General features: G+C 46.8%; 6 protein-coding genes across 13 annotated transcripts; all 6 read left to right on the top strand.

Moving 5' to 3' along the window:
• Positions 1 to 34,854: 34,854 nt before the first annotated feature.
• ID3 (inhibitor of DNA binding 3) lies at positions 34,855 to 36,453 on the top strand. The gene is made up of 3 exons (XM_056123330.1): positions 34,855 to 35,206; positions 35,325 to 35,407; positions 35,949 to 36,453. Exons 1-2 carry the CDS (start codon positions 34,907 to 34,909, stop codon positions 35,382 to 35,384), a joined length of 360 nt encoding a protein of 119 aa, XP_055979305.1. The 5' UTR covers positions 34,855 to 34,906; the 3' UTR covers positions 35,385 to 35,407; positions 35,949 to 36,453.
• A 25,721-nt stretch (positions 36,454 to 62,174) lies between these two features.
• On the top strand, positions 62,175 to 80,748 carry E2F2 (E2F transcription factor 2). Its single transcript, XM_056123611.1, has 7 exons — positions 62,175 to 62,423; positions 68,793 to 68,898; positions 72,396 to 72,615; positions 73,368 to 73,526; positions 75,026 to 75,140; positions 76,776 to 76,968; positions 80,483 to 80,748. Exons 1-7 carry the CDS (start codon positions 62,175 to 62,177, stop codon positions 80,746 to 80,748), a joined length of 1,308 nt encoding a protein of 435 aa, XP_055979586.1.
• Positions 80,749 to 112,781: 32,033 nt separating this feature from the next.
• Positions 112,782 to 168,980, top strand: ASAP3 (ArfGAP with SH3 domain, ankyrin repeat and PH domain 3). Of its 2 annotated transcripts, none has more exons than XM_056123065.1 (25): positions 112,782 to 113,092; positions 139,716 to 139,788; positions 139,882 to 140,027; positions 143,720 to 143,794; positions 145,147 to 145,196; positions 152,633 to 152,744; positions 152,962 to 153,047; positions 153,389 to 153,464; positions 153,615 to 153,701; positions 153,873 to 153,982; positions 155,331 to 155,400; positions 156,265 to 156,352; positions 157,476 to 157,524; positions 157,622 to 157,815; positions 157,896 to 158,029; positions 158,244 to 158,338; positions 158,511 to 158,688; positions 160,803 to 160,888; positions 161,024 to 161,139; positions 161,913 to 161,980; positions 162,170 to 162,277; positions 162,406 to 162,601; positions 165,905 to 166,130; positions 166,644 to 166,734; positions 167,341 to 168,980. In XM_056123065.1, exons 1-25 carry the CDS (start codon positions 112,964 to 112,966, stop codon positions 167,413 to 167,415), a joined length of 2,718 nt encoding a protein of 905 aa, XP_055979040.1. In that variant the 5' UTR covers positions 112,782 to 112,963; the 3' UTR covers positions 167,416 to 168,980. The 2 variants fall into 2 exon arrangements, with proteins under 2 accessions (XP_055979040.1, XP_055979039.1); XM_056123064.1 differs by having other exon boundaries at positions 162,403 to 162,601.
• A 2,813-nt stretch (positions 168,981 to 171,793) lies between these two features.
• TCEA3 (transcription elongation factor A3) lies at positions 171,794 to 209,231 on the top strand. Its single transcript, XM_056123398.1, has 11 exons — positions 171,794 to 171,981; positions 179,428 to 179,490; positions 180,065 to 180,170; positions 180,691 to 180,835; positions 187,432 to 187,494; positions 195,340 to 195,503; positions 195,649 to 195,710; positions 199,651 to 199,800; positions 204,153 to 204,299; positions 206,502 to 206,573; positions 209,097 to 209,231. Exons 1-11 carry the CDS (start codon positions 171,913 to 171,915, stop codon positions 209,103 to 209,105), a joined length of 1,050 nt encoding a protein of 349 aa, XP_055979373.1. The 5' UTR covers positions 171,794 to 171,912; the 3' UTR covers positions 209,106 to 209,231.
• Positions 209,232 to 219,592: 10,361 nt separating this feature from the next.
• On the top strand, positions 219,593 to 227,800 carry ZNF436 (zinc finger protein 436). Of its 5 annotated transcripts, none has more exons than XM_056123074.1 (4): positions 219,593 to 220,019; positions 221,308 to 221,400; positions 222,188 to 222,314; positions 225,765 to 227,800. In XM_056123074.1, exons 2-4 carry the CDS (start codon positions 221,368 to 221,370, stop codon positions 227,015 to 227,017), a joined length of 1,413 nt encoding a protein of 470 aa, XP_055979049.1. In that variant the 5' UTR covers positions 219,593 to 220,019; positions 221,308 to 221,367; the 3' UTR covers positions 227,018 to 227,800. The 5 variants fall into 5 exon arrangements, with proteins under 5 accessions (XP_055979049.1, XP_055979052.1, XP_055979048.1 ...); XM_056123073.1 differs by lacking the exon at positions 219,593 to 220,019 and adding an exon at positions 220,662 to 220,691; XM_056123077.1 differs by lacking the exon at positions 221,308 to 221,400.
• Positions 227,801 to 243,423: 15,623 nt separating this feature from the next.
• Positions 243,424 to 285,662, top strand: HNRNPR (heterogeneous nuclear ribonucleoprotein R). Of its 3 annotated transcripts, none has more exons than XM_056123102.1 (11): positions 243,426 to 243,563; positions 246,824 to 246,992; positions 249,199 to 249,317; positions 249,958 to 250,065; positions 253,389 to 253,502; positions 265,716 to 265,892; positions 267,953 to 268,088; positions 274,599 to 274,804; positions 280,960 to 281,109; positions 284,123 to 284,244; positions 284,377 to 285,662. In XM_056123102.1, exons 2-11 carry the CDS (start codon positions 246,836 to 246,838, stop codon positions 284,987 to 284,989), a joined length of 1,902 nt encoding a protein of 633 aa, XP_055979077.1. In that variant the 5' UTR covers positions 243,426 to 243,563; positions 246,824 to 246,835; the 3' UTR covers positions 284,990 to 285,662. The 3 variants fall into 3 exon arrangements, with proteins under 3 accessions (XP_055979078.1, XP_055979077.1, XP_055979075.1); XM_056123100.1 differs by having other exon boundaries at positions 243,430 to 243,563; positions 246,827 to 246,992; XM_056123103.1 differs by lacking the exon at positions 246,824 to 246,992 and having other exon boundaries at positions 243,424 to 243,563.
• The last annotated feature ends 237 nt before the right edge of the window (positions 285,663 to 285,899 follow it).

Below are 285,899 nucleotides of genomic sequence, written 5' to 3'. Positions count from 1 at the left end.
TATCCCTGACCACATCTTTCACCTGGGTCCCATGAACCCTTCTAATCCTAACCCACCACAGGGCTGAAAACCTTTCTTAAGGCCCAGGGTCTCTGTCAGGACCAAACTATCTATGCCAACCCTGCCCAGACTGACCTGCCCACCTCACTGCTGTCTCCAAAGGAAGCCCTGGGAATGCTCCTCAGCCTCAGGCCCTTGCATGGTCTACCTCTAGGAAACTATGTAATAAACAGTCAATGGTATTGCTTTGACCACTCCAAAACTCAGCCCCCTAAATTCAGTCCTAGAGCCAAGCAAAGGCCAGAATGATGGGCCAGTGGCCAGGAGTGGCTCCACAGGAGTGTTTGCCTTGCAAGTGGAGCCCCTTGGTTCCACGAAACAAACAACAAACATCAACAACAACCCTGAAACACTGAACGGGGAGATCCTGGCACCAGAGAACAAACATGAATAATAGACAGTAGTTTTCATACAGAGAAAGCAGCAGCCACAGAGGATAGGGCATTTGCCTTGCATGCGATTCCCGGGTTCGATTCTCAACATCCCATATGGTCCCTCAAGCACCGCCAAGAGTGATTCCTGAGTGTATGAGCCAGAAGTGGCCCCTGTGTATTGCCAGGTCTAACCCAAAAATCTAAAGAAAAAAAAAAGAAAGAAAGCTGCAGCCATCAGCTTTAGGTTTGCCTTTGTCCATCTTTCTCCAGGAGGTGGGTGCTCCAATCTCTGCTCCCAAGCCTAGTTCTGCGTCTCCAGCCCTGAATACCTGAGTCTTTAAGAGGAAGGCCCTTCACTAAACTCTCTCTGGTTCCCCTTCCAGTATGTTACCTACTTCCTGGGGACTAGGGGGGCGGGAGTGGGGGAACCTTCCCCATGTGAGAGCAGATTTTTCTCTTTTCTTCTCACTGTGTATTTCGTCTGTCCCTCACCCAAGCTGCAAGAAAGAAGGATTTCTATGCTCAAGGAGAGAGTGATCTCGGGGGACCCCCAGAGGTGGGGAGTGAGCCCCACTTCTGGGAGGAACCCAGAAGAAGAGTTTCTGCAGTGCTTCCTACAGGCTAAAACCCAAATAGGTAGCATCTGCCTTCATCTACCTCTTGATTTCCTGCTTTTCAAAGCCCTTCTGAACTCACAAGATTAGGGTCTTGCCATCCCAGACTCAATCATCCAGCTCAGGCTCTTGGGATCCAACTTCAGTAGTAAATCCATCCAATGCAAACCATTTACACTAAGCCATCACATTCCATAATCTGGAACTAAGCAGCAACAACTCTGAAGTCAGCTGATCAGGAGACTCTTTCCAAGGATCAATGACCATCATGATAATAGCCACCAGATAAATGAGCATCTGCCATGTGCCTAGCACCAAACCAAACTTTCATTCACTCTTGTTGCTTTTCTGAGCTACACCTATGGTGCTCAGGGCTTACTCCTGGCTCTGTGCTCAATGATCACTCCTGGTAGGACTCCAGGGACCTTATTTGGTGCCGGGGATAGAAGCTGGGGGCATAGAAGCTGGGTCAGTTCCTTGGCAAATGTTTCTTCTGAGTCTACTCTCTGTCAGATACCATCAAGGCCCTGTGGAAACAGCAAGAAGTACAATGGAACAGAATGTGAGAATGTGACCTTTTTTTTTTTCCTTTTTTTCTTTTTGGGTCACACACAGCGATGCTCAGGGGTTACTCCTGGCTCTGCACTCTGCACTCCTGGTGGTGCTTGAGGGATCATATGGGATGCCGGGGATCGAACCCAGGTCGGCCGCGTGCAAGGCAAACGTCCTAGCCACTGTACTATCACTCTGGCCTGAATGTGGCCTTCTTGAAGCACTGGTAGACAAGTGTCTGTCGGCCTGGATAGTCCTGGGATCAGGATAATGAGGCCCAGGAACTTGCCAAGGGTACTCACCTCATAAGCAGCTGGAGCCAGGATTTGGTTGTTGGGTCACACTTGGCAATGCTACTGGCTCTGTTCTTAGGGATCACTTCTGGTGGGGCTTAAGGGACTTTATGAGGTATCTGGAATTGAATCCAGTCAGTCATGTGTAAGGCAAGTACCCTTCCTACTCTACTATCTCTCCAGTCCCTGAGCCAGGATTTGAACCTACATCTGCCAGGCTTCTCAGTGACAACTTCCACCTTAGAAAATTACAGAGGCCAAGAAGAGGGCAACTTAGGATGAGCCCAATGAGAGAGGACCCAGGAGGAGATCACCTTGAGCTTGAAGGCAGGAGTGAGGCGTCTGTATTCCAGATGATCATCATGACTAAAACTTAGGGTCAGGGTCTGAGGGTGACAGAAAAGGATGTGGCATCAAACCGGTGCTCCTCTTTATTGCTTGACTGTCATTTCCTTTATGACGTCAAATTTGTGAGTCAGGAGCTCAGAATGTCTCTCCATTTCACAATCCACAAGGACAACTGTGGCCATTATCATGTCTCTGCCAGCTCCTTTCAATAGCCCTCTGCCCCTCGCACCCTAACTCAGACTTCAGGGACTTACTTTGGAAGACGGGAGCAAGGGAAGGAGAAGTGAGAGCACAAGCTCTTCTGTACTGTCATTCCAGGGGGCTGCACTGACAAAATAACTGGCCAGATCTTCCTCTCCACAGATGCTAAGGCAGGCGTCCACTACTCCAAATAGGATTGCTACGCGAGTACTCTGCATAGACCACAGATCCCGGAGACGTTTAAAAACACAGATCCTAGATTTTCAGCTCTGCTGAGAGTAACACAGGGTGTGGTCTCAGAGAGGATATTCACCTCTCTGAACTTGTTTCCTTGTTTCTTTATTGTGTTTTCTGGTTTTGTTTTGTTTGGGGGTGGGGGGAGGGACACACCTGGTGATGCTCAGGGATCTCTCCTGGCAGTGTTTAGGGGACCATCTTTTAGTGTGGCTGGGGATCAAACTGGGTTTGACTGGGTTTGGCATGCAAAGCAAGGCCTTGCCCTCTACCCCTGTGTTTCCTTAGTTGTAAAGCAATGGAAATAACAGGGCCTTCAGCACAGAGTTGCTCTGAGAAGGAAATAGAGCCACACACCTCAGTGCTTTGAAGAGGACACAGCAGTTCTGGGGGCAGAACACAGAAAACATGTTACTCTCACCACCTTCAAACGCCGGTGGGGAGAAAAGCACAGACACGTGTGCGTCACACTTGTTTATTTATGGTTCAATCATAACGTGGATGGACCCGCGTGGAAACCCGCTTTATTATATCTTCCTGTGCTCTTCATGTCCTTCCTGCTGCTGCCACGTCTTTGCTGAACGTCATCTGCTAGACTGGCTATTGGGGGTCTCAGCATAAAGATCATCTCTTTAGAGGAGTCTCTGCAACTTTCAGAAATGCGTCTCTGCCGTGTCAGTCTCTTGGTTTGTCAGCAACTTGTTTATCATCAGCCTGTCTCACAAAAAAGTAAGTTTAAGGACCCGAGAGATGGTACAGCAGGTACTCCTGCCTTGCACATAGCTGACCCAAGTTCAATCCCCAGCAACACAAATGGTCCCCGAACCCTGCCAGGAGTGATCCCTGAACACACCTGGTTGTGCCCCACTGCCCAAAAAAGGAAGTTTAGAGGCTGGAGAAATAGTACAGTGGGTAGGGCACTTGCCTTGCACTAAGACAACCTGGATTCAATACCCAGCATCCCATATGGTCTCCTGAGCACTGCCAGGAGTGATTCCTGAGTACAGAGCTAAGAGTAACCCCTGGGCATTGGCAAGCATGGCTCAGAAATTAAAAAAAAAAAAAGAACAAACAAATAAGAAATTTTATAGGAGAGTCAGGCCTGACATCCCAGTTCCTCCTTCATTACCAGCACCAAACACACCTGGCACGAAATATGAACTTAAAAAATATTTGTTTCAGGGCCGGAACGATAGCACAGCGGGTAGGGCGTTTGCCTTTCACGTTGCCGACCTGGGTTCGATCCCCGGCATCCCATATGGTCCCCCAAGCACTGCCAGGAGTAATTCCTAAGTGCAGAGCCAGGAATAACCCCTGAGCATCACTTGGTGTGACCCAAAAAGAAAAAAAAATATTTGTTTCAACAAAGAACTCAAATTCTATCTTCATATAGCGGCCTCAGGCAGCAACTTCTCCTTTTGCAGACTCAGAGATGTGAGACCATGACAAAGTTTCAAGCCCTTTTAGCCACTGCCTTGGCTTCATTTTGCAGCTGACCTGTGTTGCTCACAGGGAGGGGATGAACGAAGATGGTCAGATGTGACCCTGGGCGATGTCTGCCTCACCCTCTGCTGGTAGCACCTGGTGCAATAAGGGCATCCGAGTCAGAGCAGAAGGCCCAGGTCCTAATTCTATCGCCAAATTGCTGCATCACCATGAATGCAAACACTTCGCCTCATTTAGCCTCAGTTTCCCACCTACAAAATGAATGGCATAGACTCAATCAGAATATTTAGAAAATCTGATTTGTCATTCACGTACTATAAAAGACCAGGGTTGATGAACTTTCTGTCATCTCAGAAACTTTCGATTTGTTTTGTTTTGTTTTGGAGTCACTCCAGCGGTGCTCAGGCCTTACTCCTGGTTCTGCACTCAGGAATCACTAGGGGGCCATATTAGGTGCCAGAGATTGAACCTGCATGTGCAGTGTAAGCGCTCTACCCACTGTATAAGGATTCCAGCCCCATCTCAGAAACTTTTGTTTGACTTTATTTGGCCACACCCAGGAGTGCTTAGGAGCTACTCCCAACTCAGTGCTTGGGGGTCACTCCTACAGCTTCTGGGACCATGCAATGCCAGGGCCCCTGTATGCAAAGCATGTGCTCTAGCCATTGAGCTCTCTCTCCAGCCTGTATCACAGAAATTTCTTCCAAGATTCAGTTTTCTCTGAAGACCTAACATGTAAATAAGACCAAAGTGAGACTTATCTTCAGTGGTGATGGGGAAACTGCAGTCTCATGGGAAGGGGGATGGTACCGGCTCGTCCTTCACGCCCTACAGAGGTCACGAGTTGCCCCCCATGAGCGGCTCTCTGGCACGGCCGTGGCTCCAGAGGCAAAAGGATTTAGTCTAGAGCCCGACAGCTTGCAGCAGAAAAGTGAATGGACCAAGCGTTAAACTATAGCGCCATGCCTCCCCGGGAGGGAAAGGGTGTTGCTCCCTTCCACCTTCCCCCACCCCCCTGCAGTAAGGTGGCCACTGCCTCAGAACTTATAGGAAAGCCAAGTATGAGCTGGCAGTGACGGGGCAACTGCAGTCTCGTGGGAAGGGGGGGGCGGTACCGGCTCGTCCTTCATGCCCTACCGAGGTCAGGAGTTACTCCCCCCCCACCCCCGCCGAGTGGCTCTCCAGCACAGCCATAACACCAGACACACAGAAACCAATCTCGTAATGATCTGGCTCTTTGCAGAAATCCAAAATCATTATATGACCTTATGTGATTCTCATACCAGCTATAGAAAACAAAATATTTCACAATGCCTTTTCAGCAATTCTGATTGTGGGGGGGGGGGGAATTCTAAACAATAATGGTGCATCTTTTGTCGAAATAATGAATGTAATCAATGTAGAGAAGAGTTAAGTAGAAATCATCTGCCTCACAGGCATTGGGACGGGTGGGGGGTATATTGGGGTTCTTGGTGGTGAAAAATGAGTACTGGTGAAGGGAAAGGTGTTTGATCATTGTATGACCGAGACTTAAACCTGAAAGCTTTTCCCACAGTGATTCAATAAATAAATATAAGAAGAAAAAAAAGCAAATAAATAAAATTATGAAAAAGACACACTGTCACACTGTCCTCCCGTTATTCATTGATTTGCTCGAGTGGGCCCAGTAACATCTCCATTTTGAGACTTGTTACTGTGTTTGGCATATCGAATATGACACGGGTAGCTTGCCAGGCTTTGCAGTGCGGGCGAGATACTCTCGGTAGCTTGCCAGGCTCTCCTAGAGGGGCAGAGGAATCGAACCCGGCTCAGCCAGGCCAGCTGCGTGCAAGGCAAACGCCCTACTGCTGTGCTATCGTTCCAGCCCCCATTGGGGGGGGGGAAGTGAGGCTCATCTGAAACAAAGAAAGGGAAAGTTTACTCAGTTTCCTTAGGGGGCTGGAGTGATAGTCTAATGGGTAGGGGGTTGACCCGGTTCCATCCTTGGCATTCCATATGGTTGGTCCCCTGAGGACTGCCAGGAGTAATTTCTGAGTACAGAGCCAGGAGTAACCCCTGAGTGTCACCGCATATGACCCAAAAACCAAAAGAAAAAAAAACCTCAGTCTGCTCAGTACCCCTTTGTCTCCCCCATTCTCCTGTCCCCATCCTTCAAGGTCCCTGATAATCTTCCACAGCATCACACATCACATCGGAGAAAACCACTTTGAAAACTACAGAACTTCAGGGTCTCCCCCAAAGGTGCAGGGCCCTTGGGAGGGTCCTTGGCTCACTGAGAGCACCCAGCTCTCTGAGTTGCTCCTTGAGCTATAGTCCAGCTGCCTCCCAGGGGTCATGAGAAAGAAGGCAAGGGCAGGTCCAGGGCACAGGAAGTGGAGTCAGCCAGCTGGGAGGCAGCGACAGGCGCTGGTACTGTGGCCTCCTGGATGGGCCAGTGACATCACAACCCCAGGAAGCAGCTGCCCGAGAGGCTCCCCCCCCACCATCCCGTAGTCCTCCTCTGGGAAAAGCCGTCGCCAGCTGTTGCTGTCCTCTTCTCACTGGCATGCTGTTCTGGATTGTCCCCGTCTCCTGCCCCCCCCAACCATCCTCTGCAGCTGCGGCAAACACTTCCTCTTGTTAGCAACAACCTACTACGTGCTGGACCCACCCTGCCCTGTACAGCTCAGCTCATTCCTGCCTTCCCTGATATCATTCGCTGTAATCCCCAGACTAAGCAGGACCAACACCATCCCCACCAAGGGACAGTGAAAGTGAGGCGCAGAGGGGCAAAAGAGATTGCCCAAGTTCACCATTTGCTAAATGCCAGAGCAAGCATTTGTACCAGGCTGTCTGACTCTGGCTATGCTCTTGTAAAGAATCTCATCGCTAGAGTCAAAGGCAAGGTAGCAAGACACACAGAACTGGCGGCAGGAAGGGTCACTCCTAGCTGCTTTTCTGAATGACTGCCCCAGGCCTCTTATCCAGGCAGAGACAGGCTGCACAAAGGACTTGAGTACACTTATCCCTGTGACTCTCATCTTACAGTCAGCCCAGGAAGAAAATGGAGTCTCAGAGTGCCAGTCCATGAACCCAGACACCGCACAGAATGGTGCCAAAGTGGGCTCAGTGAGTTCCCAAAATTGAAGCTTTTCCTCTTTCTAGCCAGTATTAATTCTCTCTTCATCAGGGACTTGGAATGGTAGTACAGAGGGTGGATCATTTGCCTCACACGTGGCCAATCCAGGTTTGATCTCTGGCATCCCATATGATCCCCAGAGCACTGCCAATGCAGAGCCAGGAGTAATCCCTGAGTATGACTGGGTGTGGTCCCCAAACTGAACAAATACAAAACAGGAGTAAGCCCTGAACACTACTGGGTGTGCTTTCTCTGTGCCCCCCCATCAAAAATATCTCTCTCCATCTTCTATAATGGCTGCAACAAATTTCCATCAATGAGGAGGGCGGGGGTCAGAGTCAGGACTTACTCCTGCCTCTTTGCTCAGAGATCACTCTTGGTAGTGCTCAAGGAACCTTATGCAGTGCTAGGGATGGAACTGGGGAGGGTCATGTGCAAGGCAAGCCCCCTACCCACTATGTCATCTCTCCATCCCCATCTAAAGTAGGTAATTTTGAGGGAGGGTTTTGACCCCCTGGAGTCAACTTCATGCTAGAAATAAAGATTATAGGGTCAGAGCTATATCACAGAGGATAGGGCTTTTTTCCTTGTACACAGCCAACCTGGGTTCAATTTCCAGCATCCCATATGGTTCCTCAAGCACCGCCAGGAGTAATTCCTGAGTAACAGCAGAGCCAGGAGTAACCCCTGAGCGTCGCTGGGTGTGACCCCAAAAAAGCAAAAAATAAAAATAAAATAAAGATTATAAACCCACAAAAGAGAGAAAGTAATAATGGCAGAGATAGGGTTAAGGAGGGATTCTTTGTGGGATCAGTCTCACTGATCAAGCATGATTGTGTACTGGAGGTTACACACACACACTTACACAGCGTAACTCAGAGCAGAACAATGAAGTTCAGAGGGACCGAATTGCTTACCATTTAATTTTCTCACCCCAGATTTATACTCACAGCACCATTGCTATAGAGAGCACTCTCTTTGAAGATAGGAAGTCCTCAAATTCAGGCTTTAACCTGTCTAAGTTTTCTCATCTATAAAACAGGAACACTTGTAGCACTTGCCTTGAAGAATTATTGATAGGTTGAAATGAACTCACCCAAGTATTCAGTCAACAAATATTTATTTATTGAGCATTATCTACGTTATAGACACAAAGTGAGGGCTAAGTAAAATGCCTGGCCCCAGGACGCAGTTAATGTGCGTTAGCTCTTGTCATCTTTTCCCTAACTCACAACTTAGGTAAAAGTTCAGGACAGAAAAGCAACCAAGGTTACAAGACAGAACAGGCAGAAGGCCAAGTCAAGAACACGAGTTCTGGGTGTTTAAGAACATTGAGGACATGGTCAGAGAGGCCACAATGCTTCCTGGGGGAGCTGGCCTCAGACTCAGGCCTGGGAGAACAGCTCAGAAGGAGGGGAATACTCCCCAGAGCAATGGTGTTGTCGCCCAAGATTAGGGTGAAGATATTACAGGGTAAAAAAAAGTAGTTTGGGCTAAATGGTTTTAGAGTCAGAGAGATAGGACAGCAATTAAGGCACTTGCCTTGCATATAGCTGACCCAGGTTAGATTCTAACCACCACATAAAGTCCTTGGAGCCCCACCAGGTGTGATTCCCTGAGCACAGAGCCAAGAGTAAGCCCTGAGCACTGTTGGGTGCTCAGGAACAAAAACAAAAACTAAAAACAGCTTATAAAGAACACATGAAGCATAAGACCAAATCTGAATATATGTAACCATATTACAAGCCTCGTGTTCCAATTTCAGTATCACTTTTTTTGTTTGGTTATTTGAAGGCCACCCCTGGCAGTGCTTGGGGACTACTCTGGAGTAGTTTCACCAGTGCTTTGAGGACCATACAGTACTGGGGGATCGAATCCTACATGTGCTCAAAACATGTGCTCTAGCCCTTTAAGCTATCCCCCTGGCCCAGTACTTTAGGGAGAAGGGCAACTCAGTGGTGCTCAGGGTTTACTCCTGCCTCTCTGCTCAGGGATCACTCCTAGTAGGGCTCAGGTGACCATACGGGGTGCCAGAGATAACCGGAGATCGAACCCAGGTCAGCTGTGTACGAAGCCTTAACCTCCTCTGTACTATCTCTCTTTTCTTTCTTACTGGTCCCTGTATACTCCCCTGACGCCCATGCCTTTTAAAAAAAATAAATAAATAACTACAGGTTGTTCATGATCGAATGTCAGAAGTACAATGTTCCAATATCAACCATTTTCCCAGTGAACTCCTCCCTAGTGTTCACTTCCTTCTCTCAATGTCCTTTGCTTCCCTCTCACTCCCCAGCCTGCCTCTAGGACAAGCACTTTTTTCTTTTCCTTTTTCCTATCAGGTACAGTGATTCATAATACTGTTACTATTAGAATATCAAGCATATCCCTTTACGTCCTTTCAGCACCTAGATCTCATCAAGAGGGACTACGTCCCTCTATCATTGCCATCGTGGTCCCTTCCCTGGCCTATCTCCTGGCCCCACCCAATGTCAAGCTTCCTACTATGGACCAGTTCTCCTGTTCTTCATTTCTATCGCCTTTGGGTATTACTTATGCACCTATTATGTTTCTTTATATCTTGAATATGAGTGAGATCATTCTGTATTTGCATTTCTTCCTCTGACTCACTTCACTAGCATACTAGATACTTTCCAGATCCAGCTATATATCAGCAATTTATTTGAGTTCTTTTTTACAGCTTAATAGTATTCTGTTGTGTTTATGTATCATACTTTCTTTATCCACTCATCTGTTCTTGGGCACTTGGGTTGTTTCCAGATTTTGGTTATTGTGAATAGTGCTGCAATGAACATAGGAGTGCAGATGACTTTCCTGCATTGTGCTTTTGAACCCTTGGAGTATTTTCCCAGAAATGGAACTGCTGGGTCACATGGAAGTTCAATTTCTACTTTTTTGAGGAATGTCCATATTGTCTTTGAGAAAGGGCTCAACCAGTTGGCATTCCCACCAGCAGTAAATGAGTTCCCTATTTCCCTGCATCCATGCCAACACTGGTTGTTTTGTTTTTTGTTTTGTTTTGTTGGTTTTTGTTTTGGGCTTACACCCAGTCATGCTCAGGGTTTACTCTTGCTCTGAAATCAGGAATTACTCCTGGTGATACTCGGGGGCCCGTATAGAATGCCAAAGATCGAACCCTGGGTTAATCGTATGCAAGGTTAACCCTCTGTACTGTCACTCTAGCCCCATTTTTGTTCTTTTTCAGATGCAAGAAGGCCCTGGGTTCCATTCCCAGCACCACATTGTCCCTTAAAACACCACCAGATGGAAAAAAAGAAAAGAAGAAACAACCACAAGACATGGTCCTTAGCGCTGCTAGGAATGACCCCACCCTTTCTCCCACTGGGGGACAGAAAAAAAAGGGGGGGAAATTTGTATGATGTACTAAAATATATGTTTCCTAGCCAGAGGCAAATATAATATTGATATTGTGTTATATAATATCAATATAGTCAGGCAGGCTTATTTAGCTGAAGACAATAATCTAAACAGCCCCAAACCTAGTAGAACAGTCAGACAGAGACCTTGCTAAGCTGAACTTACTAACTCATGGGTTATGTTATAAATCCATTAGACTGTATTGCTTTAAACTCGGGTCAGCCAACTAAAGGTGGACGCAAAAGACTTTCTCTAAACAAGCCAGCAGCTTTCAACTTGAAATAGAACAAAAAGGAAATTCAAGGACTCAGCCTCGCCTTCTGCTGGCTAGAGCCCTTGAGACCTGAGGATGCTGGTAAGGCTAACTGTGTTGAGATAAGAAACAGCAGCTTCTTTAAAGTTTATTTTGTTTTTGGAGCCACCAGATCTAGTGGGCGGACCAGGTCTTGAAATAGAAGCATCTCGAAAGACTGAATCATTTCTTAGCATTGGGCCTGTATGGTTTCATATCCTGTTCTCGGAGTTACCTTGGGTGCTACGGGCTCGCCTCTGTGTGTATTGTTTTCAGAGTTGCTTGCTTAGGAATTGGTTTTGAAACTTTTACTTTCTTTTAATAGCTTCTTTCTTTCTTTTTTTTTTTAAGCTGGAGGAATTTTTCAAATGGTTTTTGCGAGAAAGTTCAAACTTTGGAATGACTAAGACTCTGGAAGAATTTGGACTTTGTGAGGGGAATTTGTATTTGGTATGAATCACCCAGTCTTGCTGATTTCTGCAGCAGAGAGCTTTTGGAAAGGTTTTAGGTCAACCCTTCACTGCATGCATGGGGAAATTGAGGTTTGAGGAGGGAAAAGGAGATCAGCCAGGCCACACAAAATGTGTAGAAGTCATGGGCCCAGCCTGCAGCTCTGCCTAAGGAGTCAGAACTCTCTAAGTGTGTGTCTCGAAGGGATGGGAAGGGACAGAATGGAACTATTTTACATGCCTTCATTCATCTGAGCCTCCCAGATGCAATTAAAACAGACACAGTTTCTCAATCAGGGTTGACTCTGCCCCCAGGGGACATTTAGCATCGGGTGGAGATGTATGTTTGTCACAATTTGGGGTGTGGGGGAACTACATACATCTCATCAGTAGATGCCAAGGATGCTCCCATGACCTACTGTGATATAATTAAAGCCCCCGTGAAAGCACCCACAATAAGAATCTAGTCCCACTTGGTGCTAGGGCTGAGAAGTCCTGCTCTGTGGGGGACACTTAAATATACCTCAGTTTCGCATCTAAGGAAATGGAGGCTCAGAAGGTAGAGCCTCTCTCTAGCTATGTGATCTTGGCCAAGTTACTGAGCCTCTCGTTGCCTTGGTTTTCTTATCTATAAATAGCAACAAGACCTCAGCCAGTGGGTGCTCTGACAAATAATGTTGATGGTGGTTGCTGCTTTGACTGGTGCCAGGAATTGAACCCAGGACTTCACACAAGCAAAACCAGTGAGCTACCTCTGTGCCATAACCCTAATCCATAAATAAACATTTGCAAATTATTTAGAACAGTACCTGGCACACACCAATTCTTGTGTGAGTGCTTGCTACCAAAAAAAAAAAATACAAACTTGCCCTGAATACACAGAAAATAAGTAAAAGAACTATTGTGAAAGCCCAGGGTCATTTAAGAGCACAGGAGCTGGAATCCAAGACAACCACAGGGGCAGTGGAGCCTGTGGCCAGGTGAGGCATGTGGTTGTCCCCGGGGTAGCCTCCAGTCCTCTCGTGAGGGGCTCTCCTTCTCCGTTACTGCTAGCTTACACACAGCTGCATTTCTTTAAATTGCTAAAGTGATATGCCCTGTTAAACATGCATATGCTTGACAAGTCTGACACAGGACATCACTATCCGTCATTGCTAATTGCTCAAGATTAATGAGTTGCTCTGCTCTCTACCAGCTAGGCAGCCCACTGTAGGTTATATTGGGAACGGAGTTTGAGTGTGAGGTTGGCAGTTTCTCTAGTGTTCAACAGCAGGTGGAGGGTGGTGCTGGCAGATTTGCTGTCCCTCTCAGTAATTCTAGGCCAGCAGCCATGCCCACACGCCATGCCCATACCAGCCAGCATCACCTACAGCATGCTCCCAGTCTGGCTCTAGCCTTGCCCTGTCCTACTTGCACCCCACTTCAGAATATTCTTTGTAGTCTCCCACCTGAAGCCCTAAGGACGCACCTGGTACCTAGTCCCTGCTTTTCCATGTTGACCCTCTAACCCTGGGTTCAGGAAGGGACTTCCTTCACCAGCTCGGCTCACCTGCCAACTGAGTGATACCAGGTATAGCCCCATGCCCGATACCCTCGTCAACACTGGCCTTATGGAAGAAAATGGGTCAGAGATGTATTAAGAGCCAGGAGGGAGGAAAAGCTAAAGCAAGAGTTACCCAGTTTCTTCTCTTGGCTGCCACCTTACAAGCTTAATTCTTCCTTATGCCAGTGGGAACCAATTCTAGAGGGCTTTAAGCTAAGTAGCTACTCATCAACTGTGTTCCACTCCTATAACCCTGATCTCAGTGGGCTAAAAGCAAGGTGTTGGCAGGGCTGTATTTCTTTCTGGAAGCTCGAGAGAAACCTCTTGCGTTTCGGCTCCCGGAAATACCTGTATCCCTTGGCTGATGGACCAACCCTTTTTCAGTTTTCCAAACCAGTAACTTGGCATCTGGCTCTTCTTCCCACTGTTCTCTCCTTCTCTAAATTGCTTCTTTCTTCCTTTCTTAAGGACCCTTTTGATTATATTGAACCAACAAGATGATCCAGGATAATCTCCCTATTTCAAATTGAGTAGATTAGCAACCTGAATGCCCTATGCCACCTCAGTTCCCACTTAGCATTTAACATGCTCATGGCTCCAAGGATTAGGACATGGACCTCTTTGAGGGGATTGTTAATGTGCTGACCACTTGTTCTACAGGCAGCAGGGGTGACCATGACAATCCAGAGTGCTCCTCGTTCTCAAAGAGCAACTGCTCCTCATTTTCAGCTGATTTTCATGGCTCAGGAATACAGGTTCAGTAGGGCCAAATCAGGTGAAATTTATCAATACTGAAATCACTGGGCATAGCAAAACAAATTCTTTTTGTTTGTTGTTTTGGGCTACTTCTGGCTGTTCTCAGGGCTTTCTCCTGGCTCTACACTCAGGGATCATTCCTTGGGGAATGGGGAGGGGGACCAAATGGGGTGCGGGGGAATCAAATCTTGGTCTGCAATGTACAAGCATGCACCCTCCCTTCTGTACTATCACTCCATCCTCCAAAACAAAACAATTTCTTTTTTTTAAATTTTTATTAGTGAAACACCATGAGGTACAGTTGTAGACTTACAAATTTGTGTGCTTGGGTTTCACTTATACAATGATCGAATACCCATCCCTCCACCAGTGCCCATTTTCCACCACCCACCTCCCAGGAGTGTGGTCCCAGTATCCCTCCCACCCCCCCATCCTCCCCATCCCACAAAACAATTTCTTTTTTTTTTTTTTTTGGCTTTTTAGGTCACACCTGGCGATGCACAGGGGTTACTCCTGGCTCTGCACTCAGGAATTACCCCTGGTGGTGCTCAGGGGACCAAAACAATTTCTTATAGGCTAGATTTGGCCTGAGGTCACCCAGGCCATCTGGGATCCACTTCCATTTCATCAGCCATATGAAAAGATGAGATATCCTTTGGAATGTATAGTTCTGTGGGTTCTGGGGGCTGAGGAAGCTGGGGAGCTGAGTGGGGAATGGGAGGGAATGGGGTCAGGAGCATAGCAGGTTCTGCAGAGGGTGCCTCAAGGGGAAGCTTGGAGGGAGAAGGGACCAACCATTTCCCTAAGGGACCAAGCATCACCTGCACAAAGCAGTAGCCCGTGAAAGGGTACAGGAAATCAGACAGCACCGACCTGAAGAAATCAACCAGTGGAAGGTAAGCTTTATGCCTTGTGGCTTTGAAGCAAATTAAGCACATCCTTTCTCGTTTCAAACCGGATCAGTTCTTCCTCCTAAAAAAGCTAGCAAGATGGTTTAGCTGTGAGGTCCGTGCAGGGGAGGGCGAGGATGGATGAGGAGACAATTCACCTTAGGCTATTTGAACTTTGCACCGGGTGAAACCAGGAAAAATATTAAATTGAGATCCTTTTCTTCATTTAGAAAGACATTGCAGTAGTTGATGTTGAAAGTAAAACCATGAATGTAATTCATTATGCTGATGCTACTGCCGTTCCATGAAGACTGTATACGTGACCTTGTTGCAGGGTGGTTTAGAGACATGAAATGTGGGCATGGAGAGAGAGCGCAGGGCCTTAGAGTAACTGACTTGCAAGCGTGTGGTCCCAAGTTTATATCTCTGACATTCAACTATACCCAGTGTCATATGAGAACATCCTCTATTAGACCTTGGCAGCTCTGCTGTATGTGATCTCTGTATCAAGTTATTTCCAGTTGCACCACAATCAGGTGTATGTAAGAACTCCAGAAGGGGGAGTGAGGGACCAGGGCTATAGTAAAGCAGGTAGGGCATTTGCCTTCATGTGGTTGACCTGAGCTTGATCCCCAGGATCCCATATGGTCCCCTGAGCTCGGTCAGAAGTGATTCCTGAGTGCAAAACCAGGAGTAACCCCTAAGCACTGCTGGTGTGGCAAAAAAAAAAAAAAAAGGTGAGGATGAGTTATCCTAAGTGAGCACTGCAACTAGAAAGATGTGTGAGCACTACAGTCAGGGAGTATAATCTCCAGTGATCATATGTGAGAACATTGCAGTGGACCCTAGAGAGCACCACAACTATAATCTATGCCTCAACTAAGAGTGTGACTCTCTAGGGCCAGAGCCATAGTACAGCAGGTAGGGTGCTTTCCTTGTATGTGGCAGACCCAGGTTCAATCTCCAGCATCTTATATGGTCCCTTGAACCCACCAGGATTGATCCCTGAGTTCAGAGCCAGGAATGAGCCCTGAGAGAGACTGGGAGTGACCTCCCCCCAACCCCACCAAAATAAAAAGAAGTGTGGCCCTTGGTAAACCTGTGTGCCAGCACCTCAGCCAAAGAAGTGCAAGCTCAGTGAGCACCCAGGCTCAAGCTCTGCAGCTTGTAGTGTGACTCCCAGCAAACACTACAGGCAGGTGTGTGTGTGTGAGTTGGTACAGCAACAACAGCAACAATGAGTGAAAGGGATGGGGATGAAAAAAGAATTGGGGCCGGAGAAACACTGCCAGGAGGAATCCCTAAGCACAGAGCTGGGCATAATCCCTGAGCACCATTGGGTATGGCCTCAAAACACAAACACAAAACAAAACAAAAAAAGGGATGGTGACATTTTAATAAATTTGACCAATTGCTGGACCCAGGATATTAATTGACCTTTGCTTTTCCTTATTCTCACACAACCAGGAGTTGAGTAAACCAGGCAGGTGCCATCCTGAATGGCTGAAACTCAGGATCTGCATGGAGTCATACAGCTGCCTCTTCCATGCTAGGTGACCTTGACCCACACACTTAACTTCTCTGAGCCTCAGTTTTGCCATCTGTAAAATGGGAGGAATAGAAATATCAACTTTATAGTTTGTTTTTCGGGGGAGAGCTCCACACCTGGCTGCGTTTAGGGTTAATTCCTGGCTCTGTGCCAGAGATCACTCTGAAGAGGCTTGTGGGATCACTTGGGGTGTCAGGGATCAAACCCAGGTCATTTATGTGCAAGGCAAGGCTCTCGAACTCCATGGGTTTTTATGAATATTATTATTATGATTCAGACAGGTAGCGAGTGAAGAGCCGAGCCAGTGTATTGATGAGTACTGACGGCAGGTTCTTCAGGTGTTCAGGTCTGACCTTGTCTGGGCCAGGTGCTGTTTGTTTCTTTACCGACGAAATGGCGTGTCGGATTTCGGAAGGGAGAACGTTGGGAACGACATACCCATCCTGTGGAATTTGGTATGTCGGCAAGTGGACATGGCTATCGAAGAGATTTGAGTAGAAGTCATGGATAATCTTCTCCATTGCCGTTCTGGAGGATGTGATGGATCCATCAGGACGTCGGAGGGCAGTCATCTTGGTCTTGTAGTTGGCGAAGGACAGGCGGGCGTTATGAATGCTTTTCCCGGCTTCTGCCGCATCTACCAGTACTTCTGCTCTTCTCTCTTTGAGGTCTTCCTTGATCGCATCTCTGCACTGCTTTGCGAGCTCAGACTTTAGCTTGCGGTTGCCTGAGGCATGCGCCAAACCACGCTGGCGAATTAGCTCAAGAGTTTTCGAAGACAGGCGATTTTTTGTGGCTATCTCTCTCTTGGCATTCCTCGCACATTCATGGAGGTGCTGAACCAGTCGATCGTATTCCTCGTCAATGTTGTCAACAATGGCATCTTCCCATGCTGCCGCAATAGTACCAAAGAGTTCCCAGTTGGTGGTCATTCTGGGAGTTCTCTTTTTGAACTTTGCAGCCCTTTCTCCCCGCTCTGTGAAGTAGAATTTTGCACGAAGGAGACAGTTGTCCGATCCTGTTCAAAATTTTGGGACAACAGCGACATCAGTCAGGCAAAACCGTCGATTGAATATGATGTGGTCTATTTCATTGTGGAATCGTCCACCGGGAGACTCCCATGTCCATCGTTTAGATTCTGCCTTCTGGAACTGTGAGTTACCATGAATGGTCTTGGTCGACATGATGAACTCAGACAGTCTCTCACCCTGTTCGTTCCATTCTAGGCCATGGGTCCTGATGTGAAGTTCTTCAGCTGATCTTCTCGGTCCTATCTTGGCATTAAAATCACCCACAATGATCTTGTAGAAGGTGTGGTCTTCTTTATAGAACTTCTCTAGCTCCATGTAGAACTTCTCGATTTCTCTTTCATCATAATGAGATGTTGGTGCGCAGACAACGAAGATAGAAACTGCAGGCAGTGAGCCACATCTATTCAAATGTAAACGTCTGATTCGGTTGTTAGGCATTGGAATGAATCAATGCTCTTGGCCAAGTTTGTGTTGACAAGGACACCGATGCCTCCAACACCTCTTTTATCGCATGTTCCGAGGAACAATTCTTCTCCAGTGTTGAAAACGGCATGGTGAGATTCGTGCCTTCTTGTCTCGGTCAGATCAATGATGTCGTACTTGATCATTCGCGCTTGTACCATCAGGTCCTCGATGGATGCATCTGATGCTAGCGTATGTGCATTGAAAGTACAGACGATCATTTTTGTCTTCCTTCGTTGTGGCAGCCTAGGTCGGCCTTGAGATTTTGTCGGCCTCTCCTTTCTCATCCTTCTCAGTGCTGCCATGTCGCTGAGGTTTTGGCATATCGAATACACAACGGATAGCTTGCCAGGCTCTTCCGTGCGGGCGGAATACTCTCGGTAGCTTGCCAGTCTTTCCGAGAGGGATAGAGGCTTTTGGGGCGACCTCTAATCACCCTTGTAGGTGTTACCATATTTGAACCCTATCAAATAGTCTGAATGCAAGGTTCCGTCCCAATGGAAAACCAGCAGGACCGTACTACTGTTCAAGAAGGGAGACATCCATGACATTGGCAACTATCGCCCGATCTGCCTATTGTCTGTCATCTACAAGTTGTTCACTCAAGTCATCCTAAATAGGATTGGCAGAACACTAGATGAAGGACAACCATGCGAGCAAGCTGGGTTCCGCAAAGGATTCAGCACCATTGACCATAGTCACACGATAACCAAGCTCATTGAGGTTTCTCGGGAGTTCAAGATGCCGCTCTGTTTAACGTTCATTGATTTAAAGAAGGCCTTTGATTCTGTTGAGACGGAAGCTGTCATTGAAGCCCTAGCCAATCAGGGCATTCAAGCCCAATACATCAGGATCCTCCGTGAGCTGTATTGCGGATTCACTACCAGGATCTCACCATTCTACAAAGAAGTGATTGTTGATGTCAAGAGAGGGGTGCGGCAGGGTGATACCATTTCACCGAAACTCTTCAGTGCCACCCTCGAGAACATCTGCGACGACTGGAATGGGAAGGAATGGGAGTGAAGATAGATGGTCGGCAACTACACCACCTCCGCTTTGCTGATGACATTGTTTTAATAACACCAAACATCAGCCAAGCGGCACAAATGCTGGCCGACTTTGACCGTGAGTGTGGAAAGGTAGGACTACAGCTGAATCTTACGAAGACAATGTTTATGAGAAACAGCCTCTTTCCTGACGCCCCATTCGCTCTCAATGGAACCACCATCTCCGAATGCAACAGCTATGTGTACGTAGGTCGAGAAGTCAACATGACAAATGACCTGGCACCCGAGCTGCGCAGGAGGAAGAGAGCGGCTTGGAACGCCTTCAAGAACGTCGAAGAAATAGCTAAGAGAATGAAGAACCTCCGGCTCCGGGCACATCTCTTTGATTCCACTGTTCTTCCTGCATTAACATATGCCTCAGAGATCTGGGCCCTATGCAAACAAGATGAGAACGCTATTCAGGTTTCCCAAAGAAGAATAGAAAGAGCTATGCTTGGAATATCACATTTCACTCAAATGAGAGAAAGAATCCAGAGTTCTGACATCCGTCGACGATCAAGAATCTGGGACGCTGTCTCATTTGCCAAGGTGTCGAAAATCAGATGGGCTGGTCACGTAATGAGATTTAAAGACGACCGCTGGACTAGAGCTGTTACTGACTGGATTCCACGGGATGTCAAAAGACCACGTGGCCGCCCACCTACCAGATGGTCAGACTTCTTCGTCAAGATCATGAACGATCGGTTTGAGGCTCTTCATGTTCCCGGAGCGAACAGATGCCATTGGGCTACACTAGCACGCGACAGGGACAAATGGAGACGTTACTGGCGCCCGCTCAAGCAAATCGACGACTAACGGGAAGTTAAGTGATTAAGTGATTATTATGATGTTTGATATAAATAATAAAAATAATAATAATAATGCCTGCTCGAACAAATCAATGAACAACGGGAGGACAGTGCTACAGTATTACATTTTAATGTTTATTTTGGGACCATACCCAGCGATATTCAGGAGTTACTCCTGACTCTGCACAGAAATTACTCTTGGGGGCTAGAGTGATAGCACAATGGGAAGGGCGTTTGCCTTGCACGTGGCCAACTCGGGTTTGATTCCCAGCATCCCATATTGTCCCCTGAGCACTGCCAGGAGTAATTCCTGAGTGCAGAGCCAGGAGTAAGTAACCCCTATGCATCATAAAAAAAAAAACCCAGAAATTACTCTTGGTGGTGTTCGGGGGACCATCTGGGATGTCAGAGATTGAACTCAAATCAGCCTCATGCAAGACAAATGCCCCACCCACTGCACTATCTCTCTGACCCCTATTATGAATATTATTAAGTCAGCGCATGTGAAGCACTTAAAAGAGCACAAAATAATTGTCCACAAATGCTGATTCTAACTAGTAACTCTTTTTTCTTTTTCTCTGTTTCTCTTGAGTAAGATAATTACTAAAGCTGTAACAACAAAGACTTGCACTGTTGGAGTTCTGAAATCAAGAGAGTTTAGCCCCGGTCCCCTAACTTCTTGCAACTATCCTTTGAGTAGAGAATCACTGTGATCATGTTATGAATAAGGAGTCTGAAATTGGAGGTGGGATATGAATTGCTCAAGAGCACTGCATTTGGAGCTAGAGAAAAGAGGGACATGCCTTGTTATTTTCAGGATTCCAGAGCCCAGGATTTTCACCTCATCGAACCTATACGATGACGGTTCTAAGGAAGCAGGGCTGCATGGGGCAGATGGTTTTCTGTTCGTGAGTGTGATGTGAGAACAGTCGCTTCCTCTTCGTGGCCCCAGAGCCAGTCAGTTCCAAGGTGGGGGTCAGGTCAGGTCTCTGGCTCATCGTCTGGCCTCAGCTTTGGGGCCGAGTCTTTTCTCCCTTGGGAGAGACACAGGGCTAGGGGGTGTCATTGCGTGGGGGTTGTTGCTGTGACCTTGGTCCAGCTGTTGCCTGAATTTTCTCACGAAGAAGTTTCTCCCAAGTGTCCCCAGTCTACCCAGGCCCTCTGCTGCCTTCCCCTGACCCTTGTCATCTGAGGGGCAGTGGTTGCAGCTTTTAAAACTTATCTGGCACCAGACTAGTGAGCACCCCATAATGGAGGCCACTACGCTAAATACCAACATCTAGAGGTAGTACAGTGGGTTGGATATTTGCCTTGCATACAACTGACCCAGATTTAGTTTCTGGAATCATATATGGCCCCTGAGCCCCACAAAGAGTGGACCCTAAGCACAGAGCCAGGAGTAAGACCTGAGCATAGCCAGATGCAATTAAAAATAACAAATAACAATAATAATAAATTAAGACAAATAATTTTTCCACAGTTTTAATACTCACATCCTGGGTGGGAGGAGCAAGAATACAGAGGTTCAGGTGTTTTGCCTTGCATGCTGTTGACCCGGGTTTGATTACTGGTGCCACGTGCTCCCCTGAGCACCAAGCACCACCAAGAGCAACCCTTGAGCACAGATTCAGGATTTGCCCCAGAGCACAACTAGTGTGGCCCCAATTACTCCAAATAAAGAAATAAAACCCAGATTTTTCACTTTCTATCAAAGCAACCTTGGCCTTCATCTTTCTGGGGCTTCTGCAACTATGACATAGGATAATAATAGTATATATCACAAGAGTTGCTGGGAGTTTTTCTTTATTTGGTCTTTGGTCCACATCTGGAGGTGCTCAGGGCTTACCCCTAACTTCTTTTTAAGAACTGCACTCAGGAATCACTCCTGGTGGTGCTCAAGGGACCATATGGGATGCCAGGGAGCGAGCCTGGATTAGATGAATACAAGTTACATACTATACCTGCTGAACTATCACTCTAGCTCCAGTTTTTGTTTTTCTTTTTAAGAACTTTATTGAGGTATAATTTACATACCGAAAATTCATCCACTTTAAGTATGCAATTCAAGTATGCAATTTTAGCTTATTTACAAAATTATACAACAATTACCATATCAACTTTAGAATGTTTTTGTCACCCTCATCCCCATCCCACACCCCACAAGCCTACAATCCTGTACACATTTGCATTCAACTGACTTTCTTTCTCCCAGGCTTAAGCAACCACAAATCCACTTTCTGTCTCTACATATTTGTCTTTCCTGAAAACTTTCACAAAATATGAGGTCCTTTGTGTCTTGCTCTATTCACATAACGTAACATTATTAAGAGCCATCCGAGTATCACATATATTACTACTTCTTTTTCTGAATTATAATTGAGTAATATTCCATTATGTGAATATGCCATATTTTGTTTATTCATTCATCGATTGAAAAATATTTGGGTTGTACCCACTTTACTGTTCTAATGAACAATGATTATAGAAATATCCCTGTACACGTCTATGATAATATTTCTTGTAGACATCTAGAAAAAAATGCTGAGTAGGATGGTCAATTTATATTAAGCTTTTTAACAAACTGCCAAACAGGGACAAGGAGACAGCTCCAAGGGCTGGAGCACAGACTTTGCATGTGAGAGCCTGTCTTGTCTCCAACATTACGTGGTCCCCCACATGGCCCCTGAGCATCAAATCAGGAGTAGTCTCCACCCTCCAGTACACCTTACTATTGGGTTTGATGGAAAAATTAAAAAAAAGAAGAGGGACTGGAGAGAGTATAACAAATAAGGTGCTTGTTTGTCTTGCACATGGCCAATCCAGATACAATCCTCACCATCTCAAATACTCCCCTGAGCCCTGCCAGGAGTGATCCCTGAGGGAAGAAGAAGAAGAAGGAGAAGGAGAAGGAGAAGGAGAAGGAGGAGGAGGAGGAGGAGAAGGAGGAGGAGGAGGAGGAGGAGGAGGAGGAGAAGGAGAAGGAGAAGGAAGAGAAAGAAGGAGAAGAGAAAGAAGGAGAAGAGAAAGAAGGAAAAGAAGCAGGACTGTTTAGTCTAGTGCCAGGTCATAATTAATGTTCAGACAGTAGTTACTATTGCCTTGAGGCTGAAGAGATAGTACACTGGGTAAGGTGTATGCCTTGCATATGGCTGACCCCGGTTCAAACTCTGGCATTACATGTTTCCCCCAGTACTGCCTGGAGTGATCACAGGAGAAAGCCCTGAATTCGACTGGGTGTAGCCCCCAACAAAGCAAACATAAAACTTTCACATCTTTTATGCTCTTAGCCTGGCTCTCATGGCACCCCACCTGCATTTACTTACTCAGTCTTGGCTAACACCCAGTGCTTCCCATCTGCCAGTCTTTGCTCAACCCAGTCTCTGCCTTCTCACTCCTGTTAGCCTTCTGCCTTGTCCTTAAGTACCATCTGACCTTCAGGGATTAGACTGTCCTTTCTTCTCCAAAAACTATCTTGTCTTTCTTTTTTTTTCCCCACTTGGTGGGGGGCGAGGGGGACACACCTGGGAACGTACAGTGCTTACTCCTAGTCCTAGTGATCTCAGGGATCACTCCTATCAATGCTCAGGGGACTGTATGGAGTGTCAGGATTGTACTTCTATAAGTTAAGCAACCTACCTGCTGTATTATCTCTATTTCTAGACAAGACCCCCATCTTATCTTCCTAACTAACTAAATTGGCACTTTCCAATCAGTTTCCACTAGCTCTGTATGAGTCCTCAGCTCCTGAAAAGTACTAATTCAAACTGAGATATGCTGACATATGTAGTACTTAGGGGCTGGAGAGACAGTACAGCAAGTAGGGCACATACCTTGATCTGCAGTATCCTCTGTGGTTTGGAGCACTACAGAAGGGATTCCTGAGTGCAGAGACAGGAGTAAGCCTTGAGCATCACTGGGTGTGGCACAAGAACAAAACAAAAAAGTACACCCCAGATTGAGATAACTTAATATGAAAAATAATGTAAAAATTGAAGGTGTTTTTGGCCTATACCTACCCACTGTACTATTGCTTTGGTCCCTTTAAAGGTAATTTTGTATGAATTATATGTTCATATGATGTTTTGGATATATTGGATTTCTGTAACACATTATTGAAATTAACTTTACTTGCTCATGCTTTTTAAAAATAGCAAATGTAGGGCTAGAGCTATAGTACAGCAGGTAGGGCGTGTGCCTTGCATGCAGCTGACCAGGGTTCCATCCTGGCATCCCATATGGTCCCTTGAGCACCGCCAGGAGTAATTCCTGAGTGCAGAGTCAGGAGTAACCCCTGAGAATAGCCGGGTGTGACCCAAAAGGCCAAAAAATAATAATAAAATAAAAATAGCAAATGTCTGCTAGAAAAATTTTATTTATCTATGTGGCTCTATTATTGTCTACCGGACAACATTGCCATAGATAAACAATCACTGAACAGTATTTATTGAACATTTATTTCTTCTACTTCTAAATTTGCTATCTGATGTAATGCACAACACATTCCTGTGGGCCAGATAGTTTGAATATCTCTCTCTTTTTTTTTTTTTTACAGATAAGGACATAGAGGGAGGGTGTGACCTCCCCAAGGTCACACAGCTGAACACTGGCAGATTCAGAAATCAAACTCAAGTGGTCAGACTCCAAAGTCTTTCGCGGGATGTTGTTGCACAGACTACCGAAAGCACCAGGAGCTTTGGGGGTCTCCCTGGGGTGCCTTTGGCTGGAATTAGAACAGCTCTGCATGATAATGAGTCATGCTAATCAGAAACTCTGACTGAATGCTTGTCTTTCATAAGCACAAAATGAGAAAGCACATCAATTAATAGAAGCAACGCATTTGGAAGAAATCAGATCTGGGGATCCGTGGATGGAATATAAAGCCCAGAACCTTCTGATCTAGATAAATATCTCATTTTGCAGGTGGGGACACCAATGTCCAAAGAAGAAAAAGGATTTCCCTAGCATCGTGGGTAAGAGTCATATGCATAAAAAAAAAAAAAAAAAAAAAGTTGGGTTCCCAGGCCCCCAGGTACTTCACCTTAACTGGGAGGATCCCTGCCCCCAACCACCTGGAAACTTTTGTGCTCAATCGGTCCTCCCCCTCCCCCAAGGCAGTTCCAGGACTAGCGAGGAGGGGGCCAGGAGACCCCACCCATTTCCCATCAGGGTCCCAAGGCCACCATCCGGTCCTGGCCAGGAATTCCTTTCAGAGACTGAATTAAACTGAGCCGAAAATAATTCCACACCCTTGGAGGCCAGCAAGAGCTCCACCCGGGTGTAGCTGGCCAGGCCTCCCAGGTCTGCCCTCGGACTCCCCTGCGGCTCCCGGGTCTGGCCTCCGGTGCGCCCGGGGAAAGGGTACTTGAACCACAGTCTGCAGGCACATTCCCTCTCCCACCCTCCACACGAGCCGGAGAAACGGCGCCCGAGCCCCGGCCCGAGCATCCCTGGAGCACCCCAGCCAGCGGCTCCGCCAAGGAGCCACCGAGAAATAGAGAGCGACACGGGCACAAAGAGGCACGGAGGGAGCGTGGGAGACAAAGAGAAGCGAGCGAGGATGAATATTTAGATGCAGGGAAAGACGCGGGTCGAGAGACAAAGAGAATCAAACCAAGAAAAGGAGAAAGGGGGTGAGGGGTGCGGAAGGGGGACTCGCGGAAAGGGGCAATCGAGGAAGAAGGAAGCAGAGAGGGGGAGCGGGGTTTGGGGACCCGACCGGAGGAGACAGACAGCTCAGGGGCGCCGCGCGGGACAGCGAGACGCAGCCCCGGCGCGCGCCGGGGGAGGCGCGCAGGGCTGGGGCGCGACGGCCGCGGGCTTGGGGGCGTGGGGGCCGCGGGGGTCCCCAGGGGGCGGATCCTCCTCCCGGCGCCTCGTCCCGCCGCCGCGGTCCCAGCAGCCACATTCCTTCGGGTTTCCCACACACTCGCCATCAAAGAGTCCCCAAAGCCCCAGCTTTTCCCGCGCCCCTCCCCCGCCAGGCCTGGTGAAGCTATTTTTCACCCCCTCCTGGTCTTTAATCTGTTGTGGGGAAAGAAAGCGGCTTTTGTTGGGCAAGGGGCTGCGCGGGGGGCGGGGAGGGGGCGCCCGCGATTGTGTGTCCCGCAGCTGCGCGCCTGGGGCCGCCGGGGGTGGGGGGCTGCTGGGGCGCGGGGCGCTGGCGGGGAGGGCCAGGGAAGGTCGGGCAAGGCCGGAGTGGGGGCAGCCGGGGCGCGGGGGAGGGCGGGGAGGGTCGCGGTGGGCGAGGAGTGGAGGGAGAGGGCGTCCGGCCGCGCAAGACCATTGTCCTCTCGGCCTTTTCTGCACCTGGCCCGGAGTTTGGGGAAGAGCGGCAGTGGTATTGAAGCGAATGCAGGGAGCCGGTCACTGGGAGACACTTCACACATCGCAGTGGGCCGAAACACACACACACACACACACACACACACACACACACACACACACACACCTCCCCCCACCACTTTCTCCAAGGCCCCAGAGGCACTACACTCAAACAGGGGCCCAGAGCAGGAAGGAAGACACAGATCCACAGAGTCCCACATGCCCTGCCTGACCCCTGAGGGTCTGCAGAAGAAAGTGGGTTTCAAATATGAATTTCCCTCTTTCATTCCAGATTTCTCCTGTAGAGCCCTTTTTCCAGCATTGACTTCCTTTCTTCCTCCAGCACCTAACTAAGCTCTGGCTCAAGCCTAACTAAGATCTGGGCTCAGGCAACCTCCCAACCACTGTGTGATCTTGGGCAAGTCAACTCCCTCTCTGAGCTTTGCTCAAAGAGTGAAGACTGAGGGAGATAATCTATATGGAAGATGCCCAACTCACTGTTGGTGAGTGACCTTTCAGAGGCCAACCGATGCTTCGGTAGCTTTGCAATGATTCTCAGAGACTTTGCCACAGGAATGAAGTTTGAGCTGCCGCCACTGCTTTCTGGAGCCCCTATATTTCCAGCTCACTGAGGAAACTTGGCCTTGCTGTGGGGTGGGGGAGACCTTTCCTTTCTCTGGCAGGGTTAACTCTCTCCCTAAGCTGGATCCTTCCACAGCTAACCTCCCCCAACTCCCCTGGCAGACTGTAGCTGGCTCATTAGTCAACCCGAGACACTGGGTGAGCATTTGCTTTTTTGTTTTATTTTGGTCACACCCAGCAGTGCTCAGGGATTACTCCTATCTCTGTGCTCTGTTGGGCTGGGAGACAAATAATGTTCCAGGGATGAGACCCAGGTTGGCCGCATGCAAGGCAAGCCTTCTACTCGCTATATTATCTCTCTGGCCCTGACACTTGCTTTTTTGTTTGGTTTTGGTTTTGGTGGTAGGACACAGCCAGCAGTGCTCAGGGGTTACACCTGGCTCTGCACCCAGGAATCACTCCTAGCGGTGCTCAAGGGACCATATGGGACCCCAGGAATTGAGCCCAGCTAGACTGTGTGCAAGACCATACCCACCATACTATCTCTCTGGCCCCCAGCGTTTGCTTTTTGAGAATTGTTTTTTGCTTTCATCTCTCCTTGCTCTACACTCCATTATCTCCCAATCACTTTTTCTGAACCCTATTACTGTAAACCCCAATCTAAGCGTATATCTATAGCAAAGAGCACTGTACCTTGGTGTCATAGGGTCAGCTCAATATGCATTTGAGTCTTAAGTACAGCTCAAAGTAGTCTCCCCAAAATGATTACTGGGATGAAGCTTAATTCAGTATATCTTTGGGAAGTGTTCCTTCTGTGTGAGGCACAGTGAGGGATACTGAGGCCAGACAGACAGATGTGATTTGATCCCAAAGCAGGTGACCTAAGTGTCCCATTTACCTCTCCTGGAAATTTCACGTCCATGAAGTTATACCATAAGTGATCCTTTGTGTCTTGCTCCTTTCATATAAACTTTTGTGGGTTTTTTTTTTTTTTTTTTTTTTGCTTTTTGGGTCACACCTTTTTGGTGATGCACAGGTGTTCCTCCTGGCTCTGCACTCAGGAATTACTCCTGGCAGTGCTCAGGGGACCATATGGGATGCTGGGAATCGAACCCGGGTCGGCCACATGCAAGGCAAACACCCTACTCACTGTGCTATCACTCCAGCCCCTCACATAAATATTTTTGAGATCCATTCAAGTATTGCATCTATCCCTAGTTCACTCCTTTATTATCACTGAGCAGTATTCTGTATGTGCCAAATTTTATTTATTTTTTTTTGGGGGGTGGGCACATCCAATGATACTCAGGGGTTATTCCTGGCTCTGTACTCAGAAGTTATTCCTGGCCTAGAAGTTACTCAGGGGACCATATGGGATCCCAGTGATCGAAGCCAGATGAGCCACGTATGAGACAAGTGCCCTACTCATCATCCTATCATTGTAACCCCTTATATATGCTGGATTTTGGAGTGTTTGATGAACCTGTGAATGAGAATGCTTTGGAAACAAGATAACCTCAGTGATATATACCTTTCCTTTGATTATTTGTTAAGTCTGTGATAAACTCCAAATAACCTATCGACACTCTCCAAAACTTTTCCCTTGAACCAGAGACATGATTCAGTAGAAAGGTCCTTGCTTTGCAGGTGGCCAACTCCAGTTGAATCCCAGCACCGCGTATGGTCTCCTAAGCACTGCCAAGGTTGATCTCTAAGCACAGAGTCAGGAGTAAGCCCTGAATATTGTTGGGTGCGGCCCCAAACGACAAAATGAATGATTAACAACTTTTCCTTTAATAGTAATTGGGTTGTCCCTGTCTGTTCTCATTCGCCGAGAAAGGTTAGTGTGAGAGAACTGACTAGTATTTGTGTTTGCACACTGCATGTTTATCTCTGTCCTTGTATGTAAGTGTTTGGGCCACAGATTAAGAGACACATTTGGGCCACAATTTGAATACAGATGTGTTTAAATCTTCATTATCTACCAAAAGACTTGTGTGGACAAATCTGTTAGAACTTCAGTCTTTTGTTGGGTGAGACCACACCCAGTGGTGCGTAGAGGCTTCTCCCAGTTCTCTGCCTGAGGGACCTCATGAGGTAATGGAGATCAAACCAGAGGCAGCTGCATGCAAGGCAAGAACCTTTTCCCTTCTCCTATCTCTCTGGCCCAGAAATTCTGTATTTTTGCTACAATAATACCTATCTTGGGTGGAGCGATAGCACAGCGGTAGAGCGTTTGCCTTGCACGCAGCCAACATGGTCGACCCGAGTTCGATTCCTCTGCCCCTCTCGGAGAGCCCGGCAAGCTATCGAGAGTATCTCGCCTGCACGGCAGAGCCTGGCAAGCTCCCCGTGACGTATTCGATATGCCAAACACAGTAACAACAAAGTCTCCAATGGAGATGTTACTGGGCCCGCTCGAGCAAATCGATGATCAACGGGAGGGCCTTAATATCTATCTTAATACATCATTTAGCATAAGTTCTACAGGATAGAATTTATATATATCAGCTAACACAGGAAAGTTTCTCAGAAAATAAACTCTGCTTCTGCTTCATGACCAATATCCTCTCCTCTTCCCCAGATGCCAAACCGACTCTTGAACATCCTGAAGTAAAAGCTTAGTAAACTTCAGGGTGGCATGGCTGGACCAAGCTAAACTGGCTTTGGGTTGGAAGAAGGAAAGAGAGAGAGAGTTCCAAAGCTAACTCCGAAAAACAGAAGTAGTCATTCTGTACTTTGTTTAAGAATAAACAGCCCTTAAAGCATGGACAGGAAGGGATCTTTAGGAGGTGCAGGGGGAAGTTTTGGATTTCCAAGAAATGTTCAGTGCTCTCTGTCTCTTTGGCTAGAAAACAATGTTTCTCCCTAATGCCCCCAATATATTTGCTGTCTTAGATGTAATCCATCGCCCTTGCTGTTCTCTATGACAAAACCTTCGTAGGTCCAGCTACCTTTTTCAAGATAATCTTTGAAAGGACAGTAGGAAAAGCACAGAGAACACCAGGGAGGCAGGTAGTCCTGGTACAAATCTTGGCTCTGCCAGGCACATTAACTTCTATGAGCCTCAGTCTCCTTGTTCTCCAAATGGGCCAATGAGACCATGAGTAAAAGGCAGACAGATCAGGCTGGAATGATAGTACAGCAGGTAGGGCATTTGCCTTGCATGTGGCCAACCCAGGTTCCATTCCCGGCATCCCATATGGTTCCCCAAGCACCACCAGGAGTGCAGAATGCAGAGCTATGAGTAACTCCTAAGCATCACTGGGTATGACCCAAAAAGAAAAAAATTAAAAGGGAGACGGACTTTGAAAAGCAGTAAGGATCCAAGGAAGGGCCACGATGTGGGCATCTCATTCTTCTGAACTGTCACTTAGACCATCCTGAAGGTTCCTATAATCCCCACTCCTTCTAGGATCCATGCCTTAGATCTAGATACTCCTCAGGTTCCCCTTTCTCAGTATTGCCCACATTCCTAAGTATGGGCTCAGAAACACTCTTTATACTCACCTGGCACTATCTATCCACTCACCCAAGTCTACATCACATCATGCACATAGAAATAACTGTTTGATTCCCATCACACTTTTCCTTTCCTTGTCCCATGAGCCTCCCATTTTACAGAGAAATAGTATTTTTCCTACCATTTTCAAGGGAGTAGTGTTAAGTGGCCACAAGCCTGAGCTCAGCTGCCGACTGAGATGTACACAGACAGGACAGATTTTTCCAAGGTTTTATTCACACACATCAAAACTCTCTCATACAAGGAACACAGCGCTGAGGGTTCACAAGCTGCGACCGTTCCCTGGGCTTGGTGAATAGTATTTTTACTTATGAGTGAATAGTCCCATTTTACAGAGGAGAGAGACATCTGAGGCAATGGGTAAAATCTATACAGGGATTTGAGCCCAGTCTTCATTCAGAATTCCCTGTGCTTTCCTTGTATTATGGAACTCTCTAGCAGTACCATGAGAACTGACTGTCCTTTCTGAAGGGAGAAGAGATTCATTCTATGTTTACAAACTGGGAGATCCTCAGCACGCCTTTACTGGTGAGTAAATAGGTATATAATAGGAAATCAGCCCCTGGGGATGAGACCACAGAAGACCACTCCAATACTAATGTTAATAAGACTTCCGGGGCAGAGTGGACAGGAAGCCAACTTACCCGGGATGTCAGTTCTAGCCACAGTGCAGCAGATTACCAAGTAATCTGGGGCTAGTTTCTGAGTTTCCCTTGACTCCCCTAATTTACAACAAAACTGGGGGAAATAGATATGTAGATAGATAGAAGATCAGTTTAGGCAAAAAGACATCTGCAATTCTCATCATCATTACTTGGGCTTTGAAATCAACAGCTCAGAGACCCCCCACCACTTTAAAAAATTTTAAAGACAAAACAATATAACTTAATAGTTTTGCCAAGTTTTTAAGAAAAACCAGAGAGCACAACGCTAATTTTTTTTTCTTTCTTAAAAAAATTTTTTTGGCAAAGGAAGATTCAGTTCCTGGAAATGCTTACAAAATTATTCCTGACACTGGGAGGAGATAGTTAAAAAGGAAGAAGACGATGAAGAAAAACCATATACATTGTAGATAAAGGAAGACGGCGGAAAGAAAGAGAACAAATAAAAGAAAGAAAAGAAAGAACTAAAAGCGCGGAGGGGGGGTGTCGGGGTGGGGGGCGGCGGGGGGACTTTAAAGGGCCCCAATTCAAGGAACGTTATCAAGTTCTCAGCATCTGCAATTCACAAGCCGCTCGCGGGTCTGGGCGGCGCTGACCCCGCCCCTTTCTCGGGTGTCGGGCGCTCATTGGTGGGGGCGGCAGTCGCCGGCCGGTGACTGCCCGAGGAAAGGTTGCCTGGGACACGCATCCCTGTGTGAACGCATGACGTCCCACCCTGGCGCCAGGCTGTCTGGGGCTGAGTCTTAGATCAACACAGCTGTGGGACCGGGACCCACAGCTGGGCAAAGGAGCGGATTCCTCAACAAAAAATAGGATTGTGAGAAAAGTTCTGAAACAAAAACAGCGCAGACAAAAGCCTTAATGACATCCTTTCATAAAAATAAAAAATGCAAGAGGGGGGAAAAGCTGGTAAAAGGAGCAGAACTGGGAACAGAAAGTTCAGAGACATTTGGAATAAGAGGCTGGGGCCCCACCACCGCTAAACAAGTTGCAGAAGGCCTGAGCTAGCCTTCCAGTCCACTGCTGGGAAAAAGAAACCTCTGGGTTCAAGCTTGATTCAGTGTTCTCAATCATAACTTGCTTCTTTCAGAGTTAGAATCTTAAAATGGAGAGGAACTTTCAAGGTCATTTGCTCCCACCTTCCTCCTCAATTTTACCAAAAAAGAGGCCTTGGAAGGAAGGATTTGCATCCCAGACAACACTGAAACTTATTCGTATGGCCTGGACTGAATTCTATTTGGCAATTCTGCTGCATTGCTCTCTTGCCCGTGGGCATTTCAACCTGAAAGCATTTGGGGAAATAATAAATCTAAAGGGGCTTTGCAAAGAGCTCTACAGGCCTTGGAAAGTATCAGAAATAGTAATGGAGGAGGGCAAAGGAGTGAGCAGAACTATGTAACCAGGGGACCTAGCACCTTCCCCACCCACACCTGGCCCCATGCTGGGTACCCAGCCACCAAAGAGACTAATAGAACTGATGGAAAGAATCTGGCAGGCACCTTTCAGAGACGAGGCATTCAATAATTTTTGTCGAATGTGGTAAATTTTATTAGCTCCATTTTATAAATGGAGAAATCAAGGCAGAGAGTTGACCTACATTGTGAAAAAGAAGAGTGGGGGCTGGAGATGTAGTACAGAGACTGAAGTGCTTGCCTTGCACACTGTTCACCTAGGTTTGATCCCCAGCACCATATACAGTCCCCTGAGTCCCGCTTGGAGTGATTCCTGAACACAGAGCCAGGAGTAAGCCCTGAGCACAGTCAGGTGTCACCCCAAGAAAGGGAGTGGGGGAGTTGAGCGGCGGAGGGAGAGAGAGAAAAAAAAAGGATGGGGATTAGAGGAAGAGCTTCATATGTTAAGCACATGTAGGAGACCCAGGTTCAATCCCTGGCACCATGGGGAGTGACCCCCTGAGCATTGAGTTGGGAACAGCTTCCAAGTACAACCAGGTGTGGCCTAAAAAAAATAGAAGAGAGAGTGTGGATATAAACATAAATCTGCCTGGGGTACATATGGGATGTTCAGGGTACCCTATGGGATGATCATACCCTGGTCAGCTGCATGTAAGGTAAACACCCTACCCACTATACTGTCACTCAAACCCCTGAAGGCCATGAATTTTTCTCGAACCTGCTAGGTTTGACCATTTTGCACAGAAACAAAAATATAAATGATAAAACAAGAATGAGTCTTCTTTTGGTCACTCAGGAGTCCACATAGCCACCATTTTCTCTCCATAATCAAGTAACTGGCACACTCGTCACTTGGTATTTGCTGTATATATAGAGGATTTGTCCATTCAAATTTATTTTCCTTCTTCTTATACTAAAGAGATTTTCCTTATAACATTAATATTTCAGGAAGAAAACATTCAAAGAGCCCTTTCTTGGGACACAGAGCCCTGTAGTTTGCTGGCAAAGAAAGAGGTTTTAAGACTGCCTCTGCCATTACTTGTGGTGTGGCATTGGACATTTTTATATCCCCTATGGATCCTTGACCATTCCGTACCTGCCTGTCCAAGTTCCATAAAGGCTTTGACTTCTAGAGCTAGAAAGAGTTCTCAATTATCACCTAGTTATAATCTAATGTCTCCTTTTAATTTTTATTTTAATTTTTGGATTTTTGGGCCACACCCAGCAGTGTTTAGATTTACTTTGGATTCTGCATTCAGAGCTTATTTCTGGCGGTGCTCAAGGGACCACTTAGGGTGCTGGGATTGAACCTGGTCAGTTGCCTACAAGACAAGCACCTAACCAGCGTACTCTGGCTCCAGCCCCCTAATATCTCCTTTTTATTTACAAAACAACTAAGGTACCTGGGCTTGTGCAAGAGTCCCTGACAACTTTTTGGTAGGTCTAGGATATTGAACCCACGACTCCTGATTCCCTTTCTAGTGTCCTTTTTATATGACTATTTTGAAACTCTCCTAACTCTGAGTGCCCATTGTCCTGTTAATCAGTGCCACATACTATTGAACACTTAATTGCTTCCTGTGTTAATCTTGTCTCCCCAAATTGTGAGATTCTTGAGAGCAGGAGCTACTGTTTTATGTGAAGTGACTCCATAAATATTTACCAACTAATTGATTAAGGAAGTAGCCATTGGGGAAACCTTTTCAGGTTGCAAATTCTCAAAAGTTCTGGGAAGTGACAAGACAAGCAAAGAATACTGTGTGCAATGTCCCTTTGCCAGGGCTTAGTGAGACTCTCTTCTCTCCCTTTCTTAGGCTCTCAGATAGAGCTGGAGCTATTTCAGCAAGGCTAAGAATAATCAAGTCCAGGTGGCCTGCCTTTCCATAGCAGAAAGGGACAGAGAGACAGAGATGAAACTACCAAACTATTGTTTTCTGCATAGAGGTATGTGGAATGGAGGGAGAGGGGAAATAGAGTTAAGATTTCCTAACTCCATGGGGTGTCCTAAAAAGGTTATATAGAACCCCCCTCCTTCCTTACCCCTGCCCCTTCCCTCCTTAAAAACCCTGTCTAGAATTCTAATGAAACTCACTTCCAAAACATACGGGGCATATATTTGGCTCCTTATGAAGTGCATGGAGCCAGAGAGTGGGAGCTCTTTTCCTTCCCCATGCATAAAGCACAGATTCAGGCTGATTTCTTTCTTTTTTTCCCCCCTTCTCCCCGGTTGCTCAAATAAATAGTGTTCTTTGCACAAACCCCATTCCCCTCCTCCTTCTGCAATCTCAGCGCCTAGAAATCTGTTTTCTTCATTGTAACCTCAGCTTCACCGCAATTAATTTTTTTCCCCCTCTGGTCACAAGATAATTCCTGACGCCAGTGAGTCTGGAGGTCAGACGAACAGCAAATTGGGGAACAAGGCGGCACTAATTCCTTACAAGTTTCCCTTGAAAAATCTTTTGCTTAGGGAAAAAAAAAAAAAGGCGTCTTTGCTGTTCAGGGATTTATGACCTCGGAGGAGCTGTGGGTTCGAACTAGCGTTGGGCTGTGGGTGGACTGGCAGGGGGCAAAGGGAGCTCAAAGATCTGGGTCGCTGCCAGGAAAAGGCAAATTCTTAAAGTTAATGGTTTTAAGTGATTTTTTAAATCCTTGCTGGCAGAGGCCGGCCTCTCCCCGGTATCAGTGCTTCCTCATTCTTTGAATCCGCGGCTCCGCGGTATTCGGCGTCAGACCAGCCGGAGGATGCCTGTTTGCAATTTAACCAAGCTGTGAACGCCCAGGGCCGGCGGGGGCGGGGCCGGAGCGGCTATTCCGCATATGGGGGCGTGTCTTCGAGGCGGGCTCTATAAGAGCCTGCAGCCACGCGCGTGAGCGCACAGCCAGCTGCTCTAGGGGCCCACGGCTTTCTCGTCCTGTGCCGCATCTCCAGCCTAGTTCCTCAGCATGAAGGCTCTGAGCCCGGTGCGCGGTTGCTATGAGGCGGTGTGCTGCCTGTCGGAACGCAGCCTGGCCATCGCGCGGGGCCGAGGCAAGGGTCCGGCTGCAGAAGAGCCGCTGAGCCTACTCGACGACATGAACCACTGCTACTCGCGTCTGCGGGAACTGGTACCCGGAGTTCCGCGAGGCACTCAGCTTAGCCAGGTGGAAATCCTGCAGCGAGTCATCGACTACATACTCGACTTGCAGGTGGTCCTGGCCGAGCCGGCCCCCGGACCCCCAGACGGTCCGCATCTTCCCATCCAGGTGCGCGTGGGCGAGCGCAGGAGTTGGGGCGGTGCTGAGCTCCAAGACAGGGATGCTGCTGGAACCCTGGGACGCCTAAATGCCGTGCGTAACCCTTCTCTCTTTTTCCTTCTTTCAGACAGCGGATCTCGCTCCAGAACTTGTGATCTCCAACGACAAGAGGAGCTTCTGCCACTGACCTGGCTGTCCAGGCGCCTTCAGGTGAATAAATATCCCTGCCTCCGGGAGGGCGGGGTGGGACTTACCCGACAAGCCAAATCCTGGAGATGGCAGTGAAGCCCCTTAAGCGATTACCTAGTACACCCTCGCCTCCGGGTTTAGGGAAGCCTAGGCCAGAGGGGCCAGGGACTTGCCCATGGGTCACATCAGATGAATGAAGGAATCATTTCCCACCTTAGGTGCTTTTCAACCCCAAATGCACGATACCCTTGCTCTTCCCGGCGGCAAGAGCCGAAAAAAAGTCAGGTCCACCCGATAGAATAGTCGTCTGTTCAGAGTCGTTAAAGGGAGCCTGCAGCAGCCCCCTCCCAACTAGTGTCAGGTCCAAGAGGAAGGTTTAATGCAAGCTCCGCCTGTGGTCCTTTGGCGCCAACTGGGTGGGGGCGGCGTGGGGCGCGGAGTTATCAGCTGGAGGTAGAGACCAAGTTTCCTCCCCGGCGCCGGCCAGTCTGCGGACGGCCCCCGCCTCGGCGCGCTCAGCGGAAACTGACGGCTCCCTGGTCTTCTTTCCTCCCCCGCCCAGAATGCAGGTGCTGGCGCGCGTTCCGCTTGGGACCCCGGGACCCTCTACAGCCGGAAGCCCGAGGGCATGGATGGGCCCCAACCTCGCCCTGCCCACTTGACTTCCCCAAGCCCCTGTCTCAAGGCTGGACCTGGCGCCCGGGAGCGAAGGACTGTGAACTTGGGTGGCCTAAAGAGCCAGAGCAAGCTCTGGGCACCAGCTGGGCAACGTCACCCAGCCCTCATCCTATGCCCCACGCCCCCATGCCCAAGTTTTAGAGACTGTCTTCTCAGAGTGTGGAGGTGTGGGGGGGCTTGTGGCTGCTCTCCTGACTCTGCCACGGCAGCGGTAGAGCTGGTCTTCAGGTCTCCTTGGAGAAAGGCTCTGTTGCCCTGATTATGAACTCTATAATAGAGTATATAGCTTTTGTACCTTTTTTGCAGGAAGGTGACTTTCTGTAACCATGCGATGTATATTAAACTTTTTATAAAAGTTAACATTTTGCATAATAAACCGTTTTTAAACACTTGTGTATATGATTTGCTTTCTTTCATGTGCTAACACTTTTTCTCAAGGCTGATCTTTAGGGGAAATAAAATGTCCTTCTTGGGGCTTAGGGAAAACAAATGTGCTTATTTCCTTAAAAGGGAGATGGGAAAATGCCCAGCCAAGCCTGGGTGGAGGGAGGACTGGAAAGGGCTCATTATGGCAGTCCCACACCCACAGACAGGATTGAGTGCAGAGAAGTCCCAGGTGCTGTCCTCTTATTTTACAGATAAGGGAAAACCGGAGAGCGGGAGCGGCTGGCACAAGCTCACCCCACGTGTTGGGGGCTCAGGAGAGAAATCAGTCTCCTGATTCTTAGATCCCTTGAGAGCTATTTTACAATGCTGGCAGATGGCTGTCCTCTCAATGCTATTATTTGTGAGTTTTCCTGGCAAGTGTGGTAAAGAATGGAATCTCCTTTGGGGGTGATAGGCAGACCCATTTCAGAGATGACTGAGGCTTCATTTTTATGTTTTTCTCTTTTAAGTATTCATTTATTTTTGGTGTGGAGGCCATACCTGGTGGTGTTCAGGACTTCTCCTGGCTCTGACGTCAGGGATCACTCCTGGAGGCTTAGGGGACCATATGGGGTGCTGGGGATCAAACCTGTGTTAGCCATGTGGAAGACAAGTGCTGTACATGCTGTGTTGTCTCTCTGGACTGGACCATCATTTCTCTTTCCAGGCCCTCTGGTTCGACTTTTCTCTTAGGTTTTCAAAGTTGAAAAAAGTAAGAAAGGGGTCTTTTCCCTCAAATCCCTGGTATCTCTGATCAGGATTTTGGTGTTGGTTGCATGGTAAATGATGGTACCTACCACCAGATGGTTACAGATTCTGACCCTGCACCAGTTAATTTTATAAGATCCCCATAGACTTCACTTCTGGCATTTCCTTCCCAGCGCGTCTCCACTGAGATTTTGAAAGCATCCGTATCCCTACTTCAGAAATGGGGAAACTGAGGCTCAGTGAATAATGGGTCTGAACAAGCTTTTCATAGACCCATTGAGAGAAAAGATGGAATTTAATTTCTTTTTATTTCTAAGATGGAAGTTTAACCTTAACTACCGCGACTGATGGGGGGGGGAGGGAAGGGGGACAGGAACAGGGCCTGAGACTGAGCATTCAATTGGGGTCAGGTCTGAAAGTGGGACAGGCCAGACCCTCCATGCAGCCTGCATCTGACAGCTCCCCAGGTGGGCTCCACCAGGTGTCTGGCCTCACTAGATTCCTGTTTATGATATGATCTCATCTGTGTGTTGGCCCCTGGCATAAATTACTTCAATATTTCATAACAAACAGGTCACATCATCACCCTTCACACCTCAACCCTGGTGAGTTTTCAGGGGTGAACAGGGGCATATGGTGGGGAAGCAACCCCTGTCTTTACCACTCGTCCTCCCATTCAACCTTACTCTTAACCTGTTTTCTTATTGCCTCTGATCATTTGATGGAAGTTATGAACACTGTCTTCAGAAAATACACACACACACACACACACACACACACACACACACACGGTTGTACAAAGCAACAGAATATCTCCAACCCACCAGGAAGCCCTCCGTATTTGTGAGGAGGGCTTTTTGCGAATCAATTAAGTGCAGGACTCAGGCTAAGTCTACTTTGGGTTACTTTGTTATGTTTGCTCTGCTGTCTCTAGAGACACACGGGGTGCAACTCCTGCTTTGCGAAAACCAGCAGAACTGTAAGATAGAGACAGCGACTCTTGAGCCTCAGTTTCCACATCTGCAAAAGAGATCTTGAAACATTCCAATAGCAGTGGGGCCCCACGCTCAACTCAATGTTCTTTACCCTTGCTGCTACAGCATGCTACTTCCGGCTCCCTCTGAGGTCTCGGGTCCCTGGAAAGCTAAAGAAAGCTGAATTGCTCATCTGCCATGTGACCTGGAGCAAACCATTTCACCTCTCCGAGCGACTCTCTACCTTGCCCAGCAGTTCTAGTACTGCAGCTCTCTGAACAGAAGATAATGGTGGGAAAGTTCTTTGAAATGCATCACACACCTACAAGGTATTATTAAGCTAATTCCGAGGAAATTGCCTGTCAGGTCCGCTGAGACTGAACTGTTCAGGTGGCTGGGACAAAGGCTCAAACCAGCATGCCAATTCATTAGTCATTAGAGAGTGAAAGCAATTTGGCCCTAGGTCTGAAAGCCGTGTGAGGGAGAGGATGGCGTCTGCTGTCATAATCACCTATTGAGTACCTACCAAGTGCCAGGCTCTGTTTTATCTTAATTTTCCCCCCTATTCCTCAGCACAACTCAGCAAAGTGGGTATAATTATTCCCCTTTTGCAAAAGAAAACAGATTTAGAGGCTGGAAAATTTGATCCAGGTCACATAGCAAAGAAGAGTAAACCAGGCTCCATCTAGCTTCAAAGCCCTTCACTCGAGGCCAGCTCTTTTTCCTGTCCACTTCCCTCCCCTGGAACATACTCCATCCCTGATGGGTGCTTGTTAAATAAGTTACCCCAAGTCTCCCCATTGTGTGTGAAACGGGGATGATAGCACTTCTCCTGCAAGTCTGTGGTTCAAATAAAAAAAAATGATAATAACAGCCAAAATCTCCCAGACTCTTCCAAAGTCTATCTGGGGGGTTGCGTTGGCTCTCTTAGGGATTTGTGCTTTGTGCATGAACAAACAGCCCCCAAAACACGAGAAGTTAGCTGCCCGGTAGCTCCCAGGAAATAAAGCAGAGATTCTGAGTCAAGTCTGACCCCAGAGACTGAGGAGTCCTTTCCAGACGGCTATTTAGAACTTTCTTGGGCCACGCCCCGCGATGTTCAGGGCTTACCCCTGGCGCTGCACTCAGGCATCACTCCTGGCAGTGCTCGGGGACGATAAGGAGTGCTGGGGACCAAACCTGAGTTGGCCACGTGCAAGACAAACACCCTGTCCGCTGTACTCTCGCAGCGGCCGATGACAGTCTTTAATTTTCTGTTTTCCTGGCCTTACCCCTTTTCATGCCCCCCTTCCCACTCTTTCCCATTCCCCAGGCTACACCCTTAAAACCTCTTGCCTCTCTATCTTTCTCGTACAGCTGCCTCCAAGTTAGGGTTCCCCAGCCCAGCTCCCGAGTCTCCCAGGAGAGCGGCTCTGCCCCAGCAGCGAGCTTCTCCCGGCGGGGCAAAGGCTGCGGCGCGGCCCACGTGGCCCGGCGCCCGGGAGGGCGGAGCCGAGCGCGCCCCGCCCCGGCCCCGCCCCCGACCCGGCGCCCCGCGCTCCCCCCGCGGGCCCTGGGGGCCGCTCGCAGGTGTTCGCTGGCGCCCGGATGTCTGAGCTCTGGCTCCGCTCTGGCTCCGGCTCCCTCCGCAGCCTGCGGGCGGGGCTACCAGCCCATCCGGAGCCTCGCGGCGCCCCCGCCGCCCTGCCAGCAGCGCGGCCTCCCGGTTCCCAGCCGCCCCGCCTGGGGGGCCCCTCCACCCAGCGGAGTCACTGACCCCACTGCTCTCCCGCTGCCCCCAGCTGCGTTTGCACCGCTGCAGCTTCGGTGCGCCCCCGCCCCGCTTCCTGCCTCTGCAGCATTGCCCGGCCGGCCGGCCACGCTGGATCGCACCCCGTTCCTTCCTTCCTTCATTCTTTCAGGCCACTTGCATTCCGCGAGCGCCTGTGACGTGCCCCGCACCAGGCCCGTCCGACCTTAGAGTGGGTCCCCCCCCCCACCCCCGGTCCCCCGGGATACTCTGGGAAGCCTCTGTCCATCGCCCTAATCTCCCCACTCCCCGCCTCCTTGTGTCCTCTCTGATGCCCTATTTCACTCCGGAGTTTGGCATTAAATTGTTCTCTGATGGTTTCTGATGTTTGGGGTCAGTGGCAAGGTCAAGCGGTAGCTTTTAGACGGAAATCATGGGGGCAGGGGGCGCGGTGGTCAATCTGAAAGTTGGGTGCGGGCCAGGGTGTGGTCAGAGTTGGGTTTCAGCCACACCCTGGCAGGGTCCCTGCGTGAGTTAGTTTTCAAGGCCAGAACCCAGTGGTTGGTTAGGATGGGTGGGCAGTCTGGGGAAGGGTCACAAGATACCAAGTCCTGACTCCGGGATTTGGGTTGCTTTTGACAAACTAAAAATTGGCTTTGCTCAGCGGTCGGGTAAGCCATTGCCCTCCTCAGACACCCAAGTGTTCACCTCACCTTCCATCTGGGGGTCTCTGTCTTCTCCCCAGTACCACTCTGTTTCTGCTTCAGGCCAGAAGCAGGAGGTAGATAACCTCTCTGGGACAGAAGGTGGTCAAAGGGCCTGCCAATCACACTGGCCATGGCAGGGGCACCTTAGTCCTCTCCAGAACTCCTCCCGGACCCACTCAAACCCCAGCCCCCTGACTTCCTGTCTGGGACTCTGTGGATACCCGGCCTAGTTCCTCGGAAGAGATGAGGCAGCAAGCCCCTCCCTGAAGTCTCACCCAAAGCCCTCATATGGGGACCCTGTGATGGGAAATGTGAAGTCGGCGAGTGGTGAATTCCTGAAGCTCTGTCCTTTTCCACTTCCTCCCACCACCCTCCATGCTGCCCTTATTAGGAGCAAATGAAACAAGGGTGGCCTGAGTTGGAGGTCAGGGAGGGCTGAGAACTTTCTTGAAGAACTGCTGGGCCAGAGAGATAGTCCAGGGGCTGGAGAAATAGTACAGTGGGTAAGGCACTTACTTTGCATGTGACCAACCCCAGGCACCCCATAAAGTCCCCCCGAACCCCTCCAGGAGTGATTCCTGAGCTCAGAGAGCAAGCCTGCTGAGTATTGCTGGGTATAGGTCCAAAGAAAAACAGAGGGGGGTGGGGGGGAAGACAGTATAATGGGTAGGGCATTTGCCTTGCGTTCAGCAAACCTGGATTGGAGCCTTAATATACAGTTCCCCGGAGCCCCTTAAGGAGTGATCCTTGAGCACAGGGCCAGGAGCAAGACCTGAGCACTATCGGGTGTGGCCCAAAAACTGAAAGAAAGAGAACTGCTGGGGAAAAGCTTAGCTGGATTCTTATGCGAACATATGGGACTCATTATTCTAAGTTGAGTGGTCGCTGGCCAGCTGGCAGTTGGTAGGTTTCAGGCTAAAAGTGCAGTTATATGACTGTGAGGCTGCGAGGGTGCCCAGTGTGTAATCCACTGCCTGCCATGTAGGTCACAGAGCAAATCCCCACCCCCTCCAGCTCCTCGCCCCTCATTCACTGACCCAGGCTTTTCCTGTCAGTGTCCTTTCTACATAAAAGGGACCTTTCAAGACACACTGACTGTGGTGCTGAGCCACTGTGGGTTTTGCGTGGAAGAAACGTGGCTTTGGGGACCATCCAGATGATGACCGCAATTCCGATTCTCCCGGGTCCCTCCCTCACCAGGACCCCTGGCAGGGGGTGCAGATATGTGAAGGGGTGGTCCTGGCTTCCATTTGAGGTTCATGCAGGTGGGACCCGAGATCTAGATGAGGGTACAGTCTCCCAGAAGCTCATGTTCTCCACGCACATTGGACTCCGTGTGCAAAGAGAGCAGCAAAAACACATTCAAAAGGCCAGTCAGGGCCTGAGTGACAATTACAGCAGGGAGGGCACTAGCCCTGCACATGGCCAACCTGGGTTTGATTCCCGGCACCCCCATATGGTCTCCTGAGCTTCACCAGAAGTGATCCCTGAGTACAGAGCCAGGAGTAAACCCTGAATATACTCAGGTGAGGCCCCAAAACAAAGACAAAAAAAAAAGAGTTCCAGCTTTGAGCAAAGCAATGTGCAAACAAATGTTCATACATTAGGAATAAAAGACATGTGAAAAAAAATTTTGTGAAAATTATTTTTTAAAAAAATAGAGACCAATTGTTGGTGCACGGGGAACTGGACTGGGGGCGCGGCATCCATTGCACCCTAATACAAATCACAGGTATTAGGGAACTTGCCAAAGTCATCCTTTGGCATTTACCTTTGGGATAATTGTCAGAATCCAGATCTCAAACACAACCTCTCCATTCATTTTCTTCCTTTCTTTCTTTCTTTTTGTTTTTTTTTTAAGACTAAACTGAGAGAAAGAACTACTTCCAATATGGAGTTGGGGATATTCCTGGTCATGCTGCATTCATGAAGTGGCAGGGCTTGAATCCAGGGCTTCTGCATACAAAGCATGTGCTCTAGCCTTTGGAGTCATCTCTCCAGCCCATATCCAGTACTTGTTGTTGTCTTTTTGGGTCACACCCTGTGATGCTCAGGGGTTACTCCTTGCTCTGCACTCAGGAATTACTCCTGGTGGTGCTTGGGGGACCACATGGGATGCCAGGGGTCAACCTGGGTTGGCCGTGTGCAAGGCAAATGCCCTACCCATTGCTCTATTGCTCCAGTCTCCCCCCCCACACACACACATCCAGTAGTTTTAATGTCTGCAACTCTTTTAAAATGGTGTGCGGGTGCTGGAGCAATAGTACAGAGATTAAGGTGTTGGCCTTGCACATGGCTGAACTGGGTTCAATCCCCAGCACCCTATGTGGTACTCCAAAATCTGCCAGGAGTAATTTCTGAGTGCAGAGCCAGAAGTAAGCCCTGAGCATCTCCAGGCATGCCCCCAGTCCCTTCAACTTCCCCAAAAATTGTATGCAAAGTGGGTGAGACTGGATTAGTCTCTCCCAGCCTCCACAGCCCTCCTCACATTGCAGGGCAGTTCTCAGGGAATCTAGACAGATGACACAGAAAGAGAGCAGCCTGTCCTCCACATTCCTTTGTTCAAGGTTGGCAGGGCAATTGCTTTTATCACACATTGTTCTAACAAAATAGAGTTGAAAGGAGCAGCAGCAAGGACCTGGCAATCAGAGGCGGCTTGAAATTCTAGCTTTGTCATGTTTCAGCTGTGCCATTTATTCTCATGACTGCTGTGATGATTCCATTAAGTGACCTATGTAAAGTGTCTGACACTCAGAGCCAAGTGACCCTCCCTACCATGGAGCTTGCTGGGCATGGTTGTGGGATGGGTGCACAGCATTTGTGTGTGGCTTCATCTTGTCACTCGCACCCAGAACCTTGGTCGGCAGGACAATCTGGTATAGCATCGAGAACTGGGCTCCAGCTTAGCACCTCCACACCTAGACTCTGCAACTATTCTGAAGCCTTTGACAAGCATCTTCATCTTTCTAAGCCTCAGTCTTCTACCTGTCATGCTGTCAGAGTCCAGCACCCTGTCTGTGGACTTAGGGGAGGGTTAGGGAGGAGCTGGGTCAGATGCCTGGTGCCCTGGCAGACTCTCAGCAAGTCACAGCTAGCATTACTCTACCTATTTTATGGATGAAAAAACTGAGTCCCAGAGTAGAAGAGGCAGTTCAGCCTATTGTCGTGTGCAAAGATCTCACAGATGTGGGGGTTAGAATTCAGACCTTAGGGTCAGGGAGACAGTTCAAAGGGCTGGAGCACATGCTTTGCATGCAGGAGTCCCGGGTTCAATTTTTGCCACTACATGTCCCTCTCAGCATTGCGGGGGCCATCCCCAGGTAGCTTCTGAGCCCTGTTGGGTATGACCACTCTCCCCTCTCTCCCAAAGTAGTCAGATCATCACATTCCTAGTCAATGCCTAACTACTTCTTTCTCATGCTTAGAATTCATGTTCTTCTTCTTTTTCTTTTTGGGTTACACCTGACGATGCACAGGAGTTACTCCTGGCTCTGCACTCAGGAATCACTCCTGGCGGTGCTCAGGGGATCATATGGGTTGCTGGGTATCGAACCCAGATCAGCCATCAGCCGCGTGCAAGGCAAACACCCTACCCACTGTGCTATTGCTCCAGCCCCTCATGTTCTTTTTTATTTTGGCTTTTTAGGTCACACCCGTCAATGCTCAGGGGTTACTCCTGGCTCTGCACTCAAGAATTACTCCTGGCGGGGCTCAGGGAACCATATGGGATGCCGGAGATTGAACCCAGGTGGGCTGCGTACAAGGCAAACATTCTACTAATGTCCTGTCGTTCTGGCCCCTCATGTTTGTTTTATGATAACTGTGTTTCTAGCCCATGCAAGAAGAGTCCTTTAGGTCCTGTGAGTCTTCAGTTGCATCCTGATCCAGTGTCAGCTTGCTCATGTCGAACAGGCATTGAGGGGAGGCAGGGAAGGAAGCACATGGCCCAGAAGCCAGAGGACCTAGAGGTGGGGGTGGAGATTGAGGGTGGGGGTGAGGGTGGGAGTCTGGGCGTGTAATGACAGGTGTGAGCAGCAGCTTGTGATCGGACAGAACTGCCTACTGCAAATCCTGTTTCTTCCTCCTTTTTTGCCATGTCATCAGCTGAGTGAATGTCTTCCTTGTGCAAAACTCTTCAATAGTTCTGCATTTGCACCAATGTGGTAGGAATTAAATAAGAGAACAAGAGTACCTGGCACAGGTGAGCCCCTCGCAGTTGGTGCCCTTTATAATTCCATTAAGAGGAAGTCAGAAGGGAACCAACTGCCTCTTCATCATTATCCTCAATGGCAAACCTTACTGTAAGCTTTCTATAGAACAGACAATAGCTAATAGGATGTTCTAATACTGGGCTATTGAAATGCCTGCATGTGTCTTTTCTCCTCCACTTCCTAACTGTGAGGATTAGGACTGGTTACTTCTTTTGTCCTCAGGTTCTATCTCTAGAAAATGAGGTTAATAAATGGCTGCACCCTGGAGAGTTGTTACAAGGATTAAATGAATTAACACATAGAAACCTTCAAGTAGTACTCCATGCATAAGTAGCACTCCCCATGCTAGTAGTTCTTTATTGCCTTGTATATCATGTGAAGTTTGTCTTTGCTATGCAAAGACATTCTCTAGCTGCCTGTGCTTTAATAGAAAAATCCTAATGTCTCCTTTTTGCGGGGAGGGTACCCACACCCGAGGCTCAGGGCTTACTCCTGGGAGCTGATATGGGATCGAACCCAGGTCAACCACGTGCAAGGCAAGTGCCCTATCCACTGTGCTATACAGCGTTGGTTCCCCAGCATCTCATTTTTAAAAGTAAAATGAGAGGCTGGAGAGATAGCACAGCGGGTAGGGCGTTTGCCTTGCACGCGTCCGATCCGGGTTCGATTCCCAGCATCCCATATGGTCCCCTGAGCACCGCCAGGAGTAACTGCTGAGTGCAGAGCCAGGAGTAGCCCCTGCGCATCGCCGGGTGCAACCCAAAAAACAAAATAAATAAATAAATAAATAAATAATAAAAGTAAAATGAACATTTCAGGAAGATACACTAGATTTTATCCCACAGCTGTGTGAGACCCAGTACCTAGCCGACTTTCCCACCCCTGGGGACATGGAATGTAGGTTTACTTTGAACTACATAGTGCTGCTTCCCTAATGGCCTGGAACAAGCCGTCTTTCACTGCTGTTCTTGTTGCTACCATCATGCTCTGCAGATGGTCGTTTTCCACAGTAGCATTTCCTTGGCAGCACTAGCCTGGGAGGAAGTTCTGGCTACGGCTTGGGCACGAGTGTCAGCGGCAGTGGAGTACTCTTCTGGCTCCATCCTGTTCTCACTGTGTGACATTGGGTCTGGGACTTGACCTCACTGAGTCTTATCTATGAAAGGGGGCCGACCTTTAATACCTTTTAATGTTGTCATGAGGATTAGAAAAATGCATTCTTAAAAAATGCTTGGCACATAGTCATTGCTCATTAAATTAAAGTTCTTAAAGGCTTAGCTATATTGTCTTTATTTATTTATTTATTTATTTATTTTTCTTTTTTGGGTCACACCTGGCGATGCACAGGGGTTACTTCTGGCTCTGCACTCAGGAGTTACTCCTGGTGGTGTTCAGGGGACCATATGGGATGCTGGGAATCAACCCGGGTCGGCCTCGTGCAAGGCAAATGCCCTACCCGCTGTGCTATCTCTCCAGCCCCTGTTGTCTTTTTTTAAACTAATATATACAAACTTACTTTTTTAGATTCTTTAATAAAATGGGCTATGGTCGGTGTGCTTCATATAATTAAATGCATTATTGCTATAGAGCTCGGCAAGCTACAGAGAGTATCTCGCCCGCACGGCAGAGCCTGGCAAGCTCCCCGTGACGTATTCGATATGCCAAACACAGTAACAACAAGTCTCATGATGGAGACGTTACTGGGCCCGCTTGAGCAAATCAATGAACAATGGGAGGACCGTGATGATGATGATGATTGCTTTTAATAAATTTGTTAATCCATAAGATTGATTTTCCTCCTAAAACTATGGTTTCATGTTTTGTTTGTATTTTCACAATGCTTGGGCAGTTAAAGCCCACAGTGTTTCAGTTTTCTTATTTCTAAAATGGGAAAAACCTTCTCACAGCTTGTGAGAATTCAATGAGAAGGTATATGTAAAGTGCTCTGTAAATAATGAAGTTGAGGAAGTATGATAATATTTTCATCCAGTGGTTCTCCAGGCTTACTTCTGACTCTATGCTCAGGGATCACTCCTGGCAATACTTGGAGGACCATATGTAGTGCTGAAATTTGAGTTGAGGTCAGCCCTATATAGGCTGGAGAGACAGTAGCGTGGGTGAAGAGCTTGCCTTGCACATGGCTAACCTGGGTTTGATCCCTGGCATCCCATATGGTCCCTTAGGCATCGCCCGCCAGGAGTGGTTCTTGTGTACAAAACCAGGAGTAACCCTTGAACATTGTTGTGTGTGATCCTTAAGATCAAGTGTAGTGTGTGATCCAGAAACCAAAAATAGGAAGAAGAAAAGAGAAGAAAAAGAAAAGAAAGAAAGCAAATGCTTTAATCCCTGTGTTATCTCTACGGTTCCAATATGTATGTGTATTTTTTGCATCCTTTTCCACACCCTTCTTATTATACTGAAGTCCTCAAAGCCAGGAGGGAGTTTAACTACCTTTATATGCCCATTAGTGAATGTGCTGCAATAAACTTAATAACATCTGCAACGGTGATAAGAACCTTCATTTCTTAAACACCATGTGAAATGCTGTGGGCTAAGCCAGCCTCATGGAAGAAAGGTCAGACATTACAAAGCTTTACATTCCCTCTGCCCATTATTTCAAGGGGACAGGGTGACTTCACTTCTCCCTGGACTAGTTCTGTCTTCTGGGCTGCAGACAAATTAATTTTATTCTTGGACTAAGGCAGTTCGATAGCAAAATAGCAATCCTTAGTTTCCTTCTCTATAAATTAGGGCTAATGATCAACTTGCCTCATAAAAGTGTCCCATAAATGACAATAGCTTTCCCTTACTCCTTCCTTTGCTCCCCCCACACCCTTCCCCGAGGGAAGGGGGGTAGTAACAAGACCAGATTATTAAACAGGGCTGTAGGCAGAGACAAGGGTCCCTACCGCCTTCAGAAAAATGCCTCTTATCTGTCACCTCTGCTACCACACAGGGCTCATGTGGATCCTTAGTCCTAGCAGGCAGGGTTGTGTGTTAGAGTTTTGCCTTCTGTTCTTTCTTTTGTTGCCCTAAGCACATTGTGGAGTCCTTACAATCCTTTCAGAGTCCCCAGGTCACAAATGAGACTGTAAGAGCCAGAGGGATGGCACAGAGTCCTGTCCCGGTCTCCTCTGAGCGCTGGTGTTCCTTTGCTTTACACCAGGTGCTTGGTGTCTCCTCACAGTGCATTTTACAAAGGAGTTTTGCCCCTACTTCCCAGATGAAAAAAAATAGAAGCCCCTGGGCAAGAAGAACCTTTTACCCAAATAAGGCAGCAATAAAGGCTAGAATCACCATGTGACTGAATCATGCTTCAGGGCCAAACTGTGGACTCTATTTCATTCCCTGAGGCCCCTGCTTTGCAGTTCTGGGTCTTAAGAGATTCTCTGCCCGCCATTTGCCCCAAAAGCAAGAAGAGATTCCTTAGGCTGATCCCCTACTCTCAGCAATGGCAGACGGGTCTCAGAGGATGCACAAAATAGGCCCACAAGGGCCCTGCTTGAGCAGTGGTCTGCAAGGAATGCCCCCACCCCATCCCCAAAGCCCATTGTCTCCCCAGGAGACAATACAGATAAAGGATCCAGCCTAGTGGGCTGCTTGCAACAATCTGTAACCATGGAAACCTCTAGGGAGATAATTCCAAAGCATCCCCCCACCCTGCAGCTGTGGCTGCAGGAACCCAGCCTCCAGCAGAATGGGCATTTCACTTCTGCTTCACCCCCACCCCGCCCTTCCACCACCAACTGGGACACAGCTGGGTTCCCCTCCACGAACATCCTCCCAGCCTCTCCGATCCAATATAGGCAAAGGGATCTTGCCTGCTTTTAAGGCCTAAGTTTTTCTTCTTTTGCAATGTCAGCTCCTTAGGTTCTGCACTAGTGTGATTTTGTCCTTGATCCCAGGGTTGGGCACCTTGGAGAAAGAGGCTCTGCTGAATCCTAAATAAATCAGAGAACCAGAGCCGCCGAAGGCTTTAAGTCTTTGGTGTGTGGCTGCCCCCTCGTGGGGCAATTGTCCGTTGCAGCTCTGAAGGGGAACAAAAAGGATATCTCTTCTGCCTGGCTATCTGCTGTAGACTTGCAATCACACTCTGGTGTGTGTTTTTATCCTCCTAACAATGCTGAAGTCAGGGCACTGATTCACTATCAAGAAGGAAGGATATACTGCAAAATGGTTGATAGGGTGAACCCAGGCTGCATGGGCTTAAAATCTGCTCCAACATCCCTACCCCCAAACCTTGGCAAATTGTCTAAATTATAAGTCTCAGTTTCTTTATCTGTAGCGTGGGAGTGAATATATACTTCATAGAGAAGTTATAAAGAATTTATATGATTGACATCTACTCAAATGAAAATGCTCAGCTCTGGGCTGGAGGGAGAGTGCAGTGAGGGGGCGCTTGTCTGGTAAGTGGCCAACTTGGGTTTGATCTCCAGCACCACTTAGGGTTCTCTGAGCCTAACCGGGAGTGATCCCTGAACTCAGAGCCAGGATTAAACCACTAGTTGGGTTCCCCCCAAAATAAAAACAGGACAAAACAAAAAAAACGTCCAGCACTGGAGTTGGGGAGAGAACCCAAAGAACTAGAATTTATGCCTTGCATGCTTGAGACCCTGAATTCGATTCCTGGTGCCTGATGCCACCTACCACTACCAGATATAGATCTGGTGGCCCCAAGAACCATGAGTGACTCTTGGGATTCCCCAGGACCATTGGACCTTAGCAGCACCACATAGCAGGGCTGAGCACCAAACTGTCAGATGCACATAGCTGGGCTGAGTATCACCAGAATTCGCACTGGGTTCCCACCCCCTGCTCAGTAGGTGAAAATATTTTTTCATACCTCTCACATGAATTCACCTACTCAACCTCATGGCCTCAGTCATTCACTGATAAACATAGAACCCCTCCTGGCTTCCCAAGGGCCTTTTGTGGTCACTGATGCAGATTTGGGGGGTGAAGGTGGGTGCAAGTCTACTATTAACATTATTTCTACCTTTCCAAATCCTTCTAATAAAGTTGTTGCAATGACAAAAGTTTCCACACATACTTCGTCATGGAGTTTACACACATTTGGTTGGGGTGCTCTCTGGGGTTCATACTTCTTTAAAACTTTTTTCTTTTGCTTTTTGGGTCACACCTGGCAATGCACAGGGGTTACTCCTGGCTCTGCACTCAGGAATTACTCCTGGCAGTGCTCAGGGGACCATATGGGATGCTGGGAATTGAACCCAGGGTCGGCCGCGTGCAAGGCAAACGCCCTACCCGCTGTGCTATTGCTCCAGCCCCCCCCCCCCAATTTTTTTTATGTGGTGGGTGCTCAGGGCTTACTCCTGGTTCTGCACTCAGGGTTTATTCCTGGCGGGCTAAGAGGACTATATGGCCGGTTTCGTGCCAGGCAAACACCTGCCCATGATTCTATCTCTTTTTCATTGAAGGGCTTGCACATGTGCTTGCATTGGGTCAAACCCTTTAGCGGTGGCACTGAGCACGTTCTGGTTGTAGTGCTCATTGAGCGTCACACCCCTGGCTGTGGTGTTCTTATAAGTTGCAAGTGTTTGCGAGAGGTTGCGCCTGTGAGTTGTGGTGCTCCCCCTCCCCTGGATGCAGTGCGGGGAGAAATGTCTTATGGGTCAGGATTCACAGGCAGCAGAACTGCCAGCACGGATAACTGCCAGGACTGTGATGGGTCCCCTAGGGGTGGGCACTGGCTGATTTCAGGGCTCCACACTTGTAAGACAGGAGCCAATGAAACATCTTCCAGTCTGCAATATCTGCCTTTTAAAAAAAATTAAATCACAGTGAGATACACAGTTACAGAGTTGTTCATGATTGGATTTCAGTCAACTCTCCTCTCTACACCAGTGTACATATGTTCCACCACCAATGTCCCCAGTTCCCTCCTGCCCCCTATCCTGCTACCTCTATGGCAGACACTTTTCTTCTTTCTATGGCAGGCACTTTCTCTCTCTCTCTCTCTCTCTCCTTTTGGAAATTATGGAATTATGGTTTGCAGTACAGATACTGAAGGGTTATCATGTAGATCCCTTTACCTACTTTCAACACTCAGTTTTTGTCCAGAGTGACCATTTCTTTCTTTCTTTCTTTCTTTCTTTCTTTCTTTCTTTTTTTGGGGGGGTCACACCTGGCGATGCACAGGGGTTACTCCTGGCTCAGCCCTTAGAAATTACTCCTGCAGTGCTCGGGGGATCATATGGGATGCTGGGAATCGAACCCAGGTCGGCCACATGCAAGACAAATGCCTACCTGATGTGCTCCAGCCCCAGAGTGATCGTTTCTAACTAGTATTGTCATCCTGGTCTCTTCTCTATTATTACTGCCCTCTGCCTCCCATGTACTTGTGGCATGCTTCCGATCATTGACCAGTCCTTCTGGCCCCTGTTTACTCTGGCCTTGGATATTAGTCTCATACTATTTTTTTTAATCTCCCACAAATGTGAGTGCATTCATTCTCTATCTGTCCCCCCTCCTTCTGATTCATTTCACTCAGCATGATACTTCCCATGTCCATCCATTTATAAGCAATTTCATGATTTCATTTTTCCTTAAATCTGCATAATATTCCATTTTGTAGATGTACCATAGTTTCTTTGCTTTTTTTTCTTTTTGGGTCACACCCGGCGATGCTCAGGGGTTACTCCTGGCTCATGCACTCAGAAATTACTTCTGGCGGTGCTCGGGGGACCATATGGGATGCTGGGAATCGAACCTGGGTCGGCCATGTTGGCTGCGTGCAAGGCAAATGCCCTACCCGCTGTGCTATTGCTCTAGCCCCAGTTTCTTTGCTTTTGATGGAGAAAAATGATAATGGGGGCAAAGGATGGGTGAAGCTGGAAAGTGAAAATTTATGCTTCTCTCTCCAAAGGTCAAGAGAAGGTGGTATATGGAAGTTCTAATTGCCATAATCTCTTCAGTTCCCTAACTCCCCTCATGCAGAATCAGAAAATCAGAAACATATTCTGAAGTGATCAGAAATTTTCTTAGGGAGGGAATGGGAGTCATCTTTTAAGTTATTCGTCGATTGCCTCGAGCAGGCCCCAGTAACGTCTCTTTCATCCTAGCCCTGAGATTATATTCAAGGCTCTTTAGGAGAATGAGACCCATCATTGTTACTGGTATTTGGCATATTTGGTACGCCACGGGAAGTTTGCCAGACTCTGCCCTGTTTTTTTTTAAGTATTTTAAAAAAATTCTTTCACTGGGGACCAGAGAGATAGTATACTGAGTAGGGTGCTTGCTTTGCTTGAGGCTGACCCAGTTTTGGTCCCTGGCACCTTACGTGGTTCCCTAAGCCCCCCAGAAGTGACCCTGAGTGCAGAACCAGCAGTAAATTCTGAGCATAGCCAGGTATGGCTCAGAAAAGAAAAAAAATTTTCAACTGAATTCAGTTCAATAGTAATTCTTGTTCAGTTCAATAGTAATCTCACCCGCACGGCAGAGCCTGGCAGAGCCTGGCAAGCTCCCCGTGACGTATTCGATATGCCAGACACAGTAACAACAAGGTCTCCAATGGAGACGTTACTGGGCCCGCTCGAGCAAATCGATGATCAACGGGAGGGCCTTTACCTTTACTTTACTTAGTAATTCTTGTAGCTTCCCATGTACAAAGGGAATTAGGCTGATATCACAGTGCACTGACAAAAAAGATAAGGAGAAGCATAAATCCAGCAGAGAGGACAGATTAGAAAAACAACTACCAGGGGCTGGAGAGATAGTACAGTGACTAGGGTGGTTGGCTGCCTTGCATGCAGCTTGATCCAGTTTGGTTTGATCCCCAGCATCCCATATGGCCCCCAAGCACTGTCAGGAATAACTGCTGAGTGCAGAGCCAGGAGTAACCCCTGAGCATTGCCAGGTGTGACCCACAAACACCCCCCATAAAAAAAAGTCCAAACAAACAAACAAACAAAACACCAACTCCCAGGCCAGAGCAATAGTACAACCGGTAGGGTGTTTGCCTTGCACACAGCTGACCTGTGTTCTATTCTCGGCATCCCATATGGTGTTCTGCAGGAGTAATTCCTGAGTTCAGAGCCAGGAGTAAACCCTGAATGTTGCCAGGTGACTCAAATTGCTCCCCTTCCTGCCCCCTCCACCTCTGCCACAAAAAAAAAAAAGAAAGAAAAAGAAAAAGAACTGCTATTTCAATGTCAAATGAGGAGGAATTGAGGTTCCTAAGAGGAGGTGGGAGCAGGCTCAGCTTCTGAACGGAATGGTGAGCAGTTCCCAGCTCACGAAGATGGCGCCAAAGCGCTGGGCTCAAAAGACTCAGTGTCTCTGAGTTTTGAAAAGACTCTGAGTCTTATTTTATTTATTTAGTTTTCATTTGTTTGTTTTTGGGCCATACTGAGAAGTACTCAGGGCTTATTCCTGGCTCTTCACTCAGGGATCATTCATCACTGTTGGTAGTAGCTGAGGGACCACATGGGATACTGGGTTTTAAACCCAGGTTGTATACATTCAAGGCGAGTGCCCTACACGCTGTATTCCAGCCCCTGAGTCTCATTTTTAAATGCCAGCAACGTACTGAGAATCTTGATTCTTCTGTCTTAGCAATTTCAATTCCTTTAGTCTGAAGAGTTACAATGCACTAATTTGGGGCCGAAGAGAAAGTTCAAGTGGTAGAGCACATGTGGAGTATGTTCAAGGCCCTGGGTTTAATCCCAGGTAACCACAATTGCCCCCCAAGAACGATCTTGTGCAGCCCTAGGAGCCTTCGAACACCCCTGCAGTGGCCTGGGTGTCTCCAGAGCATCACAAGGACTGACCCTAGCCCTCAACCAGCATGACTGGGGATGGCTTCCAGAAAAATTTTACTCATTTTGGTTGAGTGCTATTTGCAATCCCATGTGTCTGAAAGGCACGCAGCATTTCCAAGGACCTGCGTATCTGAAAAACTGTGTCTGAGAGCAGGTCCTTCATTTCCCAGTGGAAGAGGAGAAAAGCACCTCTGGAAGACTGAATGGGAGGGCAATTACAGATAGCAGAGAGGCAGGAGGTCAAGGGGGGAGTGAGAAGGGGCTGCAGCAATAGCACAGGCACTTGCCCTGTACACAGCTGGCCCAGGTTCAATCCCCAGCGCCCCATGTGGGCCCCTGAACCTGCCAGGAGTGAACCTTGAGTGCAGAGCAAGGAGTAAGCCCAGGGCACCACCACCGGGTGTGGCCCAAGGTGGGGGAAAAAGGTGTGTTCAGTCAGAGACTAATGTCCTTGAACTAAAGGGGAAGACGCCTTACTTGGGTTCCAACCCCAGACCTCCATTTGGTCCCCCAAACCCCACCAGGAGTGATCCCTGAGCTCTGAGCGCGGCGGGGTTTGACCCCAAACCAAACCAAGAGCAATAAAATAGTTACTGCAGAAAACGGTGGTGATGGAGAATCACACAAATCTGTAGGGGGTGCTTCTTAGGGGCCAAACGGGGGCACCTCTATAGAGGTCGTAGAGCCGCCTCCACAGGACTCAGCATCTGTGGAAAACATCTTCAGCGCCTGGAAACATCTGGAAAAACTCTGGCCAATCCAGTAGCCCCGGCCTTCCCAGCGGGGCTGCTACCTTCACTCCGTTTTTTCTCCTTTCCAAATCCAAAGGGATTTCCCAAGCCCACTGTTACAGACTCGACAGCGTGGTTGGTTTCGGGCAGGTGCTGGAGTTCACCGCTAGATGGCAGCCTTAATCCTTAAAACCCCAACGGCTTCGCACCAGCGCCAGAGCGAAATGAAACAAACTTGAACATTAACCACCCGTTAGATGCACATCACAATCTCTATATTATAATTAGAAAAATAAAGCTCTGAAAGGTGAAGTCACTGGCCCAAAGTTACCTGGATAGGTGGGCCCAGAGGAACTCAGCTTCTCTGAGCGTCTGTTTCTCCTACCACAAGTAAATGGAATAATGCTATGACCTTTTTTGTATGGTTTCTTTCACTTAGCATGTTTTCAAGTTTATCCAGGTGTGTACCAATATTTCATTTTTATGACTGAATCATATTCCGTTGTAACAATATTTTGCTTTTTCATTTATCAGTGGATGCACATTTGGACTATTTTTCTTTTTGGTGATTATCTATAATGCTGCTATGGAAAGTCATGTACACATGTGTGTGCATGAATATTTGTTTTCAGTTCTCTAGGGTATTTTTAGGAGTGAAGTTTCTGGGTAACAGAGTGACTTTTTGGGAGGGGTGGTACACCTAGTGATACTCAGGCAATACTCCTGCCTCTTCACTGAGGAATTGCTCCTGGTGAAGCTCAAGGGACCATATGGGATGGTGGAGATTGAACCTAGGTCGGCTGCCTGCAAGGCAAATGCTCTGTCCACTGTGCTATCGCTCTTCCCCCCACCCCCCACGAGAATGATTTTTTATATGACTTTTTTAAGACCTGTAAAATTGTTTTTCAAAGTGGCTGCACCAATTACATTTCCACCAGCAAGGTCTGAAGGTTCAAATTTCTCCACATCATGCATGAACAACGTTCGTTATTGTCAGTCTCTTTGATTATAGGCATTTTAGTGGGCGTGAATCTCTTTATAATCTTAATTTCCCTTGCCCTAATAACTAATAAAATTGAGCAACTTTTTATGTACTTTTTCTGGTGTCTCTTCTGTGGAGAATTGTCCATTTAATACTGGCCCTTCTCAACACATTTCAGCAGTACTATCATTCACATGCAGCATACTTGCATTCTGTTCCAGATACAATTATTGAGATATGATGCTTCAATGTAAGTGATTTTTAACTATCATAATATGATACTACAATTGGAAGCAGCCATGATAAGCCTATTTCTCAGGTGAAGGAACTGAGGCCCAGAGTACTTCAATGATATGCTCAAGAACATACAGTTTTAGAAATACCAGGGCCCAGATTTTTGTGCACTGTAGAACTGTCCTCCCGTTATTCATTGATTTGCTCGAGCAGGCACCAGTAACATCTCCATTGTGAGACTTGGTGTTACTATTTTTTGGCATATCAAATACATCATGGGTAGCTTGCCAGGCTTTGCCGTGCAGGCGGGATACTCTCGGTAGCTTGCTCGGCTCTCTGAGAGGGGCGGAGGAATCAAACCCGGGTTGGCCACATGTAAGGCAAATACCCTACTCGCTGAGCTATCGTTCCATTATTTAATAAATAGTCATATCTGCTTGTCTAGAGAACTCATGAATGGCACATTCCAAAAGGTGCTAATAAAAACATATTATCACTAGCAGGACATCCCTGAAGCCAGTGTTTATTTGATTATCTAAAAAAGTAATTTTCTTTCCAATTACCAAAGGCATGAATACTCACTGTAGAATGTAGGGGAAACAGAACAATTTCTATAGAGAAACACCGAGAAGATGGAGCCAAGGCTGTCTCCCTTCTTTTTCACAACTCCAACTTGGTTTCCATCTGATCTGGGATTCACGGATCAGAGAGCATACTGGCAAGCTCCAGAATTGGAGGCTGATGAAACTACAGTTTCTATGAAACAGTTTGTAGTTTGATAGCTGGGACTTTGAGTAAACAGAGAATCTGAGGTTATTACAGAAGATACACCAGGGGTGAGATCTGCCAGCTGGAACAGGTAGTTTGCTTTGAGACCTTTGTCAGGGCTTTTGAGCTCCGCCCAAACAAGAAATTGCTTCTTTATAGTCTCAGGCAAGTCATTTAATGTCCCTTAGGCCTCAGTTTCCTCATGTGTGAAATGGGACTAAGCATTCTCAACTTTTCCTTTTTTGGGGGGTTGGATAACTTGGAATCTGTTCTGTCTATATCTGGCAGTTCTCAGGGGTTATTCCCAACTTAGTGTTCAAGGGACCATGTGGTGTTAGGGATTGAACCTGGGCTTTATGCACATCAAATCTGGGATCTAGGGCTGGAGCGATAGCACAGCGGTAGGGCGTTTGCCTTGCACGCAGCCAACATGGCCGACCCGAGTTCGATTCCTCCGCCCCTCTCGGAGAGCCTGGCAAGCTACCGAGAGTATCTCGCCCGCACGGCAGAGCCTGGCAAGCTCCCCATGACGTATTCTATATGCCAAACACAGTAACAACAAAGTCTCCAATGGAGACGTTACTGGGCCCGCTCGAGCAAAATCGATGATCAACGGGAGGGCCTTTACTTTACTTTACAAATGTGGGATCCAAACCTTTGAGCCCACGCAGCCTTAACTTGCCTAGTTGCAAGAAACACTCTATCTACTCCCTACAGTGTCTGCAGTGCTACCACCTCTGGTTCATTTGCAGAAAGTTTGCTCCTTGCTAGGAGGCCCTAGGTCTGAGTTCTTCGTTCAAACTACAAATTAGCCAGGTTCCAGTGCCTTAGGAGACAGAGATTTGAGTTCAGATATTGATTTCATCTTTAACCAGTCCTTGGTCAAGTCCCTTTACATGTTTTAGCTTGTTTCCTCATCTGTCCAAATTATGTACCTGTATTGTGGGGGAGTTGGGAAGTTTCAGTCTAATCATGCATGTGAAGGGCCTAGCTGGGTGTTCTACACTGAGAGAGTGGCTAGGAGAAGTGCACGGTTATTCCCATCATCATTTGACATGGCCCACTGAGAGTGCCTGAAACTCTTTGGGGGTGGGGGCATAGCACAAGGTTGAGGACAAATCACGGGTCCACTTCCCAAAGAGTATACTTTATTTATTTTTTCTTTCTGGGTCACACCCGGCCATGCACGAGGTTACTCCTGGCTCATGCACTCAGGAATTACTCCTGGCAGTGCTCAGGGGGACCATATGGGATGCTGGGAATTAAACCCAGGTCGACTGCGTGCAAGGCAAACGCCCTACCTGCTGTGCTATCGCTCCAGCGCCAGAGTCTGAACTTTAGTTAGATGTCTGACTCCAGTTTCTCTCTCTCTCTCTCTCTCTCTCTCTCTCTCTCTCTCTCTCTCTCTCTCTCTCTCTCTCTCTGCCCCACCTGGCAGTGTCTAGAGCTTATTCTTGGTTTGGCGCTCAGGGTTGACTCCTGGTGATGCTCAAGGTACCATATGGGGTGCCAGGAATTGAACCTGGCTTGGCCATGTGCAAGGCAAGCGCCCTGCCCACTGTGCTGTCTCTCTGGCCCTCTCTTTGCTCCTGTCACACCATTTGAATTGCACCTTAAAAGATGGTTCAAATGTGAACATAAGGTAATGGAGGGGAGGAAGACCTTGTGCATTTGGAGCCAGGAAGGAAAATAAGACTTAGTTGAGATGTAAAACGTAGCTACAGTCCAACCCTTTGGAGGATATTAAAGCCAACACTTGTTGACTCCTCAGAAATAGAAAGGTCACGTTTGCCTTTCCCATTTCAAAGGTGAGGAAATGAAGGCTCACAGTGATCTACAGACCTAAGCACAATGAAGCTAGAGGCTTCAAGTTCAGGGAGACTGACTGCACACCTCTTTCAGGAATTAGTCAGTTCCCAGGCGGTGAAACTCTAAAGCCAGCCCAGCTGCCCGAAACTCCCTCAGAGAGCTGGCTCTCGGCCCCCTTGCTGGCTCCTTCTTTGGTCTCAGCCCCACCCTGCCACCCCCATTACTCTTCCTGGCCCCAGGGCCCGGCTCCTTTCTCAAACCTGCTCTGCCACAATTCCTTCCAGATTCCCTCATCTGTAAAATGGGGATAATAACAGAGCTTGTCTCAGAAGGGCGTGTGTGGTGAGGATCAGAGGAGATGTCCAAGGGCTCAGGAGCGGCGTATAGCAGGTTCTCAGACTACTGGCATCATCCCCGCCACCATGATTCCAATAATGTCTGAGTCCTGTGAGATCAGTCCAGTGGGAGCAATGTTTGTATTCAATGGTGGGGAAACCAGGGGGAAAAGGGGAGCAAATCCTGTCTAGAGCTGTTCAGGCAGCAGGTGGATGGTAGCACATGAACTGTGGCTTCCTGGCCATCTGATTTCAGGGTCCTCTTTGCTGGGAAGATGAGTGAACCACAAAGTCAATATTTATGACCCACCTTCTGCATACCAGATCAGGCCCTAGATGTTGAGGAGCATCAGAAACAGAACATTCTGAGAGCAATGGGGGGGAGAGAGAGAGAGAGAGAGAGAGAGAGAGAGAGAGAGAGAGAGAGAGAGAGAGAGAGAGAGAGAGAGAGATCCCTGGACACCAGAGGGAGATTATTTATTTACTTTTTGCTTTTTGAGTCTTACCCGGTGATGCTCAGGGGTTACTCCTGACTCTGAATTCAGGAATTACTTCTGGTGGTGCTTGCAGGACTATATGAGATGCTGGGGATCAAACCTGGTTCAACCTCGAGCAAGGCAAATACCCTATCCGCTGTACTATCACCTCAGCCCACCTGAGGGAGTCACAGAGATAGTACGGGGGTTAAGCCTCTTGCCTTGAATGTGGTTGACCCTTATTCCATTCCCTGGCACCATGCATGGTCTCCTGAGAACTGCCAGGGGTCATCCTGATCACAGAGACAGAAATAGCCCACAAGATGTGGCTCCAAAACCCAAAGAAGGAAAGAAAGAAAGAAGGAAAAAAAGAAAGAAAGAAAGAAAGAAAGAAAGAAAGAAAGAAAGAAAGAGATAAACAAGGCATGAAAGCAATGTTTACTGAGGCAAAACACAAGGGTTCAAAGAAGACAGGAATCACAGACCGGAAGAGGAAAAGCAGGCTGAGAAGGCTTCCTGGAAGAGAAAAAGTTTAAACTGGGCTTTAATGAACCAATAAAATATTGGTTCATTACTGGACTGTGAGTGTCTGTATATTAGACAATAAAGCCAGAGGAAACAGTGGCTGCCATTCCTGCATGTTCCTTTTGAAACAAACTCTTTACATCCCTTATCTCCTAAGATTTTTCTTCAATCCTATAAAATGGTTGTTATTAGGGATGAGGACATGGAGGCTCTGAGAGTTTACAGACATTGTCTGGAGTCACACAGTGAAGTGGCAGAGCCTGGCTTTGAAAGAAGTCTGTTGATGTAAAGCTTGGATTCTTAGTCACTGCATTATTCTTACTTCATCCTCACCATCTGAGATGAGGATCAGGTCTTAAGCTGGGCACTGACTCTGAAAGGCTGTGAATTCCACACTCAGATTTATGTAAAATCACACAGCACTAGGCAGGAATCAGCAGGCCTGGAATTTAGTAGCAGTTTCTAGCAGCTCTGCCACTTCTAAGTCAAACCTGGCATCTTTAAACCGGAGAGATAAGAAGTGTAAATGACTTGTCAGTAGTGAATTTTTTTTTCTTGTTTTTTTGGGGCCACACCCAGCTGTGCTCAAGGCTTACTCCTGACTCTGTACTCAGGGATCACTCCTGGCAGTGCTGGGGGACCATATGGGAGGCCAGGGTTGAATCTGGGTTGGCTATGTTCAAGGCAAGCACTCTATCCGCTGTACTATCTGTCCACCCAAATAATGAAGATTTTGAATGAGAGAGGGAGACTCTTATGACAAAAATATTGTTTAGGAGAAAACTGGAGATGTAAAATATTTACTGTTTTGGGTTCCGGAAACAGATTGAACAAGACAGAGCTCTGTGCTCTGGACCCTCCTACTCCCCATTTCCAGCCCAAGCAGGGTATACCTTGGGAGAATGGAGAAAAAACTTTCACTAGAACCAACAAGGGTCTTTTAAGCTTTCCCTGTAACAAATAAGAGAACGAGGAAATACTTTCATGGTAGCAAACAACTGGCTTTGCCACAATGATGGCCAGTTCTCAGGTCTACTAGTCTCTGTGACTTTGGGCAAGTTACTTTGCCCAAAAGATGTCCATTTTTTTTTTTCATGAAGACCACTCTTCTTGGGCTAGAGAGATAGTACAGCAGGTAAAGTGCTTGCCTTGCATACAATAGACTCCTATCCCATCCCTGGATCTCAGAACGTCCCCTGAGCTCCACCAGAAGTGATCCCTGAGCACTTAACCAGGAGTAATCCCAGAGCACAGCCGGCAGTGGTCCCAAAACCAAACAAAATAAAACAAAAAAGACAACCAAAAAAATCTTTCCTCTTGGGGCCAGAGAGATAGCTCAGTCGACTGAGAGCATGCAAAATTTGCTCTGCATGCAGGTTTGGGTTAGATACTGGCAGGGAAGGGTTCGGAGCATCGGGAGCAAAAAAAAGTTGCACATAGCTCTTGAGCACCAAGCCCTCCCCCCAAACCTCAACATAAATAAGCAAAAGATCATTCCTATTCCTACGATTATGGGTTAAACTAAACAATACAGGGCTAAAGCAATAGTACAGCGCATTTGCCTTGCATTGACTCAGATTCAATCCTGGGCACCCCGTCTGGTATCCCAAGCCCCACCAGGAGTAAGCCCTGAGTACCGCTGGTGTGACCCCAAAACAAAACAAACAAATCATTACAAGATGATAACAGGGCCTAAGAGGCTTGCCTTCCACACACTTGGCCCCAGTTTGATCCCTGGCATCACCTATGGTCCCAGGCAGGAGTGATCCTTGAACACAGAGCCAGGAGTAAGTCCTGAGCACCGATAGGTGTGGCTCCCCAAACAAAAGCATGCAGTATCAGAGTGCTTGGCATATTAAAGATGCTCAAAAGATGTAACAGGCTCTGCTAACCCCCTCCGTCAAGAAAGAGAACAGATTTCTGGTTTTCCTTTTAGCTGGGGTGGAGGGGCTGGGTTCAGAAGGGGGATATCTCTATCTCTATATATAGCATTATGCAGGCATATATATATATATACACATGTATATGATATGCCAGCAAAATGTGTATATATGTTTAAGTCTATGCGCCTGCACAATGCTAGCGAGACAACTACGGACACTTCCAAAGGGTGAGAGGCTTCCAAAGAGCGAAAGGCACTGCAGGGGCGGGGACTCAGATGTGGAGTCCATCAAACCGTCTCCTCCCAAGCCCAGGGTGTCCGGGCCTTTCCGTGGGCGCGACAGGGGAGCCACGCCGCGGGGCCTGGCCGCGGGCTGCGGGCGCCGGCAGGTGCAGCGGCCCCTTTAAGCCGGGAGGCACCGGCGGCCGGCGGCGCGGCGGGGACCGCTCCTTTCCGGGGGGCGGCGCTGGCGCTGGGCGCGGCGGCCAATGGGAGCGCGGCGTTTTCCGCGGGAGATCTGAATTTCGCGGCACGCACTTTGGCGCTAAAAAAAAAAAAGAAAAGAAAGAAAGGAAAACAAGACGACACTGAGGGGGGAAGAAAAAAGGAAGAGGGCGAGAAAGGCTCGGAGCGGAGAGCGCGGCGAGAGGGATCCGTGGCGCGCCCGCGGCTCCCGGGGCAGCCCGAGCGCGGCGCGGGCACGGCCGCCACCCTCGCCCGGAGCGGGGGCCTTCCTGCTGGGCGCGGGGCGGGGCAGCAGGGGAGGGTCCGGCGGCGGCCCGGGAGAGCCCGCAGGTGCCCGACCCGCGGGGGCAGGGGGCGCTGCTCTCGCCATGCTCCGAGGACCCGCGGCCGTGGCTCCCGCCGCCGGACCGCCGCCGAAAGCGATGGCCGCGCTGAGCCCCTCGGAGCTCTGGCCCCCCGGCCTCGGCAGCCCGCAGCTCTGCCAGACCACCGCCTACTACACGCCGCTGTACCCGCAGACCGTGCCTCCCGCCGCCGCGCCGGGCACCTGCCTCGACGCCACCCCGCACGGCCCGGACGGCCAGGCTGTGCGCTGCGTGCCCGCCGGCCGGCTACCGGTAACGCTGGGGACCCCTGCGCCTCTGACCCCCTGCCCGCGCCCGACGGCTTCTCCTCCTGCTGAGCCGGGCGTGGGAAAGGAGGGAGGGGCGTCTGGGCCTCCCCCGAGAGATGCGGGTCGAGTTGGGGGATGGAGAGGGTGGACCCCTAGCAACATTCCCTCCCCCCTCCCCCGCCCCCCCCGCACCAACATCTGAGCCGAAGATACTGTTTTAGACTTGGGATGGAAATCAGCTTATCCATTTGGGGTGCGGCACTGAGTGGGGAGTGTGGCGATCTAGCCCGTTGCCCCCCAAGTGCTCCCTGCGACCTTGGAGAATTCCCGGGAACCGGCAAACGAGGTGGCTTCATTCATTCTTTCATTCATTGTTTGACCCAGAAGCCAGCGCTGGACTCCAGCTATTGTCCCGGCCCAGGGCCTTGGCATAGGATTACAGTGTGGACTTTAAAGGGTGGTGGTGGTGGGGGTTGTCTCTCAGGTACAGTTTGTTTGGGACCCACTCCAAATTTTCCATCCCATCCACTCCTCCGCAAAAATCTGCCCTCGGTTTCCCCCCTAGCAGTCCCCTCCCAGATAGCCAGCAGCAGGTGCAAGTCAGGGCAGCCCCTGGGGTTCTTCTTGTTCAGATTGTTCCTCCTCAAACCCCCAGGCCTGTTGCCAGGGAGGGCCCGGAGTGTGGTGGCACTGCACAGGGTGTGTTTTGTGGGAGCGGAATTCTTGGAGCCGGTAAAAACTGAAACAGCCATTGGGTGGGGGTGGAGTGGGAAAGGCCCTGGGGGTGTGGGGTGGGCCGAGGCTGGGGAGCCTGGTTTGGGGTTTTGATTGCTGATGATTCATTGTGTGTCTTTGGACAAGTCTTTGTTCTGTTTGGTGTGAGGGGGCTTTGGGCCTTTGGTTTCCTTCTGCAAAGGTGTGTGTGTATGGGGGGGGTTGTGGGTGCGGTCATGCTCTCCTCCTTGTTTATCCGGTGGGTTTTGCAAGTACTGTCTGGAGGGAGAGGGGGTGTTGTGAATCTACTTAAGTGTGAGCGCGGAGGAACTTCAGGACCTGGAGAAGATCACTGCAGCACTGTAGAGGTCTGTGTCCATCAGCTGGCACAGCCCTCGGACAGAGCCCCTAGTCTCTGCCACTGGGCTTCTGCTTTACCATGCTCAGGGCATTCACCTTGCTGCACGATGATTTCCAAAGAGCAGGAAGGAAGCAGGAGTTCGCTTCCCATTTCACAGGTCGAGCGGCTGAGGATAAGTGGGGCTGGCTTCAACATTCTGCAGCCCAAAGCATTTTTGTTTTGTTCGGTCAACTTGTGCAGTAGGTGACCAGAAGGAAACTGAAGCTCAGAGAAGGGATGCGGTGTGTTCAGTATCATACAGGGGGATGTAGGCATGACCCCCAATGTGATTGTGAATCTCAGCTCTGTCAGTCTCTTCCCTGAAGACTTAACTTTGCCTGCTACAGCCTGACTTGGGAGCTGGTAGCCCCCAGAAGGGGCTTAGTGGGGGAGCCCACGCTCTCCTCTGGCCAGCTGCTGTCAGGCACTCAGGCGGAGTCTCCATAACAGCTGTGGTTTTTAACTGCTTCCCTCCCCAGTGAGCCCAGTGCTACTGTTTGCTCCTTCACCCCGCGGGGCTCTGTGATCTCAGCAAGAATGGCTTTCTTTGGGGCTCTGCTTGTCTTGTGCTGGGCACTGCTTGGCAGTCTCTCCATTTGTTATCTTGGTCAGGGTATCAGGGATGAGACCTCAGGACATCAGATGAGGAAGCTGAGCAGTGACAGAAAGTCATCTTTCCGAGACATAGGCCAAGACCTGCCGTGGGGTGGTCTCCTTGTATCAGATGACCTGAAAAGCTTACCAGACCCGAGCCTCCTTTTTTCTCTCCTGTCAGCCCCCAGATGTCTATGTCCCCAGCCCTGTGGGCAGGCCTGGGTCCCCTGCTTACTCATTTTACCAGGGCGTGACCTGGAACGGCTCCAAACCCAACCCTGGGTGTGGCTGCTTGCTTTGTGGCTGGGCTGCAAAGTGCAGGGTGTGCAGGATTTGTGGCAGAGCCACTGTTTAAAGGGACCTCAGGCGCTGCCCGGGGGCGGCAAGCAAGTCTAAGTGAAAGTGAGAGTCCACTTCCCTTCACTGCCCTTCTGGTGCTCTTTCCAGCACCTTCTGGAGAAAGCCAGCTGGCATGCTGCTATGCTGAGTGCCTGCTCTGGCTGGCCACATTGCCCTCCTCAAGTGTACCCTGCGGCAACTGTGCGGAGGGTGGGCATTCTGCTCGGCTTCCCTTGTGATTTGCCCATTTTCTCTGAGAGGCCTCAAACTGAATGAGCATTTCCACAAATCACCAAAGAACATCACAAAAGAACCAGGCCAAAGAACATCACCATTTCCACAAACCACCTGACGAGGCCAGATAAGGACATCTTGGCTCATAGAGGCATGGCAGAGGGTCCCAGGGCAAAAGGTTCAACCCCGAATGCTCGCTCCTTCCGACTGTGGAGCCAGGGCTTAGTGCTTTGGAAGTGCCTGACTCCACTTCCCGGTGATCTGGGCCATTCACTTCCCCTGCTCTGAGCCCAGGTTTCCCCATTTACTGTGGGGAAAGGGCTTTGTCTGGTAGTCTCTGGGCCTCTGAGGAAGGAATTTTGCTTTTCTCCCTGGGGCTTGGTAAGGTGTGTTTGTGTGTGTGTGTGTGTGTGTGTGAGAGAGAGAGAGAGAGAGAGAGAGAGAGAGAGAGAAGAGAGAAAACTCAGGACCTCATACATACTAGCCAAATGCCTTGTCACATCCTGATGCCCTGGCCAGGCTTTCTAGAAATAGCCAAAGGGGCGGGCAGGTGGCTGTAGGCGTGCCCCAGACCTTTGCTCTAGCCCCTCCCCGTTTATTGCAGCCTGCTCTTTCCTCCTGCTGGCACCCCTGATGCCTCAGTGCCAGCAATTCTCCCACGTGACACTTGCCACCATGGGCAAGGCACTTGGCTGCGTGTATGTCTGAGTCCTGGCAGAGATGGAACACGTTAGCCCCAGTTTATGAATAGGGCTTGAGAGGTCAACGGATGTGCCCGGCTCATCCGCCCATGGGGTCAAGTGGATGGGGAGATGAGAGGGGAACCCAGGAAAGACCGGTTCCAAGGCCTGGGCTCAGCTGTCCCTCACCTTGGTCCTCCCTATGGTCCTCTGTCACCTCTGTCCTTGCTGGCTCCTCTTCAGCCATGCCCGAAGGTATCAGGGAGCACTTTTCAGCTTACGGGCCTTGAGGTTGTGTGTGTGTGTGTGTGTGTGTGTGTGTGTGTGTGTATACACTAAAGGGCTGGAGGTATATGGGCACAGCCAGGCCTTGGCTCAAATTCTAGCAACTCTGGGGTCTCTTGCTGGGATGGCACCGAGGCAGCCTGGCATATGGCCTCAGAGTCAGACTGACATGAGTCCTGACTCAGCTCTTTTCTGTGTGATCTTGGGCAGGTGACTTACGCCCTCTGTGTCCCGTGCCTTGTCATACTGCTGGGGCAGGACGGAGCGGCACATGCAGCCAGCACGGGGTCCCTTATTCAGGACTCTGCAGGCGCCTCGTGTGTCTCAGAGCGTGAGCTCAGCAGGGGCCAGCCTGGGTTGGGGGCCAGAGTGGGGGTGAGGAGATCTGGATGAGCCCACTCTGCCTCTGCTAGACCCTAGTCTGACCTTCCCTTCCTCTCCCTGCACTGAGAGCTCCTTGAAGAGACGGATGGAGGCTCCTGGAATAGGTTGGGACGGCTGAAGGCCTCAGGGCTCACCAGCTCTCCATCCTTCTGCTCTCAGATGGGGTTTTGTGGTCTTGGAAAGGTTCTGTGAGGGCTTGGCTATTGGAGCTTGGCCCGGGGCATGGGGAGATCTCAGTGAATGTGGGCTTTTCCTTAGAGACAAACTGAGGGTTGATGAATCACTCCCTAGAACCAAGGAGCTTACCAGTCAGGAGGTTAGGAAAGGAATATTCCAGAGAGAACTCTAGAGGAATAATAAAAGGAATAAAGGAGGTATTTGGATCCTGTATAGTATGAGGAGGAAGGAAAGGGAGATCGTACTTAGACGCTGCCAATGAAGGATCAGGGGTCCTCACAATAGTCCAGGAAGACCTTCCGGAGAAGGCAGAGGTAGGGGCAGCTGACAACAGGAAGAGCTGTTGCCGGATCTCACACCTGTCAGCTCAGTTGTGTCAGCAGCAGTTAGAAGCCTTCGCTCTGCTGAGCGTGACCGCATCACTACCAAAGGTTAAGTAAAATAGGTCTCAGCAGGCTGGCGTGCATACTTTGCATGCTGGAAGCCCTGGTTTGCTCCCTGGCACCACACGGTCCCCTGAGCATCACTAGGGGTAGTCCTGAGTGCCACTGGGTGTGGCCCTCTGAAACAATGAAAAAATAGGCATTTCTGTTTCATCCAGGGCAGGGGTGTCCAGGAAGTGGGGAGGAGGAGAGAAAAGCAGTGCGCCCTTGTGACCCCCAGCAGGTGTGTCAGTGAAGAGGCTGAGGTTGCACTTGAGGGAAGGAATCTCCTTCCTGCTCTCCTTCCTTCCTTCCTTCCTTCTTTCCTTCTTTTTTTCCTTCTTTCCATTTTTGCTTTTTTTTTTTTTTTTTTTTTTTTTTGCTTTTTGGGTCACACCCAGCAATGCACAGGGGTTACTCCTGGCTCATGCACTCAGGAATTACTCCTGGCGGTGCTCAGGGGACCATATTGGATGCTGGGAATCGAACCCGGGTCGGCCGCGTGCAAGGCAAACTCCCTACCCACTGTGCCATTGCTCCAGCCCCCTTTCCATTTTTGGACCATACCCAGCAATGCTCAGGGATTACTCTTGGCAGTGCTTGTGGGACCATATGGGGTACTGGGAATTGAACCCGGGTCGGCTGTACTATTGCTCCAGCCCCAGGACACTGCATTTCTGGACAGCTATTACATGCGGAGCCACAGACTGAGCACAGGGCAGAAGATATTTCCTCAAAATCCTTACAACTGCCCCTTGAGGAAGGTCTCTTTTTTTGTTTTGTTTTGTTTTTGTGTTTGGGCCACATCAGCAATGCTCAGGTGTTACTCTTGGCTCTGCACTCAGGAATCACTCTGGTAGTGCTCAGGGGTGAGGGGATGGGATGCTGGGGACCGAACCCGGGTTGACTGCATGCAAGGCTTCCCCACTGTACTGTCTATCCAACCCCAAGGAAGGTTGATTTTTTTTTCCCCACTTGACAGAGGAGGAAACAGACTCTTAGATGTGGAGTGTTTCCCAGGTCACAGTGAGTGCATGAAGGAGAGGGGAGGCTCAAACCCAGGGCTCTGACCTATGCCCTACTGCCCTGGTGCCCGTGCCCTGCCCTGGCCCAGCCAAGAGCAGGAGAGAGGCCCCTTCCGGGGCACTGCAGTTCTGAGCCTCATTGGGCTGGTGGTGGTGGTGTGGAGAGGAACAGATGGGTCTGTGGTTTGATTTCCCCAGCAGGTGTTTCCCAAGCTTGGCGGGAACAGGGCATGGGGAGAGGGGGGAGGAGCAGAGGGGCCTCAGCTGCTGGTCCTTAAGACACGGGGAAGGCTTCATTGTCTGCCCTTCTGGGCAAAGAATGGCAAATGAAGTCTATTCAGGCGGCCCTGGGGCCCTCAAGCTGGAGCTCAAATATAGGGATGGGGGGGTGGGTTGTTTGCATTGCTTCCCAATGTGGGCACCTCCCTCGGGTGTGGCACTGAGCCAGGAAGTCCCCTGGGTCTGGGCGGATGCCCAGCCCCACCCTGATAAGGGCCAGCTGTGGGGCTGTGATGGGCACCGAGGCTGGCTGGGCCAGCTGCTTGGCAGGGGAAGGGGGGAGGCCTGCTCCCCAGCCTGATGTGTGGGATTAGGCCACACCTACTCCTTCCTCCCTGCATCGTCCTGGAGGGGCGGGAAGGGATGTGGAAGTGACTTTGGGGCCTGTTTTTTTTTTTTTCCTTCTTTGGGCCACACCCAGCGATGCTCAGGGGTTACTCCTGGCTCTGCACTCAGGAATTACTCCTGGTGGTGCTTGGGGGACCATATGGGATGCTGGGAATCGAACCTGGGTTGGCCCCATGCAAGGCAAATACCCTACCCGCTATACTATCCCTCCAGCCCCATTGGGGCCTGTTTTTAAGATTCCGTGAGTTCTCAGTTCATCTTGCTCAAGAGCTTGGGCCTCAGAGGGGGACAGTGCTGTCAGGGCCCTTTCAAAAAACAAGGCTTTCTTCCCCCTGGAAGCTCACTTTTCAGGTCGTTGATACCGATATGCCAAGTCCTGAGACTGTTTCATGGGTCGGTAAACTGAGGCATGAGCAGTGGCTGCTCCGTGTCGGAATGGCTGAAGGTGGAATGCTGCTCAAACCCTACCTCTCTCTCCTCTCTCTTTCCAAGGCCAAAAGGAAGCTGGACCTGGAGGGGATCGGGAGGCCTGTGGTTCCTGAATTCCGGACTCCCAAGGGGAAGTACATTCGCTTGGATGGTCTTCCCAGCCCCAAAAGTAAGCGGTACTGATCGGGCATCTTTGGGCAGGCTCAGGAGATGGGGGTGGGGTGCACAGGGGCAGAGGGCAGCAGTCCTGTCCAGTTCACCACGCTGTCCCACTTACAGGCCATTCTCATTCCCACTAGGGGCCTTGTAGGTGGGCAGGTTTCCCATTGCACTTGAGACTCAGGCTTTGAGTGACCTGCCCGCGGTCTCCCAGCTGATACATGGGGTCTGTTTGGGCCGTGTGAACTAGAACCGCAGTATCCACTCCTTCTAGCTACTTCTCCCACACCATGGAAACTCTTGTGACCTAAAGATGGTGACCGACCCTTTACTTAGGAGCATGCTACTTTTAAAAGGTTTGGGGGGTGGGAGAGATAGTAAAGCAGGCAGAGCACTTGCCTTGCATGCAGCTGACCTGGGCTCTATCCCCAGTGCCCCATAGGGTCCCTGAGCCCCACCAGGAGTGACCCCGGAGCACTGAGTCAGGAATAAGCCCTGACCACCTCTGAGTATAGCCAAGAGAATAAAAAGTTCTTTTAAATTTAATTCAATCTGATGTTTTCTAAAAGAGAAAATCCAGTACAGAAGAGCAGAGGGGCTAGCCAGGGTCTTCCTCTCTGGAAGTGATCTGGGGCTGGAGAGTAGCACAGCAGGTAAGGCTTGTGCCCTGCGCGTGACTGACCCAGATTCTATTCCTGTTTCCCTGTATAGTTGCCTGAGCCCGCCAGGAGTGATCCCTGAGCAAAGCAAGTGTGGCCCAAACACCAAAAACATTAAAAAATAAATAAATAAATAAATAAATAAGTGATCCAGGGGAAACAACAGGGGATTTACTCACTGTCTTGCCCAGGAAGTTTTACGATCCAGAGGATGCCCAGATGTTTTTTTCTAAAGCTAAGTGGGAGGGAATTTCTGCCTCTTGATATTTTAAGTGAATACTCTGGTCACAGCAGACCTGTATTTAGTAAGGATTGCTAATTTAGGGGGTTGGAAGCCTAGTGAAAAAGGCATATGACCGGGTGGAAGCCTGATGGTCAGAAGTTTGGAGGAGGGGGGTCTGATGGGCCAGAGAAATAGCACAGTGGGTACTTGCTTACCTTTCACGCAGCCCACCCGGGTTTGATCCCTGGCATTCCACATGGTCTCTTGAGTACTGTGAAGAGTGATTCCTGAGTGCAGAGCCAGGAGTTACCCCTTAGCACAGCCAGGAATGGCCCCCACCATCTCCCCCTCCCCCCCAAGAAAAGAGGAAATTTGGTGGATCTGAGCAGGGCGCTGCCCTGGCTTATTCCTCTTTTGTGAACCTTGGTTTGTGATCCCTAAAACACCATAGTATAGTGGAGAAGGCAATTGCTTTGCACGCAGCTGACACAGATTCCATCTCCAGCATTCTGTATGGTTCTCCATGCACAACCAGGAGTAATTCCTGAATGCAGAACCAGAAGTAAACCCCTGAGCATTGCCTGATGTGACCCAAAAGCCGGAAGAAAGGAAGGAGGAAAGGAAGGGAGGGAGGGAGGGAGGGAGAGAGGGAAGGAGGGAGGAAGGAGAAGGTGTGATGAAGAATAGGAAGTTTCCTCTCAAGGAAAGAAGGAAGTAGTGATGAAGAATAGGAAGTTTCCTCTCAAGGAAGGAAGGAAGGAAGGAAGGAAGGAAGGAAGAAAGGAAGAAAGGAGTTTCCTCTGAAGGAAGGAAGGAGTGATGAAGAATAGGAAGTTTCCTCTTCAGTTGATTGATAGAGGTTGCCCAAAGTTCTTTTTTAAAGGAGCCTAAGGGCAATCAATTAGTAATATCTGCCTTGGTTGCAAAATTTGTAAAATCAGTACCTGTGTCCATCGGAGAGCTCAAAGGGCTGGAGTGCATGCTTTGCCTACACGAGGCCTGGGTCCTATCCCCAGCACCACGTGATCCCCCGAGCACTACTGAGAACAACCCTAAGTGCTGGTTACCACCAGATGTGCTGTCAAAACAAAGCAAAGCAGTCTGTGTGCCAGATGGCTGCCTTCTATATGTTAAGTCAAGTCCTGTCCCAAGGAATCTGTGACACACTAAAATTTCAGTTTCCAGAACTTGTTTGACCACTCTCTTGCTATATGATTTACAAATTCCTTGATTGCAAAAGTCCTTTTGTGGTTTAAGAGCTGCATCTGAAATGTGGTCTTGTGACGTTGGCCTCATTAAGAAAGAGACCTTTTTCATGAATCTGCTCCTTTTGACAGTCTAGGACTGATTCCTCACAATCGTTGAGCAACACATGAGAAGAAAGACCAAGTTGATAAACATGTTCTCAAATCCAATCTTGTTATTCCCTTCCTACCCCGTTTCCAAATTCCTGACATAACTGGCAGGATAGGGTAATGATTAAGAAGGAAGACACAGTCTCCTTTCTGTTTCAAGAAGCCAGGATTCCTGGATTTAAATCTCTGCTTTGCCACTCCTAGCTGAACAGGTTTCTTTTTTTGGACCTCCCAAGCAGTGCTCAGGGTGCTCAGGGACCCTTTCCAGTAATACTTGGCCACCCAGCCTGTCAGTTCCACACTAAGGCCTGGTGATGCAGTGCTGCTCCAGTCCAGCAGTGCTGGGGTCCACCGGAGTCCACCACACCTGGTGGTACTTGAGGGGGGAGGAGCAGGTAGTGCTGAGGTGGAACTCAAGGTCCTGCATATGTGAGACGAGCACCCTGACCTCTGTCCTTTATTCCTTAAGAAGTTTCTTAACTGGTTGTGAGTCTGGATTCTCGGATATAAAATGGAAATGGTTGTCTGCCAAGCTTACAGGGGTTGTAAGGATTAAATTTGTTATATAGGGAAAGTGCTTAGAACAGTGACAACGGTTGGTAAATATTTGGTGGTGGTGGTGGTGTATAGCTTCCCTAAGGTTGTGTGGAGTGGTTTCTGAATCAGGGCTTAGGACGTAGGTTTTCCAGCCCCATCAATGCATCTGACAGAGAAATCTCTTTTGGGGACGAGGAAGAGTTGGCACCACACCTGGCAGTGCTCAGAGGCTACTCCTGACTCTGTGCTCGGGGGTCACTCCTGGTAGTACTCAGAAGATTGTATGTGATTGAACTGGGATCAGCCACATGTAAGGCAAGCACCTTACCCTCTGTACTATTTCTTTGGCCCTGGCTGGGAAATTTTTTTTTTTTTTTTGGTTGGGGAGGTTGCACATCCAGTGGTGCTCAGGCTGATTCCTGGCTCTGTACTATGGGATTACTCCTGGTGAGCTCTGGGGATATGGAGTGCTGGGGATTTAATTTAGGTCAGTCGTATACAAGGCAAGTGCCATTCCTGCTGAACTATCACTCACCCCATGGGAGATCTTAAGGAGGCCACTTCCTGTCTAGATACCTGGTTCCTGGTTCGCACAGTGCTGGTGAGTGACCCCTGCCTCCCAGTGTTCTGTAGTCTGGCAAGTAGGTGCTGATGTGATGATGGTGATGCTTACTAGGTCCTGGTTGATGGAGGAGGTTTAGTTGAGCAGTCACGGGGCTCCTTTCTTCCTCAGCTCCCAAGTCTCCTGGGGAGAAGACTCGGTATGACACGTCACTGGGTCTGCTCACCAAGAAGTTCATTTACCTCCTGAATGAGTCTGAGGATGGGGTCCTGGATCTGAACTGGGCAGCGGAAGTGCTGGACGTGCAGAAGCGGCGCATTTATGACATCACCAACGTACTGGAGGGCATCCAGCTCATCCGCAAGAAGGCCAAGAACAACATCCAGTGGGTGTGAGTGCCAGGGCTGAGGGCACCGGTGGGTACCCTTGCAGTGGGCAGAGCCAGGGACCGGCTCCGATGGCTGTGAATGTCAGGTGGACCAAAAGTGAAGTTCAACAGGCTTTTGCGAGGTATAAGCTCCCTGCAGCTCTGAGATAGTACTTCCCGCTCCTGCCTCACTTTTACAGGTCTCTATTTGCATTGTTTTTGTTTTCATGGACCCCAAACTGCTGTGCTCAGGGCTTACTTCTGACTGCCCTCAGGGATCACTCTTGGTGGCACTTGGGGAACCACACCATCCCCCCCCATCCCCATGACACCTGCAAAATGCATGGAGACTGTGCCCAGCTCAATGCTTGGGAGACCATGCACTGCCAGGGACTGAGCCCAGGCTCTGCACTCTCGCCCTTTGAGCCATCTTCCCAGGTCTGATTGAAGAGCCCTACAGCCCCTGGCATAAGCCCAAGGAACCTGGGCGGGAGAAGAAACTCCAACTGCCTGCCAGTTTCGGGGAGAAACTGAGGCACAGGATAGACAAAGTTGATCCCTCTTCCCCCCAATAGAGTTCATACCTTGACTTGTTAATTCTTCTTCAAGCTCCAGTCCCTGGCAGTTCCCTGAGAGCAGGTCCAGTGCTGGGCATCCATCCCTGATACCCTTCCTGGCACTTTTACCTGCCTCATTTGTATATGGTTCTGCATAGTTGTCCGGGTTGGGGCCGTGGGGGTCGACTGAGACTGACATGGGGGCTGCTCTGTTCTCAGAGGCAGAGCACTGTCGGAAGACCCCACCCGGCCTGGGAAGCAGCAGCAGCTGGGGCAGGAGCTGAAGGAGCTGACAAGCATGGAGCAGTCCTTGGACCAGCTCATCCAGAGCTGCTCTCTGAGCTTCAAGCACCTGACGGAGGACAAGGCCAACAAGAGATATCCTCTGCGCTGGGAGTGAAGGGGCCAGGGGTCAGGGAGCAGAGAGGCCTGTGGTTTGTTGGTATCTATCCAGAGTTGCGGTAGCACATTCCTACAGGAACTTGCTTGCCCTTGGGGTCTGGCATCTCTTTTTCTTCCTTCCTCCTCTTGGGTCTATTGAAGTTACTTTCTCACTGTAGAATTAAGGCCAGGAGAGACCAGTATGATAGTACTGCAGGTAAGGCACCTGCCTTGTACTAGGCCAACCTGGGTTCCATTCCCAGCATTCCATATGGTCCCCCGAGCACCACCAGAGATAATAACCCTGAACACAGCTGGGTTGGGTCCAAAAACAAAAAAAGGAATAAGACAAGTACAGTGGATTCTTCCACGATGTGGAGGGGCAGTTGGAAATTAGGGTACCACTTTCTAGTCCCCCCACCCCCACCCCAATTCAAACTAACCTGCTGGTGAGTGGGAGTCTGGCCTGTAACAGCTGATTAATTCATGTTTTATATTTACTTTTGTAACTACTTCCATCTTCATCTTCTGCACAAAATAGGCTCCCGAGGGAGTGGAGTGGGTGGTTCTGCTGCCTCAGGGCTGGAGGAGGTAGCAGAGGTGGAAGGAAAGGCAGCCACACTCACAAACTTTACAGAAATGCATCATAATTTTTGTCCGATTCTTTTTCAGTGGGTTTTTTTGGCACCACCTGGTCATGTTCAGGAGTCACTCAAGGAGGTGCTCAGGGACTGTTGTTGCTGGGGATTGAACCCAGGTTTCCTGACTCCAAAGCCTGCATTCAGCTCCTTGAGCTATCTCTGCAGCACCTTTGTCCAACTTTTTGTCTTTTCATTTGTCTAAAAGTTTCTGTACTGGGGGACTGGAGCCATAGCACAGCGGGTAGGGCATTTGCCTTGCATGTGGCCGACCCAGGTTCGATTCCCAGCATCGCATATGGTCCTCTGAGCACCTCCAGGAATAATTCTTGAGTGCAGCACCAGGAGTAACCCCTGATCATTGCTGGGTGTGATCCAAAAAGAAAAAAAAAGTCAAAGCTGTCTTGAATAGTTCCACCACATTCTATAATGCCAGTTTGCTATCTAGTTTCTACGTATTTTTTTTTCCTGTAGGGGATACGCTTCCCAAGCAGTGCTCAAGGGAACAGGGGCCACTCTGGGCCATACATACTCAGCTGACCGGGTGGGTAGTTCAGTAAGACAGTTCCAGAGGGTCACCCTGGGAATGCTCAACCTTCAGGGCCACACCCAACAGTTCTCCGGAGGCCGTGTGGTGCTAGTGAACCCAGTCAGGCCTCCCACATGCAGAGCTGGCACTCAGCACGTTGAGCCATCTCTCTCTCTGGCCACAGAATAGTTCTTGTCACATTGAAGCTGCATAAAGGAGTCAGAGTGAGATGGTCAGAGGTTTAGCAGAGGGGGGTTGGCCCTGTCCGCCAGGCTGGGGTTTGAATTTTGACCAGTCACTTCCCTTTCCCTTAACTCACCCGCCCCTACACTGGCCTATGTGACCTACCAGGACATCCGGGCTGTTGGCAACTTTAAGGAGCAGACAGTGATCGCTGTCAAGGCCCCTCCACAGACAAGACTGGAGGTGCCCGAGAGGAACGAGGTGAGTAGGAGTCATTTGGGAGAGAACGGACTGAGGAGAACCTGGGGCAGCCCTGGCGCCTCTGTCCCTGGCACTGCCCAGCACAAGCTTCCCTCTTCAGTCTGATCCCTGTGGCATGATTGACGGTCTCTGAGGGGACAGAAATAGAAGTTGGAAAGGACAAGGGGATCAGGTTCTAGACCAGGAGAAACTCTCCTTCTTCCTTTGTGTCTCCCATCCAAGGTGTCATGTGCCCACAAGAAACCACATGCTCAGCAGAGTTTTCCCCTAAAGTGTGTCGTGCTGCCCTGGCCAATCTCCTTATCAGCACTAGCCCCTCCCTGGGTTTGCTGGGGCCACACTGACCTCATTTGCCCCACAGAAAACGTCCCTAGAACAAGACCTCCCTGCTTGGGTTCCCGTCAGCCTTTTCCTCTCTCTGTCCTGCTTTACCATGACCCAACTGGAATGTCGCTTCCTCCAAGAAACCTAAGACCACCACGGCTTGGAACACTCATGCTCTGTCCTCGGCCCAGAATTAGATGGATGATAAGGACTCAAGAAATAAATTATTTCGTGGAGGAATCAATAAGGCTCCATCTTGGACTGGAGAGATAGTACAGTGGGTAGGGCATTTGCCTTGCACACGGCCGACCCAGGTTCAATCCCCAGCATCCCATATGGTCCCCTGAGCACTTCCAGGAATAATTCCTGAGTGCAGAGCCAGGAGTTACCCTGAGCATCGCTGGATGTGGCCCCAAAACAAAGCAAAACAAAAAAATAAAGTTTCATCTTTCTTTAGAGGCACTCTGAATAAAAAGACCCAAGCAAGCAGGCAGTGAGGCTGACACCTAGAGACTGAGGAGGTGCTGGGAGAAAGGGCTGGCCGGTCTAAGAACCCAAGGGTGGTGACGGCCTAACTAGTTCTTGTGGAATGAGTGGGATTTTTGCCTGGCAGAGCAGTGACCGACTGGAGCCCCCATGGCCCAGGCCTGCAGGCTGGATTGCATGCCCCTGGCAGGTCTGTAATCATTGTGGCTTAGCAGTGGCAAGGGGGAGGTATGAAAAAGGAAGAGGGGCAGTGGAAGCAGAAGAGGCGCTTCAGTATCTGAACTCTTGTGACGAGCGACACCACATGGAGTCTAAGTCTTAGGAGGGCGGGGCAGGGAGCTAAGTGACAGGTCTGGGAGATTTGGAGACTGCAGGAGAAACTAGGAGTCAGGGTTCAAATTGCAACTCAAAATCTCCCTCTCCTCTCTCCCTCACTCTGTTTTTTCTGTGCCATCCCAGGTGAGCGCCCCTCCCCCTTTCTTGGTAAAGCCAGACTTTAGGACCCCAGCTCAGCAGCTCAAAGGGGTGGGAGTTTCCATTTGCTCCTCATGTTGTGGGCCTGACCCTGATGGGACTGGTCTGAGGTGATACCCCGAGTAGCTACTTCCCTCCCCACCTCATCTCCATGATCTGACAGCAGGGAAGATTTGTTTCCCAAAGGGACATCAGAGTGGGGGCCCAACAGGCAACTTGAGCAGATATGGCCCACAGGGCAGCTGGCACAGGACTGGGTGCCTGGCTGGTGTGCGTGCTTGGCAAGAGCTGGGAGGATTCTTCTGTATGCACTGACCCCGAGTGCCGGGCCACCTTCTCTTTCCACTCCAGGACAACCTGCAGATCTACCTGAAGAGCACCCAAGGGCCCATTGAAGTCTACCTGTGCCCGGAGGAGGTGCAGGAACCGGACAGTCCTGCTAAGGAGCTCCTGCCCTCCTCCTCCACCCTCAGCCCTGTTTGTGACTCCACCCAGCCCAGCAGTAGCATCACCCCTGGCATTTCAGAACCCGTGGCATCTCCAGGTAGGGCCCTCTCTGTCTGGGGAATGCAACCAAGGTTTCCCCTTCCAGGTCAGTGTTTGTTGGAACCTTCCTTCTACTCCGCATTCATAAATTATGCTTTATTCCTTTGTTGTGTTTTGTTTTGTTGCCATACCTGTGATCATATGGGATTCTGGAAATCAAACCATGGTCGGCCGTGTGCAAGGCAAATGCTCTATTCGCTGTAGTATCACTCTGCCTTCTATTTTTTTTTTAAGATGGGGGGACTGGGTCATATCCCTTGGTGCTCAGGGTCTACTCATGCCTCTGTACTCAGGGACCACTCCTGGTGGTATTCTGGGGACCATGTGTGGTACCAAGTACTGAACCAGCCTCTGCTGTGCAATCTCTCTGACCCACTATGGCTTGCTTGCTTTCTCTCTCTTTCTCTCTCTCTCTCTCTCTCTCTCTCTCTCTCTCTCAAGTGGTACTCAGGTAAGTACCCTGCCCACTGTACTATCACTCCAGCCTGTGCTTTCTTCTTTGTACCTTACGAGACCCGGGCATAGGCCTCATTGCACTGAAGACTGGTACCAGAGAGAGGCCGATCTGAATTCCAGTGAGGTGGCCTTCGGACAAATTGGGCAGCTCTTGGGCATCACATTCCTCAGCCGCAAATTTGGCATAGTGATTCGCAGTATTTCCCTAAGATGTGGGGAGAATGAAATGGGTTATGGTGGGTAAAATGCTTCAAACAGTGCTGGCAAGAACTGTTAGCTTTTGTTTTGACGTGCTGTCTCTGTTGCTCGTGCTGTTCTTTCTGTGTATGAGGGTTTTAACTGCAGAGTGTCTAGCTGTGGGCAAATAGGAATGTAAAGGTTTTTGTTTTTGTTTTTGTTTTTTTTGCTTTTTGGGTCACACCCAGCGATGCTCAGGGGTTATTCCTGGCTCTGCACTCAGGAATTATTCCTGGCGGTGCTTGGGGGACCATATGGGATGCTGGGGATTGAACCCAGTTTTGGCTGCATGCAAGGCAAATGCCCTACCTGCTGTGCTATCACTCTGGCCCCGGAATATGCAGATTTTTGATGAGAAATTTAATACTTAGGAGAGAAGAACTAAGTTTTGGTTTTGTTTTGCTTTGTTTTTTTTGGTGTGTGTGTGTGTGTGTGTGTGTGTGTGTGTGTGTGGTGGGAGCACACCTGTTTGTACTCAGGGTTGACTCCTGGCTCTGTGCACAGGTTCTTCACTAAGATTCACTGATCTAAATTCAGCCCTTCATTTCACACATGAGTAAACTGAGGTCTAGAGAGGGCAAGTGATTTCCCTAAGGCCCCACAGCAAACTGATGACAGAGCTTGAGCTCGACTTCCTGCTCTGGTAATCTCTCCGGTGTCCTAGCATGGTCCCCGGACCGGTGCTTCTCCCTGGACCTGCCCTCTGCTCCTTGGGGCACCTCCCAGTGCCTATCTCCCGCTCCAGACTGTGCCCCACCCCGTGCCCCTCCCCCCTCTCCTGCCCCACTGCCTCTTCAATCCGCTGTCAACACATGCTCCACTCTCAGGAGCTGAGCCACCTTCTCTTCAGTGGTCCTCTGAGAAGCTGGTGGCCCCTGGAGAGGTCAGCTTCTCACCTCCCCTTACAGAGCAGACGAGGTGGGGCTAGGCCGATAAGGGGGAGGAGATGGGGAACACGTAGGGGTTGCACCCCCACACACACTGCAGGGGGCTCTCTGCTGTTCCTGCTGAAGGAACAGGAGGATATGAAGTGGTCATGCTATAGGTGCTCTGTCTCTCTGCACCCCTCTGAGACACACACACACACACACACACACACACCCTGTATTCAGATGCCTTGTCCTGGCCTAAAGCAGTTTTATTTTGAGGTCTGAGTGTCGGGGCCCTGACTGAAGAGGAGGCTGCCCTGTCTTAGGACCTGAGTTTGGCCCTTGTGATGGCTTTGCCAGGGGAATGGCCGCCCCGCCCCTCCCCGTCTCCCTCACTGGTTGGCTGGAACTGTTTCTACTGTGCATCTGGACTCTGATAGTCTGAGGACACCCTCACTATAGCCAAAGGCAGGGAGCAAAAACTGGGAGCAGGGATTGCACTTGGCCCCCCATACTCCCTGGGATGTGGTATCTGGGCCTGTGGCTTTCACCCGCTGGAGCCTCTGTGGGTGCATCTCTAAAACGGGCCACTCAGCACTCTGTCATGAATATGGAGTAGGTTTCAGTGTGCAGGGTTGGAGCCAGGGAAGTGCACCTGAGCCAGGGAACCCAAGTGGAGGCCGTAGCCAGACAGCAAGGCCTTGTGGGAGCAGAGGCTCTCGCCTGTGTTATCTTGGCGAGGTGGAGCCTTGTTTGCCCTCACGAGAAGACAGAGCCTGGGAGCCTACAGCTGGGACAGGGGGGTCACATCCTCCCGGAGCCCAGGCCATATGCCAAATGTTTGATCACTTTTTTACCCCATTTAAATACAGTCCACAGTCTCTCCTCGACTTCCTCTTCCCTTAACAGGGTAACTACACTGACTCCCTCAGAGCTGAGCCCTGGGAGCGGGGTCTGTGGAGTTGCTCTTCCCAGTGCGGGGTTTCTGCCAAGCAGCTGTGCTTTCCCGGGAGGCAGCTGTAAGCAGCAGCCCTCTTTGGGGACAGAGGCTCCTCCAGGTTAAGTCCCCGAGCCACCTGGGAGTTAGTCGGTAGGGCAGGCAGCGTGGCCAGCCTGGGGGTGCTCTCTTTCCTGTTTCCAGAGCAACCCTAGGTCGGGGTTTTAGGAATGACTCCAATGGTCAGATTCTGGGCATCAGGATCACTGTGGCAGGGGGTGCCTTGTTTGCTGCTCCCCGACTCCAGGTAAAAAATCATTTTCTAACCTCTGGCCCCTGGGACTGAGCTCTTTAAAGATAGGAATGATGAGGGACTAGAGAGATATTACAGTGGGTAGGGCACTTGACTTGTACACTGCTGACCCATGTTCAACCCCTGGTACCCCATATGTTCTCCTGAGCCCACCAGAAATCTTGAACGCTGCTGGGTGTGGCTCAAAACCCAACCAACCAAACTAACAACAAAAAAGATTAGAGCCACGAGAGCTCTGTGTGTGTGTGTGTGTGTGTGTGTGTGTGTGTGTGTGTGTGTGTGCTGCTGGGAATCTAGCAGAGTGAGAGGGAGCTGCTCGTGTAGCTGGGAATGAATTTCAGGGACAGGGGCCTTGCTGGGGAGAGGGGGTCCTGTGGAATGTGAGCCCGGAGTGTGGATAGCAGGAGACCCCCCTGGGGAGAGGAACTGGAAGAGCGTGGGAGAGCCCAGGCCAGTGCCAGAGCCGGGGGTCAGGAAGGGAGGGCGACCCTGTGTCACTGACCTCAGGCACCTGCTGCTTCATTCAGTGGCCCTGCCTGGCCCATTTCTACTCTTCCCACTGGAGAAGGGTCTATAGCTCCTAGATCCCCCCCCCCCCACAGTTGTTCTTGTGTGGAGCCCTGACTGGCAGAAGCCAGGTGTGTGACCTTTGCCTCTTTTTCTGCAGCGCCAGCGCTGACTTCCCACCAGGTGCCACCAGCCCCGCCGCCACCACCGCCGCCACCACCGCCGCCGCCAATGCCCCTGGTCCCGCTGGAGGCCACTGACAGCATGCTGGAGCTGCCACACCCGCTTCTGCAGCAGACAGAGGACCAATTCCTGTCCCCAACCCTGCCCTGCAGCTCCCCTCTGATCAGCTTCTCCCCACCCTTGGAAGCCGACGACTACCTGTGGGGCCTGGATGGGGGCGAGGGCATCAGTGACCTCTTCGACTCTTATGACCTCGGGGACCTGCTGATCAATTGATGGGCCGGACCTGCCGCCAGGAGCCCCACTCCTGATTCTACCTCCTCACAGACTGACAGGCCCTCCGCCTGCACAGGGACATTGGACACAAGGTGCCGCCCGCAGGGCTCGGGGCCTCCTCGGCTCCTTTGCCGCCCCCCTGCTGGGAGATGTGGAGGAGGGAGTGAGGAAAATATCAGGGCTTGGGTCCAGTCCATCTGTGTGGACACGGGGCCTGGGAAAGCTCCCCCAGTCTCTTACGTCTGACCTCTCACATGAAGGGCCACAGGTGGGATGACCGGGTCCAGAGACAGGCCCTGCCACCTCCCTCTGAGGGATAGCTAGCGCCCTCGGCTTATCAGGAAGCACTTACAGCCTTGGAGTTTATTTCAGGTTGAGTTTGGTTTGTTTTCCCTGAGTTTTAGCAGGGAAGAAGATTCTCGTTTTCTTGTTGGACTTCCCTGACAGGCCCAGCACAGTCCAAGGGCAGGCCTTGGCTTCCAGGCAACCAGGCCACCACCCTGATTGCCTCACAGTGATGGGGCGCTGGGCCCTGAGGGGCCGTTCTGTCTGCTGGAACTCTTCATTGCACTTAGGCCTTGTAATTCTCGAAGCAAGCCTGCGGGTCCTTGGGCCTCTCCTGCCCTCAGCAGAGGCTCCAGTTTGGCCTCCTGGTCTCTGGTCCAGAGAGCTTGCAGGGAAATTTCCCCTTGAGGCCCCTGAGGGAACAGGAGCAGCTGGTTAAGAGACACCCTTCCTTTGGAATTCTTACCTCTCCTCCCCTCAGAATGTAAAAATAATCCCCACAGGAATGTGGAAGCAGCTGGAAGGGCTTCCTGTGGGCATCTTTCCTCTGTTCTTGCCTTGCCCTGGGGAACTGGGAATCAGAGGCAACGCCAACATGGAGAAGGGTGAGATTAAGCCCAGAAACTGTCCCAAGGACGCTTTCTGGTGGCCATGAATATGGTCCTTCCTCCCTGGAAGGATTGTTTTTGCTATGTTAGTTGAAGCGAATGATTCTTGAAGGACCTCCTCCCTCACAGTTCTCACACAGACATCTCACCCCCACCCACTAAGGACAGACATGACTGGACTTGGTGACCTGTCAGCTCCTTCTAGAGAGGTGACAGGGAGGACTTTTCCATTCAGACCAAACCTTGGCAGCTAATGGGGAGATGGGATCATGTTACCTCTGGGATTGGGGCTCCGAAAAGTCTTTTGACTTCACCATATGCCTCAAAGGACACGCCACATTATCCTTGTGTCCCAGCTGGTGTGTGTGTGTGGGGGGGGGGGGGGGCCCCAGGGTTATCATCTTTTCTCCTCTATCCAACCTGGGACTGGGGTGCTCTGGTCTGTGCCAAGTCTGTGCCTTCTAGGGAGAGGCAACCTGGGTGCTGGGCCCAGAAGGCCCCCTCACTCAGGGAGCTGGTTTCCTCGGGGGCTCAGCTGGGTAGCACTTTTAAGGAAAAAAAAAATTTGTAGCATTAAGTTGGTTTAGATATGAAGTTGTCCTCGTTGGATTGTTCCTGAACAATCCTGCTGACATCTGAGGCTTGGAAGGTGGACTTGTTTGGAGATGGTGATAGATGGGAGCTCATACCCAGAGGGGACAGCTGTGTCTTGCCATTTGCTCAACTTCCTGGGTTCCCAAGTTTGTCCCCTCTCAGGCCTGGCCTCCAGGTCCCAGGTGTCAGCTCTATAAACAGCACTGATTTTTAATTTTATTTTGTTTTGGGGCCACACCCAGTGGTGCTCAAGTGTTATTCCTGGTTCTGCACTCAGGAATCAGTCCTGGTGGGCTTGGGGACCATATGGGATGAACCCAGGTCAGCTGTATGCAAAACAAGCCCCCGTCCTACTGTATTATCGCTCCAGCCCCTAAACAGCACTGATTTTGTATGCTTTACAGAAATACCATAGGTTTTCTTTTCCCCAGGACTCACAGGGGTCTGTCAGAAGACCAATTTGGGCGGATGAGTGGGGGGCTCAGAGGGACACACTCAGCAGTGCTCAGGACTTTTCCTGGCTCTGCACTCAGGGATCACTCCTGGTAGGTTCAGGTGACCAGATGGGGTGCTGTAGATTGAACCCAGGTCAACTCCACATAAAGTACCTGCCCTACCCTCTGGTACTATCTCTCCAGCCCCCAGCAGTTAATCTTGAAGCCCAGAATGCCAAAGGCCAAGTGGCCACCTTGGCCTGTGGGCATCTTGTTGGGCTGTGGGGCTGGGACTGGTGTTGCTGTCTTCAGCTCTCTGCTGGGCTGCCAGTTAGCTAAACACCACCTCTCAGGACAGCAGTGTTCAACTTTTATCCTTTTGGCTCTTTCTAGAGCTTTCTGAGATGTAAATCCAAGACAAGGAAGAAGAGACCTCAGGACCCATCAGGAATGAGCTTAATAGTGAAGTCTGGCAATATTATTTGAGCCCATTTCCAAAATATCCAGTCAGAAGACTGGACAAAGGGGCAGTCAGGCCCAAGTCCTATGCCCCTGGCTGTCCTCTGCTGTCTTTTCCCCACCCAGTTTGGCCCAGGGTCCAACTGCCTATGCCCAAGCCAAGCGACTAGGTGGGAAATAAGCCTTTCCCTCTATTTGGAGAGACACTTGAAACCTCCCCAGTTCTATTGAGTTCTTTAAGAACACGTTTTTGAGTGACAGTTCTTTTGGGGGCCAGATAAATTTTAAAATTAGGGCAGAAGAAAAGTCAGTTTTCTTTCTGTGGTAAATTATTTTTGCCAGGAAGTTTCCCAGACTCATCTGCAGCCCCTAAATCACTCCTGTCCCCAGGGATTGAAGACTGGCCCTGGGGCTGTAGGAAGCCCCCTAGCATTAAGTTATTCAGTAGTCTTGGAGAGTCAAAGAGATTTAACACGGGGATGTTCTTCCATGTCCCCTCTCATTGCAAGTGTCGGAGAACCCCCTCAGCTGCAGGAAAGGAGCGTGTGATGGTGAAGCTCAAAACTGGCTCTGATAGCTTTGCCTTTGTTTTTGCCCCCAAGTATTCTCAGCTAAATTCTGACAGTATTTAGTTGGTTTTTGTTGTTGTTGCTGTTGATTGTTTTATTTTATTTTAGCAAGAACTTGGGTGTTTTCATACCTGATCCTTGTGTGACTTAGTGCATTTGAACAGAAGCATTTTGAGTTGTTTGCAAGCAGTTTTCTGGTTCTTGTGTCCTGAGGTTCCCAATGCATCCTGGGACCATGTTCTTCCACAAGGACCCTTAATGACCAAAAACCCAGCCAGACAGACTGCTGGCTCTTGGGTGCATGAAGAAGCCTTGTGCTAGGCACACAATGTCTCAGGAGGGAACAGCCTGAGAAACCTGGTCCTGTGCTGAGACTCAGTCAGGGGCTCTTGGCACTGACCTGGTTTTGCTCTGTGGCCTGCCTTGAGCACATTACTGAAGCTTCCTTGCGTTGTGATGATTGGGCATTAAACAAACTCAACACCTTGTCCTGTTGTGTTTCTGGAGGTTGGTACCCTGGTGAGGGGTGGGGGGTAGGGCTCCCCCTGTCAGGAGCACATTTGCAAGCTCATTTCTCCCCAGAAAAAGCAACTGATCACCGCACCTGAAGAAAACCTCATCACTGGACAATGAACACTTAGCAGCTTCTCGATCCAAGCTGTGGACCTTCCTGTCCCATCTCCATCGCTTCTCACAGGGCCATTTCAACAGCTTCCTTAATATCCTCTCTGCTGCTCACTCTTCTGCAGCCCATCCTCAAAATCAGTGGTTTTCTAAGTGTCCTTGACCAGCATTAGCTGGTAAATTGTAAGAGATTAGGTTCCTGAGGGGCAGGAGAGATAGTTCAGCAGGGAGGGGGTGTTTGCCTTGCACACAACCGAGCTGAATTTGATTCCCAGCATCCCATATGGTCCTCAGGCCCCACCAGGAATAATTTCGAAGCACAGAGCAAAGAGATACCCCTGAACATCGCTGGGTATGGCCCTAAAACTGGAAAAAAAGGGGGCTTCCTAAACTCTTCAATCCCCTCTAAATAAGAAACACAATCAGCGTGGGACTCAGAATTCTGTTTTTGTGTTTTGGGGGGCACTTCGATAGTGCTCAGCACCATGAGGGGCTGGGCGTCCACCTGGAGCTCTTGCGTGCAGAGTCCTTTGAACTATCTTCCCTGATCGAAGTTCTGTGTTGTGGTAAGCCTCCAGTGAGCTAATGCAGCTGCAATTTGAGTAAATTTCCTCTTCTGCCTCAGAGAAAGCCTTCTGGAATGCAGTTCTGATAGTCCCACTTTGCTACCCTTTCTGCCCTCAGGATGAAGGCAGGGAATGCTTGGCGTGAAAGTTTGTATATAATTGTACAACTGGTTGGCTTTACCTTGCCAACCTCACTGGCTCTCCGGCCCACCTCCCAGAGCCAAGGTGAACTTCTTGGTCAGCTCTAAAAAAAACCACACAAGTTCCCCTTCACTCATGCTACTCATTCCTGCCCTGGGATCTCTCTACTAATGCTAAACCTTTTTATAATTAAGACGGTAAGAACAGTTCTAACATTAAGAAACTCACAGGATAGATGCATGCAAACATAATCACAAATGAGGTGACAGTTATAGTAATATACATTATAGGGGAGAGGCATTAAGGGAAGCTTCCTGGAGGAAGTGATACTATTCAAGTTGTCTTAAAAGATAAATAGGAGTAGAAAGGGGCATGTAGCACCTTCCTCTTGTCCAGCTGACAGGTGGGCATTCTGGGTATGCATTGTGGAGTACTGCTTGACACCCCAAGGAGGGGTACTAACAGGGTTTAAAGCTAAGAGCAATGATCCAGGATCCTGACTCTGCCAATATTAAGCTCTGCTCTAGGATAGTTCATTGATCCATAAAGATTGACACAAGATTCTGTGTCATAGGATGGGGGACCAGGTCTGGGGGTGCTATCAGACTATGGGGAATTGTGATTAACGAGAAAGGTCTGGCATTTGACATTCTCATGTCAGTTTATAGTAAAGATATGAAAATAATTCAGTCCATGCAAGAGAAGCAAGTTTTGAAGTTTGGGATTTAGCATAGTCAAAGCAAACAACAACAACAGTACTTATTAAGGATTTTTAGTTTTTTGTTTTCTTTTTCTTTTTTTGCTTTTTGGGTCACACCCAGTGATGATCAGGGGTTACTCCTGGCTCTGCACTCAGGAATTACTCCTGGCAGTGCTCGGTGGACCGTATGGGATGCTGGAAATTGAGCCCAGGTTGACAGTGTGCAAGGCAAACGCCCTACCCACTGTCCTATCACTCCAGCCCCCTTATTAAGTCTTTATGTCATATCTGAGCCCAGTGCTGAGCTCAGTGTCTCACACATCATACACTTAATGCTCTAATGTCAGAGTTATTTCCATTTTATTTATGAGGAAATACTCCACTTAAATAAGTTCTCAGATAATCCACACTTTTCCAATTGAGGATGTAAAATGGTATACCCATTTTGGAAAACAGTTTGGCTTAAAATACATACAGAGCTGCCATAGGAGGGTCAGGGAGATGGTTCAAAGGGCTCGAGCACATGCTTTGCATGCAGAAATACCAGATACAGTCCAAAGTATTGCATGATCCCCTGGGCTCTACCAGAACAAACTCCCCAAGCACTGATCCAGAAGTGATCATAGTACTGCCAGGTGTGGCCCCCAAGACAAAACAAAAAAACAACGACTTTAGGACCCAGTAATTCTATTTATAAGTATCTACTTCTGAGAAATGAAAACATATTCATGCAAAACAAGCCTTGCACATGAATTAATAATATAGCTCCAAACTGGACTAATCACCAGCTGGTGAATACGAACAAGGTGTGTTAGACCCATGAAATGATACTATTAAGTCATAAAATGGAAAGAAGCATTGGTATATGTTACAAATATGCATCTTCGGAAATGTCTAATGAAGGAAGTCAATCACAATGTTGCATAACTCTTGATAGGAAACATCCAAAGTAAGCAATCTACAGACAAAAAAACGATTGGTTGCCTGAGATTGGAAGTGGGAATGGTGTAAATGGTCAAGAGGCCTCTTACTAAAAAATTCTAACAAAGGGCCAGGTGGATGGTACTGCAGGTAGAGTGTTTGCTCTGCAAGCCGCTGACCCATGCCTAAAGAGAAAAATGAAATGACCATCTCAATAGATACAAAAAAAAAGTTTGAGGTTTAATCCCCAGCATCCTGTAAGGTTCCCCAAGCACCCTCAGGAGTAATTCCTGAATGCAGAGCCAAGAGTAACCCCTAAGCATTGCTGGATGTGGCCCAAAGACAAAAATAATTCAAACAAAATACTTATTAGCAAACCAAATTTAGTAACATGAGTAAAAAGAATTAAATATCTAAATGCCATGGAATTTATTACAAGAGTGCCAGATAGGTTTGAAATTAATATCAGAGGGCTAGAGATAATACAGCAGGTAAGGCACTTGCCTTTCACATGCCCTACTTGGATTCAATCCCCAGTACTACATATGACTCCCCAAGCCCTCCCAGAAGGGATCCCTGAGCACTGATGGGTGTGGCCCCAAAACAAAACAAAATTAAAATATTATTTAAAAACAACAACCTGAATATCAGCCTGAAAAGATTGTACAAGAATTAAGCATGTGGCCAATAACGGTTTATTCCCTGGCACCACATAAGCCTAAGACCAACCAAGAGTGATCCCTGAGCCTACAGCTGTGAGCTAGCTCTGATCATCCTTGGTAGTGCAAAAACGAAAACAAAACAAAACACAAATCAGCATGTCAATTCATATAATAAATACATTGCACCAGAAGCCTAAAGACAAAAATGAAATGACCATCTCAATAGATACCAAAAACAAAATAAGTTTAACAATATTAAACACTCCTTCATGATTAAAAAGGAAAAAAAAGGTGACTTGAACTAGGACAATAAGGGAAATTTCTCAACCTGAAAAAGAACATCTATAAAAGCCTACAACGATGTAACACTACATTGTGAAACACTGAATGCTTTCCTGTCTCGATTAGAACAGAGACAAGAATGTCTACCACCTTCATTTCTGCTCAACATTCTGCTGGAGGCACAGGCCATGTCAATTAGGAAAGAAAATGAAACAAAAACCAGCCAGATTGGAAGAAAGAAGAACTTGCTCTATTTCTAGACAACATAATCTTATATATAGAAAACCCCAAATACTCCATTAAAAACTACAGAACTAAGGTTGAAGAGAGCACAACAGGTAAGGCTCTTGCCTTGCACATGGCCAACCTGGGTTCAGTCCTTGGCACCCTATAAGGACCCCCGAACCCTACAAGGAGTGATGCCTGAGCACAGCCAGATATGACCCTCACTCCCAAAGAACAAACCTGCAGAACTAATTACTAAGATTGCAGAATGCAAGATCAACATGAAAAGCAGTTGTGTTCTTAGCAATAACTAGCAATAAACAACTCAAAAAAGAAATTTAGAAAAAAAATTGATCTGAGGATATGGCTCAGTCATAGAGTATCTGCCATGCATATGTGAGTCCCTGGGTTTGATCCCTAGCATCACAAGGATATCTATCACTATCACCCCGTTGCTCATTGATTTGCTCCAGCGGGCTCCAGTAATGTCTCCATTCATTCCTGTCACGTGCTAGTGTAGCCCGATGGCGTACTGGGGGCTCTTTCAGGATCAGGGGAATGAGGACCATCATTGTTACTGTTTTTGGCATATCGAGTATGCCACGAGTAGCTTGCCAGGCTCTGCCGTGCAGGTGGGATACTCTCGGTAGCTTGCCAGGCTCTCTGAGAGGGATGGAGGCTTTTGGGGCAGCCTCTAATCACCTTTACAGGTGTCCCAAGTCGGGCATATATGTGGGCAAAATACTCTCGGTAGCCTGCCAGGTTCTCCGAGAGCGAGAACTAGACAACAAGAGGTCGTGCAAGGATTAAATGAATAAAAAGAAACTAAATTGTATATAAAGATAATATTTGGGAGAAAAATTGAAAACTGCAAAATATATATTCTGAAAATGGCAAAACATTGTTAAAGAAATTAAAAATAGTAATTGAAAATACTCATGTTCATGGATTGGAAGACTTTATTAATATTACTAGGGAAAGAATTCTCCAAATGGATTTATATGTTATATAAATGTTTATATGTTATATAAAAATACATATAAATCTAACATGACTAACAAAATTCTGGCTGGAGGAGTCTGAAAGATAAGTCAAGCCATAGGGCACATGCCTGGCATAAGGGAGGCCCTGAGGTCAGGCCATGATACCATGGCCCTGTGGTCACTATTGGGAATTCCTTGGTTTCTTTGCAAATTTTGGCAAACATCCTAAAATTCATATGAGAAAATTAAGAAACAGCACAGTCAAGACAACATCCAAAAAACAAAACACAAACAAAAAGGAAAAAAACATAAAAAAGAAAGAACATACAAAAAAGTAAAAAAGAAAAAACAAAGTTGGAGAACTCTGATTCCCAATTTCAAAACTTCATACAAAGCTACATCAGTTAAGACAAGAAAGCATTAAGAACAGATAATAAGATAACCTGAATAGAAGAGAATCCAGAAAAAAGACCCTTACATTTATAATTGATGGATTATTTTTATCTTGTTTGGGGGGGTCATTTCTTTTGGTGCTTAGGGGGCCAAGAGATGCTGAGACTGTAATCCAAGGCTCCCATAGGCAAAGGATGTGCTCTACCTCTCTGAACTATCTCCCAGACTATCATCAATTGATATTTTGACATGAGTACCAAGACAATTTGATGAGGGGCTAGAGCAATAGCACAGCGGGTAGGGCGTTTGCCTTGCACGTGGCTGACTCAGGTTCGATTCCCAGCATCCCATATGGTCCCCTGAGCACCGCCAGGAGTAATTCCTGAGTGCCTGAGCCAGGAGTAACCCTTGAGCATCGCTGGGTGTGACCCAAAATGCAAAGAAAAAAAAAGACAATTTGATGAGGAAAGTATTTTTTTTCAAAAATTTTTGCTAGGACAATTGGATATTTATTTATTTAGATGTGTGTGGGGTGAGGGACTACACCTAGTGTGCTCAGAGCTTAATCCTGGCTCTGTGCTCAGGAATCACTCCTTAGCAATGCACAGGGAACCTTATGTGGTACTAAAGATCAAACCCAGGTCAGCTGCATAGGAGGCCTGCACCTTACCAGGTGTACTATCTCTCCAGGCCACAATTAGATATCTACATACACAAGAATGTACATACATAAACAAATATCATATGCAAATTTTAACTCAACGTTCTAAATATAAAAGCTAAAACTAGGCCAAAGAGGTAGTGCAGCGGGCAAGACACTTGCCCTGCATGCAGCTAACTGGTTTTGATCCTTCACAGCATATGGTCCCCAGGGCTCGGCCAGCATGATCCCTGAGTGCAAAGCCAAGAGGAAGCCCTAAACACAACCGGGTATGGTCCAAAAATCAGCACCAATCCAAAACTAAAACTATAAAACTCTTAGGAAAAAAATATAGCATAGGGCCAGAGCAATAGTACAGTGGGTAAGCATTTGCCTTGCATGCAGCCGACTCGGGTTCAATTCTCCGACATCCCATATAGTACCCTGAGCACCACTAGAAATTACTAGAAGTAATTTCTGAGTGCAGAGCCAGGAGTAACCCCTGAGCATCACCCTTGTGACCCAAAAAAGGGAAAAGAAAAAGCATAGCATAAATAGACTTTGGATTAGGCAGTAATTTCTTAGATATGATACCAAAAACATGGGTAATAAAAGAAGATAAATTGGGGGCACGGATATAGTTCAGCAGTATAGTCCTTACATGGGTCAAACCCTGGGTTTTATCCCTGCCAACACACACAGAAAGGATGAGGTGTACTTTATTAAAAACTTTGGGCCAGAAAACTCAATGGGCTGAACCCATGTTTTGCCCATAGGTGGCCCAGGTTTGATCTCTGGGATAATGTGGTCCCCCAAACACTGCCAGGAGTGACCCAGAGTTGGGATTAGCTCCTGAACACTTGCTGGGTATGGTCCAAAATCTGAAGGGGAAAAAGAAGGAAAAGAAAAGGGAATTTAAAGAATGAGGAGAAGATGGTGGCAGATCACATATTAACTAGGGACTTGTATCCTGACTAAAATGAACTCTTTCAACTCAATAATAAAAATATAAATAGTCCAGTTTAATTGTTGAAAGGAGGGAGAAAAATTGGTCAAAGAATATAAATGGCTCTCTCCCAAAGAAAATATAAAATGAGCAATAAATACACTCAGACACTCTCCATGTGATTAGCTATACATCACGGAAATGCAAGTCAAAACCCCACACTAAGATGGCACTAGTAACAAAGACTGGTAATGTTAGGAGGAGAAATTTGACATTGCTCCTGGGGATGTAAAATAGTCAGCCACTATGGGAAAAGTTTGACAGTTTGTCAAAGTTACACAAAGAATCCAGGCTGGGGCTCTGGCTCAGGAGTTGAGCATACACTTGCATGTGAGGCCCAGGGGTATCTGCACCAGAAATCAAAAATATAAAATCAGCACATAAAAACTTAATAACTTCAGCCCAAGTTATACTTAGGAGAATTGAAAACATATGTTCACACAAAAAATACGTGCACAGTATTCATAGCAGCGTTAGTCATATATTTCTACAGAAGAAAGACACAAGTGTGTCTCAACTGAAGATTGGGTAAATAAGATACAGCATCTCTAGGAGTCAGAGAGACTATACAGCAGGGAGGGTGCTTGCCTTATATGCAGCTGACCCTATTTTATTCGTAGCAACCCATATGATTCCCAGAGCACCACAGGAGTGATCCTTAAGTACAAGGCAAGCACCCTACCCGCTATACTACTTCTCTGGCCCTCAGGCTTTATTCTTGGCTCTGTACTCAGGGATCACTCCTGTAAGTGCTCAGGGAACCATATGTGGTGCTGGGGATTGACCCAGGGTCAGCTATGTGTGAGAGACAAGTGCCTTAACCCCGGTACTATCTCTCCGGCCCCCAAAGGCCATTATATTTTAAGTGGGCATAGGGTTTGTACATGAAAATGTTCTAAAATGACTTGTGGTGATTGTCATAGTTACTTAGTAAAATTTTTATAAATCATTGCATTGTATACTTGAAATAGGTGGATTATATATTATGTAAACTATACCTATATAAATTTGCTCTACTTTTTGCTTTGGTCTTTTTACTTTGGTCTCCCAAACAGTGTTTATAGAGTTCCAGGGGCTTATTCTGGCCAATTTTCAATGAAGCTTGCAGTTCGTAGGGTGCAGGAACTGATCTGTGGCTGCATACAAGGCAAATGATTTAACCCTTGCACTATCTCTCCCACCCTTATAAAGTTTCTTTTAAAAGGAATTACCAGGAAATGAAGCCAGTGAGAAGCAGAGATGAAAGTATATGTGAAAGTGACTTTTTGTTTGTTTGGTTTTGGTTTTGGGGCCATCCGAGTGGTGGTGAGGGCTAACTTCTGGCTCTTCACTCAAGGGTCACTCCTGGAGATGCTCAGGGGACCATATGTGATGCTGGGGATCAAATCTGGATTGGCTAAATGCAATGTAAGTGCCTTATCCTCTCTATTATATCACTGGCCCCTGAAAGAGATAGGTTTCTAGAAAATCATAAGTATACTAAAACTGACTCAAGAAGAAATATGAATTACATGCTAGCTTGAATCAGCATTCAAGGATTCTGACTACAAATGAATGATCAGGAACTAGATCGATTAATTAACTTATAAAACCTAATTTTGGGGTTTGGGGATGTAGTTTAACAATAGAGCACTTGCCTTATATGTGAAAGGCCTTAGGTTCAATCCCTGAAGCTGCAAAAAGAAGACAATATAAGGAAGAAGTTTATGAACTAATTCATAATTCTGTCTATCTCTCTTTCCCTCTCTCTCTTTCTCTCTCTCCTTTATGTGTTTTTGGGGGTTTTGTTTGCCTGCATGCAAGGTAAACTTACTACCCTCTGTATTCTGGCTCTGGCCCTGGAGTAATTTTCTTAAATGTTGAGGCACAAATTTCTAAATATAAATCAGTCAGTTAAGTACAGTTTTGTAAATACAGGAATCCAAGAACATTATCAGCACATTAGCTGCAAAACTTGAAGATTTTCTCATCTGTAGAACGTGATATAGAAAACTATTTATTGGTGGACTGGGGATGGAGCTCAATGCTAAAGCACTCACCTTGATGTATGCGACCCTAGTCTCTATAGCAGGGAAGGAAGGAAGGAAGGAAGGAAGGAAGGAAGGAAGGAAGGAAGGAAGGAAGGAAGGGAGGGAGGGAGGGAGGGAGGGAGGGAGGGAGGGAAAGAAAGAAAGAAAATGCTATTTTAGGGATATTTTTCTTGGGAATTATTTCTCATTTATTTAATTGGCAATTATTTCAGTGCCTACTTATTGAGTGCTGGTTGCCATTTTAGTACCAGTCTATAACACAAATTCCTGCTCCCAAAAATGGAGAGAAAGCAATCTATGCAACCCTCCACCTTAACTATTCAAAGCAAAAATCCATATTACCAACTTTATCAATACAGGAAAAACAGAAATTCAGCATCCATTTGTGATTTTTAGAAAACTGATAGACAGAAGTGAATACAGAGACTCTTCAAGACTAGTCTCCTGCAAACAGCAACCATACTTGAGGGTAAAACTTTAAAAACTAGGGGCTGGAGCAATAGTCCAGCAGATAGGGCATTTGCTTTGCACGTGGCCAACCTGGGTTTGATCCTTGGCATCCCACATGCTCCCCTGAGCACTGCCAGGAGTAGTTCCTGAGAGCAGAGCCAGGAGTAGCCCCTAAACATCGCCTTGTATGAACCCCCCCAAAAAATTTGGAAGCTAGACAAAGACATCTACTATTGCTCTTACAAATTAAATCATCGTAGTGATCCTGGCAAAGCAGTTAGATGAAGAGGAGAGTAAAGCCGAGGTTTGTCTATCCCACTCAAGTGTAATTAACTGCCATGCTTCTGGACAAGGGTCATTGATTTATCAAACATTTATTGAAACAGTTGTTGGGTTAGGGTGGAGTCATATCAAACTTTTATTGGGACAATTATTGATCTCCTTCCTTGTCAAGAATATTGGCTTGATTTAAGAGTTGGCTTCCTCTTTCCATAGATGGGCACAGCTGGCAAGTAGATATCTACCGTCAAACTCAAGAGGTGCTGACTTTCTTAATTCCAGCAGGTTCAGATGACCAAAGCTCCCTGGGGTGCTGAAGGAGAGTTTCTAGTGGGTTCAGCAGTGTGACTATATTATCTTGCTATGAATGTTCATATGTTTTATTTGTTCTAATCCTTCCAGCAATCCTGGGAGAAAGAACAAGTAATAAAACTAAAGTTTGGGGGCTGGAACGATAATTTAGAGGGTAGGGCTTTTGCCTTGCCCATAGCCGACCCAGGTTCAATCACCAGTATCCTTTATGGTCCTGGGAGCACTTCCTGGAGTAATTCCTGAGTGCAGAGCTAGGAGTAACTCCTGAGCTTGCTGGTGTGACCCAAAAAACCAAATAAATAAATAAATAAATATTTTTAAAAACACTAAAGTTTGCGATAGCACAGCGGTAGGATGTTTGCCTTGCACGCAGCCAACATGGCCGACCCGAGTTCAATTCCTCCGCCCCTCTCGGAGAGCCCGGCAAGCTACCGAGAGAACCTCGCCCGCCCGGCAGAGCCTGGCAAGCTACCCGTGATGTATTCGATATGCCAAACAGTGACAACAAAGTCTCCAATGGAGACGTTACTGGGCCCACTCCAGCAAATCGATGAACAACGGGAGGACAGTCACAGGACTGTGACAGTGACAAAGTTTGCCAGCTGGAGTGGTAGTACAGCGGGAAGGGTGCTCACCTTGCACCTATCCAACCTGGTTCAATCCCTGTCACCCCATGTGGTGGTCACAGGCTCACCAGGAATGATCCCTGAGGGCATAGCCAGGAATAAGCCCTGAGCACTACCAGACGTGGTTTGGGGGGAAAAAAAAGTTTAGAAAGATTAGGATTCTTACAGCCATAAAATGAATTACAACTACCCAGAGAGATAGCATAGCGGATATGGCACTTGCATTGCATGTAGTAATCTGGATTACATCCCTGGCAACCTATACCCCTGAGCCTCACCAGGAGTGATCCCTGAGCACAGAGCCAGGTGTAAGCCCTGGACACCACTGAGTGTGGCTCCAACCCACACCCACAACAACAACAACAACAACAACAACAAAAACCACAGAAGGGGTCTTCCCTCATTTGTTTTATGAACATGTTTTGAGCATCTTCAATGTGCTAAGTGCTAGGACAATGATGCCCCCTGCTCTTGTAAGTAAGTAGCTTATAGCTAAAAAAAATTTTTTTCTTTTTGAGTCATACCCAGCGATGTACAGGGGTTACTCCTGGATCTGCACTCAGGAATTATTCCTGGTGGTGGTGGGGTGACCACATGGGAATCTGGAGATCAAACCCAGGTCAGCTGTGTGCAAGGCAAATGCCCTATCCACTGCGCTATCGCTCCAGTCCTGCTTACAGCTAATTCTAATTCGTTATATAGAGTGTATATTTGTGTAAGTAAACACTTAGAGCCTCACTTCAGAGCTCATCAGAATCACTTAGAGGGATTTTTAAAACTCTAGCATGTCTGATTCAGTAGGACAGGAATGGGACTTACAAATGTGAGTTTCTGACAAGTTTCTGACACTGAAGCTACTTGTCAGGGAGGTCCCACTTTGAGTCTCGCTGTACTAGAAAATGTGTCCACACTGGGATTTGAATATTGTACTGAGTAGAAAAGAAGGGAGGCTGTTCCTATCTTTGAGGAGCTTCCTTTCCCTCCTCCATTTCTCTTCTTTGGCATTTTCACTTCTAGTGTCAATGTTCTGTTTAATTTTGATACCTTCATTTCCTAGACATGTTTTTCCATATACCACAGATTAGTTAGAACATGCAGTGTTTGTTCTTTCCCTTCCAACTTACTTCACTTAACATGAGACCCTCTGATTCCACCCAAATTGCAGTGAATTGCATGGTTTCATCATTCCTCATGGCTACATAGCATTCTGTTGTGTATATTTACCACCACTTCATTATTCACAGTTCTGTAGACGGGCATCCAGGTTGTATACATATCCTGGCTATTGTACTAAGTACTGCAGTGAACATAGGTGTGCATATATCTTTTGAATTAATTTTTTTCTTGTATCTTTGGCATAGATACCAAGCAGTAGATAGTAGCACTAGTTCATATGGGAACACTGTTCTCAGTTTTTTTTTTATGGTGACTTTTGCCTTAAGAAACAAAACAGGAAAGAGAAAGAGAAGCTGCACGGTACTAAGAGGGAACTACTCTGGAGGCCAAAAATGGTCAGAGCCTAGAGAATAGTGTCTCAGCAAATCCCAATACACTGGTCTCAGGTTCACGTCAATCTTCAGGGACCTCCCGAGAGTGACCAGCAGGATGACCAGCGAGTGACTGTGTTAACACAATTAAGACCAAACCCTCTGGGATGTGTGTTTGTGTGTGTGTGTGTGTGTGTGTGTGTGTGTGCGCGCGCGCGCGCGTGTGTGCGCGCGCACGCGCGTATGTCTGTGTGTGTCTGTATAGGGATCATTGAGCACTAGGTTATTTTCCCAGCATGTGACCACTGCCCTCTGGTGGTCACTCAACCAAGTGCCAAAATCTTGGCTATTAAACTTGTCAAATGAGTAGTGAGCAAATATTTTCTCCCATTCTGTGGGGGATCTTTTTATTCTGGCCATTATTTCTTTTGTAGCACAGAAGCTTCTCTGAAAGCTGATATAAATTTGTGTTTTATGTTCTGGAAGAACATCCTAAGCCTCCTCAGAAACAGTGGTGGGGACAAATGTGCAAGTGGATTCACCTTCTAATTTTGGCTTTGAGCTACGCCTGGCGGTGCTTATGGGCTCTTCCTGGTTCTATGTGCAGGAGTCACTCCTGGCAGTGCTTACAGGATCATATAACAGTACTGGGGAACTGACCAGGCTCAAGAGAATGCAAGGCAAGCTTCTTAACCCCTGTAAGATCTCTCTGGCCCCTGTCCACATACCCTTTTACTATGATATTTTTCCTTTTGGTTTTTGGGCCCAAAAACCACATCTGGTGGTGCTCAGATATTACTTTTGGCTCTGCACTCAGTCCCTAGTGGGACTTGGGGGGATTATATCACATGCCAGGGATAAAACCTGGGTTGGCTGTGAGCAAGGCAAGTGAGGCCCTACCCACTGTACTATTACTCCGGGCCCTACTATGAACATTTTTATGTGTTCACTAAATATCCTTAGTTTTCAACATGTTGTAAGTTTATGGGCCGTCTGGAAATCTGAGGACAACTGCTGACCTTTGTATTTCTGATTAGCCAACCCTTCTCTGAAAATTTCCTCAGGGGTTGAGAGAGGGCAGGAGTGTTCCTACAGTTATTTGAACTCTGTGGTGAGGGTGGACCCCAAAGGTGGCAGCACACTCTCATGGAGTCAGAGATGAGTGACCTCTCCCAGTCTCCCTGTTCTTCCAGGAACCTGGTGGTCATGCCCACGAACTGCCTCTGGCACCATGTAAACTCATTAAGGAGCACGATCCAGAGACTTATAAATCTCAAAAGAAAGCAACAGGCTGGGAGCCGGAGTGATAGCACAGCGGGTAGGGTGCCTGCCTTGCACACGGCCGACCTGGGTTCGATTTCCAGCATCCCATATGATCTCCTGAGCATCTCCAGGAGTAATTCCTGACTGCATGAGCCAGGAGTAACCCCTGTGCATCGCTGGGTGTGACCCAAAAGGCAAAAAAAAAAAAAAAAAAGAAAGAAAGAAAGAAAGAAAGAAAAAGACTGCTGAGATGCCGCTAGATCCCAAAGTTATCATCCAGTTAAAAAACTAAATTCCAGCCATATCACTCTAGTTAAAATTTTATAATTCCTGAAGTGTACAGCAGCATTTGCAGCTCCCTATCTCATACACTACCCCACTGATGTACCAAGAGTAGCACACCACATTTGATAGGGGTGGAGTGGAAGGTGACCAATCTCAATCAAAAAGAAAAAAGAAAAAAAATGTACACAGGACTCAGCCTGTAAACAACGTGTTGGTGGTCTCTTATACAGGGGCTTGATGGGTCCTGGGTGAGATACAGCAATCTTCACAACTTTCCTCTAGGGGTACTTTTTTGTAGCATTTGTGACGGAATGTTCATAACAAACAATATCACTGTCACTGTCATTGTCCTCCTATTGTTCATCGATTTGCTCGAGTGGGCACCAGTAACGTCTCACAACAAACTGTGAGACTTGTTACTGTTTTTGGCATACTGAATACGTCACGGGTAGCTTGCCAGGCTTTGCCATGAGGGCGAGTTACACAAACAATATAAAATAAATTATTTGAGACCTGCTTTTGGGGCAGATTTGGGTGGTGGTAGGAAGGTGTGACGGTGTTGGTATTGGTCTTGGAATATTGAATATGGTAGATTGTTGTGAATAACTTTATAAAAATAAAATTAAGAAAGTAAAAAAAAAACAACTTGGTAGCAGCACATCTGGCCCTCCCTAGTGGCCACTCAGAGCAACTGCACCTGGGTTTCCAGCTGAGCAGGAAGCTGTCCAACTCTAGGGGGCACCATGACATCGACAATCCACCAGCCTGAAGTTCGACCCAGAGGACCTATGAGCTCTGATGGGGGCTGGAGTCAATTCTCTCAGGAGGGAATATTTTTAAAGTTTAATTTAATTTAATTTTTATAAAGTAGCTCATAATATTTGATTATTTTTAATATTCGAACACCAATTCCACTATTACACGTTCCCACTACCATATTTTGGATGTTTCCAGCCTGAACCCCAATCCCTGACCCAAAGCAGAACCTAAAAAATTTATTTTGTGTTGTTTGTTATGAAAAAACCGCTGAAAACGCTCTAAAAAACTTTCCTTAGAGTGTGTGAAGACTATTGTATTTCCCAGGGACCATTAGGCCCTTCTATAAGAGATTATCAATATATTGTTAAGGGTTATATGTTTATATATATGTATGTACATATTTCCCTCCAAGATTGGTTGCCTTCTACTTTAAACCCCATCAAATGTGGTGTGCTACTCTTGCAGTATGAGTGGTGTGAGGTATGAACTGTCCAGTGATAGGTTTACTCGTGGGTGAGGCTCGACCTGAGCTTGTGGAGAGTGCCCGGGACCATGGAGGCAGTTGAGTTCTGGAGGTGTTTGACTGCTGGGGCTGGATCCCTTGGGGCGACGAAGAACTCACCTGCCACTCTCTGGGGCACCCTGAATGAAAAGCCTGGCACGGAGTCCAGAGGCATGGCAATGGTGAGTCATTTTATGCTCTCTTCTGAGACAGAAGAACAATGAGTTATAGAAATTCTTTTTTTTTGAATTTTTTAAAATTTATTTATTTATTGAATCACTGTGGGAAAGGTTACAAAGCTTTCAGGTTTAGATCTCAGTCATGCAAATATCAAACACATTTCCCTTTACCAATACTTATTTTTTACCATGAAGAACCCCAATAAGACCCCACCCCCCACCCCTCCCAGTCCCTGTGAGGCAGATGAATTCTAGTTAACACTCTATCTGCTTTGATTAGATTCATTGTTTCATTAAAAGATTCACCACTATTATTTAGAGTTTACCCCCCCCCCCCCAAATCAGACATGCTGAAAAAGCATTGTGAAGTGATTTGCTTTCTACAGCTGGGTTCAAGAATTAAATGTTGGTTTTAGATTTCTGCTATTTTACTTATTGACCCTGGAAGTATTTCTACTGAAAGTCAGATAGTTAAGAAATTGGTTTCTGTGCTCTGGAGTCGTGGCCGTGCTGGAGAGCCGCTCGTGGGGGGCAACTGGTGGCCTCGGTAGGGCGTGAAGAGCGGACCGAAACTCCCCCCTTCCCATGAGGTTTTAGTCGCCCCCACACCCCCGGCTCATACCTGCTGTCCACAAGGCTCCCATGCGGCCGCCATCCTTCTTTCCAGAGAAGAGAGAGCGAATGGGGCAACACCCTTTCTCCTCCGGGCAGACATGATGGCCTGGATTAACGCATAGTCCGTTCACTTTTCTGCTCCAAGCTGCTGGGTTCTGCATTAAGTCCTTGTGTTTCTGGGGCTGTGGCCGTGCTCCAAACTTAACTCTGATTTTCAGGGAGAAACGTTGGGTGGTTTACTTCCCATTGATCACTTTGTATATAGAGAGATGGAATATATATTGAGGAAATATATATTGAGGAAAAGTCCTAGATCCCGCATACTCGAGCTGTGCTTGTAGAGGCTTCTGGTCACCGGGGTTCCATCTGGGGGAGGTGGGATGTGGTACCTACCCCATCTGGGACTTCCCGATGATCTCAGCTCTTTTTGGAACCTGTTTTTTTCTTTTTCTCCGGGAGCTGTGGGTCCCGCCCTCCATGTGGCCCTTCTCCAGAAATTCTTTAGGGTAGAGAAAAACTTGAAAAGAAGAAGAAAAGAGAAAAGAAAAGAAGCTTCATAGAAAGAGAACTAGGGTTGGCTTGCTCTTCAAGTCCGTGTTCTCCCTTGAACATGTATCTCATTCACTTGTCCCTCTGGTTTTTTGCTTGCCTATTTCCACTCTGGGGAAGGTTGTATTCTTTCTTAAACAAATACTTCTCTCATTCTTTCTCCTCACATCCTTTTAAATAAGTTTCAAAAAAGGTGATTGTTTTGTAGAAACAAAAAACAGAAAAGAAAACTAGGTTTTTGCAAAAGATCTCTTGAGGGGGTTGGGAGATACTACAATGGTTAAGACAATTTGATTCCAGATTCTACATGATCCCTTGAGCATACCACTGGGAAACCCTGGAGTCCCTAAGCATCAATTTTGCATCCCCAACATCACAGAAGCAATGTAGCATCATATCCTCTGGCCCTTGCACTAAAGTGTCAGCCCGTTTAGCCCAGAATGGTTGACAGGGCTCTGGAATCTCCTGAGTGGTCCTTCTGAAGGACCCACTTCCCTCCCCACAAAAGTTTTCTTCTTTGTTACCCATTAAATTGACTGTATTTCTTAAAGACAATAATACTTGGGGCTGAAGAGATAGTACAGAAGGTAAAATCTCTTGCTTTGTATGCCACTGTTGTCGTGAGGTAGCATGTATTTTCTCCTGAGCACCATCAGAGGGCACTCCTGAGCACAGGGCCAGGAAATACCCCTGAGCACTGCTCCTGTGGCTCCCAAACCCTATAAAAGAAAATGGTACAGGGCTGGAGCGATAGCACAGCGGGTAGGGCGTTTGCCTTGCATGCAGCCAACATGACCAACACAGTTTCGATTCCCAGCACCCCATATGGTCCCCTGAGCACCGCCAGGAGCAATTCCTGAGTGCATGAGCCAGGAGTAACCCCTGAGCATCGCCGGGTGTGACCCAAAAAGCAAAAAAAAAAAAAAAAAGAAAATGGTAATAATGCATTAAGATTCTAACCTTACTCACGGAGACTGTGCACACGGAGTCTGTGCTCACCGAGTCTGTAGTTACGAAATCTGTGCTCTAGAGTCTGTGCTTGTTGGAGTCTGTACTCAACGGAGTCTGTGCTCACGGGAGTCTGCAGTCACGGAGTCTGTACTCACAGGAACCTGTACTCGCAGAGACTCCCCTACACCCCTGAGTTAAAGCAAGGCGAGGCCAGGAGAGCGCCCAGTAGTCAATGAGCCTGGAGCTGCCTTGGGGCCTGGCCATGCCCACACCGTCAGAGGCCTGCAGGCAGTCAGGTGCACTCCTTGCCTCCTTCTGCTGCTCCAAGAATCCATCTGTGCTGAGCCGGCAAGGAACCTGCACCCTGTGTCCAGGGGTGCCAGCTCAGGACAGAGTCACTGTGTTTCACCCTGCTGGCTCCCCCCGGGAGGCCGCAGGCTCCAACAGTGGGGCTGGCCACAGCCTCAGCGAGCGCTGCTCAGTTCCTGGCATGGCCTATCTCTAGGTCTGGCCTTCCCTTCCCAGGGGTGGGGCAAGGGCTCTACTCAGAGCCTTTGACTCAAGAGGCCGCTGACATGCAGGCGTGTGACTAGCCCTTGCCGGCTGCCCGTGAGCACGCACAGCTCCGGCCACATCCACGGTGGTCACACAGGTGAGCTCCGCTGGTCAGGAGCACGAGTGTGTGTTCAAAAAGTAATTTATGAAAACCTGCGCCAGCTCTCTCTCTCTCTCACCTCCTGCGTTCTGTGGTCTCGCACTACTTTCCCCACTCTGGGCAGCCAATGGCGATGGACCGACGAAGGAGGCAACTAGGATCAGGCTGGTTGGTATCAATTGCAGTTTATTCCAATCTCGTCTCTGATCTCTTCCTCCTGGTCCTTCCCCGATTCCCTTCGTCCTACTTTTGGGTTCTGCTCCTTCATACTTCTCCTGGATTCTCCTTCATTCTCCCCCTGATCTTCCTTGATTCTGTCTCGGGAGGGAATTTAAGAGTTGAGACTGACCACCTTTCTGGTGGCTTGAACAGGAGGTATGCAAACAGACATCCTACAACCCTGGACAGTAGCTGCCTTTAATTTTGGCTACTTCCCTGTTCCTTGTGGGACACATGGAGAGACAACATTTGGCACACAGAAACTCAAGGTCTGTAAAAGGGTGGGTTCAGGTCTTTGTACATACATGCACATACATGGTGAGAAGGATAAATCGGGACATTAGGGTGGGTTTTTTTTTTTTTTTTTTTTTTTTTTTTGCTTTTTGTGCGCCCGGCGATGCACAGGGGTTACTTGGCTTTGCACTCAGACTCCTGGCAGTGCTCAGGGGACCATATGGGATGCTGGGAATCGAACCCAGGTTGGCCGCATGCAAGGCAAACTACCCTACCTGCTGTGCTATCGCTCCAGTCCCCAAATCAGGACACTAGTGACAAGTACTGTGAAGCAAGGGCTTCCAAGGGCAGGGTACCGAACCATTTCAGGTCATCAGGGAAGGCTTCCTGAATACATGTGACTTCTAGAACATTAGAACCATGAGGATAAGTGGGAGATGATCATGAAAGGAAGCTAGAAACAAATGCAGGTGGGAGAAGAGCCTATGCATGAACAGAAAAAAGGGCAATCTGTGGACATTAAGAACTGGGAAGAGCTGACTGAGAGACAGGATTGAAGCAGATGAGGCTACAAAGGAAAGAGGCCTATGAACCTCCAAAGGATTGTGGGTGTAGTCCTAAAGGTTAGGAGAAGCCCCTCTTTGATTTCATTTCACTTGGCAATCCTCATCTTTACAACTTGTGCTCTCTGACCATCGTACTCCTTGATATGAAACAATCTCTTCACTCCCTGGACATAAGCCTAGATCCTCCTTTCAGAAGGTAGATCACAGAGCAGCAGAAGCAGGAATTTGAAATCAGATAAAACTGGGCTCTTCTGCCCCTACCACTCATAATCATGTAACTTTGGGCATCAGTAAAATGCAGGTTAACAATATCTATTTGATCCGGCAAGTTTCTATTTCATGCCTAAATGAGCCAGACATGGGTCAAAATCTAACACTAAAACTCAACTGATAACATTCTGTGCCACACTGCTGCTAAATTCTTTGCATGTATCATCTCATTTAGTAATTTCTATGAGATATGTAACAGTATTTATCTACTTTACAAGTGGGAAAATTGTGACCCACAGGGACTAAGGTATTTTGCCCAAAGCTGTGATTCAAACCCAGGCAACCAGACTCCAAACCTGAGCACATAAAGCTCTGATGAAGACCAAGAAAGTGCTGCTCTCAGAACCTTGGAGTCAAACAGAGGGAGGAAACAATAAACAATGGACAGATAAAAGCCCATGTTAAAGGTGTGTTGTGGAAAAAATAGAGCAGGGAAAGGGCGATCTGGGTGTTTGGGGGACAAGCAGGGGATGACAGTTTAAAGAGGAATGGTGGGTCAGAGAAACAGTACAGTTAATATGCTTGCCTTGCACGTGGATTTAAATCTCTGGCACCACATGGTCCCCTGAGCACCGCGAGGGGTCACTCTTGAGCACAGAACCAGAATGGATCTTGAGCAGTGCAGGAGTGCTGATATAGTTCAATACTCCGGCCACTCTGACCAGCCCAATAATGAAAAAAAAAAAAAAGTCAGATATGGTTAGGGTTTTCATTGAGTTGGTGACAGTTGAGATAATACTTAAAAAGTGAGGAAGGTGGGGGCTGGAGCGATAGCACAGTGGGTAGGGCGTTTGCCTTGCATGCAGCCAACATGGCCGACCCGGGTTCGATTCCCAGCATCCCATATGGTCCCCCGAGCACTGCCAGGAGTAATTCCTGAGTGCATGAACCAGGAGTAATCCCTGAGCATCGCCGGGTGTGACCCAAAAAGAAAAAAAAAAGTGAGGAAGGTGGCTATGCAGATATCTATGGAAAGAAAGTAAAAGAATACCTGGGCAGGAATGGGGTCAGTGCAAATGTCCTGAGGTAGGAGGCACCTAGCACACTTAAGGAACAACCACTGAAGCACAGGCAGAGACCAAAAGAGGAAAATGATCCCAGAGGGAGAGAGATCAGAAGGACATGGATTTACATAGGGCCTTGTAGACCGTGCAAAGACTTAGCTTTTAATCTGAATGAAATGAGGAGTCATTAGAGGGTTTCCGAGGACTGAAATCATCTGCTCTGACATATTTTAAAGGATCTATTGAGAATAGACTAGAGAGGAGCAAAGTAGCAACAGTGAGCTGCATTAGAAGATTCCTGAAGTAGTGCAGGCAAGAGATGATGATGACTTAGCAGTGATGTGATGGGAAGTGGTAGATTCTAGATATATTTTGGAGGCAGACACAACCGTATTTCCTGATGTGAGGTGGGTGCATGGGCTGGGGATGATTGGGAGTTCAAATTTGGTCATACTAGGTTCCAGATACTCTGTGAGACTTCCAAGAGGGAACGTGGAGGAGTCAGGTGGATACAGAAGCCTGAAATTTGGGGGAGAGATCAAGTCTGGAGTTACCACTCTGGGAATGTCAGGGGCTCACAAGACTCTAACTTGTATCCTGGGACAGGGTGAGGTCACCAAAGAGATGAGCAAAGAGGTAGGAGAATAGAAGCACTGGGCTTTTCAGTGCTAGGAAGTCAGAAAGAACAAGAAGAACCACAAGGGAGACTGAGAAGAAACTCCCAGTGAGAAAAAAAATCAAGACAGCTGGTGCCCTGGAGGCCAAGTGTAGCAGGGTGGGGGCATGAGAAGCCTCTGGGGGCCTGGTGTGGAGAGAACTGAGCACCGTTGCCTTTGGCACCGATGAGTAGGGTGCATGGTCACTGGTGACCTAGATGAAAACAGCTTCAGCAGTGAGTGGGTGCAGAAGCCTGATCAGAGGGAGTATCGAAGACTAATCGAGCACAGACATGGGCCTCCTTACACTGCTGCTATTCCCAGAACAGTTGTCCGGGGACTTTGAGCTCACGTCTCACCCTCCCCACCTCCAATCCCAGCAATGCTCTGGATTCTCCTTTTGACAGCTGGCAGTTTGCCTAGAACCCAAAATAAGCCATACCCATCCAGAGTTGATTGTTTGAGCAGCTGCTCCTGACTCTCTACTTACTGGTTGTTTGAAGAAACGAAAAGACGCTATTCTAAGAGTGCCTATTTAGAAAGTTAGGATGCAGATGATGAGAGAAGGTACTTGTAGTACATAACTCAAACTCCCTTCTACTGTGATCCAATATAAGTGTAAACTTGTCAAACATATAGATTACTTAAGATTTGACCTTGAAATTAAAAGGAAATTTCAGTGTAATTGAAATGTTCATATATAAATGTTCATATATAAATGTTTCATATGAAATTTCATGTGAAAATTTCACATAAAATGTTTATACAAAGCAAAAAAATTATTATAGGAAATATAAAAGAAGAGGAATTGGGGGCTCCTTTCCCCTCACCCCTTCACCCCCATATTTTTTATCATACCTGGTGGTGCTCACGGCTTAAGGGCTTACTCTTGGCTCTGTACTCAGGGATCTTTCCTGGTAGGCTTGGGGGACTATATGGGGCGCCAGGGATCAAAATGGGTCAGTTACATGCAAGCTAAGTGTCTTAGCCTCTGTACTATTGCTTCAGCCCTTCTCTCTCTTTCACTTAAAAAAAAAAGTTTATGGGGCTAGAGCAGTAGTACAGCAGGTAGGGTGTTTGCCTTACACGTGGCTGATCCAGGTTCAATCCCTGGCATCCCATAGGGCTCCCTTTGCACTACTAGGAGTAATTCCTGAGCACAGAGTCAGATGCAACCCCTGAGCATCACTGGGTTAGCCCAACACAAAATAACTGTCCGTTTGTCTGTCTGTCTGTCTGTCTGTCTTCCCAATGTTCACCGATTTGCTCAAGTGGGCCCAGTAGCGTCTCCATTGTGAGACTTCTTGTTACTGTGTTTGGCATATTGAATACTCTCGGTAGCTTGCCAGGCTCTCCGAGAGGGGCGGAGGAACCGAACCCAGCTCGGCTGGGCTGGCTGCATGCAAGGCAAATGCCCTACCGCTGTGCTATCACTCCAGCCCAACACAAAATAACAAATAAACAAAATAAATAAATAATAAGTTTATTTCAGGGCCTGGCTTGCAGCTGACCCAGCTTCGATCCCCAGTATCACACATGGCCCCTTGAGCCTGTCAGGAGTGATTTCTGAGCACAGATCCAGAAGTAAGCCCTGAGCACTGTTGGGTAAAAAAATTTAAAAAAGAAGTTTATTTAGAGAAAATTACTTAGAGAAATGTGAGGGAAGAGAAAGAGGTATAAGTGCTAAGGAAAAAACATGAACTTTTTCAGAATGGAGAAAAGCCAAGAGCTCTCTTTTCTATCCCCATCCTAAATCCCATGGCACTGTATAAAACCATTTAATTTTTATATCTTATGATATAGTTTCAGTTCCTCAAAAACTGCTCCATATCTTACCTATTTTCCACTCAGGAATACACTTAGAAATGTTTGATAAATATTTGTTGAGTAAACAAATGAATTCAGGCAGCCAAATTCCTGCAGTCTAGTCCAGGGCTCTGGAAACAGCTATTTCATAGGCTCTTGTTCTCAAACTCTTCCTTTGAATAGACCCTAGGCAGGAAATGCGTATATAGCGTGGTTGGGGGAGATAGATTTAAGTAATTGGAAATTTCCTCGAAGTCACCTGCTTTTTAAAAAAAAATTGTTGATAAATTTGTGAAAAATTTCTGACAGGTTGGTGATAAAATTCTGGGTTTATATTTCTAAATAAAACTAATGACACAAATTGCTTTATGATTTGTTATCTAATTTTCTCCCCAATGTCTTTTTTTCCCCTGTTTTTTGGGTCACATCCAGCAGAGCTCAGGGATTATTCCTAACTCTGCATTCATGAATTACTTCTAGCAGTACCGGTGGACCATATGGGATGCTGAGGATCAAACCAGGTTGGCCATGTGCAAGGCAAGTGCCTTACCCACTGTACCATCTCTCTGGCCCTCTCCCAAAAGTCTTAAAGCAGAACTTCTGTTTGAGAAGGTGAACCAGTATCAGTTTTATCTGTCTTTCAGATTCTGAGCATAGACTTAATGTAAGTAGGCAGAGCTGGGCTATCTCAGTTGAAGTACCATAATTGTTTTACAAAACAGTAAGGAATTTGCTGGTGTACAAGACAGAATGACAAGTTACTATACATAGGGTGGATGGAATGTTGTAATTATAGGACAGATTATATAAAACATGTATATCCACTTTATAGGAGGCAATATTTTTTATTTTGTTTCTGAATAGTCAAGCAAAATAAACAACAATGACTCCAAGTCACGAGACCTGCAAGGAGAACATGCAGAAGCAGGTAGACTGCAAGTAAATTTGGCCCTTCTCCCAAGAGCAAAAGAGGACTCAGCAGGGGCTGGAGTGACAGCACAGCAGGTAGGGCGTTTGCCTTGCACGCGGCCGACCCGGGTTCAATTCCCAGCATCCCATATGGTCCCCTGAGCACCGCCAGGAGTAATACCTGAGTGCAGAGCCAGGAGTAACCCCTATGCATAGCCAGTTGTGACCCAAAAAGAAAAAAAAATAGAGGACTCAGCAGCGAAGCAATACGTGAGACGGAACAGGGGGACAGGTGAGGAGGGGAGGGCTGACTGAAGATGGAGAAGCATATCTCATTTGTGAGGTACCTAGAAGGTAGTGATTAAGACTTGCTGGTCAGGTGAGGCAGTGGAAGAAGATGGGAAGGCTGTTTCCCGAAATGCATAGCCTTCCAGTAAGGCAGGGACTCTGAAGGAGCTGGGACCAAGGGCGGGACACAGATAAGGAGTTCAGTAGAGGAAGAGGTTTCTTTCAAGGCTGCAGACTGTTACAGTCTTAGAAGATATGGCAGGCTTAAGAGTGACACCAAAAATATCCAGCTCTGAACCCTAAAGCTTATGCGACTTTGTCTGGCCAAAGAAATTTGTCAGATGTTATTAAATGAAGGATTTTGAAATGAGATTATTATCCAAGATTATCTGTGTGGGCACGAAATGCAATCACAAATATGCTTCTAGAATGCAGACTGAGGGAGATCTGACCACAAAGAGGGAGGTAATAGGACAAAGAGGCTAGATGCCTTTGAAGATGGGGGAAGTTGACCACAGGCCAAAGAATGAAAGGAATGCAATTCTAGAAGCTGGAAAAGGTAAGGGAAATGTATGTCCCTCTAGGGCCTCTGGGGGGAGCACCACCCAGATACTTTGGTTTCAGCCCAGTTGAACTTTTCAGATTTCTGGCCTCTAAGTTTAGAAGAGAATAAATGTACACTATGAGTCTGTCCTTCTTTCTCTTTTTTTCTCTTTCTTTCTTTCTTTCTTTCTTTCTTTCTTTCTACTCTTTCTTTCTTTCCTTTTCTTTCTCTTCCTTCCTTTGTCTTCCTTCCTTCCTTCCTTCCTCTCTCTCTTTCTCTTTCTCCCTTCCTTTCTTCCTTCCTTTCCTTTTCCTTCCCTTCCTTCCTTCCTTCCTTCCTTCCTTCCTTCCTTCCTTCCTTCCTTCCTCCCTCCCTCCCTCCCTCTCTTCCTTCCTTCCTTCCTTCCTTCCTTCCTTCCTTCCTTTGTCTTCCTTCCTTCCTTCCTTCCTTTTTTTTTTTTTTTTGCTTTTTGGGTCACACCCGGTGATGCTCAGGGATTGCTCCTGGCTCTGCACTCAGAAATTACTCCTGGCGATGCTCGGAGGACAATATGGGATGCTGGGCATCAAACCCGGGTCGGCTGCGTGCAAGGCAAATGTCCTACCCGCTGTGCTATTGCTCCAATCCCTCTTTCTTTTTTTCTTTTTCTTTTTTGAATTTTTATTAGTGAAACAGCATGAGGTACAGTTGTAGACTTACAAATTTTTGTGCTTGGGTTTCAATTATACAATGATCAAGTACCCATCCCTTCACCAGTGTCCATTTTTCACCACCACAGATCCCAGTATCCCTCCCACCCCACAACCCCCTGTCCCACCTTGCCTCTGTGGCAGGGCATTCCCTTTTGTTCCCTCTCTCCTTTTGGGTGCTGTGGTTTTCAAAAGAGACATGAGTGACAATCATGTTTGGTCTATAGTCTACTTTCAGCATGCTTCTCCCATCCTGGGACGGTCCTCCCAACACCCTTTCTTTGGTGCTCCCTTCTCTATCTGAGCTGCCTTTTCCCCTAGCATGGGTGGCTGGCCTCCAAGCCATGGAGTAAACCTCCTGGTACTTATCTCAGCTATTCTTGGGTGTTAGTCTCCTATTTTGTTTCTCTATGTTCCCCAGATGAATGCAATCTTTCTATGTCTGTCCCTTTCTTTCTGATTCATTTTGCTTAACATACTTTCCATGTAGTACCACTTGTATGTAAATTTCATGACTTCATCTTTTCTAACAGCTAAATACTACTCCATTGTGTAGATGTACCAAAGTTTCTTTAACCAGTCATCTGTTCTCAGGCACTCAGGTTTTTTCCAGATTCTGGCTATTGTAAACAGTGCTGCAATGACCAGACAACTGCAGATGTCGCTTCGACTATACTTTTTTGCCTCTCCGGGGTATATTCCCAGGAGTGGTATTGCTGGGTCAAATGGGAGCTCAATTTCTAGTTTTTTAAGAATCGTCCATACTGTTTTCCAAAAGGGCTGAACCAGTCGGCATTCCCACCAGCAGTGAAGGAGGGTCCCTTTCTCGCCACATCCGCGTCAGCACTGGTTGCTTTTGTTCTTTTGGGTGTTGGTTTTCTTTCTTTCTTTTTTCTTTCTTTCTTCCTTTCTTTCTTTCTTTCTTTCTTTCTTTCTTTCTTTCTTTCTTTCTTTCTTTCGTGGTGGTGGTGGGGACACATCTGGCAGTGCTCACAACTTACTCCTGGCTCTACACTCAGGCATCACTCCTCAAACGCAGGTTAACTGCATGCAAGGCAAGTGCCTAACCACTGTACTATTGACCCTAACGTGTTTTATTTTGTGTGTGTTTCTTAATTTTTAATTTTTTTAATGTTTCATTTTTAAGCCACCAAGGTTGCTGTGATTTGTCACAGCAGCAGGAGGAAACAACTGTAGGAGCTACCAACATTAATAGTGATAAAGAAGCTGATGGGGTTGGGTACAAGTGTCCAGGAAGTTGGATACAATGAAAAGAGCAGGATCTCTAGCAGAGAGCTCCCAAATTACCTGACATTGAAGAGGAAAGATGTCTCCCCAAGAATCCTGAGCAGGAGCAGTAGGAGAGTCCACCAAGGAAAACAGTCATACCAGAATTCAAGGGAAAATGTACTTAGCCTTGCCAGAAACTTCAAAGGCAAATACATCCCCTGTTGCACTTTAGAGAAAAATCCTAGTTGACCTTGGAATAACTTTTGGGACTAGTCTGAGCTGAAAAGAGATTGAACTGTGCTTTGTTGTTTTGTTTTTATTTATTTATTTTTTTTGTTCACGGGCTGGAGCCATAGCACAGCGGTAGAGTGTTTGCCTTGCGCGCAACCAGCCTGGCCGAGCCAGGTTCAATTCCTCCGCCCCTCTCGGAGAGCCCGGCAAGCTACCCAGAGTATCTCGCCCACATGGCAAAGCCTGGCAAGCTACCTGTGGCGTATTCAATGTGCCAAACACAGTAACAACAAGTCTCAAAAAAATGGAGACGTTACTGGGCCTGCTCGAGCAAATCAGTGAATGATGGGAGGATAGTGTTTGTTTGTTTTGTTCACACCTACTATATTCAGGGCCTACTTCTGGTTCTGTAATCAGGGATCACTCCTGGCAGTGCTTTGGGGGACCATAAGTAATTCCAGGGATGGAATCTAGGTCAGCTACGTGTAAAACAAACTCCTTAGTGATGTACTATCTACCCAGCCCCTGGAGTGGACTCAAGTGTGAATGAGGGACGAACCAGGGTTATATCTCACAGCATATTCATCCTGAAACTCCACTGGATTGTACACATTTTCCAGTGTTTGATTTTATTACATAAGTAGTATATGTTGATTACAAAGAGTTAGAGTACACAGAAAAAGGAAAATATTACTTATAATATTCTCTGCTAGAAATATTTTAGTGTAAAACTTTGCAGTTTTTTTCTATGAAAACTATATGATCTGGTCAATCATTCTATGGGTAAAGTACCATTATCTCTTCTTAAAAGGAGAAATTTCAGGCTTAGAGAAACAATTTACTAGCTGCACATAGCAGGTCAATAGCAATACATTAGAATTAGAATTTTGGTTTAACTCCAGAGTCAATGTGCTTTATCATGGTGCTACACTATTTAAAAAAATTTTTTTAACTGGAAATGAACTTTTTCCAGATAACCTCCCTAAGTAAGCTGGAGTGAATTTCTATAGGGGAACCCCATCCCACATCTACCCACGAGGATAGTAGGTTTCCAAGAGGGAAAGATAAGTGGGTGGGGAGAATGACCTTCTTCAGAACAGTGGTGGTTGTAGCAGGAAAGGTTATTGATTTTTTTAATTTTGTTTTGTTTTTGGATCACACCCATTGAAGCTCAGGGCTTACTCAGGGTTCTGTGCTCCGTGATCACTCCTGGAAGTGGTCTAGGGATCATATGGAGTGCTGGGGATTGAACCATGGTCAGCTATGTGCTAGACAAGCCCCCTACCTGGAGTACCGTCTCTCCAGCCCTGTTTTTTTTCCCCTGAAACATCACATCCAAGTGGACTTCTGACTTCCCATTTTGCAGATAAAGAAACCGAAGTTTCAAGATGTGTAGTGCCTACGTGATGGCTCCACAGGCGGGAACGCAACCTTTGCATTCGTGAGCCCCCAAATTAAACTGGCACAGCGTGATTTCCCCATCTCTGCAAGCGAGCGATTGGGCTCATGCACCAGTCGGGAATAGGCACCAGTACCTCCAGGTACGGAAGGAACAACAAAATGGATGCAATTTTCCCCAAATCACGGAAGACTATGTCCGTTGGTGGTGCAAGGGGCGGAGGATAGGGGCAAGGATCGGGTTAGCGCCCAAGCCAGTCAGTAGAGGCTGAGGGCGGGGTGGGGAGCGAGCGAGAGATGGGGCATTTGGGCTAAACTTGGCACAGACTGGCAAGCCTGCGTGGAGAGACACCAACTGAGAGAGTCAAATGGAAACGGCTCTGGGTAGAAGAGAAAGGGGCACACCCCCTCAGGAGGGGACTGGGATGGGGCACTCAGGCAGTGGGAGGGAGCCAGACTTGAGAGCCCTGGGAGCGGGGTCGAAGCAGCTGAGACTGGAAGGCCAGTGCCGAGTGGGAGGCGGGGTAGCAAAGGGCGGGACTTGTAGGCCGCAGGGCCCGGGGGCGGGGATTAGGAGTAAAAGGCGGGGCTTCGGGACAGGGGCTGGGCTCTCAGTGGCCGGGGGACCTGGGGCGGGGCCTAAAGACAGAAGGCGGGGCATCGAGAAAGGGGCTGGGCTCTCAGGGGCCGGGCGACCTGGGGGCGGGGCCCAGAGGCAGGGGGCGGGGCATCGAGACAGGGGGGGCTGAGCTCTCAAGGGGCCGGGCGACCTGGGGGCGGGGCCCAGAGGCAGGGGGCGGGGCATCGAGGCAGGGGCTGAACTCTCAAGGGGCCGGGAGACCTGGGGGCGGGGCCCAGAGGCAGGGGGCGGGGCATCGAGACAGGGGCTGGGCTCTCCCGGGCTGGAGGCCTGGGGGCGGGGCGGAGGAGCTGTTGGGACCGGGAAGCTGTGGGCTCTGAGGCGGCGAGCGGACGCCGCTGTGACGGGCGAGGACAGTCGGGGGCGGGGCGGCGCGGAGGGGCGGGGCTGCGGAGGTCGGGACGGTGCGCCGGGAGGCAGAGACTTGCCCAGCGCGGTGCTGCCGAGCGCCCCTCGCCCAGCTCCCGCAGCTCCGGCGCCCTCGCCCCGCGCCCGCCATGCCCGAGCAGCTCAGCGTCGCCGAGTTCCTGGCCGTCACCACCGAGGACCTCAGCTCCCCGGCCGGGGCCGCCGCCTTCGCCGCCAAGATGCCCCGGTGTCGGGGGGCGGCGCTGGCGCGGGAGGAGGTGAGGGCGTCGAGGCGGGAGGAGTCGGGGGTCGGGTCGGGGCTTCTCTCTGACCTTCCCAGCCTGACCCGAACTGCCAAGGTCCTTACCGCCTCCACAGGAATGTGCCTCTCCCCTGGATCGGTGATAACCGACTGCATCTCAGACTTCTGCGTCCCTCGCGTCGCGGTCGGGAGGGCGGGGAGAGGGACTCGTGGTCACTGCGGTGGCAGATTTCACAGGTCGGGAGCAGTCCCCACTCCTTCACCCACTCACCCATGCTCTTGGTGACCCGTGCAGTCCAGGTGTAAGCTCAGAGACCTACTGCGTCTGCTTGGGCTTTCGCGCTCGGAAATTTACAACTTTGTCCCCCAAATGATTCTCCTCCGAGGTCCTCTCCGCCTCAGTCCTGAACTTTCTTTGCCCAGACTGCAGGGAGACCCCTTCCCTTGGCTGCTGCTCGTGAGATCTGGCCGTGTTTGTGGAATGAACGCGAGCGGGAAGGTGCCAGGAGCCAGGTTCACCTTGGCCAGGGCAAGTTTGTACTCACTGCTCTCCTCCCCTCTCCTCTTTGTCTTTCCCAGCAAAGCTCCAAGGCCTTTTCTTTCGTTCTTTCAGACTGCCCCACCCATTCCCCAGCTCTTGGGAGTTCATTCCTCTTTTCCAGACCCACAGCACTTTCCCCCCTGCCACTGCTGGGTGTATTTGAGAGCAGACACCCTGAGGCTTTGGACTCAGGGATGTGTTTATGCAGCTTCCTTGCAGAGAATTCCCTGAATCCCTTGAGGTGGCCTTTTGGAGGGGAGGAGTGGCTCCCCCTTCATCTTTTGTAAAAGTACTGAGAACCTACTGTGTGTCAGATCAACGCTCAGTAGTTTTGTAATACACAGTTCTTAAGCCTCTGGTAACGTCCCCTCTTCCTCACTCTGGCTTGGCTGACCACTCTCTCAGATCTATGTGCATCCTTTTTAAGGGATGACAGAGGTCACTGGAAAGACCATAGACTTTGGTGGACACTCCCCTGCGTTCAAATTCTGACTCTAAAATTGGCCAGCTTTTTGAGATTGGAAGTCCTGATCTGATTTCAGTCCCAATTTTGGCATCTATAAAATGAGGATAACTACTTATGGTGTTAGGAGAGGCAATGTGTATAAAGCCTGTATCTTGATAAGTGGTAATCAGATTAATTGGTGATATCTTTAGGCAGAGACTGGGTCTCTTTTATCCTCAACTCTCTTAACAGAGTGCATTTGCCTACTTTTGGCATACATGTTTTAATTAAATTAAGTGGAAGCCAGAGCAACCTTTGGCTTTTTTCCTTGGGCAGAATCAATGCTTGTTGCCTAGCTTCTTAAATCACAATCCTATGGGGTGGAGTGGGGGGGTGGGGGTTTACAAAACTGAAAGTGAGGTTGTGAAATTTTTTGTTTAAAAATAAACGTATGATTTATTATCAACAAATATTTGATGATTTACATATTGTTTTATATCCTTAGGGTTATGTAAAATGGGGTCACAAGAGGACAAAGTTTAAGAAGCCCTGGCTTAGGGTTCGCCATCACTAAATATGGATGTTTTACAGTGAGGCCACAGAGCCTCATCCTGAGGGGAGCTTATTGTGGGTGAGACCCAGAAGCGTTGTTCAGTGGTCAATATCCTTAAGGCTTTCACAATTCACCCGACTCTCTGGTTTGTCCATCACATGTGAAATCAGAGCAAAAGCAGAAAGGCCTGGACTCTGAACCCTTCTCTGAACTCTTCTCTGGGGGCAGAGATGTGCATTTCTCATCTTGCTGGGTGTGATGTGTGTCAGTACTGGTGTTTGTGGGAAGGGTGCAGGTGGAGTGGGGTACAGAGGCAGCCCTTGTAGTGGATCTGGAGTAGGAGACTCTGGGTAGGGCTCAACTTTGTCCCATTTCAAGCCAGACAAAACTTGCCCTCTTTTGCTTCCAGAACTTTGGTTTGATGCGTGCAATTGTTCAATTGTTTACAGCAGGAAGGCATATGGCACCCAAACACAGTTTTTCTCTTTGGCATTTATTTTAGTGTCCCAAAAGCTAGAATCTGACCTTTGTCTTGGACTTTCATGTTGTTTCCTGTTTGATTTTGCATCTGTTTATATTTACATGTAGTTTGATGCTGGCATCCTCCCCCCTTCACAATTTTTTGTTTTAATTGTGAAATGCATAAAATGTCAAGGAGTATTAAGACTTACAATCATTTTGTTAATCAGTCTTCTTCCTGTTCTGGTCCTCTTGATTGAGGGAAACACTCCATCTAGTGAGAAGACTAATGAATCATTTTGGAGACTGGTGTAAATTGGTTCAGGAACCAATTTAGCCATCCTAACCTTTGTTGAGAGTTCATGCTATATTGTGCTTCTCTTGGCTAAAGCAGGTCACCACAAATATGTGATCTTCAAAGACTTGTGTTTTTATATATATGTAATGAAGTTTTAATTGCACAAAAGACTTTATATATATTATATATAAATTTTTCCCCCTTCTTCCAGTGCTGGAGATGAATTCTAAGGCTACCACTAAGCGACATTCCCAACCAGAACATAATGTTAATTAGAAATTTGAAAGACATATCAGAAAAGATGAAAGTCAGATCAGACCACATCTCATAAGTCCTATGTTCTCCTCAGAGGTAATTGCTATAGAAATATGTATGCCTCCCAAGCTGTGTCCATAAAGAAAATATATTATCTATGAAGGAGTGGTGGTTAGGGGGAATATTTATCTAAGTTGGTGTCATATTGCAATAGTTCACTTTTAAACTTTTTTTGTTGTTCTCTGCTGTGCTGGCGATCAAAATCAGAGCCTCATACGTGCAAGGCAAACACTTCATTGCTGAGCTACATGCCTGTCTCATAATGCATAGATTAATATTTAATTTAATTAACCATTTTTTTTAAAGCAAGGCTGAGGTGGAAGGGCCTTGAGTCATTCCCAAGAAGCTCTGGAGGCCATGTAGTGCCAGGGCTGTGACCCAGGGCTTCACAGATGCCAAGCACAAATGTACTCTACCACTTGAGCCACATCTGCGACCCCTTAATGTTTTACTGGAGTCAAATTTATCTTTTCCTTTGTGTCTTTGTTTTTTGATTCTTGTTTTAGAAAGGATCCATTCCCAATTCTTTATATTCTCATAAATTTTACATTCTGATTCATTGTGGGTCTATGTTTGTTTTATAAATCGTAATATTTTGCTTTACAAAAAGTAGTTTAAAACAATTGTGCAACCTTAGAGATTGTTTGCAAGAAGCATAGACCCTCTCAAGCTTGTTTACCTTGAAGGGAAGTTTGTTTTTAAGCATTAGAAGTGCCTCATGGGACTGCAGAGTTTTGAGTAAAGGCCTCAGCAGGACATCGCTAGAAGCTGGAAGTGATCAGGAACAAAGGCAGCTGCCTCACTCCCTCTTGCCTTCTCTTGCCTCTCTTTCTGAACGTTTGATCTGTGCTTTTACTCGCCATCATCACATAGGCCCCAGAGCCCAGCTTCAGCCCCCACAGTCACATGACCTTGCTGGTCCAGCATCTAAAGGTAACCAAGCCTGTCTTGTGTCCCACTTCCAAGTTGCTGGCAAGGAGGTGGATGGACCAGCCCAGCTCCTGGCCTCATTCCAGAAGGCGGGTCTCCACCCCTGTTTTCATCAGCAGAGGTTATGGAGGGAGAGACCCAGGCAGGGTAAACATGGCCACAGAAACCTGCTCTGTGGGAGGGGAAGGGCCTAGAAAACCCCTCACTACTGACCCTGCATATGTCCATGGCTATTCCACGTCATTGGAGCACAGTAGCTGATTCGGTAGCTTGTTCCAGGGAGAGGTTATGTGCTCACCCTATTTTGAGCCTCCCTGGTTATCCAGGTGCACATGAACCCCAGTTGAAACGCTGAGGTGTCTGGGGAACTTAAACAATGGATTGGAGAGCTAAAGGAATACAGCTCCACTTGGGAATGAATGCCAATTAGGTATTTGGGCTGTTGGCTGGGAAGTGCACACAAGGTCAGACCTGCAGATAGCCACACACAGGCAATAGATTAGTCTGGGGACTGCTCCAGGCCAGACCCTGTACATAGATATATGACTGAATAAAAGAGATACCCTTCCCCAGAGTTTACAGTCATGAGGAAGACAGAGACAGGTAAACAAGCAGGTTAGTAATTATACATTGTGATAAGTGGCATGACCCTTGTGCCCCTGGTCAAGGCCTTCTCAGAGATTTGGTCCTGCATCCTTACGTCTTCACATCCATACCTCCCCCTGAACAAGGTCATCCACACCCATGGCCTCATATTTCTCCCCTCTTTTGGTGACTCACACAGTTGTGCCTACAGCCCCGATCCTCATGTCTAGCCACTCGTTTGGCTGTGACATCTCAGTATATCTCAAACCAGGCTCTCGACTTCCCCCCTGGCTGACCCGTCCAGTGTTCCCTTCTCAGTGATCACTCCTCCTCCTCGGTTCTCTTACCCTTTGAAAACCTCCAACTTCCACATGTATATTTCTTTATCAGGGATCATAAGTTCATTTGTAAACTTTGAAAGGAGCATTAATAGTGAATAATGGTGTTGGGGTGCTCCAGGGGAAGGGGACAGCTTAAGTAAAGACAGTTCCAAGACAGTAAAAGAGCAACGCCAATGAGTGTAGCCAGGTAGGCAAAGGCTAGGTCATAGTCAAGCTTGAAGGCCGTGGTAGTGAGCTTATGTTTTTGTTTCTTTTTCAGATAAGCCACATGATACAGTTTCTGTTTTAAAAGATCATTCCAACTGCTCTCTGGGGACTAGATTGGAGGGGTAAGGAGAGGACCCAAAGAGGCCTTTACAGTACTTCATCGGAAAGATGATGATTTTTTTTTTCTTTATGGGCCACACCTGGCAATGCTTAGGAGCTGATCCTGGCTCTGCACTCAGGAATGACTACTGGCAGAGCTCAGGCGACCGTATGGGTTGCTGGGATCAAACCCGGGTCAGCCGCATGCAAGGCAAATACCCTGCCTGCTGTACTATCGTTCCGTCCCAAGATGATGATTTTGTGACTGGGATTGATGCAAAAGAAAAGTGGGTACACGTGAGAAGCAGGGCAGATTGTGCAACTAGGAATACCATGGGTTGATCATGGAGGACATGTAGGGAATGGTCAAGAAGGATGGGGCTGGAGAGGAGTACAGAGGATAGGGCCTTGCATGCAATTGACCCAGGTTCATCCCTGATTCCCTGAACCTGCCAGGAGTGTTCCCTGAGTGCTGAGCCAGGAATAAGGTCTGAGTACTTCTGGGTGTGGTCCCCCTTCCCTAAAATGGTTTCCAAATACTATTAGAAAGGTACCATTTCCCCTTCCTGGGGGAGGGGATATCTGGGAGAATAGGTTTAAAGGAAAGTCAGGAATTCTACTTGTACATAGGTCTTTGAGGCATCCAAGTGGAGCTGTGGATGTGTGAGTCGAGTTCGAAGACAGATACTGGAGATACACGTGTGAGAGCTGTCAGCATTGGAGATAGCAGGTTTCATTCTTTCATCTGTGTCAGCATCACCTGGCATCCTTCCCAGAGTCTGACTCAGTGGCTGTGTCTTAGGCTTCTTGCAGTAGTAGAAACCACGGTGAGTTGATTTAACAGAAAAGGAGTTAACTGAAAGGGAATATTCAGCGCTTGACAGTATTTGTGGGAAGCCGGAAAACTAGGGCAAAAGGCAGTCAGTATCTCAGTCAGAGTCACTGTCCTGCACCAGTTTGATGAGGATACTGTTGCCACAAGCTAAATGTCACAGTCTGTACTTCTGCCATCCCTGTGAACTGGGCCATCGTCACGGCTATTGTCACTAGCAGACCTTCTACTTTCCCTGCTCCTGATTCAGTCTTTTGACCTAACCTTGCTCATCTCCTGGACCCTAGCTGCAAGAGGCTGGGAAAAAAAAAAAAGAATTTGGTCTTGTTAGCTTTCACTGGAGGGAGGCGAGTTCTCCCAGGACTCATGCAGCAGCTGATTTCTCTAATGTAAAAGGGAAGTCAGATGCCAGACTGACTAAAATGGCGATTGTCCTTGGGAGCAGGTTTGTCAGAAGAGTAGCTGAGAATCTGTATTTAACTTAATTTATTTGGGGAGGTGTTGGTTCACACCCAGCAGTGCCCTGGTGAATATTCTGGCTCTGTGCTCAGGAGTGACCCTCTGGCGCTGCTCAGGGGACCATATGCAGGGATCAAACCAGGGTCAGCTGAGGTCAGGGCAAGTGTCTGACCTCCTGTGTTCTTGCTGTCCTGGGAACTTGCATTTTAGCTTTCCCCCCAGAAGACGCCTATGTAGACAGTCTGCAAACCACCTATGCATATATTGAATTCACTGGAGTTTAAAAGTTGTGGGAATGGACAAGAGTGCAAGGGAGAGGAATGAACGGAGCTCAGGATAGAGAGATGGGATGGGAAGAGGAGTTCATAAAAGAGAATGAGATGGAGTTGCCAGTGAGGAAAAAGGGAAGACAAGGCACTGTGGTGCCTTGGAAGGTAGGAGAGGAATGTTTGAAGAGGGCACTGCTTAGCTCTGTCAGGAACCACCAAGATGTCCAGAGGAAAAATAAGAAAGTGAGACACCCTGACCCTCTGGCCTTGGCAACACATCAGGCACGGACAGCCTTCAGAAAAAGCTTCGTGCTATTTTTCCTTCTGAAGCTGCCTTAGGAATCAGAGGAGGGAGCAAATGAGAAGTTCTGAGAAAGACCCCAGAATTGGGATGATGGTGAAGGACCTGCACCAAGAGTATATTCTAGGGCTGGAATGGCTAGGATGTTTGCCTTGCACCTGGACTTGATTCCCACTATCCCCATATGATCCCTGAATACTACCAGGAGTTTCTCCTGAGTGCTAGATCAGGAGTAGCCCTTGAGTACTACCTGGTGTGGCCCCCAAACAAAAACAAACTAAAAAGGATTTTCCAGCCTCTCTTTTCGTACATGACCTTGTCTGTAAGAGGTCAGAGCCTCTCTGGGGTGGTCAGCTTCAAACTCAGTCCTGAAAAATCTACCTCCCAAATTTCAGTCTTCAGTGCTCACCACCTTAACTGATGTTCCATTTCTCGCCATTGAGGTGACAGAAACTGGAACGAGAAACTGAAACTCTAGGTTAGAGCAGATGGGCTTTTTCCTGATGGTAATTGGATGGTATGAATATCTGGTTGGCATTAAGGGCCCTGCCAGGGGTCTGTCTAGTGCTTGGGCCCAGAGTATATGAGGCAGGGAGGCCCACAGGTGCATTATGAGTACTCCAGACTCTGAGGCTGTGCTCTGGGCTCCCTTTGTCCTGGGACCATTGTGACTGAGTTTCTTCTGGGTCACTGAAGATGCTGTGGAGGGCATGGCAGTCCAGATAGGAACAGCTGCCAAAAGGTCTCTAACTAAAACTCATTGACTTTCATTGAGCTTTTAAGAATTTGAGGTGCCACAGGCTCTACCTGAGCCACTGAGTCAAAATCTCCCAGGGCTGAGGCTTGGGGTGGAGAGCGTTTCCCCAAGGGGAGATTCTGTGTGTGTGTGTGTGTGTGTGTGTGTGTGTGTGTGTGTGTGTGTGTGCGTGCCACACATGAGGTGCTCAGGGTTTACTCCTGGCTCTGTTCTCAGGACCACTCCTAGTGGGTAATCAGGGACCTTTGCTCTGAAAAAAATCTCAATAAATGAAGTTCTCAGGGTGACAAGCAATCAGGTTGAAAGCTTTGGGGTTAAGCCACTGCATGCACACTTCATATTAGCAATAAGTTACAGTCTCTTTATCTCTCTATGGGACACTTACTGTGTACAAAGGTGGGAAGTTTCTGAGGGCGTGAGATGACAAGACAAGGTCCCCATCTGAGGATTTGTTCTCATGGAAGGATGCCTGGCAACCCACAGCATATGGGTGCATGACTGAGGTCTGTGCAGGGCCCAGTCCCTTAAGTCAGACAGACCTGGATTGAGTTTCCATTGACAGTGTGACCTTGGGCAAATAACAAGACCTTTCTGAATCTCAGTTTCCCCATCTATAAGTTGGGGTCATGACTTCCTTAAGGGGTTGTTTGAGGTGATTTTATTTAAAGCATTTTGTATATAGGTGAGCATATAAGAATAATTTTTTGATTCCCTCTACTGAAAACACAAGCACTGCATGTAGGCTAGTTCAGAAGATCAAGAGCCACACCGAGAAGAGGGGTTGAGAATTGTGGCAAGGATGAGATCATGACCCAAGAGATGAGTGCTAAGATTCTGTAGTCTGGACACCAAAGCAAAAAGACAAATCTCATGTGTCTTACAGGTGTTTGGGAATGAGCCCCCTTCTAAAAAAAAAAAAGGATTTCCCCCTCAAAACTGCCTTCTGCCTATCACCACTTTCTTTAAAAAATAACAGGGCTTGGACTGGAGTGATAGTGCAGCAGGTAGGGCGTTTGCCTTGCATGGGGCCAACTTAGGTTAGATCCCTGGCATCCCATATGGTCCCCTGAGCACCACCAGGAGTAATTCCTGAATGCAGAGCCAGGAGTAACCCCTGAGCATCGCCAGATGTGACCCAAACAGCCGAAAAAGAAAAACCCAAAAAACAGTGCTCACCCAGAGTCATTTCTCATTCTCTTTTGTTCCAGCCCCTGGCAGCTTTCTGTTTATGGAATTGCCTATTCTGGATATTTTATATTAGCAGAACCCTACAGAACCCTAGCACGTGGACTTTCATAACCTCTTTCAATCACATCAGGTTTTCAGCTTTCTTCCATGTTGTCTGGCTTACATTAGAAATAGGGATCAGACACAGTCGCTGGCAGTGTTGTCAGCATTTCCCATATATTTATTGCTGTAACCCCCATAAGGTAACGAAAGCATGAAGAGGTGACATAGCTTGGCCAGCAGGGTTGTCAGGTAACATAGAGGAGGCCTGTGCAACTGATCTACTGAGATTATTAAAATACCACTCAGTGATGACCTGGAATTCAAACCTAACCATTATTAGGTATATAGTTTGTTTTGCTAAATCTTGCCACTCTACTATAACCATGAGTGTCAAGGCCAGGATTTGGACTTGGGTAGTTCAAGGCATGTGGGAGCATTTCACCTCTAGTCCACCAATGATGCCTGGTGAGGCCCTTTTTAACCACAGGCGCCCTGATTTAAAGGTGGGGCCCTGCCCTTGTTATCTTTCTGCACTCCAGGTGATTCCCTGAGGCACCATGCACAGTGGGCAGGGAGCTGCTATGCTGTCCTCCCTGTCTGCTGAGCACTGGGTGAGGTACTTAAATGCCGGATCGCCTAGTGTCCTATCAGACAGATGCCATTTTTATTCCATTTGGGGAAACAGCTCAGAGAAACTAAGTCCCTTATGCTTCAATTCACATAGCTTGGGCGTTTTGTTTGACTTTTTTGTTTTTAGGCCAGCAATGCTCCAGGCCTACTCCTGGTTCTGTGCTCAGGGATCACTACTCGCAGGGGTCTGGGGACCATGTGCAGTGCTGGGAATCGAACCCAGGTTGGCCACATGCCAGACAAGCACTCTACTTGCTGTACTAGTTCTCTGACCCCCACAACTAATAGTTTTATTTGTTTGTTTATTCTGTTTTGGGACCACGACCAGCAATGGTCAGGATTTAATCCTGGCTCTGTTCTTGGTGACCACTCCTGGTGTGCTTGGGAGACCATATGGGGGACTGGGAATCAAATCTGGGTGCACCATGTATAAGGCAAGCATCCTGCCCATTGTGCTATCACTCCAGCCCCAGTAGCTAATATTTTTGAAACCACAGTTTGGATCAAGGAACAATGTGATGTTACAACCAGCATTCTTGGGTTGGAGAGATAGTACAGGGTTAAGGTACTTGCCTTGCACACTGGCTGGCGCCAGTTTGATTCCTCAGCATCACATGTTCTCTGAACACCACTGGGAATAACCTCTGAGTACAGAACTGGGAGTAACCCCTGAGCACTGCCAGATGTGGCTAAAAACAAAAACAAAAACTGGAGTTCTTGACCTCTGCTGCTACAAAAACAAAAATGGTGTCTTATCAATATCTAAATTGTTCATTTAGCCATTCATTTACCCCGCAGATGCATAGTTTTACCAATGTGCCAGGCCCTCTATTTAGTACCATAGATACAAAGGCAGATGAGCCCGTCCATACCAGTTTTGAGTTTTCAGCCCTATAGGGAAATGTATAGTAAATAAGGTCCATGATAAAAGGGTCTGATCAAAGCCTGTAGTGGCACATGGTAGCATTAAAGCCAAGGGTGGCTCTGGAGGAATGTGTGTGTTGAGTGTGAGTGTGTGTATGTGTATGTGATATTTTTGTGTATATATAAGAATGAGTGTGTGTATGCATGTGATTATATGCGAGTATGTGTGTGAGATTATGTGTGAGTATGAATATATGAGTGTGTATATATGTGTATGATTATGTGTGAATGTGTATATGAGTATGTGTGTATGTGTGTATATGAGTTGTGTGTATATGTGTGTGTGAGTGTGTGTGAATGTGAGTGTGTGAGATCTGTAGTGTCAGTTCTAGTGTAGTAGTGGGGGAGTGCCTTATAAACTGAGTCAAGGAAGATATGGTGTTTACAAGGCGAAGGGAGAAGGGCTGTCCAGGCACCAGGGGCCATTGCCTGTATGGAAACAGCGCAGCAGACACAGAAATTGCAGAAAGACAGATCCCTATTTCAGGGATTAGTGACGGTCTCAAGCTCATGTTGGGGGCAGGGAGGGATTCTTGCAGGCCGGGGAGCTAGTGAGTGAGCCAGGGAGACTTGGGACCCTGGGGCTCTGGTTGGGAGGGCAGGCCTGACTCTCTCCAGGGCTGGGGGGAATTCGGGGCTGGGACCAGGGTTTGGAAGGGAATCTTCAGCAGAGTTCTTGCTTTCTTAGCTCATCACTGCTGAACAGTCTCTTGAGGAAAATCCCAGCCAGGAAACTTGGGCTTTGCAGAAGCCTCAGCATTCACTGAGGGTGGGGCTCCCTTCCTGCAGCCCTTCTTCCTCCCTGCTTCCTACCACCCTGCAAGGGGCAGCTGCTGAGACTGAGCTGGTGAGGCTGGACAGGTTCCCGGGACTGGGAGACGCCAGTAGGGGCCCCAGTAAGGGGGTGCACAGCCCATCCAAGGCTCCAGCAGCGCAGGAAGGAAAACAACGAGAGGCAGAAGGCTCCTGAAATAATAAAGTGAGCTGGCTGGAGCCTTCCCTGTCACCGCCCAGCCCCTCATTCCCTAGGAGGAGCAGGGCCAATGGGGGTGGGGGCTGAAGGAGCCGGACAGGGTCATTTCAGGGGCTAAGCTCTCTGCTTCTGGCTCCCAGACCTGGCAGGGGCTTCAGGCCGGCAAGCAGGGCTGGGGACTCCTTCCTCAGGGTGGGTGCAGAGGGGGCCTGGGAAAAGCCCTGTTCTCTGGCACCTCCTCTCACAGCCTCAGCCTGAACTTGGGCTGGGGGTGGTGCTTATCCAGATGGAAACCATTTGGGAACTTTTGTTCCTGCTGTTGGTTGGGGTTGGAGTAGCCTTGCAGTCACCATTAGCCATTAGCCTTAACTAAGTCCCAGAACGTGACCTAGAAGGGGATTTGGAGGTCCTGTCTATCAGCTCTAAGTTATGCAAATAGGAGGGGGCTGGAGATTGGAACTCAGTGGTGGGTACTTGCCACGCATGTGTGAGGTCCTGGGTTTGGGCTCTGGCACCATTTCCCCTCCCTTTCCCCTTCCTCCCCATACACACACACACACACACACACACACACACACACACACACGTTCTTTTGGGCAGGGAGATAGCTTAAAGGGCTGGAGTACATATGCATGTGAGAGTTCCGAGCTTCATCCCTGGCACTGCCTGGTCCCTGTTCACTGCAGGGAGTGCTCCCTGAATATCGCCCTATGTGGACTTCCCCCAAAATAATTGTACTGATGAGGAAACTGAAGCCCAGAAGAGGAAGGAACTTGCTCAGAGGGAAACGGGCTGGTCACAAAAGCGGGCCTGAAATTCAGTGCTTCCCTCCTGACCTGTAGGTTTTCCCAGAAGCTCCTTCCCTTGTAGTGTTTCTGCTTTCCTTTTCTTTTCTTTTTTTTTTGGGGGTTTTTTTTTTTTTTGGTTTTTTGTTCTTTGGATCACACCCAGGGATTCACAGGGGTTACTCCTGGCTCTGCACTCAGGAATTACTCCTGGCGATGCTCAGGGGACCATATGGGATGCTGACCAACTTGGGTTGGCCATGTGCAAGGCAAACACCCTACCCTCTGTGCTATTGCTCCAGCCCCCTGCTTTCCTTTTCAAGCTGCACTGCATCCAAAAGCAGGAAAAATGTGACCTAACATAACCTGCACTACAACTCTTGGAGATAAGTGGGCTAAGCCTCATGGTTTGCTATGTGTGATAGGAAGCACGCTGGAGGCAGAAGGGCTCTTCCTGGAGCTACTTGCATGATCTTGAGCTCCAGACTCACTTTCCTCATCTGTAGACTGGGAAGCAGAGTCAGTGCTTCACAGGGTTGTCTGAGGGAATAAACAAGCTAACAAAAATTAGGTGCCTGCCCCTCAGTGAGCAGTCTGGAAGTGGGGTGGTGACAGGATTCATGACAGGAACCTGATTCATCTGGGAACTTGGGGCCCAAGTCCTCCTCTTGTTTGGTCATCTGCATTGATTAGGCTGTGGTATGCACCCTGGTTATCCTGTCACATGTGTCTTTTCTCCCACGTGGGCAATGATCTGCAGCCACATGCCACAGTTGATCTTTCTACCACAGGGGTTTATCTCTTTTTTCTGTTTCTTTGTTTTGGTGCCACATCTCTGATGAGGCACCCAAAACTGGAGTCTACTCCCAGCTCAGTGCTCTTGGTAGTACTGGCTACCATGTGGTGGCAGGGATGGAACGTGGGCCACCTCCATGAAAAACATATGCTTCCTGCCCTTGGAACTCTCTCTCTGGCTCATGTCACCCATGTCTTGTTCAGAATTTTGTAGGAGCACCCCATTACTCGGACTGGAACGTTAGCACAGCAGGTAGGGCATTTGCCTTGCATGCGGCCGACCTGACCTGGATTCGATTCCTCTGCCCCTCTTGGAGAGTCTGGCAAGCTACCGAGAGTATTCTGCCCTCATGGCAGAGCCTGGCAAGCTACCTGTGAAGTATTCGATATGCCAAAAACAATAACAAGTTTCACAGTGGAGATGTTACTGGTGCCCGCTTGAGCAAATCGATGAACAATGGGAGGGCAGTGCTACAGTGCTAGTGCTACCCCATTACTCATGGGCTACAACCTGGAGGTTAGGGTTGAAAGCATGGATTCTGGAGCTCATGGGTTTGAATTCTCGGTTCTTCCACTCACCAGTTGTGAGAGAAGTGTTGGAGCAACTGCATAACTTCCCTGGGCCTCAGTTTCCCAATTTGTAAAACCTCTGGGGAGTATTGAAAGGATTCTGGGATACACTGCAAAATGTGTCAGGTGCTTAGAAAAAGCCTGGTCATGATAGGGACACAGGAGCATGTGATCAGCCTTCATTAATGGTGGGGCTTCCTAGCTTCGTTTCAGGCTCTGCTCCGCCTACTGCTCCTGAGAAATGCTGGTAAACTTCCGTCTGTTTCCCAAATGTGCTGAGGCTCTGAGCCAGGACTACAAAGGGTCACCTCTCCTTAGAGTCACCTTTCCCGTTCCTGCTGTCCTGTACCTAGTCACCTCCCTTTTTTTAGGTGCTGATGAAATGTCATTTCATCCCAGGGCCAGAGCAGTAGTACAACGGATAGGGTGTTTGCCTTGCACACATCCAAGCCAGGTTTGATCCCCAGTATCCCTTATGGTCCCCTGAGTTCTACCAGGAGTGATTCCTGAGTGCAGAGCCAGGAGTAGTGTAGGTCTGCCCTCCCATCCCCCACCCCAGGCCAAATGTCACTTCATCTCAAGGTGGAATGAATGCTTGTCTGGGCCTACCCCTTCGGGCTTCTGTCTGTGTCCAGCTTGCCAAGGCCTCCTTTGCCTTCTACAATGAGTCCTGGTAAGTCTTCTGAGAGACCTCACGAGGGCAGGGCCGAGCAGTACCCCCAACTAAACCTGAGCGTGCACACGCGCGCACACACACACACACACACACACACACACACACAGAAGGTCAAGGGGTGACCTGACTCTGGAAGTGTGAACTTGTTCCTCCTGTGTGCAGGGTCTCCTGCATGTCTACCTGTGCCAGGCATGTCCCCTAAGCCCCCTCTCTGCTCTGCTGATATACGGGTCTGGGATTCCAGAGTGGACTAGTGGACAGTGAATATGGGAGTGGAGCTGAGTCAGGATTGCCCTGGAGGGATGCTTGCAAAGACTTCTCTGTCCTACCATTGCCCTTCCCTCTAGCCACCCAGAAGTGCCCTGTGGTCTGCGGTGAGAAAAATCAGAGCCCAGGTTATGCTTGGATGTTCCCAGTTTCCTTTTCCCTTTCCTTCCTCTCTCCCTCCTTCCATCCTTTCCTTCCCCTTCTCTCCTTTCTCTCTCTCTCTCTCTCTCTCTCTCTCTCTCTCTCTCTCTCTGGGATCACATCTCGTGGTGTGATCAAGGGACCATGTGGTGACAAGATCGAACCTAGGGCTCCGTCATACAAAACTACACTCCAGTCCTTTGAGCTGCTTCTCCATCACAATCCCATGCTCTTTTTACACAGCCCTTTCTGCCCTTTTTGTAATGTTGCTGGGTGACTGCCTTAAGCCAGCAAGTCAGCCTTAACCCCTTTCTGCAACCCCCTACAGGGACTGTAGGCCCTCAGGCTGACCTTTCCCAAACCCTGCCCTCTCCCACACGCTCCCTTTCGTTGGAAGTTGTGCCTGGACAGCTGTGCCTAGAATGGATCAGTCTGTAGATAAGGAGTCAAGGGCTAGTTTCAGGAAACTCAGTGGTGGAGCGGTTCCCTGCTTTTCTCAATATAACAATCCCTTGTCTCCTTTGATTGACTGTATTGTAGAATTTTTCAGACATACACAAAAGTAGACTCACCCAGCTTTAGCAAGAATCTCAGCATATTGCCACCTTATATTTTCATCTTCTAGCTCTTACTTTTTTCTTGCTAAGGAGAATTCAGGATATTCTGGAAACAGAACAAAATGGTGAGCTCCCATTTGCCCATAGCCCACTTCTGTCCACACCCCTCTCTTCTTCCCTGTTCTCATTTGGCAGTGGAGAGGGAGATGCCAAGTTGTACTCAGGGGACTTGGGCCTCTCCCTGTGATCCTCAGCCTTTGGGCAAGGTGGTTCAATACTGGGGCCCAGCAATGCTGGTCTACTTGGGTCCCGTGGTGCTGGGGACCACTGTGGTGCTTAGGAAGGCTGTTAGGTGCCTGGGATTGAGTCCCTGAGCCCTGAGCTGTCATCCTGACTCCTGACTCTCATTTGCAACAAATTCCAAATGTGTATCATTTCATCCTTAAATATTTCAGTTTGTATCTGCAAGCAGCTGGGGACTTTCTTTTTAGGTTTGCTTTAACTCCAGTGTCATTATTGTTCCCAAAACATTAATAATAATCTCTCAACCATCAATTCTTCCACTTTCAGATTTTCCAGTTGTCTCAGCCCTTTGCTGACTTCCTTACAGTTTAGCTTTCAACAATGATTATTCAAGTGAGGTCCATGCACTGACATTTGCTGGTGTCTTTTAAGTCTTTTATAGTTCCCCCTCTGTTGGTTTTCGTTTTGTTTGGGGGGCTTGGTGTGTTAAGGACACCGCACAGCTGTTTGATACTTTCTCACGCTGCACTGTTAACTCCCCAAAGTGAACAAGTTCTCTGTTTCTGTGAAGCTCCAGGGGTTGTTTTGCATTCATTTCATTAGATACTTTAAATATAACCTGGTTTACTAATTAAAATGTTATATTTTAATTTTCATGTTTAGCATACAATACATGTAATTTAATCATCTTTGTAGACATCAAAGATAAAAGGAGCTGCTTTTTGTTCAGGGCCTATTTCTGGGTTGGGATTCTTGGTGCTCAGGGAACCATTTGGTACCTGAGATTGAATCAGGTTTCCCAGATTCTTGGGTGAAGGATGCACTCCAGCTCTTTGAGCTATCTCCCCAATCCTGAACCACTCTTAAATTTTTTGTTTGTTTTTGTGTCACACCTGGCAGTGCTCAGAATTAGCTCCTGGGTCTTAGCACAGAGATCACTCCTGGTGGGCTTAGGGAACCATATGGGGTGCTAGGGATTGAACATGGGTTGGCACCATGCAAAGCAAGCACCCTACCTGGTATACTCACTCTGGCTCACTTTCAGTTTGTGTGTGTTTGAGAGAGAGAGAGAGAGAGATTGAGAGAGACCTGGTGGTTCTTAGGCTGACTCCTGGCTCTTCACTCAGGGATCCATCACTTCTGGTAGGCTCAAGGGAACCATATGGGGTTCTGGGGATTGAACTCAGGTCTGTCACATGTAAGGCAAGTGCCCTACCCTCTGTACTATTGCTACAGCCTCAACCACTTTTTTTTTGTCATTTTTGGTCACACCCAGCAATGCTCAGGGGTCACTCCTGACTCTGCACTCAGGAATTACTCCTAGCAGTACTCAGGGGACCATATGGGATGCCAGGGATTGAACCTGGATCAGCCACATGCAAGACAAACACCTTACCCTCTGTACTATTGCTTCAGCCCCTCAACCACTTTTTTTTTTTTGCCTTTCTGGGTCACACCTGACAATGCTCGGGGGTTACTCCTGGCTCTGCACTCGGGAATTATTCCTAGCAGTGCTTGGGGGACCATATGGGATGCCAGGGATCGAACCTCGGTCGGCCATGTGCAAGGCAAACACCCTATCTGCTGTACTATTGCTCCAGCCCCTCAACCATATTTTAATGTCAAAGTTTATTTTGCCTTTCTGCAGTAGCTTTGGGACTGGAGTGATAACACAGCGGTAGGGCGTTTGCCTTGCACGCAACTAATATGGCCGACCCGAGTTCGATTCCTCCGCCCTTCTCAGAGAGCCCGGCAAGCTACCGAGAGTATCTCGCCCGCACGGCAAAGCCTGGCAAGCTCCCCGTGACATATTCGATATGCCAAACACAGTAACAAGTGTCACAATGGAGACGTTACTGGGCCTGCTTGAGCAAATCGATGAACAACGGGAGGACCGTGACCGTGGACCATGGACCGTGACCGTGACAGTAGCTTTACTGTCAGCATTGGTTTATTCAAGAATATGGAAAAGACCAAAAGCTACCCTGAATTCAGGAATGCTTGCATGCAGGAGTCTCGAGTTCATTCTCTGGCACCTCATGTTTCCCCTAAGCACTTTTCTGAGCCCTGGCTCAGCAGTAGCCCCCTGAACAGGGCAGGTGTGGCCCCTAACCCACACAAAAGCCTTTTATTTGATTTATATTTGGGGCCATTACCAGTGGTGCTGGGGCATTTCCGGGAACAGTGCCTGTAGGGTGTTCCCTACTATGCTGGAGGGGAGACATGCCGTGGCAGAGATTGAACTCAGGCTCCAGTCCTTTGCGCATCTCCCTGGAACTCAAGAATATTTGGGGCCAGAGTCATGGTACAGAGGGTAGGGTGCTCATTTCACCCATGACCAATCTGAGTTTCATTCTCTGGTATCCCATACCCCACTCTCTTAGCTCACCAGGAGTGAACACAGGAGTCAGCCCTGAGCACCGCTGGATGTAGCCCAGGCACCCGGGGTAAAAAATTGCTTTAAAGCATCTTGAGTCTTGTCTTATTGCTCAGAAAGAAGCATACATATTTGGAATATGGTCATTCTAATTTTTTGTTGTTTGTTTTTGGACTACTTTGGACTACATCTGGCACTGCTCAGGGCTTATTCCTGTTCTGAGTTCAGAGATCACTCCTGGCATCGCTCAGAGGGACCATATGGGATGCTGGAGATCGAACCCACATCAGCCATATGCAAAGCAGTGGCCCTTCCTACTGTACTGTTGCTCTGGTCTCCAGGGGTCATACTAATTTTGAGACATTTTGATTGGTCAGTAGTGCTTACTGTAAGAGTGACCCTGGTAGTAACTCGGGATTTCCAGGATCTGGGCCCACAAACTGAATCAGAGAATGAGTCAAGGGAATTAGAGTCATTCTGGGGGCCTGGCCCATCTCCTCCATATTCTGGCTGTGTGAGTTCTGGAGAGTTTCTTCACCTTTTAGGGCCTCCTTGAACATCCAGAGGAGAACAAAACAATGACATCTCATTAGACTACCGTGGATTTTAACGGATAGATGTGAAACTGCCTTAAAGACTGGAAATCCTTGTGCAAATGTGGTTTGTGTTCTTTCCCTTGTTTGTATTTCCAGTGTGACCTGCAGCAAGAAACTCATCTGAGCCTTTTTATATTTTTTTTCTTTTGTTTCTGGACCACACCTGGCATTGCTTAGGAGTTACTCCTAGCTCTATGCTCAGGAGTCACTCTTAGTGTTGCTGAGGGGGCCATATGGGATGGTGGGGATCCAACCTGGGTTGGCCACATGCAAGGTAAATGCTCTACCCATCTCTCCTATTATGCTAGCCCCCTCACCTGAGCCTTTTTGCAGTTTGTAAAATGCGGAGATAAAATTAGATTTTTCTAATATTCTTTAATTGAATCTGTCATGGGATAACATCATGGTCCAAAGCAAAGATAAAACGATTGGGGGGGGGGGGGGGGCTGGAGCAATAGTATAGTGTGTAGGGCACTTGCCTTGCACACAACCAGCCCAGATTTGATCCCTGGCACATATGGTCCTTAGAGCCCTTGACAAGTGATCCCTGAACACAGTCCCAGGAGTAAGCCCTGAGAACCAATGGGTATGGGCCTCCCTCAACCCCCCAAAATAATGGCTTCCATCTCTAGTGTCCAATTCAGTTTAAATGGTGGAAGTTACTTGGAGACCTCTCTCAGCGGAATGAATGATGACACAAATCCAGGCTTGGTGGGGAAAATACTGTGACTGATTAGTTATGGATGTAATGGTCTGGGAACACCACAAAGGTAATGTTCAGCTTCCATATTAGTAGTCCAAAGGAGTGAATGTTTAATGGTGAATTAAATCTGCAGCTCCCAAGGCCTTCGTTTAGCAGTTCTGTCCCCTTGTCTGAGTTGCTGTGGTAACCACACTGGCTCTGAGAAATCACAAGAATGAAGAATGGGACCTATTGATGATTACTAAGCCAGGAGGGGAACATGCAAAAGGTCCTCCCAAGCAGGGCAACTGGGCAAGGCCCTCTGCTGCTAACTGTGGTCCTTTGCCTACAGAGAACACACATCAGAGAGAGAACCAGAGCATTGGTGTGTGTGTGTGTGTGTGTGTGTGTGTGTGTGTCTATCTGTCTGTCTGTCTGTATCTGTATTTGGGTTGAGATGGGGGGTATAAAGGACAGTGCCACCAGCAGGAATTCCATCTCTGTCTGGGGCCAGGCAGGCGTGCCCAGAGGACGTCAGTTTGCTTACCAAGTTCAGACATGGCCCTGACACTGTTTTACCCATGTTTGCCTGCCTAGGTTCTTTTATGGAGCTCCTCTTTGAGCGGACTCTGAATGTCTGTCAGTACTAACCCACAGTTTGAACGCTTAGTCCATGAATGCTCCAAGTCACCAGGAGCACAATTCTTGCAGGGTTGTTTAGTCTTTTTGTTTTGTGTTTTTGGCACACTGCAGTGCTCGAGGTTACTCCTGGCTTTGTGTTTAGGGTTTGCTGGTCAGGGTGCTCATGGTGCTGCGATTGCCTGAATGCAAAGTATGTTCTCTGGGCTCTCGAACTATCTCCCTGGCCCCAGAGGTTGCATATTCTTCCTTTGTAACTTCTGTTGGAGCCAAAATCTGTTTGACTCCCTAACTTCCATCTCTCAATCCTGGGAACCTTTTCCTGGGCTAACCTGGGGAAGTCTGTTTTCTTCCCAGAAAGAAGTAATGATTTTCCTAAGAAAACAACTTTCCTTGTATATTTGTAGCCGGAGGGTGTGGGGGGGGGCATTGCTATCAGCCTTGCTTTTGGGGGGGAAGACCTCCCTATGTGTTTCATGTTTCCCTTCCCTAAGTTTGAGTGGATAGGGTAAGAGTGGTGGATTTGAGGTTCATCTGAGGCAGAGATGCTTTGTTTGCTAAACATTGTGGGGTCTCTCAATGGACTGGAAAGAGCACTGGCCCTGAATCTCATTGTAACTGGCTTAAAGGTGACTCTGCAGCTGCTCTGCATTGTCACCTGCACATACCTGACCCTACCTGACCCTATCCTTACCCTGGGAGCTTCCCTTTTTTTTTTCTTGCTTTTTTGGTCACACCTGGCAATGCACAGGGGTTACTCCTGGCTTTGCACTCAGAAATTACTCCTGGCGGTGCTCAGGGGACCATATGGGATGCTGGGAATTGAACCCGGGTCGGCCGTGTGCAAGGCAAACGCCCTACCCGTTGTGCTGTCACTCCAGCCCCTGGCAGCTTCCCTTTTGAAATGTTTGTCGACCTCCATGGGTGACTGGGAGGGTGCAGGCATCTTCAGGCATGGAACAGGTATACTTGGGAGGTGGAACACCTGGTACCCTGCAGCTGTCCTGGTTCCCTTCGTACCTGGGGCTTCCATATGATGCTGAGCAGGCTCACTGGGAGTGGGGTGGGGAAGCACCTTTAATTAGTGCAAGGACAAGCACTTCCAGGTATGGACCACCACCACCAACAACCAAAACTCCTGTCTTCAGTGCGAGGCCATGAGCTAGATCCCTGGTGCCATTCACATGCACAGAGCAGAGCATAGTCCCAGAAGCATTGCCATCTAGGATTCCCCGTGCTGCAGTAGTTTCCACAAGTCCTGCAGGCAAAGCAGGCAGCCCCTAGTGAGTGTGGCGGCTGGGAGGGCCATCCCTGGCAAGCACAAGTGCAGGCTATGCAGCTCAGAGCGTAGCACCATGGCCTAGTCTATACCCCAGCAGCAGCCAGAGTAGGGAAGTGGGGGGAGGAGGGGTAAAAAATTAGTGCAAGGAAAATTCAGACATTCCTAAACCAAATTTGGTTTAATTTGAAATAGATAATGTTATTAGCTATCAAATCACAGTATTCTAAGCTCTATTCCTTTTTTTTCTTTTGCTTTTTTCTGGTGGTGGGGGGGTCACACCCAGTGATCCTCAGGGGTTACTCCTGTCTCTGCACTCAGGAATCACTCCTGGCGGTGCTCAGGGAACCATATGGGATGCTGGGAATCGAACCCAGGTCAGCCGCGTGCAAGACAAATGCCCTACCCGCTGTACTATTGCTCCAGCTTCAGATCTTTTCCTTTATGAGTTTATTTTCCTATATGAATTCACACAATCCCACCCCCAACCCCCAAACCCAACCCCAAGCCTATACAGGAGAAAATATGATCATCTTCATTTCATGAGTGGGGGAACTGTGACAGAGAAAGGCCACATAACAAGTTCTGAATGGGGCTTGAATTCAAATCCAGCTGTTATGGGGCCAGTACCTAGTTCCATACTTTTAACAATGGTGAGTTATTGCATCTCTGAGGACAGAGCTAGACCACTAAGCAGCAGACCTCAGCACGTCTGGTAATCTCCAGGGGGGGCTCACTCAAATACAAATGTCTGGGTGCCACTCCCAGATATTCCGCTTCAGCCAAAGAATGTGCACTTCTAGCCAGCTCTCAGGTAATGCAAAAGCTTCTGGTTTAGCGACCCCACCTGGAAAATCACTGACTACGGGGGATCAGATGCACCCGCCTGAATCCAGAGGCTGAGTTTTGAGTTTGCACCCTCAGTAGTCTCAGGCAGGGGCCATGAGGGCTGAGCTCACACAGAAGCAGAAAACAAACCACAGTTGGAATCAGACTCACATTTTCCAAATGCCTCCAGCCTTGGCAGACGCTACTACATCTATGTTCTCACAGGAACCCACAGAAACCCTCTGAGCCAAGTGGAGTAAGGCTTTTCCATGTTAAATTTTCTCCTATTTATTATTATTATCATTATTTCGGTTCTAGGGCCACACCCAACCATGCTCAGGCTTATTCCTCACTCTGTGTTCAGGGATCACTCCTGGTGGGGCTCAGGATCATAAGAGGTGCCAGAGTTTGGAGATGTCTGAACCCAGGTCAAACACGTGCAAGGCAAGCACCTTACCCACTGTACTCTTTTTTTGAGTCCCTTTCCCCCATTCTGAAGAAAAGAGGCTTGGAGAACTGGACTAGATCACTGAAGAAAACAGCCTTGGAGAGACTGGAGCTTGAATCTCAGTTTCTGACTCATTGTGCTATGATAGTATCATTACTGGAATTCTGGAAAACAATATTCCCTTCCCTAAATTCCTTTCTATCCCGAGGGTCATAATTTCTTTCTTAAAATGATCTCTTTACCTTAAATCTTTGCCCCTTTGTACCAGAGAGGGTAGGTGTTGGCAGTCATTTATAGTTAGCATGAATGATTTTCAGACATTCTCGTGAGAGAGGGGTGATAGAAGTCTCCACAAATATCCCCTCTGGGGAGTTGTGTATTTTGTGACTCTCTCCTTCTCTCCACCTCCCATTTAGGTTTTTTCAATAGGAGCCTCCATAGTGGTGTATTAGTTACAGTGAATGAGCCTCTGGACACCATTATCACCTCAAGACAATAGTTTGCATCAGCATTCACTCTTGGTGTTTTTCATTCTATAAGTGTTGACAAATGGATCCAACACTTAAGTGTACAGAATCGTTTCACTGCACCAAAAATCCTTTGTGCCTCACCTGTCTCTTTTTTTCACAACCCCTGGAGACAAGTGATTTTTTTCTTTGTACTGCATTCATAGTATTTTCCTGTTCCAGAATGTATATCTTTGGAATCATATGATATGTAGATGGAATTCTTTCACTTAATAATAAGTTTTTATGTTTCCTCTGTGTCTTTTTGGGGCTTGAAAACTTACATCTTTTGAGGATTAAATAATACTCCATTGTCTGGATGGATGTATCACAGTTTATCCATTCACCTTCTGAAGAATATCTTTGTTGCTTGAGTTTTGGCAATTATGAATAAAGCTGCTATAAGTAGGCATGTACAAGTTATTTGTGTGTGTGAAGTAAGTTTCCAGCTTATGGAGGTAAACACCAAGAAATGCCACTGCTGGGTCACATGATTAAGAATATTTTTAGTTTTGTTCCCAAACTCTCTTCCTAATTGACTGTACATTGCATCCCCACCGCCATTTCCTATTCCCCCTCATCCTTACCAGCATCGGAATTTTCAGTATTTAGGATTTTGGCCATTGTAATAGATGGGTAGTCTAAGAATACTTTCTGGAAATGAACACAGTGTGCTTTGACCAGAATTTATACAATCACATTTATCTGCAATAGGGAAATGTGGCTTTTATTCTAAGTGCCCATCTAATTTGAAAAGACCAAGTTCTTATTGTTAAGGAGGAGAAGATGGCCATTGGGAGTCAACCAAGGGGTCTCTGCCTTACTATAAGAAAGAAAAGTCCCCTCAAACCAGTTTAAGCACTAGGGAGACAATTTGCTGGGTGGATTCAGGAGACTTCATGGTGCCCCAAGGAGAGAAACATGGAAGGACCTCTCAGTGTAGGATCTGGAAAGTCATTAGGAATCAGGGCTGTTTTTCTGCCTTTATGTGGCATCACGGATCTCACTGACTTCCTCCTCCTCCTCCTCCCCTCCTTCTCCTCTTCCTCCTCCTCCTCCTCCTCCTCCTCCTCCTCCTCCTCCCCTTCTCCTCCTCCTCCTCCTCCTCCTTCCCCCCTCCCCTCCCCTCCCCTCTTCCTCTTCTTCTTTTCTGTTTTTGACAATAGTTCAGAGCTTTTTCCTGCCTCTTCACTCAAGGATCACTCCTCCCAACAGGCTTGGGGGGACCATATGTGGTGCCAGGGATCCAGCCTGTGTCGGCCATGTGCAAGACTAGTGTCCTACCCATTGTACCTGCTGTACTACCACTCTGGCCTCACTGACTTCTTTCTAGATACCTGTCCTGTTCTCATCTCTTTGCATATGATTCAAAAAACAGTTCAGCTTAAGTCCTTCTGATTAGTTAGCTTCCTAGATCCCAAGTTCAAATTCCTTAGAGAGAACATCTGATTGACCTGACTTGGGTCATGAAACCACTCTTGTCCTGTCAGCTGTGACTAGAACAAACAAGGTGGCAAGGGTACGCTCCAGAGGGGAAGAAGGCAGTTGTCAGGGAAATGGGTATCATGCACTCAGAAGACTAATCCAGAGTTACCCAGGATGTGGACTTAGATCTCTTAGGTTAATCCTGTCCCAGGGTTTTGCAAACCATCATTCATTTAGGTAAACAAACATTGTGCTGCTTCTTTATGCTAGGTAAATGTTAGCCTGTTAGCCATGGGTCTTATCTTCTAGGAATTAAAAAAAAAAATCTCTTTGGAATTGGTTCATGTCCTTAACCTTTATTATTTTTGGGTGATGTCATAGATCCATAAATTAATTATATCTTAGTTTTCCTCTTCAGGTTTCCAAGTGGGGATCAAGGACCTTTATATTTGGGGGAGGGAGGTGGTCCACACTCATTGGTGCTCAGGGCCCATACCTGGCTCTGTGCTCAGGGGATACATCTGGCACTGGGCAGGAGAGGAGGGGGAGGGGGACAGGACCGTAGGCCATGCTCGGGTTCCAGCCATTGTTGTGGCTACAACTGCATGCAACACAAATGCCTTCATCTCTGTCCCATCTCTGGCCTGGGATCAAGGACACATGGTTCCCCATCTAAGTCCTTGGGAACTGCACGTGTGTCCATGTTCCCTCCTCTTGTGTGTGTCTCTCCTGTAAAAGTATGTTACGTTCTTTAGTTGATTCAAATATGATTCCCTGCCTTAATTTCCCAAATTCCTTAAATTTCCTTATTCCTCTCCAACATGGGCAGTCTCTGGTCCCAAGCACAAAAGTATCTCAAGTTCATATCCAGGGAGGAGAATGTTAGGTTTCAAGTCCACATAGGAAAGGTACCTGGAAGTTTTTGGACCTCTTGAGCACAGAAGCTGTTAGCAGTAACATAGGGACTGTGCATTGAGATCGCTCTGTGCCTAGTACCAAGCTAAATCCCTTGTGTACATTGTCTCTTACATCTAATTTTATAGCAGTGGTGAGTGGTAGGCATTATTTTCCTCATTTTATAGATTACGAATCAATGAGCTCAGAGAGAATAGGCTACTTGCCCAAGGTCACACAGCATATGGATAGTGGAGGTGGGTTTCAAAACCAGATCCTCCTCCCAACAGAGGCTTCTGAGAACAGTCCTAGTTGCCTCGTGCAAGCTCTCTTGTGAGTATCGCTTTGGCATCTTTGGAGCTTCCATTCCAAATGTGTTTGTTTACTCTTGCCATGTTGCAGTCACTTTAATTCCACACAGTAGGTGGAGCTGGCCAAGATGAGGCCATGGTATGTGAATGGAGCACTATTCTGGGCCCCCTTGTAGGCCAACTCAGTTGCTCGCCCATTGTTTGATTCTGGCCAAGGCCCTCACCCCTTGGCCTCAATTTCTTTACTGGTGGCCCTGAAAACCCTTATATCCTACCATTACCATCTTAACTGGGCCTCTCTTGTGCACGCATGTGTGTGTGTGTGTGTGTGTGTGTGTGTGTGTGTGTGTGTGTGTAGAGCAAAACTCAGGCCACACACAGAGGCCACACCCTACCACTGAGCCACATCCCCAGCTCACTTAATTATGTTTCATAATGATTTCCTGAACTTACCCCAGGCACATCCTTTCCACCACCAGTGTCTCCAGTATCCCCTCCATCCCACCCTGACCCCTACCTCTATGGCAGATGATTTCCCCCATACTCTCTCTGTACATTGGGGCATTATAGTTTGCAGTACAGATACTGAGAGGCTGTCACATTTGGTCCTTCATCTACATTTGGCACACATCTCCTGTCCTGATCAATCCATCCAACTATCATTGACGCAGTGATCCCTTCTCTATTCCAGATGCCTTCTCCCCCAGCTCATGAGGCAGGCTTCCAAGCATGGAACAATATTCCTGGCCCTTGTTCTACTGTCCTTGGATGTCAGTCTCATATTATGTCATTTTATGTTCCACAAATGTTTCTCGGCGGTTTCCATCTAAGCTGGACCCTTTGACCTGTCCCATCTTCTGACCATCCCCAACAGTCTGAGGTTTGCTTCTTAGCCCCCAGACTTTAAGGCTGCCTGATATTGTCTCAGAGATGCTGAGCATAAGCCCTCCTCCCTCTCTCATCTGACACCCAATATTGTGTCCTCTTTACCCTCACATGGTTGTTTATGGCACCTGGGATGTAATGGGCATCTAGAGAAGTCCACCTTCTTGCCCCTGGTCTCTTGCGAAGTGATTTGTACATACATCAGATCATTTAACCACTCCCTGGGTCGCGCCATACTCCCACCCCCATTCTGAGGACAAGGCAACCCCAGGTTCAGAGAAGGGAACAAATTATTCAAGATTGACAGACTACTGAATGCCTGAGCTGAGATGCCAACCTGGTCTGGCATGCTCCGCCACACCCCAGGGTTTTGTCTCACACCCTCGACTCAGCCAGTAGCTGGGGTCTGTGGTTTTCCTATGTATATAACTTACTCTATGGATTTTGTGTGGTCTGTTTACATTTGGTGGGAGTGCATGGAGGAGTCCCTCAGGACAGCGGAAACTCACAGTAAGTGTTTGGGAGGATGGTCTTGTGGCTCCTTCATAGAGGAGCCGTGCTGGACCTCTGTCCATGTTTGCTTGCAGATCCTGGAAGGAGACCAGGCTATCCTGCAGAGAATAAAGAAGGCTGTGCGTGCCATCCACAGCTCTGGCCTTGGTGAGTGAGCCCATGCGAGACCCCGCTTTGCCTGGGGACCCACTCCTGACCTAGGCTGGAGCAAACTCCAAGCTCTCTTCCTTGCCTTCCCAGGCCACGTAGAAAATGAGGAGCAATACCGAGAGGCTGTGGAGTCATTAGGCAACAGCCACTTGTCCCAGAACAGCCACGAACTGTCCACGGGCTTCCTGAACTTAGCTGTGTTCACCCGTGAAGTGGCTGCACTCTTCAAAAACCTGGTAAGACCCCTGCTCCCAGCGCCCCCAACCCCCACTCCCCTTGTTCCTAGATGACCCTGTGGGCTTAGCTTATTTTCTATCCTTCCTCCAGCTTGCTCATGATCTCTAGTCTCCCTTTGACCTTTGACCTGTGACCTGACACCCCTTTCCAGTCCTGACCTTGTTTTCTTCCCATCCCCTTTGTCTCTCCCTCTCTGCTTTTTCTTGTTCTTCTCTGTGGTGAGTACCTGGGAGCAGAGGTGAGCCTCTCAGTAGGGGGTTAGCCCCAGGCAGGAGGGGAAAGCTCCTTGGAGGAGGCTGGGTAGAAGAGAGGTGGATTTAGGGGTTCTTCTCTTGGTGCTTTTCCTCCACTCTCTTCTTTTGGATCTGGTGGATCTTTTATGTTGCTGGGATTGCACCCGGGACCTCACACATGCAAGGCATTTCTCTACCACTGGGCCACACCCCAGCCCCTTGACTGCATCTGTTGTGTCTTAAAGGCCTGGGACTCGCGTTGCCTCAGCTGGCCTCTTTGTTCCTGTGGCTCCTGGCCTTGTGCCCTTCTTGAGGGTATCCTCGATGGTTGCTTCCTCACATTGTCCAAGTCCCTCCTTCTGGTCATAGCCAGATACAAGCACCCAGGTTCTTAGCATTTCCTGAATGTTTGTACTCACTGACCCTTGGTGCCATGCTGTAGGGGATTGGCTTTACTCGATGCTTTCCCCCATTCCCAAAGCCAAGATTCAGCTTTCTCCACTCAAGGGTTAATACTTGAGGGCAAGAGAAATAGCACAGCAAGTAGGGCATTTGCCTTGCTTGTGACATTGAACTTGGGTTCAATCCCTGGCACCACATATGGTCCTCTAATCTCTCCAGGAATGATCCCTGAGACAGAGCCAAGAGTAAGCCCTGAGCATAGCCAGATGTGCTCCCCATTCCCCCACACCCTACCCCAAAAGAGTAATGCTGAGAGACACATGTTAATGCAAGCAAAATAGTTTATTCAGGAGCCAGGAACCTGAAAAGATGTGCAATTTGTCCCAAAACGTCATCTCCCTCTTAAACTGGGACTTGGACTTTATTTAGGGAAAAGTGGGTGTTGGGGCCATAGGAAGAGAGGAAGGCCCTGTATGACACTGTCAGTGGATTCAGGTTGGTGGCCTGCTTCTGGGAAGCACTTTGAAATATCAGTCTGTCTCCAGGAGCCTGAAGAGATCGCTCCTTGGTCTGTGACTGGTTCCTGGCTGAACATTAAACACATGATGTCTGAAAACCCAACTATACTTTTCAAAAAAAGAAGGTCAGGACCCAAGAGTTGTGTGTGTGAGAGGCTGTAAGGACTATCTGTGGCAGCCAAGATGGGGTTCCTGCTGTCTTTTTTTATCTTTATATCTTTTTTTTCCTTATCACTTTTTTTTGAGGGGGTCACATTCGACGATGCTCAGGGGACCATATGGGATGCTGGGAATCGAACCCGAGTTTTCCACGTGCAAGGCAAATGCCCTAGCCACTGTACTGTTGCTCCAGCCCCCACTTTATTACTTTTTAGGCTGAGAAATTAGGACATAAGGTTAAACAATTTGACCGCCATCAGACAACCTGACTGGAACTCAGGATATCTGACTCCAGCACCAGCCTGGCTGGTTCTGCCCCAGGAAAGCCCCTCTCCTCTGGGCTCTGTAGCTTAGAGATCACTTAACGTGGCTCCAATCTGTCCTCCCTGCACTGCCTCTGAGAGGCAGTTAGCTTGGTAGTGAGGCACCCACACCTCGAGCTTATACTGGGGTCTTGACCCTTCATCCTGCTGCTCACTGTGTGTGTGACCCTGAGCCTGGTCACTCCCTCTGCCTGAGCCCCAGGTCTTGCCTCTTAAAATAGGCGTAATAATAATAATGATGCCCGCCCCATAGTTATGGTTGCAATGGCGATGAAGCAAGGGAAGTGCCATGAGTAAGCAGGCGCTCAGTAAGTCAGCTAATGTTGCCATCTGTCATTATTCCTTCTCTTCACCTAGCTCTGTTGCGCACACAGCCTGTGTGGAGGCACACAGCACACTGAAGTTCAGTAGAATTAGTGACCACCTTTGTCTTGACCTCTGCTCCCCATTTCAGCCAAGTTGCTGTTTCTTGAGAGTTGACTCTGCTGGGTGTTGAACCACTGACTGGTGACACAGGATGGTTGAGCTCAGAAAATCATAGACTGGGGATCAGCAAGCATGGTGGGCAAGGTACTTGCCTTGTACACAGTTGACTCTGGTTCACTCCCAGGCGTGGTCCCCTGAGCATGGCCAGGAGTGGTGCCTGACCAAGAGCCAGGAGTGAGCCCTAAGTAGTGGCCCCTCAAAAGAGCAAATGAAAAAGAACCATAATCTTGTGGGGGAGGCAGTCTAGTGGGGGAGGCATAGTCTGAGGTGTGGAACCATACCAGTACTATGGCACAAATGAGGGACATGGTAGCCTGTACCAGAAGCCAAGTGCTGCCATGATTCAGAAAAAGGTGAGGTCAGCATAGGCTGACCTATGGAGCAGGAGTGATCAAGAAAGATTCTTGGGAGTGAGGGGTATACCTTGACAGTCTGAAATGCTAAGTCGTTTGGGGCTGCCCAGTGACAGAAACTCAGCTCAAACTAGTTTCTTCTTTCTTTCTTTCTTTCTTTCTTTCTTTCTTTCTTTCTTTCTTTCTTTTCTTTCTGTCTGTCCTTCCTTCCTTTCTTCCTTCCTCCCTCCCTCCCTCCCTCCCTTCCTCTCTCTTTCTTTCTTTCTTTCTTTCTTTCTTTCTTTTCTTTCTGTTTGTCCTTCCTTTCTTCCTTCCTCCCTCCCTCCCTTCCTCTTTCTTTCTTTCTTTCTTTCTTTCTTTCTTTCTTTCTTTCTTTCTTTCTCCACACATGTCAATGCTCAGGGGTTACTCCAGGTTATGCACTCAGGAATCACTCCTGCTAGTGCTGGGTGGACCATACAGGATGCCAGGGATTGAATCCAGGTCAATGTGTGCAAGGCAAGTGCCTTACCCTCTGTACTATCTCTCCAGCCCCAAACTTGGTTAATTTTTAAAAGGAATTAATGGGCCCTGTAATGAGAAGTCCAGGGGTGTCACTGGCGTTAGGCTCCTCCTCTTTCTCTTCATTATTTTTTGTCTTCACTCTTTGGGTAAAGGGGACCTGCCACCCAGATTCAAATCTTGCCAGAAGAAAGACCCGGTGTTTTTCTTGGGTCTGTCTTTCTTTCCAGAGTCCCAGGAAAGGGGCTGGGTGGCTGGCTGGGCTCACATTCCTAACAGGGCCAGAGCTGGAGAAAAGGGCTTCTGGGGCCAACTCCAACTCCTGTGTTTACCCCATGGAACTGCCAGGAAAGGGTTCCCCTATGTAATCAGGGGAGACAGGGGCTCGCAGGACACAAGCAGCAGAGGGACACAACAGGTAACATCCTGGAGTTAGAGAGAGAGGTGAGGGACAACTGGTCCTGACCTGGGCTGTTCCTAGAGCCCAGACTGATAAGAGGAGGGGCCACCACTTTACCGGGAGTGGACTGCACCCCTGCTCTGTCCTTCCTTCTGTCTCCCATCTGTCCCCTGCCCCCTTCAACATACTTCTGCCTTTGTCTCCTGCTGCTTCACGGTAGCCTGTACCCCACGGGTACTGGGTCCTGTCCTGCAGGTGGACAGAAGGACACTCACTAAAGGTGACGGGGCTGGGGGGGGGGTTCTGCTTTTTCCAGGTTCAGAACCTGAACAACATTGTCTCCTTCCCCCTGGACAGTATGTTGAAGGGACAGCTGAGGGACGGGCGACAGGTGAGTCTCTGTGCGGGGAACAGTATGCCCAGGGTAGTGGGAGGGAAGGGGGTGGACAGGAGAGCATAGGGGTGGCAGGGCTGGGCTTGGGCCAGAGAGCAAGGGAGGGGCGGTCACGGGGAGAGGGCTGGCCCCCTCTTCTGAACCCCTGGAAGGACACGGGAGCCTGACCTCCTGTCCTCCGGGCGCCTGTGGGGAATAGCTCACATAATCCAGCAACAGCCCATTGCAGTGCTTCCATGGGTACCGTTGCCCCCATTTTGCACCCGAGGAAACTGAGACTCAGAGATTTGGGGAACCTGCAATGGTTTCTGAAGCTAGTCCACAGAGGGGCCAGTGTGAAACTGGGGCTGCCCTTTTTGAGCCTGGAGCAGTTAGAGCTTGGAAGAAGGCTCAGAATAATCTTCCTGGGAAGTCTTCCCCAGAAGGCCTGGGGGAGGAGCTGTTCTCTCCCCAGAGGCTTCTCTCCTTGCCCCAAGCTGGACCCCAGCCTGGGAACCACCCAAACCAGACAGACAGCTTTTACCCTCGGCTGACGGGATACCTTGAAAACAGGGCTGACCCAAAGGGTTGAGCTGGATAAGCCACAGACAGTCTAGGCCAGGGGCCAAGGACGTGGCTCAGCAGGAGAGTACAGGACTTGGCACCCCACGCCCGCATGCATGCACGCCTATGCCGGGAACCAGCAGGTCTCGCTCGCTTGCTGTGTGTCCTGCAATAGACTTCTTCGCCTCTCTCTGCACATGTCTTCCTGTTCATAATGACGATCTCATACCAGCTGGGCATCAGTGGGTAAAGTTGGGTAAAGTTGGTGGAGAAAACTGACCATCCTCCTACCACCCTCGCCCTCATGGTAGTCTCTCTTTTTTTTTTTTTTTTTGCTTTTTGGGTCACACCCAGCGAGGCTCAGGGGTTACTCCTGGCTCTGCACTCAGGAATCGCTCTTGGCAGTGCTGGGGGACCATATGGAGTGCTGGGGATCGAACCTGGGTCGGCCGCGTGGAAAGCAAATACCCTACCTGTTGTACTATATAGCTCCAGCCCTCTATCTTTTGAGGGATGGGGCAGACCTAGGATATTCTCCTCATACCTTGAGCCCATCAAACCCCCATGCTGCACAGCGTGGTCAGGTGGAAGGAGGACCTGTAGCAGAGAAAGCTCATTCTGGAGAAGTGGGCTCATTTGGGAGTATTTGGGGGCCGGCAAGGATGGAGGTAGGGTTGGATTCATGTGACTCTGATCAGCACAGGGGAGCATGTGAGCAGTGTCCCCTTAAAGGTGGCTAAATAGCTGTTGACCCCAGATCCCAAGCACTGCTGTTTTTCAAACTGTCCTTTTGAAACCTTTTGCAGGATTCCAAAAAGCAGTTGGAGAAGGCATGGAAGGACTACGAAGCCAAAATGTGAGTGGCTGTGGCCAGAGCACGGTGTCCAGGACAGAGACTGTATGTGGGAGCAGGAGGGTGGATTGTGGAGAGAAATGAGGTGTTGCCAGAACATGCTGCCCGAGGTACAAAGCCTCTTGCTCTCCAAAGGCATTTGGGGGTTGGTTTATGCCCCAGATCTGACCAGAATCTGGCAGCTAAGCCCCGAGAGACACCCAAAGGGTGTGAAGAGTCTAAGGCTCTCAGAGACCTGTTTGCTTGGTGGTTGCTGACATGGGCAGTGACAGAAAACAGCTTTCACTTCAGAACATGGATGTGCAGGTGACTCAGCCCTCCTGCTCACCCAGCCCAGGGAGGGAGGGAGCAGTGTCCCAATGAACATGGAAGGCTCAGAGACGTTAAGTCACATGACAAGGCCACACAGTGAGGCAGAGACAGCATTGGGGTCCATGTTCCTTGATCCTTTCTGCAACGTGTTATGTCTAAATACTTCATGGCAGAAGGGAGTTGCCTCTTGTGTGTACCAGATAATTAATTCATCCTCTCCCCAACTGCGGGGACACCCTGAGGACAGGAATGTCCTTCACAGAGACTGCTGGTGGTTTGCCTTCTGGAGGGCACACAGGTCCATGGTGCAGCCCTCTGCCAGGGCTCAGCCAGACCTCACCTTGTTTGCTTTGCTCACCTTTATAAACTGTTTGCTCTTGTATTTTGTGAAAACAATACACATTCCTTATGAAAAACTTAGAAAATAGTAAGTAAAAGAGTAAAAATTTGTCATCATTTGTGGAAGACTAGGAGCATGTAGGGAATATCTATTTTGTGCCTGGCTGGCTTTGGGACAAAGGGGGCGGCCTCCCAAGCAGTGCTCAGAGGACCTGGGGCAACTCCCAGTGGGCCTAAGACAGTTTCTGGGTATAGCAGTGTTGAGCTACCAGGGCCACATGTGGTGGTGCAGGGAGATGGAGACAAAAGGTGTCTGGAGCATAGAGCTCCAGTCCTTGAGCATGGTGCTCCAGGACTTTGCTTTATCACCCTGGCCCTCAGAAAAAATTTTACACACTCTGGGGTAGTACTCTTTTTGTTTTGATACTCTGGGGTAGTACTCTTTTTGTTTTGTTACTTCGTGTGTGCGTGTGTGTGTGTGTGTGTGCGCGTGCGCGTGCACATGCGTGTGTGTATGTATGTATGTTTGTTTGGGGCATACCCCTGAGACTCCAGTCTTACTCCTGGCTCTGTGCTCATTCCTGGCAGTGTTTGGGAGGCCATATGTGGTGCTCGGGATTGAGCCAGATTAGCCATTACTTGCTGTAGCCATTACTAGCTCTCTGGCCTCTGTTTTTTGTTTATTTAGCTTTCTTTCTTTTCTCTTCCTTGTTCTCTTGGTGGGAGTGGCAGGGGGAGGGAACCACACCCACTAGTGCTTAGGCTCTGCCCCCAGCTCTGTGCTCAGGCATCGATGGCAGAGTCACTCAAGGGAACATGCAGTTTTGGGATCAAACCCAGGACCCTCACATGTGGAGCATATGCTTAGCCCACTGAGCTCTCTCTCTGACCCACAATTTTAAAATTTTTGTTACTGATTCATAAGTGATATATAATATTCTGAAATTTCAGGGGGTTAGCTCTTCACCTCTAAGTGTGTGTAATATCACACCTGCCACCGAAGTGAGTTGTAAAGTGAGGTTTTTTTTTTTTGGGGGGGGGGAGAGGGGCACACTCAGAAGTATTCAGGGCTTACTTCTGGCTCTGTGCTTCGGGGTTACTCCTGATGATGCTCAGGAGACCATATTTAATATCAAGGGTTGAAACAGGGTAGGTCATATACAAGGCAAGTACTTTAATTCCTATACTGCATCTCTGGCCCCAGCACTTCATTTTATTTTTATTTTGCAATGCCAGGGATCCAGCCCAGGTTCTCACATATGCAAGGCAATCGTTTTACCACTGAGCTACAGTCCCTGCCTTAGCACTGTTGTTTTATTAATTGAAAATATGGGGTGAGGGGCCAGAGTGATATTACAGTAGGTAGGGAATTTGCCTTGCATGCAACTGAGCTAGTTTGATCCCTGGCATTTGATATAGACCCCAGACCACCGTCAGGAGTAATTCCTGAGTGAAGAACCAGGAGTAATCCCTGAACATCCCTAAGTGTCACCCCCCTCCCCAAATGCAGGGTGAAGGGCTGGAGAGTGAGTATAGTGGGTAGATATTTGCTTTGTATGTGGCCAATTCTGATTTGATCTCCAGCATCATATGTGTTCTGCTGAGCCCCACCAGGAGTAAGCGCTGAGCACCCTCCACCATCCCCCTCACCCCAAAGTGGATGAGACTACCAGAAACTAGGAGGAACGGCCTTGATCTCCAAGCTGGAGTATTACTATCTTCTCGGTCCTTTTTTTTTTTTTGGTTTGTTTGAAGGCCACACTGGCAGTGCTCAGGGCTTACTCATGTCTCGCGGTTCTGTACTTAGTGATCACTCCTGGTGGGGTGCAGGGGACCAAATGGGGATCGGGAATTGAACCCAGCTTGGCTGTGGAAGGCAAGCACCCTTCTCACTGTACTCTCTCTACAGCCCTCAGTCATTTTTTTAATATATGAAGCAATATTTTTACCTAAATGAAATCATAATCATCATACTATTTTATAAGTTTCACTATAAAATACGTCACAGCCATCTTATTCACATCATTTCATTTGTTTTTTTTTGGGGGGAGGGGGTGGGCACACCTGCAAGTGCTTAGGGGCTACACTGGCTCAGTTTTTAGGGATTGCACCCAGCAGTGCTCAAGGACCGGGATTGGACATACTCCAGTCCTTTGAACTCCATTACATATCCTTATGCAGCATTACTTCAGTGGGTGCAGAGTGCCCACATATGCATATTCCGTATATATTTCTCCCCCCCACCCCCCTCATCACTGGGAACGCTTCTGGGAACTCATCTTTGTTCCCATCTGGAGATTTTTCCTACGATCATCTCCACGAAGTAGAGCCTGCAGCTTTATTGTTCCTGTGGCTTCCTGGGCCAGGAGACCTCCTTCCCTCCAGAGGGAGTTTCTCCTACTCCCTGGCTGTTGCTGGAAATCCTGGAGAAGGGGTGGGAGTACCACAGGGTGTGGCCACCTGCTCTCCTCAGAGGTCCTGGGAGGGGTGATGGACAGATACCTATTTTATCCCCTGCACCCAACCTGGGTTTGATCCCTGACATCTTATTGGTCCCTTGAGCCAACCAGGAGTAATCCCAGATTGAAGAGCCCGGAATAAGTTCTGAGCACTGTCAGGTGTGGCCCAAATAGAAAAAGGAAAAAAAAGAGAGAGAAAGGAAAGGAAAGGGGTAAAGCTACTGAGTGAGAGGCATTGCCAGGCCTGGACTAGGACCCAGGACTTCTGAGTCCCGTGCTCTCTGCCACACGGCATGGCTTCCTGGCCCCTGCCATGCAGGGTTGAGCCACGTGTCCTGGCACAAGCTTCTGTGTACATTCCCTCTTGGAAGGACTCCAGAAACAGCTAGAAATAGCAAGCCAAGAGTTGCTGTGTAATTCTACCTTGTTCTTACACAAGTCTGTCTGGGCAGCGCTGGATAGCATCTGTCTGATAGCAGCAGGTGTCTGGCATCCTGGTTGGTCCTAGGAGGAGGGTTTCTCTCTCCTTTTGGGGTTGCTGAGTGAGAAAGGCCCACCAGACCCTACACAGGGGCTGAGTCTGTCTTGACTATTCCATATGACACTGATGTTCCACGTGTTTCTTGCCTGAGAAATGGATCCAGTGGTCACTGTGGTGTTGGTGTGAAGATTTGTGTGATGGACATAAAGTGTATCTTTCTGAGCCAGAACTGGGGCCAAGACACCAGAAGGGATTAAGAGGAAGGCATCCAGATCTTGGCTTCTATCATTTCTGCCTGCCAGCTTAGGGCCCTGGGCCACTACTTTCCTTTTCCATATACCAACTTCATCACCTTTAAGATAATCCCCAAGAGCCAGAGAGATAGTAAGGTGCTTACCTTGCACGTGAGCAACCAGGGTTTAATTCCCAGCATCCTATATGGTCTCCCAAGAATCACCAGATGTAACCCCTGAGCATTGCCGAGTGTGGCCTAAAATCCAAAAATCAATAAAATAATCCTGGAATGGAGTTGTAAATATAGGACAGCAGGTAGGTGCTTGAATGCAGCTGACCCAGGTTTGATCCCAGCCACTGCATATGGTTCCCTGATCCTGAGACACTGCTGGGTATTACCCCAAAACAGAAAGAAAAAGAGATGAAGGGGGAGAGAGAGAGAGAGAGAGAGAGAGAGAGAGAGAGAGAGAGAGAGAGAGAGAGAGAGAGAAGAGTCTCGCCCCTGACTTTGATATAACATAGTGGATTGGAACCTGAGTGGCAGGTACCAGGGCTCTAGCATCGGGAATGCCTGGATCAGAGCCTACTCGCCAGCTTAGCATCTGTGATGCAGGAAAATGACTAGTGCCTGAAGCTCTTCAGCTGTAAGCTGGCGGGTAACAATTCCTACCTCATGGGGTTAGTGTGTGAATGGTCTCCAGGCCTTAGTGTGGTCCTTAGTGTGTGACCACACTAATGGGCCTTAGTGTGTGAATGGTCTCCAGGCCACCTCTGTTTTCATATCACCAATCATTATGATTATAATTGACAGTATCATTAACATCACCATAATCCTGTTATTTATTGAGAGCTTAACATAGCTTAAGGACTATAACCTGTATGTTTCCCATCTAAAGAGGAGGAAGTGCTTGTCTCATTTTGAATCGGGAAACCGAAGCTTAGAGATGTTTGAAGGGGATCTTGAGAGAGCTCAAGCGCCAGGGCCCATGCAGGCATGTGCAAGGCCTTAGAGTCAAGTCCTGGTGCCCCCATCTCCCCCCGCCTCCCTAAAGCTCAGGGAACCCTGAACACTGGTGACAAAGGATATTTATAAAGGTTAAGTAAGTGAAGCATCTACCATTCAAATCCAAAATTCATGTTTTTAGCCATTGCTCTATATTGTTGCTGCTTTAGTGTCCATTCACTTAGAGCAGATGCCTTTCCATGTCAGTATTATAAAGCTTCTTCATCCCTTTTAATAGCTGCACAGTATTTCTATGTATGGCCATGGCATACTTTATTTAACCATTTCCTGCAAAAAGACACTTTGTTTACTTGGCATTTTTTCACTATTGAGAGATCTGGCAACACTGTATCTGAGAGATTCCCCTGCCCTGCTAGCCTCTCTACCTACTTAGTTTACCTCGCTCCTTTGAAAGCTGCACAGTTCACTATTGCCAACAACTATGTCACTCAGCCATCAGGCCAGAGATCAGGGCTGATATTTTGGGGGAATCTGAACATGAGTAACAAATGCAGGTTTGATGCACAGAACCTGTCCCCACCCCAACAAACCCCACTATACTGCCATGAACTCCCACTTGGAATGGAAAATAACTCCCGAGAAAATGAAAATCAGAACTCACCAAGGGCTGAGGAGCTAGCTCAGAAGGCTGGGCACATGCTTTGTCTATAGTAGACCCAGGTTCACTCTGGGCACCACACAATCCCCCAAGCACTGCCAGGGGTGACCCCTGAGCTCTATGGTGGGAATAGTCCTGGGCACTGCTTGTATGGCCCCAGAATCAATCACTCATATTTCATCCAGCGGAACTCAGGACTTACTCCTGGTTCTGTACCCAGGGATCTCTCCTGGAAGGGCTCAGGGGTCCACAGACGTGTGGAGATCTAACCTAGGTTGGACGTGTGCAAGGCATGTGCCCTACCCGCTGTACTATCGCTCCGGCCCCAGAAATATTTCTGGATAGCTGGGAGCTGCCCTGGTACCTCACTAATAAAGATCAGGGTTGCTGCTCACCATCCCCCAGGGAAGCCCCCCCTCAGAAAACTATTCCTTTAAAATTTTGTACCAAGATTGAGAAACTACTCCCTGGGTTTCTGGGGTCAGCTGCTGTGTAAATGCTATCCCAGAAGTCTTACCTCAGCGTGGCCTGAAACAGGACGAGGTCAGAGATGCTCTGACAGCCGCACAGTCCAGGCCATTGCTTCTTCCACCCACAGAGAGGAAACCTGGGTTCCAAGGAGCCTGTGATGGTGGGACCAGAGAAAACACAGCGGGGAGGGTGTTTGCCTCATATGTGGCTAACCTGGGTTCCATCCCCGGCAACCCATATGGTCCCCGAAGCCCACCAGAGGTGATCTCTGAGTGCAGAGCCTGGAGTAGCATCTGAGTATCGCCCTGTGTTACAAACTGAGGCGCCTATATTATGGTAAGAGCTGGTGTGTCTTCCATGTTCTCCATCTTACTTGTCTCCTCTAGGACAGAGGAGGGATACTCAGGCCTAGAAAGGGTGTGTCCGTGTCTGTCGTTTCTGCTCAGTGCTGGCACCCACTCGGGTGCAGAACTGTCGGGCAAGATGTTTTTGTGCAGGATTTGTGGTCATGTGGCCCACCCTCAGATGCAGGAAATTCTCACAGCATGGAATGGGTGATTTGAGGGGTGTGAGATTTCAGGAAATCATTACACATGTCCCCAGAGAGGGAAAATAGCCAACCCCTGAGAGCGGTCAGGGAAGGCCCAGGTTCTCTGTGACTACAAGGATGAGAAGCACTTTCTGCCTGCATGCACAGAGAGAACCAAAAGCCGAGAGAGCTCAGTGGACTGGAGCACAGGCTTGGCATGCAGGAGCATTGGGTTTGAGCCCCAGCACCACATGGTCCCAAACACCTCCAATAGTGACCCCTGAGTACAGAGTTGGGAGTTGCTCCTGAGCACCAGTGGGTGTGACCTCAAAACCAAGAAAGCAAATAAACCCCAAGAATTTAAAGTTTTAAATGGGAAGCTCCATAGGCTCAGAGAATGAGGCATTTTGTGCTCACCCACGTGACCCCAAAGTCCTTTCCAAACCAGCAGTGGCCGGACTCCAACTGGTACTTCTTACCTGAACCTTTCGCCTCCTTGTGTAAAACCTCCATCTCCTTCCCACTGTTCTTGGGATAAAGACTAGAAACCTTCACAGGGTCTGCAGTAGACCTTGCATGCTCTGGCCTTTCTTGACCTGGTCTGGAGCTCCTTCCCTCTCCATCTCTGCTCTGATCTCCGGTCCCTTCTGTCCGCAGGTCATCCTGTGGTGGACCCCTCTACCCAGCCCTGACTTCCTATAAGGCTACTTTGCAGACTTGAGATGCCAGCTCAAATGTTTATCTAGGCAAGGACAGGCAATCTATTATACTGTTCTGTAGCTTTCTTTCCTGGCTCTGATCTGTCTTTCTGCCCACAAGTTCACCTGAGTTGTTCTGGTTCATCACTGTACTTGAGGCCCCATGTCTCCCATCAGCAGGCACACTGGAGGGTCCTATGCTCTTATGTGCCCATAATAGGAGGATCCAGGCATGATGGTGATGAAGGGAAGGGGCTGTGAGTGAGCTCATGCATCTCTTTCCTCGGGGCCTAGGGCCAGGCTGGAGAAGGAGAGGGACCGCGCCAAGATGACAGGAGGGAACCCCAGTGAGGTAGCCCAGGACACTCAGAGAGAGCGGCATGTCTTCCAGCTGCACATGTGCGAGGTAAGGGTTGGGTGTGGGGAGGGATTGCCTGTCTTCCTCTCTTGAACCCCAGGAATGCAGTGATAGGCTCAGCCCACGTCCTGTCCAGATGGCCCTAGAGATGTCAGCTGAATTTAGTCATGGCCAAGAAGACTAACCCAGAAGAGGGCCACACTCTTGTCCCCAAGACTCTGCTCATATCCTACATCTTACACGTCCTGCCCTGCCTTCCCCATAGTATCTGCTCAAAGCCGGGGAGAGCCAGGTGAAGCAAGGACCTGATTTCCTGCAGAGCCTCATCAAGTTCTTCCATGCTCAGCACAAGTAGGTATCTGCCTGTGTCCCACCATGGCCCCTGTGTTGCTTCACCCTTCACCCTTCAGGCAGACCCCATGGACTCTGGGGCTGCATACCCTGTTGGTGATGCACTTGTATAGCAATTCTTGCTTGAGTGCTCACCATGCTCCAGGAACTAAGTACGTGACATAGTGATCTCACTCAGGCCCACAGTTCCCCTATGAGCAGGTCCTGTGATCACACCCCCACCCCCATTCTTCAGATTAGAAACTGAGTCTGTGATTCTGGGCACATCTTCTCCATATACTTGCTGCTCATCTCTTGTTTTTCATCTCTCTGGTCCCTTGTTTGACCTTGGAATCTCTCAGCTTTTTCCAAGATGGCTGGAAGGCTGCTCAGAGCCTGTCCCCCTTCATTGAGAAGCTGGCAGCCTCAGTACACACAGTAAGTAGGTCCTCTGCCTCGGGCATGTATGTGATCTGAACAGTCTGAGAGTGATAGCTAGATCCTGCCTTGAGAGGGAGGCCCCACCTCGCTGGGCTCACACTCTGCAGAGGACACAGCTGGTAATGGGGTCTGCTCTCTGTGCCATAGCTGCGGCAGGCCCAGGAGGAGGAGTTGCAGAAGCTGACCCAGCTCCGGGACTCCCTTCGAGGGACACTGCAGCTCGAGAACAGAGAAGTCAGCCCCTGAACCATCCCCTAGCGAACTCAACCCCCATCCCCACTCCACCAGGGCCCAGCATGGAGGGAGGGAGGGAACGTAGATCCCTAAGAGGAGGAACACTGCAGAATTGGGTCTCCCCGCCAACTCCAAGCACCCTGAAGTTTCCTTTGCATGTCCGAGGAACAGGAGAATCTGAGCAGGAAGAACTCAGGAGGTGGCTACAGCATCCACCAACACCAGGGCAACAAGCAGTTTGGGACAGAGAAGGTGGGCTTTCTGTACAAGAAAAGTGATGGGTAAGTGGCACAGAGAGCTCAAGCAACTTGCTCAGAGTCATACAGCCAGTAAATGACAGGGCTAGGGAAGCAAATCACCAGAATCTAGATACATGAACATCTACTAAAAATCACTGCCTCGTCTTTCTCTTTTGTTGTTTGGTTTGGTTTGGTTTGGTTGGTTTTTTTTGGGGGGGCCACACCGGCAGTGTTCAGGGGCTTGTCCTGGCTCTTTTGTCAGGGATCACTCCTGGCAGTGCCTGGGGGATAGAACTAGTGTCGGCCACATGCAAAGCAAGCGCCTGTTTCTCCAGCCTATGGTTGTTCTTAACTTGAAGAAGAAAAACAGCACTTGCCAAGGAGAGCTAACACCGTGCCCTGGACAAGGTCCATGCTTTAACCTCTACGATACACTGGACGGGCCTCCGCTGGCTGTGCCTTGCAGCCCAGTGTAAAGAAATTAGTCTGTGAGGGGCTGGAGTGATAGTACAATGAATTGAGCACTTGCCTTGCATGTAGTAGACTATATTCGATCATCTGCAACCCATATGGTCCCCCAAGCACCACCAGGAGTGATTCCTGAGTGCAGAGCCAAGAGTAACTCCTGAACACTGCCAGGTGTGGTTCAAATACCAAAAAATAAATAATTTTTTAAAAATAAATAAACTGGTCTGGAAATGTGACGCCCTATGGGGTATATTCATGTTTCTACTTATTACTTCATTGTTACAGGAAATAACTACTAAACCAATGACTATTTATTTTATAGTAGAAGTGTGAAGTAACTTTGGAGCATGGATTTAGAAGTTTATTTTGGAATGGGGAGAAGTGGGAGTCACACCCACAGCTGCTCAGGGTTTATTCCATGGGAGATCACATAGTGCCGGGGATCAAACTGGGGCTTCTGTTTGCAAAGCATGCCCTTCAACCCTTTGAGCCAGCCCCTCAGCCCTCCAGATGCCGTTATGGAGGGCTTGATAGTATTTTCCTTTGTCCTTAGCCTAAACTCATCAGTTACAGACAAATGCCTGCCCTCCTCCCAGACGGGGAATGCTGTAAGATCAGAGCCTGGGTCCCCTCATCACACACTTCACTCTTGGACGTCCAAGGCCACATGGTCCCCTTTAGGATAAGACTCCCAGAGAGTAAGCCCATGTTCTTCCTCCATCAGACTGGGAGATTCCTTAGGGTAAGTCTCTGTCTCCTCCATCAGAAGGGAGTCTTGAAGTGAGGAGTGGAGGATCAGTGAATGGAAGCAGTGAAAGGTCTCATAGATGGCAGACAGATCTGCTGCAGAAAACTCTCTTTTCTGCTACAATGGAATTAGGGGCAAGCTTGGGTCACTGTTTTTCTCTCCCCTGGGTCCTAGAATCCGAAGAGTCTGGCAGAAAAGGAAGTGTGGCGTCAAGTACGGCTGCCTGACCATCTCACACAGCACGGTGAGGCCGGGCCAGGGGTCGGGCACAGTGGCGGGCCATTCCTGGGTGTTATGGACAGACATATGTCAAACCCTCCCTCCAAGCGTGGCATGAAGATTTGGATCCAAGTAGCCAGAGGGCAGGAATCCCAGCTCCCCAGCCTAGTCTTGACCCACACTCCACCTTTTTTTCCAGGGTTCAGAGGTGTTCAAGTAGTGCTCAGGGGGTCTGGGAGTCACTCCCAGTGATTCTCAGCCTGACTGGGGGCTGCTGGGGCCACACCCAGCAGTGCTAGGAGTGGGGGGACCAGACAGTGCTGGGGATGGTCATGACCTCCACAGGCAAGGCCTGTGCTCCAGCTCCTTGCCACTGCATATTCTAAAGATGAAGGGAGAGGAGGGGTACACTGTTTTGTTTGGGGGCCACACCCGGAGGTGCTCAGGGGTTACTTCTGGCTCTGCACTCAGGGATCACTCCTGGTAAGGCTCAGGGTCCAGATGGGGTATTGGGGATTGAACCCAAGTCAACTGCATGCAAGGCAAGTGCCTTACCTGTTCTACTATGGCTCCTATCCTAGGAGAGATTCACTGGAGCAGGATTATTATGCCCGTTTTACAGATTCAAAACAGATAAGCAAGAGTTTGGGAGGCCCAGAGGATAACATGTATGTCAGAGTTTCCCAAACTTACTTGGCCTGCCTTCTTTTATTAGAAACAAACAAAACCCCTCAGTACCCCATCCCTGGAAATTGACCTACTTAGTGCCCCCAGTTGTACCTGAAGCTCCTACGACCCCCCCTGGATCCTTCCTGCACCCCTGGGCGGAGTAGGTGGTGTCTCCCACTTTGGGAAACACGGTTCTACCCCTAAACTCTCATTGACACAGATCAACCGGCCCCCAGTGAAGCTGACCCTGCTGACCTGCCAAGTGAGGCCCAACCTCGAGGAGAAGAAATGCTTTGATCTGGTTACACGTGAGTCCTCTGCCCTCCATCCCAACTGCCCAGAGCTTCTCAGACCCCTTAGCAGTCAGGGGGCGTCAATATGGGGAGCATGGTGGTCTTTGTCCAGTCCCACAAGGGCTGCTGCTGCAGGCACAAGGCTCCTGTAAAACGTGCTGTGGGTCTGGGCGACACAGCTTTGGGATTGCTGTCTCAAATGTCCCGTTGCATCCTCTGGATCCTTGGGTGCTCAGCCTGACTGGCAGGCTGCTGCACCTGCACCCAGATCTAGAAAGCCCTGGTCCTTCAGGAGGGACAGGACGGTGGGGACACGCAGAGGAGAGGAACAGAAGGAGTATTGCAGGACCCTCGGGAGCGGAAAGGTCAGGGAAGGCTGCAGCAGACAAGAGAGTATTTGAGTTTAGTTGAGGGGGGTACAGAAGGCAGAGCTGGGGCAAGGACAATCTTAGGAGACAGGATGGGCGGGATGAGAGGCAGAGAAGCAGGAGAGGAGCCCAGCCCATGTGGATCCCCAGGCGGTGGCTTGCTGAGACCCAGGAAACCCTCTTCAAGGTTTCACCCTTGTCTCCAGGCAATATGCTGTGCCCAGAGAATAGTACAGTGGGTAGGGCTCTTGCCTTGCACACGGCCAACTCATGTTCAATCCCCAGCAGCCCATCTGGTTCCCCAGCACCACCAGGAATGATCCCTGAGCTCAGAGCCAGGGGTCAAGCCTGAGCACACCAGTGTGTCCCAAAACCAGAAAAAGAAAAAAACAAACTAAAAGGGAGGCGTGGTGGGAGATGGGGTGGCACGAGGAACTCCAGAGCAGAGGAGTAGCCGCGGCAGAGCCTGACCTCTCGCTCCCCCTGGCAGCTGGCACAGGCTGGGAGAAGGGCTGTGGGGAGGGTGCGGGGGCAGTAGGACACCCTCCAGCAGGGCCTCATACTGGGGCGACCTTTGCGATTCTCCTTGGGAAGTGACATCTGAGGACCTGCCCGCCGCCCACTGTCCACTGTTAGCATTCACCCTTCCACACCCCTCAGTTATCCACTCTGGAACCCCGCCCCCCACCCCTTTTTGATAAAGGGCTTCTGGCCCAAAACAGACCCACTAGGTTTCTCTGTGCCAGACCTGCTCCTTCCTGTCCCCACAGACAACAGGACATACCATTTCCAGGCGGAGGATGAACATGAGTGTGAGGCGTGAGTGTCCCCACGGCCAGCCTGGGGTGGGACAGGGGCGCCTCATGGCCCAGAGAGGTCTGGTGTCACCCCACCCCCCGCCACACGCACTCTGCAGGTGGGTGTCGGTGCTGCAGAACAGCAAGGATGAAGCCTTGAGCAGTGCCTTCCTGGGGGAGCCCAGCTCCTGCCCGGCGCCCTGGGGAGGCGCCGCTGGGCTGGACGGGGAACCCCAAGACCTTACGAAGCTGCTCATCGCCGAGGTGAAGAGCAGGCCCGGGAATGGCCAGTGCTGCGACTGCGGGGCCGCAGGTGGGGCTGGTGGGGCCAGGCGGGAGGAGGGAGCGGAGGAGGGGGCTGCACCTCCGGACACCAGCTGCGCCTCCTTACAGACCCCACGTGGCTCAGCACCAACCTGGGCGTGCTCACCTGCATCCAGTGCTCAGGCGTCCACCGCGAGCTGGGCGTGCGCTTCTCGCGCATTCAGTCCCTCACCTTGGACCTGCTGGGTCCCTCCGAGTTGCTGGTGAGGGTGCCGGGAAGGGGGAATGGGGGCGTGGTTTGATCAGGGCGCGCGGGGCGGGGCCTAGAGGCTCCCAGACCAGGGGAAGCATCAGGAGGCGGGGTTGGATCCAGAAAGACGCTGGATAGGGCGGAAGGGCCGCGGGAGTGCCTGTCCTCCAGGGGTCGCTGTCCCAACTCCTCCATCTTAATCTCCACCACTTTCTGTTCCACCTGAGCTTGCCTTGAACATTGGGAACACGCGCTTCAATGAGGTCATGGAAGCCCAGCTGCCCTCAAACGGTGGAGCTAAACCCTCAGCCGAGAGTGACATGTAAGGGCCCTGGCTGGATCTTGCACAGAAGTCTGGGCTGAGGGGAGACCCAGGAGAGTCCAGCGTCCCGGTCTAAGCGGAAGGAGAGTCCTAATTCTTGTGGGATGGTTCCTGGGCTTCATCTCTGAGACTGGACAATTCTGCTCTGAGACTCCCTGGTTGCCTTTGGCAGGAGCACCCGCAGAGACTTTATTGTGGCCAAGTATGTGGAACACAGGTTTGCCCGGCGAGTTCCGCATGACCCCCAGAGAGTCCGGACAGCCATTTGCAGCCAGGATCTTCTGTCAGTACTGGAGGCTTTTGCTAATGGGCAGGACTTTGGACAACCTCTGCCTGGGCCAGATGGGCAGGTGAGAACCACCTCCAAGGTCCACTTACAACCCACCTGCATTCTCATGCTCCCTAATCCCCCTCCAGGACCAGCCATTAGTTTCTTTAACCTTACCTGAAATCTGCTCAAGTCCATCCATCCGAGGGGATTATAGGGATCGAGTATGTGGCTTAGTGGTAGAACATTTGCCTTGCATGCATGAGGTCCTGGGTTCTGTTTTAGTCCTACATTATCCCCCAGCAGTAAGCCGGCAGTAAGTAGCTCCTGCGCACCAAACTAAACAAACTAAACAACAGAGAAGTAAAAGGGAGAGATCCTGACTTTCGTCAAGCAGACCTAAGCTGAATCGTGGTGCAGACTCTTCCTAGCTGAGGGATCCAGAGCAGGTCATTTAATCTTTTTGTTGTTGTTTGGCCGTACCAACAACACTCAGGGTTTCCTCAGCTCTCAGGAATTACTCCTGGAAGTGCCCAGGGGACCATATGGGATGCCGGGGATCAAACCCAGGTTGGCCATGTATGAAAATGGGTTCATAATAGTTCTCACAGTTTTGAAGTGAGAATTAATTTGTAAAATTGTAATATATATAAATATATATATATATATAATGAGCCTTGTACATAATTATGTATGTTAGTATGTTACCTTTTATTCCTTGAATTGCTTTGGAAATAGATGTGGTAGGTCAGATTAGAACAAGAAAGGCAAGCTGAAGAAACAGTACAGAGGTAATGGTGCTTATTTTGCATGTACCCAATTTGATCCCTGGAACTGCATGGGCCCCTGAGCGAGCCCTACTTGAAGCAATTTCCAATCACATTGCAAGGAATGGCCCCAGAGTACAACCAGGTGTAGCCAAGTACCCCCATCCATACAAACACACATATACATACATACACACACATACACACACATACACACACACATACACATACACGTGCACACAGCAAAAAAAGAGCAAGAAGGGCCATGCCATTGGTGATTCCAAGTAACCATCATGTGAGCTAGGAGGAGATAAGTTTGATGTTTTTTTTGGGGGGGTCACACCTGGCAATGCTTAGGGTTTACTCCTGACTCTTCACTCAGGAATTACTCCTGGTGGTGCTCCCCATTCCCCTGGGGACCATAGGGGACTCTGGCAATCGAACCAGGGTCAACTGCGTGCAAGGCAAACGCCCTACCTCTGTACTATATTCCTTGAATTGCTTTGGAAATAGATCTGGTAGTTCAGATTAGAGCAAGAAAGGCAGGCTGAAGAAAAAGCTCCAGCCCCATGAGTATGATTTTTAGTTTGCAACATGTAGAGTTCTATGGATTGGTTGAATGATGATATGAATGTAAATAGAAAGTACAACTGAACTATATACTTAGAAATATTGAAGATGGTACTTTTTTTCCTTACCATAAATTTATGATAAAATTATACATTTTGAACCACAATAAAAAATTGTTATGGGCTCAGAGAGATATACATAGCTTTGGAAAAATAAAATTTGCCACTTTTGGTTGTTTTTGAATTTGGGGGGAAAAAGGTTTGGGGTTGGTTTCACTTGTGGTGCTGGGCTCCACACTAGATGAGGCGAGTAGTGCCAGGGATCAAATCCAGGGCCTCATGTGTGCAAAATATGTTTTCTACCATTAAGCCATAGCCTTAGACTCCCAGATTTGCCATTTTTAGCTCTTCTTTGTTTAAAAGAGAAAAAGGGGAAGGGTGGTTAAAATCGACAGGACTTAGTGACAGCTTCAATTCAGAAGTTGAATTTCATGTATTTGAGCTGGTGCCTCGGTAGGGCTGGCCAGGGGGCAGTTTGCTCTCAAGTGAGCAAAGAAAGAAGTTGGGACATTCTGCACATGAGTGTGAGCTGAAAGCAGTTGCTTAGCAGGAGAAGTGGCAGAGCCCTAAGCCAGGAACCACCTTTTGCGGGGGTAAGAGGAAGAAGAACCTTGGGAAAAACAGGTCTGTCACTATCCTCCCAAATGTGGCTTCATCCTTGCCCTCTCCTCCCTTGGAGTTTCTGGCCGCTTGATGTGTGAGGAGGCAGCAAGGGTTGCAGAGAGTAATATGGGGCAGGGGGTGGGGGCGGGTGACAAGCAGACTGAGGAGAGACTCAAGTGGTGTGAATGTATATTCAGGCACCTGGAGAGCTTGCCCTGCACTTGGCCATCAGAGTCGCTGACCAGACCTCTCTGCCCCTGGTGGATTTCATCATCCAAAATGGGTAAGAGCCTCTCTGTTTGTCCACATCCCCAAGCTCCTCCCCCTCTGTCTTCTCTCCTCTCCTTCCCCCCCCCACACACACACCTGATTTAAACCCCTCACCTGCCTTCCCTATTCTCCCCTCCCTGACCCCCAGCGGTCACCCAGATGCCAAGGCTGCTGATGGAAACAGCGCCCTGCACTGTGCTGCTCTCTATAACCAACCTGACTGCCTCAAGCTGCTGCTGAAAGGGAGAGCCTCGGCTGGCACAGGTGGGCAGCCTCCCCTTGCACACCCCCTTCCTCACTGGCCCCCACCCCGTGGGGACGCCCTGTCTTTCTCCCAGATGAATGGTACATGGAGGACCAGCCTAGACCTTGCAGGCAGACTTGGGGTCTAATCCTGGTCTGCCCCTGCCCACTCCAGGGACATTGGATTTGTCCCTTCAAGCTCAGATCCTCAGCATCTTTCTCTGTGAAATGGGAATCATACGCTGACTGAGTGGGTCTGCTAGGAAAGATGTTATTTCTGAAAGTCCCTATTCAAACAAACATCAGCTTTATCTGAATAATAGTCATTATAATAGCTCTTGTTTGTTATTTAATATTTGTCTTTTAATAGGCCAAGTGCTCTTACGAGTATTAAATCAATTTAGTCCTCTCAACAGCCATATAGGCCATAGAGATACCTGCCTCCTGACATGCAGCCCACCCAGTTCCATCCCTAGCACTGCATATGGTCCTCTGAGAACTACCAGGGGTCACTTTTGAGCACAGAGCCAGGAATAGCCACTGATCCCACTGGCTGTGACCCCAACACCTCCCACTTTCTCCGCCTCAAAACAAAGAACGGGTTATTATAAATATCCTATTCACCTTATAGATGAGAAAGCTAAACCCCAGAGAGGTTAAGTAACTTGCTGAAAGCCACCTAGCCAGGAAGTAGCAGGGACAAGATTCGGTCCTAGATCATTTGGTTCCAATGGCCACTCTTAACCTCTGAACTGTAATGTACTTTTTTACCCTAACCTTTACCACTCCCACAGTGAACGAGGCAGGAGAGACAGCTCTGGACATTGCCAGGAAGAAGCAACACAAGGAATGCGAGTTGCTGGTGAGGTGTAATGGGGGAGGCGAGCCCCTGATACTGTCTGCTGAGCCCTGTTCCTGCCTGCTAAGCCCCGCCTCTATTTGCTGAGCCCCACCCCTATCTGCCGAACCCCGCCCGTTTGCTGAGCCCCGCCCCTTTCCCTCTGCTAAGTTGCTGACATGCCAAACTATCCCTACTTTTTTTGGGGAGCAGCTGGAGCAGGCCCAGGCTGGAACCCTGGCCTTCCCTCTGCACCTGGACTACTCCTGGGGGGTGTCTCCAGAGGCTGGCTCTGACAGTGAGGAGGAGGAGGAAGAGAAGGTGGGTCCCAGCCCTTGTCTCTCAAGTCTCTAGGTAGCAGAAGGGAAGAGCCAAGCTTGGACCTAGTGTAGTCCAGGGCTGGTCTGAGGAAACCAAACGTCTTCCCTCCCACACTTTTGTACCAGCAGCGCTGCCCTCTGAAAACCCCAACCCAAGCCCGCTGGACCAGTGGGAGACTGGATATCAGCAACAAGACCTATGAGACCATTGCCAGCATGGGACCAGCTACCCCTCAGAGCCAGAATGAGAATTCCCCTCCACCCTTGCCAGTTAAGAACCCTTCCCGGACTGTGGTCCCAGCGCGTGCAGGATATGGCAGCGGAGGTATGGTGGCCACCCCAAAGAATGCCTGTTCGTTGAGGGCTACTGTGTGTGGCTGGGTGCTGAGCTGAGTGCAGATATTAATCTGCTTCCTGATAATCTCCTGTCAGCTACAGGTTATCAACATCCCTTGAAGGAGCATAAATACTATGCAAATGGTCAGTCATCACAATCGATCATGATCATGATCATCCTGTTGTTCGTCGATTGCCTCGAGCAGGCACCAGTAACATCTCCTTCAACCTAGCCCTGAGATTTTAAGAAGTGCCATATTCAAGGCTCTTTCAGGGTTAGGAGAATGAGACCCATCGTTGTTACTGGTATTTGGGATATTGGGTACACCACGGGGAGTTTGCCAGACTCTGCTGTGTGGGCAGGTTACATTCAGTCAATTGTATGTCTTCTTTTTCTTTTTCTTCATATTTGGGCCACACTGGCAGTGCTTAGGGTCTACGTTTGGCTCTGCACTCACAGATCACTCCTGGTGGTGCTCAGCAGGTCATATGGGGTGCCTGGGGTCAAACTCAGATTGGCCACATGCGAGGCAACCATCCTACCTGCTGTACCATCTCTCCAGCCCCTCAAGCACATGTCTTTCAAGTATGAGGTCCTGCGTTCGATCCAATACTGAGTGTGGCATGCCCCTCCACCTTCCATGCCCCAAAGCTCCCACTACCACCAGCACATCAAAAAAGAAGCAAAAATATTCCATGATGTGCCCAAGATTCCACAGCCACTAAGTCTCTGATGTAGGGCTGAAACCCAGCTCTTCAACCAGAGAAATAGCACAGGGGTTATGACTCTTGCCTTGCATAGGTGACCCTGACTCAATCACCATCCTGGTCCTTGAGGGTGTTGGGATCGGGAGTTCCCTAGCCCTGGGAGGCGCGGAGAGACCAGATAGACACAATTCCTGCAGGAGTAAAAACGGGGTTTATTTAGACCAGCATGCTGGGGCTCCGCAGCATACCCCAAAAACGGGCAGTGGCTGAGAGCCCCGAACTTCTTCAAAAGGGATCTTATATAGGCCTTCACTGGCCGTTACAGCAAAGCCCGCGCATTTCATAGCCAATAGATTTGTAACAACATATACTTTCTTAACCAATCCATTTAAATGTACCTCACTCCTTAGCCTATAGATTCAAAGATCAGCATTTACGTACATCGATTGTCAGCACAAGCAAGGTTATAGCTGGAATCATTAAGCCTTAGGTAATCTCCCTTGACCATCCTCGTTTTGAGTTACCCAAGTCTGCAGGGTGCTTTAGTGAGACAATACATTCCAGGAAAGGGCAATTTCCCCCAACCACCCGCATCCTGAGTTATCCTTTACTCAAATCTGCAGGGTGCTTTACTGAGACAATACATTTCAGGGACAGTAAATCACTTTCCAAGTCCCCTCTCCCCCAGGTGCAAAGCAGCCAAGCAGTTTTACAGAAAGCAATGTTGCAAGTTAGCTAAAGTACACAAAAATTTGATGCCCTAATATGGATTCTTTCAGAGGGTACCATCCCCCCACCCCTCGCAGGAGTGACCCCTGAGCACAGAACCAGGAGCAAGCTCTAAGCACCACGTGGTGTAACCCCAAAACAAACAGAAAAACAAAAACAAAAAAACAGGTCTGCGCTACTCTTAAGTTCTCGGGTGTTCACTCGAAAGAAAGAAAAGCTTTTATTGAGCATTTACCTTGTCTCTGGCTTTCTGGAGGCTACCAAGACAGAGTGTCATAGGGTAGATGTAAGCTGGATGGTTATACACCTAAATTGAACATTTTTCTGCAAATAGAATGGAAGACACTGAGAATGTACAAAATAAATCTTAAAGCTAGATTGGATAAAAATATCTTTACAGGGGAGAACAGTAAATATATGCTTAAGACATTGTCCAGGGGACTGGAGCGACAAGTGCAACAGGTTGAGCATTTGCTTTGCACACGACTGACCCAGGTTTGTCACTGTCACTGTCACTGTCCTCCCGTTGTTCATCGATTTGCTCGAGCGGGCCCAGTAACGTCTCCATTGGAGACTTTGTTGTTACTGTGTTTGGCATATTGAATACGTCACGGGGAGCTTGCCAGGCTCTGCCGTGCGGGCGAGATACTCTCGGTAGCTTGCCGGGCTCTCCGAGAGGGGTGGAGGAATCGAACTCAGGTCGGCCATGTTGGCTGCGTGCAAGGCAAACGCCCTACCGCTGTGCTATCGCTCCAGCCCCAGGTTTGATCCCTGGCATTTCATATAGTCATTCACTGGGTGTGACCCAATCCCCCTTCTCCCCCCAAAAAAAGACATCGTCAGAAACAAAAATACTCCATTATCCCATTTTTATCTTTTTTTTGTTTTTGTAGTTGTTTGTTTTTTGGGCCACACCTGATGGTACTCAGGAGTCACTCCTGACTCTGCACTCAGGAATCACTCCTGGCAGGCTCAGGGGACCTATGGGGTGCCAGAGATTGAACCCGGATCTGCCACATGCAAAACAAGCACCCTACCCACTGTACTATCTCTCCAGTCCCCATTTCTATCTCTTTTAACTTGAATGTTGTTTTTGGTTATGGGGCCATGGTTAGTGGTGCTCAGGGAGTACTCCCAGCTTATTGCTCCTGGAATTCTCCCAGTGGTACACAGGGGATCATGTGGTGCCAGGTATCAAAGCCAGGCCTCATGTATGCAAAGCATGTGATCAAGCCCTTTGAGCTATCTTCTCAGCCCTTTGAGCTATCTTCCCAGTCCCCCTAATATAAATTTTAACTACCTCTCCTTTGTCTCTATATAGTTTGAGTTTAAAGGGTAATGATTTCTAAGAAAATGACACATGTACACACATAAAAGAATGCAGTTCACTATAGTATAAGGCACTGCATTATAGGGAACATAAATCACAGAGGTCAGGCATTTGAGTGAACTTTTTTTTCTCCCACACTAATATAGTGCCTGGCAGTTCTCAAGAGCTCTCTGTCAAATAGATAAATTAGACTTTTCTTGGAAGTTTAGGGGACAGAGAGAGAGAAAGCATATCTGAGAGGAAAGGAGTTGACTAGGAAGTTGGTGGGGGATAGCTTCTCAGCTGAACCTGAGTGATGAGCAGGAGAGTCCAGATTGAGGGGTGAGCAGAAGCAAGTCAATGGGCGAGTACATCATGAATGATCGGGACAAATATGGTGGGGAAGCATTGAAGGGCAGGAGAGAGGTTAATAGCGAGGAGTAGGAGTGAGGAGTTGGTTAGAACCAGAATAGACCTAGTAGCTAAAGATTTCTCTGAAACTAGCACAAAAATGGCCAAGACAAGCTTTATCACTTCGGATTCCAGATCGACCAGAAGCTCCCACCCTGAGCTTGGAGCCCCATGGACCCCCTGAGAGCCTCGCCAGTCCAGCTTCCTCCTCCTCCAGCCTCACGAGCCCTGTGGAACATGGAGGACCCAGTCAAACTCAGCTGGGCTCTGAAGAGGGCCTCTGGGAGTCCCCAGGCCTGTCCCGGCCTGGCCTGATGTCTGGAACCGCCCCTGTGGAGACATACCCCCCAGTCAGATTCAGGTCAGTAAAAGCCCTGCTGTGCAATCTGAGGTACTCTCACACCTCTCTGGGCATCCGTTTATTTCTCCATGTCAGAAGGATGCCTGCCATGCAGTGCCGAGTCCCTGACCACTGCAGAAGTGCTGGGCCTGGAGTGCATGGGGATGGGATGTCATAGTCACCCTCTTCACGCACTGGAGAGCTGGCGAGAGGCTGGGATGGGGACTGCTTCATCCCACCCGCACCCCATTCTGTGGCTCCCTGTGAGGTCTTTGCACCATCCCCACCTTCGACCCAGGGCCTAGTCCTCACTTCTGTACAAACTCTTTCAGTTTAGGGTTTTAGGAATAGGCTAGGAGGTATCTCCAGAGCTCTGTGAGTTCTTGGGCCTGGACAGCCCTGGCCTGGGGACCTAATGGACCTTCATGCAACACCCTCTGCTCCAGCCTTGTTTTCTAGAGCCCTTTCTCTGCTGCCGGGGGGTGGGGATTTCTGTGGACTTGGGGGCCACCTTGAGCTGTATCTGTCTTCCAGCTCCGAGAGCACTCGCTCCTATCGACGTGGGGCCCGGAACCTGGAGGACTGTCCCTCAGCCAGGCAGCCTCTCCTAAGAAGGAACACACCGGTAGGAGTTCCTGGATGTCGTGGCACTGGGGGTGGCGGGGCCCCGGAAGGCTATTGGTCACCAGTAAGTGTGTTGGGGTGGCAGGCTTCGCCTCGTGATTAGGGCACCAGAGAGCCTCAGGCAGCCACAGTGTGGCTTTTTGGGCTTCATCCCAAGGCAGGGGAATGTGGAAAGAGCCTAGGTTTTGAGGGGGCAGCAGACACAAGCTCCGGCTACCCCCGCAAGGAGGAAGAACAGAGCTTTGTCAACCAAGATGGTGACTCCGAGAAAGAATTCCAAACCTGGGGTTGGAAGCACAGTGGGTAAGGTGTTGCCTTGCATGCACCTGACCTGGGTTCAATCCCTGGCACCACCTCTGCTTCTTTGAACCAAACCAGGAGTGATCCCTGAGCTCAGAGCCAGGAGTAAGCCCTGGGGATCAAACCCAGGTTGGCTGTTGCACTATTGCTTCAGTCCCTCGCTTCATATCTTTTTTACCTCAGTTTTTATCATCTGTAAAATGGGGTTGGTTTCATATAGCCACAGTGTGACACTTGCAAAATGGATATAAACAAGTGGAATGTAATCGGTAGTTTAGAAGAGCTTTTTGCACCCTTCTCTCCACAGGCTGGCTTCACCGATGGAGACGGCTCAAGGACTGGGGTTCTTCCAGCAAGTTCTGTGCAGCTTTTGCAAGACTAGCTCCTTGCTGGCCCTCATGTGTCTGAACCACCCCATGCTGGACCCCAATATTCAGAGCTAGGACTTGAACCCATGAGACTGGGGAGCTGACGTGTTCATTCCCCTCCAACTTGACTTTGTCCCTTGTGCCTCTGTAGCTGCCCTTCTCTCTTGCTGTGAAGCCAAGACACCCACCCTTCCTAGCCTGAGCTGACAATCCAATGTCTCTCCTGTCTCATTGCCCCCAGGCACCAGGGAGCCCTGTGGATGGATCTAAGTGCTGCTGAGCTAGCTTCAGCTATAGAACCTCAGTCCTCATCAGTCGAGGCCTCATCTTCCATCATTCTGGAGTGTTCACAAGAATTGGACCAGCCGCTCCATCATTCTCCAGACCAGGAATTCTGCCAGACTAGGCACTTTCTTTTCTGCCATTCTTAGCTTGTCTGCTGTTCCTGCATCCCAATTCTATGTCTATAACTGTGCGGGGCATTGCAGATGTTGAATGAGGAAGACGGGGTCCTGCAGATGTGATCTCTTGCTGGGAAAACTGATCTCAAGGGGAGATGGGCTTGGGAATGCATAGGACTAGATCCTGGATATGGTTCTGGATTCACGGGCAGACTGGTTTATATCTGTATGACATTGCCATTATCTATAGCCTTTGTCCATCCAGGGTCAATGTCCATACTGTGCTGGCCTCTAAATGAGTATCCTGAGTATCGCTTCATTTAAGGAACAGTGCAGCCTTCCTGGAAACCTCGCCAGGTATTCATTCCCCAGCTAAGAAGAAGAGCAATATTTACTCCTGTTAGCCTATTCCCCTAATTTAGCAGGAAAGAAAGGAGTGGTTTGAGACTGGGGTGATGTTATAGCAGGATGGGTACTTGCCTTGCACATGGCAGCCTCAGGTTTGATTCCCCAGGACCCCGATGGTCCCTGAATCCTCCAGGAGCAGTCACTGAGTGAAGAGCCAGGAGTAAGCCCTGAGCACTGCCAGATGTGCCCCAGCATCCCCCCAAAAGGAATGGTCTGGAAGTCCAGATTTCTTTCTCCTTTTTCCCTCAGTCACCATAAGAGTCTTTTAGTCTTAGGAAAGGTGAAAGACAAACAAGGAGAGGGTTGAAGTAGGAGGGCAGAGACTCAAAGGTTCTGCCTCTAGTGCCAGGAGGCCCAGGAGGGTTCCACGTCCAAAAGCTTCACCAATCACTAACGCCAGCTGTACTGCCACTGGGCTCGGGGCCCTGGGTGGGATGTGCCAGGCCAAGCAGGAGAAGCTGTGAGTGACCAACGCAGTCTGGCTGGGAGACTCGCTCTCTTTTGCATGCTAAATGGTCTGCAATGCCCCCCAGACGTGGGTGAACTTTTGAGTCCCCCCTCCTCACGCCCCATCTGCTGGTTTTATTCATCTCAGACTTGTTATTTTGCTCATCTCTAATAAACTATTTTTTTAAATAATTCCATTGGTTTCATTTCTGTGATCTGAAGAGCAGTAGGGAAGGGAATGTTAGGACTTCGCACCGTTTCTCCAGACCTCGGATGGGAGAAGCTGAGGGTAGCAGCAGTTGGCAACATTTGGCAATGCAAAGACCTTTTGCTTGTTTGTTTTGGGGGGCACACCCAGAAGTGCTCAGGAGCTTTTCCTATCTAGGTGCCTGGGATATTGTTTCAGTGCTGGGGACCAAACCCCACATGTATGGTATGTACTCCAGCCCATCGAGCTCTCTCCCCAGCCCTACTGCAGTTTTGATCGTCGCCAGCTGGGATGTGCTACTGGCATCTAGTGGCTTAAGTCCATGGATGCTGCTAAAATACCCTACAATACACAGCTTCACCCTCCTCAGATGTGACTTATCCAATCTGTTTTTAGTGCTGACACTGAGAAACCCTGGTGTGGAGGATGGACCTGTGGACTAGGAGTCTGAGAACCAGCAGTTTAGCTCTGCCTGGGCTCCAATCTCACTTTGAATTCCCCTGAAATAAGGATTTAAGGGCAAGTTATGTATTTACACTTAGTGTGGGGAATCACACCAACAGTGCTCAGGGCTTACTCCTGATTCTGCGCTCAGAGATCATACCTGGCACTGTTTGAGGAACCATGTGTGGTGCTAGGATGGAAGTGGAATTGGCCCATGCAAGTGCCTAAATCCCTGTACAATCTCTCTCATCCAAGGGGCAGTTTAATAGTGAGATGATCTCAGGAAATATAAAGCAGGGGGAAATGAATCAAAGATGATTTTTTTTTTAAAGCAATAGAAAGGCTGAAGATGTGACTAGTTTGTTCCTCTCTAGATACTACCTAGCACATAGTAGGTGTCCAACAAACACATATTAAATGAATATTTTTCCTCTCTTATGTGAACACACTCTCCACTTCCAACTCCTACCCTGTACTTCTGCACAGTTTAAAACTTAATTTTTTGGAGGTGAATGTACCCCAGCAGGCAAATCCCCCTCACATGTCTCCTAGGTATCTATGACCCTCATCTAGTTGTGATTATATGATTATACAGAATTGGATTTAAGGATTGTGTGTACGTAAATACACATTTTCCTTACCCATAAACTGTTTCAAGCTTGCTGTGACTGTGCGGGTGTGTTTTATTGATGCCTTGGACATGGCAATATACTTTTGAATGAATGAGAAATAAGCAGACAAACATGGCCCTTCCTTCGTTGGTCCCAGTTCATACCACAAGGTAGGAGTCAGCTGAATTCACACCATGTTGGCTCTGAGACCCAGGCTGGGATGGGTTTCTCTAAGGTTCTCTCAGGAAAGCCTAGAGAATTCATTGAATACTCCAAGTCACAGCTCCCCCCAACTCCCCTCCCCCCATGGGTGACCACTTTTCATGATTCCCCTTCAGAGATTTCTTCATCCACCAACCCCCAGTCCCAAACTCCAAACTACCATCACAGATTGTTCAGTTAAAACCCTCTTGCTGAGGAAGAGACCTGATCAATAGAAATTGGTCGTTCCTTGGGGCTTGCCTTAGACACAGTCTACCCAGGTGCAAGCCCCAGTGTCATGATCCCCGACACCCTATGTGGTCCTCTGAGCACTGCCAGGAGTAACCTTTAAGCATGGAGCCAAGAGTAAATTCTAAGCATAACTGGTTGAGCCCCCCTCAAAAAAATGTTTTTTTTTGGGTCCATACCTGATAGTGCTTAGGGGTTACCCCTGGCTCTGTGTTCAGGTATTACTCCTGGAAGTGCTCAAAGAACTGTATGGGATGCTGGGGGTTGAACCCGGGTCAACCGCATGGAACACAATTTTCCTACTCACTGTACTATCTCTCTGGCCCTCATAGGGATAGAATTCTGTTTCCTCCCCTCCACAGAGATGATCTTGCAAGCCCAGTTCCATTGGAGAAGCAGTATGGCCTTACCCCAAGAAACCCCTCATGCATCTGGATGGGTTTTTTCCAAATTTCAGTTCCATTAAGTGTCTCCCAAGCCCTCAATACTCAGAATGAGGTCTTAGGAGCCACAGCCCCCTATGGGCTTTGCAAGGACTTGTTAGAAATGCAAGACATTGGAACTGAGAGAGCTCAATAGGGCTGAGCGCAAGCTTTGCATGAGGTAGGCCTGGGTTCAATCCCTGGTACCACCTGGTACCCCTGCACTGCTGGGAGCAACCCCTGAGCACAGGTTAGGAAAGAGCCACCTCAGTGTGACCCCCGCACCCCCCCCCCCCAAAAAAAAGCCCACAAAAGGAGAAAACCAAGCAAACCGGGCCAGAGAGATAGTACTGTATAAGGTGCTTGCCTTGTATGGATGTATGTGGCTGACTTTAGTTGGAGCCAACATGAGTTGGATCCTGAGCCCGGAGTGCAAAGCCAGGACTGCAGAGCCAGAGCACTGTGTAGACCCAAACAGAAAAGGAAAATTTAAGAAAAGAGAACAAACAGCAGCACAGCAACAAACAAGATCAAACTATGCTCTAGGGTTACGGATGGAAACAGGCACAGGCTAGGAAAGAGTTGGATTTAAGGATCACTCAGAGAGAGAGAGAGAGAGAGAGATTCGAGGTCACCAAGTTGGCTTCACCTGGGCACAGGCACCGGAGCACGGTGGAGCCGCAGAAACCCCGCGCTCCGGGCAAAAGCACCCCCTCCCCGCCCCCCGCAGGCGCCCTCCCCGCCACCACGGCCGCTGGCGTCCGGGGACAGCGTCCTCGCCTCTTGCCAGGGAGCCCCCACATGTCCCTTCAGTCCCCGGACTCCCAGCCAGAGCGCCAGGTCCAGCGCGCGCGCTCTCCAAGCCTCGTCGGTGCGCGGGGGCCGGGCAGGCCGGCCGGCCGGGGCAATCTTTGCCCGGGCGAGTCCTTGAAGTCTATATTTAGAGTGGCACCCCTCCCCCACGGCCGGGCGGCGGGCGGGCCGCGAGGGGTGTGCGGGGAGCCCCGCCCCGCCGGGCGAGTGTGTGTCTGTGGGGTGTGGGGCCCCAGCGAGCCGCGCGCCTCCGCCTCGCCGCCTCCTGCCCCGGCGCCCCTCGCCCCGTCGGGCGTCGCTGGCCAGCATGGGTCCGGAAGAGGAGCTGCTGCGGATCGCCAAGAAGCTGGAGAAGATGGTGACCAGGAAGAACACGGTGAGGATGGGCTGCAGAATTGGGTCCCGGAGGCGCAGCGCAATCCTGCCCCGGAGCGCCGGGGGCGCGTGCTGGCCCCGCGCCCGGGCGGCGCGTGCGGGACACCCCGGCCCAAGGGAGGCGCGGCCCGAGCCGAGCTCCTGGGCCCTCGGGGCTGGCCGGGCTCTGCACGGCGGATGTGTGCAAGACCCGGGGCGGGATTCGCGCTGGCTGGCAGCTCGGGCTCGTGCGCTTCGCTGTCGGGACGTGGAACGTTCGGGAGGGTCCCTGCAGGGAGCTTGGACGGGGCCGCGGGGAGCTAGTGGGGGAGACCTGGAGCCCGCGACTCGCCGAGTGCGCCACGTCCAGGGAGCGCGGGGACGGTGAGGAGTGGACGGAGGGAGGACGAGGGGAACCAAATCCTGGATGACCCGAGGAGAGGAGGAGAACTTGGACTGAGGAGGGCTGCTAAGCTGTCTAGCGCGTGGGGGACAGGAGCCGCAACCCCGCGGGCTGGGATGCCACAAGCGTTGTTTGCAACTTTCTCTTTCCTGGCGGAGGGTGAGGCCCCGGCGGGGCGGGCGGGGCGGAACAGGTGCGGGCAGCAGGGCGGGGTAAGGACCCGCGGGAGGCCAGGGCTGCGGGGGGGGGGGGGGGGGGGGGGGGGAACCCGGGTGCGGGTGCGGAAAGGGGGCAACGGGACCCGGATGCTAGAGGGAGTTGGGTTGGTGGGTCCCGATTTGGGGCGCCCAAAACCAGGAACCCCAAGCTGCAGGCCCAGGTGAAGTTAATGTTTGACCCTTCCTGCGATCTTTGCCTCAGCCTGGCACCCGCTGGACTATCGAGCCAAAGTTTGGCCTTGGGTCTGCGAGGGCTGGGCCTCAGCCTGGAGGAGAGAGAGGAAGGTAACCAGAGGTGTCCCTCCTCTTGGCTTTGGCCCAGGATCATCCTCCTGCCTCCATTCATACACTTCCCAAACGGCAGCTGCATATCTAGCACTTTCTCTGTGTGGTTCGGAGTTTGGGGTTGGTAGGGAACCGCTTAGGAAGGTTTTGGAGCAGGGGAGATTGTAGGACTGTCAGGGAGCGCTAGAGGGGACACTGGGCAAGGAGTGAGGTGGCAGCGGCGCAGAGCAGAGCCTGCGTGGCAGACATTGAGTGCACCAAGTTGACTTCACTTGTGCACAGGCTCGGAGCATGGTGGAACCACTCCAGCACTGACATGCAGGAACCCCAAGCTATGCCCTGAGGAAGAGGTCAGAGTTTTCGTCTCTGTTGCCTGTGGTGGGAGGGAAGAAATGAGACAGTTGTGTAAAGCCCACAGGGCCAGGTACCTCATAAAACACAGAGTGTATAAGACTGCTTTACACAACCAGAAGAGATAAGGAGATTGTTCTTCTCCCTTCCCTCCCAGCCACCACCTCCCCATACCAGGGTCCTACAAATTCAGTGAAGCGGCCTCGGTGTTGGGACACTTTCCTCATAGGGTGTGGCAGAGCCCAGCCCAGGTCTTCAGAGCTCAATTCCATCAGGTCAGGTAGATAGCTTTGCCTGGATTCTCAGCCTGCTCCTTGCTTAGCAAGGGTCATGCTAGGGGCTTCTGGGGTGAGTGCAGAAACTGGGGAGACTGGAGGAAGAGAAAGGCTGCGCTTGTTTGGGGAGCGAGATCTGGCTAAGGAGGGACAAACACCTCCCTCCTTTTTATGACCCATAGCTCACTGTTCTGCTTCCTTCTCTGGACCCCAATTTTGTCTTCTGCCCAATGGGGAGAGGAAATGGAGTACGCCTGGAGGTGGAGGCCTCTGGGAGTACACAAAGCTCTGGAAGGGAAGAAGCAAGTTTCAGCACAGGGTCCATGCAGCGGAGAGCCACGTCTACGGCCGGGCTCTTGGCAACATCTGGGTGGGCACAGAGCTCTGGGCTTCCAGCCGAGAAAGGTGGGGCTTGCTTTGAGAGGGAATGTGGGTCCGCCCAGTGGTGGTTTGGGAGAGAAGGACACACTTCCTTAATAAGACGGATACTCCACGTTGCAGCTGAGCCGGGTTTCCCTGCCAGTGACTGGAGTCTCAGTAACCCAGGGCTTTCATCAAATATTTTGAGCATTTCCCAGCCCAAGCAGCTTTAGACCTACAGTTCAGACACGCAATAAACAGAGCTGCATCACCAGACCATACCCAGTAGGTAAACAGTCAGCTACAAACAGCTGCATATGCCACACAGCTACAGACACTGACATGACAGGCACTCTGACGCCTGTAAGACAAATTCAGAATATTCTATTTACTGAAAGATTGAGGTGACTCCACATAGACGTGCGCGCGCATGCACACACACACACACACACACACACACAGTGCAATGACTGCCATCATGGAACGCTGTAGACTTAGCAAACAGCCATGCTGTTCAACATTCACGAGTAGACACTCTGTGCTTGGAACTGTATGCTCACAGCTCTGCACCTGGGCCAGAGAGACTACTGGCTGGACCCTGTACAGAGACGCACACCGACAGCACCTTCACTACTAGAAGCAGCCCTCACAGTGTTTCTCCACCACAACTCAATTAGAACATTCGACACACCCTGAGGAGTGAGCTGTCAACAACTTAACACTGATCGCTAAATAGTCAGGAATCTCTTAAAGTCACTTGTTCTATACAGCCATTATTTAAATAATTCAATACTATGCTTCCAATGAAAAGTTCAAAACACAACAGGGCCAGGAGAGATAACTCAAGAACTGAGTGCATGTTTTGCATGTGGGAACTCAGGTTCTATCCCAAGTACCACACTGTATCCCAGGTACCACCAGGAGCACCATCAACTATGGCCCCCAAATAGAACAAAACAAAAATGCAGGTTGCACTAAAAATCATCACTTCCTAATTATTTTTCTGTCCTCTGTAGCCTAGAGCAGTGTTTTCTCCATGTCTGCCTGTGAGTCGCCAGTTTATTTTAAGGGGTCACAGGTGAAAGTTACATCAATGGAGGGGGCCATAGAATGAGATTAGGAGGCCACTTGTAAAAATGAGGACGTGGCAAGAAAGAAAATAAAAGTCATAAAGGGTCTTAGTTGGGAAAAAGATTGAGCAACACTCAATGGAATCGTATTTTGGGAGCTTGAATTTTGAATACACCATAAGAATTTTCCCCAGAAATTTGCAAACACTACAAATCCTCATTTCCCCCCTTGAGAACTGGTTGTTAAACATTGACCAGTATTACACTAGCCGAGTCAATACTTCATGATTGTACCTGTCTGGGCAGGTCTGTGTAAACACCTAAACAGTTTATATCAGGGTTCAAACCTAAGAGGCCTGCGTTTGAATTCTAGTAACTTTAGGCATATCATTTAACCTGTTTCTGAGGTTTCTTTTCTGTAAAAATGGCAACCATTGGGTGGTTATGAGAATGAACCGAGGTCCTGGAAGTAAAATACCTAGGACAAAGCCCGGCACTTCAGACGCTTTCATAAATCATTCACACTGAGCTGGACACCCATAGACTGACCTCACACCCAGCCCCCTCTGAAAACCCGTGAGCTGAGTTCTCAGGGACAGTGCGGCTGACCCAGGGCAGCCTTTGGGATGCGGTCCAGGGGGACTGGCAGGGCGGGTTTGGCAGTGGGGCAGGACATGGGGCACACAGGACACAGTCAGCTGGTGCTCCCCAGGGCATGGTGGTGGCGGCAGGAGGCCAGGGATGGCCTCATGAATGCTAAGGGAGGGCAAAGTCTAAAATGAATCAGGGATGGTTTGGCAGTCAGCAAATTTTTGTTTTGTTTTGTTTTGTGGATTTTTTAGGGGGGGAGAGGACATACCCAGCAGTGCTCAGGAATTACTCCTGGATCTGTGCTCAAGGATCACACCTGGCAGTGCCCAGGGAACCATGTGGGATGCTGGGGATCCAGATTTGCTATGTGTAAGGCAAGCGCCCTACACTATACAATCTCTTTGATCAAATCTCCATCTACTAGGGGATTACCTTGAGGTGCAAGGAAACTTTGGGGGGTGATGGCTGTGTTCTGATCTTGGCTGTGGTGGCGATTCAAACTTGTGTACCTAGGTGAGACCTCACCCAGTTGTGGGCTCAGGCATGGGTAGTCTGTCATATACCAGTTATGCATCACTAAAGCTGTGAGAGCAAGACCCCTAACACTCATGCTGCAGAAACTCCCCTTGTAGCCAGGGGAAGCCACTTTTTTTGGTGGGATATTTTTGTTGTTGTTTTGTTTATTTGGTTGGTTGATTTTGACAAAGGCTACTCAATGTAACCTGCCCACACGGCAGAGTCTGGCAAACTCCCCGTGGCGTACCCAATATGCCAAATACCAGTAACAATGATGGGTCTCATTCTCCTAACCCTGAAAGAGCCTTGAATATGGCACTTTAAAATCCCAGGGCTAGGACGAAGGAGACATTACTGGTGCCTGCTCGAGGCAATCTACGAACAGGATGATCATGATCGTGATAGTGATTTTACCTTGTGGGCCTTATACAGCAGGGCTTATTCCTGGCCCTGTGCTCAGAGATCACTCCTGGTTGCTGGGGAGTGAACCCAGATCTATTCTATGCAAGGCAAGTCTCTTATCTCTCAAATCCCCCACCCTTTGTGTTTGTTTTTGTTTGGGGGCCACACTGTGCTGAGGCTTACTCTTTTTTTCTTTGTTTTAATTTTTAAGTTTTTTTCATAAAGTTGTTCACAATAATTGATTACATTCAATATTACTACACCAATACCACCACCATTACACCTTCCCACCACTTATGTTGAAGTTTCCCACCACCACTCAAGCTTATCCCACCGGCAGATACAAGATAATTTATTTTGTGTTGCTTGTTATGAATAGTATAAGATGTCTATAAGGGTCTGTCTTACAGTGATTCAACAAAAAAAGCAAAAAAATAGTAAGAGAAATTGCACCATCGCTTTTGTGGCGATGCACTCCTGGGATTCTAAAAATTAAAATAATTGGGGTCCAGAGCCGTCTCTGCAGTAAACTGCTCAGTTCTGAGATTCATTTGTGAGTCTCTGGATCACAGGCATTAATGTGCTTAAATGGCACCCAGAGGCAGTTTGCGGGTGTGACAGCCAGGACCCCAGAAGGGCGGGGAGATGGGAAGGGATGGCCTAGTCTTGACCCCTTGAAGCCTGGATTTTTCAGTCACTGGTCCCACAGTGATTTGAAAAAAACCTGGGTTTTTCAGCGAATTTATTCTCTTGTGTGGGGGACCCAGGACGAGTCTGTGAAGATCGGCCATGAGGGTGGTGGCGATTGGTTTCTGGAGGTTTGCGGCTGCCGGGGTTCATCTGGTGCAGGCAGAGTGAGAGGACACCTGCTCCCATCTGAGGTGCCCCAGTGAAATCACCCTGGTGCACGATCTGGAATTAAGGCTTACTCTTTTTTTTTTTTTTCCGCTTTTTGGGTCACACCCAGCAATGCACAGGGGTTACTCCTGGCTCTGCACTCAGGAATTACTCCTGGTGGTGGTGCTCAGGAGACCATATTGGATTCTGGGAATCAAACCCTGGTTGGCCGTGTGCAAGGCAAATGCCCTACTTGCTATGCTATCATTCCAGCCCTGAGGGCTTACTCTTAACCCTGTGTTCAGGGATCATTCCTGGCAGTGCTTGGGGCACCATTTGGGGTGTTGGGGATCCAACCCAGACTGGCCACTGTGCTATTTCTTCAGCTCCTCCTGAGTTTCAAATCTGCCTTTCCTTGTCCTGGTCTCTCACCCCCTTCCATTTTCTGATCTCCTGTATATTCAGGGAGCACTGGTCTGTGTGCTGTGCCCTGAGGTGTCAGGGCAGACACCCATGCTCTTTGAGCAGAAGAAGGAGAATATCTGTCCACACAGAAGCTTGGACATGAATGCTCTGAGCAGCTCCGGGTGGTCCCTACCCACAAGTCCCATCCACAGGTGAATGGAAGAGCAACTTGTGCACACATACTAGAAATGGACTCAGCAGTACAAAGGACCTGTTCTATGCAGCAACATGGGCACATCTCAAAATAATGACTCAGGATCAAGGAAACCAGATAGTAAAGCACATTTCAATTTTCTTTTCATAAAAATCCTTTAAAATGTGAACTCTCAGGGTCAGAGTGATAGAACAGCGATAGTACACTTGCCTTGTACACAGCCAACCCATCTCTGATACCCAGCATCCCAAATGGTCCCTCAAGCCCTGCCAGGAGTGCAGAGCCAGGAGTAAGTCCTGAGCATGCTGGGTGTGACTCCCAAACAAACAAACGCAAAAATGCAAGCTCACAACTGGGATATGGCTCAACTGGGAGAGATGGCTTAAGACCCCAAGTTTATTTGCCAACACTGCATGGACCCCTAAGCACTACCCTGAGCACTTTGGGGTGACCTTGATGCCCCCCCAAGCACTTCTGGATGTGACCCCTGTTTTATGCACTTAAAAATAGTAATAATAAAGGTAATATGGGGCGAGAGGAATAGTAGATGGGGTTTAAATGCTTGCCTTGCACGTGGCTGACCCTGGTTTGATTCCTAGCACTGCATATGGTGCTCTGAGCCCCTCCAGGAATGATGCCTGAGCACTGCTGGGTGTGGCCTTCCCCCAACCACCCAATTTTTTTAAAAATAAATAAATGAAATTGGGGCTGGAGTGATAGCACAGCGGGTAGGGTGTTTGCCTTGCACACGGCTGACCCGGGTTCGATTCCCAGCATCCCATATGGTCCCCTGAGCACTGCCAGTAGTGATTCCTGAGTGCAAAGCCAGGAGTAACCCCTGAGCATCGCCAGGTGTGACCCAAAAAGCTAAATAAATAAATAAATAAATAAAATTAAGCTCAACTAGCGTAAAAGAAAGCAGAACAGTGGTGGTCTGGGCCTGGGGTTGGGGGCTCCAGGAGAGGTGGATTACCTTGGGGTGCAAGGGAACTTTGGGGGAGGGTGATGGCTGTGTTCTGATCTTGGCTGTGGTGGCAGTTCAAATCTGTGTACCTAGGTCAGACCTCACCCAGCTGTGGGCTCTGACACGGGTGGTCTGTCATATACAAGTTATGCCTCACTAAAGCTGTGGGGGGAAGACCCCAAGCACTCATGCTGCAGACAGCCCCCTTGGGAAAGTGAGGGTTGCACAGCAGCCCCTGCAGTAATCAGAAACAGGGAGGCCATTCACTGTAGAGGAAGAAACTGGGGCGGCAGGGCACACCAGTAGAAGGAGCAGCAGGAATGGACACTCACACTGGGTGTCCCAGCCGCAGTCAGGCCTGTGACTTGCTCAGAAGGGACAAAAGAGAGTTGGTCTTGGGGGTTGGGGGGAAAAGGACAGCAGGCAGCAGACCCGCGGTGGTGAACCTCCCTGTCCCAGTCTGGCGGCCCCTTCTACCAGCCTGTATCCCATAGCGGACAGTGTCCTCCCTGCCTCCCTTTCCCTGGGGGCCTCTGCGGAGCCCACTGGCCTCAGCCCTAACTCTGACCTCCCACAGGAAGGGGCCCTTGACCTTCTGAAGAAGCTCCACGACTGTCAGATGTCCATCCAGCTACTCCAGGTGGGGTGTCCTTGGGGCATCGCAGGGAGGTGGGGGGGGGGGGTCTCTCTGAAGGAAGGGAGAGGCCTGGGCCTGGATAAGGGAAGAGAACTCTATGGGTGGGATCTGGGAGGAGCTTTGGAGGTGGGGGGCCCTGAGGTGCTCTGAGGCTGGGGGCTGAGATACTCCCCATCTCAGTGGGTCCCCCTGGGTCTGGGAGAAAGACTGAAATATGTTCCTTGATACCCCAATTCGCAGATCCTGGGGTGTGGAATCCAAGTCATCAGTGACCCAGAGAAAAGGAAACGTTGCCATGTTTAGACGCCTGCTGTGGTGCCCATGTCCTGCCCCCACCCCCTCAAAGATTCCCAGAGGTGCTTGGTCCAAAAATCAGCACAGCTCCGGAGCCCAGTAAGGGTGGCAGGTCCATGATTCAGTAAGATCAAGGTTATCTCAGGCAGGAGTCAGGATTAGGGCTCTGGAGACGCCGAGGCTTGTGGAAGGGGAAGGGTGAGCCAGGGGAGGTCCCATCAATGAGAGCGATCTGTCCCGTGGATCCCTGCCCAGACCAGCCCCTGACCCTCTCACTTTGCAGAAAACCAGGATTGGCGTTGCTGTTAACGGGGTCCGCAAGCACTGCTCAGACAAGGAGGTGGTGTCCTTGGCCAAAGTCCTCATCAAAAACTGGAAGCGGCTGCTGGGTGAGAGGAGGCAAGGTGGACAAGGTGGAGGGTGGGTGATGTCCTCCTCCTCTGCTGGGATTCTGCCCGATTCAGAGCAGACACTCAGGCATGTTTGTTGAATGACTTAATGTCAGATGGCCCTTAGGCGGTGCCAGTGACGGTATAGAGAAGGGTGAGATTTGTAGACATGTGGGAGTGTCCATGTGCCTGTGTATTTATTTTTGTGCTTATGCTTTTGTATATATAGCACATCTCTCTCTCTCTCTCTCTCTCTCTCTCTCTCTCTCTCTCTCTCTCTCTCTCTGTTGGCACGACTAGGACAATAGGTTTGCTGTGTCTTTCTGTCCCCTTGCGTGAGTGTCGGTTTGTACACATAGGTACACATTCCGTATGCATCTGTGTGTTTCAAGGTGGTGAGTGTCATTGTCATTGTCCCTTGCTTCTTCCTCCCCCGAATCATACTGGGTTCTGTTGAGACAGAGCTACAGAGCTGACTTGAGGAACGAGGACACCTCCCTTTTCTCCACCCCCCCCCCAGATTCCCCTACGTCCCCTAAAGGAGAAAAAGGAGAAGAAAGAGAAAAAGCAAAGAAGAAGGGTCAAGAACTTGAGTGTTCAGATTGGAAGCCAGAGACAGACCTTTCTTCAGCAAAGAAAAAACGAAGGGAAGAGCCAAAAGACAGGTAGGTTTTGGGGGACTGGCAGGGACCAGGGAGAAAGGGCCGCTTTTGTCTTGTCCTGGGAAGTGGAAGCCATTTATATAACTTTGTTTACACCCCAAAAACAGTAGAGGTGGCCCTTTCAGTGTCTCCCCTGGTCCTCTTCCTGGGGGTTCTTTGACTCCAGCCAGGAAAATCACAGACCCACTGAGGATCTGCCTGGTGCTGGTCTCACCTAGAAGCTTGCAGGAACCCAGCTGCAGACAGCCCTCTGTTGGTGGGAACCCCTGATTTAGGATTCTCATGTTCTGAATCTTCTGACAATCTGCAGTCTGCTCCTAGGATTGGAGAGAGAATATAGCAGGTAGGGCATTTGCCTTGCTGATGCAGGTTCAATCCCCAGCATTTCATATGGTTCCCTAAGCCCACCAGGAGCGACCCCTGAGTACAGAGCCAGGAGTAACCCTTGAGCACCTGCCAGGTTAGCAAAAAAAGACTGTTGGGGCTGGAGCGATAGTAGAACAGGTAGAGCATTTGCCTTGCACACGGCCGACCTGGGTTCAATCCCTGGCATCCCATATGGTCCACCAAGCACCACCATGAGTAATTTCTGAGTGCAAAGCCAGGAGTGAAAAAAATTTTTTTCTAGGATCCCCGTCCAAGTTTCATGGTATTAGGGGCAGCCCAAAACCTGTGCTTTCCACCCTGTCGTTTTAGTTCCTTCACAGCCTTCCTGTCTAGACGTAATTACCAATCAGGGCTCACTTTCACAGTAAGCAAGAGTGCCTGTGACACAGTTGACATTTCTTCTACCTTTGTCAGGGCACTGGGGTAAATGTAACTTACTCGCCCAGAGAGAAGGAAAGGCGTTTTCTTAGCCCTTTCTCTGACATTCCATTTAGTAATGACACTGAGGATTGGGACTTTCCCAACATCACACGCATCTGCTGAGAACAGGACCAGCATCTGTCTCAACACTGGGCCTGTTTCCCCTTGCCCATCGCAGCCAGTATCCTCAAAATTGTGTGACCTCTGAGTGGGCCCAAGTGCCTAATGAGAGAAATAGACAAAAAGCCGTCAGGAGAGGCAGGTAGACAGCTGAGGGGATGGAGCCTGTGCTTGCTCGAGCCCTTTGAACCATGTCCCCAGCCCTCTCTGTTCCTTTGCACCCAGTATACCCTCTTCTAGAAACTCATTTTAAGGAGTTCATCAGGTTAAAGCATAAAGATGATATGTTCTGTGTGTCACTCTTCTCCACTGTCATTTCTGAAATGCACCCCCACCAAACCCTTCTAATTTAAAACCTAAATTTCTTTTATTTTTATTGTGGTGCTGGGATCATTCCCAGAGCTTCATCCATGCCAGGCATATGCTCTCCTACCAAGCCACATCCCTGTCCCTGTGCCTTATTTATTTATTTTTGAGATTTTTGTTTTTGTTTTGGTGCCTCACCTGGCAGTGCTCAGCAGATACTCCTATCTTGGTGATCCTAGCAGTGCTGGGAATCCAGTGCTCAGGATCGAACCCAAACCTCCTGCATGCAAACTGTGGACTCAGCATTTTATGGGGGTATTCTTATTGGGGAGTATACCCAGCAGTGCTTGGGCCCACTCTCATAGCAGTGCTTGGGGGACCATGCAGTGCTGGTGACCATGCCTGAACCTGGGATCCCCACGTACAGAGTGCATGCTCCAGCCCCTTGAGCCATCTCTGCAGCCCATGAACCATTTTTATGATTTTAGTGTTTTATTTTAGGCGCTGTGGTTTACAATACTGATAATGGTTCCTTGCATTATACTTCCAGCACCATACCCTCGCCAGAGTGACCACTTCCCCCAACCGCTGTCCCAGGTTCCCTCCCATCCTGTTCCCCACCACCACCCTGAGCCATTTTAAGTGAGTGTGTGTTATAGTACTATGTAACAGATACTCTGCAGACAGCACTTGGAGAACTAACACTCCAAGAACTGTGACTCTCCTCCACCCAGAGGGAGGCAGTGATGTCTTCCCTGTACTACTCCCATTTGGGGAGTGTAGAAATAACCGTTAGTTGCTTCAGAGAGGTTCAAAATGTCAAAAAAGATCCTTTTAAGAGGCACTGCAGGATAGAAGCATAACAGGGAAATTTTATCCAAGTTTTAAAGAAGCTGACTAGGAGGCTGGGAAAATGGTTCAAAGGGGCTGCAGCAAATGCTTTGCATGTGGGAACCCAGTTCAGTCACAAACCCTACACTGGGAGTAGTCCTGAGCACTGCTGAGTGTGGCCTCAAACCAAAATTTTTTTGATGAAAGAAGTGGGGCCGGAGAGACAGTATAGAGGGCCAGATGCTTGCCTTGCAAGCAGCCAACCTGGGTTACCCTGGCATCCCGTATCCCTGAGCACTGCCAGGAGTGATTCCCCAAGTGCAAAGTCAATTGTAAGCCCTGAGCATCACTGGATGTGGCCTCAAAACTGAAAAGAAAAATGAAAGAAGCTTAAGGGCTGGAGAAATAGTACAGCAGGGAAGACACTAGCCTTGTACATGGGTGACCCGGGTTCAATCCTTGGCACCCTATATGGTCCCCTGAGCTCCACTGGGTGTGGCCGCCCTAAAATATAAATAAATACATAAATCTGTATAATAATGTATGATTTTATTTTCATATTCAATGAGTACATTATGTATATGCAACAGAAAGTGACAAGAAGGATAACACTAGGACAGATTATTTCTGGGTGGTAGGATTGAAAAGGTATTTTTAAAAAAAAAATTTTATTAGTGAAACACCATGAGGTACAGTTGTAGATTTACAAATTTTTGTGCTTGGGTTTCGATTATACAATGATCAAACACCCATCCCTCCACCAACACGGGTCCCAGTATCCCTCCCCCCCACCCCCCCCCCACCTCTGTGGCAGGGCATTCCCTTTTGTTCTCTCTCTCCTTTTGGGTGTTGTGGTTTGCAAAAGAGGCGTTGAGTGGCAATCATGTTTGGTCTATAGTCTACTTTCAGCATGCTTCTCCCATTCAGGGAGCATCCTCCCAACATGAAAGGGCATTTTTGTTTGTTTTTCTTTTTGAGCTTGTTTGGAGGTTCTCGGCAAGCTACCGAGAGTATTCGATATGCCAGACACAGTAACAACAAAGTCTCCAATGGAGACGTTACTGGGCCCGCTCGAGCAAATCGACGATCAACGGGAGGGCCTTTACCTTTACCTTTACCTTGGAGGTTCTAGCAGGGGAGCGCAGCTACTCGTATACCCTCGACCGAAGACCGGTCCGTCTCTATCGGGGAAGGCCGTCCTCTTCGACCGAGCGCGCAGCTTCGGGAGGGACGCACATGGAGCGGTGAGGGAGGAAGGGGACACCCGCCTAGCCAGCCAGATCAGCCGAATCAACCCTGGCGATCAATGGGGTGACAGATGTCGCAGCCAGATCGCCCTGGAGCGATAGCACAGCGGGTAGGGCGTTCGCCTTACACGCGGCCAACATGGCCGACCTGAGTTCGATTCCTCCGCCCCTCTCGGAGAGCCCGGCAAACTACCGAGAGTATTCGATATGCCAGACACAGTAACAACAAAGTCTCCAATGGAGACGTTACTGGGCCCGCTCGAGCAAATCGACGATCAACGGGAGGGCCTTTTCTTTTTGAAAATTTATGTCACTGTTTTTTTCTAATAAGTACCATTTTGGAATAATTTTTTTTAGAAAAGAAACTACTTTAAGAAACAAAATCATCCATGTGCTTATACTTGAGAAGCTTCATATTCTATAATAAAAAGTTGTATTGTGTAGTTTTTATTCTTTCAAATGAATCCTGTCTTGCTTTGGAAATCATGACAAATGGTAGTGCTTTTAAATAAATAAGGGGGCCAGAGCAATAGGACAATGGGTAGGACACTTGCCTTGAACATAGCCTACCCAGGTTTGCCCCCCAGCACCTCATATGGTCTTCCAAACACCACCAAAAATGATCTCAGAGCACAGAGCCATCAGTAAGACATGAGCATCTCTGGGTAGGACCTAAAATTAAAAAGGTAAAGGCCCTCCCGTTGATCATCGATTTGCTCGAGCGGGCCCAGTAACGTCTCCATTGGAGACTTTGTTGTTACTGTGTTTGGCATATCGAATACTCTCGGTAGCTTGCCGGGCTCTCCGAGAGGGGCGGAGGAATCAAACTCGGGTCGGCCATGTTGGCCGCTTGTAAGGCGAATGCCCTACCGCTGTGCTATTAAATTTTAAAAATGAGGAAATAAGAGGGGTCAGAAGATAGTACTGCAGTTAGGGTTACTCCTAGCATGCTTGCATCCTGAGTCCAATCCCCAGAGTACTGAGGGGTGCTCTGGGGATTGGACCTGAAGGCCCCCAGCACCACCACCAGGAGACCTCAGTCATCCAGGCGCTGCTGGGCCAACCTGAGAATCCTCAGAAACCTCAGAATCCTCAGGCTCTGTGATGAAGTGCTGAGTAGCTGAGAGTCCTTCGTGGCTTCCCACGCCTCCTTGCCTCCAAGAAAAAAGAAAGGAAATATGAAGAATTCTGAAATCTACTGTATAAATAATAGAGAATATAGACAATTAGCAAAATAACCATCTACATTCCTACTACCCCAAACAATCACTCTTTTTTAAAAAATGTATTATCTTTTATTTAGTGTTAGTCACACCTGACAATACTCAAGGGTTACTTCTAGCTCTACACTCAGGAGTGACTTCTGGCAGCACTCTAAGGACCAAATGGGATGCTAGGGATCGAACCTGGGTCGGCCGCATGCAAAGCAAGTGCCTTACCTACTGTACTATCTCTCCAGCCCCAAAACAATCACTCCTAATATTGTGGTATGTTCTTTCACTCTTAATACTATGGTAAAAAGGTAAAGTAAAGGCCCTCCCGTTGATCATCGATTTGCTCGAGCGGGCCCAGTAACGTCTCCATTGGAGATTTTGTTGTTACTGTGTTTGGCATATCGAATACGTCGCGGGGAGCTTGCCAGGCTCTGCCGTGCGGGCGAGATACTCTCAGTAGCTTGCCGGGCTCTCCGAGAGGGGCAGAGGAATTGAACTCGGGTTGGCCATGTTGGCTGCGTGCAAGGCAAACGCCCTACCCGCTGTGCTATCGCTCCAGCCCTTATATATTTGGTATATATATGGTATATTCTTAATATTGTGGCATAAATTTTCTTTCAGTTCTCTTTGACTTCTTTTAATAACTATTAATTTTGTAGTCTTACAAACAATTTTTGTTTTTGTTTTACGGACTATAATTGGCAGTACTCAGAGCTTACTCCTGACTCTGCACTCAGGGATCCCTCCTGGAAGGGTTGGGGGACAATATAGGGTGCTGGGGGTCGAACTCAGGACGTGCAGCTCAAGCTCCATACCAACCGTACTATCTCTCTGACCCCTCATCTGCCATTTTAATGGTGCTTCTCCATCTGCACAGCCCATGTGCTTTTCCTATTTTTCTCCTAAGATGTGATCAGGCTAGGCTAAAACTAGTCCTCTCCATCTTCTCATGAAAGACTCAGCAATCCTGGGAATTTCAGCCTCTGTGAACTCACTAGCTAGACCTGCCAGCCACAAGGAGATGGGCTTGCTGAAATGAATTTTCAATAACCAAGAGCAGCTGACCCAACACACAGAACATACCTGGCACACATTAAGGTTCTCTCCCTCGTGTTGCTTCCTTTGGTGGTAGGTGGGGGTGACCAGCCCTCACTGTCCAGAGCCCCTCCAACAGCTGTGTTCCCTGTGAGTGCCCTCAGCTCAGCACGGAGGCCTGGTTTCAGACTGCTTTCTCAGTACTGATGCCACATGCCACAGCAACTCAACTCTAGTTCTTTTCCTTCCTTCCTTCCTGCTTGCCCACCTGCCTCCCTCCCTCCCTCCCATCCATGCTTCCTCCCTCCCTCCCTCCCTCCCTCCCTCCCTCCCTCCCTCCCATCCATGCTTCCTCCCTTCCTCCCTCCCTCCCTCCCTCCCTCCCGTCCTTCCTCTCTTCCTTCTTTCCTTCCTTCCTTCCTTCCTTCCTTCCTTCCTCTCTTCCTTCCTTCCTCTCTTCCTTCCTCTCTTCCTTCCTTCCTTCCTTCCTTCCTTCTTCTCTTCCTTCCTTCCTTCCTTCCTTCCTTCCTCTCTTCCCTCCTTCCTTCCTTCCTTTCTTCTTTCCTTCCTTCCTCCCTCCCTTTCTCCCTCCCTTTCTCTCTTCCTTCCTCCCTCCCTTCCTTCCTTCCTTTCTTCCTTCCTTCCTTCCTCTCTTCCTTCCTTCCTCTCTTTCTTCCTCTCTTCCTCTCTTCCTTCCTCCCTCTCTTCCTTCCTCCCTTCCTCTCTTCCTCTCTTCCTTCCTTCCTTCCTTCCTTCCTTCCTTCCTTCCTTCCTTCCTCTCTTACTTACTTCCTCTCTTCCTTCCTTCCTTTCTTCCTTTCTTTCTCCCTTCCTTCCTTCCTGTTGTTTGTTTTGGTTTGGGGGCCATATTCGGTGATATACGGGGGCTATTCCAAGCTCTGCACTCAGAAATCACTCCTGGAAGTGCTCAGGGGACTGTATGGAGTGCTGGGGATCAAACACAAGTCGGTCACATGCAAGGCAAGTGCCCTGCCCGCTGTGCTATCTCTCCAATCCCTTATATATTTTTTTCTTTCAGGAGGGACTCGGTGGATTCCAAGTCTTCAGCTACCTCCTCTCCGAGGAGGCCATCAGTGGAAAGGTAAAGGAAACCATGGTCAACCGTGTCCCTCTCTCTGCTTTCATGGACAGGCCCAGAGCAGGAAAAAGGGGTAAAACTCATGCAATATGAGGGCGTAAGATGGGAAGTTGCAAAAGGTGAAGAGTGAGGGATGGAAACCATGGGAAGGAGCTGGTCCTCCAGATTGAGGACCCACGTGTAAACCTGACAAGACCCCGAACTCAGAGATGTGACTCCCAAGCTGTTGCCTGTGAATGTTGGGGAACGTTCTTGAGATAAAGTTGAAATTAGTGAGGACAAAGGTCACCAGGACCTGTCCCAGAAGTGGATCTTCAGGTTTGTGTGAAACTGGCCAGACTATCTACCCCGCAGTAGCAGACACACTCAATTGTTCATTCACCAAATATTCCTTGAGTGCTCCTCTGTGCCAGGGGCTGTTCTCGCTATCAGAATTTGTAGCAAACCAAAGAAACCCAAGTCCTGAAATCATGGGGCCTGTATTTTTTTTTATAAGTTTATTATGCTGTTAGTTCATTTCTCATCCACCTTGACTGAATAAAGAGGTGACAGTTACCTGGGTCACCAATGTGCCACGCTTGCTTGATTCATCTTCATCCTCACTGCATCTTCTAGACAGACACACACGGAGAGGCACCGGATGTTCTTTATTCCTCTGATCCAGACACTCTGTGGAGCCTGGTGTCCAGATGCACATTTGGAGTGTCCAGCTCTGCTTGACAAGTTTCTGGATCTCTCTGGGTGCCCACCATTCATGCTTCTTGACGCCCACTCCATGGATTCACTTGTGACTATTGATAACGTATTCTCAGGTCACATCCTCACTGCTGGCAGAATGACCCTTCCTTTTCTCACCATCCTTGTTACCACAGTGAAAAGGAAACAGCTGAGCATACTCTGTGTTCTTTGTTGTTGATGTTGTTTGGCCACACCCAGTAGTGCTGTGGGACTACCCCTGACTCAGTCTACTCAGTGCTCAAGGATACTCTCAAGTAATGCTCAGGGGACCAGGTGGTGCTGGGGATGAAATATGGGGCTCCCACATGCAACTCCAGTCTTTGCGTTGTCTCCCTCACGGTCCCATTTTTTTTTTTTTTGCTTTTTGGGTCACACTTGACAATGCACAGGGGTTACTCCTGGCTCTGCGCTCAGGAATTACTACTGGCGGTGCTCAGGGGACCATATGGGATGCTGGGAATCGAACCCGGGTCGGCCACATGCAAGGCAAACACCCTACCCGCTGTGCTATTGCTCCAGCCCCACGGTCCTATTTTTAAATGGAGAAGCCATACAAAGCATGTAATAAATTGTACACTGGGTAACTTGTGGGGCGGGCACACATCTGGCTACAGTGCAGTGTTCAAAACCATGAACCTGTACTGGTGGAGTGATGGTGGAGACCATGAGAGCCTGGGAGGACCTGCCTGTGTGAAGGGGTACCCACCATCCAACTGCTGCTGGTTGTCCCTTCTTAGAAATGAAGCTCGCCGTATCACATCTTCCAATATTTAAAGGAAATCTGGACATCCAGATGGACATAGGAAACTCCCAATTTTGAATGTTGGTGACATATTTCTACAGTATGTTTCTAAGACCCTGCAGAGCAAACAAAACCTATTGTATCCTTCCCGTTTGCAATCTCTAAGCCCAGGCAGAAATTTAAACTACTGATCATCTCTGCCTTAGTAGAGCTAGCCACTTGTATAGAGAAGGCTAAGATGCTTGGTTTGGGAAGCTAAAACACACAATGGGAGCATAGAACTCGTCTTCGTGTGTCCCGAGGGTTAAAGGAGGCTTGCTGGAAGAGGATGTTCATGCTGAGAATAGCCAGTTGAGTAGAAGTTTGCCTGACACAGACAAGCCAAGAGAGGGCATCCCAGACAGAGGAAATAGTATGAACAAAGGCGTGGCGTTCTGAGTGAGCACGGGGCTCTGGAGCAACAGTAGACAGAACAGAAAAGGCACCTTTGTTATGGGAAAGGCTGCCCTTAGGACCCAGCAGTAGGAATTGGTTGGCGGGTTTTCCCAGAGCTATTCGGGCTTTCTTGGTGATGCAGTTACTGAAATGGCCTCGAGGTGGCGCTCTGGAGCAGCGAACCGGACCTCCGAGCTCCTCTGCGTTCGCTGGTGCCCGCACGTTTCGCCAACAGAAATGAGCTGTTGATAAAGCCACCTCCCACCCCCGCCTTCTCTGCAGTTTGGTGCAGTTCCCAATCGTGTGCACTGAAAGCAAAATGAGCGTGGCTGCCTGAAATGCCACCCAGACACGAATTCCAGCCCGCCAGCGGGCTTCTGGCCAGGAGGAGGGGCCAGAATGGGGAGCTCCCGGCCAGAAAGGTGGGGGTGAGGCAGGGCTGCTGCAGCAAGCAGCCTAGTTTCGCCCAGTAAGGACACTCTAGGAAGCTGCCTTTTAGAGTCACGGTGAGATGCACTGAAAAGAATTAGGAAGCCAGGTTTGTGATCTGACTGCAGTTGGCCAGCAGGATAGTTAAGACACCTCTCCAGGGCACTGTGTTGACCATGGGAGGTAGCGAAATGCTGAGCCCTCTTCCTAATCCATATAAATGCTTGGCCAGTGTAGGGTGCTCAGGCAGAATGCTCACTCTGAATGCGGAAATGTCTGTGAATGGTCGGCTCGTTTCCTGCTGGAATTTCCCTCATGCTTTCACCTTTTTTAACAACTCCATAAATTAATCGCTTAGAAGGAGGCACCTAGAATTTATGAAACTCGCCCCAGGTCAGGCAGAGACAGATATAATGCCGGGCTCTGAACCCATGAGTCTGGCTTGGTAGCCTGAATTCTGAAAAAGCAGACCACCCCAGTGAAGATGTTCCCCAAATGAAGCCTGCTGTACTGCTTGTTGTAACACCTCCTTCCAAGCGACACACTGCAAGGGGCCACAGTGGTGGGTTCCTCTCGTGAGTCCTTGACACCAAGGATGGTGACTGAGGTACATACATAGAGAGCCAGGTTGAATCTCAGCCATAGGAGATGGGGGGGGAGGGGTGCCGTCCAGGTCGTGGGAGTTAACATGAGACTTCCCTGTCTTAAGCCCAGAGGGTAGGGACACTGACATTGTAAGTGGGGCTTGCCTCCTGTCCCATGATTTCTGTCTGGACACCTTCATGTATTTCGTTTTGTTTGTTTGCTTTGAGGCCACACCCAGCTGTGCTCAGGCACTATATCTCGTTCTCTAGTGTGTGGGGGGTAGGGGTGGGGGTTGTCACCTCTGGTGGTACACAGAAGACCATGTGATGTGTGGGAGAAACCCAGGCTTTCTGCATGCAAAGCACATGTTCCAACGCTTTGAATCATCTCCCAAGTTCCCCTTGAATACTTGTCAGCAACCTAAACCCATGCTATATCCCTGCCCCCAACCCAGGTTCATCAAGGACCCACCTAGAGCAGCACCTGGCGTCCCAGGTGCTGAAAGACAGTGGGGGAACCAGTCCATGGGCCCCTGGACAGGAGAGGGAAGCTGGCAATGTTTATCAACACAAACAAGCTAATTATAGACTTGCTCAAGTGCTTATGAATGAAAGAGTTCTGGTCATGTGCTAGAAAGTGGCAGGACAGGGACTTGTGCCTTGGTGGTGTGGACAGGAAAAGCCTTCATAGAGATGTGACATTTGAGCAGAGGCCTGGCAAGCAGGAAAGAACCAGGAACAGGGAAATCTCTTTGAAGGAGGAATAGCTCTCAGGAGGAGGACCAAGTCGGTGCAAAGGCACTGTGACAGGAAGGCTGGGCCTGTGTACAGGACAGAAAGAAACAGCGGAGGAGGGGCTTTGGGAACTGTGAGTAGAGTGTGGCATGAGATTAGATCAGAGGGGAGGCAGGCACAGATGTGGATGGGCTGGAGGTCATGATGTGGACTTGGACTTCGTGCTGAAATCAGTCAGGAGCACAGGAGGGATGGACCAGCTGCCATGTTTGAAAGGGCCGTCTGGCTGCCCTAGGGCAAATGCATTACCAGGGGGTGAGAGGAGGCAAGGATAGCAGGGCAAGATCTTGGGGTCATTGTGGCTGTGTCTGCCCATGAGCTGGGCCACTATTGGGTACAGGGAAATTCCTGCTAGCTGCAGGTTGCCCCTTTTACTCTCACCTGGACTCGAGACATTCTCCTCTTCCCAGCCTTTTTTGACTCTTACCTCTTCCCTTCTGCTGAGCTCTGAGTCCTGTGAGAGCCCGCTGGACTTTAGCATCCCTATCCCTCCTACCAGGCTGTCAGTGACTCCCTAGGTCACTGTCACTGTCACTGTCCTCCTGTTGTTCGTCGATTTGCTCGAGCGGGCCCAGTAACGTCTCCATTGGAGACTTTTGTTGTTACTGTGTTTGGCATATCGAATACATCACGGGCTAGAGCGATAGCACAGTGGTAGGGCGTTTGCCTTGCACGTAGCTAACATGGCCGACCCGAGTTCGATTCCTCCGCCCCTCTCGGAGAGCCCGGCAAGCTACCGAGAGTATCTCGCCCGCACGGCAGAGCCTGGCAAGCTACCCGTGATGTATTCGGCGCCCTAGGTAGAATCCAGAATAAGTGGGTCTAGCACAGTGAGGCTCAAACTGCAGCAATGAATAAACACAAGGTATGAAAACCTTTTTTTTTTTAATTTATTTATTTATTGAATCACTGTGGGAAAAGTTACAAAGCTTTCAGGTTTAAGTCTCGGCCATGCAACTATCAAACACATTTCCCTTTACCAATGCTTATTATGAAAACCTTTCGAACAAAACTATTGGCCCCCTTCTCTTACACCCATGTGGCAGCACTGAGGCGCTTTGGAGGAATTTCTGGGCTTTAGAGACTACAAAAGCCCTCAAGGTATGTGAGGTGATCCAAGGTCAGGCCAAACTGGGACAGGCTGAGAGGATGGACCACTCGACAGAACGAAGGCGGTAGGAATGATCTTGTTGTCCCTGGTCTTCAAGAAGGGAAGCCTGTGTTACCCCACCGATTTCAGTCAAACAACTCCTTGGGCCTGAAATACTTTGTCAAAAGCTCTAGGCCTGCCAGGCTGTGGCCTGTACAGCTGCAAAAGGTAGCCTGGTAACCATGTAGACGATGCCCACAGAGTCAGGAAATGTAGCAGTGTGATGAGATGCTGTAGCAGAGTGGGAGCAACTGCTGAGTTTGTTTTTTCTTAGGAGGCCCGAGAGGTTGATTTCTAAGTCCTGGCAGGTCACTGAAAGAGAGAATTGAGGAACCAAGAGATGGAGGTGGAGACCATCTTGTCTGCTTGATCCCTCTGCCGCAGGGGGATAGAAATAGCTACAGCTATTAGAAATAGCTCTGAGATGAGAGTCGCGCAATGCCGACTCTCATCAGCCAGAGCAGGCCAGAGGGTGGTCCCTGAGCGCAGGCCAGGAAGCCAGTCCTGAGCATCAAAAACAAACACAAGCAGACCAGAGGGCCCAGAGTGGGATTCGGGAGGGTAAGGCAAGGATACAGCGTTTGCTTTTTCTCTCACTGACCCCGGTTCTCATTCCCGACATCCCATAGGGTTCCCTGAGCACTTCCAGGGATCATTCCTGAGCACAGAATCAGGAGTCAGCCCTGGGCACCAGTAGGTCAGGGTCCCCAAATAAAACAACAGCAGACTGGTAACTTGTGGTTCTCTGTGTTGTGGAGAGGAATGAGTGGCACACTGGTGGCAAACGCTGCCCTGTGTTCCTGTCATTCTTAAGCCCCAGAGACTGGCCAGAACCATTTTTTTCTTCTCTTTTTCTAAAATTTTTTATTAAAGAGTCATGATTTACAAAATTACTGATAGTTGAGTTTTAGGTGCACAATAATTCAACACCAATTCTTCCACCAGTGTCAACTTCCCTTCACCATTATTCCCAGATTCCCTCCCATCCCATCCCCCACTCCACCCCCGCCCCCCCCCCCCCCCCCCCCCCCCCCCCCGCCAGCTGTCAACTTCACAGGTACATTACAAAGTTTCAGTGGTTGATGCTTAGGTCTCATGCTTTCAGTTTTGTTGATCTATGTTTTGGATATATGGCTATAACCCTCAGTCATATCACTGGTATAACTGAGGCCCTGATGCCTGCAGAACATTCCCCACCCCCCCCAGCTCTCTCACCCTTCTGCTACAGCTATCCTGAGCTCCTTGATATTGCCCACATGAACCAGGGATTTTGTCGCTTCTGTGCATTTCTGCTAAGCATGCATCGCTTCTTTCCTTCTCTGAGTGACCACCTCCTACTTCAACCTTCGGCTAGACTTCTTGGGCTCAATAAGATTTTCTTTTTTAGGGTCTGAAGCCATAGTACAGTGAATAGGGCACTTGCCTTGCATGCAGCTGACCCAGGTTCAGTCCTTGGCAACCTATATGGTCCCCTGAACACTGCCAGGAGTAATTCTGGAGTGTAGAGTTAGGAGTAACCCCTGAGCATCCCTCACCCCCAATTTTTCTTTCTTTTGTTTTTTGGCTTTGGGGTCACACCAGTGATGCCCAGGGGTTATTGGTGGAAGAATTCCTCTGCACTCAGGAATTACTCCCGGTGGTGCTTGGGGTACCATATGGGATGGCAGGGATTGAACCCAGGTGGGTTGCATGCAGGCAAACGCCCTACCCACTGTATTATTGATCCGGCCCCCTTTTTAATTTCTAATTTAAAATTTTTATTTTTTGGTGGGGGCTCATTCCCAGCAGTACTCAGGGTTTACTCCTATCTTTGTGTTTAGAAATCATTCCTGACAGTGCTTGTGGTATCGTATGAGATGCTGGGCAATTATATGGTCAGTTGCATGCAAGACAAATGCCCTTCCCATTGTACTATTGTTCTAGCCCCTAAATTTTTTTGTAGTGAGGGGCACACCAGGTAGTGCTCAGAGCTTATTCCTGGCTCTGCACTCAAGGATCACTCCTGGCAGAGCTCAGGAGACCAATAGGGTAACGGGATCAAACCCAGGTTGGCCGTGTGCAAGGAAAAAAATTTTGTTGCTGTTTTGGGGTCAGTTGTGTTCAGGGTTTGCTCCAGCTCTGTGCTCAGGATCATTCCTGGCAGGGCTCGGGGAACGTATGGGGTGTTGGGGATTGAACCCAGGTCAGCACGTGTAAGTCAAGCACCCTACTGGCTGCACTATCTCTCTGGCCCCCACCATCAGGGTTATTAACTACTGGTCTGTGGACTAGTGCTTGAATGGGTGCTGATTTCCAGGCATAAAAAGGTTAAACACCCTAATTGAGAATCAAGATTCTTCAACTAGACTAAATTATGGGTTGCAACCCAATACAGATTTGTGTAACGTTTAGAAATGTTCTTTAAAATTAAAAAACTGCAATTTATTATTAATAAATGTTTGATTTATATATCTATTTATATACCTATATATTCAGGGTCACATAAACATTTCTGTGATTAAATAAAGTGGTTTGGGGCTGGAACAGTAATATCAATGGCATGGTGCTTGCTTTGCACAAAGCCAATTCTGGTTTGATTCCCACATATGGTCCAAGCCCTGCCAGGAATGATCCCTGAGCCCAGAACCAGGAGTAAACCCTGAACACCACTGGGTGTGGCTCCTCATGGGGGAGAAAAGGGGGGGGTGGCTAATGGGAAAAGTTTAAGAAGCCCTGGTTGAGAGAATAGATACCTAATTCCAACTTCATGGGTTTCAATTCTAGCTCTCTTGGTTTCTAACTCTGTGACCTGAGTCATCTTATTTTAAGTGCGTCTGTCTCTAAAATTCACTAAAATATGCAGCTCTAAATGGGGATAAGAGTCGAACCACATCATTGAGTTGCTGGGAGAGTTAAATGCAAACATCTAGCATGATGCTCAAGAAATGATTGATTTGCTTAATGTCACACTGTTTATTGCTGACTGTCATTCTCAGATCAACCAGCAGCAAATCGAAAGCAGAGAGTCCCAAAACGCCCAGCAGCCCCTTAACCCCTACTTTTGCCCCTTCCATCTGCCTCCTGGCGCCATGCTATCTCACTGGGGATTCTGTCCGGGACAAGTGCGTGGAGATGCTCTCAGCAGCCCTAAAGGCAGACGGTAAGAGGGTTGTAAGAGGGCATGGACCAGACATGGGTGGGAAGTGCTTCGCAAAGTGAGGGCACTACCATCTTTCTCTGTCCTGGGGGTTATATGGGGCGCCATGGATCCATGGGCTGATGTCTGTTTTCCGAATCTCTTTTAGATGACTACAAGGACTATGGGGTCAACTGTGACAAGATGGCATCAGAAATTGAAGATCATATCCTTGAGCCATGTCATGGCTATGGGGGTCTGCACTGCCAAGGAACCCAAGAGGGAGGGGGGAGCGAAGACTCAGGACAGCTCTCTGGGGTCCCCAGGGCCAGAATTCTTCCCTCTGCTAGCGCTGATGAGTCCCGCACCTGCCAGTTTCCAGCTACACGGTTTGGGAGTTGCACATAATTGACACTGAAAGCAGTGCCCAAATCAGGCTCCCTGATACACCCCACTTTCACGGGGAAGATTAAGTAAACTCAGGGAGGTTCATTGTCTTGCCCAAGTTCGCACAGTGAAGAGGAATGGCAGAGTTGAGAGGTTTTTCGTTTTGGTTTGTTTTGGACCATACCCGGCAATGTTCAGGGGTTACTTCTGGCTCTGTACTCAAGGAATTACTCCTGGCAATGCTTGGGGCCCCATATGGGATTCTAGGGATCGAACTTGGGTCCACTGTGTGCAAGGCAAGTATAAGGCTATACTTTTTCTCCAGCCCAAGGGGTGAGGACGACGGTGGTGGTGGTGGTGGGAAACGGGTGTTGAACCTGAAATGATGATTCTGGAAGCAAAGGGCCCTGTTACCAGGCACAACAGACCATGTCATATTAAGCATGGACTATGCAGTCATGTAGCTGGGCAGACAGAGGACAGCCTTGCTCCTGCTAGCTTCCCCTCTCTTCTGTCCTTTCCCATTTTGGATTCTCTGCCAGGCTCCTCTGCACTGTGAGAGGCAGTTGACCTGCTTGCAGAAGAGAGCCCAGGTGCAGGACTGTGGCTGTCAGAGCTGAACTGAAAGCTTTGGTCTTTGGATTCCACAGCCTGAGCTCATTTCCCATCTCCCACTCTTTGAATGGGGGCCTGGGGAGACAGAGGAGGCCACCACCTGTATTTTATGGGCCCCGGGCACCAAAAGCTTTTTGTATTAGAGAACAAGAAATCCTTCCCCACTGCGCCCCACTAAATGACTGAGTGTGTGGAATGTCTTTTAGGGGCAGACAAAGCTTTGCATGTCAAAGAGATGTTGAGGGGGGCACAAAGAATCCCCTGGTCCAAGCATCATGCTGAGATCTAATTGGGCTTTTTTGTGACCTCCCAGGCTCTTCCTAAGGAACTCAGGGAGGAGTGAGGAGTCCGTTGGGAGGGTCAGGAAAACTTGCCCCCATCTCCTGCCCGAGGTCCACCCTCTCAGCTGCCAGCGCCTCTCCTGGGCATTACTTTCATCATCATTTCATTATTAACCAACACATGCTGCTGATTAGTAACATTATTAACACCTCACCCAGTACATTTTCTTCATCTCAGTTGATTCAAGAACATAGGTGTCAGAATGGTCCTGAGCTTTGTCTTTGCTTTCTCCAGAAAATTTCCCTGTAAGAGATCCTTTCCACCTTCCTGCACGTCCCACTCCCCATTGCTTGACTGGCCTTTGAAGGGGAAGAAATCAAAGGCACTTCCACCAGCCTTGTTGCTTTGTTCTCAGATAGAGCAAGCTCAGGGGAGCATCAGTTGATGGGCGGGGAGGGTCTGTGTCCTAAAGAGCCCTTGTCCTGGACTCACATGCAGTGGTGGGGCTCCCGAGGGCTCTTCTGGGGGAGTCAAGGATGCCCAGGTCTGTGCCCCACCTTGTCCTCCCCTGTGATCTCAGGAAACAGGAGACGGTTTCAGGAAGAGTCTACTAAAAGTGTGGTGGGCCCTGTTGTCTCCCCCCGATCTAATAAGCACACTCCTTCAGGAATCCCGGACACAATTGTTTGGTTGGCTTTTTGGTTTGTTTCTGGGCCACACCCGGTGATTCCGGCTGGGGGTAGGATGGGTGGTGTTCATGTGGTGCTGGGAAGCACAGAGGGTTTAAAGCCATTGCAGTGGGCCAGAGATAGGAAGACGCTTATTTTGTTTGTGGCAGTCCCAGGTTCGATCCCTGGCACTACATATGGTTCCCTGAGCCAGGAGTGACTCCTCAACACAGAGCCAGGAGTAAGCCCTAAACATCACCAGGTATTACCCCAAAACAAAAACAAAAACAAAAACAAAAAATAGGAAGCAAATCAAATACATTATAGTGTATTTATTGTCTTCCCTGATTTTTTTTTACAGCAATGTTAGAATCATATAACAGGGAAAATAACTAACCTCCCTTTTCCTCCTCCCCTCCTAGCAAGCCAGCCCTTTCTATTCGCCTGTGTTCCCTGCAGACTCTTTCTTGTACACGCTTTTTCCCAGCAAAGGCTTCATCTTCCTGATTCTGCTTGGCTCCAGGAGGCCAAGAAAATGCAGCTGCGTTCCCCTAGCGCCTGGGGAGGCTGGAGAAGGGAGGAGGGGTGGAGGTCGGGGAGGCCTGGCTGGGATGGTGTCTAGACAGAGAGCTCTCTGTGGTCGGTGGCCCAGCGACTTCCTGCTGGGAGAGTGGAGAGAGCATTACCGTTAGGAGGGGGGCTGGCTTCCAGCCCTGGCTCTGCCAGGAATTTGCTCAGTGACCTTGAGCAAAGGCCTGCACCCTCAGCTTCCTCATCTGTTAATGAGAGAAGTAAGACAGCATCAAATCCCAAGGTGATTTGCATGAGATGGTAATAGGTATTTTAGGAGAAAAGGTGGGAAGGACTGCAATCTCTTAGAAACACCAGATTAAACAAGTGCAAAAACTTGTTTATTGCAATGCTCCTTAGAACCTATGTGGCTTGTAATTTTAGCCTTTTTAAAAAAATTTTTATTAGTGAGACATCATGAGGTACAGTTATAGACTTACAAATTTTTGTGCTTAGGTTTCAATTATACAATGATCAAATACCCATCCCTCCACCAGCGCCCATTTCCCAACACCACGGATCCCAGTATCCCTCCCACCCCCATTCCCCCCATCCCACCCTGCCTCTGTGGTAGGACATTCCCTTTTGTTCTCTCTCTCTCTTTTTTTTTTTATAAAAAAGGTTGTTAGTATTTTTTTTTTATTTTTGCTTTTTGGGTCACACCCGGCAATGCACAGGGGTCACTCCTGGCTCTGCGCTCAGAAATTACTCCTGGTGGTACTCGGGGGACCATATGGGATGCTGGGAATCAAACCGAGGTCGGCCACGTGCAGGGCAAAGGCCCTACCTGCTGTGCTATCGCTCTAGCCCCTTGTTCTCTCTCTCTTATTGGGTGTTGTGCGAAATGACTCAGAAAGAAAGGGATAGACATAGAAAGATTGCATTCATCTGGGGAACATAAAGTAACAAAATAGGAGACTAACACCCAAGAATGGCCGAGATTAGTACCAGGAATTTTACTCCATGGCTTGGAGGCCAGTCACACATGCTAGGGGAAAGGGGAGCTCAGATAGAGAAGGGAGCACCAAATAAAGGGTGTTGGGAGGATCCTCCCAAGATGGGAGAAGCATGCTGAAAGTAGACTATAGACCAAACATGATTGTCACTCATTGCCTCTTTTTTTTTTTCAACTGGATGTATAAGTTCCAGAAGCCTCAAGACTAGAAGTTTCTTTATTGCCATCATTTTTTGAGGGGGGGTGCCACCCTCATAGAGTGCCTAGAGTCACTCCTGGAGCAGTACTTGGGGTCATTTATGGAAGAATTTGGGGACCCTGTGGTGCTGGGGATGGACCTGTGTCTCTTCTACCTGCAAAACCAGTGCTCAACCCTTTGAGTCCTCTCTCCAGTCTGGCCACTGTCATCTTACCAGCCCCTAAATGCTAGGCACAACCAGTGGCACCCTAACGCTTAGCTCCCTGAATCCCTACGGTCATCCTACATATTATAAATAGGGAAACTGAAATACAGAGAGATCATAGGACTGACCCCCAGATACCCATGAGAGTTCCGCCTGGAGGTTGGGCCATAAAGGTTCCTGACCCCTGTGCAAGTCTAAAGAAGAAAGAGATGGCTCTAGGGCTCCTCGGGCTTCAGGATGAAGCTCTCCACTTGCAAGTGACAGCCTGGCCCTTGACCGAATCACATATCTACCAGGAACTCAAGAGCACGGACATGAAGTATCGGAACCGGGTGCGTAGCCGCATCAGCAACCTCAAGGACCCCAGGAACCCCGGCCTGAGGCGCAACGTGCTCCGCGGTGCCATCTCTGCTGGGCTCATCGCCAAGATGACAGCTGAGGTAAAGGGGGAAGGGCAGGGCCAGGACAGGCCTGGAGCAGATGGGGTGTGGGGCAGGCCTGGCCCAGCCCGGTGCTCTAAGCCTGAGGAGTCTCAGTGGAGGGAGCCAAGTCGCTTCTCAGCTAGACCATCTCCAAGCAGCTAAGTGAACACAGCTGACAGGCACTTGGTGCTGGACTAAGCACACAGTAGGTGCATGGTCCAGGTTTTTTTTTAAATTTTTATTAGTGAAACACCATGAGGTACAGTTGTAGACTTACAAATTTTTGTGCTTGGGTCTCAGTTATATAATGATCAAGTACCCATCCCTTCACCAGTGCCCATTTTCCATCACCACGGGTCCCAGTATCCCTCCCACCCCCCATTCCCCCATCCCACCCTGCCTCTGTGGCAAGGCATTCCCTTTTATTCTCTCTCTCTCCTTTTGGGTGCTGCGGTTTGCAAAAGAGGCATTGAGTGGCAATCATGTTCGGTCTATAGTCTACTTTCAGCATGCTTCTCCCATCCTGGGAGGATCCTCCCAACACCCTCTATATGGTGCTCCCTACTCTATCTGAGCTGCCTTTTCCCCTAGCATGGGTGGCTGGCCTCCAAGCCATGGAGTAAACCTCCTGGTACTTATCTCAGCTATTCTTGGGTGTTAGTCTCCTATTTTGTCTCTTTATGTTCCCCAGATGAATGCAATCTTTCTATGTCTGTCCCTCTCTTTCTGACTCATTTCGCTTAGCATGTAGTACCACTTGTATGTAAATTTCATGACTTCTTCTTTTCTAACAGCTAAATAGTTCTCCATTGTGTAGATGTACCAAAGTTTCTTTAACCAGTCATCTGTTCTCGGGCACTCAGTTTTTTTTCCAGATTCTGGCTATTGTAAAGAGTGCTGCAATGAACAAACAAGTGCAGATGCCACTTCACTATACTTTCTTGCCTCTCTGGGATATATTCCCAGGAGTGGTATTGCTGGGTCAAATGGGAACTTGATTTCTAATTTTTTGAGAATCATCCATACTGTTTTCCAAAAGGACTGAACCAGTTGGCATTCCCACCAGCAGTGAAGGAGGGTCCCTTTCTCGCCACATCTGCACCAGTAACATGGTCCAGTTTTAATCGCCAGGCCAACTGGGGCAGAAACGTTTATTCCCATTTTACAGATAGGGAAATGGGTTGGTAGGAGTATCTAGACAATTGTAGAGGGAAGTAGATCCTCTACAATTCTACTCAGTTGAAAGACCTGGTGTTGGAATGGTGCATGCTGCGTTCAGGAACTACGCTTTGCAGTGTGGTACTTTGCAGTACTCCAGTGGCAGCTGGTTTGCCCATATATGCAGGTAGCACATGTACAAGTCAGGATGAGAACTGTCTGGCCACAGAGCATTCTCTCCTCACTGCTCTGATCTCTGCCTCCCTATCCTGCCTTGGTCAGTCCCATATAGCCCATTACTCAACTCTGACCCAAAATCAGATTGGTGGCCCTTCAACCTCACCTCAACTCAGTTCAAGGTGGGGAAATTACAATTGTGAACACAGAAAGTTCAGACCTATGATGCGTTGATATACAATTTTGTGGGTTTTTTTTGGGGTGGTGGGTGGGAGGTCACACCTGGCAATGCTCAGGGACTGCTCCTGGCTCTGCACTCAGAAATTATTCCTGGTGGTGCTCAAGGGACCATATGGGATGCCAGGAATCTAACCCAGGTTAATTGCATGCAAGGCATATGCCCTACCCATTGGATTATCGCTCTGGTCCCAGATATACAATTTTTGCCCTCACAATGGTGTGAGGGCAGCATTCACTAGACACTATAATTTGAGTTTTGAGCGTTGGCCTCTTCCTGGGCTTGTGATCTGTGCCCAGACCTCTTTTGGGATGCCCGGCAGCAGCAGCATCAAGCCACACCCCTCTGTCAGCCTCGTGGCATGAGAGTACACCATGGTTTTCTCAGTGTTCTGTGTTGCCAGAATTTCTTTACTATTGTGCTCGAGTTTTGGCCTCTTGACATGTCTCCAAAAGCGCCCATCTGTGTCTCAGATACTCAAAAGTTTTAAAATTGTTCTTGGGGGACCTAGAGGGATAGAACAACAAGTAGGGCATTAGCCTTGCACACGGCCAACCTGGATTCAATCCTTGGCATCCCATATGATACCAAGGTAAATTGGACCAGATTGGAACAGAGCTTGGCATCTAAATTAGGACAAAGACAGACCCTAAAAGTCTCACAAGAGCAGCCAGCCAATCTAGAGACATGGATGAATACTGGCCCCACATCTCAAGACTGTTCCCTACAACAAGGAAGAGAATGAGGTTATCAATCCAGACTCAAGAAGAGACTCATCAGAACAAGGGAGCAAGCCATGAACTTAGCAGCTCTCTCTAGGGACTGCCAGGACAGGCTGCTGGGCCCCAAAGTGTGCACAGCAAACACCTTACCTGTTATACTCTCTCTGCCCCTACATTTTGTTTTCTGTTTTTTGTTTGTTTGTTTTTTGCCAAACCCAGTGATGCTGCGGAGCAGTTTTTGGCTCTATGCTCAGGGGACCATATGTGTTACAGTAAACCCAGAATGCAAAGCAAGCACCTTATCTGCTACACTATAACTCTGGCCCTCCAATACATTTGAATGAGCAAATGTATTCAAATCTGGGGGTTGGAGAGATAGCACAGCGGGTAGGGCGTTTGCCTTGCACACGGCTGACCCGGGTTTGTTTCCCAGCATCCCATATGGTTCCCTGAGCACCACCAGGAGTAATTCCTGAGTGCAGAGCCAGGAGTAACTCCTGTGCATTGTCGGGTATGACCCAAAAAGCAAAAAAAAAAAAATAAAAGGTATTCAAATCTGGAAAATACCTACAAATTGAAGTCAGTGGTCTTTGCTTACATGGCTTTGGTTATACTTGGTTTTGTATATTCCTCATCCATTAATTAGGATCCCTTGAATTTAAGACAGAGCAGCAGTATAGTATGACATAAAGTACAATAACTTTAGTGCCACAAAACTGGGACTGGAGAGACAGTACAGGGGCTAAGGCACTTCTCTTGCATCCCACTGACCCAAGTTCAATCCCTGACAGCACATATGGTCCCCACTAAACACTGCCAGGAGTGACTCCTGAGCATAGAACCACAGATAAGCCCTGAACACCACTACTTATGAGCCAAAATCATAAAAATAACAGGGGCAAGTAAAAATTATATTCCTACAGAGCCACCTGATCTTTGCTGGTCCCCTTATTCTTGCACACACACTTGCCTTGCACACAGCTAACCCAGTCTGATTCCTGGCAGTGAGCTCAGGTCCCCTGGGCACTGCCAGGAGTGATCCTTAAAGTGCAGAGCCAGGAGCTGAGTATTACCAGGTGTGGACACAAAACAAAAATTACATTTCTGGGCCTATACCTTGAAATTTTGAATTCATGGAATCTGTGATTTATCAAGAAGCCCCAGTGGCCTGATGCAGTTGTGAGCAGCTCATTAACATCACTTGACCTTTGTGTCCATTCTGTTCTTTATGATTTAAGGAGTCAGGATAGAAAGCAACAGTGAAAATGCTGAGCCAGAACCAGATGCGCATTTTAATATGAGACTCAGTTCCTTTCCTTGACAGCAACCCTAACTAGGATTACTTTTACTGCAGTGTTTTATCTTCTGGCAGAGGTTTAAGGGAAATGAGTAGAGAAGGAAAGAACCTAGATAATACAAAGGCTGAGCATCCACAGTTAACTGATGAAAACAGAGACCAACATGTTCTGTATCACACCCACAGGTAAGCAGTGGGTTGTGTGCACCCATGAGCTTCAAGTCCTGCTTGGGTGGAAGAAGCAGCTGCGAGCCATGGATAGTTGAGCCCAAGGATCCCTCTTGGCAGAATGGGCTGAGCACATGGCAGTGTGATCACAATTGGAACAGGCATTGGATCAGTCCTGACAGGAAGAATAAGGGGACCAGCAAAGACAGGTGGTAGCTGGGGACGTCAGCTCAAGCAGGAAGGTTCAGATAGGTATCCAAGGTTCTGACTGACCATGTGAATTGCAGATCTGAGGAAATGTACAAATGAGTGTTGATTCTGGGGTAGAAATTACTTGCTTTCTGCTTTCTTTCATGTGCCTGAGTGCATGTGGCAGAGTCAGAGCCCCGCCCCAGATTTGACTTTGGACTTACATAAAGATGCACTAGAGACAGTTTATATGGCACCCTTTTCCAGCAGGGGCAGAGCCAGGGTCCAGGTCTTTCTCCAGGATCTTGTATTTGTGCATCCAACATATTTCCTTCATTTCCGGTCAGGCACTTGGAGACCACGTGTGGGCTAGGACCCCTGGAGCTCCCCAGCCCTGAAAGGTACATTTCTTTCTCTCCAGGAAATGGCCAGTGATGAACTGAGGGAATTGAGGAATGCCATGACTCAAGAAGCCATCCGTGAGCACCAGATGGCCAAGACAGGTGGTACCACCACTGACCTCTTCCAGTGCAATAAATGCAAGAAGAAGAACTGCACCTATAACCAGGTCTGCAGTAGAGGGGAGAGCATGGGAGGGAAGAGAAGGTATTCCCAATGCAGGGAGGATCCAAGAGAGTGTAGGAAACAGTCAGGGAGAGAATATGGGCTAAATAAAGCTTCAGGCTGCAGAGAGAAGGGCACATCTTGGTATCCCCACTATATATACTATGGCCTCTTGAAATGTTCTTTTGCATGCCCCATCACCCAGGTTTGTGTCTGTGAGCAGTGACCAGTGTATTCTGTCCTGCCCCCAAAGCGACTGTAAGAGAAACAGACTCACAGGGCTCAGACGGTCAGAAGAAAATTTCCAGTATCCATCTGGGCTCTCTCATTTCACAACAGGGAGATTTAATTCAGACAAGGGTTCGACTTTGAGGGTTATGCCCAACATGGCAAAGGGTCATTACAGTAATGATATTCAGATCTTGCCGCCTACAATACAGATAGCTTAGTTAAGAGAAGGATTTGTCCCAAGGTCTATGGCTGAACACTGACCTTGGCTCCACCGAGGGGAGCCTTGAAAATCTGGGGAAGCCCTTCTTCTGAAAGACTTAAAACCAGAGAACAGGAGCAGGAGAGACAGTATAGCAGGTAGGATGCTTGCCTTGCAGGCAACAGACCCGAGTTTCAATTCCCAGAACAACATATGGCCCCATATTCTTGGATTCTAGTTAGCATCTAGAACATGCTTGAATCTCTTTATTTGGCCATATACTTGGTAAGAGAGAGTTATCAAGAGCACTTTGCCCATAGTGGGCTCATGGCCACACAGAGGACACTCGGCCTGGTGTCCAGCAGGAGGACCTTGGAGAATGTCTGTGAGAGGTGGGCGTGTTGATGCTCTCTCCTGCTCTCTGCCAAGCACATTTCCATGCGATGTGCTTCCTGGTATTCTCCCCGAGATGTCAGTATCTCCAGGGACAAAGCTCTGCCAGCTTGTCCTAGCTGGCTGGGTTCATTTCTTGGCTGGGGACTCTATCCCACACCACAGCCTCCCAGATACCATCCCTCATAGATGAATGTCAGCACAGTAACTTGCTATAGTCAGGAGCAATCTGGGCTTGCCATAGAGAATCAGAAGAGTAAGCATTGGATCTGAAAGTGCCAGGGGGTTGTGCATGTTGGTATAACCAAATAATTAAGGGGACAAGAAATCAGAAGGCATAAATATTGAAATAGCTCCAATGCTCTTAGAATCTTTTTTCCTCTCTGGGATCCAGTTCTTCTGCCTGTAAAATAAATAGTGAGGCTGGGGAGACTTCTCAAAGGGCTGGGTACAGACTTGCTATGAGGAGGCCTGGGTTTATCCCTGCTATCACATGATTCTCAGAACACTCCCAGGAATGACCCTTGAGCACTGAGTGGGAGTACCCCCTGAGCAATGCTGAGTGTTGCCCCCAAACAAATAATAAATGGGGCTGAAGAGATAAAGAGCGGGTAGGGTCCTTGTCTTGCATGCAGCTACTTGGGTTCAATCCCTGGCATCCTATATGGTCCCTGAGCATGGCCAGGAGTAATTCCTGACTGTAGAGCCAGGAGTAACCCCTGAGCATTGCTCCGTGTGACCAAAAAACAAAACAACAACAACCCCCCTTCCAAATAACAAATAATAAAGACATAAATAAGGAATGAATGAAATGACTTTTCTTAATTGTTTTGGGGCCAGACCTAGAGATCCTCAGGGCTTACTCCCAGCTCTGTGCTCAGGAATCACACCTAGTGGGCTTGCAGTCCATATGTGGTTCTGGGATTGAACTAGGTCATCCATGTGCAAGACAAGCATCTTTCCCACTGTAATACCTCTGCAGCCCAAGCTATGTGAGCTCTAAGGGTGCTTCCAGCTCAAGTGAGTCCTAATCAGGGAGGCTATCCAAATAGACTGTGCTGTGGTGAGTCAGGAAGTACTTTCTATAGGAGATGAGTCTTGGGGCAAGAGAAGAGAGGTCAATTCAGGACCAGAAAAAAGAGTGAAAGTGCACATGGGCCAGATTAAGCCAGTGAGAAACTAGGGCTGAGCAGATGGGCCTGTGAGAGGTGATGACCTGTTAGGAAGTTCTCACTGATAGAATTGCCAGAAGTGAGGCTGGAATAATGTGCTGAGCCCTGGAATGCGGGATTCAGATCTGTCCCTGAAGGCTGTGGGAGAAATGGCAGTTTCTAGGGTAGTGGAGTGACTTATGACGTGCCCCCCACCCCCACTCTTTCTCAGGTGCAGACGCGTAGTGCTGATGAGCCCATGACTACCTTTGTCTTATGCAATGAATGCGGCAACCGCTGGAAGGTCTGTATGTCTGGATCTCTCTCTGTGTGTCTCTGTCTCTCTTTCTCTCCCATGGATGCTTCCCATGAAAGGAGCAATATAACCACAGCCCAGAAGGGGCCGCCTGTATGGGGCGGGGCTTGCCAGTGTGGTTGTGCAAAGCTGGAGATAGTGGCGACTGGTGGGGAGGTGGGAAGAGTGCACGGGCGTGTTTTCATTTTGGAGGGCACCTAGCTGGGGTGACAGCTGCAGCCCACATTCGATCACTGACAGGCAAGTTCATCATCTGAGCACAGACAGAATGAGCCTCCTGAGATCCAGTGAGGGAAGGAAAAACAATGGTGCTCTGCATTCGGGTCACACTTCTTTGCAAAGTGCTTTCACAGATGCCATTTCCTTTGAATCACCAGGATGTCACAGCCAGACCTGAGAGAAAGGCTGAGCCCTGGCAGTGGAGCAGTATACACACACACACACACACACACACACACACACACACACACACACTCTGCAGGTCATTTTCCATTCCTAAGATAGTTCTGGAAGTGTTCCATTCTCCAAGACTGTCATCCTGACTCCATCAACTCCCACAAAGGCAGGACTCGTGATTTTCAGGCATGGGAGCTAAGCCAAGACTCCTACCTTCCAACCTTATCTTCTAAAAGAAGTGAGAGCCGTCTCACGGTTACTGTTACTCTTAGCACCATCTGATTTCTTAGGCCTAGGTGACTGCTTGCCCCAGGCAGGCTTCTGGGTTCCAGAAATTCTCAGGTACTTAGTAATGAGCCCAGAACTGGAAGTCAAGAGTCGGGATGTCAGGTCGTCACTCTGCCCTACTCGCAATGTGACCCTGAGCAAAAGGCTGATGATAACTCATGCCTTTTCCCCATGGTTGATGTGAAGATTACTATATTTGAACATAATTTTTGCCAACAACTATAAGAAATGTTCCTGTAAGATATTACTGTTGAAAAGAAAAAAGAGCTACCCTAATACTTAACCAGCATAAAGTCACAGTTTGTAAGCTCTGTAAGACCTAATGCTCCAAATTCTTCCTTTCTTTCTATCTTTTTTGCCTTTTGGGCCACACCTGGCAATGCTCAGGGGTTAATCCTGGCCCTGTACTCTGGAGTTACTTCTGATGATGCTTGGGGGACCATATGGGATGTGGGAGATCAAACCCGGTTGACCGCGTGCAAGGTAAATGCCCTACCCAGTGTTCTATCACTCTGGCCCCAGTGCTTCAAATTCTTGATTGACTTTCCTACAGTCTTACTAAGGATTTCAAGAACCACAGCCTCTCAGATCTGCTCCATGTTTAAAGGAAAAGCCAGATGGTTAGATGCTTTCCGTGTTCACTTATTGAGTACTTAGAGATGGGGCCAGTGCTTCAGAGTAATGTTTCTCAACCAATAGCCATAAAGCAGCCTGTGAGCTTCCAGGGTATTCCAAAGAGCCACAGGTGAAAAAAAATATAGTGGGAGCACAGCATGAGACTAGGGGCTAACTGGTAGGACAGGACACCCACAGGAAGGAGATTACAGTTGAAAGAAGGTTCAGAAATACTCGCTTAGAACATCAGGCTCAAACTAAGCTTTTACCACTTACAAAGTAACTTAGATAAGTGACCCGAACTCTCTAAGATGGGATTTCCTCATTTCTAAAATGGGACATTGATTTCCAGCTCCAAAGCTATTCCAAGGATTAGAGAAGATAGTTCATATGAAGCATTAACAGGGCCTCTGATAATGCTCATATGGCATCTTTGCTAAATTGGGGGGGAAAAACTCTCCTGCTCCCAGGTAGACGCACTTTTACACCAGGGGATAGAGTTTGGCAAACAACGCATGGCTGGGTGTATATGTTAGTTTAGTGCCAGGGATATGGCTCGGTGGGAAAGCACTCACCTTGCATATAGAAAACCTGACTTCAATTCCTGGAACACACACACACACACACACACACACACACACACATACACACACACATACACACACACAGAGCAATTATACATGCTTATACTTCTAGACCCAGAATAAGTGCTTAGTAAGTAGTAGCTCTCTTTCTCCTTACTGCTGGAAAAAGGACATTCTGTTTCAGATCCAGCTCTTCTTCCCTCATTTATATTAAATTAAATACAGAGGCAGGGTCCGCTGTAGAGACTATCTGACATTTTCAGTTGGCCTCATTGCCCTCCAGGAACCCTAAAATCTAAGTGAGCCCTTAGTAATACAGTGATAGTTTTACCATGACTTAAAAACCCACCATGGGCCTAATGTCAAATTTGATTTTCTTTCCCAAGAACCTTCTCCCACTGACCAGCCTTGTACAGGTGAGTGATGTGTCATTCAAGAGCGCACAGCTAAGTGAAAGTAGGCAGCACCTGGCTGGTCTGTGGGGCTCCAGACCCCACCTTCTGTGTTTTTTTTCTCCACCCCACACCCCCACCTCTTCAGTGCTTTAGAGTTGGAAGAAGGTTCAGAAATACTGGTAACAGTAACACAGAGAAAGCTCTGAAATGTTGTTGCCCTTTTGGTTTTACAGTTCTGCTGATAGGACTGCCAGCCAGAATTTCAGCGCACATGAGGAGGAAGAATAAAGGAGGAAATACTAAGCCATCCTAACTGGAGAAACAAAATAAAATTTAAAATGAAGAAAACGGCTGAACTCTGAATGGGGTAGGAGTAATTGGAGGGAGAATTCTTTTGAGAATGAACTATCAGTTGTTAATGACAAATGGCTAACAGGGAAGCTAATTGGGGCAGACTGCTAATGTCTGAGTTGACATTACAGGGGCATGGAGACCAGGACCTCCTGGTCTTTATTTGTTTGTTTATTTTTGGTTTAGGGGCCACACCTAGTTATGCTTAGGAGTTACTCCTGGCAGTGCACGGGAGACCACTGGGATGCTGAGGATAGAAGCCAGGTCACTCACCTGCAAGGCAAGCACCCTCCCCACTGTACTATCTCTCTGGCTCCGGAGGTACTCTCTTTCACAGTCGCTGGCAGATATTTGCTTTGATCCCTTCTCTTACACTGCAACCTCTCAGAGTTGTTTTTTTTTTTTCTGAACCAAAACATATCAGACTGACACAGATTTCACCCCATGCCTCCCCAGAGGCATATGTGTGGAACAGTAGATGTTTGATTTGGCTTCAGCAGGTGGGACTTTCATGCCATGTGGCAAAATTTCTTTCCTATCTCTCATCTCTTTCCAAACTCTCGGCTGTTCTCTGCTGGCTGGCTTCAGAGGTCTTTGAGGAGTTCAGACCTGGTCCCTTGGAACAGGCATGGACTGCTATAAGCTCTAGTTTTCTGGGGAAAGAGAACAGTGGTACCTGCTGAAGTTCAGGGCCTTGGGAGGCCTTGATTGTTAAAACATGCCCAGGCCTCGACATTGAAGTCCTTACAGCTCCATCTCTGGCACAGACTTCAGAGGAAGTCTGCCAGGCACAAGAGGCCTTGGGTGACTCTCCAGTGGTGAGTCTCATTGGAGATTAACCGTCACGGAATGGCATGACTAGCTTTGGTTTTTTGTTTTGTTTTTGGGTCACACATGGTGGTACTTGGGCTTACTGCTGACTGTGCTCAGGGATCACTCCTGGCAGGACTTGGGGGACCAATTGTGGGAATCAAACCCAAGTAGACTTTGTGCAAGGATAGTGCCTTAGCTGCCTTATCCTCTGAGCTTTCTCTATTTCTGGCCCGTGGATAGATTTTTAAGCTGATCGGAATCTTAGGCAAAGCTGGAATCTACTGGAAACTTTTGGAGCATGTCTGGAGGGTCTCTCTGGTTCTTTGTTCCTGACCGAGTCTCTAAGACTCAGTTTCACAAAAAGTCTGACATGATAAGAGCTTGAACAAGTCACTTAACCTCACAAAGCCATAGCCTTACTGGTCAAGATTGGGAGTGGCCCTAGTGCCTATTTAATGGGGTGATTGTTCAGAGGCTGCTGTGTTTCCATCTGCTTTGGTTCACCCTGAGGGAAACTTTTAGGGTAAATTCAGACACAGACTCCTAATACACTCTGGGCATTTCCTGTGGAACTTGCTATTGCCTTCCTCCTTCCACCTGCCAAGTGCTGCAATCCTGTGGATATGGCCAGTGAAAACAGACAATTGGCACCATCTTCAGTTTTTTTTTTCACCAGACAGATCTGAAAGGCTAGGGACTGAGAAGAGAGCACAGGGATTAGGGCATATTCCTTGCACACAGCCAATCCCACTTCCATACCCAGCACTTGGTGGGACCCTGAAGGCATCCAAGTACCACCAGAGCAGATCTAGTGTTCCCCAGCACCAAAGGGCCCACATAGCACCACCTCTTGGGTCCTAGAACCGAATTTCAGGCTCAGCAGGCCAAGTATTTCCAGGAGTGGTCCCATGACCACTGCTTAGGATACCTCCCCCCAAAAGGATAGAAGTTCCTCTCAAAGAAGATATAAAACACACAGCTCATAAGTGGCAGAACCAGGAGCAAAACGCAATCCTCTGCTTCTTGTCATTGTGCTGGATGCTATGAGAGATTCAGAACTATGCGCAATGCTCATCCCCTCACTTCCATGAATTCCAAACCTGGCAAGGATAAAAAGTATAGGCACAGATTTTCACATCACACAGGACGTGATCAATGCTTCATCTGCAGTACAAATGTAACACCCTGTTGTTAGATATCCAGGTGCTTCTTAAAATTAAGATTGATGGGAATTCCCTGGGAGTTGTGTTAAAATACAGATTCTTGGGGCTGGAGCAATAGCACAGCGGGTAGGGCGTCTGCCTTGCACGCGGCTGACCCGGGTTCGATTTCCAGCATCCCATATGGTCCCCTGAGCACCGCCAGGGTAATTCCTGAGCGCAGAGCCAGGAGTAACCCCTGTGCATTTCCAGGTATGACCCAAAAAGCAAAATAAATAAATAAATAAAATACAGATTCTTGGGGCTGAAGCGATAGCACAGCAGGTAGGACATTTGCCTTGTACGCGGCTGACCCGGGTTCAATTCCCAGCATCCCATATGGTCCTCCGAGCACTGCCAGGAGTGATTCCTGAGTGCAGAGCCAGGAGTAACCCCTGAGCATTGCTGGGTGTGACCCCCCCACAAAAAATAAAATACAGATTCTTGTCTAGTGGATCTGGGATGAGACCTGAGATTTTGTATTTCTAACAAGCTCTTGGCTGCTGGTCCACAGGCCATGCTTTTGAGTATGAAATATTTAAACAGCCAGAGAGGGGTTGAAATGATAGTACAGCATGTAGGGCACTTGACTTGCACATGGCTGACCTGGGTTCAATTCCCAGCATCCCATATGGTCCCCCTAACACTTCTAGGATTATTTCTGAGTGCAGAGTCAGAAATGACTCCTGAGCATTGTTGAGTGTGGGCCCCCTAGAAAAGAAAAAAAACAGTCAGATAATTTGATAATTCTCTGTATTACTATCTTCCTCCCCATCCAAAGGTCGAGAAACCATAGCAACCACTGTCATATAATGCCAATAAATGTTTGGGATTTTATACAGGTAGCACCCTAAGGCAATTTCAGTCTAAGTATCCATTGTGTTCCCAGTGACACAGGGACTCACTCACAGCATAGGAAAAATTGCAAAACTGAATCTCCACCTTCAATAACCTTACTGTTTACAAAGGAGATGAGTCAGATTAAACAGCAAAAGAACAAGTCGGCTCCAGTCCACACATCTCCGCATCTACATTCACAAAAGGACACAGATTGTATTCATTACCAGGCAGAAATACCCTCCCAGCTGTTCTTCTTGGGTCATCTCTGAGCCCACTCCAATTCCTGCTATCCCTAGGCCCTCTAGAACAGGCATTCATAATAGCAAATCTGATCATGTTACTGCCCTTCCCTTCATCATCTCCATTTAAAATCTCTCATTTCTCCCCTTACTCTTAGCAGAGCCTATAGGGCCTTCAGGGTTGGCCACGGCCTCACCCCTGTACTTTGTGCCCCAGCCTCATTGACTGAGCCATGCTCTTCCTTGTCATATAGTCTTTACACATAGTGTTAGCTAAAATGTGGTTTGACTCTATCTCCTTTGTTTTCAGGGGTTTTTTTTTTGCTTTTTTTTTTTTGAGGGGGGATCATACCCGGCGATGCGATGCTCAGGGGTTACTCCTGGCTCTGCACTTAGGAATTACTCCTCAGGTGCTCCCTGGCCCCATATGGGATGCTGGGGATCAAACCCAGGTCAGCCACATACAGGCAAATGCCCTACCCATTGTAGTATTACTCCAGTCCCCTCCTCCCCCTCTGTATTAAAGATGCAAAGGGTGAGTGGCAAGAGACTATTCAGTGACCCAGGAAGGCTTCCGGGGAGAGGTGATTGTTATCTTACAAGAGGAAAAAGACAAGGTTACATGAGTTCAGAGACAGGTAACATGCTTGAGATGGAGGAGGGGTCTTCCGGAATCTTATGGTCAAAAAACCTTGAAAACAAAAGTACAGGCGGCTGGAGTGATGGTACAGCAGGTAGGGTGCTTGTCTTGCAATTGGTCAACATGGATTTGATCCTGGATGCCCCCTGAGCCCCACCAGGAGTAGCCCTTAAATGCAGATTCAGGAGTAAGTAAGCCCTGAGCACTGCTGCGTGTGGCTCTCAAACAAAACAAAAATAAAATCCACAAAAGCACATTAAAAAACCCATGACCAATTATGAAGACATGTCCAAAGGTAACAGGAACCTAAAATACTGTCTCATATGGAAATTCCTAGTGGTCTTATCTTAACTATCAAATTTCTCTCTTTTTTTAGAATTTTAATTCTTTTAAATTTAATTACAAAAATTTTAATTGAATCATAGTGAAATACATTACAAAGATGTTCATAATTGTGTTTCAGTCCAACACCTGTCCCTCACCAGTGTATATTTCTTGCCACAAATGTTCCAAGTTTCCCTCAAGCCCCTTCTACCCCCCCCCCCCCACCTTTTATGGCAGGCACAGGGATATACCTGATAATCTTTTAGTATCTATGCTGCAAACTATATTGCCCAAAAGGAAAGAAAGAGAGAGAGGGAGAGAGCAAGGGCAGCGGGGAGTATAAAATCTCTTTCTTAAGCCCTGAGTTTTTTGTAGAATCAGGGATTACTCCTGGCTCTACACTCAGGGATCATGCCTGGCAAGCACAGGGAACCATATGTGGTGCCTGGTATCAAACCTGGCTTGGCCATGTACAAGGCAAACACCCTACTCACTGTATTAACTCTCCAGCTCCAAGGTTTTTTTTTTTTTTTTTTTAACTCAAAACTGAAAAAGTGCCTTGATGGACACCTCCTCCAAGCATTCCTCTGGTTCTTTCAGTGCAACCTGAAAATTAAGCTCACATTGCCTCTTAAGTTCTCTCTTCTGTCTTTTCTACTTGTCAAACATTTCATTACTTAGAACCATCTTTGACCCTTCCCCTAACCATCTTCACTTTACCAGCTACTAATTCTCTAGTCTCTCCCTCATCTCACCCTTTTCTCAATTGCTGTCAAGATTAACAATGTCTTTCAGGTTTTCTTTTCCCTAGGACAGAGAAGGCCTTCCTCTGGTCTCCTAATTCAAAACACTTCCTACCATAGCTTCCCTGTGTGATTCTGAATATCACCCCTCCCCCATCCGCACACCTGCAAATTGACTTAAGAGGATTTCCACAAGCTAGCAAATAAAATTAGACATTTTGATTTGACTTTCAAAGCTCCCCTCATCTGCCTATCTTTGGGTCGAGAGATAGTACAGAGGGTAAAGTATTTGTTTTGTACTTAGCCTACTCTAGTTAGACCCTGGCACCGCATATGATCTCTAGACACCACCAGGAATTATTCCTGAGTCAGAGAGTCAGTAACCCCTGAGCACTGCTGGGTGAGGAACAAAACTCGCAATTCCTTCCCCTAGCCCATCTGTCTTTGATGGTTTTCTCTCAAACCTCTGCTATTCCTTAGAGTCCCGCCTAAGATAATTGTCCTGGTTTCAAAAATCTAACAATACTACAGGGGGTAGGGTATTTGCCTTGTGTGCTGAACCAGGCTGGATCCCTAGCACCCTTTACCTATGGTTCCTTCATTCCACCAGGAGTGATCCCTGAGCACAGAGCCAAGGTAAGCCCTGAGCACACACACACAAAAATAAAACAAAAATGAAAACAAACCCAGAAGCCCTTCCTACTATGACCATATATTCTGATCCCTCTCTCAGTCCATCTCTTGCCCATTTTTCAAGGCTCATCACAAATGCTCATATTCTGTGATCACCTGGTCACAAGAGATGGTTTGTCAACTCCACAGTGCTCTACCATGATAATGATTTATTTGCATGACAGTGTGAATGATATTATTGACCTTTCACTAGTGTGTATTTGGGCCACATTATGTGACTTGCCCATACTTTTTTTTTTAGGTTTTTTCTGTTTTCTCTTTTTATTTTTTCTTTCCCTTTCCTTTCTCCCTCCCTCCTTGCTTCTCTCTGTTCAAACCTTTTATTCTTGGGCCACACTCAGCAGTGACAGGGTTTATTCTTTTCTCTATGCTCAGGGATCACTCCTGGTGTGCTTGGGGAACCATATGTGGTGACAGGGAACCAACTGGTGTTTTCAGTATATAAGGCTAGCGCCTTAACTCCTGCACCATCTCTCTGGTCCTCGTCTAGTTTTTCGTCTCTAGAATGGTGGTATTAGTAGTACCTATTTTAGAGAGTTATAGTGGGAATTCATTAGGATCATGCCTCACACAAAACAAGAATAATGCAAACTGTTATTTCTATGGGTATAGGGGAATACTTTACATGGTGCCAACTAACCCTCACATCATACTTGAGGTTCATGTGATTATATTTTTGAAATTATAGTACATATACATGCATAGAACATAAAATTTACCATCTTAACCATGTTTAAATGTAAATAGAATTCAGTAGGGTTGAATTCACTTACATTGTTGTTCAAACTCAGAATTCTTTTCATCTTGCAGAACAGAACCTCTATACCTATTAAACAATAGGCGCCATCCCCAGTCCCTGGCAAGCAAAAGCCTACTTTTCTCTGTGAATGATACTATACTTGTTGCAGATGGCAAAAACCAGAGTTCAAAGTAATTTGCTTCTCTGAGGCAGACTCTAGGCTTGAACCCAGGCTCCTATTCGGATACTGAGCCACTGTGCTATATGGCTCTAGAGCATCTGTGATGAATGTTCCCTCCTTCACGATAATGCTGGCCATAGTATGCCCGCGTACCTCTGAAGGTTTTTTTTGTTTGTTTGTTTTTTAGTTATTCTCCCATTTCAGCCTCCCTGTAACCAGACAGTCATTGTGAGGGTGGTGTCCTATCTCTCACACAGAGTCTGGTACAGAATAGGGACATAATAAACATGTTTCGTAAATGAGGGCGGATGTCTTGATGCTTTTAAGCAGGTAAAACAATTATCAATAAATTTCTTGCACATTTTTAATGCAACTGTTTATATTCTTAAGAAGTGTTGATTCTCTCAGGAGAAAACCAGCTGAAATCCATGAGGCACCGAGAGCCTTGCAATCCTCTTCTCTCTCTCCTCCCGCAGAGTCATTCTGCTCTTCTCACCCCATGGCCAGCCCTCAGGCTGCCCCCGCTCGGCACCTCATCTCATCGCTAGCTTTGCTGGTTCACAGCCAAGGCAGAAACAAAACTGGCCAGGCCAGCAAGGGGACATAGGAGACTCTCCCTGCTCTTTCTCCCCCTGCCATCCACCCACACTCTTCCCTCTACTCATACCTAATCCTGGCCATTCTGGGAGAGCTCTGTCCTTTCACGCCTACGTGACTTTACACATGCTGTTCTTGAAGACTGGAATGCTTTCCCTCCCCTCTTTGTCCACCTCCAGAACTCCTACAGCCTGTGTAAGTCAGCTCAGATGTCACCTTCTCTGTGAAGCCTCCTTCCATGACCCCCCAGCTATGAGTCCACCTCCTTCCTGGTGCAGACTAGCTCACCATATACATAGCACTTGGACTACAATGGCTGTCAACAAGTCATAGTACCTCCATGTCTCCAACACCTTGTGCTGATGAGGCTTCAGACTCTGCTCCAAGCAGGGGTCAAGAGAAGCCCGAGTCATTTCAACTTCATTTAATGTTCCAGGTATAGATGAAAATGACGAAGTAACAAGACAATAAATATTGAGAATTATTTCAATTGTTTTGCAGTGCCATAGTCTACTATGAGCTCCAAGCAAGGCTTATTTACAGTTGTCTATTTTTTATTTTAGGATGCACCTGGCAGTACTTGGGGATTACTCCCCATCTCAGTATTCAGCAGGGTTCTGGAGACCATGTGGAGCCAGGGACTGAACCTGGGGCTCTTGCATGCAAATCATATGCACTAGCCTGTATTGTTATCTCCCTGCCCCTACCCTACAAGGCTGTTGAGTTTTGAGGTCCACACCTGGTGATGTTCATAGGTTACTCCTGGCTCTGTGCTCAGGAATTAATCCTGGAGGTACTCGGGGAACCAGATGGGATGCTAGGGATCAAACCCAGGTTGGCCGCATGCAAGGCAAACACCCTCACCGCTATACTATCTCTCTGGCCCATGGCTTTTAATTTTTTTTTCGGTGTTTGAGCTATAACTAGCAGTGCTCTGTGCTCAAGAGTAACTCCTGACGTCTGGGACATATGCAATATCAGGAATAGAACTGGGGCCAGCTGCATACAAGACAAGTATCTTCATTCCTATACACTTGTTTCAACTTCCTAAGGCTTAGTTCTAAATCTCTAATGAATGTTTCTCGTACAAGAATTACAACATCAGGGCTGGAGCAAGAATTTGCCTTGCACGCGGCCAACCTTCATTCAATTCCTGGCAACCCATATCGTCCCTGAGTGCTGCCAGGAGTGATCCCTGAATGCAGAGCCAGGAGAAACCTCTGAGCATTGCCAGGTGTGGCCCCAAAACAAACAAAACAAAGAATTACAACACAATTGTGCTGTTCACAAATAGAATTTATTAAAATATAATAAATTATAGTGTTCCACAGGCCCAGTGATCTATTAATAAAAAAGCAAGTTTTTAAGGATATATAAGGAAAGGGTCAGAGAGAGAGTGTACAGCAACTTAGGTACTTGTCTTCCATGCAGTCAATCTAGGCTTAATCACTGGCAGGAGTGATCACTGCACACAGAGACAGTAATAAGCCCTCAGCAGCACTGTATGTGTACCATTTTTTTAGTAGAAAAGAATATCTAAGTTGGGTTTCTGTTCAAATCATTCAGTGGCTCTGGTAGATTGCCCTATTTGGAGAGAATATGCCTTGTATATGTTGGCCCAGGGTTACATCATCCACACTGAAAAAAAAAAAAAACAACCAAACAAAACCACGAAAGCCTAAATTGGAAGCTGCAGCCAAATGGTTCATTCTACTAACTCTTTCCCAGTTAGTTTCCACTGCTGCCTCTACACACAGTAGGTAAGTGCTCATTGCTGAATGATGGGGGCAAAGACAGCTTTCCAAGCTGGTTACTGAAAACCCACATATGCAAAGTATTCCTGGGAAACAATGGAGTCCTGAACAATGGGGCAGGAAGCTACCTCCTCCTCCAGTGACCCCACTCCTTAGAGTCAGCTGAAGGCTATAACAGGAAGCCCCTCACCCACTGTCTTTCCTCCCCTGCTCCCCTGCTCCCCTACCTCCCAGAAGGCATCAAACACAGTCATGCTTTCCATCCACTCAGCCTTTCCTCTTCTCCACTCGCTGGAGGGTCCAAAGTGAAGAAAGAGAAAAGCACCAACTCACAGGAGGCAGGCCTAAAGGAATGAAAGAAACAGCAGAGGACAAAGAAGGAACTAGAACAATAGAGCAAGGGGGTTGTGAGTAAAGCCTAAGGAAATTTACAAAGTAATCTGTCAGAGTAGGGATGAAAAGGGAGCCCTGCTGGGCTGAGGGGCTCAGGCACTCAGCTCACCTTAGACCCAGTTAGATGCCGGCAAGTCTGTACTCTATCTCAGAGATTTCCTTGAATTTGAGGTCCTAACTTTCTGAGTCTTTGGCAGCCCCAAATACATTTGCTCTGCTGGGCTCAATATACTATTCACTTGGAGCTGCCAAACTGGCCCAACTTCAATTCCCTCTGGATTTACAGCAGAAACTCGATTAGAGAATAAGGTCACCAGCAGATCATCACAGCGGTAGAGCCACTCTGCGTTCCTAGGTTTTCTGAGTCAGAAGAAATATCCACAGGCCTTTCTGGGAATCCACGCTGCTGCCACTAAAGGTAATAATAATAATAACAGCTATCATCTCAGTGCACATTCTGTGTGGAGTGCTTTTTATTGGGGGACGGTGGCATGTGTCACGTCCAGTGGTGCTCAGGGGTCAGTCCTGGCCATGCTCAGGGGATGGTACCATGCTGAGGAATCAAACCCAGGCCTGCCTGTTGGGCTATCTCCCTAGTCAGTGGAGAGTTTAAATCATTTCACTTAGTACTCACCACTACCTGACGTTGCTCCATTTTACAGGAAGACAAATGAGACCAGAGAGCTTAAATGACTTTCCAAAGAAAACATAGCCTGGATTCGGACCCAAGTCTGATCTGATGTTCTTTCACTGCTTCCTGGAGACCCTCCGTGATTCCATTTCTTGGTGGCGCTTGTAGAAGTTTTAGAGGGGGTGAGATGGTAAAATTAGTAGTATCTAAAGAATCCTCACAAGGGACAAGAGTGGGAAAGGGAGAGTCTGCCTTATGGCCATACAGGATCCTTGCTCTTTTTAAGAACTTGAGTAATTTAACCATAAATAACCTGGTACTTGGAACAGGACATTCGCTAATAAAAACAGGGTCTGAAGTCATTAAAAAAAATTTTTTTTCCCCAAGACACTCAGTGGGTAAGATGTATCTGCAAAACAAAAGAAAAGTCCCTTTCCCAGTGTAGCAGAGAAGTCTCCTGTACAGTTAGAGACAACAGGCTTCTGGGCACGTAGCCAAGGTTCTGGGGATATTTATAACTTGAAGAGGGTGGGAGTCCCTAATAAGCTGCTATATTCTTTTTCCATCACTTCCCTCTCCAAGGCTACGGCGAGCTCAGAGCTCTTCCCCACGCAGAATGCCTGCTCGTCCGAGGGCTCGGCTTCCATTGTCTGATTTTCTCACCGTGGCTGGGGAAAGGGAAGATTTCAAGGGCTTCCTTCAGAACTCCCGTTGGATGCAGCTTTAGCTGCTGATGGTGTTTCTTGGCTAGCTGCTGTGGTCTGAGGATCTGCTATGCGTCTGTGGTTTCTCGGAGCTGCCGGAGAGTCTGAGGTTGGGGGAATCAGAGTCTTTGGGATCCGCCCACGATCTCGACCTCTGTGCTTCGCCTGCAATGCTACCTGCGGGTCTGCGATGCCCGGGACCTGCCAGTGATCTCTAGAACCTTTCGGGACACCAGAAGGCTCAGACAACTCTGCCTGAGGATTGGAATCTATTTGAGGTTTCTCCGATCTAGTGGATCTTACTTGGGCCAGGAGGTAAGTCTGTTCGTTCGCAACTGGGGATTTTCTGCTTCCTACCTTCGACTCATCCTGGTGCTAACATTCTTAGAACCCGCCTTGCCAGCATCCCGAGGACCCGGCTCAGGCCCTCGGGGACTGGCCAGGAACCCTTTCAGCACACAAGCCCTCGGGGCTGATAAGGACAGCTCTCTACAGCGCTGGAGTCTGGCTCTCTCTTCTTTACCTGTCCTACCCTCCACCCTCCGCTTCTGATGTTTAACCTTCACGGTTTTGGCTTCTCAAACCATGCTGGGCGACACGTAACCCGCCTTTCAGGCGGTGCCCTCTTTCAGAAAGAAACGAGAGACCGTGAACTCCTAGAGGGTTAAAAGCGCTGAAGCCGGGACGCCTCCGGGCCCCGCAGCCAGCACACTGGCAAGCCGCCGGGCCTCCTGGGAGTTGTAGTCAATTTAACAGGCCTCTAGAGCCGCAGGTGCTACTGGGAGATGTAGTCCGTGGGCGGAGCCTAAAGTTCCAGCGCGTCCGCGGAGCTTCCCCTGGGGAGTGGGCGGCAGCCGCTTTCCTCTCGGGCCGACGTTGTGAAATAAGGGTTAACCCCGTAAACCTCAACGTAGGTCAGAGCCTGGATTAGTTCCACGCTGCCGGTCACGTCCGACTCAAGCTTCTAGGGACGTCACGAGAAGTATGGTAAACTTCCTAGCTTAATCGGGTGGTGAGCTGCAAAGAGAAGACAGCGGGAAAAACTCCGCTCTGGCTGAGGAAGACGGGCAGTCCTCTTCGCCCTTTTGTTCTTTTCCCTCCTTGGCTTTTGGCCTCCGACTGGCCTGGTGTACGCCGGCGTGGAACTGCAACTCCCAGCAGGCTAAGGGAGGGTGCGCAGGCGCGCTAGGGAGCCCAGCCACGCTCGGGAGGCGGGCCTGGTGTCCGGCACCTGATGGGCAGAGCGTTTGTCGGGCTTCGCTCGCTGATTGGCGGAGGCAGCTGCCGGAAAGGGCCCGCTCTGGAGATGGTAGAGCAGAGGCGTTCTGTGGGCTGGGCTGGGAACCTCCTCCCCGAGGCAGCGTCGGCGTGACCCACGGCCCGCGAGGGACCGTGCCAGGGGGCTGTAGTAGTAAACTCTCGCAGAGTCTCCACCCCGTGGTGGCAGAGACACAGAGGAAGGGTTGCGTTCTAGGGCCCAGAGGACAGTGACCCGGCTCGGGTCCAGGGCCCTCCCCACCCGCCTGGCGGCCAGAACACCAGCCCTGGGGAGTGGGCAGGGCCTGTGTTCGGTGCCTCACGCCCTGCTTTTCGCCTCCTTTAGCGCTGTCTGTTAGCTGCTTTTCCTGCTCTCTCTCCTGGGAGGCGAATCCTTGAGCCAGAGATGGCAGCCACCCTGCTCATGGCTGGGTCCCAGGTAAGCCGGGGGTAGATTCTCGGACCTCGCCTCTGCTTACCCACCTCGCCCGGGCGTTTCTGTCCTCTGCAGATCCTTGTGGGAGATTGCGTGAGATTAGCAATTTACTCGCTTCGGTCTTCTGATTCCAGGAGTCTGGTACTAGACCAGCAGAGTCAAAAACAAACATTGATGGAACACTTGCTGCATGTATCTAATTCTTGGGGAGACAAAAGATGGATGAACCGGGCCCGCTCTGCCTGCTCTGAATCCATAAGGAGATAGATGCATCTGGTTCACAGTGATACAACACGAGAAGAGCTACCACCCCCACCCCACTTTTCATACAAAGTGCTCTAATGTGAGGACCAAGAAAGGGGAGTGATTAATTCAGAAAGATAGAGGGAGGACTAGGGAGGAGCAGAGGGTTGGAAGGCACAGAATTGTTGGTACTGAAACAAAGCCTTAAGGAATAGAAGGACTGCACCAGTCTTAGGAAAAAAGAATCATTGTGAGTAAAGGTATGGAGTGATGTAAGTGCTAAATATATCCTGAGAAAAGAAGGGCGAGCATGTATCCCAGAGGGTGGAAGGGATGTCTCTGTGTTTATGGGGTCAGATAAATTAGCTCCAAAGTTGCTCACTTCTTTCCCACATTGCTTTACCTGTTTTATTTCTTCTTTGGACTGTACAGATTGGACTTACTCTTTGCCTCCGTCGTGTTTCCAGACACGTCTCTAATTTTTAAGAAGACGGAATGGTACGACCCTCTCCCGTAGTATTAATGAGGAAGCATTGTGTGATTTCAGGCACCAGTGACATTTGAAGATATGGCCATGTATCTCACCAGGGAAGAATGGAGACCTCTAGACCCTACACAAAGAGACCTTTACAGGGATGTTATGCAGGAGAATTACGGAAATGTTGTCTCATTAGGTAAGTAAGGAATCTCTGTATTTCTCCATCCCACAATTTTGAGACTGTGTCAAAAATTGTTTAGCTCTTTCAACACAACTTAGTTGTTTGATTTCCAAAGCACTTAATTGGATATTGGCGTGAGTTGAGTCCTTCAGGCAAATCATTGAGTGTGGGAACATCAGGATCACATTGTTTAAAAAAGAATTTTTCTGCACATTTTAGGAGTCTGGTTTCTTGTACCCTGAGTCATTTTCCATTCTCTAGCCTGTTTGTACAGATCACTGACCAAACAGGTCTGACATAATGGTGCTTGCCAGGATATAAATGCTCCTGTAAATGATGCCTTTACTAGAAGATGAGGGGGTTCTGACCCAGGTTCATGAAAAGGCAAAAGCTACCTTTGTACATTTGTTTTGGCTTTAGAACTCTAGTTTTGCCTCAGGTCCTTGATTTACCTGGAGTAGATGTTTGTCTTAGAGATGTTTCATAGTCACTCATAGATTTTGAGTGTGTCAGATGTTATTCTAGGAGAATCCTGATCTAAATGAGATCACAAATTATCTTAGAAAAGGTAGCTATTTATCTTAATGGCCTTCAAGTCTGTTTTCTATTTTAGTATTGACTGAATTAAAATGGACAAGCTAGAGGCCAGAGTGATAGTACAGCAGGTTGGATGTTTTCCTTGCATGAGGCCATCCAGGGCTCAATCCCCAGAACCCCATATGATCCCCCAAGCACCACCAGGAATAATTCCTGAGTGTGGAACCAGGGGTAACCCCTGAACATTGCCAGGTGTGACCCAAAAAACAAAAATAAAAACTAAAATGAACAAGCTATTCTTGCATTGTACAGTATTTTGATTCACATTGTCACCTATTAAAACTTAACAAACCATATATATGGTTTACTAGATCATTGATTATTTATAAAGATTAATCCTTTACCCTTTTTTTCCCTGCTTTTGAGTGTTCAGGTGTATTCAGGGTTTACTTCTGGCTCTGAGCGCAGGGATCACTCCTATTGGTGCTCAGGGGACCACATGGAGTGGTGGGATTGAACCTGGGTCTACTGCCTACAAGATAAGTGCCCTACCTGATGTACTATTTCTCTGGCCCTGGAATTCCTTTTTAATTTGAATACCTGAATTTCTAAATAGCTCAGATTCTTCCTTTAGGAAAATAACTAAAAGTGAAGTTAACTACCTGTATCTATTGCAGTCTGTAATTCAGATATTCCACTCAGAGTGACAGAAACGTGAAATGAGAATCTTACGTCTACTTTTTATTGTCTACTTCAAGGAGCACTTATGAGAAAGATGAAAGGATGGGGGTCGGAAAGAGATAATACCACTGGAGTGCCTTGCACACACATGACCCCATTTCTACTCCTGGCACCCCCTATAGTTTCCCAAACCCACCAGGAGTGATTCCTGAGAACAGAGCGAGGAGTAAGCTCTGGGCATAGCTGGGTAAGATCCCCCCCCATACAAAAAAAAGAAAAGAAAAAAGATAAAAGTATGGAAACATCATCATAGTAATAATATTATTTATACAAATATTTTTAAAAGTAACACAGTCATTCCTTTTTTTGTTTTTTTTTGTTTTGTTTTGAATCACACCTGGTGATGCAGAGGGGTGACTCCTGGCTCATGCACTCAGGAATTACTTCTGGTGGTGCTCGGGGAACCATATGGGATGCTGGGAATTGAACCCAGGTCAGCCGCGTGCAAGGCAAACGCCCTACCTGCTGTGGTATCGCTCCAGCCCCTACAGTCATTCTTTATTTTCTTGTTTTTGGGTCACAACCTGTAGTACACAGGTTTGTTTGTTTTTTTTCTTCTTTTTTTTCTTTTGTGCTCCTGACAGTTGTTAGAGGACCATATGCAGTTCCAGGGATTGAACCGAAGTCATCTGTGTGCAAGGCAAGCACCTTAACCCCTGTTCTATCTTTCTGGCCCATAAAAGTATTATTAAGTAGTGGGTTAAATAATGTTTAGAAGACATGTATATGTGTATATGTGGTTCTGGGGATTAAGCCCAGAAAGAATATCATACATTCAAAGCACGCGTTCTACCACAGAGCTATATCCTCAGTTCTTGAAAGTCTTCTTTACCTCAAGACTTATTTTGGTTTGTTTTTGAGCCACATCCAGTGGTTCTCAGGGATTATTCTTGCTTCTGTGCTCAGGGAACTCATGTGCTGCCAGGAATCTAACCCTAGCTAGCTGCTTACAAGGCAAGAACTTTACCTGTTTTACTATATTTCTGGTCCTACTTAAGTCTCTTATGAATCTTTAACATATTCTGAATTTCTAACAAGATGTTATTTACAAAAAATATCATTATAAAAATTTTATTCACCTTTTGTCACCTTTTTTTTTGAAGAGCATACTAAGAAACACAACTTAGAAAAATCAGGACATAGTAGAAAGTTTGTTGCAGATAGTATTGTATATTTTTATTATTATTAATAATAATAAGAATATTTAACTTAAAGGTAAAGGTAAAGGCCCTCCCGTTGATCGTCGATTTGCTCGAGCGGGCCCAGTAACGTCTCCATTGGAGACTTTGTTGTTACTGTGTCTGGCATATCGAATACTCTCGGTAGCTTGCCGGGCTCTCCGAGAGGGGTGGAGGAATCGAACTCGGGTCGGCCATGTTGGCCGCGTGTAAGGCAAACGCCCTACCGCTGTGCTATATGCCTGTCTGAAAAATTCTTATTAAGTTAAATATAGGTATGGCCCTATATTTAACTTAATAAGAATTTTTCAGACAGGCATTTTTGTTTGTTTTATTTTGGAGCCACATCTGGATGTGCTCATGGGTTAAATAAATCTGGTTAAGTGCTTGAGGGGGTGGGAGATCATTACAGAGGTGCTTGGGGGAATGTGTTCCTGGGGATCCAACTCAGGCCCCCTAAATATGTGTGTGTGTATGTGTGTGTGTGTATTCATAAAGAACCACTAATTGTAAAGCTAGAGCAGAGCCTTTCATAAGATAGAGCTATGTTTGTTCCACTGTTTACTACTACTAAGACTTTTTGCAAGCTATTTCACTTCTCTGGCTCTTGGTTTTCTAATTTATAAAGTGGAAATAATCATAGCACCTAACTTTCAGGGTAGCACTGTAGCACTATCCTCCCATTGTTCATCGATTTGCTTGAGTGGGCCCAGTAATATCTTCATTGTGAGACTTGTTGTTACTTTCAGGATAGCTGGAGTAATTTATGTAAAGAACGTTAGCACTTTGTGTGCTGGAGAGATAGTTCAAAGGACTGAGTGCATGCTTCGCTTAGAGGAGACTTGGGTTTGCTCTCTAGCATCATGTTGTTCCTGGAGCACTGCCAGGAGTGACCCCAGATGGTGATTCCAAAACAGCAACAGGAAAAGCACAATGTGTGGCTCTTGCTAGATAATTCTACATTATTCTAGTATGATTATCATTATTTACCTTTTTTTTTTTTTTACAGATTTTGAAATCAGGAGTGAGAATGATGTGAATCCAAAGCAAGAGCTTAGTGAAGATGTAGAATTTGGGAGTACATCTGAAAGACCTGTTGGCAATACTGAAGAAAACCCTGACAGTGAAGAGACCTTTGAAAACAGGGATAGAACTGAAAGACAATGGGGAGATTTAACAGCAGAAGAGTGGGTAAGCTATCCTCTCCAGCAAGTTACTGATTTACTTGTCCACAAAGAAGTCCACACAGGCATCCGGTATCATATATGTTCTCACTGTGGAAAAGCTTTCAGTCAGATTTCGGACCTTAATCGACATCAGAAAACCCACACTGGAGATAGACCCTATAAGTGTTATGAATGTGGAAAGGGTTTCAGTCGAAGCTCACACCTTATTCAGCATCAGAGAACACACACTGGGGAAAGACCTTATGATTGTAATGAGTGTGGGAAAAGTTTTGGAAGAAGCTCTCACCTCATTCAGCACCAGACAATTCACACTGGAGAAAAGCCTCATAAATGTAATGAATGTGGAAAAAGTTTCTGCCGGCTCTCTCACCTAATCCAGCATCAAAGGACCCACAGTGGGGAGAAACCCTATGAGTGTGAGGAATGTGGGAAAAGCTTCAGCCGGAGCTCTCACCTAGCTCAGCATCAAAGGACCCATACGGGTGAGAAACCTTACGAGTGTAATGAATGTGGCAGAGGCTTCAGCGAGAGATCTGATCTCATCAAACATTATCGAGTTCATACTGGTGAGAGGCCCTACAAGTGTGATGAGTGTGGGAAGAATTTCAGTCAAAACTCTGACCTTGTGCGCCATCGCAGAGCCCACACAGGAGAAAAGCCATATCACTGTAATGAGTGTGGGGAGAATTTTAGCCGCATCTCACACTTAGTTCAGCACCAGAGAACTCACACTGGGGAAAAGCCATATGAATGTAATGCTTGTGGGAAAAGCTTTAGCCGGAGCTCTCATCTCATAACACACCAGAAAATTCACACTGGAGAGAAACCCTATGAGTGCAATGAGTGTTGGAGAAGTTTTGGTGAAAGATCAGATCTAATTAAACACCAGAGAACCCATACTGGAGAGAAACCCTATGAATGTGTGCAGTGTGGAAAAGGTTTCACCCAAAGCTCCAACCTCATCACACATCAACGAGTTCATACAGGAGAGAAACCTTATGAATGTACTGAGTGTGAGAAGAGTTTTAGCCGAAGTTCAGCTCTTATTAAACATAAGAGAGTTCACACAGACTAAATCCTTATAAGAATGATGACTGGGAAATGATTCCTTTGAAGGTACAATTTTATTTGATATCAAAAAACTATTTTGAAATTGAGCTGCTTTTACCATATTGAATTTCCTGGTCTTGTGCCAAGGTTTAAATCATCAAAGAAAAGAAGCCATTTGAAGTTCTAATCCACAACTTTGGAAATGGTATCCCCACCTCTAACAAGTGATTTTTATTATTCAGTATTGATAAATTACTCCATCAAAATCAACCTCTTTTGTAACTGGAAATCTGAAGACCAGGCAATAAATGCTAATAAATGCTCTGGCTAGAAATGAAGTAAACCTTTCAAAATTGTTTCTCTCATCCTTGCCCAAAGAACTTTGCTAGGGAAAATGTTCAAATGTAATAGGATGGTCAAAGCTGTTTTCCAGAGACTGCCTGAATTGCCACACCTATTCACTCTCTATAGTACTGATTGCATACATCTCCTTCAGAGCTTTTTCCCTGAAATGCTCATGCACCTGTATCTTTACATATTTCTGAGAGCAGGAGTCTACACAGTGAAGGCAATGATCATAACTTTTCTCATTGTTTCTAATTACACTTTTAATGCTTGAATCTTTGTAAAAGCTATCTGAAGATACAAATTGGATGGAAAAGCGAGACACAGGCTTGGGGACCATGGACTCATCAACAAGATGATCATCTCTTTAGCAAGAGATGCCCACTGTATTAATTGGAAGTTATTAATTTTCTTTGGAGATTACTGTAGGAAAGTCTCTCCAAGGAAAGATAAGACCATAAGTGATAGTCTTATCACTTCTTACAGAAGTGAGTGAAATTGACCACTTCAGGGAAGGAAGCCCAGAGTCCCTTCCAAAGGTCATTTCTGTGTTATTTCCCCTTACCTGTTGCAAAGACCAGTTCTCCCTATACTGCTAACTCTAGGATTTGATAAGGGCCACATCCCAGTGTTTATCTTAGCTTCCATAAGAGCATGTATATGTACAGTAAAATGTGTATTCCTGTGGCTTTTCTAATAGGTATTGAATTCACACTGAATTAGCATGTTCCTGGTTGATGTTGATCATGTGACAATTATAGACATAACTTCAATGGGAGTAATGTCATTGTTTTCATTCTTTATGAAAAAAAAAACACTAGTTACTCTAGTGTGCACTCTCCTGTAAGATCTGTCTTTATACAAAACTACTTGTTTATTGTATCAGTCAATTGTGGGAGATAATGTCGGACAAATAGTTTGATTGTCCTGTTCTCAGACTGAATTATCTTTTTGCCTAGCCACAAGGAATTAATAAACCTAAATAGGAATGTATTTCCATCTCCCAGCCTACAGATATGTGGTTACAATAAGAGGTGACCCAATTTAAGCTCAATAGTGTCAGTTCTTTTTCTCTTAACCTAAATTAAGACATATTCCAAATGTTTTTGTTTATCTCAGAATGTGGGAGTAGAGTAGGAGGGAATTTATGCCCAGGAAATGGGATTGGAGTAAGCTTTTTTTTGAGAGTACCCCAAGTTATTTCTGCTGTGCTTTATTGTGACAATTGTAACATTTGAAAAATACTTGTGCTATAGCTCTTTTGGACTTGGTATTATGGGAATCAGTGATCTCTCTTGGTGTACTATAATACTTGTGATCCACAGCTGTGTGGGACTTCATCCTTTGCAAGTGATAGAACCTCAGAAGTAACAAAATGAAAAAAATCATTCCACTAAGGAGATTTTTCTATGTTGTCACTCCTATTTAAAAACAAACAAGCAGGGAGCATATTTTTTCTTTCTATATGAAATCTAGAAGATTATGAGTATTCATATTTTAATTGTTGAAGTTACAAGTTCTCGATAACTAAATTCAAAACATTACTTTTCCTGCATCAGTGTTGTTGCTGACGGTTTTTAATGAATATTAGATTTCTTCTTTCCCCCTCATCCCTTTTGAGACATCAGCTTTGGCGTGGCCATAGAAGATTGTATCTCCGTGATGTAGCTACATTCCTCCCTGTCTTTTTTCCCCCTATTTTCTTGCCCCACCCCCAAAGTGTTCCTGCTGCTTCTTTTTGGCTCCTAAGAGCTCCAGCTATGTTTCTTTACATGTACACTCCAGCTGGAAAATTGAAAGGGCAAGCACCGGACCAGCTCTTTATTTTCTCTGCCAACTGCTGCCCATTGGCTGTGTTGAACTTTGTGTAGAAGTTGTGCATTAGACTCTCTCGCTAATGAATTGTGCATGCCCTCTACTCCCAAGTTTTTGGCTGCTTCTGCACAATACCCTTAACACTTTGTGCCTGTTTTCTATGGTTGTAGAGAGTGAGTGAACAAGTAAGTACATCGAGCAGTTTTCCTTATATTGGTCACAATCATAGTGTCTATCTTCATCTGTATCATTCTAACTATATTCTACAATTAAAAGCATACTTTTAAAAGCAAAAACTGGAAATTATTTAGTAATCCAGCACCAATTCATAAAGTGACTTTTCTTCAGATTCATTAAAATTGAGCATAATTGTAAAAACTTTGATGTACTTGTTCAGATGTTGTTCACACATTGGTGAGTACTCTAAATATAGCCTTATTTGAAGAAGATGCAGAAATTTGGTCAGTTTTCTGTGAAAATTAGGCTGGTGGCAAAGCAATAGGAATATAAACGATATATAATAGTGAATACCTTTGAAAAAGAAAAAAATGAGGGGAACTTTTGCTTTAAAGAGAGATTTTTGGGTATCTGTTAAGAATGCTAAAATAATTTCTGCTGAACCTGTATTGGGATTCCAAAACAGAATCTTTATCTCTTAGAGTAAAGGACTTTATTAATTCCACAGCTGCCAAAGGCTGTACAGTTACCATGGTGTGGCTACAATTTTCATATTACTTTTTTAAAAAATTATTTTTTGCTTTTTGGGTCACACCCCACGATGCACAGGGGTTACTCCTGGCTCTGCATTCAGGACTCACTCCTAGTGGTGCTCAGGGCACTATATGGGATGCTGGGAATCGAAATCAGGTGGGCCATGTGCAAGGCAGATGCCCTACCTGCTGTGCTATCACTCCAGCCCCAATTTTCATATTACTTAAGAGTAATTTTCTCTTATAGAAACTTGTAATTTTTTAAATGGAGCGCTGGTCTAGGCAGAGGTAGATTTGGAAGTACTTTAAACTAGGAAGATTTACAAATGAGAAAGGAATGTAATTGACCCTCTAGCTAAGCTTGAAAAAGAAGAGATTTTATCAAAACGTGAGTATATACATATATACACATTATATATCATATTATACATATATATGTTTGTTTAAACAATAGAATTTCACTGTGCAAAGCCAGTACTTGCAAACAATGTCTCTCACATGTGAGGCATGTTCACTACCATTCTTAGTCAGCCAAAGCATTTTTCAAAACTTATTATTATTATTATTATTTTTTTGCATCACACCTGACTATGGGCTCAGGAAGTACTCATGGCAGTACTCAGGGGTCTATATGGGAAGCCAGGGATTGAACCCGGGTCAGACTCCAGCCCCCTCAGAACTATTTCTAATTGCTCAACATTTGACCTTTTCTGGAAAGAAAGTTAAGTACACTATCAGTTTGCCTGGGAAAAGGTAGATCAGTACCTACCAGCTGAGGGTATTTGATATGTTAATATTACCCATTATTATTATTATGGACCTATTTTCCTTCAGTGTGAGCTGTTCTCTATTTACTAGCTGTTGGTTAGGGATCAGCTTCCAGCCCATTAAGATCCCATTGACTTCCCTGAAAAGATAATATGTTAAATGAGTCCTTTGTGTTTCAAATCTTCATTTTTCAAATGTTAGTGTTTGTCAGTAAAGGTGTTCTTATACCATGGGAGAAATGAGCTCTTTGAAGCATTGGTTAGATACCCATCTCTGTAGTGGAGTAGCAGTCTTGTGCCTTGGTTATTTATAGATGACTTAAAGATTAAAAGGTTATTAATGAAAAGCAATTGAGAAGCAAAACTAATGGAAGAAAATTACCCTGTAATGAGCTAAAATGGTTTCATGGTTAATCCCATTGTATTATATGTTTTCTTCACGTTCCAAGTTAATATAATTGAATAACTGGATGAATGGAGAACAAAGGTGGTTTTGTTTTTCCTTCTGAGAGAAATTGACTGTGTTAAAATATGATTGATTTTAACACAGTTCCGACAGCTGCTTTGTTGACTTTTACATTTGGAAATTGTCAGAGACACCTTAAATCAAATCTTAAACTGAAGTTACCCAACAACTTCTTTCTTTGACCACATTCCACTTGTCTTCTCTTTTTCTAAATCAGTCATTGTCTAGTTATTTAAGCACAAAACTTAAATATTTGACAACTGATCCTTAATTCACCCTCTCCAAATCAATTATTTTTTGAAGTCACCCATTTATGACCATACCACCCCCTAAATCTCAAATCCACCTACCTAGTTCTCTCTACTGCCAACACTTTATATGAACTTGGGTAAGCTATTTAATTTTTCTCTCCTTGAATATCCTGTCAATAAACTTCAGACAATTAGACCACCCTCAAAGAATTGTAAGGATTAAATGAGATGATGGGTCTCAAAAGCTGTAGTTACACAGATCATTACCATGCATCTTGCTTACTGAAACATTCTCCAATGAGTTACTGCTTTTCTGTTTTCAACCCCTCCTTTGATGTTTCCCTTGCTGCAGTTAGAATGATCTTATCGAACAGACCAATAAGATCATTTTTTATCTTTCATAATGCTTTTCTGAAAACCGCATGCTTCCCATTGCCTTCATCAGATCAGATAGATTCCTTCGGTATAATGTGTACATCATCTATGATCTGGCCTCTGCTGCCCTCCTCTGCTTCAGTTTTCTGCTTTTCTTCTTCCAAACTGTCTCTCTTTCTTCATTCTTTTGGACAATTCCTTATCCCCCAAGTCTCATACCTAAATTGTTTTAAGAACGTTTTTTTCTGACTCCACCTAGGTCAGCTGTTCTTTTTTAGTGTCCCCTGGGATTTTCCCAGTCTGAACACATTATCCTTGTGTTGTAATTGCCTATTTACTTTTTCTCCGTTAGACTTTGATACCCTTGAGAAGTCCTGTGTGTATTTCTCACCATTGTATCTTTAGCCCCTAGCAAATATTTGTCTTAGAGTAAGCAGGCAACAAATATTTCTTAGATGAGAGGAGATTGTTCAATATTTATTCTCTTTATCAGGATTGCAGATTTCATTTCTGATTTTTCACTACACCAGCTACTCATAAAAGAACTGTAAATGGTTGACCAGAGCAATAGTATATCTGATAGAGGGCTTGCCTTGCACACACTTGACTCGGGTTCTATTCCTGGCATCCCATATGGTCTCCTGAATACCACCAGGAGTAATTCCTAAGTGCAGAGCCAGGAATAACCTCTGAGCACTGCTAGAGAACTGTTAGAAAAAGAACTAGAAATTCTGCCACTGTGACTTGGGACCTTAGAAAACGAAAGCTCCTTGAATTAATGTGACCCATCTAAGATACCACTTCCCTAACCACAAATATGGAATAAACCACTGGGAGGATTCATATTCTTTTTCAAATCTAATAAAAATTTTGTTTCATTTTGTTCTGGGGCCACTCCTGGTGATGCTCAGGGCCTTCTCTTACTCTGCACTCAGGAATAACTCTTGGTGTTCCTTGGGGATCAGATGGGATGCCATGGATTGAACTTGGGTTAGCCACATGCAAGGCAAACACCAGACCTGCTCTTCTACCACTCCGGCTCCTCTAATGAAAATTCTAGATCCTTTATTCTTACTGAGTTTTAAGAGATACTTAAATATTTTGACATTTTATCAGATATGTGATTTGTAACATTTCTCCCAGTATTTGATTTGTCTTTTAATTCTTAGTGGTATCTTTCAAAGAGCCAAATTTATGATTTTGATACATTTAAATTCTCTGTCTCTGTCTGTCTCTTTCTTTCCCCCCTCTCACTTTCTCTCTCTTTTGTGGATGGGTGGCAACACCCAGTGATATTCAGGGGCTACTTCTTGTCTGTTGCTCAGGAGTCACTCCTGTGGATCCTCAGGGGATCAGATATGGTGCTGGCAAATGAATCTGGGATCCATGTTGAACATACAAAGCATGTTCTCTAACTAACTGAACTATTTCTCTAGACCTATGAGTTTCCATTTTATGAAATGGATTTTTACTCAAGACATTCCTTTTCCCTATGTTTAATAGTGTTTTGTTTTAAAGTTTCTTTTTGTTATTGTTTGTTTTTGAGATATACCAGTTTTGAGATATATCTCTGCTCTTGGAATTTGCTCCTATTGGTGTTCAGGGGATAATGCAGTTGCTGGTTATACAATCTGGGCTTCACACAGCAAAGTATGTGCTTAGCATCTCTCCAGTCCTCACTGGTAGCTTTTGAGTCATAAAACTTAAATCTTTAAGGCCAAAGAGATAGTGCAGTGTGTAGGGTGCTTGCCTTGCATGTGGATACCCTGGTTTAATCCCCAGCATGCTTTGAACCTTACCAGGAGTGATCCCTGAGCACAGAGCTGGGAGTACGTGTAGAACACTGCTTGATGTGACTCACCACCCTCCAATTAAACATAATTTAAAAAATTTTAATCTTTGCTGGAGCAATAGCACAGCAGTAGGGCATTTGCCTTGCGTGCAGCCAGCCCGGCCGAGCCGGGTTCGATTCCTCCGCCCCTCTTGGAGAGCCCAGCAAGCTACCGAGAGTATCTCGCCCGCACGGCAAAGCCTGGCAAGCTACCGATGATGTATTCAATATGCCAAACATAGTAACAACAAGTCTCAAAATGGAGACGTTACTGGGCCCGCTCGAGCAAATTGATGAACAACGGGAAGACAGTGTTTGTATTTGGTTTTTATACAGAGGAGGGAAGGACTATGCTTAAAACTTCTTTTTTTTTTTTTTGCTTTTTGGGTCACACCCGGCGACACCCAGGGGTCACTCCTGGCTCATGCACTCAGGAACTGCTCCTGGCGGTGCTCAGGGGACCATATGGGATGCTGGGAATCGAACCTGTGTCGGTCATGTTGGCTGCGTGCAAGGCAAACGCCCTACCCGCTGTGCTATTGCTCCAGCCCCAAAAATTCATTTTTATTTATAAAATTCTATTGGATTTTGAGTTTTAGCCCAGTACTGCTATTAGACTGGGACAATGGGCTCTCCTCTCTAAGCCTGCCCCCCTTCCTTTTTAAAAAGTAAAACAATTTATTTGGAAGCTTTTAGGAAGGGGAAGAAGGGAGAGAAAAATGCTTAAGAGAGAATGTGTGCTTCTCTAAGGGCGGAGAGAGCCCCTACACATATCTCAGCATAAGATATAAAAGTATGAAAGTATACATCTGAAGAGAGGAGATGTGGGTGATATATATGCTCGGCCATGTGGGCACAAACAGCCTATGGGCTCAGGCAGCATATGTGCAGCTCTACCCTTATAAACTATTCATTATTGCTATTAATTTTGGGTGGTTTTTTTGTTTTGTTTTGTTTTTTGTTTTTGGCCACACCTGATCGTGCTTTACTGGTACTCCTGACTGCACTCATAGATCACTCGTGGCGGACTTGGTGAACCATATGGAGTGCTGGGGATCGAATCTGGGTCAGCTACATGCAAGGCAAGTGTCTTACCTGCTATCCTATCTCTCTAGCCCCTTATGGCTCTTGAGCCTTGTTCTTGGCATCAGAGACCCTGAGTTCATTTCAAGCACTGCAGCGGTCCCCAAAGCATTGTATGGGCATAGCCTTGATAGCTCCCAAGCTCCACTGGCCTAGTCCTGGAAGTCTTTGGCACCTCTGGGCTTGTACATAGAAACTTTAAGCCTTCACAACTGAACTCATTGTCATGGGGAGTGGTGCCTGGGTTCCTTGTACACTATTTGGGAGCCCCCAAGCCCAACTCACTCCCAGAAAAATATGTTTAGTCACAGGGCTAAGAACACAACACATTTAAGATATATAAACTAAACAACAAAGATGTCTAGAGAGGTGCTCTATTTCAAACTTTTTTTTTTTTGCTTTGCACTCAGGAGTTACCCCTGGTGGTGCTCAGGGGACCATATGGGATGCTGGGAATCGAACCCAGGTCGGCCGCATGCAAGGCAAATGCCCTACCTGCTGTGCTATTGCTCTAGCCCCTATATTTCAAACTTTGAGAATGGAAAATCAGGGGCCTAAGAGATAGTACAGAGGGTAAGGCATTTATTTTCTTTGCACACAGCCAACTTGGGTTTGATCTCTGGAATCCCATTCGGTCCCTTTGAGCACCACCAGTAGTGATTTCTGAGCATAGAGCCAGAATAAGTCATGTGCATAGCTGGTTATGGCCTAAAAACCAAAAAGAAAAAAATTGCTGGATTTTTTCTTAGGGAAATCTTAAAATAATTCGAACTCACTGGACCAGGTATTATATTTAACAGTTTCTTAGAATTTGATTTCTGAAATTAAGCAACTCCTGCCTTTGCTAGTTAGTTCTTTAAATGACCAGAGTTCATTATTAGTAGATGGATGCCCCAAAGGACCTTATGGCAAGTTACCAGGGGATCCTGTGGTTGACAAATGGAAGGTTGTGTTCATTTCTTTCATGAGATTGAAGACTCACCACTTTTAAATTGGATTTAACAATCCTAATCATACTTGAAAATTGCGTCTTGCTTTCTTGAATTTGGGGCAGTGAAAGGTTGGAAAGGAGAACACACTTTGCTATCTTTCACTTTTTTTCAAAATCCTTTGAATCCAAGGACAGAAATCATGAGAAAAAGTTCAAAATATTTCAAAATCAGATACAACAAATATCAACTATAGAAAGATGACAGACTTAAAGACAAGTGTTTGGGGCCAGGAAAATAGCTCAAGTGGTAGAGAACATGCCTAGCACACACAATGACCTTCACCCTGCTCTGCTTGGTGTGGCCACTCAGTACTGTGACCCTGGAGGGGGCCCCTAGAAAGAAAAAGTTAAATGGATGTTGATTAATTTTGATTCATTGCTTCTGGCTGCATAGCATGATGATTGAATTTTTTTCAGTTTGTTTTTATTTGGTTTTGGGTCACACCCATCATTGCTCAGGGCTTGCCCCAGGCTCTGAACTCAGGCCACATGCAAGGCAAGTGCCTTACCTCCTGTACTATCTCTCCAACCTCTAGAATTGGGTTTAACTAAAATTTGAGTCCTGTCTCTGACTTGGAACTTGGTTACTTTATCTGCAAAAGGGAAATAGTATCTTTTGGTACATGTTTCATATACCCATGAGAAGGCTAGAGAGATAGTTCAGGGATAAAGTACTTGCCTTGCATGCAGTTGACGCTAGTTTGGTTCAGGCACTGTACCAACACCATCAGAAGTGATGCCTAAGCACAGAGCCAGGAGTAAGCCCTGAAAACGTGTGTGTTTTTTCTCAAATGCACAAATACATACATAATTATGAGCACTGATTGAGATAACATGGGAAGTGCTTAGTAAATATTTTAGGTTATAATATGATGTCTATATATGTATGATCTTTTGTATTTTCTTTTGGTGGGGTTATAGTTTGTGGTGTTCAGAGCTTACTCCTGACTCTGTTCAGGGATCACTCATGGTGGGGCTTGGGGAACAATATTGAATGCTGGAGACCAAACCTGGGTTGGTCATGTGCAAGGCAAATGCCTTGCTTGCTTTACTATCTTTCTGGCCCCATTTTGTGAGACATTCTCTTTCCCAAGAATTTACACAAAGGACTGTTGCTGCCCAATGTTTAAAACCTTATGAGGCGAAGGTGTTCTTATAGTTAGGACAAAATCTCATTGTGAAACCAACTTGCGGACCATGTAAGGAAAATATTCTCATTATTCATAGTTTGCTTTGAATCCTAAATTTTATTTTCTAATTTATCCTTAAAATTGACTATGCTGATTTTGTTTTGTGTTTTAGTCATACCTAGCTGTACTCAGGGAACTCTACTGGCTTGATGCTCAGGGGTAGCTGCTGGCTCGGAGGACCAGATGTTGCTGTGGAACTGAACCTCTGACATGTGAAGCTTTGTACTAGCCCCCTGAGCTATCTCCTGCTTTCCCCCACCTTCATAATGATTTTTTTGTTTGTTTATTTTGGGGTCACACCCAGCAGTGCTAGGCCTTACTCCTGGCTCTCTGTTCAAGAGCCGCTCCTGGTGTGATGCTGGGAATCAGACCCAGGTTGGCTGTGTAGCGCTGTAGCACTGTCCTCTTGTTGTTCATAGATTTGCTCGAAGGGCACCAGTAATGTCTCCATTGTGAGACTTGTTGCTACTATTTTTGGCATATTGAATATGCCACGGGGAACTTGCCAGGCTCTGCTGTGAGGGCGGGATACTTTTTTTTTTTTTATTTTTATTAGTGAAGCACCATGAGGTACAGTTGTAGACTTACAATTTTTTGTGCTTGGGTTTCAGTTATACAATGGCAGGTGGGATACTCTTGGTAGGTGGCCGGGCTCTCCGAGAGGGACGGAGGAATCGAACCCGGGTTGGCCCAGTTGGCTGCATGCAAGGCAAATGCCCTACCCGTTGTGCTATGGTTGGCTGTGTACACGGAAAAAACCTTCCACACTATAGTGGTGCTTGTCTTGCATGTGGCCCACCCAGGTTCTATCCCTGGCACCACATATGGTCCCCCAAACCTGCTAAGAGTAAGCACCGAGCACAGCCAGGAATTACAGAATCTGCCAACACTATGGCTTTTGAAAAGTAGTTTATTTCAGTACCTTTGTAGTCACACAAACTGTCCTGGTTTTGAGCAAATGTTTTAACTTGAAACTTGTTTCCTCAGTAAAATGAGATAATTCCCTGACAGATAACAAGGATGAAAAAAGACTGACATTTTTTTTTTTTAATTTATTTATTGAATCACTGTGGGAAAGGTTACAAAGCTTTCAGGTTTATGTCTCAGTCATGCAAATATCAAACACATTTCCCTTTACCAATACTTATTTTTTACCATGAAAAACCCCAATAAAACCCCACCCCCCACCCCTCCCCGTCCCTGTGAAGCAGATGAATTCTAGTTAACACTCTATCTGCTTTGATTAGATTCGTTGTTTCAATAAAAGATTCACCACTATTATTTAGAGTTTACCCCCCCCCCCAAATCAGACATGCTGAAAAAGCATTGTGAAGTGATTTGCTTTCTACGGCTGGGTTCAAGAATTAAATGTTGGTTTTGGATTTCTGCTCTTTTACCTATTGACCCTGGAAGTATTTCTACTGAAAGTCAGATAGTTAAGAAATTGGTTTCTGTGTTCTGGAGTCCTGGCCGTGCTGGAGAGCCGCTCGCGGGGGGCAACTGGTGGCCTCGGTAGGGCGTGAAGGGCGGACCGAAACGCCCCCCTTCCCATGAGGTTTTAGTCGCCCCCACACTCCCGGCTCATACCTGCTGTCCACAAGGCTCCCATGTGGCCGCCATCTTTCTTTCCAAAGAGGAGAGGGCGAATGGGGCAACACCCTTTCCCCTCCGGCAGACTTGATGGCCTGGATCAATGCAGAGTCCGTTCACTTTTCTGCTCCAAGCTGCTGGGTTCTGCATTAAGTCCTTGTGCTTCTGGGGCCGTGGCCGTGCTGGAGAGCCGCTCGCGGGGGGCAACTGGTGACCTCGGTAGGGCGTGAAGGACGGACCAGAACGCCCCTCTTCCCATGAGGTTTTAGTCGCCCCCACACCCCCGGCTCATATCTGCTGTCCACAAGGCCCCCATGTGGCCGCCATCTTTCTTTCCAGAGGGAGGAGGGCGGAAGGGAGCAACACCCTTTCCCCTCTGGGCAGAAATGATTGCCTGGATTAACGCATAGTCCTTTCACTTTTCTGCTCCAAGCTGCTGGGTTCTGCATTAAGCCCTTGTGCTTCTGGGGCTGTGGCCGTGCTGGAGAGCCGTTCGTGGGGGGCAACTGGTGACCTTGGTAGGGCGTGAAGGACGGACCGGAACGCCCCCCTTCCCATGAGGTTTTAGTCGCCCCCACACTCCTGGCTCATACCTGCTGTCCACAAGGCTCCCATGTGGCCGCCATCTTTCTTTCCAGAGAGGAGAGGGCGAATGGGGCAACACCCTTTCCCCTCCAGCAGACTTGATGGGTTGGATCAACGCATAGTCCGTTCACTTTTCTGCTCCAAGCTGCTGGGTTCTGCATTAAGTCCTTGTGCTTCTGGGGCCGTGGCCGTGCTGGAGAGCCGCTCGTGAGGGGTGACTGGTGACCTCGGTAGGGCGTGAAGGACGGACCGGAACGCCCCCCTTCCCATGAGGTTTTAGTCGCCCCCACACCCCCGGCTCATACCTGCTGTCCACAAGGCTCCCATGCGGCCGCCATCCTTCTTTCCAGAGAAGAGAGGGCGAATGGGGCAACACCCTTTCCCCTCCGGCAGACTTGATGGCCTGGATTAACGCATAGTCCTTTCACTTTTCTGCTCCAAGCTGCTGGGTTCTGCATTAAGTCCTTGTGCTTCTGGGACTGTGGCCGTGCTGGGGAGCCGCTCGTGGGGGGCAACTGGTGACCTCGGTAGGGCGTGAAGGACGGACCAGAACGCCCCTCTTCCCATGAGGTTTTAGTCGCCCCCACACCCCCGGCTCATACCTGCTGTCCACAAGGCTCCCATGTGGCCGCCATCTTTCTTTCCAGAGGGAGGAGGGCGGAAGGGAGCAACACCCTTTCCCCTCTGGGCAGAAATGATTGCCTGGATTAACGCATAGTCCTTTCACTTTTCTGCTCCAAGCTGCTGGGTTCTGCATTAAGCCCTTGTGCTTCTGGGGCTGTGGCCGTGCTGGAGAGCCGCTCGTGGGGGGCAACTGGTGACCTCGGTAGGGCGTGAAGGACGGACCGGAACGCCCCCCTTCCCATGAGGTTTTAGTCGCCCCCACACCCCCGGCTCATACCTGCTGTCCACAAGGCTCCCATGCGGCCGCCATCCTTCTTTCCAGAGAAGAGAGGGCGAATGGGGCAACACCCTTTTCCCCTCTGGGCAGAAATGATGGCCTGGGTTAACGCATCGTCCGTTCACTTTTCTGCTCCAAGCTGCTGGTTTCTGCATTAAGTCCTTGTGTTTCTGGGGCTGTGGCCATGCTCCAAACTTAACTCTGATTTTCAGGGAGAAAGATTGGGTGGTTTACTTCTCATTGATCACTTTGTATATAGAGAGATGTCGCGCGGCCGCATAAGCGGCCGCGCGGTTTTGAGAAAAAGTCCTCGTTCCCGCATACTCGAGCTGTGTTTGTAGAGGCTTCTGGTCACCAGGGTTCCATCTGGGGGAGGCGGGATGCGGCGCCTACTCCATCTGGAACTTCCCGGTGCTCTCGGCTCTTTTTGGAACCTGTTTTTTCTTTTTTCTTTTCCTCCGGGATCCCGCACCCTCCATGTGTTCCTTCTCTTATTCTGAACGTTTCAAAGATGGCGCTGGGGGGCGGGCTGTGGGCATGACTTCCGGGATCAGAGGTTACCTGGGAGGTGTAGTCCGGCAGATTTGAGAAAAAGTCCTCGTTCCCGCATACTCGAGCTGTGTTTGTAGAGGCTTCTGGTCACCAGGGTTCCATCTGGGGGAGGCGGGATGCGGCGCCTACTCCATCTGGAACTTCCCGGTGCTCTCGGCTCTTTTTGGAACCTGTTTTTTCTTTTTTCTTTTCCTCCGGGATCCCGCACCCTCCATGTGTTCCTTCTCTTATTCTGAACGTTTCAAAGATCGAAAAAAGACTGACATTTGACACACATTAAGAGCTCAGAGCAGGGAGGGGTGGGAGGTGGGGGTCTATTGGGGTTCGGGGTTAAAAATGAGTATTGGTAAAGGGAAATGTGTTTGGTATCTACATGACTGAGACCTAAACCCGAAAGCTCTGTAACTTTTCCCACAGTGATTCAATAAATAAATAAATTATAAAAAAAAAAAAAAGAGCTCAGAGCAGTCGGAGGGGAAGGAAAAAAAATAAAAGAGCTCAGTGAACAGCAACCAGTGATTATTGTTTCACACATTGTGCCACTAAGATGGAAATAAACTTATTTTCCATTTTAAAATAGCTTTGATGAATTCAAGAATAAGAAATCTTAGGGATCACTCCTGGTGGTACTGGGTCTTAAGTAGGGTCAGCTGTGTGCAAAGTAAGCCTCTTAACTCTTGTGCTTTCTCTCTAGTTCTCACCATACACATATAGATTATAATGGTGTTTGAGGATTCAGCCCAGGGTCTCACATACATAAAATAAGCAGCCTACCACTGAGTTACATTCCCAGTACTTTATTTTTAAAAAGAGCCCTTGGGGCTGGAGCAATAGCACAGCGGGTAGGGCGTTTGCCTTGCATGCAGGAACCTAGGTTCAATTCCCAGCATCCCACATGGTTCCCCGAGCACCGCCAAGAGTAATTCCTAAGTGCACGAACCAGGTGTAACTCCTGTGCATCGCCAGATGTGACCTAAAAAGCAAAAAATAAATAAAAAAAAATAAAAATAAAAAAGAGCCCTAGGTGGTATAAGTGAAGGTTAAACAATTTTCACTTCTGTTCACATCTTCATTGGAGCATCACCAGTTTGGCAAGTGCCTCAAAATAATGAAAATTATTTGATAAAATAGTGTCATCTGACAATTGGATAATTCAAAGTAGAATGGATTTTCAAATAAATCTGAGTAGAGAACTCTTGGCGTTTGATTATCAGCAGGGATTAACTCTGTGTTCTTTCAAGTAATATTCAACATGGTCTTTCTTCCTTTTCCATTTTCTCTTTGTTTCTTTCTATATAGTTTCCTGTTTTTCTTTCTCTTGCTTGTGTGTCTCTATTGTAGCTTGAGTCACTTATCCTTGTTAATGACAATCAAGGTATTTTGAAGAGACTGAATTGATCATATCCTATTTGTAGTGTCTGAATCTTTCTTTCTTTCTTTCTTTTTTTTTTTTTGCTTTTTGGGTCACACCCAGCGATTCCCAGGGGTTACTCCTGGCTCATGCACTCAGGAATTACTCCTGCTTGGGGGATCATATGGGATGCTGGGAATCGAACCTGGGGGTCGGCCACGTGCAAGACAAAGACCCTACCCGCTGTGCTATCACTCTAGCCCCTAGTCTGAATGTTTCTTTTGGCTACAAGGAAGACAAAGATTAATCTAAGAACCCTGATAGAAGGGTTCATTTATTTATTTATTTGTTTTTTGGGTCATTCCCAGCGTTGCTCAGTGATCACTTCTGGTGGGCTAGGAGGACCAAACGGGGTACCAAGGATTGAACCCGGGTCGACTGCGTGTAAAAGCATGCATTTTATCCACTTGTACTCTTTCCGACCCCAGATTCCAGCAAATTTGTAAGTTTCCATCCCACAATTCAGACTATAAATTCACAGCGACACTGAGGTCAGTACTGGACACATAGTGGGTTTTCAATAATTAAATTTTGGTTAATAGTTTCTGGGAAATTCTAATGAAATTGGAGCATACGTTGAAATCTTGCGAATCACAGTTTAGCATTTTCCACTCTCTAAGAGGGGCGGTTAATGTTAGGGTAGGAGGAAATAAGGGCGGTCTCTAAAGAGAAGAGCTTGAGGTTGTGGGACGATTTGATTTAGGGCGAGCACAGGGAACAGATCAAAAACAATGGAGAGTTTAGGGATAATGCGATTTAGTTTCCTTTGGGAGTTGGCCCTTTTTCTGACCCAGCTCTTTTGGCTTCAGAAGTGCAGATATCTCCCCAATCTACTTTATGGCAGGTAATTAGTTCGAAGCCCTGTGGGAAACAGAGCCTCGCTCTATCATTTGTAGGTGACGTTGCTCTCATGTCTATTTTAGCGATTTCCGCCACATTTTAGGCTGCCCTCTACGAAGGGTGCAAGGGTAGTGGACGGGCAGTTTCCCATTTCTTCGAAGAGGTGATGTCCTACACGAAACCCTCCAGCCAAACGACGTGTTCCATCACCCAAAAATCGTGCTCTAACTAGAGCCCAATACCCTGAGAGAGGCTGGACCGCGTGGCGGTGGGCGTGTCTGGGGCGAACGCCAGCGCGAGGGGGCGTCGGGGGCGCTTCGGCGCCGGCGAATGCGGGCGGAAAGGCCACCGCGGAGCGCCACCGGCGCGGACAGTGCGGGGCGGGGCTCCGGCGGCGGCCACGCGCCGCGAGGCCTAGGTACTCCGCCTGGCGAAGGCGGCAGGGGAGCGAGAGGCCGTCTGGGCCTCTCAGGGCCTTGCGCCCGCTGGCCTTGCCTCTGACTAGGGGCTTCACCACAGACCCCTTTGTGTTCCTGCCCCCGCCCCGGAGGCGCCCCAGCCGGCGGCGCTGAGCTCCCTCATTGGCTCAGCCGTCGGCCTCCTCGATTGGCTCTCGAGTCCTCCGGCTCGGTGCGCATCTTCGCGCTGCTATTGGTCAGCTGGGCTGTCTCTCCGACCGCCGCGCAAGGCGATTGCTCAGCATCTCGGAGTCCCTGGAAGCAGTTCCGGGAAACCCCGCGTGCTGCCGGGATCGCTTCTCTGTCCATGAGGGGGGGGGAGGGGGTGGCGCGCGCGCCATTTCTAGTCGTTTTCAAAGCGCCTCGCGCTGATTCTCACGGGCCCGGCCGCCGGCCCCTGCTCTGCCCTGGTGAGTCTCGCGCGGGCCCGTGGGGGGTGGGGCCGGGAGCCCCGATCCGACCCGACTCAGCCCGTGCTCGTCGCCTGATCCCCCAGTTTTGTTTTCGCTCCGAGGCCCAGGGCTGGGGGCGGGGGATGGGCTGGGGGCGGCTTCGGTCTCGTCCGGCCGTGCGGCAGCTGTGGGCCTAGCCCCGCCGCGGCGCCTCCTCGCCCGAACTCCCCTTCCTGCCGCCCCTCCGAGCCCTCGGCCCGGAGTCCCACCCGCCGGGTGCTGCCCGCGCGGGTGGCCGGAGTCGGCCGTGCTTTTTCCCGCCTCCGCCTGCCGCTCCACGCGGCTGGGCCCAGCCGGCGGCCTTGAGGCGCTCGCGGCCCCGTCGCTTCTCCCTGGGCACTGGGCTCCGGTCTCGGCCCGCCTGAGCGACGACGAGGGGGACGTGTTGATTGATGAACGGGACGGCCCCGACGGGGTGGGGTGGGCCGAGGGCGGGATGCAAACCCCACCGTTCCCCGAGCCGGGAGAAAACTTTTGTTGTGAGCACGGAGCCGAAAGGCCGAGTTGTGAGGGAAGCCCCCTCCCCCCCCCCCCCCCCGCATTCTGCATGCTGCGAGCCGAGATTTGAAGGAAAAAATGACTGCTAGAGGCCACGAAACTTAGGCTTGCAAGCGGCGCGGCGCCTGCGATTCCGAGTTCTGCGCGTGTCATTGGCGCACTGAGTTGCAAAGACGATTCTTTTTCTTGTACGGCTGGAACCGTTTTCTGCTAAACGCTGAAACTTGAAAGCCAGGGGGATCTTGGAAAGGTTCTTCCACAATACCTGCGTGAGATTTTTTGTTTTTCCTTTTTCTTTTTTCTTTTTTTTTTTTTTTTTGCTGTCCTCAAGAGGCTGGATTTGTGCCTCATGAGTCAGTCGTAGGATAAGGGCTTGGCGCTCCTATGCCGTGAGATAACCGTTAGTTTTCACTTCGTTGGTTCTTTTAAAGCCCGTCTCTTTACACGGAGAGTTTGCATTGCAGGTATTTAGAAAAAGTCAGGGATGAACCACTGCTGACTTGCCAGATATCCCGGCAGCCCTTTTAAATCTTTAGTTTCCACCTTAAAAATTTTATTTATTATTCTTTTTATGCAAAAATGTTTAGATCAAATGCCTTCAGTCGTTATTAGTACATTTGCTGCATCCAGAAATATGGTTTGGCCTTGTGGCATTGTGTTGAATTGACGAACGAGTTTTAAATGTCTCCTAACATTAAAGTTACTTAAAAATGAGGACCTTACTTTCGAGTCGAAGAGAGTCGTGTCGTCGTCCCCTCCTCCACACCCCCCCCCCAAAGGTTTTATTTTCTGGTCTTACTTTTTTGTTTTGTTTTGTTAAAACTTTACAGACTTGTTTCTGAAAACTTCAGTTTCAAAATCAACATGTAGAAAACCTGTGCATTGAAATGGGAGTCATAAATATTTCTATTGTGTGCTCAGTACACATTTGTCTTTGCTTTATACATACTTAAGAAAGAAAAAAACCTTTACAGGCGTTCTTTGAACTTTTCAGTGAAAAATCTGCTTCCGTTCTGTGACTTGTAGTATTCCCAGTTGCAATGCTGTGAGGGTCTTGTGATAACTGAGAACCTTTGAGTTCTGAGGAATTTACGATGGTGTTTGGGGGTGGGGGAGCCTGGGAAAGCAGAACTGTGTTCACCAGATTTTGGACTTCAGGCTGCATCTTTATATAGTTAGGTTGTATTAATCAGTAAATATTCTTCTTAGTCTGTAAGTTTCTTGATTACAAGCGTGCCAGTTTGGAAGGTTTCTTTTTTTCCCATTTCATCATAATTTGAGGCTTACCTTGAGAGACCTGTGTCCACTCAGAGTTTACCAGTTTGTGTTTGTGTAGACATTACTGAGTTGTAAAGTCTTAGTGATTTGTAATCTTAAGAAGACATGCTATTATTTATCTCATTTCAGACAGAGTAACACTTTCTGCACTATCTTCTCTTCCTACTCTTCCCTCTTTCCCCTGGGTTGTCTTCCTTTTTCATAAACTTCTGCTAAATCTCAGTGGACTTTGAAGTGAAAGTTGTTTTTAAGTCAAAACTACATATCATTAGTGCATTCGCACAATGTTTGATAAGTAATCTGGAAGTGTGGCTATTTTAGGGGTTCTAGTACTTTTTAAGGAAACTTGAATTTTCTTGATAGCTAATCGGTATTTTCAGTTTCATCCCCCAAATCAGACTTTTTCTTGAGATCTGCCTTCATAGCCTTTTCCCCAGTGTATGTCGCAATTTCTTTTTCCTCCTGTCTTTTATCTTCATCACATTGTAACTTTACCACAGATAATTGCACTTTAAGTCCCCAGTCTTTTGAGGCAGTATAGAGACTGACCTTGCATAATTTTATTAATCTCTTTAGGGAGTTGGTCCATTTCAGTATTACATACAAATTGAACATACAAAATGATTTTAGGTTAATCTGAGAAATATAATGTAAGTTTATCCTAATTAGGTAATGTTTTGTTAAAACTATTTGGAATTAGTTAGCTGTCCATTCTTGTTTTCACAGCTTCATTTTACTAATTTGAAAAATTCAATAATGTACCCGTGATTTTTTTTTTTAATTAAAGAAGCACTTTAGCTCACTTTTGATTTTATGTGGACTTAAAATAATTGTTTAGCTTTTAAACGTTTTGGTCATTTTTTCTTTTAAATCTGAATGGGAATAGCAAATTAATTTTAGAACAATTATTAATGTCAAGTTGTGTTTCGTTTTAAGTGAAGTGGAGAAAACCCAAACCACCAACATGTTGATCTAGAGATAACAGGGCATTTTATTTGAAATCTGCATTGAATCCGAAGCAGAGCTAGGAAATACTGAAAGTCCTTATACCTTTACTAAGTGGTCTGTGGGTGTTCACTGTCTTTAAACCAAACTTTTAAGTGTATAAAGACCGAGGGTCTTTTAGGATTTTGATTTGTTGATATGCTCTCCAGGACACAACTGCTGCTTTTGTTAATCAGTGATTCTACCTTTAGTAAATTCAAACCTTTAACTTTACCTAGTGTACATGAAGTTTCTTAAAGATCTAATGCTTCAATGTACATTTTTAATGGTTTTACAGGATTATAATTGCAAATTTAGATTAGTTACATCACAAAAGGCATAAAATATTTTGATAGAGTTTATTAGCATGTATACAAGTTAGTTTAGATAAATCATGCATTGTCCTACAAACTAGTTATTTCTGGCTTAATGTAATATAGCTCCTGAATTTTTTCCAGCAGCATAATAAAATGGCTAATCAGGTGAATGGTAATGCGGTACAGTTAAAAGAAGAGGAAGAACCAATGGATACTTCCAGTGTAACTCACACAGAACACTACAAGACACTGATAGAGGCAGGCCTCCCACAGAAGGTGGCAGAAAGACTTGATGAAATATTTCAGACAGGTATAATATGCATTTCTTGTTTCTGACTGGTTATGAAAGTGAGGACAAACCACTTTGAATTTTATAGACTTTTAAGGTTAAATAATACTTAACCGTTTCTGATCTATGCAGAGCAATGTTTGTTTACTTTCCCTTCATTGAGGGCATATTGGGTTTGTCTTTTGATATTCTTATTTCATTATTTTGATGCCTTCTTAGTGTTGAATATGCAGTTGTAGTTTTAGAACAGTATGTCAATTTGTCTTAGATTTATCACCAATTAAAATGTATGTTTCAGCATACCAAATTTTACATATTTTTCTTAATCTAAATCAGTTGTCATTTTGCTTTTACTTTTCTACTTTTAGCTTCTTAAAGTGATTGTTAAATCAGCTTAGGTCTGATTAGGTGGCATAATAAGAGGAGTAGGTCGACTGTATTGTCTGAAACGATAATAAATGTCAAGACTCCTTGAGAGTTGTGGCCTGTCTAGTTTCTAATAGATGGAAATCCACATCTCTCAGTAATTTGGAAGTGTTTGGTTTGTAAACAGCTGCCTTTTTTTTTCTTAATTTTTTTAAAATCTAGACATCCCATGGTTAAGTGCTTAAGCAAATTTGAACATCTTAAAATGGTTGGTTGTAAGTGGTTTGAAGTTTTAAAGAGGGAGAGAAATATTTACCCTTAGGGAATGTTGCTCATAAATAAATGTGTTCTCCCCTTTGGGGCCATAGATGGAAACTTTCTTCCTCCGTGCTTTGTGTGTTATCCAGATTGGGAGAGAGAATTGAATTGTCTCACAAATGTGTGTTAAGTATAGTAGTAACAAATACCTGGTTTTTTGGTCCTTAAAACGATTATAAACCTGAGAAACAGGATAATTTTAGATATTACAATGATTTCTAAAAATGACTCCTGGGTGATGGTCCCATTTGAAAATCATTCCTCAGGAACTTTCTGTGACATTCTGCCATAGAGACTTGGCAGTGATCTGCCTAGAGATGCTCTCTTAGAGAGTGCTTTGTTATTGATAAGAAGCTGATGGTTTGGGTGTAGGCTTGGTTTGACAGAATGGATTGATGGGGTGTCCTAAGTTGTGACTTTGGGCGGTGGATGGACTATACAAGGAAGGAAATTATTTAGACATGCTCTTTTTGAGCTTTTAAAACAAATCATGGAACATTTGAAAAAGTAACTTAGCAAGTGGCATTACATTTGCTAAATTTACTGTATGGAATAAAAGTTCTTTTGGGTTTTATCAAAATGAATCACTTTTTGATGTTAGTTCGTATGGATCTGGGGGTTTTAATCTGCCAAATGTTTCCATTTTTATATCAAATCAATTCTGAAATATTCCTAATATTGAGAAATACATTAACTTAACAGACAAGTTAAAAACTTGGTAGGTGTTCTGTGTGCAGTTAAATATACTACAGCATTATGGAATGTGATGCATATATTTTCTGTGTAGTTTATTAAGTCCCATAGTAAAGTCCTTAATGCCATGAGAAAAAGTCATGTCATTGATGACAGTATTGAAATGCCACAGCATGGTGTAATCTTACACCTCAGAAAAATTTTTAAAAAGCCTTAAAATAACAACTTTCAGAATTGATTAATCAAGCTGCATTTGAATTTGTAGAAGAGTTTAAAATTATGCCTTTCCACATTCTGACTGCAGCAAAGTAGATGCTCAGATGCATTTCAGTTTATTTTTGTTGATAAGAAGGTTAAAAATAAGCCCTTGACACTTTGGGGGGAGTGGAAACATATACTAAGTAAAAGTTGTTTTCTAAAACTTTCCCTTACCTTTTGATTGGTTAGCAACAACTACAACAGTCAATGTAGCTTGGAGATTGATCCTTGGGATATATAAATTTGTTCTATTAATGTTTAATCTGTAGTGTGCACTTCAGATTTAATTTCCCAGATTTTTGGGAGTGGGAAATGGGGTTAGGGTTTTTCCTTTTTTCTTTTTTTTTCTTCTTTTTTTTTTTTAGATGGATGTGGGGATTGAAATTTATGCTTATAAGTGTTGATTTTTTTTATTTTCTTACTATATTTAGCTTTCTATATAGTTATTTGTATAGCTTCCTAGATGCATATTAACTGAAATGAAGTTTATTAGTAATAGCATTGAATATGATAAATCCTGTTTAAACATATAGCACAGTTTAAATTATCCCTTTTGTTGCAATAATGTTACCCCTTTTCAATTTAATTTTAGGATTGGTAGCTTATGTCGATCTTGATGAAAGAGCAATTGATGCTCTCAGGGAATTTAATGAAGAAGGAGCTCTGTCTGTACTACAGCAATTCAAGGAAAGTGACTTATCACATGTTCAGGTAAGGCCAGAAATTACTCAGAAATGGCTTTGAACAAATGAACTGAAATTAATTTTCTGTTAACTTTTTTCTTATGGAGATGTAGTATTTTTGTTTGTGATTACCTTTATTTCTTTAAAAAATTAGTTTGAAGGGGAAAAATCTACTTTATGGCAAAGAGTTTTCAGAAGCACAAGTATAAAGTAAGTCCCCACATTTCTTCGTGTGTAAATAAGTTACTTTAAAAAATTAAAGCCAAAAAAAATTAAAGTCAAGATTTACTAGTTGTATAGGTTTTTGTGAGTTTAAATTATTCAGATTTTTAAACATTCTTGGATTTTCTGATTCTGGTTTATTATGTTGGTGGGAAAAAATGGAGGTGGGAGGAATAGTGCCAGAACATCTGGCAAAGATAGTTCAGACACACTTAAAAATCAACAAATGGTAGATTGTTTTGCCAGTGTCGACAGTAAGCTCCTTGAAGTCTTTGCTGACTTTCTATTTTCTGTCTTCTTCAGTCTTTGGCATATAGCAGTCACTACTATTTGTTGAGGGAATAAATGAGTAAATAAATTACTAAAATTTTGGTCTTCTGAAATTTGAATTTACCTTTCAGTGGTTTGTGATGATTCTTTTTAATTAAATTCCTTGCCTGTTGTAGAACAAAAGTGCATTTTTATGTGGAGTTATGAAGACCTACAGGCAAAGGGAGAAACAGGGCAGCAAGGTGCAAGAGTCCACAAAGGGACCAGATGAAGCAAAGATTAAGGTAAAAGTTGACTTAGATGTAAATAAAATGTTATTGAAGTTCTTGTTAGATTTTCTTGAAAAAGCTTATCTAATCCACCCTTTATTGAATTGGTGTTTACAGGATCAAGAATGTGGCTCTGTGTAAAAGTGCCTTTCTTGCAAGCATGAATGAGACCTGGGTTCGCCCCCTGCACTGAGGGAGAAAAACAGTATAACTATAGATTAGTATTTAGATGAAAAATAACTTTAAGGGAAATTACTGAAGAACTTTTGGTGCAGAATTTTTTTTGTAGCAAATATTTATATATTTGGTAAAAGGACCCAATGTAGACTCCCTAATTCCCTGCTCTATTGATGTATGTTTATTGATACTTCTGATAATAGTGTCCTGGATTGATCTAATCATGTCTCTTGGTTCAAATTTTTTGGGGGGGGTGTGGGGGGGTCACACCTAGCGATGCTCCGGGGTTTCTCCTGGCTCTGCACTCAGGAATTGCTCCTGGCGGTGCTTGGGGGACCATATGGGATGCCCGGGATTGAACTGAGTCAGCTGCTTGAAAGGCAAAATGCCCTACCTGCTGTTAGTATCGCTCCCGCTTCAGTTCAATTTTTTTCTTGTTGTGGAGTTCATGCGCAATTCAATCAACCTAATCAATGGCTGAATAAATAGCAACACTCCTACATTAAAATTTTAAAAAGTAAAAAAAATAATTTTTTTCTTGTTATTTCACCTCTTTCGGTAAACCTGTTTTTAAACTTTTTTTCCCAATCTATTTGATTTTTATTCACCTCATTGTTAAAATTTGTAAATGGGAATAATAGTAGTCTCTGCCTCATAGAGGGGCATAGGGATCAAATAAACATTTGTTTATAATGCCTAGAGATGGTAAGAATGTGTAACTGAATTACTGTTGTTATTATATAGTTCCCAATAGTAAAGATATTTTTAATTTTACTTCTTTCCATGTCAGAATTGAACCCAGCGCCTCACATAGCAAGATAGGTGCTTTTCCACTGAGCTATATCCTCAGGTCCCATTTTTCATTGTTGTTGGTTTTTTGGGGAGTGGTGGGTGGGTGGGCTTTGGGCCACACCTAGTGGTGTTCAGGACTTAACTCCTGGTTCTAAACTCAGGGATCACTCCTGGTAGGTTATGGGAGACTATGAAGTGCCAGGAATTGAACTGGAGTTGGCCGTGTGCAAGGCAGATGCCCTATTCTTTCTGGCCTGTTTGTTTTGAGGTACTTTGGATCCCAGAATCCAAATGATTCTAGGCCAGCCATGCCAGTAGTTCAGTGCTAGGACCTGAAGACCAGTGCTGTTCATGCCCTGCATTGCTGGTGACCTTAGGGTGACACTCAGTACTGATTGGTTGGGAACCATGTGCTGCTGGGAATTGCCAATATGTCAGTTGGCCTAACCCCTATAGTTACTAGCCCCAGATAATGAGGTTTGGGGGTTTTTGTTTTTGTTTTTAGGCCACACTTGATTGTGTTTGGGGCTTACTCCTGACTCTCTGTTCAGGGATCACTACTGGTGATGCTCAGGGAACCATATGAGTGCAGGGATCTATATGCAAGGCAAGCACCTTAACCACTGTACTATTCTTTCCAGACTTCATAATGAGTTTTAACGAATTACAGAAAATCTGATTCCTTGGTTAAGTGGATATTGATGTTTTGCTAGTGATAAGACTAATTTGAAATAGTTCTTGGAATTGAACCAGAGTCAGTAGCATGCAAGGCAAGCACTGTAGTCCCTGTACTACCTCTTTGATTCCCAAATTTCTCTTTGTTTTGGACCATACCAAGTGGTCCTTAGGGCTTACTAACTGTTCTCCTGGCTCTGCGTTAAGGGATTACTCTTGGCTGTGTTTAGGGCACCATATATAGTGCCAGGGATTCAGGATGGGTCAGTGGAATGCAAGGCAAGCATCATACCTCTGTACTGTCTCTCCAGTTTTATGAAAAGAAATAAAGAGGCCAGAGAGATAGTATAGCAGGTACGTTGCTTGCCTTGCATGGGGCTTACCTAGGTTTGATCCCTGGCTCTACATATGGTCCTCCAGGTATAGCCAGGAGTAAGTAGCCTTAAGTACTTCTAGGTGTGGCCCAGAAAAACAAAATTAAAAATAAAAAGGAAAGAAATACAGCTTGCAGTTTTTTCATAGAAAGCCCCTTTGTACCTTTTTTGTTTGTTCTGCATTGCTGAAAATTAAAACTAGAGTGTCACACTTGCAAAGCAGGCACTCTGCCACTGACCCATACCTAGCCTTTGTATCTTTTTTTTTTATGAAATGCCATAATCCTGTTCATTGGCATAATCCTGTTTATACATTTTTGATAATTATGTAAAGTTTTGGAACAGATATTTTTAAAATTCACTAGTAGCCGAATAGGCCTAGAGCTAGCTTTATATTTTTAAATATATGTATACTATATCTGCACTCAGGAATTACTCCTGGGAGTGCTCGGGGACCAGGCTGGAGCAGTAGCACAGTGGTAGGGCGTTGGCCTTGCGCACGGCCGACCTGACCGACCCGGGTTCAATTCCTCCGCCCCTATTGGAGAACCTGGCAAACTACCGAGAGTATCTCGCCTGCACAGCAAAGCCTGGCAAGCTACCTGTGACGTATTTGATCTACCAAACACAGTAACAATAAGTCTCACAATGGAGACATTACTGGGCTCGCTTGAGCAAATCGATGAACAAAGGGAGGACAGGGCAGGACAGTGCTTGGGGACCATGAGATGCCTGGGATTGAACCTGGGTTGGCCTCAGAGAAGGCAAGCACCCAGCTCGTTTTACTATCTCTCTAGCTTCTGAAGTATGACTTATTGGTAAAGATAAACATATTTTTATGTCTGGAGAGCTTTTATTTGAAAAGAATCACTGCTTTAAGTATAGTGTATAAAGGAAACAAGAAAGGAAAGCAATCTAATTGAGATAGAAGGGTATGAAATGAGAAATACTGAATATGTAGACAAGATTAAGGAGCCTTGGGGTCAGCATATGTCAGACTTTGACAACAACTTGCATCTTTTTTTCTGTTGTCATTGATAGCAGAGGAATTTTGTATGCTTAGCTTAATTTGCCTACTACTTAAATTAATTGTAGGAAATGAATAATTAGGTGGGAGCAATATATGAGAGATAATCAGTGTGAATTTAGTATATTCTTACCTACTACGAAATATATAACCTCACATATTTGGTGTACCTTTTGGAAAACATTAATCTCTCTCTATACATATAGTGTGTGTGTGTGTGTGTGTGTGTGTGTGTGTGTGTGTGTGTGTGTGTGTTGCTACTTAGATGTAAATAGATTTTCAATTATTTTTAGGCCTTGCTTGAGAGGACTGGTTATACTCTGGATGTAACCACAGGACAGAGGAAGTATGGTGGTCCTCCTCCAGATAGTGTGTACTCTGGTGTGCAGCCTGGAATTGGAACAGAAGTAAGTATTTAAGCTATTTGTCAAAAATTTTCCCAACTTGTAAATTATTTCTTCTTGTAAGCTGGGCTTTTGGGAGGAAGGATTGGGCTTTTGAGCCAACCTAGGCAGTGGTTGGTAATCACTCCTAGCTGTTCTCAAGGGACTGCACTGTTGGTAATCAAAATCTGACCTCCATATGCAAGATTACACTCAGCCCTTAGAGCTGTCACTCTGGTTTTTTTTTTTTTGGGGTTGTTTTATTTTGGTTTGGGGCCATACCTGGTGGTGAATCAGGTACCTAAATTAGCTACTATCATACCTTATTTAATGTTACATAACTAGTACCTTTAAGGAGAGGAGGTAGGGGCTTGGGATCAAACTGAGAGCCTGGTAAATGGGAACTATATGCTCTACCATTGTACTTCATCTGACCCTTATGTTGTATAATTATTGTTCAAGTTGCAGTTGGAGCTCAGCCATCACAGGAACATCAGTTTCTCATAGAAACAGATGTCACTGAAACCTTTTTTTTGTTTGTTTTGCTTTTTGGGTCACACCTGGCAATACACATGGGTTACTCCTGGCTTTGCACTCAGGAGTTACTCCTGGTGGTGCTCAGGGGACCATATGGAATGCTGGATCAGCCGTGTGCAAGGCAAATGCCCTACCTGCTGTACTATCTCTCCAACTACTGGAACATATTTAAATGCATATTTTGCTCCTCCCCCCCCCCCTTGCCCTCATCTTACCACTTTTTGTCACCACCCTATATATCTTTATTAGGGAATGGAGGGTCCTCAATGGTTTTCAACTTGCAGGATCATTTGCTGAAGGGATAAAACCTGCAGAGCATGTACTTTGAACCATCTTTCTGGCCTGACATTCTTCATCTTCAATGAACTCGTTAATGTGATCTTCTTCACATCTACATTTTTCTAATATATTTACTTTATTTGTTTGTTCACTTTTTTTTTTGTTTTTGGGCCATACCTGACAGTTCTTCGCCTTGCTTGCTTGCTTGCTTGCTTTTTGGGTCACACCCAGCGATGCTCAGGGGTTACTTCTGGCTCTGCACTCAGGAATTACTCCTGGCGGTGCTGGGGGACCATATGGGATGCCGGCTATTGAACCTGGGTCGGTTGCGTGCAAGGCAAATGCCCTACCTGTTGCATTATTGATCCAGTCCAGTACTTAGCATTTCTCCTGGGTCTATGCCCAGGGATTTTGGGGCCATATAGAGTGCTGGGATTGAACCCGATCAGCTGCGTATTTGTTTTGGTCCACACCCAGTACTGCTTAGGGGCTGGTTATTCCTGACTCGCAGTCAGGAATCACTTCTAGCTGTGCTCAGGGAACCACATGGGATACTGGAGGTCAGACCTGTGTCTCTGCATGCATGTCAAGTGCCTTAACTGCTGTACTATTTCTCCGACTCATACTTTTTTTTATGTATAGATTTACTTTATTCATCATTTATCTATTCCTGGATATTTAGATTGTTTATTTATATATATATATATTTTGCTTTTTCTATTTATTAATTTATTATTAGTGAAACACCATGAGGTACAGTTATAGACTTAGAAACTTTCGTGCTTGAGTTTCAGTTATACAATGATTGAATATCCATCCCTCCAACAATGCCCATTCTTCACCCACCACCAAGGATCCTAGTAGCCCTCCCACCTCCTACCCCATCCCCCCTACCCCGCCTCTGTGGCAGGGTATTCCCTTTTGCTCACTCTTTCCTTTAGGGTGTTGTAGTTTGCAATAGAGATATTGAGTGGCCATTGTGTTTGGTCTATAGTTTACTTTCAGCACGCATCTTGCATCCCGAGCGAGTCCTCCAAACATCCTTTACTTGGTGTTCCCTTCTCTGTCTGAGCTGCCTTTTCTGCCAGCATCTGCTGCTGGCTTCCAAGCCATGGAGCAGACCTCCTGGTACTTATCTCAACTATTCTTGGGTGTTCGACTCCCATTCTGTTACTTTATATTCCCCAGATAAGTGTAGTCTTTCTATGTCTGTCCCACTCTTTCTGGCTCATTTCACTTAGCATGATACTTTCCATGTAGAACCATTTGTATGTAAGTTTCATGACTTCATCTTTTCTAACAGCTGCATAGTATTCCATTGTGTAGATGTATCAGAGTTTCTTTAACCAGTCATCTGTTCTTGGGCACTCGGGTTTTTTCCAAATTTTGGCTATTATGAACAGTGCAGCAATGAACATAGAAGTGCAGGTGACCGACCTCATACTTCTTAAACAGTACAGAAGTAAGTTCAGCTTTCTTACTTGAATACCAGCAGATGTGTTTTTTTACAATAGTTTTGTTCTTAGCATTCTTTGCTTTTTATTTTCCTCTTAAATCCTTACAAAAATATGAATAAAACTGGAATTGCTCTTTTTTCTTGTTTTGAGGCAATCTGAAGACTTCCATGAGAGGAATATTACAATTTTTCCCCCCAGCTTCCAGATACATTCATTTATATATATATATTTTTTATTGCATCACCGTGGGATATAATAACAAAGCTTTCATGATTGAGTTCAGTCATACAATGATCTAACACCTGTCCTTCCATCAGTGTGCCTTTCCTACCACCAATCCACAGTATTCCTCCTGCCACCCCCATCCTATCCCACCCCCTGGCAGGCACTTTCCTTCTTACTCTACCTTTGGACATTGCAGTTTACTATAATACAGATACTGAGAGGCCATCATGTTTGGTTCTTTGTCTACTTTTAGCACACATCTCCCATCCTGAGTTATCCCTCCAACTATCATTGACTTAGTGGTCCCTTGAGAGGAGTTATTATTTGAAAAGATAGTAGTATATCTTTCAGTGTGTGAAAACCCCTATTAGTATTTACCAGTTTACTTTAATCATAGTCTTATTTTCAGTTAATTATGCAGTTCTTATAGATAAGAATTAAAATAATAACTTTTACTTATTTATTTTTGCTTTATGGGTCATACCCAGCGATGTTCAGGAGTTACTCCTGGCTCTGTACTCATGAATTACTTTTGGCAATGCTCAGGGAACCATATGGGATGCTAGGGATCGAACCCGGGTTAGTTGTGTGCAAGACAAATGCCCTACCCACTGAACTACCGCTCTGGCCCCAAAATATTATCTTTTAAACAGGGCTTAGTAGAACCTTGATATATTCTTACTGCAGATTATAAGCTTACAATTAGAGGATTGAGCTCGGTTAGCCCATTAGAAGTTTGATTAATAATGAATTCATTGGAGGTTTAATCTTTGCTTTACATAGATAAACTAGGAGTTTGCTAGTATTCTTATGACTTAACTGGAGGCATTTGAACAGTTTATTAATGTTTTTGTTTTTTGAGGGCCAGAACTTGCTGTGGGCTGGAACGATAGCACAGTGGGTAGGGTGTTTGCTTTGCACGTGGCCGACCAGGCCAACCCGGGTTCGATTTCTCTGCCCCTCTTGGAGAGCCCGGCAAGCTACTGAGAGTATCTCGCCAGTACGGCAAAGCCTGGCAAGCTACCTGTGACTTATTCAATATGTCAAACACAGTAACAATAAGTCTCAAAATGGAAACGTTACTGGGCCCACTTGAGCAAATCGATGAACAACGGGAGGACAGTGACAGTGACATCTAGCTGCATCCTGACTCAGTCATTTCTGGTGGTACTCGGGCTATTTTGTTCCCAGGATTCCAGCATGCATATGATGTTCTCCAATTCTCCCTTTCTTCTTTTGTTCTTTTGTTTGTTTGTTTTTCTTTTTTGGGTCACACCTGGCGATGCACAGGGGTTACTCCTGGCTCTGCACTCAGGAGTTACTCCTGGCGGTGCTCAGGGGACCATATGAGATTCTGGGAATCGAACCCGGGTCGGCCGCGTGCAAGGCAAACGCCCTACCCGCTGTGCTATCTCTCCAGTCCCGACCAAGAGTATCTCACTCTCACAGCAAAGCCTGGCAAGTTACCTGTGACGTATTCAGTATGCCAGTCACAGTAACAAGTCTCACAATGGAGACATTACTGAGCCCGCTCCAGCGAATCGATGAACAAAGGGAGGACAATGCTACAGTTCTAACATATGGGTTGCTGATAATATATTTATATATGTTTTCTTTTTGGTTCACATCCGGCGATGCACAGGGGTTACTCCTGGCTCATGCACTCAGGAATTACCCCTGGTGATGCTGGGGGGACCATATGGGATGCTGGGAATCAAACCCGGTCGCATGCACGGCAAATACCCTACCCCCGGTGCTATTGCTCCAGCCCCGGTTGCTGATAATGTTTAATAAATAAATGGGTTTTTGGAGGAGGGAGACCTCCCCAGCAGTACTTGGGGCTTGGGGGCTATTTCAGGCAGTTTGTGGCTCGACTGTGTGGGCCAGTGGTTTTGCTGCTCAGGCTCAACAGTACTGGGGGCCAATGAAGGTCATCCCCATCAATGCTAGGTGGCCATATGGTACTGGGAAAATAATTTGGCACCTGTGCATGCAAGCCTTATACTCTGGCTCTTTGAGCTATTCTTGGCCCTTTTAAATTAATTGGGATTAATTGACCTTTTTTAAAAAAAAAATTCTACAAAGTTTAGGGTTATTTTTTGGGAGGGGGGGTCATATCTGGAGATGCACAGGGGCAGTTCTTGGCTCTTCACTCAGGAATTATTCCTGGCAGTGCTTGGGGGACCATATGGGATGCTGGGAATTGAACTGGGTCGGCCGCATGCAAGGCAAATGCCCTACCTGCTGTAATATCATTCCAGCCCCAGGTTTAGGTTTTTATATTGTTAACAATATCTAAAAATTTTTAGGTCATGTGGCTGGGTAGATAAGTGGTCAAGAGTACATCTGTGCACACAGAAAACTTTCTTGAGTTCAATAGCCACCCAGCACCACATGCATTCAGTCCCTAGTACCATTAGGGATGTACCTCTATTTTGGGCCAGGGGGTTGATACCCAGGATTATTAAGCTATCTCTGGCTTTGTGCTCAGGATTGGCCTCTGGTGAATTCAGGGATCATGTGCCAGGGACCAAACCAGATTCAGCTGTATACAGAGCAAGAATCAGAACCTTACTCCCTATCTTCCTGGCCCAGGAATGGCCCATATTTGAAAACTATGGTTTTTAGATCTTAATTGAGGGAATTGAGATTTGGGTTAAGATCTGATAGTGGTAGTATTTTATGGGAAAGGTGAAATTTTGGGGGGAAGAGGAGGCCTAACAGTGTTTGGGGCTGTTCCTAGCTCAGTGCTCAGGGGACCATAGGTGGTCCCACAGATTGAACTTGAATCTGTAGAATGCAAGACGAGCAGCGATTTAACCTCTATTTCTTTGGCTCAAAACTGAAGTTTTCTCTTTGGGTAATATCTTTAAATTACTTTGTAAATAAGCATTCATTGACAGTTTTTGCTAAGCATTGTCCTGAGATGACTGTATAAGAATAATTATTTTGAAATGTATTTTTTGGTTTATCTTGACTCTTTAATTTGTTTCTTTGACAGATGTAATAGCCATAGAGATCATGGCTATATAATAAACTTTTGTTTAAAGAGCAAAGCACCAAGTCTTGTGGATGTATTAAAAGGAAATGGTAGCCTCATCTAATTCTTTTGCTTACTAATTAATGAAAGTTATAGAACTAATGTATTTAGCAGACCTAAAAGTATACTTTGTAGTATCTGAATTGAATTACTCATGAGAAAAAACTGCTGAGTTTGTGAATAGCAAATGATCTGGATAATGGAGAAATCTGTTGGAAGGAAGACAATTGAGCCATCTGCTTGCTTCTGTTGATTTCCTCTGAACCTCTGAGGACTTCCTCTATTACCGTTAAAGTAGTATATGGATAGATAGTAGATTGCCAAGACTACTTCTTAGTGTTCATGCCTAGTGAGTAAAGAATTGTGGAATGAAAAAGAAAAGAAGAGAGTGAAAGAAAAAGTTGTTACTATATTCACTACATTGTGTTAGTTTTGAAGTTCCAGGATTATCTATAGATGACTATTGTAACAGCTTATGTAAAGCCAGAATGACCCAGGTAGGGATCAACAGGTTATTAAAAGCAACAAACTTCTATTTCATTTGAGTGAATTAAAAGTGAGTTTAAAAATGTAAAAGCGTAAAGCTTAATTTTTAAATGCTGTTTATTTTTAGCCTTTTTAAGTTCTTTTGATGTTGTCTGTTAAACTGATCTTGAAATGAGAACATCTCCTGTTTTTCAGATAACCATTACTTTTGGCTTGATTCTTAAGGAATATAAGTACATGGACTCCAAGTGCTTATACTAGGGACTTGATGATCATAGATTTGTTGATATTTCTTCTAGAGTAGAACAAAATAGTTTTTTTATGCTCATACCTCTTAAGTTCGATTTCTAATATTAAAATGATATTTATAGTAGTGATTTTTTTAATTGCCTGTCTTCAGGAATTTGCTGCAGGTGGAGAAAATATTATTTCCACTTAACACATGGTACACCTGGTTTGTGTAATGGCATTATGACTGTTGATATATAAATATTCTTAGGATAAACAGTGTGTTTTCATTGCTGCACTGGAGATTGAACACAGGGCCTCAAACATGTAAGACAAGTGATCACTGCTGGCGGTGCTTGGGGGACTATATGGAATTCTGGGGCTTGGACCTGTGTCTACGTGTGCAAGGCAAGCACCCTACCCACTATACTATCTCTCCAGCCCTGAGAGTGAATTCTTGGAGCGCATAATGAACAGGATATATCGATGGGGTGAAGATGGAGTTGTGAGAGAAAGGATGGCTTCAAAGTCTAACCTGAGTATATAGAAGGATTAAGTTGCCATTTGTTGAAATGAGAAAGACTATAGAAAAGAACAAACCAGCAGAATTGAAGTTCTAGATGTGTTATTAGTTAGATGTCTCTGAGTTATGTTCTAGATGTGTTAATGATTTAAATGTGTATAACTCATAATACATTTGTAACAGTATTTTCTTTCTCCCAAAAGTCAGAGTAATAGAACTGGTGATTTAGCAGTTGCTAATATGATGCTGTAGTTTAGAGGAGAGTTCTGACTGGAGATTTTCTATTTTGTTTTTGGGTCATACCTGGCTATGCTCAGGACTTCTGGCTCATGTGCTCAGAGATCATTCCTGGCATGGTTCAAAGGACTGTATGAGGTGTCGGGATTGAACCTGGGTTAGGCAGTGTGCAAGCTAACCTACTAGCCTTACCTTCTCTGCTATCTTTCCAGCCCTAAGTGGTATTTAAACTCATCTATTTAGATGTCGTCACCAAGAAAGCAGAGATCTAGCTAGAAAACTATGATCTAAAATTTAATTTTTAGAGTTTGGGAAGAAGTAGAAAGAGCAAAGAAGACTGAGAAGAAAAGCTAATGAGATAAGAGAAACAACAGGGATGTAGTAGTACTCCAGAAACCATGTGGCCCAAAATTCACCCAAAAAGTGGCTCACCAAAATAAAAAAATAAAAACTTTGAATACAGGCTTACTTATCTATCTTACTTTGTTGTGTAGCTATTATTTTTATTTCATTTTTTTGTTTTGTTGTGTCTTTTGGGCCACACCCCGCTGTGCCTAGGGTTTAATCCTGGTTCTGTGCTCAGGGATTATTATTCTTGGTCAGGTTCAGGGAATCACATGTGCAGAGAATTGAATCCAGGTCAACTGTGTGTAAGGCAAGTGATGTACTATCTTGCTGTACTTGCTCTATTATCTCTCTGATCCTATCTGAAAAATCTTATCCTAAGTTTTTGTAACCCTCCACTAACTCATGTTCTTACCTTCAGCTACTTCTTTAGCCTTTCCATGGTGATTTTTCATCCATATAATAGTATGTGTTAGCTACCTATTCTTTTTTTTTTTTAATTTTTTTATTAGTGAAACACCATGAGGTACAGTTGTAGACTTACAAATTTTTGTGCTTGAGTTTCATTAACTACCTATTCTTGATTGTATCCTTACCTTTTCTTTTGTTTAGATGCCAGGGTCCAAAATCAGGTCTCATACTCTGGAAGCACATACTTTTATTACTGAGATTCATCCACATGTAATATTCAGGTTTTAAAATCACACCTATTTCCAAAGCTTATAAAAAGTTTTCTCTCACAACTGTACCCCAAGATCTAATTCTGTTTCCAGTCGCACATTAAACATTTCCTCTTAATACGTAAAATTATATTTCAAATCATCAAATCTAGTGATACCATTTTTTTTTGGATGTAGGTATGGTAATCAGGGTAACCAATTCAGAATACCACTAAGTGATTATCAGTGCAAAATAAAACCATTCTAGTTTATTATTTTCCATAGTATTTTCTAAATCATCTGTGATAAATATATTACACATTTGTAATAGTGTTTTCTTTTTCTTTTTTTAATTTTATTTATTTTGCTTTTTTTTTTTGCTTTTTGGGTCACACCCAGCGACGCACAGGGATTACTCCTGGCTCTGCACTCAGGAATTACCCCTGGTGGTGCTCAGGGGACAATATAGGATGCTGGGAATTGAACCTGGGTTGGCTGCGTGCAAGGCAAACGCCCTACCCACTGTGTTATTGCTCCAGCCCCCTATTTATTTTGCTTTTTGAGTCACACCCAGCAATGCTCAGGAGTTCCTCCTGCTCTGCATTCACTCCTGGCAGTGCTCGGGGTGCCATATGGGATGCTGGGGATCGAACCCAGCTCGGTTGTGTGCAAGGCAAACGCCCTTCCTGCTGTGCTGTCACTCCAGCCCCAATAGTGTTTTACTTTTTCCAAAAATTAGAGTAACTAAAATCCACCCTAGTCATCTGGCTTCTCCCATTTCTTCAGTAGAACTATATTTCCCCCTGTTCTCTTTACCCCCAAGATTACTCAAATTATTTTTACAAATAAAAGTCTCGGATATTTTAATCCCTCCTGTTCCCCTGTATTTCCAGTTAATACTTAAAAGATTTTAAGTATTGGCTTGAAGTTGCTCCCATATTTAATGCCTCACTCATAGACACAATTTGTCCCTTTTCTCCTCTTCATAGAACTTGTCCAAGGGGCTGGAGAGATAGTATAGTGGTTGGATGTGCATGTGGCCAACCCTGATTTGATCCCTGATCCCCTATGGTACCCCGCGCACTACCATCAGGCGTATTTCCTGAGTGTAGAGTCGTGAGTAGCCTCTTTGAGTATTACAGGGTGTGGACCAAAAACAAACAAACAAAAGCAACAAAACACCCTTGTCCAGACCTTTGATTAGATGATGGTCACCTCTACCTTGGGTTCATAAACCATCCATTTTTTAAAGTTCTAGAAATAAAATCTATATTACTGAAATCTAGACATCGTAAAAGCATTTATAAGTCTTATTTTCTGATGAAAAGTAAAAAAACCCAAAGGTTTGATTAGAGAAGCTCAGAGGGGTAAATACAGGCTTTGTTTTCATGTGGCCTGGGTTTGTTGGCACCATTTGGTTTCTCCCTAACCAGGAGTAGTCACTGTGCATTGTCAGGTATGGCCTTAAAAATATAGGAAGTGTAAAGGATTTTATTTTACAAAGTCTTCCTGAGAAGGTAAATTTGAAATGAGACACAAGAAAGAAAATTAGGTAAACTGAGGAACGAGCATTTCAAACTAAGGAATAAGAAGACTGGATTACAAAAGTACAAAAAAAACTGAAATATGAAATACACTTGACATTTTAAGAATAGCAAATGGACCAGTGACTGGGACAGAAGATCCTTATGGGAGAAAATGGAAAGAAGCAACAAAGTCAGATTAAGTTAAACCATTTTAAAGGACATATTTTGTTTTGGGGCCATACCCAGCGATACTCCTGACTCCGCACTCAAGGATACTCTGAGTGGGGTTGTCAAACTATATGGGGTGCTGGGGGTCAAATTCAGTTGGCAGCGTGCAAGTCAAGCCCCCTACTAGCCTTTACTGTCGCTCCGGCTGCTATATTGTTAAGAGCTTGAGTTTTGTTCTAAAAGTATTGGCAAGACCATAGAGGGTTTTGACAATTTGTGGGAAATCTGTCATATTTGAAGACAGGAAGGAACAAGTGGCAAGGAAAGGAAGATAAGGCAAAATAAGGCTAGAGGGCAAAGGTTTACAATGATTTCTGGGAAAGGGTAAAGGGAAATGGGTTCTTATTTATTAAGGTTAAGGACTTAGCCTTGGAAAGAAAGTAAATCTTTTAGGGATAAAAGAAAAAAGTGAAAATAAATACATAGCGAAGGTTTTACAATGAAGAGGAAAGGTGATGAGAAAATCAGTGACTTTCTCTTATCTGTTGAAGAAGAGACAGGCAGAAGACATCTGAAAACTAAGGAAAATAGTTGTTTTTGTTTGGAGCAACATCCAAGCAGTGTTCAGGGGTGTTACTTGTGGGGTCCCCAGGCACCCTTTTGGTGGTACCTGGGGACCATTCAGTGCCAGGAATTGAACCTTGTCTACTGCATGCAAAGCTTGTGTTCCAGCATAAAGCATATGGAGAAACATTTTTTCCCTTTTTTTTTTATTATTATTAGTGAAACACCATGAGGTACAGTTGTAGATTTACAATTTTTTGTGCTTGGGTTTAGATTATACAATGATCAAATACCCATCCCTTACTGGTGCCCATTTTTCACCACCATGGATAATATCCTTCCCACCCCCATGCCTCCCATCCCACCCTGCCGCTGTGGCAGGGCGATCCCTTGTGTTCTCTCTTTCCTTTTGGGTGTTGTGGTCTGCAAAAGAGGCTTTGAGTGGCAAACATGTTCAGTCCATAGTCTACTTTCAACATGCATCTCCCTTCCTGGGAGGATCCTCCAAACATCCTTTATTTGGTGCTCCCTTCTCTATCTGAGCTGCCCTTTCCCCTAGAATGCCTGGCTGGCCTCTAAGCTACGGAGTAATCCTCCTGGTGCTGATCTCAGCTATTCTTGGGTATTAATCTCATATTTTGTTACTTTGTGTCCCCCAGATGAATGCAATCTTTCTATGTCTATCCCTCTCTTTCTGACTCATTTCGCTTAGCATGATACTTTCCATGTTGTACCACTTGTATATAAATTTCATGACTTCATCTTTTCTAATAGCTACATAGTACTCCATTGTGTAGATGTACCAAAATTTCTTTAACCAGTCATCTGTTCTTGGGCATTCAGGTTTCTTCCAGTGAGAAACATTTATTGAGTTGGAATTGACTTCTTTGGACCAATGTAGTAATTAAATCTTACCTGATTCTATTAGTCTTCCCTGTATAGCCTGGGTGATCTTGAAGTTTAATGAATTTATGGTTATGAAAACTTTAAAATCATTACATCAATTGTTTATTCAATTATTATAAAATACAGACATCATACTTCCGTGACTGTACATACATGTACTTAAAAACCTGTGGGCTAGGGTTTTTTTTTTTTTTTTTCATGGTGCTCAGGGCTTACTCCTAGCACAGGGATCATCACTCCTGGTTGAATCTTGGAATGGAGTATATGGTGTGCAGGAGATCAAACCCAGTTTGGCTTCTTGTCAGGGAAATGCCTTACTGTTGCTCATATTGAAGTTCTGTTTTTGTGAGAAAAATTACAAGAATTCAAAATTTAGAGGTTTTTTTGTTTGCTTGTTTGTTTGTTTGTTTTTGCTTTTTGAGTCACACCCGGCAATGCTCAGAGGTTACTCCTGGCTTTAGACTCAGGAATCACTCCTAGTGGTGCTCAGGGGACCATATGGGATGCTGCAAATTGAACCAGGGTCGGCCGCGTGCAAGGCAAAAAACCTACCTGCTGTACTATTGCTCCAGCTCCCCCCCCCCCCTTTTTTGGTCAGTTTTCATTTTTATTATATTTATTTGCTTTTTTTTTTGTGGGTGACAACTGGCCTTGCACAGCAGTTACTCCTGGCTCATGCACTCAAAAATTACTCCTGGCAGTGCTTGCGGGACCATATGGGAGGCTGGGAATCAAACCCAGGTCTACCGCGTGCAAGGCAAACACCCTACCCACTGTGCTACCACTTCAGCCCCAGTTTTCATTTTTAATACGGAATATTTTCCTTCGTTGATAACTGTAAGTTCATTAAAATTAGGGTAGCCTCTCCCACATTTGCCCCTAATCATCCCTGTGGTCTCCCAACAACATTAGCAAAAAGATTGAAGGGGACTAATGCTCAGCAACTGAGTGCTTACCTTGCTTGTGTGAGGCCCTGAGTTCTATGCCAGCACTGCAAAAAAAAATGTGACTGAAATCAAATGCTTATGGGGATTCTAATAACAGATTTTTATTTCAGGTCTTTGTAGGTAAAATACCAAGAGATTTATATGAGGATGAATTGGTGCCCCTGTTTGAAAAGGCTGGTCCTATTTGGGATCTGCGTCTTATGATGGATCCACTGTCTGGTCAGAACAGAGGGTATGCATTTATTACCTTTTGTGGAAAAGAAGCTGCACAGGAAGCTGTTAAACTGGTATGTGATCAATGAAAATCCCATGTTGAGCATATCATTATGAGAGAATTGCCTCAATATCAAAGTGTAGTTAATGTTTTATTTTCTTTTATTTCTGCTTTGAATGTTTTTGTATTAATGGAGTTGCTATGTGGCCTTTGAATTATTTTTTTCTCATTATAAAAGTAAAAGTAAATGAAAATAATCTGTGAATAAATGAACATAGCCCAGAAAATAATGTATTAAAGAAAGTCGCCTATAATTTTCAGAATTCACTAGATTGATTAGTATCATAAGTTTTATTTGAATATTTAGAGCCTGAAGTTATTATTTAAAAATAAAAAAGGTTGTCAATTCTTGCTGTTAAACATCAGGATAGAGTGCTTAAAAGTGTAGTAAAAAACTAGAATGTTTTCAGGGGAACATAATGGGTAACATTGACTCTCTTTAGGACACAGTAAAGGAACTGGTTGTGGATCTATTTTGTTTCATTTTTGTCATAGCCTAATCATATAGTTTATATATTTTCCAAGTTCTTGTTCTTTTCTATCTTTGTTTCCAGGCTCTTCGGTCCCCTCTGACTTGACTCTTTTCTGTTTTTCTACTATTTTATAACCAGAGTTCTAGTAATTTCCTTCCTGTAGGACCTTTTACCTTTTACACTTAAATTGTAGTTCTACTAGTAATAGTGATAGTAATGGCAGCAGCAGTAACAAAACTGAAATTTAAGTATATCTTTATTCTCAAGATATAGCCATCTTAGTAACTTAAAATGTCATATTGTTTTGGCATATTCTTTTGCCAGCTATCTAGTGGGCTCACTTTGTCTAGTTCTAGTTTTTGTCTAGATGGGTGACCTCATTTCCTAAAGCTTTTGGCTTCACTAGTTAGCTGGAAATGAGTTCCCATTCTAGTTTGACTCAGGTTTTAGTTTTATTATGGAGTTCTTTTTTTTAATTTTTAATTTTTTTTTTTTATTAGTGAGACACCATGAGGTACAGTTGTAGACTTACAAAGTTTTGTGCTTGGGTTTCAGTTATACAATGATCAAATACCTATCCCTCCACCAGTGCCCATTTCCCATCACCACGGATCCCAGTATCCCTCCCACCCCCTATCCCCCCCGTCCCACCCTGCCTCTGTGGCAGGGCATATTATGGAGTTCTTTCAATCTGCTTAATGTCAATAAGTTTTCAAGGCTTTATTTCCTCAATTTTGACAATGTAGACATTTAATTTTTAATTATCAAATATTTTGTAAATTTGAGTATTACTATAAAGTTTAAGACACTAAGGTTTATCAGGGAAATTATCAACATAGTGGTTTTTATTTTCTTTTCCTTTTGGTCACACCCAGTGATGCTCAGGGGTTACTCCTGGCTCTGCACTCAGGAATTCCTCCTGGTGGTGCTCGAGGGACTGTTTGGGATGTTGGGGATCAAACCTGGGTCAGCCACGTGCAAGGCAAATGCCTTATCTTCTGTACTCTTGGTCTGGCCCCAACCACCATAGTGCGCTAATCAAACCATTTTTTATTTCTATTCTTATAAATTTGAAAGTATGGTCTTTGGTTTGCAGTTTAAAATTTTACATGCTTATTTAGAATTTATATTTAGTGTAGAATGGAAAATTCTGTGTTTATTTTGGATTGATTTAATGTATTTTGTTACTCTTCATGCATGTATTGTTAATTTTGCTTGTGACTTATTTATATCTAATTTCCTCTTCAAGGATCCCGAATTATCAGTATTGATTACTTTTTCTGAAATTCTCTGGGGGAAAAAACCTTCAGATAGATAAAATGTTAATATGAAATAAGATCTTTTTAAAAATAAAGTAATTGTCATTTATCTGTGGAGGATCAACAAACCAAACTAAAATGAGAGATTGTAGCAGTGAAGTTTAAAAATACAACATTAGGGCAAACAAGGGCACTTGGTAAGTTCATGAAGTAGTGATTATTTTATTTTAATATCAAACTTTAATATCAAAATTTAATAATTGTTAAAATATTTTAGAGTAAGTTCAGTTTTCCTGAGTCTGGGGTGGTCGTGGGGTATCTGGTTTTTTTCTTCCTTGCAGTGTGACAGCTATGAGATTCGTCCTGGTAAACACCTTGGAGTTTGTATTTCTGTGGCAAACAACAGACTTTTTGTTGGCTCAATTCCGAAGAATAAGACTAAAGAAAATATTCTGGAAGAATTCAGTAAAGTTACAGGTAAAACAAAAATGTATTTAGAGTAGTCTTGAGAAACCTTGTGGCACTATTTATAAGTGCACCCCAAAAAAAGGAGGCATGTATTAAGTATTCACATCTCCATTATTACCAGTTTTACACATAATTGTCACAGATTTTATGACAAGCTTTTTGCAAAAGAGTGGGATGTGGTCATTATGTAAAGCTTTTTAAAAAAATGATATTTCTTTAAAATGATCAACAATTATTCATTTGGTGATGATTTTATGGTGAAATAGGGTAAAATGCCTTTAGCTTTATGTTGGTTTGAAGTAAATTCCTTCATACATTCAGTTTTTTGGTATGTACTATTCATTACTTCTTTGGCTTAATTGAGCCTTTTGCCAGACCTTGTATAACCCACAAGTAAAGGCATTTTCTGATTGATATTCAGTGTGCTTGAGAACTAAGGGAATTAGAATTCATACTACCCTATGATCTTGTCTAAATCAGTTTTCAGAATTCCAATTCAAACTGTAGCACTGTAGCACTGTTCTCCCATTGTTCATCAGTTTGCTCGAGCGGGCACCAGTAAGTAACATCTCACAACAAATTGTGAGACTTGTTACTGTTTTTGGCATATTGAATACGTCATGGGTAGCTTGCCAGGCTTTGCCGTGTGGGCGAGATACTCTCTGTAGCTTGCCGGGCTCTCTGAGAGGGGCAGTAGTTTGTTTTTTTTTTATGGGCACTCCCATGTTTGCTAGAAGTTAAAAATTACATTCTCTGGAACACAGACAAAAAGAAAATCCTTTTGGGTATTTTTGGCACTGATCATAACAAACTGTGGTCTTTGGACTAGTGGCAGTGGGAGCCCGTGAGAAATCAAGAACAGGGATGGAGAGATAGTCCAGGAGTTCAGGCACGTGTCTCGCATGCACCTGGCCCCCGGTTCAATCCCCAGCATCACATGGTAGTATAACTACAGCTGCGCTAGTCATCTCTAAGATCTTTCATATTATGAGAGCACACAGCAATAAAAGATGATGTTTGAAGTTGATTTAGAAGTAATTTTTGGTACTGGAAATTGAATCCAGAGCCTCAAATGCACAAGGCATTCACCCTGCTACTGAACTGTATCCCTAGTGCTCCCTCAATTTTTAAAATGCTGATGGATATCTACTAATGTAAGCTGCCATTTAAAAATCCCTGGGTCAGGGGCTAGAGAGTTAGTATAGCAGGTAGGGCGCTTGCCTTTCATGTGGCCAACTCAGGTTCAATCCCCAGCACCTCATCGAATCTTCTGAGTCCCACTAGGAGTAAGCTCCAAGTACCACAGGGTGTGGCCCAAACTCCCCCCTTCACCCCCCCGCCCCCATCCTCCATGCTTCCCCCGAAAAAAAAAAAAAACAAAATACTGCTTTGGGTAGGGAATGTAACTCAGTGGTAGAGGGTGTGTTTTGTATGACTGAGGCCTGGGTTCTATTCCTGACTCTGAGGTTTATTTTCCTCAGAAAAATAAAAATGCGAAAAAAAAAAAAGCCATTTTTCTATCATGACTTCTCATTATAAAACACACTGTTCCTCAGATCCACACAAACTACTCTTATCGAGACTTTCTATCCTTTCCCCTTCCTTGAAACATGTTTTGCTTTCAGTCTTTTTATTTATTGGAGATTGCATGGTTAACAGTCTAATCTGCCTGAAATTGATTCTTAGAACCTTTAATATCTATCTGGATGAACTATCTGATACCCCAGCCTTCTTGTCTTTTGATCACCTCATCTTTATTCTTTTACTTCAGTCTTCTAAAATCTAAATAATATGTTCTAGATCTTGGCACCAGAACTTCTTCCCAGTCTAAATTTTGATTTTTTAACATCCTATTTTATAATCACTGCTACTATCAGTAATAATTGTGTTAATCAGATAATCTTCATGGCATAGTTCCTTGACCCTATTACCTTTTTTATCACATATAAACTCCTTTCTGATTTTATAACCATTTATTTACTTCTTCAGCAAGTGTTTACCCAGTATCTCTCAAGTGCTCACATTGTTCTGTGTACTAGGATACAATGGTGGATTAGCGCCATTCTCTGCCTTTATTTTCTGATAAAGGAAATAAGACCCCCTCCCCCCCAAATTAAAATGTTTAAGATATTTTATACATTGTGGTAGGTGGTATACACTTAGAAATAAAGGATGCTTTGCTAGAGAATAGCAGTTATCCTTATTGTAGTGTTTTTAAAAGAATTTGAATAGGGTGACATTTCAACCAAGACATGAAGGATGTGGTGTCCAGAGACCAAAGAGCTGTTTGGTACAATACATGCTAAAACTCCAAAGCAAAAAAAAAGAACTTGTTGTATTAAAGTCATAAATGCAACTAGTATTTAAAAAAAAAAAATTTTTTTTTACAAGTATTTTTTGAAGGGTAGAATTAGGGATGGAATATAAGAGGTAAGGTAAGCAGGGCTTTTATTGATCATATAAGGAATAGTTTGAATTTTATTGCATGTATAATAATACATTTGAAGCTTTAAAGCAGGGAATGACTTTTTTTAATATTCATAGAATATTTGTTATACTTATATATTTTATAATGGCTTGTGGGGGGTAAGACTAGAAATTAGGAGCATCCAGACTCCCTGCCAGGCTGTCTTCACGGTGGCAAATTGGAGGGGGGCAGGTGAGTTTCCCTCCCTGCTACAACAGAACCCCACCAGCTAAAAACCTCCAGAACTCAATCATCACCATCCTTACAGCCGCTCTCCACAGGCCCATGAGTGAATCTTCAGAGAAACCCAGGTATGAGGGACCCGTGACTGAAATCTCCAAGCTTGCTTGGAGCGGGACCGGGCCTCCTCCTCCCATCTCCCAAATTTATCAGTAGCTTGGTAGTCACACCCACAAACTGCCCCTGGAACCGTATAATCTCATTAACGGACATGATCTAGAGACTCAGAAATAAAGCTCCCGGAAGAGAGTGGCATAGGCCTCACCCATGAGTATATCTGCTGTGTATTAATTGTATTCTAAATTTTAGAGTTCCTGGAGCATGTGGCCTCATTTGCAGCCATGCAACCTCTCATACTCTACACCACTGATGTACCAAGAGTAGCACACAGAACATACATGTTAGTAATCTCTTATACAAGGGCTTAATGGTTTCAGGATGAAATGCAACAGTCTTCACATACTTTCCTCTAAGAAAACTTCATTGGACCATTTATAGCAGATTATTCATAACAATCAGTACAAAATTAATTGTTTCAGTTCTGCTTTGGGGAGGCACGGTTTGGGATTTGGGGTGGAAACATTCGAAATATGGTGGTGGAAAGGTGCAATAGTGGTGAAATTGGTATTTGAATATTAAATGTAATGAATTGTGAACAACTTTAAAAATAAGATTTAAAAAAAGTAGAAACTAATGAGTTGATTGTTACAACTACAATTTTACAACTACAATTTTGTTACAGCTCCTACAATTTTAGGTAGGAGATTGTGCACTAGGATAGTAGAAAAATAAATTGATGGGTGTGGAATTGGATAGGAGATGAAGGAAGAAAATAATGAATCCATTTCTCACATGAGAACTGGAAATATAATACTGTATATTAAGTAGGGCTGGAGCGATAGCACAGCGGTAGGGCGTTTGTCTTACAAGCGGCCAACATGGCCGACCCAAGTTCAATTCCTCCACCCCTCTCGGAGAGCCTGGCAAGCTACCGAGAGTATCTCGCCCGCACGGCAGAGCCTGGCAAGCTACCCGTGACGTATTCGATATGCCAAACACAGTAACAACAAGTCTCATGATGGAGACGTTACTGGGCCCGCTCAAGCAAATTGATGAACAACGGGAAGACCGTGACCGTATATTAAGTAGGAAAGTCTAGAGAAGATAGTGCATTTTTGAACATGTTTGATTTGAAATGTCTGAGTCTGGTCCAGAAATAATAGCATTTTTTTTTGGAGGGTGGGGGTAGTGGCAATTCTTGGACATAAAGTGTACTACTTTTGGTGCTACTCACAGTATACTAGGTCTGGGGTCTTGCAGTTGTAAGACTTCAGCTTCAGCCCTTTGAACTATCTCTGCTTATTTTTAAAATTTTTACTTTTTAAAAAATTATTATTTATTTATTTTCCTTTTTGTATCACACCCGGCATTGTACAGGGGTTACTCCTGGCTCATGCACTCAGGAATTGCTCCTGGCAGTGCTCGGGGGATCATATGGGATGCTGGGAATCCAACCCTGGTTGGCCACATGCAAGGCAAACGCCCTGCCCACTGTGCTAATGCTCCAGTCCCAAATTTTTACCTTTTTAAGTAAAGTAAGTAAGTAAAGGCCCTCCCGTTGATCATCGATTTGCTCGAGCGGGCCCAGTAACGTCTCCATTGGAGACTTTGTTGTTACTGTGTCTGGCATATCGAATACGTCACGGGGAGCTTGCCAGGCTCTGCCGGGCGGGCGAGATACTCTCGGTAGCTTGCCGGGCTCTCCGAGGGGCGGAGGAATCGAACTCGGGTCGGCCATGTTGGCTGCGTGCAAGGCAAACTGTCATTTACAAAGTTGTTCATTGTATGATTGTTTTAGGCATTTAGTATTCCAACACCACCTGTGTGACCTTTCCTCCACCATTCTTCCCAGTCCCAACCTGCCCCCTCAGGCATATAACAAATTAACTTGATATTCCAATAAAACTTAAGAACTGGCAAATAGAATGATGAGAAAATAAATCAGTGAGAACCAACTAGTGATTACTAAATAATTTTGACCTATATTACTATATGTAAATAAGAAAATTAGAACCATTTAATACAATATAATAAAATGCCTATTCTCATTCACATATATATGTTTTCAACTCTGGAATCTAAAGTATATTACATTAAATTTTATTTCGTACTTGGATCTCATGGTAATAATCATGTCTCACTTATTAATCTTTAAAGCAATTCTGTGTTAATATATTTTGGAGCTTACATGGAATAGGTAAGGCCTATATATGTAAATTTTCCCCTGACACTTTATATCTAAAGTGTAGTTTAAAAAGTTGTGATGATTTGTTACAGGCATTCACTATTACAACACCAGTCACACCACCATTACACCTTCCTTGCACCATTATCTCCAGTTTTCCCCCCACCGCTTAAGACTGTCATCCCCATCCTTTGAGCTATCTCTGGCTCCTCTTTTTTTTGGCATTCCCTTTTTTGTGTGGTGCCAGGGATTAAACCCAGGGACTGCCATATACAACATTGGTGCTCTGTCACTAAACCTCATTCCTGGCTCTCTGTGATCATCTTTGTTTTTGGGCCACTCTCAGGAGCTGTCATACCTTACTCCTGGCTCTGTGCTCAGGAGCCACTCTTGTCTTTGCTTGGGTAAGTACTTGATGCTGGGGATTGAACCCAGGTTAGCATATGCAAGGCAAGTGCCCTGCCTGTTATGCTGTCTCTTTTTTTGTGCTGTCTCATTCTTTTTTTTTTTTTTTTTTTTTGGTATGGGCACCTGGCAATGGTTGAGGGCTTTTTCTGGTGATGCTTGTGTAGACGGTATAGTACCATAGATCGAACCAGGGCTTCTGCATGCACAGCACACACTTTGAACTATATCCCTATTCTCCCTTTCTCTTTCCCTTCCTCCATTCTTTCCAAATTTTGGGCCACACCCATCAATACTTAGGGACCTCTGCTTGGGGAAATTTCCCAGTGGTACTCAAGGAACCATACAGTGTCAGCCCCCAAACTCAGCCTCTTGCAGACACAGCTTGTGCTCCAGCCCATTGCTTTATCTGTGATTTGAGAATAACCAAAATCATTTGTTCTTTGTGGAGTGGAGTTGGAGGAGGGGTCCACACCTGGCAGTGCTCAGAACAAAATCCTGGCTCTGTACTCAGGGAACACTTCTGGTGGGACTTGGGGAGCCATATGGGATTCTGGGGACTGAACTTGGGTTGGCCGTGTGCAAGACAAGCACCCTCCCTGTTGTATATCACTCCGGCCCCCAGTCCAGATCATTCTTAAGGATATAGATAGTATTTTAAAAGTAGGAGCCAGTGCTATTTAAAAAAAATCTGTATAAAAAGATGAGGTCATTAATGTAATCATATAACTAATACAGGGACTACATGTGTTTAATAGACATTTTTATTCTTGGTGAAACAGTAACAAGCTAATTCATGGAGGATTTTAGGACTTGGTTATTGAATTTTCTTATGGATTTATATTAATAGTTTTGTTTTTCATTTCCTTGGCACAATTTTCTAAATTTATGTTCTATAACTAAACCATAGACTGTTAAAATACGGTGGTTGGACTTGTTCATGATGTGTTTTCAGGATTCATAAAATTAAAAAGGAATATAAAATGCTATTCCAACTGCCATATCTAATAATACTGATTTAATTGTCTGCTAGGTAATTAGTGAATCATTTTGAGACTGTTTCAGTTATTTTTTGCTCTATGGCAAATGGATTTAGATCTGCCTAGTTGTTAGATTTGTGGTGGATGCTTTTGGCTTATATATCTGGCTGTTGGTTTAACAGAGGGTTTGGTGGACGTTATTCTCTATCATCAACCCGATGACAAAAAGAAGAATCGGGGGTTCTGCTTCCTTGAATATGAGGATCACAAGTCAGCAGCACAAGCCAGACGCCGGCTGATGAGTGGAAAAGTTAAAGTATGGGGAAATGTAGTTACAGTTGAATGGGCTGACCCTGTGGAAGAACCAGATCCAGAAGTCATGGCTAAGGTAAATGCAGTTATTTGGGATGAGGGTATGGCTATTGTTTAAATTTTTGTACTTAGAATAAGGTTCATTTTTTTTTTAAGTTTTATAATATAAATACAAACTGTAGCTCTTGATCTTACTGTTTAGGCCAGGACTTGGTTTAAACACCAAACTTAAAAGTCCATCTGGTTACCCAGATATTTATGTTAGCTATCTCTTTTCCTTCTTATTAAATGTGCAAGGGGAGCTAAAACGAAATTCCTTTTATTATGTATTTCTGATTACAGCATTTATGTAGGTAGTGCAGGTGTTATGAGGAATGTAGAATTTTTTAAGGTAGAAAAGACAACGTTTTGGAGATTATGAGTTATAATTGACATTGATCATGTTTTTACTTTCTTTTTACATGATCTTGAATTTTATTTTAATGTATAGTTTTTTTAAATTTCTTTTTTGAGCCAAGCCTGGTGATGCTCAGGGTTTACTTCTGCCTTTGTACCTCAGGGATTACGGGATTCAGGGAACTATATGCCGTACTGGGTATCTAACTTGGGTCAGCTGCATGTAAGGCAAGCATCCTACCTGCTAGACTATCTGTCCTGTCCTCAACATATGGCTTATTTTTGTCTTTTAAAGTTGTTGTTCCTAATAATTAAATTCCTTTTATGATTATTCTCATAAAGAAAGGCGTAGGGTTATCACATTCACTGTAACATGTTAGTGACTAAATGTACTTGGACTTTGTATTGCCTGGATTTTTGCCTGGTAAATGGTGGTATGAAGAATCCTGATTCCTAGGCTTTTCTGGGTTACTCCTAGGACTGAAGAGACATACCAGCAGTTTCCACTGCTGTTATGAGTATTTTAGTATGTGTTTTTTTTTTCCTTTCAGGAAGATAGCAACTCTATGAGAGATGTAAATTTTGGTGAGATTTTTCTGGACAAAGGAATCTCTCTCAAGCTTTTATTGCAGGAAGAAGTTCTTACTCTGGCTCATTTGGAGGAGAGCACTGATTTATACCAATTTGATGAAGGTTTTTGTGCACAGAGACATCTTTGATGGTCATTGTTGCCAGTGTTGCTATTTGTGTTTCTCACCATTTGGGACCTTAAGTAATAGTGCTCCCCTTCATACTGAAGTATAATATAATGGTCGCAATGGTAGCCATTTCTATCACATTTTTGCTAATTATTGAAAGAGTGATTTAATTATATTATTTTTATATTATAAAAAGTGCAAACTACTGATGCACTGGTCCCAACATATAAAGCAAAGATGGTCCATTGAAAGCTGAGAGAAGCTCTCAGATGACTATTTGAAAACTTTCTCAGCCCTTGAGTAGATGGATGTTAAAAAAAAATGGGACTGAGATTTTAAATAGCCTTGTTTTTCTCCAGTTCTTTCTTTGAGAGGAGGATGCACCCACAGTGCTCAGGGACCATGCAGTGCCAAGGACTGAACCAGGAGCTTCTGCTTGCAAAGCATGCACTCAGATCATTGAGTTCTCTCAGGCCATTGTTCTTTTTTAGCTTGATTTTAATTCTGCTTGTTTCCTCTAATACAGTTACATTTGGTCAGATCACTAAATTTGAATTTTATCTTTGTGATAAATATTTTTGGTTTTGGGATCCACGCCTGGTTTTGTACTCTGGATCCACACCTGGCTCTGTGCTGGGGAATCATGTGCTATGTGGGTTCAGACTAGGGTTGGGATCACATTCACATGCTAGGCAAGTGCCTTCACCTTTGTACTTCTTTTCTGGCCCCTGCATAAATATTTTAAGATTTCTTAGAACTTTGAATTTACCTTATAGAAAAGGTATAGGGATAGTCTTTGCCCCGAGCAAAGACACTTTGCCATTGAGCCACATTATTGACTGTCCTATTATTATTTTCCCTATAAAACATTTAAAAATAACATTATAATGTACTGCCAGGTGTGGCTTTAGCCCTCTGCCCCCAAATAAGAATAACTAAAAATAACATTTTATATCTATTAAACATTACAACAAAGGTAATAAATTTCCTTTTTGGGGAGTGGTGGTGCACACCCACTGGTGCTCAGGACTTATACCTGGCTCCGAACTCAGGGCTTGATCACTCTTGATGGGCTCCAGTGACCATATGGGGTACCGGGAACCAAATTCAGGTTGGCCATATTTGAGGAAGCAAGCACTTTATCCATTGTACTATCTCTCCAGTTCTTGTAATAAGCTTTTTAAGAATCTAAAATAGGTAGTAATTTGCTTGCAGCCATTTTCCAAATATCTCTGCTAAACTTTCAGATTGAAATTCATCCAAACTTTTTATAGAAATAAAAGATCTTGAGATCTTATTCTGGTAACTTTTTCCCCTTGGGTTAAATACAAGTTTCAGAATGGAAAAAAAACAAACCCTTTATAAACTTGAATAAGAATGCTTGGATAAAATTGAGTATCTTTTTTTGTTTTTGGTGATTCACTGTGATGCTCCAGGTCTACTCCTGGTGTTGTGCTCAGAGGACTATGCAGTGCTGGGTATAAAACTGTAGGCCTTTGCATGCAAAACATGTTCGCAAGCCTATTGTTAGCTCTCAGGCTTGTTTTAAATTGGAATGGGGTGGGTGTAATATAGCCAGTACAATAAAGCTGCTTTTACTTCAGTCTGTCAATTTTGTAGTTCATGAGAGGTTTATTTATTTATGCATGTTCTGCCAGAGATAAAATCACCATAAGCATGGAATGTGTTTTTCCTTTGAGCTATATATCCCTGACCTTCATCGATGGTTTTTTGCTAAGTTGCATCCATATTCAAATCAACCAGATCATAACAACCTCTCTTTTTAATTCTTTGTGGGAATGGGGATAGGTTGAGGCCACACCCAGTAATGTTTAGGAACTTTTTATGACTCTGCTTAGGACCATCAGTTCTGGCAGTGCTTTGGGACTATATGTGGTATCAGGGATAACACTGGGGTCAGTGGGATACAAGACCCTACCCTTCTGTACTATCCAGTCCAGTAACTCTTTCTCAGTAGATCTTTTTTCCCTATTGAATATTTTCTTTTTTCTTTTCTGTTTGTTTTGGGGCCATACCTCACAAAGCTCAGGGGTTTACGATTGGCTCTGTAGTCAGGAATTAGTCTTGTCAGTGCTCAGGGGACCATATGGGATGCCAGGGATTGAACTCTGGTTGGTGTGTGCAGAGTAAGTGCCCTACCAACTCTACCTAATACGTTAAAACTTATGGCTTGTTTGATATATATATATATATACATACATATATATGTATATATATGTATACACACGTATATGCCTTGTTTTTATTATATATCTTTTTATATAAATACTGGTATATTTTATCTTATAAGAATATGTTACATTATTTTTTATCAGGGGGCCATCAAATCTGGTGGGGCTTCTCAGGGATCACTTAGGGGACCATTATGGTGCCAGGGATTGAACCTGGATAGTCCATATACAAGGCAAGCACCCTGGCATGTATTACTGCTTCAGCCCCTCCTTTCCTTTTTAAGTCCATGTTCCCTCTTGAACATGTATCTCTTTTTTTTTTTTCTTTTTGGGTCACACCCGGCGATACTCAGGGGTTACTCCTGGCTCACGCACTCAGGAATGACTCCTGGCGGTGCTTGGGGGACATATGGGATGCTGGGAATCGAACCTGTGTCGGCCATATTGGCTATGTGCAAGGCAAATGCCCTACCCACTGTGCTATCGTTCCAGCCCCGAACATGTATCTCTTTTTGTCCTCTGCTCTTTGTCCCAAACCATATTCTTTCTTGAACATGTCTTCCTCTTTCTCTCTCTTTCCCGTAGATGTCCAAATTTCTTTCAACACAAATTACTTTTAAAACATTGTAACTGAGAAAAGAGCGCTAAGTTTTTTCTCTTATTTTTTAGCAGTGCGTGGGAGACCATGTAGTGCCTAGTGCCGAGGATCAAAATCATGCTAGTCATTTGTACTACCTCTTTGAGAGTATTCTTTCCAGCTCCCACTATGTTATGTATTTTCTTATTTCAAAAATCAAAATGGGCATGTGGTGGGGTGGGTAGAGGGGTGGGTTTGGGCCACACCCACTGTGCTTAGGCATTACTCCTGACCCTGAAGTTAGCTTGGCAATGCTCAGGGGACCAAATGTGATTCCAGATGTCAAACTGGGGATGACCATGTGCAAAGGAAGCACAGTAACCCCTGTACTATTTCTCTGGCCTCAAAATTATATCTGAAGGTATAGGGGGGAAATTCTACTTCCTCTCCTACACCCCATCTTTCCTTTATATGCATTCAGTTTCAGTAATCTATGGTTTATTATTTTTGGTGATTCCTCAGACAAATATATAGGTTTCCTTTGTCTGCTGTTATGAATGGTTATTGATAACCTATTGCATTTACTAATCTGTATTTACTTTTTCATTAGTGTGCCAGTGTATTTAATTAAGCTATGAGGCAGTTCTTGACTAGAAGAAAGATTGTAACTTTGACTTTAAGTTGAAATTCTCTTTGAGATGTAAATAGAGAGAATGTCTTACATACTCTACTTTGACAGTCTCCATATTAGTTCTTTTTTGTTTTTGTTTTTAGGCTACACCTGGGAGTGCTCAGGGGTTACTGCTAGGGAATCATGTGGCGATGGGGATCAAACCCATTTAGCCTCATGCAAGCACCACCCTACCCACTACTATTGCTCTGGCTCTCAGTCATTTTTTGTGGATACATACATTATACATTCAGTCAATTGGATATTGGATAATTTCTTATGTTATTACAGTACTGTAGTGCATAAACTGTTACATCTGTTGATACAGGTACAGATAAATTTATACTAAAGATTTTCAGGGATAGAATTGTGCATTTTTAGTGATGATAGATAAGTGCCATATTCTTGTGTACAGATGGTCTACAGTTTTACCCTACTAGCAGTCACTAAAATATGAGAGACCTGTTTTCCTTATCCTTACCAAAATAGAGAATGGATTTTGTCTGTTGTAAAATTACATCTCAATGCTGTTAAGATTTGCTTCTTTCAGTTTATATGGGTTTAAATTTCTAGTGTTATAAGGACCAGTTCTATCTATTTTTGTTAAACATGTATTCCTGAATTCTGCCTGTTTTTCTATTCATGTTTTCTGTTGAGTGTTTTCTGGACATTTCTGACATTAAAGAAAAAAATTTATGTTTTTATGGTGGTAGTGGCAGGAACTCCATACCTACCGGTCCTCAGGGGTTGCTCCTGGCTCTGTATTCAGGAATCACTTCTGGTAGTGCTTGGGGGACCATATAGGGTGCTAGGGACTGAATCCAGGTTGGCCATATGTAAGGCAAAATCTTACTGCTGTATTGTCTCTGTCCACACTGTCACTGTCCTCCTGTTGTTCATTGGTTTACTCAAGCGGGCCCAGTAACGTCTCCGTTTTGAGACTTGTTGTTACTTTATTTGGCATATCGAATACATCATGGGTAGCTTGCCAGGCTTTGCCTTGTGGGCGAGATACTCTTGGAAGCTTCCCGGGCTCTCCGAGAGGGGCGGAGGAATCAAACTCGGCTTGGCCAGGCTGGCTTCGCGCAAGGCAAATGCCCTACCGCTGTGCTATCGGTCCAGCCCATTGTCTCTCTGGCCCCCTAAAAAGCGGAACTCTTTGAAATACAAAAAATATTAACTTTGTTTATGACTCTTTGCCATTTAAAAGTCATTTTAATATTTGAAGATACTCTTTATGGTTTTCAAAACATTTATGTCATACCATCTCTCATAGCAACATTTTATATAGAAGAATCACCCTTTTTTTCCCTTTTAGTTTATCCCAAAAATGTGTTTCTTTCTATTAAAACTTTCTGTTTGTATGTTATGAGGTATGGATCCAGCTTTTATTGTTATCCAAGTTAGTAACAGTGTTACATTTTGTTATATAAGGTAGAGAACAGGCCAGTCTTTAAATTTTGTTCCTGGCCATTCTTGTTTATTTTTCTTTTCATCTTATTTTTTCTCCATGTTATTTTATGAGCTTTAGAATCTGCGTATGGAGTTATTCCAGAGGGTGGGAGGGATAGACTTTTTTTTAGGGGGAATAAGAGGAAAAAAGAAAAACTACCTATGCTACTAAGGAGGAGGAAATGCTTTAAAGCCTGAAACTAAAATTAAATAGACAGTGACAGTGTTGTATATTTCTTTTATTAGGTTAAAGTTCTATTTGTGAGAAATTTGGCTACTACCGTTACAGAAGAAATATTGGAAAAGTCATTTTCTGAATTTGGGAAACTTGAAAGAGTGAAGAAATTGAAAGACTATGCATTTGTGCATTTTGAAGACAGAGGAGCAGCAGTTAAGGTAGAGATACTGAAAATTTTGCCTTTTGATATTTAAGTTTTGTTGTTGAAAGTTGCCAAACACATAACATGCTTTAAAGCGTTAATTAGAATTGATTTTCAGCTTTTTGCCAGCTTTTTGCCAACTTTGTACATAGCACTACTAATTTCTTTGAAGTAGTGGAGTGTAATAGGAAAGATTTCATGTTTCAAAGCTTGCATGTGATCTTAATCAAGTTAATTCTTTTGTTAACCTAAGTTTTGATAGCATGTTTCTTGAAAATATTACTAAGTCTAGTAGTCATCTCCTATGAATAAATAGGTAACAGATACATTTAGTATTGATTTTTTTTTTTGGTTTTTGGGTCACACCCAGCAGTGCACAGGGGTTACTCCTGGCTCTGCACTCAGGAGTTATCCCTGGCGGCGCTCAGGGGACCACACGGGATGCTGGGAATTGAACCCGGGTCGGCCGCGTTCAAGGCAAAAGCCCTACCCGCTGTGCTATCTCTCCAGCCCCTAATAGTGATTTTGTGGCCTTAGTTTTTAGACCTTAGGTCTAAAGAAACTGAGCAGTGTACATGAATATGCATATAATACAGCATATTAATTTTAATAGATGTATTCTGAGGGAATGGCTTTCTGTAGATTTCCCTTTACTCAGTTTAGAATGCTGACAGTGTTTTGCCAGTTTTCATAGGCACTTCTTGCATTAATAGCTTATTCCTTGGTGATAGTAATGAAAAGTGTGAAATTACTTCAATATAAAACCTGAATATGCATGCTGATGCTTTTTAAAAATTAATCTACCATTTTTTAAAAATCTAAATTATTTTTGGTCCTCCCACCTGAGGTGTAAAAAAAAAACATTAATAAAAACTTGTTTAAAAATAATTGGGAAGAGGGATCCAAATCAATGAATGCTTAAGCTTTTTTTTTTCTTTACACATTCTGTTGCTATAGTAGTTTGACTTATAATTTAGCATTTCTCATTTCTTACCTAGACTACTACTTTAAAATCTGTCTTGCAGAATCTTTTACTTGATTAGATTTATTAGTTTGCTTTTTGATAGAAGCTAATTATTGAATATAGTTTATAAAATTAACAGCGCAAGATTTTGTCACAAATATTATGAAACATAATAGCTGTGTATGTTCTAAGTATTTCTTTTTATTCAGTGTTATTAAGTTGTTCCTGATAGAAAATAATGATAAAAATTGGTAGGATAGGTTGTCAGAGATATCTATGAAGTAAGATTTCTAGCTCAGCAACTAGAATTCATATTCTCCAGGACATTTAGCAGAGAGAGTTGATATTTCATTCTTACATTTGGATGCTTCTATAAGACTCGTTTAGAATTAATAAGAATGACTCACTTGTGTGAATTAGCCCAAAACTCAGGCATCTGGGGGGAAATTAGCTTCTTGAGCACTGTTTTTAACCTTTTTCTGACTGTGGCTCCTCCTCTCCTATCACTTGTCCCCGTTGTGAGATCCTAGGCGCCCAAAGAAGGCTGTATGTCCCCCATTTGAGAAATACTAATTAGAATACTGATTTGATTTTGTTTAGTTATGTGTAAATTGCTGCATGTCCTATATAGTTAGTTCATCTTACAATATTTGTCCAAGGAAAAAAGACTATTAGGGAAACAAAAGCTATTGGTGAGGATGTGATGCTCTATTATTAGGTCACTTGAACATTGAAATGTGGCAGAGACTGTTAGATGAATGAATGTCAAGAACTTCTATAGAATTCTTTGATTACTGTTTTTTAAGTTAGTATTTAAGTTATTTGTCCACACCATATTTGTGTTCTGTTTTCAGCTGTTCAGGCAAAGTCAAGTCCTTGGCTTTCTTGAAATTCATCTTGTTGAATTTCACTAATAAACCTAATTGATGTTTCAAATCAAAGTTTTTATAAAGGAAGAGTCTTAAGACTTACATATATATGCCACCTGCTTATTCAACACATTGACTCCTAAAAAGTCAAAGTATTTTTGTTTTGTTTTGCTTTTTGGTCATACCCAGAGGGTTACTCTGGTTCTATGCTCAGGGATCAGCACAGGTTGGCCACGGGCAGATATTGTTTGGTTTCTGTTAAGGGCATTTTTCACAAGTACAGATTTGTTTCTTTGATGTAGCTAGGCTTTGAGGAGTTATTTGGGATTAAGGAGTAGCAGTAGGCAACTCTGGCAGCTCCTTTATACCTTTTTTGTAAAGGAGTGCTGAGGAAGTCTAGGAACCACTCTGTGCCTTTGATGGTTCAGTTCTTGGATCTGGCAGTGTGGGTTCATTAGAACTACATCTAGTGCTAGGGCCCCTCAACACATGCCTGGACTGCCCTGCAACCCTTTTGCTTATTTTTCAGGCCACATTAAGCTTTACTTAGGGCTTACTCCTGACTCAGCACTTACGGATCACTTGTGATGGGGTCCTGGCTACCATGTGTGGTGCTGGGATGGGCTCTTTTGCAAGATAAGCACCTTACCTCTGGCATTGTACTCTGTATGTACTATCTCTCCAACCTGTATTTTGGGGCTATTCCCACATTCACTGTTGGAGGGCCATTTCCAGTGGCGGTCAGGCTCCTGCAGTGCTGGGGATTTCTTTGAGCTGTGTTCCTAACCCATTCTTCACCTTTTGTGGGGGTAAGAGTGGGGGTGTTCCCCCTAACATGGACCACATGTTAGGGGATCAAACTTGGATCAGCAGCATGCAGCTTCCTGCAAGTCAAATGGTTTACCCCCTACGATCATCTTACTTTGTCTCAAGTGTTTCTTCTATCCTCCTTTTTCAAATGTAAAATTGGAATTTGCTCACAGTTGGTAAGATCAAAAGAAACAATTACTTAAAAAAAATACTTTACCTTTTTATATATATGTGTGTATATATATATATATACTTTCTGGCAAATTTATCTTTTGCAAGTTAAAGTAGTTATGAAGTAAATAATTTGTTTAGCATATTAAATAGCATAAATATTTTTATTTTTATAGTACCATTACTTGTAAAGTATATTTTCTAATTTTATATAGGCCATGGATGAAATGAATGGTAAAGAAATAGAAGGGGAAGAAATTGAAATAGTTTTAGCCAAGCCACCAGACAAGAAAAGGAAAGAGCGCCAAGCTGCTAGACAAGCCTCCAGAAGCACTGCGTGAGTCTGCATTTTATTAATACATCTTTGAACAGAGAATAACTAAATAATGGAAATCAAATTAATAAACAGAATCAGAAAAATCTTGAGTGAACTAATTCGTTTTTTCTTTTCTCCCTTCTCTACTGCTAGCTATGAAGACTATTACTATCACCCTCCTCCTCGAATGCCACCTCCAATTAGAGGTCGGGGTCGTGGTGGGGGAAGAGGTGGATATGGCTACCCTCCAGATTACTATGGCTATGAAGATTACTATGATGATTATTATGGTTACGATTATCACGACTATCGTGGAGGCTATGAAGATCCCTACTACGGCTATGATGATGGCTATGCAGTAAGAGGAAGAGGAGGAGGAAGGGGAGGGCGAGGTGCTCCACCACCACCAAGGGGGCGGGGAGCACCACCTCCAAGAGGTAGAGCTGGTTATTCACAGAGGGGGGCACCTTTGGGACCGCCAAGAGGCTCTAGGGGTGGCAGAGGGGGTCCTGCACAACAGCAGAGAGGCCGTGGTTCCCGTGGAGCTCGGGGCAATCGTGGGGGCAATGTAGGAGGCAAGAGAAAGGCAGATGGGTACAACCAACCTGATTCCAAGCGTCGTCAGACCAACAACCAACAGAACTGGGGTTCCCAACCCATCGCTCAGCAGCCGCTTCAACAAGGTGGTGACTATTCCGGTAACTATGGTTACAATAATGACAACCAGGAATTTTATCAGGATACTTATGGGCAACAGTGGAAATAGACAAGTGAGGGCTTGAAAATGATATTGGCAAGATCGATTGGCTCTAGATCAACATTCTTCACACACAACAAACAATTGGCTTAACTGTTTCATCTTTAAGTAGCAACTTGCTGCCATTTGTATTGGGCTGAAGAAATCACTATTGTATATATACTCAAGTCTTTTTATTTTTTTCCTCTTTTCGTAAATGCTCTTGGACATTATTGGGCTTGCAGAGTTCCCTTATTCTGGGGTTACCATGCTTTTATTGTTTCAAGCTTCATTTTAGCTTCAAAACAAACTGAGCACACTGTTAAATCATGATTTTGCAGAACCCTTGGTTTTGGACAGTTTCATTTTTTGGATTTGGATAGATACATAGGAGTATGGAGTATGCTGTAAATAAAAATACAAGCTAGTGCTTTGTCTTAGTAGTTTTAAGAAATTGAAGCAAACAAATTTAAGTTTTCTTGTATTGAAAATAACATGATTGTATGTTTTGCATTCCTAGAAGTAGGTTAACTGTGTTTTTAAATTGTTATAACTTCACACCTTTTTGAAATTTGCCCTACAAAATTTGTTTGGCTTAAACGTCAAAGCCGTGACAATTTGTTCTTTGATGTGATTGTATTTCCAATTTCTTGTTCATGTAAGATTTCAATAAAACTCAAAAATCTATTCAAAACATTACCTATTTCAAATTCAATTGTGTCCTAAAACATTACTTTATTCGTAATTCTTGCAAGAAATATTGTTTTCAAACTATAACTGCCTATGTGAGTGATCAAATTCATGCAAAATTTCTTGTCTATTCCAATATGTATTGTGGATATCAAACTGAGGATTAGCCTAAATTTTAATATTTATTCCAAATAACACTTCATTGGTGGTGTTTTCTCATAGTCTCTGAATTTGAAATTTTATCTTTTTT

Source organism: Sorex fumeus, unplaced genomic scaffold (assembly GCF_029834395.1).
Source record: "Sorex fumeus unplaced genomic scaffold, SorFum_2.1 ptg000047l, whole genome shotgun sequence".
In the NCBI taxonomy this organism is placed as follows: Eukaryota; Metazoa; Chordata; class Mammalia; order Eulipotyphla; family Soricidae; genus Sorex; species Sorex fumeus.
This window is presented reverse-complemented; position numbering and strand designations above follow the sequence as displayed.

What these genes read in the sequence shown, in the direction of transcription:
- ID3 (XM_056123330.1), top strand. Translation starts at nt 34,907, where the DNA reads ATGAAGGCTCTGAGCCCGGTGCGCGGTTGCTATGAGGCGGTGTGCTGC. An exon ending in GTCCGCATCTTCCCATCCAG is followed by an intron (nt 35,207 to 35,324) that starts GTGCGCGTGGGC and finishes TCCTTCTTTCAG; the next exon opens with ACAGCGGATCTCGCTCCAGA.
- E2F2 (XM_056123611.1), top strand. Translation starts at nt 62,175, where the DNA reads ATGCTCCGAGGACCCGCGGCCGTGGCTCCCGCCGCCGGACCGCCGCCG. An exon ending in TGGTCTTCCCAGCCCCAAAA is followed by an intron (nt 68,899 to 72,395) that starts GTAAGCGGTACT and finishes TTTCTTCCTCAG; the next exon opens with CTCCCAAGTCTCCTGGGGAG. An exon ending in GAGGACAAGGCCAACAAGAG is followed by an intron (nt 73,527 to 75,025) that starts ATATCCTCTGCG and finishes ACCCGCCCCTAC; the next exon opens with ACTGGCCTATGTGACCTACC.
- ASAP3 (XM_056123064.1), top strand. Translation starts at nt 112,964, where the DNA reads ATGCCCGAGCAGCTCAGCGTCGCCGAGTTCCTGGCCGTCACCACCGAG. An exon ending in GATTTCATCATCCAAAATGG is followed by an intron (nt 160,889 to 161,023) that starts GTAAGAGCCTCT and finishes CCTGACCCCCAG; the next exon opens with CGGTCACCCAGATGCCAAGG. An exon ending in AGGAGGAGGAGGAAGAGAAG is followed by an intron (nt 162,278 to 162,402) that starts GTGGGTCCCAGC and finishes CTTTTGTACCAG; the next exon opens with CAGCGCTGCCCTCTGAAAAC.
- TCEA3 (XM_056123398.1), top strand. Translation starts at nt 171,913, where the DNA reads ATGGGTCCGGAAGAGGAGCTGCTGCGGATCGCCAAGAAGCTGGAGAAG. An exon ending in TGGTGACCAGGAAGAACACG is followed by an intron (nt 171,982 to 179,427) that starts GTGAGGATGGGC and finishes GACCTCCCACAG; the next exon opens with GAAGGGGCCCTTGACCTTCT. An exon ending in CAGAAATTGAAGATCATATC is followed by an intron (nt 195,711 to 199,650) that starts CTTGAGCCATGT and finishes GAATCACATATC; the next exon opens with TACCAGGAACTCAAGAGCAC.
- ZNF436 (XM_056123073.1), top strand. An exon ending in TGCTCATGGCTGGGTCCCAG is followed by an intron (nt 221,401 to 222,187) that starts GTAAGCCGGGGG and finishes GTGTGATTTCAG; the next exon opens with GCACCAGTGACATTTGAAGA. An exon ending in CGGAAATGTTGTCTCATTAG is followed by an intron (nt 222,315 to 225,764) that starts GTAAGTAAGGAA and finishes TTTTTTTTACAG; the next exon opens with ATTTTGAAATCAGGAGTGAG.
- HNRNPR (XM_056123102.1), top strand. Translation starts at nt 246,836, where the DNA reads ATGGCTAATCAGGTGAATGGTAATGCGGTACAGTTAAAAGAAGAGGAA. An exon ending in TGATGAAATATTTCAGACAG is followed by an intron (nt 246,993 to 249,198) that starts GTATAATATGCA and finishes ATTTAATTTTAG; the next exon opens with GATTGGTAGCTTATGTCGAT. An exon ending in ACAGAGGAGCAGCAGTTAAG is followed by an intron (nt 281,110 to 284,122) that starts GTAGAGATACTG and finishes AATTTTATATAG; the next exon opens with GCCATGGATGAAATGAATGG.